The sequence below is a fragment of the Pongo abelii genome, chromosome 7, assembly GCF_028885655.2.
Source record: "Pongo abelii isolate AG06213 chromosome 7, NHGRI_mPonAbe1-v2.0_pri, whole genome shotgun sequence".
NCBI classification, from domain to species: Eukaryota; Metazoa; Chordata; class Mammalia; order Primates; family Hominidae; genus Pongo; species Pongo abelii.
Genome location: NC_071992.2, coordinates 34,732,411 through 35,020,768, shown reverse-complemented (window position 1 = coordinate 35,020,768; position 288,358 = coordinate 34,732,411). Strand labels below are relative to the sequence as shown.

Here is a 288,358-nt window from a genome sequence, read left to right as displayed (position 1 = left end):
TGGTATATGGTTTTCTGTTCCTGTGTTAATTCACTTAGGATAATGGCCTCCAACTGCATTGTGTTGCTGCAAGGTACATTATCTCATTCTTTTGCATAGCACTGTAGTATTCCATGGTACATATGTACCATATTTTATCTAATCCATCATTGATGGGCACCTAGGTTGATTTCATGTCTTTGCTCTTGTGAATAGTGCTGCAATGGACATACAAATGTATGTGATTTTTTGTAGAAGGATTTGTTTTTTTTTTTTGGATATATACTTAGTAACAGGATTGCTGGGTCAAATGGTAGTTCTGTTTAAGTGTTATGAGAACTCTCCAAACTGCACTCCACAGTGGCTGAACTAATTTACATTCCCCCCAACAGTGTATAATTGTTCCCTTTTCTCCATAGGCTCACCAACATCTGTTGTTTTTTGACTTTTTAATAATAGCCATTCTGACTGGTATGAGATGATAATCTCATTGTGGTTTTGATTTGCATTTCTCTGATGATTAATCACGTGTAGGATTTTTTTCATATGTTGTTGGCTGCCTCTGTGTTTTCTTTTGAGAAATGTTTCATGTCTTTGGCCCACTTTTTAATACGGTTATGTGTTTTTGCTCATTCAATTGTTTAAGTTCCTTATAGATTCTGCATATTAGACCTTTGTCAGATGCATAGCTTACGAACATTTTCTCCCATTCTGTAGGTTGTCTTTTTACTCTAATGATAGTTTATTTTGCTGTGCAGAAACTCTTTAGTTTAATTATGTCCCACCTATCAATTTTTGTTTTTGTTGTAATTGCTTTTGAGGACCTAATCATAAATTATTTCCCAAGGCCCATGTCCAGAATGGTGGTTCTCTAGATTTTTTTTTTTAGGATTCTTATAGTTTGAGGTCTTACGTTGAAATCTTTAATCTCATCTTTTTTTAAAACAAAATTCACATCTTATTTAGATTGAAATAAACTATACAAAATTGATTTTCTTCACCAAAAATAACAGCAATGTTTTCCATATTTTTCTAGATAAACTTATTTTTGTAGGTTTTTCAGGTTTTGTTATAAATCAAGATGAAGCAGTAGATAAGAGTCATGGAGAAAGACAGAAAAAAACAGACAGTTGTCAGTTGTCTGACATGGCCTCTGATTCTGTCTTAACCATAAAACAGAAGTGTTCAACACATACTTGCTAGAAAACTTAGGAAGAGGTAGGCTCCACAAAGGAATGTAAACAGCAACAACGAGATGTGGAACAATGGCAGGCTCTTCCATTCAAACTTTAACTGTCATTTGTTCCTTTAAGTTCATCTGAGAGAGACAAAATCTACACTGAAATCCTTGTTTGGCGAGCTCATAAGCTTCTCTTTCTCTGGTAATTTCTTGTCACTGTCCAGTATAGATTTTTAACATACTTAAAACTCCTATTAGTCAAAGATCAATTGTAGGCTTAATCCCATCTTGAGTTAATTTTTGTGTTTGGTGAAAGGTAGGGGTCCAATTTCATTCTTCTGCACATGACTAGGCAGCTATCCCAGCACCATTTATTGAATAGGGAGAGCTTTCTCCATTGTTTATATTTGTCAATTTTGTCAAAGATCAGATAGTTGTAGGTGTGCAGCTTTATTTCTAAGTTCTCTATTTTGTTTCATCAGTTTATGTGTTTGTTTTTGTACAAGTGCCATGCTATTTGGTTACTGTAGCCTTCTAATGTAGTTTTGAAGTCAGGTAATATGATGTCTTCAGCTTTATTCTTTTTACTTAGGATTGCTTTGGCTATTTGGACCCTTTTTTGGTTCCATATGACTTTTAGAATAGTTTCTTTCCCATTCTGTAAAAAATGACATTAGTAGTCTGATAGGAATAGTGATCAATCTGTAGAGTGCTTTGGAAAGTATGGCCATTTTAATAATATTGATTCTTCCAATCCATGAGCATGGAATTTTTTCCCATTTGTTTGTGACATCTGTAAATTTTTTTAGCAGTGTTTTGTAGTTCTCGTTGTGAGTGCTTTGACCTACTTATTTAGATATATCCCTATGATTTTTAATTTTTTTGCATGTGTGGCTATTGTAAATGGGATTGCATTTTTGATTTCTCTTTCAGCTTGAGTGTTATTGGTGTATAGAAATGCTACTGATTTTTGTACAGTGATTTTGTATCCTGAAACTTTACTGAAGTCATTTATTAGTTCCAGGAGCCTTTTAGCAGAGTCTTCAGGGTTTGCTAGGTATAGAATCATATCATCTGTGAAGAGAGATAGTTCGACTTCTTTTCCTATTTGGATGCCTTGTATTTCTTTCTCTTGCCTGATTGCTTTGGCTAGCACTTCCAGTACTATGTTGAATAGAAGTGGTAAGAGTGGGTATCCTTCTCTAGCTTTGGTTCTCAAAGAGAAGGTTTTCCATTTTTGTCTGTTTAGTATGATGTTGTCTATGAGGTTGTCATAGATGGCTCTTACTATTTTGAAGTTTGCTCCTTTGATGCCTAGTTTCTTGAGGTTTTTTAATCACCAAGAGATGTTGGATTGTATCAAAAACCTTTTCTGCATCTATGGAGATGCTCATATGGTTTTTGTTTTAATTCTGTTTTTGTGGTGAATCCCATTTATTTATTTGAATATATAGAACCAACTTTGTATCCCAGAAATGACGCCTACTTGATCATGTTAAATTAACTTTTTGATGTGGTGTTGAATTCAGTTTGCTAGCATTTTGTTGAGAATTTCTGCATCTATGTTCATCAGGGATATTGGCTGTAGTTTCCTTTTTTGTTGTGTATTTGCCAGGTTTTGGTATCAGGGTGATGCTGGCTTCATAGAATGAGTTAGAGAGGAATCTCTCCTTCTTGATTTTTCAAAATAGTTTCAGCAGTCTTGGTATCAGCTTTTCTTTGTACGTCTGGCAGAATTCTATTATGAATCCATTTGGTCTGGGTAGTTTCTTTTTTTTGATTGGTAGGTTTTTTATTACTGACTCAATTTTGGAACTTGATATTGGTCTGTTCAGTGGGGAAATGTATACCTTTAACAAAGGTATACTCCAAATTCTCCAGGATCTCCTTGGCCAACTCAGTCTCTGGATATAACTTATTAAGGAAGATTGTGGCTTACTGTTGGCAGATAATATCCTCAATAGGCTTGTTCTCCAAAGTTTTACCACCAAGAATAAAGCAATGTTAAAAACCCTTTGTTCTGAAGGCTCTATAGACACTTGCAGCCAAGAGAAAAGATTAAATTAGTGTCAAAACAATGAAATTAGATTTACTGACATTAGAGTTTTCAAGTCTTCTGGGTTATTACAAGAATTCTTTATAAAATGGACTAGAAATCTTCAGCTAAGGCGAGTAATGTGCATCATATGTTAAATTGGCCCCTGGACATTCTGGAGAGGCAGAAAAAGAAAAGGAGAAAACTTCAAAAAATAAAATAAAACCAACGCAGAGATGCTTCAACAAACCAATTTGTTATGAAATTGCCTGCAATGAATTTCTAGATTTTTAAAATTTTTCCAAAAAAGGAATTGCTATGGTTTGAGTGTGTCCCCTCTAAAACTTTGATCCCCAATGTGGTGGTATTGGGAAGTAGGGCCTCATGGGAGGTGTTTGGGTCATGCAGGTGGATTCCTCATGAATAGATTAGTGTCCTCCCATGGATGTGAATGAGTTATTCTCACAGGACTAGATTAGCTACTGTGACAGTGGGTTGTTACAAAAGTGAGTTTGGAGCCCAGTGCAGTGGCATACACCTGTAGTCCAAGCTATCTGGGAGGCTGAAGTGGGAGGATCTTTTGAGCTCAGGAGTAAGAAGACGTAGTGTGATGTGATCGTGCCTGTGGGTAGCTACTGCACTCTAGCCTGGGCAACATAGTGAGACCCTCATCTCTTTTTTAAAAAAGTGAGTTTGGATGGCTAGAATCTCTCTCACTTCCTCTCTCACCATGTGATCTCTGTACATGCCCACTTGCTTCTCCACTTTTCCGTGTTTTGACCTAGCATGTGGCCCTCACCAGAAGCTGGCCAGATGTGGTGTTTGTTCTTGAAGTTCCCAGCCTGCTGAACCATGAGCTAAATAAACATTGTATCTTTGTAAATGATGCAGTCTCAGGTATTCTGTTACAATAACACTAAGGGGACAGACAGGAATAATATCCATTTTTGAAGCAAAGCCAGTTTACTTGTATAGTGGAAGATAATATTGTTTTCCAACTCTTGTTTCAAAAAAATTAAAGCTCTCTCCTTCAAATATTTCAGGATTTCTTTACCACTTTAACCTCTAGATATTATTAACCACTAGATATTATTCTATTATCTTGGTAATAGTGTCAAAGGGAGATTTCTGTTGTTGTTTTTAAAATGACTATATAAAATAGATAAACTGTGATTACCTATAATTATGACATCATCTAATAATTAGTATTTACCTGTGGACAAAAGTTTTTGAACATAAAAAGCTCTTTGTAAAAAACAGTTAGTTGAGAAATAGGCAGGAGTAGAAGTAATTTTCAAGATCATTTAGGTTAGGTAGAGTAGCTTCCAATTTTGCAGTCTCTACTATATGTAGAAATAATTGCAAGAAAAATTTGGTGTGAATATTACTTCCTCTCTTTCTCATGTCATATATTTAAGTGAAAAAGCAAAGTGTGGAAAAGAACATATAGTATGCTATCATTTGCACAAAATATCTCTATGTATTCAAATACAAGTAAAGCATCTCTAATTCAAAAATCCAAAATTTGAAATCCTCCAAAATTTGAAACTTTTTGAGCACTGACATGATGACACAAGCGAAAAATTTTACATTTGACCTTATATCATGGGTCTCAGTAAAATTACCATCAAAATTTTGTTTCATGCACAAAATTATTAAATATATTGTATAAAATTACTTTCAGCCTAGGTATATAAAGTATATATGAAACATAAATGAATTTTGTGTTTAGACTTGCATCCCATCCCCAAGATATCTCATTTTATCTACAGGTAAATATTCTAAAATTCAAAAAAATCTGAAATTCTAAACATTTCTGGCCCCAAGCATTTCAGATAAGGGATACTTAATCTGCATATGTATGAAATCTTATGTATGAAATATCTACACTTGGAAAGATAAAGAAACTGGAAACGCTGATGTCTTGGGAAGCAGAACCAGATGTATAGTGGTGAGAGTGAGACTACTAATGGTATACCCTGTAAGCTTTTAGCATTTGTCACCATATGAATGTGTTAAAAGAAAACTTTAGACAAAGTTAACAAGTTTAACTGAGCAAAGAATGATTCATAAATTGGGTAGCCCTCAGAACCAGAATCGGTTCAGAGTGATTCCAGGGCTGCCACATGGTCGGATAGTGTTTATGGACAAAAACATAAAGAAAATGGAAGTGAGGTACAGAAACAGCTGGATTGGTTACAGCTAGGTATTTGCCTTATGTGAACCTGGTTTAAACAGTTGGCTGCCTGTGGTTGGCTGAAGTTCAGCTGCTGTGATAGGCTGAGCTCAGCTACTCTTTTCAAGAGTAGATTACAGTCTGTTTACACATCAGGTTGGGTTAGAGTTCGTTATGTATGGAGAAACCTTTAGGCTGACCTTAAACATGTAAGGAGAGTTTTAGGCCAGACATAATTAACATAATGTGCTACCTGCTCAAAACTACGTACAATTTTAAAAAAATGTGTGGTCACTGTTATGTCTTTTAAAACATTATTTAAGATTTCTTTTAGTAAGCATTTATTATGTAGTGTTTTACTCTTTGCATAAGATTTTGCTTTAAAGATTAAATAATATTATGGTTAGGTAAAAGATTCTAGATTGACTATTATTTTCATGCAACACTTGCAAGATACCACTCCATTGTCTTCTGGCCTTTGTTATCTGTGAGAAATTTATCTATCAATGTTTTTCTTTTCCTTTGCTAGCTTTTGTGATTTTTCTCTTTATTCTTGATGCATTTTAATACATTTTCGTTATGTGACCACGTGAGGGTTTATTTTATTTTAATTTATTTTTATTTCTTGCTTGGTTCTTGAAGCAAATTTGTGATCTAAAATTCATGTTTTAGCAGGGTGTAGTAGCTCATATCTGTAATCCCAGCTACTCAGGAGGCTGAGGCAGGAGCACAACTTGAGGCTAGGAGTTTGAGACCAGCTTGGGCAACATAGTGAGACCCCATCTCTAAAAAAAAAAGAAAAATTAGCTGGGCATAGCGGTGCATGCCTGTAGTCCCAGCTACTCTGGAGGCTGAGGCAGGAGGATTACTTGAGCCCAGGAGTTTGAGGCTACAGTGAGCCATGATCATGCCACCATACTCCAGCCTAGGCAACAGAGTGAGACTCCATCATTAAAAAAAAAATTAAATTTATACTTTAATAAATTTTGAAATATTCTTAGCAATTAATTCTTCAAATGTAGTCTTCTACCATTTTTTCCATTCTCTGCTTCTGTAATTTCTATGAAATATTTGGTATTTAGACTTCTTGATCTTGTCCCATTCTCTTAACTTCTCTTCAATGTTTTTTCTTTTTGAGTTTCTATACTGCATTCTGTATGAGCAGCTCAGTATTATTTTCCCAATTTACTAATTAGTTTTTTCTCAGAATTCAGATTAGAAGTTGCCCCTCCTAGTGTACTTTTAAAATTTCAATGATTAATGTATGTTTGATGTTCAAATTATCTAACTGATTCTTGGAATCAGTTGACCCACCTGATTTTGCTTTATTTCTTTTTTTGTTGTTGTTTCAAGACATTATATCCTTTTTAACATGGCAATTATGCCTTTGTTTATCTCCTTGAACATACATAATGTAGTTATTTTAAAGTTTCTATCAAGCTGTTCAATAAAATGAATTTAATCTTGGGTAAATTCCTATTCTGATTATTGATTGCAATGGCTTCCTTAGCATTAGAATTCTCCAAGTGTTTTGAAATATTAATTTATGGGTCTCTCTCTCTCTCTCTTCAGAGTTTAGTGTCTCCAAAATAAATAAAAGAAAGAAGTTGCAGATAAATTATCCATTCAGGCAGGACAAGTTTCTCTTGCAAGGACCAACAGTTTGGTGGCAACCTTAGAAGTATGTCACAGCTCATAGTTTTGAGAAGTATGTGAAACTAATCTTTCATTCTCAGCATCTTGTATAACATTTGTCATATAGCATATCTTTGTCAAACTAATTTCTTATCCATGTGAAAATTGTAGCCACATTGTGGCTGTGCAGTGGTGGTTGCAAGCCACCACTCATCTGCCCTATCTACCATTGTTGTCATAGATGGCCAAAAGGGGAGCTAGGACTTTTACCACCATCTGGCAAGAGTAGCAAGGACTCCCTACCATAGGGTCAGTGGAGGATACCTGGGGAACAGAAGGGATGAGTCTCCTCTTCCCTGCTAAAACGTCAGTGGAGGCCAAGTGGAGAACCTGGACTTCAACCTTCACTGGGCACTAGTGAGGAGATATCCACCTTCCCTTGCTGGTGTGATGTCAGAGGAGGCCTGCTGAAATACAAGGTTTAAATAAAAACCATAGTATCTGTGGAGAAAAGGGAATGCTTTTACATTTTAAGTGGAAGTGTGTATGAGTTCCAGCCACTATAGAACATGGTGTGGAGATTTCCAAAAGAACTTAAAACAGAACAACCGTTTGACCCAGCAATCCAATTACTGGGTATATATCCCAAAGAAAATAAATTGTTCTACCAAAGAGACTCATGAACTCATGTTCACTGCAGCACTATTTACAATAGCAAAGGCATAGAATTAACTTAGGTGCCCATCAACAATGGATCTGAGAAGGAAAATGTGGTATATATACATCATGGAATACTGCACAACCACAACAAAGAATAAAATCATGTCCCTTGCAACAACATCGATGCAGCTGGAGGCCATTATCCTAAGGAAGTTAACACAGAAACAGAAAACCAAATATCACGTTCCCACTTATAAGTGGGAGCTAAACATTGGGTACACATAGACATAGATGAGAACAATAGACACTGGGGACTACTAGAAGGAGGAGAAAGGGAGGGGGAAAGGGTTGAAAAACTACCTATTGGGTACTATGCTCAGTACCTGGGTAACAGGATCATTTGTATCCAAAACCTGAGCATCATGCAATATACCCACAGAACAAACCTGCATGTGTACCACCTAAATCTAAAATAAAAGTTGAACTTATAAAAAATTTACAAAATAAAAACCATGGTATTATAATATAATGCTCTAAACTCCTAGGTGTCAAGAAAACATTGCTCATTTTACAAAGAACCAGGAAAATCTCAAATTGAATGACAAAAGAAATCAACAGATGCCAACACTGAGATAACACAGATGTTAGAAAGATTTTAAAGCAGTCATGATAAAACTTTTCACAAAAATTAATAAACACTCTTGGAAAACACAGAAAGTGTCAATAAAGAAGTTGAAAACATAAAGGATAGTTAAATGGAAATGTAATAATTGACATAAAAAACTCACTGGATGGCCTCAGAAGCAAAATGAAAAGGATAGAGAAATGAATCATTAAACTTGAATACAGAACAATACAAATTACCCAATCTGAACAACAGAGAGAAAATAGAATGAGTAAAGACATGAACACAACCACAGAGACCTGTGGGACTATAGTTAAAAGCTCTAACATTTGTGTCATCAGAGTCTCAGAAAGGGGAGAAATAGAACGGGCCTGAAAAAGCACTTGAGGAAATAAATAATAGCTGAAAATTACCCAAATTTGGCAAAAGACATAAACCTACAGATTCAAGAAGCTGAAAAAAACCATGAAGATGAAATCAAAGAAATCCATATCAAAACATATCATAAGAAAATTTCTGAAAACTAAGACAAATCCCTTGAAAGCAGCCAGAGAAAAATAACACCTAAAGGGGAAAGCCATGTAGATGACAGAGCTTTTATTAGAAATATGAAAGCCAGAAGGAAGGGGCACAATATTTTTCAAATGCTGAAAGAAAAGAACTGTCAACCCAGAATTCTATAGCTAGTGAAATTAACTATGAGGAGTAAAGGAACAATCAAGACATTCTCACGTGAAGGAAAATTAAGAGAATTTGTTTCCAACAGATCTACCCTAAAATAATGGCTAAACAAAATTCTGTAAACAGATAGGAAATGATAAAAGAAGAAATCTTGGAACATCAGAAAGGAAGAATAACTATGGAAAGAATAAGACTATAGGAAAATACAATAGGCTTTTCTTCAACTCTTTTGTTTTCTAAATTATATTTGATGATTGAAGCAAAAATTGTAACAACACTGTCTGATGTCATTCTCAATGCATGTAGAGGAAAATTTTAAGGCAATTATAAATGGGAGAGTGTAAAGGGGTTCAAAGAGAGCGTTCAGGTTTCATTTGAACTGATAAAATGTTGTTGGCCAATGACCGTAAGAAGATGTGTATATGATATAATACCTAGAGCAACTTTTAAAAAGGCTGTCCAAAGGAATGTACATAAAACACTATAGATAACTCAAAATGAAACTAAAAACAAGTTCAAGTAACCTATAGAAATGCAGGAAAAAAATTAAAATAGAAACAAAAAAGGATAAAACAGAAAATTAAAAAATGACAATTTCTAACATATCAATTATATTTGAAGGGCATTATATTTTAAAAAGTCTATTTCAGAAGGTCATGTACTATAAGATACATTTCTATAACATTCTCAAAATGAAAAATTATAGTGATTGAGGAGAAATTATGGATTCTAGATGGTAGGGTGGACAGTGGGGGTGACTACAAATGAGTAGCATGAAGATTATGTGGTGATGCAGCTAGACTCATGGAGGTAACACAGGTCTATACGTGTGATAACATAGCATAGAACTATAAACATATGTTGTACCATGTCGCTTTCTTGTTTTCATATTTTACTACAGCAATGTAAAATATAACCATTGAGGAAGGATGGATGAAGGGTTCAGGGGTGTCCTCTGTACCCTGTTTGCAACTTCCTATGAATGTATAATTATATCAAAACTAAAAGTTGAAAAAAGAAGTAATTAGAAAAACAATGTTTTGAAAGTTATAAAGTGAATAAGAAGAAGTTATAAAGTGAATAAGGTGCACTTGAAAAATGTTTACAAAACTAAAAGAGATAGTTCAGAGATAAAATATAAATGATGAATAAATACAGTTGATCCTTGAACAACAGGGGTTTGAACTGTGCGGGTCTATTTATATGTGCTATATGTGCATTTTTTTCAGCCAAACGCAAATTGAAAATACAGTATTCATGGTATGGGAAACCCATATATTTGAGGGCCAACTCTCAAGCACAAGGTATCCATAAGGCTGGCTGTGTGACTTGAGTATATGCAGATTTTGGTATGGAGGGGGTCTTCTGGAACCAATCCTCACCAATACTGGGAATGACTGTATATGAAGTGCTGTTCATCCTCACAATTAATCAAAGAAACCCAAATTTAAATAAAATATTTTCACAATTAAAGAAAATAAGATATATACTTTTGCAAAGGGTGAACAAATAAGTGTGCAAATAAGTTCAGAAGATTCTTAGAAAGTCTTCTTTTAATATGCCTTAAGAGTCTAAAAATGGGCTGGGTGCCGTGACTCATGCCTGTAATCCCAGCACTTTGGGAAGCCGAGGTGGGCAGCTCACATGAGGCCAGGAGTTTAAGACCAGCCTGGCCAACATGGCAAAACTCCGTCTCTACTAAAAATACAAAAATTATCCGGGCACGGTGGTACACACCTGTAATCTCAGCTACTCAGGAGGCTGAGGCAGGAGAATCCCTTGAGCGTGGGAGGTGGAGGTTGCAGTGAGCAGAGATTGTGCCACTGCACTCTAGCCTGGGCGACAGAGCCACGCCCTATCTCAAAAAAAAAAAAAAAAGTCTAAAAATGTTTAGTAACTTTGTCCCAGAAATGGTACTTCTAAGAATTTGTCATGAGGAAATAAAAAGGCAGGCAAAGAATTATATATATGAATTTTTTTAGATGTTAGAATAAAAATGTTTAAAACAACCTAAATTCCAGTGAATCAGTGAGAAGATAAATAGTGATAAATTCACAAACTGTTCTATTATGTAGACACTGAAAATCATATTTTGAAGATTGACATGGTAAAATGTTTAAAGTACAGATAATGAAGAAAAAATTCAGAATACATGCACTATGGATCGTCTGTAAAACAATATTATGTGTACTTTGATTTTCCTTTTTGTACTTTTTGTATCTTCTAAATTTTCTACAATAAACATATTTTACTTTTGTAATTAGTAAAACAGTTATAAGTTTAGTATATTAATTATGTAGCAGTTTAGGAATTATATAGAAAAATTAATTTTTCTAACGGTATGTTTTAGTAACTGAATATAATCTGTTTCTTCATAAAGATAATTAATTTGTAGTTATTATGTATTTATGTGTTTAATATTTATCTTCTCTAGTAGAATGCCAGCTTCATGAAGGTGTACTGCTGTCTCTGTATTTGCAGTTAGCTCTGTCCAGCAGAACTTTTCACCAATGAGAAAATTTTCTTTATCTATACTGTCCAATATGGCAGCCAATAGCGAGGCAGTGAATCGGTGCTTGAAATGTGGCCAGTGCACCTGAAGAACTGAATTGTTTATTTTACTTATTTTTTCATTAATTTAAATGTAAATTTATGTGGCCACACGTTGTATTGGACAGTGTAATTCTAGAGAATAGTGTCATGTAAACAGTAGGTACAAAATAAACACATGTATAATATTTGGATAGGTTGAGTGAAGTTATGTGATGATTTGACATCATTTGATGACCCTGGAATAAGAACAGAGATAAAACTTGGTATTATCTGACCTATAACATTAAGAGTGTTTGGAAAATTATTAGAAGTTTTGGAAGTTGTTGGTGCTAATCAAATGAAATGGGAAATGATGGTTCTAATGATAACAGTAAGATTAACACTTATTAGTATGCTTACGTGCCCTACAAATATGAATTCACTTAATCCTCCCAACCCCAAGAAATGCTGTCAGCTCTCCACCTCCATGGACTCCACATCTGTGGATTCAACCAAATGAGGATGAAAAATATTTGAAAGAAAAAAAGCAGTAGAAAATAACAATACAACAATTTTAAAATAATATAAATTTTAAAAACACAGCATAACAACTATTTACATAGCATTTCCATTGTATTAAATATTGTAGGTTATCTAGAGATGGATTGAAGTATACAGGAGGATGTGGATAGGTTATATGCAAATAGTATGCCATTTTATATCAGAGACTTGAGCATCCATGGATTTTGGTATCCTCTGGAGGTCCTGGGGCTAATGCCCTGCAGATACTGAAGGATGAGTATAATACTTCCCCTCATTTTACAAATGTGGTAACCGAGGTACTGAGAAGCAAGGTAACTTATTCAAGGACTCACAGCTAGGGGAGCCAGTCCAAACCCAGGTAGCCTGGGTTCATCTGTGCTCCTAGCCTCTATGCTATAATGTCTAAATAAGCAGTGCTTATTTAATGATTTATCTAATTATTTAGATAATTAGTTAGTCTTATTTAATGACTTATCTAATGACTGGGGTGGTGTTTAATTTTAAAGCTACAGGTCTAACTTGACAATGGGCTGTATGGGTTTAGATAGATTTTCTAAATTGGGCTGTGGTATAGACTAAATGTTTGTGTTCCCTGCCAGTTCATACGTTGAAACCCTCATACCCACTGTGATAATATTTGGAGATGAGGCCTTTGGAAGGTAATTAGGTCATGAGGGTGAAGCTTTCTTAATGGGATTTTTTTCCCATATAAGAAGAGATATGAGAGCAGTTGTTTCTATCCACCGTGTGAGAAAACCAGGAAAAGGATTCTCATTGGAGCCTGACCATGCTGGCATCCTGATCTCAGGCTTCCTACACTCCAGGAATGAGACGTAAATTTCTGTTGTTTAAGGCGCTCAGTCTATGAAGTCTTGTTCTAGCAGCCTGAAAACTAAAACAGGCCTCATACGTTAGAGCACATTGAACACACAGTGTTTTTGTTGTTGTTTTTTTTTTCAGTGCATACACATGAACTCTTGAAATTAATCCAACGAATACTTACAGCGTGAAACTAAGTGCCAGATAGTGTGTTCAGTTCTGAAGCTACAAATATAAAAAAAGCTGTATTATCTTCTCTCCAGCAGCTCAGAAACCAGTAAAGACACATGCTATGGTTTGAATGAGTTGCCTCCAAAATCAGGTGTTGCCAATGTGGTAATAGTAAAAGGTGGGGCATTTGAGAGGTGATTAGGTACTGCGAGCTTCTTCCTTCAAAGAGGGATTAAGGCCATTATAAAAGAGGCTTCACACCACGTTCAGTTAGCTCTTGCCCTCTTGTCTTTCTACACGTGAGGCTGCGGCAGCAACAAGGCGCCCTCTTGGAAGCGGAGCAACCTTCACTGGACAATGAGCCTTCTGGTATCTTGGACTTCTCAGCCTTCAGAACTGTGAGAAAATACATTTTTTTCTTTATGAATGTGGGACATAATGAGGTTTCTCTTCAAATAGCCTGATCAGTCCTTTATTCTTTAATTCATAGTACTCCCCCAATGGCTTTTTTCTTTTTCTCTTTTTCTTCCTTTCTGCCTTTGTTACATGCCCAGACACGCCACAGTACCAGGCGTTACCAGTACCAGCTCACATTCCTTTCCTTATTTGGAAAGAAGACTAGCTCTCTAGCTCATTGCAGACACCCTTTCCCTTTTCCCCTCTCTCCCTTACGTGACCACCTTATCTAAAAAAAGTTCAAATGTTTAGCCAACCGGGATTGGTTTAGATTGTACGGCCAGACTCCGGCCAATGGGGAAAGGGTACAGGGGCAGGACTTGCATTGGGAGTAAAGGCTCTCGTGCCCCTTTGTTCAGGTGTGCTCCCATGGTGATTGGCCAAGGAGAAGCACCCCTCTGCACAAAAGTAAAATTGCTTTGCTAAGAATCCTTTGAGTGTTCAATTTCCTTAGGATTTTGAACGTTATTCCCAACATGAATTACCCAGTCACAGGTATTTTGTTATAACAATATAAATGGACTAAGCAACACATAAAATGTAATAAGTACAAAAGTGAAAATATAAAAGTAGTGTTCTGGGAACCCAGAGGAGGGTATGGGTATGTGCATGCATTTGTGTGAGACTTAGTCCTGGAGGAGTGGGGGTTCTGGTTTCTACCTCACTTTCTGTTCTGCAGTTCACCCTGGCCCTTATTCATGCTGTCAGATATCCAGAAATCATGGTCAGAGCTTGAAGATTTGGGGTTGATTCACATCTGCCATTTATTAGCTAGTGACTTTGGGATAAGTTGTTTTGAGGTTTAGATAATGGATTCAAGTGTCCCTACCCTGTAGAGCTCATGAGGTTTGTTCACAAAAGTCAAAATGAGATCTTGCCTGTTATAGTCTAGTACAAAATGTAAACCACTATGCCAGGTGTCAGCCAGTGTCAGGAATTTCTCTAATTTGTTAATCTATACCATCTAAACAGGATGGGAAGGCAAGCTTTTATCATAAAGAGCTTGGGTAACTAAATGGCAGACCTATGCATAAATAATGGAGTAGGCACACTGGAATGTGTCTAGACTTCAGGGAAATATCAGATCTAGCATGCCAAAGGATCTCATTTGCAAAATGTACTGTCAGTGACCACATTGGCAGAAGTGGTGTTGCATTACAGAAGCCTGGCTGGGAGATAAAAAAAGATAAAGGATGGCAAATTGAGTGTGCGAAGGTGGTGTCTGGAAGGGCACCATAGGTATTAGCATTAGATCTCAATTCGATATTACTATTGGTGGACCACAGAAGGAGAAAAACAGGTAATCTGTGAACATGTGAAGAATAGAAATCTGTTAGCTATGACTTAATGCTTATCAATTTAGCATAAAAAATTACATCTGTAAGATGACTTAAAGCTTTCAAAGTATGCTTAAAAAGACCTTCCCCTTATCCTAAAACGAAAATAAATAAGATCTGATGCTAAACAGTTTGTGTTAGCCATCATTATCCCCATTTTATAAACAAACAAGACCCAGAATGGTTAAATGATTTGCTCAAGAAGGCCTCACAATAAAACCAACAAATGAGAAAGGATTTCTGACCTGAAGACCAGTAATTTCGACCAGTTATTTTCATAGAAAATAGGTGGATTTGGAAGCAAACAGAGTTCACTCAGTTGGCTAATTGGATAATAAAGTGAAATGGGAACTTTACAGGAGGAGGGTCCAGTCTGGAAAAGCTATGTTTGCCAATAAGAAACACTTATGACTCTCTTCATTGGGATTAATACTTAGAGTTTCAAGTTTTTCAGTGAATTAAATGGGAAAATAAACTAGAGTCAGGCTCTATCTCATCAACCTTCAGCCAGACTCAAGGATTTCAGGCAAGGAGGCGGCTGGTTGGCCTTTCCCCAGGCAAGCTCTCTTTCCCTGAGCAGCTGTCTGCAATGCCTGGAGGCTGTTGTCTTTGTCAGCAGTGCTCTGAGAATTTGCCTGAATATAAGAATTCCTCAGGCAGCCCTGGGGAACCTGGCATCTTTTAAAATCCTATCAAAGATGGCTTTTGCCTAAAGCTCTAACTATCTTATAAAAGGCAAGGGAAGAGAGTAGTAATTACCCAAGCGATTCAAGCAAGAGAAATGAATTTGGCCTTCGTTTCCTAACTTCTCAGGAGAAAGTCTGTTAGAACTATGTGTCTCAATTTTCATTGTGTAAATAATCACCTGGGGATCTTATTAAAATGCAGATTTTTAAATTCAGTAGGTTTGGTGTGGGGGGTGGAAAGTCTGAATTTCTAACAAGCTTCCAGGTGATGCTGAAGCTGGTTTGTAAATCACACATTGAGTAGCAAGGTTTTAGAGCATCTTACCCAGGTAGAATTTACCCCGATTTTCCACTTGCTATCTTTGTGACAGAGGTTCTCAAAATTTCAGAGTGCATTAGAACCACCTGAGAAGCATGAAAAAATGCAAATTTTGACTTGGTAGGGTCCAGGGCTTTGCCTTTCTAACAAGCAACTTGCTGTTTCAGGGACTTTAGAGGAAGCACGGGTACCCAGAAATACTCAATGAAGCCAGTCTACACCCTTTGGAACCACTAAGTCTTAGCTAGTGAGAGGTTTCTTTAAGTGGGGAAAGGTAACCATATAAAATTCAGTTAACTTCTGCCTATAAATTCAGCAAAACAACGTAAGGCTAATGAGAGAGCTCGCATGATTTCTGCATTGCTGGGGAGACAAAAGGAGTCTCAAATCTTTTCTAAGGGTACCCCGTATAATTTCATTCTGAAGGACCCAGATATGAAAAAGTAGGAGCAAGCTGAACGCACACCTGAGATCCCAGAAAAGGATTTACAATAGACCCTGAAAGGCCAACTGCCCCAGCAAGAAGTCAGAGGACACATGTAGCCCTATAGCCAAAACTGAGTCATATTTTCTTGTTTTCAGAAACTGCTTCTATGGAAACCCACTAGAAAGGTCTTGGGGTTTCTGCAAGCGGAGATCATTTTGAAAGAGACATGTTTTTTGATGAAGAATGTACTATTAAGTAGCAATATAAAAGTGAAGAAAATGGACTCATCGTGAAAACAGAATTATGTTTTCCTATGATCTCCTGACTCACGTGCTTAAATGACCTCTTGGGGAAGGAGGGAATGACGTGGTTTCACCTGCCTGTACTGAACTATAAGAGGTCAAAGGGTGTTGGAAAAAACCAAGGTGGGGCTGAAAGGGCAGTGAATTAGGACCTGGAAGATACCAGTTGCAGTCCTGGCTCAGCCACTATATGGCTTTGACATTTTGTCTTGTCATTTAACTTCATTGGACCTTCGTGTCCTTCGTCATGTATGAGAATGGCATTAAACTAGACTAAAAATAACGTTCCAACTAGCTTGAGAATTCTGTGTTTTCAAGACTGCAGTGATTATTTTCTTCTCACTAGAGCTATGACAAACTGAGGACAGCTGGGGGAGAACTTTTATAAACACTGAAGAATTCATTAATGCAAATACGACAGTTGTGTGTGGAGACTTAATTACCTACTTTTCTAATTTCATTATGGCAGAGTTCTTTGCTCTGAAATGCCTTATACTTGAGAATGTTTCTTGCTTGATCTCTCTCTCTCTGTCTGTCTCTGTGTGTCTGTCTCTGTCTGTGTGTGTCTGTCTCTGTCTGTGTGTGTCTGTCTCTCTTTGTCTCTCAAGGCAGAGTTTCACCTTGTAGTCAAGGCTGGAGTGCATGGCATGATCTTGGGTCACTGCAACCTCCGCCTCACAGTTTCAACCGATTCTTCTGCTTCAGCCTCCCAAGTAGCTGGGATTACTGGTGCCCACCACCACGCCCATGGTTTCACCATGTTGGCTGGGCTGGTCTTGAACTCTTGACCTCAGGTGATTCACCCAACTTGGCTTCCCAAAATGCTGGAATTACAGGCATGGGCCACTGTGCCTGGCCTGTTTCCTATTCTTTCTGATCCAGTCATTGCCACAGACCACATCTCTGACTTCAAAGCATTGAAGTCACAGATCTAAAACAAATTGATGAAATGAGGCCCTATTTTACAATGACATTTTAATTTGTAGACTTTTGTAGTTTAGAATAGTCACATAATTTTGTGGGTTTTTTCCCCCAAACTCTTATTAACAGATTAATAATTTCTGTATCTTTTAATTCTGGGGCTTGGAAGTTAGACTACAGAATAGATTTGGTATCCCTTAAGGCAGTGGTCCCCAGCCTTTTTGGCACCAGGGATGGTTTTCATGGAAGACAGTTTTTCCATGAACTGGAGTGAAGATGGGGGAGGGGAATAGTTTTAGGATGATTCAAGCACATTGCATTTATTGTGCACTTTATTATTAATACACTGTAATATAATACAACTTGCCATAATGTAGAGTCACTGGGAGCCCTGAGCTTGTTTTTCTGCAACTAGATGATCCCATCTGGGGGTGATGGGAGACAGTGACAGATCATCAGGCATTAGATTCTCATAAGGGGCACACAACCTAGATCCCTTACATGCATATCTCACAATAGGGTTCACGCTCCTATGAGAATCTAATGCAGCTGCTTATCTGACAGGAGGTGGAGCTCAGGTGGCAATGTGAGCAATGGGAAGTGGCTATAAATACAGATGAAACTTTGCTTGCCTGCGGCTCACCTCCTGCTGTGCAGCTGGGTTCCTAATAGGTCAAGGACCTGTTTCAGGCCCCTGCTTTAAGGAATATATATATGTATATGTATATCAAGAAAGATCTTAAGATTCAGCTTAAACCTCAGCTGCTTTGCCTTGATTCCCTTAAAGTATAACAAATTATTCCCTCCTCTTTGGTGCTACAAATCATTTCTTTTCTATTATCCTTTAGTGTATTTGTAGGTGTAAGTGAGTGATCTTAGCTAATGTGTGATCCAAGTTTACACCAAACACTAAATTGCCTGGGTCCACTATTTCATATTGATTTAAAATGTGACATAATAGGAAATGTATTTGGTTTCTGCCCTTGGCTCCTGGCTGAGTTTCTAAAACCCTTGTAACTCTCTGAGTAGGAGGGGTGATAGGAGCGTCTCTTTTGTTGTTCATAATAAGCCCTTTTCAACCACATCTAAGTTATGCTAATTAGCTGACTCTTGGAGGGTGAGCCCTGGTTGCCAAAGAAATAGACTCTGTGAGGCCGGGCGCGGTGGCTCACACCTGTAATCCCAGCACTTTGGGAGGCTGAGGTGGGCGAATCACTTGAGGTCAGGAGTTCTAGACCAGCCTGGCCAACAAGGTGAAACCCTGTCTCTACTAAAAATACAAAAATTAGCCAGGCGTGGTGGCACGTGCCTGTAGTCCCAGCTACTCAGGAGGCTGAGACAGGAGAATCACTTGAACCCGGGGGGTGGAGGTTGCGGTGAGCAGAGATGGTGCCATTGCACTCCAGCCTGGGTGACAGTGAGACTCCATCTAAAATAAATAAAATAAAAGTAAATAAAATAAATAAATTGACCCTGTGGTTAGAGGGTCATAACTTTCAGCCCCATCCTCTGGGGAGATTAAGTAAACTCATGGCCAGTGATCTATCACACTAATGTAGTGGAACTGCAGTAAAAAGTCTAAATGAAGGAGTTCTTGAGCTTGTAAGTTGGTGAACACAAGACAGGAAGGTGACGTACCCTACTTACAGGGACAGAGCTCCTGTGCTTAGGACCCTTCCAGACCTTGCTGTATGCACCTCTCATCTGGCTGTTCATCTGTATCCTTTGATAAACTAGCGATGAGTAGGTGAAGTGATTCCCTGAGTTCTGTGAGCTGTCACAGCAAATTATCTAAACGGAGGAGGTGTGGTTATGGTGAGACAGGAATGAAGCAAGGTGGTCGCAGGAGAATAGACACTTGCAGGCAGCAGTTTCACATGACCAGCAAAAAAACTGTTGAAATAGCTGTATAAGTTTGGGGCTGTTAAGACCCTGAAAAACCAGGGTGTGGATCAAGTTGGCTAAGACTGGACCCAACATAGTACTGGATTTGACCTAGGTTTCACCTTAGATCTCACTATCTGCTCATTAACATCCTAAGTCACACATCCACCAGTGCATGTCAGTTCCAGGAATACCCATATTTGGTGTAAAAATGGGTGGCAACTCAGTTCCAAGAAATCTCCACCTTTTTCCAGGAATCTTCATGAATATTCCAGGCCCTGGTTAAATCCATAAAGATAGAAGACCCAAATCCTGTTGTAGCACTCACTCCCTTGTGTATGCCCACACTCCCCTCTTGAGAGGTACTGTTCTTTGCAATAAACATCTGCACTTTCACTTTTTTCTGACTCATCCTTGAATTCCATCTTGTGACAGTGTCACAAGCCTGGACACCAACTGGGATCGAGATCCCACTGGCATTTGGGGAACTCCCCTAGCCTACCTATATCAGTAGGAACCCCTGATTTGTAGCAAGGTGGGACAAAACCGTGAGTACTCCAGGAACCCACTACTTGCCGTAGGCATTTGCAGCTATGGTGCAGTCTTATAGGACTAAGTCCTCAACCTGTGGGGTCTGCACTAATTCGAGGTGGTTAGTCAGAATTAAACTAAATTATGGGACACTCGGTTGGAGTCTGCAGAGGATTGGAGAATTGCTCAGTGTGGAATACCCACACGTTTGGTGTCAGCAGCATTACGAGTTTGGAGAAACAGTTTTTGCTTTAAAGAATACTTAAATCACGCAGGACTTGGTGTAGAGATCTCTCATGTGTACTGAATAAGTTTCATAGGAAAATGAGTGTCTTAGTCGGAAAAATCTGGATCCCTGAGGAAGAAGCTGGGAAAGTGCAAAAGAAGAATATTTTCTAAACTGTTGTTCTGGGTGGTCCATGTGGATGCACGAGTCCAGTCCCAGCCCTGACGTTCCCAACTCTGGAAATCAGGGAGGTGAATCAGTTCCCTTGGCTTCAGTTTTCTCAACTGTCAAATGGAGATAATACTGTAACTGCCCAATGGTTTCACCTTGCCTGCTGCCTAGACAGCGGATTTATTAGACAGGGGAATTGCAATAGAGAAAGTAATTCACGCAGAGCTGGCTGTGCATGAGACCAGAGTTTTATTATTACTCATTATTACTCATATTGGTCTCCCTGAAAATTTGGGGATTGGAGCCTTTAAGGATAATTTGGTGGGTAGGGGACCAGTGAGTCAAGAGTGCTGATTGGTCAGGTCAGACATGAAATCATAGGGAATCTAAGCTGTCCTCTTGGGCTGAGTCAGTTCTTGGGTGGGGGCCACAAGTCCAGGTGAGCTAGTTTATCATCCTGGGTGGTGCCAGCTGATCCACTGAGTGACGGGTCTGCAAAATATCTCAAGCACAGGTCTTAGGTTTTACAATAGTGATGTTATCCCCAAGAGCAATTTGGGGAAGTTTAGAATGTTGCAGCCTCCAGCTGCATGATTTCTAAACCATAATTTCTAATCTTGTGACCAATTTTTAGTCTGCAAAGACAGTCTAGTCCCTAAGCAAAAAGGGGGTTTTTCTGGGGAAAGGGCTGTTATTGTCTTTGTCTCAAAGCTAAACTATAAGTTCCTTCCAAAGTTAGTTCAGCCTACACCTAGGAATGGACAAGGACAGCTTGGAGGTTGGAAGCAAAATGGAGATGTTTAGCTCAGATCTTTCACTGTACGTAATTTTCTCAGTTATGATTTTTGCAAAGGGGGTTTCAATACCAGGCTCCTATGGTGGATATGATTAAATGACACAATGCACATAAAATTCAACAGAGCCTGGTCTGAAGTACTCACTCAAAATATGCTAACAATGATGAAAATGATATTGGAGGAAGGCACCAGCTGAGAATAAATGGGGCTTGATTTACTGCCAGATGGGACAAGTCATGGAGACAAATTCTAGGGACAAATCCAGGCAAGAGTAAAGCCTAACTCGGGAATTAAGGATCATGAGACATCTTCTGAAGTTAGCTGTCTTTATATACTTTCAACTCACTCTTTTGGTCCTTCTTTTGTCTTAAAGCCATGAGGTTTAAGAATGACTAATTACTATTATGCTTTTGTTTTTGAGATAGAGTCCCACAGGCTGGAGTGCAGTGGTGGGATCTTGGCTCACTGCAACCTCCACCTCCCGGGTTCAAGCGATTTTCATGCCTCAGCCTCCTGAGTAACTGGGATTATAGGAGTGTGCCACCATGCCCGGCTAATTTTTGTATTTTTAGTAGAGAGGGGTTTTGCCATGTTGGCCAGGCTGGTCTTGAATTCCTGACCTCAGTTGATCCACCTGCCTCAGCCTCCCAAAGTGCTGGGATTACAGGTGTGAGCCACCGCACCTGGCCTAATTATTATTATGCTTTTATTGTAGCACACTCAACAGAGGAGACCCAACTCAATTTAGGGGAATAAAAGAATAATTTGCAGTATTGCTTTCTCCAAGGCAGAAACTACTTATTTTGAGACATATAATTATTAAAATTATAATTGGCTATTGGTAAGTTGAAAATGGAAGCCAAGAAATAAATTATAAATGAATGGAAACCCTGTGGATAATTTTTGTTCTTCTGAGTAGTTTATGCTACTTAGTGGCCTTCAGAGAAACAAATCGATAACTATTATTTAGAGCTTCCCTGTAGCTTCCAGTGCGTTAGGAGCCCTTTCTCTATCAGTGATCCTGTAATTTCATCAATGTGGTATCATTAGCACTCCACAGTTAGCAATTAAGCTTTATCCAACAAGCTCAGTTATAGCTTTAGGGGAAAAAATTGCCAGTCACATGGAATATACTCAGATTTCAGTGGTATAGCTAGTTCTATTTAAGATAGATGAAACAGCTGTTAAAGTTATAGTTAGAGCTAGAGTAAGTATTGATTTGCAAGAACCAATTTCCTGTTTTTAAGGCAGTCTGAGGAACCAAGGGGATATCTGTATCAGTCATTTTTAATCTTGGTGAGAGGTTAAGAAGTAAAGTGCTCCCTGATAGGGCAGCATAGCATTCTGGTTTCTTACAGAGCTCATTAGTGACTGCTTCCTTTTAGATAGCAAAATATGCATTAGTATTCCACTGGCAAGTCTGCTATATTTGTAGGGTGCTTTCACACAATTACTTCAAATTAACTTCACACAATGTTGGGAGGTGGTGATAATTATGTTCTTTGTTCTGCTTGGAAATGAGAACTCACAGAGGTTAAGTAACCTGTCCTCCCTTCCAACAGCTATTAAGTAGAATAACAAAAAGTCCAGGTCATTTTAACTCATTTTCACGAGTTCTTCTGAGCAAAAACATATTCCTGGATCCTTACTTTGGATCTACCAGTGAATTTCTAGATGACCTTGAAAGTTGCTTGTCTGTTCCTCAGTTTCCTCAACTGTAAAATCAACCTGTAATAACAGGGGGTTGGCACAGTGGGTTTCATCCAGATAGGAGATCTATGATTCTAGGCATCTCCAAATTAACTTTGTATCTCAGCAAGAGTACTTTAGTATTAATTATTGATGAAATGACATAATGTCCTAGCCATTGTCCTACAGTATATTTTGTTAGGGTAATAATGTTTTCAGTAATATGAGCACACTATACTGCATTTGTCTTTTAAATATTTGCAAAGAGTATTTTTTTGATGAGTCCTTTAAAATAGTGTTCAAGATTTGCATATTATTCTTGTAATCATATTCATTAATTTTTCCCTCAAGTTTAAAAAATTTGCTTTTGACATATAAGCAATGGGTTGATTTAAATAGTCAAAATAAGAGATGGACAGATTTGCTCTTACTCTAGTAAGCAGGAATTGATCCATGTTTTTTATATTAATATAAATTGGCTACATATAAATGCCATTAGTGAAGGAGATGATTCCAGAGACTGGTCTACAAATAATCTACATATTATATGAAAACATTCCAAGTAGAGGAAGAAATACCCATTTTAATTCATCATGGACTAAGTTAAATATCAAAAGAAATATAAGCTTTTGTAAAGATGAACTTTCTGTTTGAGATATGGATAGTTGGTCTTGAAGATTAAAATTAAATACAATTCAGTAGAGAAATAAGTGACTTTTATTAATCCAAAAGTATTTTGCAAAGAGAAAAGGGAAAATAACCCATGAAATAAATTCGAAACCCCAGAGAATATTCTTTGGGTTGTCTAGCTTATCTGAAGAAAATCCCCATAGACTTTACTCCTTCGTCTCACCACAGTTGAGCTGTAGAGGGAGTTACCTTTTCTTCTATTGCATGCTCTGCTCACAGACCAAGAGGTCTGAAAAGAGTTTAAAGGGAATGGAGGAGGTCTGGAATATCCTGATTAATGTGATTAGAACACTTTACATGAAGGAGAAAAATTCTGATCAGGACTTTCCTTGAGTCACTTTTTAAAACTCTTATCATTTCTGTTGCAGATTTTAATAACGATACATGTAGATTAATGCCGTTTTTCTGCAACTGATATATTGACATTCTTTCTCCTTGTCTTTTACATCAAGCACTAAATTATATTGCTAAAGCCATCCATATTATTAGTGATTAAAAGTCCTCAAAAGCAAATGCAAGAAAGTTTTATAATTCTAACAAAAAATGTGGAGAAAAAAATAAAACTATTATGGAATATAAGAAATGTAAGAGTGCAATATATACATATGCAACATATATTACACAAAGATAGGAGAGTGTATATATGTATTTCTTTTTAATAAAAATCTCTCCATGATTTCAATATATACAAGAGTTAAAAATGGAATCACTCCGGTTGAACTGGGGCTCAAAAGCTTAGAAACTTTCCTTCATTCTGGATGGAGGTCACTGAAATGCTGCCTCAGTTGGAGGGGGGAAAAATGATGTAGTCCATGTTCATCCTACTTTATACATGAGGAAATTGAGGTTGAACATGGTAAAATACCTGCCCTAATGAGTCACTTACTCACCCATCTGAGACTAATACTTAAGGCTCCCACTCCACAGCCACTGACAAGTTGTTGCTAAATTCTTTCCCTCGGAATACTGTGTCCCTTCCTCTTGTCACAATGGTGCTACTTAGTGATTTGAGTCTGTGACCTTGAATAAGACAGTTGACTTCTTTGAATTACTGCTTTCTTGTCCTAAAACAGGACTGATGCTGGGAAGTATTCCCCCGCCCCGAGACAGACTCTTGATCTGTTGCCCACGCTGGAGTACAGTGGTGCAATCCTCGGCTCACTGCAACCTCTGCCTCCTGGGTTCAAGCAATTCTCCTCCCTCAGCCTCCAAAGTAGCTAAGATTACAGGCACCAGCCACCATGCCCTGCTAATTTTTGTATTTTTAGTAGAGACGGGGTTTCACCACATTGGCTACGCTGGTCTTGAACTCCTGATCTCGTGATCCGCCCACCTCAGCCACCCAAAGTGCTGGGATTACAGGAGTGAGCCACTGCCCGCAGCTGCTGAGAAGTATTAAAAAGGGCAAAGGAAGAGCAGGTCTTCTATAGGATACCTTTATTTCTACAAAAGTGACTCCAGGCAAAACTTTCCAGAAATCACCCAAAGCCTTCAACTACAGAAACTCAAATGGAACAAAAGCCCTAACAGGAATTTCCAAGAAAGCAAACACTTAGAGATACCCACTGTTCCTCTGGACATCGACACTGGCATATGCCTTAAATACAGAATGGAATGCCTGCAGTACAATAATGAGTACTTTCTACTGCAGGCTTTCCAAAGTTTCCCATGGAAGTACCTCTATCAGCAGAGAAACGGGAGTGTTGGTTCTTTTCCTACCACCAATCTCTAGGGTATGATTTGACGTGGCTAGTGTCAAATACAAAAATTAATTGGAGTCTGATGTTTTACATAAACACATACAATCTTTATCATTTTATTTTGCTTTTCTGTCTTTAAAATTATTTTAATAGAAAGTGTGTATCCTCTGAGATTTATTGCTAAGTTTTAGAGCAGAACATGGGAGGAGGGGAAGGGGGAAAAATAAATACATTATTCTAAAATATAATTTAATTGTAAGATCAAATAGTGTGCATGGAGATCAGAGGATGGTATAATCATATTCTCCTTTGAGTCGCCTTTCAGTTCATGCTAATTTCATCTATGATGAATATCCATGAGTTCTTCTCTGTTCTCCTTTGATCCAATGGATTACTATATGTGGGCACTAATAAATATTTTCTAAGGAATTAATCTTCCTATATCTGAATAGCCTCGCCATAAACCTTTTCTTAAATCATGATCTATATAGCAAAATTACTATCCAGAAAAATGTTATGTGATTATAGATTGACAAATTTCACATTGCAAAGTATTATGGTCTCTTAAAGTTCTGTCCATTGCTATCATTTAACAGAAAGACATACACATATAAATATGTACAAGAATATATAATATATATTAAGAGCAAAACTACATATACAAAAAACCATGTCTATCCGGTTGAATCAGACTTCTATAACGAGGAGAGGGGTTGAGCTGTGCTGTATGTTAGCTCCTTCTAGTTTTTTTTTTTTTTTTTTAAGACGGAGTTTCATTCTTGTTGCCCAGGCTGGAGTGCAATGTCATGATCTCAGCCCACTGCAACCTCCGCCTCCTAGGTTCAAGCGATTCTCCTGCCTCAGCCTCCCAAGCAGCTGGAATTACAGGCATGTGCCACCATGCCTGGCTAATTTTGCATTTTAGGTAGAGATGGGGTTTCACCATGTTGGCCAGGCTGGTTTCAAACTCCTGACCTCAGGTGACCCACCCGCCTCAGCTTCCCAAAGTGCTGGGATTACAGGTGTGAGCCACCGTGCCCGACCCCATTAGTTCTTGAGAGCAGGTCGTGAACATATTTTCCCAGCATCTCTTCCCAACTCCTGGTTCAATGACATCATGTTGGTAGCCTGAATCAGCCTAGGAGGGAATATTTGTAATGCAGGAATACACACACATCACAAATTAGGATTTGTTTCCCCGATCTTGGAGAGCTGGTTGTTTAACACTTGTCTTTGCACCACTGTCTGTTTACAAACCTTCACCAGCAGTTTTCAAGACATCTTAATTCACATAATGAACAGACTCGCTTTATTATTTTTGTCTTCCAGTTTTCTGGGTTTACCCATTTAAATGTATTTACGACAAGTTTAATAGCCAAATGCCACCCCCAAAATTCTTTCGTGCTATGTTAAACAGAATGCTCCAAGAAAACTATACTCATATCACACAAGGTTAGGAGAAAATAAGTAATAAATACTTGAATAAAAAATGAGAATCATGTAACTAAAAGAAACCGGGAGTATATTTGTAGGCTTTAATTTTGTTTAGTATTTTTTAGTGCAAATATTTGCTTTTTTTTCAAATTGTTATCAAGACGTTATTTACATGTAAGGAAATTAATTCTTTTAAGCACCACCACAAGCAATTTATGAATAATGGTATATGATCATCAGCTCAAAAAATTCTCCTGTGCTGCACCTTTGTAGTCAATTTCTTCCCTCACACCCCCAGTTTCTGTCAATAACTGATCTGAATTCTGTCCCTATAGGTTGTGGATTTTTGTTTGCTTTTTGAGACGGGTTCTGGCTCTGTCGCCCAGGCTGGAGTGCAGTGGCACTATCACAGCTCACTGCATTATTGACTTCCCTGGCTCAAGAGATCTTCCTGCCTCAGCCTCTTGAGTAGCTGGGACTACTGGTGTGCATCACCATACCAGGCTAGGCTAGTTTTTTAATTAAAAAAATTATTTATTTTTTTGTAGAGACAGGTCCTCCCTTTGCCCAGGTTGGTCTCAAACTCCTGGGCTCAAGAGATCCTTCTGCCCTAGCCTCCCAAAGTGTTGGGATTACAGGCCTGACCCATGGTGCCTGGCCACTGTCCCTATAGTGTTTTTTTTTTCCCCAGAATGCAATCTAGTGGAATCATACAGCATCTAGCCTTCTATGTCCAACTTCTTTCACTTATGAGACCTTTGAGATACCTCCATGTTTGTATGTATATCAATGGTTTTCCTTCTTACTAAGTAGAATTTTATTGTGTGGATATACCAGTCACCAGATGATACACATTTGGGTTGCTCTTAGTTTTGAGGTTCAGATCTTTGTGTAGACATATAATTTTATTTCTCTTGGCTAAATATTTAGGAGTGGACATTTTGGATTGTATGGAAAATGAATGTTTAACTTTCAGGAATCTGCCAAACTGTTTTTCAAAGGGATGGTTCCATATTGAATTCTCACCAACAATATGAGAGTTCTAATTGCTCTGTATCCTGGCCAGTATTTTGTACTGTGAACTTTTTCTTTTATAATTTCAGCATTAGATATGTGATAGTATCTCATCATGGATTTAATTTTACATTTCCCTAAGGACTAATAGGGTTAGACATTTTTCATGTGCTTATTGATATTAGTTTTGTGATACTTTACCCAGTATCACAATATTTAGAATTTATGAGAATTTTATTACAATTTATCACAATATTTAGAATTTATCAGAATATTTAGAATCTAATAAATATTCTAAATATTTATTAGAATATTTGTCTTATTGTTAAGAGTTCTTTATATATTCTGGATAAAACTTTTACTATATCTGTTTTTAAAAATATTTTTCCCAGTGTGGTATTCTTGTTTCTTAACATCTTCTGAAGAGCAGAACTTCTACATTTTGAAGTCTAATTTGTCAATTTTTTCTTTTATGATTCATGTTTTTCTGTCCTAAAAATCTTTTGCCTAACTCAAGGTCACAGAGGTTTTAGCCTAAGGTTTCCTATAGAAGTTGTGTGGTTTTATTTTTCATTGATTTAAAATTCATTTTTGTGTATGGTTGAAGTCTATTTTTTTCTGTGTAGATATCCAGTTGTTTTACCACCATTTACTGAAGTAGTTTTTTTTTTTTTTCCTCTTTTGGAGTCTTCTGATCCATGAGCAGTGTATATATTGCCATTTGTTTAGATTACATTAATATCCTTATCCATATTTTATAATGTTCAGCATACAAGTCATATATTTTATTAGATTTATTAATTGTTTTGTGTTTTTGATCTTATTGTGAATGGTACTCTGTAAAATTTATATTTCTGATATTTCATTGCTATTATATTGAAATGTAGTTTATTTTTATCAACCTTGCATCTTGGGTACTTGATGAACTCTATTAGTTCTAGTGTTTTTAGTAGATTCTTTGGGATTTTCTTTATAGATGATAACGCCACCTGCAAATAAATACAGTGTCATATTTTTCTTTCAAATCTGTACTCACTGGCTTAGACTGATGTCCCTGCCAGCACCCCAGCAGAAGGAGTCTTGTGGAAACGGCATACAGAAGTGTCTATAGCTTCTATATGAAATAACTCCTAAAGCAACAAAATTACTCTCACATAGTGTTAGTACAGTGTAAATACTACAAATTTTCTTGGCAATAGCTTTAAAAATGTGTGTCCCATTTACTCAGTAACTTCCAATTTTAAAGCATCTATCTTTTTTTTTTTTTTTTTTAACCTTTAAGTTCAGGGGTACATGTGCAGATTTGTTATATAGGTAAACTTTGGCCATGGGGTTTGTTGTACAGATTATTTTGTCACCCAGGTATTAAGCCTAGTACCCATTAGTTATTTTTCCTCATCCTCTCCCTCCTCCTACCCTCACCCTCTGATAGGCCCCAGTGTGTGTTGTTTCCCTCTGTGTCCATGTGTTCTCATCATTTAGCTCCCATTTATAAGTGAGAACAAAAGCATCTATCTAAAGCACATAGTTTAACAAGATGTGGACAGATTAATGCACAAAGATGTTCAATGCATAATTTATAGTAATGAAAAATTGGAAATAATTGTATGTTTAATAGAAGGAAGATTTACTAAGAGGGATGATAGAATATACAGCAGTTTTTAAAAATGCTAATGTTTGAAAAGTCTTCACCATATATGAAATGGCAAAAGCAGCAAGAGAATAAAAATTGTATATGGTATTATCTCCTCTTAAAAAATTACACATAAGAAAATATCTTGAAGGATATATGTCAATATGTCAAGTCATTTTATGGTTTCTGCTTTTTCTCAGTTGTATTTTCTGAAAATTCAACTCAGTTGTATTTTCTGAAAATAAACATTAATGTCTAAATTAAGATTATGGTAGTCATTTTATGGCTTCTGCTTTTCCTCAGTTGTATTTTCTGAAAATTCAACTCAGTTGTACTTTCCGAAAATAAGCATTATTAATGTGCTAAATTAATATTAAAGGAAATACTAAATCAATTGCATAGTATTATCTTGGCTTGGTTTATGTTTCCCAGACACAAGGGTTCTCGGCATGTAAGTGAGTTTATGTGATTCCTTATTGTTCTTCTCAAGGAACAGATAATTATATTCAAACATTCCTTTTTATGGATGTAATTTTAATTATGAGCCCTGCCATTTGTGTGAGGCTTGTTGCAACACTTTTTAGTATAGGTAATTGTTCAGTCTTTCAGCTATGCTTTAGACAGAACCAACAGCGAGGTTGTCAATTCTGATAGCAAAAGGAAACAAGGTCCTGGGAACCTGGATATTTTCTAAACCTGCATAGAACACAGAGACTCAAAAGGAATGAGAACCAGGGTAAAAAGATTTATTTAGGTTAGACCTCATTTCAACAGGTCAAAGTCCCACTATTGCCTTAGGTTTCACCTAATTCACTAAGTCAGTAAGGCTTCAACACGTGTCCAATATTGGCAGGATGTGAAATGAAATGGTGACGTCAGTCAACAGTAGACAGTTCCCTGTCTTGAGAGAGAATGACACAGAAGAAAGCCATCGGGAGCCCTCCCAAAACAACCCCACCCACAAGCAGACACTGACACAAGGGTCCTGGGTGTGTAGAGTTTATACAGATCTCATTGTTTTCTGAAGAAAATTGACTTTTTTCTCTATTTTTCAGTTAATAGAAAATCACATGATTCAAGCCCTTAATCCTGCATGCCTGGATAGTTCCCTCTAAATGGGTCTGTTCATTTCTGATCCATTTATCTTCTACTGCTGCCTCACTCACAATAAATCCTATGCAAAGCCCATCAGTGGCTCAAACATCAACTCCTGGATGTATATCTTGGCTGCGTAAGGCTCTCAGTAAGTGGTCCAGCCCAGCCTACCTCTCCAACTTTAAACTATATGGTATCTGAAACAAGCCGTCCAGTACAACCAATGACATCTACTCTCTCAGACATACTTTGGACATTTATTTGGCCCTCTGTATGTTTTACCAGTCATGTTCTTTATAAAACCAAAATCTGTATTGTCCCAAATTCAAATCCTACTTTATCCTCAAGACTCAATCCAAATTCTCCCACCCTTCAACATCTCTAACCTCTGCCGATCTCACCATTATCTGCACATTGTTGTCTTTATGTGAGAGCTATTTATTTGATGCCATCTAAAAATTACTTTGAATTGATTTCTTCTTTGGGTTATTAATTTTCCTATCAGTTTTATTATAAACTCATGTTAATTTATGTAAATCATAAATTTTGTCAAAATGAAAAATAATAAAAAAGAACATTGTTGAACACTTAATATTTGTAGGCATTTAAAAAAGACCTTGACATGTAATACTTAATTCTCATAACTGTGAGGCAGCTAAAATTATTTGCATTTTTCTTGAGGAAACCAGGGTACAAAGAGGTTAAGTAACTTGCCCAGACTGTCTCCATAATCAGAACTCTCCTCTGCATTTACACTATTTCTCATCAATATAATACGAAATAAATATATTGTAGTTCATGTGAACGATACTTGAGCAATTATGAGACATCCTTGCCTCTGTTAACCTTTGGCCATTTTCCTTTCCAGAGCTTTATTGATTTATTTGCATATCATTTACATGCATAAGTACGAAGTGTGAGTCTCAGTCTGCAAAGTATGTAACTTTGTCTATAAATGAATTTAGTTGGTCTTAATTTTCCTTATGGCAGAAACATAATCTTACGTAATTCTCAGATGTCCCTGACACTTTCTCAGGCTGTGTTTAGATTCCTCTGGGGACCCCAGGTACTACATCACAGGGAGCTATCAGGGCCTCTGTCCTTCGAGATATTCATGGTTCCATCTGATTCTTAGTTACTGAAAGCAAGGACTCTCTACATCTGGATGTCTCTTAACTGCTCCTTTACAGCTCAGAAGCAGATTGAAAATCATTCTAGTCTTGGGAAGGAAACCAAGTGGGGCTGCCTAAGGCCCTTCACCATTATAGCATCTCCAGTCCAGTGCTCTTGTACTCTCTTGAAGCAGGAAGAGCTCTGTGACCTTGTCCTTAAGGACCCTACACCCGGGAAGGTTGATAGCAGCTCAGGGTCACTCTGCTTTTGGGTTCCTCAAATATTGGTAGAATTTTTATTTTATCATTTCTAGTTTCCTCCATCTCTGACATGGGGAGAAGCTGACTCAAGTTACATATAACTTGTTACTCTCCTTTCTCTGATACTTTTATTCTCCTATTCAGGGAAAAAATATTTTTAACTGATTATGTGTACCAAATCTTCCAAAACTGAAAAGATAAGACTTAACTCTTCTGATATCTATGCTCTCTGTCATATCGTTCCTTTCTTCCTTGAGGCAATGGTGATGCTAAGTTGCTCAGACAGGAGGAGGGACCATGGGGTACAGAAACGAGGAAAATGCCTTTATCTAAAAATACCAACCTACTATTCACATTCAGGTACACATTCAAATATGTTATTTATAGCAACCATATGACTGGTGGGGTTGACTCTACCTCGAAATCTTGGATGTGTTTTCGTTTGGCTTACCCTATCAGGGTCCTCTCATCTGCTATGTATGGGCTTAACTATGGGTCTGTTGCATAAGGTGGTCCAAACAGAGTGATGATCAAGAATTTTATTCAGTGTTGTATGGAGAGATACTCTATCTTCTTTAGATATAAATGAAGATGCTTGTGTGAGCCCCGAAAATCTGAGACAGGTCTCAGTTAATTTAGGAAGTTCATTTTGCCAAGGTTGCGGATGCATGCCTGTGACACAGCCTCAGGAGGTCCTGATGACATGTGCCCAAGATGGTCAGGGCACAGCTTGGTTTTATACATTTAGGGAGACGTGAGACATCAATCAATATATGTAAGATGTACATTGGTTCTGTCCAGAAAGGTTAGACAGCTCAAGCAGGGAGGGGGCTTCCAGGTCACAGGTTGGTGAGAGACAAACCATTGCATTTTTTTGAGTTTCTGATGAGCCTCTCAAAAGGAGGCAATCAGATATGCATTTGTCTCAGTGAGCAGAGGGATGACTTAGAATAGAATGGGAGGCAGGTTGGCCCTAAGCAGTTCCCAGCTTGACTTTTCCCTTTAGCTTAGTGATTTTGGGGGCCCCAAGATTTATTTTCCTTTCACACTGGTAACCCTGATTTCTGCTTGCAGCCATTTTGTGAAGTAGAGTTGTCAGACTGAACAGAAGGCTGCTACTTGCAGAAGACTAAAACGCAGAGCATTGAGGGAAACGAAATTTGAGTCATGATGGTACCATGCCTGAAACTTGAACTATCTTTGGACATTTCAGTGATTATGCCAATCAGTTATCTTTATTGTAAATCAAATTTAAATATGTTTTCCAATAACTGAATTTGAGAACATCTCAATATCTATAGATAGATAGAAATGAGATTGCTAGACGTGAGGCATGCCGTTTAAAATTTTGATAGTGTGAGACTACCCGCAGAAACACTTTGTCAGTGTATAATACTTCCGAGTATTTTAAATTATATTTCTTTGTACTTCCATCAACAATAAATAGTATTGATCTTTTTTGTCTCTGCTAATCTGCTGAGAGAAATATAATGTAATAATGTCAATCATCTTCACTCTTATTTTCTATAACAGATTTCATCTTAGGTAAAACCTAACTTAAATTTGTCAATTTATGGTATATCAGTATCTTTTGGTTAAAGACCATTCAATTTCAAGCAATTATGTAGCCAATTCAAATTGTAACTTTCTGTCAGGGCTACTTTTCCTTTTTCTTCCTTCTCTGCCACAAGATAGGACGTGGTAAATATATTAATGCTGTACAGACAGGCTTACCTGACCTCTTGGTGTGGAGGGGAAAGCCTATGGGCCCTTGCATTGTCTTCTAAACTGTCTGTGGTCTCTGCTTAGGGCTGCCTTCTCTGACTCTTGGACTGGGGTTGAGGATGAAGTCTGCAGCCATGGATGCATAGAGGAGTTGACTTGATTTTGTCATGGCCTGTTTTTCCTCCCAAATGATTCAGTGCCACCTTTCCCTTGTCTGGCATTTGTCCATTTTTCTAAGGTCCCTGAAATACCCACTAGATCTCTGATCTGGGACATTTGCCCTGGAATTCAGAACTGTCATGATACTCCTCTAGGCCATGACAACTCCATCAAGATTTCCAACCAAAATCATCTGTGACCTTTCACAACCATGTCAGCACATCCATGTACTTCCTGGTCTCATGGGATCAGAGTAATTCAGGTGTCATTCTGGCTCTGTCTCTAATTGAACTCCATGCGACCAAACAATATTGCCATGGACTAACCTTGTGAGACAACATTTCTCATAGTTAACTCACTCCTACCTCCACTGCCCAGGGATTTCCAAATTGAGTGTGGGGCACAAACGCCCATCCACTTTTGTTTAACCTCTCAATAGAACTAATAAGACTTCAGGGATTTAAGCTTGTTAAGGAAGCTTAATGTACTTCTCTGGGGCTTTTTTCCCCTCTCTTATCTATTAGGTTGGTGCAAAAGTAATTGTGGTTTTAATCCTTCCTCACCATAAATCTGTTCCATTAATGAGAATGGAAAAGATGTACATTCCATTCAAGTTTTCTTCTTATCTGACTGATACTTTCTTTTTATGATAATTCAACTTCTTTCTACATTGGCATTTGTCTGACTCTTTCTGAGATCATAAGATACCAAGGAAGAAGCTAAAATCTAAAAGTGCTCTCTTATAGTGCAATGAAAATTATTCAAGGGTTTATTACTGGCATTCTTTTTTTTTTGAGATAGAGTTTCACCCTTGTTGCCCAAGCTGAAGTGCAATGGAGCGATCCCGCTCACTGCAACCTCCGCCTCTTGGGTTCAAGTGATTTCTCCTGCCTCAGCCTCCTGAGTAGCTGGGATTACAGGCATGTGCCACCATGCCCGGCTAGTTTTATATTTTTAGTAGAGATGGGGTTTCTCCATGTTAGTCAAGCTGGTCTCTAATTCCTGACCTCAGGTGGTCTGCCCGCCTTGGCCTCTCAAAGTGCTGGGATTACAGGTGTGAGCCACCACGCCTGGCCCCATAATTGTTATATATAGATTATTGTATATATTGTATATTATATAATATGGTTATATAATTGATGTAATTAATGTAATTATATATTCTATATTATATAGTCTAGATTTATTTTCATTGATTCGCTCAACAAATACTACTTATTGAACCTATTATTTTCCAAAATGTGTGCTTAGAGTCCACGTTCTCTTGAACTTATAGTCTCATGGAAGAAATTAATTGAAAAACTAATAGGATAATCACTATAGTAAATGTATTATTCTAAAGTGAGATACATGCTCTGAATAATGGGAATAACAATTGAGAGAGAGTTAAAATATGACCAAGACATGGATGTAAAGGAAGACTTTTCTTAAGGAAATTATATTTGAACTGCATTATTGCAAGTATTTTTCTCAGTCTCTTCCTTGTCAAATTTTTTATGGCATTTCATTTCAAAGTTGTGTGTAATAAGATAACATCCCCATATTTGCATCAGAAAGCCCAAAAGATATTTAAAAATATATAGTCATCTCAATACCTGCTAAACATCTGATAAAACTCAACTGTTATTTACATGACTTGCACATTTCTCATTTGGTTTGTTCCTAAGCATTTTCAACTTGTTTGCTTTTTTTAGTTTGCTTTTTGTGTTTTCAGTATTTTTCATTTCCTATTGTATATATGATTGATTTCTTTTTTAATTTTATAGGAGAGCTATTTTTATGCATTTCTCTTTGGCACTATTTACTATCTCATAAGTTCTGATTTAAAAACAAATTCTTTAGATTTTTTTGGATAAACAATCAAATTATACCAATTAAATCTTTGTCTTATTGCATGGCCTCAAGTACATTGTTTAATTCATAGTGATAATAGAAATACTAGCCCTATTGCTGAATGTAATTGGAAACAATTATGTTTCATCAATATACATGAGGATTGTTGTAGGATTCTTGTATACAATCTTTATCACATTATGGTAGCATCATTTTACTACCAAGACTTTATTATTATCAAGAATGGGGTCGAATTTTATCAAATGCTTTTTAAGCGTCCATTGAGATAGCCAGGCATTCTTTCCTTTCATGTGTGCTGAAGTAGTGAATCACATTAATAGGTGAGTGTATGTTCAATCCTCTCTGTATTTCTGAGAAATGCTCTCCTTTGTGATGAAGTACCATTCTTTCCATATGGTACTGGCTTATTGAAAGAGCCAATGAACTTAGATTTTGAAAATCTATATTTGAATTTAATACGCATCTGACTCTGCTCAAGTCACTTAGTTTTCATTAACCTTAATTCCCTCATGTGTAAAATGAGTACATTCTACACAAAGTAGCTATTAGAAGTAGGTAAAATTGTTAAAATTCTTATATAGTAAAAAAAAAATCACAAATGTCATTTATTACTCAAACTTATTACTCAAGAGAACTGAGCAATTATACTTAAATCCCTCACATAGCAGGCAAGAGATACATGATATGGTATCAATGAGGATGAACTGAGTGCATTGAATCACCACTTTGGGCAGCTATACTTTATTCCAAAAGCTTAGCTCCATCAATTGAATGGATGAAGAACCCAAGGCACACAGGTGGTACCTTAATTTTCCCCAAGATTGCATCAATGTTAGAAATACTATTAGAGATTTTTCAGTGAGTTCAGTGATCCCAACCAATAATTATTAGCTAGTAGCTTGGCTACATCCTCAAGAATAAAGACTTACTTCGACGATCACTTAGAAAGAAAATGGCCCGTGGGATGATATTTTGAAGACTGTCCACTAGATGGCATTACAAGCCTGTTGGAATTGTTTTAAGAAGCCATTTCTTCACCAGTTAAATACTAATTAAAGATATTAGTAAATGGAAGTTAGTGACATAGCACTATCTTTGAAAAAGTTGTCTTTCCCTATTTGTTTGAATATAAGCTAAAGGAGCAACTACATAAAGCCATCTAGGGACAGATTTACTTTAGTCCTCACTCGAAAGCAATCGCCTCTTTAAGGAAAGAATTAAACTACAGCAAATGGACAGGACTCTCAGAAGAACAAAAAGTCAAAGATACTTTATCAAGAAAATTAAACATATTTTTGTACTCAATTGAATTACCTAACTTCTTTGAGATAAGTGGATTCCAAAAAAAGCTTAGATAAGTATGTCAACAACAGCATTAAACATGGCTTTGAAAAAAGCTGGGTAGAATGACGATGAAATAATTTTAGGTTTAACTCAGAGGGTTACTTATTCTGTCACCTCTTTAGGATTGCTATTGGCAACAGAACACTTAAATGAATGGAATTTAGATCATAATAACAAATAATACAAGGATTATTATTATTAATTTTTATGACAGAAACTAACTGAACTTAGAGCCAGGACTTTTGACAGGGATGCTAAGCATTTATCCACCCCAAACAAACTGGCTTTTCTGTTTTATTCTACTCTAACACTTCATTCATCCCTCCGCACATTCCCACCTCTTCCTGTTCACTTTACTCACTTTTATATTACAGAATGAGACACTTGGCCGGGCGCAGTGGCTCACACCTGTAATCTCAACGCTTTGGGAGGCTGAGGCAGGCGAATCACTTGAGACCAGTCTGGCCAACATGGCGAAACCCGGTCTTTGCTAAAAATATAATAAATTAGGCAGGCCGGGTGGCGCGCACCTGTAATCCCAGCTACTCAGGAGGCCGAGGAAGGAGAATCACTTGAATCCAGGAGGCAGAGGTTGCAGTGAGCCGAGATCACACCACTGCACTCCAGCCTGGGTGACAGAGCGAGACTCTATCTCAAAGAAAAAAAAGAAAAAAGAATTAGACACTTTACCTCTTTTACCTCTCTTTAATCCCTTGAGGAAAAAAGAACACACCCAAATCAGCTCATACTTTTCAGAGTAATCTATGGGTGCCACTTGGAGTCATGGGTGGAAATGCCTTCTTCAGTACATATACTGGCACCTTCAGCTGTCAGCACAGCTCATGTCCTGTCCTCATACTTTGAATATTCTTATTACAGGCTTGAGACAGTTGCCTAATAGGTTTCAAAGGGCTCTCTTTACAGTGGTGAAATAGTAGATACTTCATCAACAATTATTTTATGATTTTTATAAGTGGACATGCCTAATAAGGAAGAGATTACTTTCCAATAGCTAGGGAGTCTTGGGAAAGAAGAAAAAATACCCCAAAGACATAATGTATCATAATCTCATTACCTAGAGTCAAAATCTCATAGACCTCAGGAAACCTAAGAGAATTAACACAATCTTCCTGTGTTAAAATTTTAGCTTCAAACTTTACCTCACAGTTTGGGGAATTCTATCTTCCCAGTTAATAAGTAAATGGTCAACATTTTAAGACATGCCACTCTCCTGAAGTCAAAGTTCAAGTAGAAAGTTCTCAGTCATATTGCCTAGTTTACAAGTGTTGAGTCATGCTGACTAAGGGGCAGGGGTGCAGAGAGGTAGAGGGTAGGGAGTCACACCTTCACAGAGATCATGTGAATAGCAACTGCTCTATTCTAGGACTGGAGAGCTCTCCTGGGCCCTGGTCAGAGTTGCTAACCAATAGGAGAGGGAGAAGCTATAACTGCCCCTTTTAATTCAGTGGGAGAAAAATGTTTGGAATGTTATTTATGTAACTGTGACCTTAATTCAGTACAACATGCCCAGGCAGGTAAGACAAAATCTACCATCAAGTAGGTAGATGTCCGAAGGGTGTACTTTTAACTTTTCAAATACAGAACTACTTATCGTGGAATAATACTGTCATGGACACAAAGTGAGACTATAATGTGATGTGATTCACTTTAAAAACATCAACAAGCATAACAGAATGGCACATACTCCATAACTCTTTTCAGAACACTTCCTGATGAATCTTGATAATTCTTGTCTTTTTGATATAGGCGTTAAAAAGAAATTATTTAGGCAGATAGTGAGGGTAAGGAAGTCCTTGGCAAGGTTTTTCTTTTACTGAAAAGCAGCCCCAAAATCATTTTCTTCTCTTTCAAAGAGCAGCCTGTAGAGTGGAGCCACAGACATTGACAAGTAAGCTAGAAGCTTGCATGGGTGAATGCCGGCAGTTGTGCCAGTAGAAAAAAGCTACCTGGGATTAGGCATGATCAAAATGGCAGCTCTATCTTCCCTTTCTCCTTGCCAGCCACATGTACAGTAAGGAGAAGACAAGATGGGCTGGCCAAGTGGAAAGCCCATTTGTATAATAGGATTAGGGTGGGGCAACCGGCCTTTCCTGCAAGCTCTGTAAAAGTCACACCTGGTTGAACAAATCTGTGGGCCCTACATAAATCAGACACTGCCTCCTCAAGCCTGCCTATAAAATCTGTTGCAGTTTGCTGCAGGCTAGCTTTTCCCTTTTGGACATATCTCTCTGCTCTTCTCTCTCCTTTCTTCTGCCTATTAAACTTTCTACTCCTTAACCCACCCACATGTGTCTGTGTCTTTAATCTTCTTGGTGCCAGACGATGAACCCTGGGTACTTACCCCAGACAATGATGCCACTTCATTTTGAGAATAGATCTGAGTTTTGGAAACAGCTGCAATGTAGGAAGCTTGGAGGAGATGGAGAGAATCACTTAGAAAGCTGAATAATTGGAAAGGTAGAAGCTACAGTGCTTGATCCTTTTTTGTTTTTCCATTTTCAAATAGGAGCTTCTTTAGATTTTTCTAAGATTGACCCTGCCTGTGGTAAGGGTAGCTTGAGATGTAGAGTCGTTGTGTGTGATATGGTAATATGTGCTTCTCTCCCAGTGGAAGTATTCCATGACAAATGCAGCAACTTACAGTCACCTTGATGGCCTTTAAAGGACTCAATACATCAAAATTGGATGTGCTGCTGGAGGAAGCCTAGAGCTAAAGAGTTGAGATTTTTGGGTCGTGGTCCATCATAAGGAACTCCAAAGATCATGTGAATTTATCCTGATTCTGAAATTTCACGCGATTTTCTAGAGTAGAGTCTAATGCTCTAGGAATATGTTTTGGGATCACTTTTATTACAGCAAAGTTTGCTTTATTTGCATTTAGGATAATTGGATTTGGCATATAGGAACCACAAGAAAAGACTAACAAGAAACCTACGTTAGATTAAGATCTATGCAAAATTGACAGAATCCAGCCTCTATCTTTATTAGTGATAGACTCACAGGATTTAGACAAACTCTGAAAAAATGAGAGACTTGGATTAGGTGAAAGGAAGTTTCTGAACGTTCTGCCCTGGTGATCTTTGAGTTGGAATGTGATATATCGCAGCCTATCCAGAAAGCTTTAAATTCTGTGATGCCCAGTTTCAGGAAGAATAATGACTTCTTCACTGGTATGTCATCATGATCACTATTTTTTAAACTTCAAGCGGAGTTTATTGTTTACGGAGGCTGGGAATTTGTCAGTCTTGATCAAAATATTTGCAAAAGATGCCTGAGAAGAAATAAGGAAAAGCGAAAAGTAGCCTTCTTTATTAATACTTGTAAATTTTATTTGTGCTTTTGTTTTTTTTTGTTTTTTGTTTTTTTTTTTTTTTGAGACAAGGTCTCGCTCTGTTGCCCAGGCTAGAGTGCAGTGGTGTGATCTTGGCCTACTGCAGCCTCTACCTCCTGGACTCAGATGATTCTCCCACCTCAGCCTCCTAAGTAGCTGAGACTACAGATGCATGCCACCATGACTGGCTAATTTTTTTTTTTTTTTTTTTGATAGAGGCCGGGGTTCTCACTGTGTTGCTCAGCCTGGTCTTGAACTTCTGGACTCAGATGACCCTCCTACCTTAGCCTCCCAAAGTGCTGGGATTACAGACAAAAGGTACTGCACTTGGCCTGATTCTTATAAATTACAGACAAAAGGTACTGCACTTGGCCTGATTCTTATAAAATTCTTATAAATTCTTATAAATTAATTTCTAAATTCTTATAAATTAATTTCTAAATTCTTATAAATTATAAGAATTTTATAAATTATAAAAATTCTTATAAATTTATATAAATTCTTATAAAAGCTTCTTCCTGAAGTTTTGAGCTATATAGATCACCTATATGAGCTATATCTAATAAGCTGCATATCATACATATGACATGTACATGTGATATATATAAAACTAATATATATATATATATAAACTATAAAATAATATTTGGAAAATTTTCTCTTCAAGAAAGTATTTCTGTGGACTTGGACAAGACTTTCTTGCTCTATAATTTTTGTCTTTCCCTTCTTATTCAAAATACTCTCCTGCCATAAAACATTTAGGTGACTAAAATGTGATCATCTTCCTCATTAAAGGAACTCGGACCATTTACATTATAAGCCTCCCTCTCTCTACAAAGTCAAAAAAAAGTAGCCTCTCATTTTATCCTAAAACAAAGAGCTTTTAGCAGCAGAAGTGAAGAGGCAGCTAGAAAAACGTACACAGGAAAGAATCCTGAATGTGGGAGCTAGTGCCACCTTTGCCTTTGAACAGCTGTGTGCCTTTAGGCAAATCACACAACCTCTTCTGGCTTCAGTTTTCTGAACTGTAGAATATGGAATTGAACCAGAGTTTCCAAGACAGTGGATCTGCAACCAGTCTGCACGTTAGAATTGCCTGTAGGCCTTGAAGGAGATGAGTTCCTTGTAGTAAAGCATAGTGATGTATCCCCAGAGCCTAGGACATGGCACTTACTTAAGGTTGCCAGACTTGACAGATAACCCAGGATGTCCAGTTAAATTTGGATTTCAGATAAACAGTGAAAAAAATTTTAGTGTAAATAGGTCCCAAATATTTATCTGACAACCCTACACATAATGGTCAAAGTTTGTTTGTGGATTGAATATCATTGAGCCTCTACCCATGGGAATTTCAGATAAGGAATGCCACATGGTAGGGGCATGTGTTTCAATAGCGTTTTCAGTCACATCACATGGAAATCTTACTTACTCTTTTCCCAAGCTTTACTAGCCTTGATTGAAGCAGTTTTTCACCCTCTGACAAGAATTATTATATCAGTTGGGATGCTTTAGGTCCTAAGTAAAGTATGCCTTAATGAAAATAGCTCAAACCATAAGGAAATTTATGGGTTTACTTAACAAGAGGTCTGTAGCTAAGATGATGTCATCTAGGACCCAGGTGTTCCCATCATCTTTCTGCTGGGACATCCTCAGTGTGTTGGCTTTCACTTTCAGGTTTGTCCTGTTATGTTTTCAACATGGCTGTTGTATCTCCATATATCATGTCTTCATATAAATATATTCAGAGAAAAGAAGGAAGGGCAGTTTTGTGTTGTACATGTCTTTTCAACATGAGAAAAGAAATCTTTCCTAAGGATTTCTACCCTAGAAGACTTCATCTTAATAATCATTGGCAAGAATTGGCTCACATGCCTATGGCCAAGCCCAAAGGAAGGCTGCAATGCAACTGTCAGATATTTTCACTCCTCCTGGTGGGAGGCAGCTTCTGTAACAATGAAGGAAGTGGCTGAAAATTAAATGTCATGAAGGCACCTGGGTGTCATCCCTAACTATTACACCTAGGATAATCTTTTCCTTGCAAATGACACCAACACATGAATGGGTTCTTGGCTGATAGACGAGTCTGAAGGAGTGGGAAATACATCACTCTTTAGGAAGTGGTTTCTTTGAAGGTCTTGATGCATTAAACTCTCACCCCAAACAAAAAGACATCTACATTGGTCTCAATGTGGTTCATTAGCTGTGCTATCATTTAGCCAGAGTGATTAGAGCTTTTAAAATACACAATGACGTCTCTTCCTACACAGAAAAAAATAAATTTAAAGAGTTGTTTTTTTTAGACTGAGTCTTGCTTTTGTCACTCAGGTTGGAGTGCAATGATGTGATCTCTACTCACTGCAACCTCCACCTCCCAGGTTCAGTTCTCCTGCCTCAGCCTCCTGAGTAGCTAGGATTACAGGCATGTGCCACCATGCCTGGCTAATTTTTATATTTTTAGTAAAGACACGGTTTCACCATATTGGCCAGGCTGGTCTCAAATTCCTGACCTCAGGTGATCTGCCCACCTCAGCCTCTCAAAGTGCTACAATTACAAGCGTGAGCCACCACATCTGGCCTAAATAATGCTTTTTGTTTGTTCTATTATTCACCTCAGTTTTTCATATCAAAAATGTGGCAGAAAATCTCACTGCATGTATACAAATTTTAGAACTGGCACAATCCTCATTTCATAGGGGGCTTCTTCTCAGTTGGAATTCATTCAAGTGCACTTTCATTCTTAAGTACACTATTAGAGGAAGGTAATATAGGTGATAATTTTTTTTGATACCAACGACTGCTCAAGATTCTGAAAGTGCTCTGCATGCTTGTTTTAACCGGCAGTCACTTTGATCAGGGGAAGCAGAACAAGGTGTTGCAGTGCGAGGAATACTTAACTAGCCTCAAGGCCTGCAAAAGCGCTCTGGCCCAGATTTTCACACAACGTTATGTTTTTTTGTTCATCATGTAAGTGGGGTGGGCCGCGGAGGTGGATTCTTCCACATGCTTGTAAAACACAAATATTCAAGTGTATTTTCCCAAAGCTTATATAAAATTCCAAGTGGTATACAAAATACATTTAAAATGCCACATATGGAGAAAACAGAAAATAAAACTAGTATTTAATAAAAAGCTTTGGTACGCCAGAAGTGATGCTAAATGTCTGACATCTTTGGATTTATGTAATCTTGAAAACAACGTTTTGAGTTATTTTATAGGCTATTGATTCACCCAAGGTCATATAATCTAATGAACATCAGAGACAGAATGAGAGTCATTGCCAAAGAATACGTCTGCAAAGGAAGATATGTGGAATTTTTACAAATACACACTTGATAAGGAAGGTTTTTCTTTGGCTGTATCTTTGCCTGTTTATTAAAACAATTTCTGCTTAGGGTTGAATTTCAGAGCAGGCTTTACACCCAAAACAGCACTCATGGTCATTGGTGAGATACCCAATCAGAGATTATTTTCTTGAATGATCTGCACATTTTCTTTTGCCCACTGACAAGGATAGGTACATTCTCTGGAGTTCACTCCATTACACATTCCAAGCATAGCAAATCAATCATTAATTACTCTCAGGAAGAGTGGTCAAAGTTCTCTTCCTTCTTTGAGTGATAGGACAGAACAGTAAAAAACAAAACCTTGGGTACTCAGTAGTTAAGCCGTATCTGATCCAACAGCCCAATTTTTTTTCCTCAAAGTTTAGTTTAGATTCAGAGGGTACATGTGCAGATTTGTTTCCAGGATATGTTGTGTGATGCTGAGGTTTCACATATGAATCACCTGGGGTAGTGAGCATAGTACCCAACAGGCAGTTTTCCGTCCCTTAGTTCCCACCCTCCCACTCTTGTATTCTCCAGTGTCTATTATTCCCATCTTTATGTCCACACACACCCAATGTTTAGCTCCCACTTACAAGTCAGAACATGTGGTGTTTGCTTTCCTGTTTCTCGTTAGTTTGCTTAGGATACTGGCCTCCAGCTGCATCCATCCAGCATCCTAATTGTTACAGATCCTCTCTACACTGCTCCCTCTTTTTCTGAGGGTAAAGGAGAGGGAAGAACATGGATTTTTGTGCTGAAGGAACAAGTAGCTTTGAATCTTCTTAAGGTAGTAAATTTGAGCTGTAGCACAGAATAGCATAGTTTTATTTATTTATTTATTTATTTTTGAGACAGTCTCACTCTGTTGCCCAGGCTGGAGTGCAGTGTTGTGATATTGGCTCACTGCAACCTCCGCCTCCTGGGTTCAAGGGATTCTCATGCCTTAGCCTTCCAAGTACCTGGGATTACAGGCATGCACCACCACATCCAGATAATTTTTGTATTTGTAGTAGAGACAGAATTTCACCATGTTGGCAAGGCTGATCTCAAATTCCTGACCTCAGGTGATCCTCCCCACCTCGGCCTCTCAAAATGCTGGGATTACAGACATGAGCCACCATGCCTGGCCCAAAAGAGCATCGTTTCTAAATCTTGAGCTGTGTGTTAGCTCCTCAAAAAGGCTCTGATACATGCATAGATGTGTGTAGAGGTCATCTGAGGTGAGCGTGGGGCTTTGGGGGAAGCCTTGAGAATACTCTAAAGAAAATCATGCAATAGATTCTCATTATTGCTGGAAAAAGATGGAAGGAAGAATCTAAAGGTATATTAGTCCAATAAAAGGAAAACAATACTGCCCAAAGATTCTCTTACAGAAATTTTTCTGGCTCCTAGTAACGTGGACATAGTAAATATTTAATTTGCTGCTCAATGTAGAAAATGTATTTATTCAATCCTTTACTGAATACCTTTTATGTATCAGATACTGATATAGGAATGAAATAGAATTGTAAATTGACATAGGATAGAAAGTGTCACAACAAGAAAGTTAGATACCAAACTTCAAGAAAAAAAGCTGGGAACAAATTATAAAGCATTCATTCTTTAGTGTGACTCATGAATGCCAGGTCAACTTTATACTGTCTCACCCACTTATTTATTATATAAGCTATCAGTGAGGCCCAAGGCCTTCGAAAATTCTGCTCACTTAAAAAAGTGTCTACAAAAAAAAGTGAGAAAAGTGGTTTTGAATAGAACTAATAATTACAGGGAGTATGAAAAAGTGTGATGTTGGTCTTTTAAAATAGTTTAAGTTGAAGATTGCAGCCTAGAACATAAATTTCAACGGTTACCAGAAAGAGACAGCTTCAGATTTTAGGATTTAAAAAAATTTAGCTCACTCTCAGAACTCTAATATTAACTTTCACTTACAGGAATGTCTTCTGAAATCTAACCTGAGCCAAAGGAAGAGTTCTGTTGATAATTCTCTAGCTTGGAGAACAATTCTGTGCCACTCCTGGTGTTTGTCTTGACCCTTCTCTTGTCTATATCTGATTTGCTTCCAAACTCAGAGGTGGGGGGACAGGACATTATTTATGCTTATTCCAAAACCCTAGCATTGCCTAGAGTTGAAGACCAGGTAACCCTAGGGCAGGCCCTGCCCATACTTGGCATTAGTGGCAGGCTGACTCAGACAAGAGAAATCCTTCATGGGTTTCTTACTATTAATTCTTTTTGGAGGAAATGTTATCTGAACTGGAAAAGAGTTCATTGAAAATGTGTGACAACTAGCTTGTACCCTGGTTCATTAAGGGGTCACACTGGATTACACAGCTGAAAGGAGGGGTTCCCTAATGGTTCATGAAACCAGGAAGAAGGCCGATCCAAAAAATGCTAAATGTATAAATTAAAACTGAACAGTAGATTGCCCCAATATTCAGAAAATGGCTGAAAAGATTTTCAGTTTTCCTTCCAGGATTGGGCTCCTTGAAGACATACTGAGTCTTGAACAGTAAAGGTCTTTTATATAATTTTTTTAAATGAAATTTTAGCTAAAACAACTGGTAGACAGGTTTCCTTGACATCTTTATAGAATCTGTTAAACCTGTTCAACAAAAATATACTGAAAGACCCCATGTAAAAGGACTTAGGTCATTTAGCCCAGTGTGCCTCAGCTGCTGCATCACACCCCATGAATCCATTCAAATATCTCATTGTCCTTTCAAAGATTCCCACTGATCTTTCATTTTTCTACTATTCTAACCTCATCACTAATTTATTCCATGAGTGTAAAAATCATTCTCCTTGCTGCTACAATGTTCTGCAAATCTACAACCCTCACAAAGTGAAAACCACAGTGCTGGGTTTGCTGTTACAATCAAGACTTTGGCTTATCATAGGTAATTTAGTCTCTCTCTCTCTGGCTGAAAGCAGGATATCTAATACTTTTTAAAGTCTCTAGAAAAGAGGTATTGCCATCTTCACAGATTCTTCATGAACAGTCTTCTTTAAGTTTTAAAACTTGCGTCTGTTTTCTCCATATTTTCTTAACCAAAGCATGTCCCACTTCGTCTGGGCACCGAGTCTCCTGGGTTAAGATTTTGATTTGTGTTTCTCTTTTACTTTCCAGTGCATTTCTCTGATTGTCCCTCATTCATATTCCATAGCATCCAGTGCCCATAAAATGCAAAGAGCTCCATGTTCCCTGGTGCATTCATATTTGTGCATATGGTATGTATCAAAACAGTTTTTAATTTCATATAGCTGTGCAGTCACTGCTGGTGTCTACTGCTTCTAGATGGTACCTTGCCAGTACCATCTGTAGACACTTTAATTATGCTTTCTGACCAGAGGGCAACTGGCAGGAATTAAATACGTTATGATTGTATTCAGTGAAATTTCAGGGTTCCAGTGCTTTAGCTCAGAAACAATACCAGCTGGCCATCAGTAGAAGACAGAGGTTAACAAGACCCCCACTTCAATGGCAGTGATCTGTCTCAGAGTCAGCAAATACTGTTGAGACTAAAGAGTAGCAGAACTCAGATCCTACACAAATATAACCCATTGGCTGGTCAAGATAATAGGACTGGGTATGTAAATGACAGTAACAGAAAACTTCTCTGGGTGCTGGACGTACCTTTTTGGGATCAGGAGGAATTACTGTAACTGGCTTTGGGATCACAGCAAATAGTCAGGCTGACTTATTGCAGCTTTAAGGGCTCTCCATGAGAAAAAAATACTCACTAAATTGAAGGAAATGACCTTGCTTAGCTGACCCTCCATGTAGCAGGTGACCTGGATGTGAGGGTGGGCAGGATATCTATAGAGCCATGTAGACCAATGTCGTTTCAGCTGATCTGCAAATTGTGCCCTCCTTCCCTCAATAGTCCACCCTAAAGTGGCATGATTCACATATGACCATAGATTAACAGTTATATTCCTTCTAAAATTTATTTAACTTTCTGATCATTTGGTTATATGTAACTACTTGCCTCCCTATGTAGCCCTCCATATTAAGGGTGGTTTTTGGGGAAAGGATGCACATACACCATATACACTCATTGTGGTAGGAACACTTGGGTATTTTGCATTTGTTGAAATGGACCTTCTGCTTTTCTTGTGAGGAGAATGTCAAGTGAGTGGAATGTGGAGTTATGTATAAGAGGAAGGAAAGGAAAATAGACATGGAATGAGTCCTTCATTATATGAGCCTGGTGAGGGAATCTGTGTTATTTAGAAAGAAAATTTGAGTCCAAATTCCAGAGATTAGCTTGCAGAGACATAGGATTGGGCTCCTTGTCCTTTGTTTTAAAATCAACTTTATTGAGGTATTATTTGTGTACAATAAACTGCATTCATTGAAAATGTACAACTTGGTGTGTATACTTGCTAAACCACTGCCACAATCAAGAGAATATTTCTATCTTCCAAAACTACTTTCTTGACTCCTTTCTTTCCATCCCTCCCTTTACCCTTGGCCCCAGGCAACTCTGATCTGCTTTATTGTCACAGCTTTTTTGTGTTGTCTAGGATTGTGTATAAATGGGATCATATTCTTATTTCTGAATTCTTACATTCAACGTAATGATTTTGGCATTAATTCATTTCTTTGTGTGTAAATTAGTAGTTTTAGAAATTGTTGAATAATATCCCATTGTATGGATGCACCCCTTTTTGTTTATCCAGCACCTGTTGGTGGACATATATATTATTTCCAGTTTTGCTTCTAGTACAGAAAGTTGCAATAGATTGTTTCCAATTTTTGATTATTTTGCATAAAGCTTCTATAAATATTTGTATACAGGTCTTTGGACATATGTTTTCATTTCTTTTGTGTAAATACTTGGGAGTGGAATGTCTGTGTCATATGTTTAACTTTTCAAGAAATTGCAAAACAGATTTTTCAAAGTGATGGTACCATAATACATGCCCACCAGCGAAGAATGAGAGTTCCAGTTGCTTGACATCGTTACTTACATTTGGTATTGTTCATCTTTTTAATTATAGTCATTCTAATGGATGGATAGTGGCATATCGTAGTTTTATTTCAATTTCCCTGATGAATAATGTGCTTTACGTCTTTTTATGCCACTTATATACCTTCATTAGTGAAATGTCTGTTCAAATTGTTCATTTCTTATTGAATTCTTTGCTTTCCTATTATGAAGATGTAAGGGGTCTTTATATAGTCTGGAGACAGGTCCTTTGTTGGTTACATACTTTGAAACTTTTTCTACTACTCTGTGGGTTGTTTTTTCATATGCTTAACAATGTCTTTTTCAAAGAGCAAAAGTTTTTAATTTGGGTAAGTCTGTTTTCCTTTAGAGTTCATTGTTTTTTGTCCTAGCTAAGAAGTCTTTAGAAAACCCAAGGTCATAAAATTTCTCCATTATTTTCTTCTAGGAATTTTATTGCATTAGGCTTTAACTTAGGCCTATGATAATTTTGAGTTAATTTCTGTATGCAGTTTGAGGTAAGAATTGAGATTATTTTTAAGTATGGATATCTAATTGTTTCAGGACCATTGAATCTCCTTGCCACATTTATTAAATGTCAATTGGCCATATAAATGTAGATCTATTTCTAGACTCTATTATGTTTCATTGTTTCAGATAGCAACCTTTATGTCAATACAACACTGCCTTGATTACTGTAGATGGTACAAGTTCTCCATTTTGTTCTTTTTTGAAATGTTTTGGCTATTCTAGATCCATCTAATTTCTAAATAAATTTTAGAATCAGCTTGTCAATTTCAGTGTCTCACTGAATGCCTGTTGAAATATTGGCTGGGATTGCTCTGAATCCATAGATCAATTTGGGTAGAACTGACATCTTGACAATTGATTCTTCCAATGAACTATGACTTGGAATCTTCCAATACATTTATACATGTGTTATTTCTCCATTTATGAGATTCTTCCATCATTTCTCTCAGCAGTGTTTTGTAGTTTTCTGTGAGGAGTGCTCACGCATCTTAAATATATTCCTAAGTATTTTTTACTTTTTCACTCTTGCAGATCACATCTTTAAAATTTAATTTTCCAATTGTTTACTGCTAATATACGAAAATATAATGTTTTCTGGTATTAACTTTATATTCTGTAACCTTGCTAATTTCATATTGATTTTAGTAGTTATTGCACAGATTCCTTGGAATTTCCTATATAAATACTCATCCCATCTGTAAATAGAGTCCAATAGAGTCCAATTTTTTTTTCCTTTCTTCATTTGCTTTTTTTTTTTTTTTTTTTTTTTTTTTTTTTTTTTTTTTGAGAGAGTCTCTCTCTGTCACCCAGGCTGAAATGCAGTGGAGCAATCTTGGCTCACTGCAACCTCCACCTGCTAGGTTCAGGCGATTCTCTTGCCTTAGGCTCCGGAGTTGCTGGAACTACAGGCATGTGCCACCAGGCCTGGCTAATTTTTGTATTTTTGGTAAAGATGGGTTTTTGCCATTTTGGCCAGGCTGGTCTCAAACTCTTGAGCTCAAGTGATCTGCCTGCATCGGTCTCCCAAAATCTTGGGATTACAGGCGTGAGCCACTGTGACTGGCCCTTCATTTGCTTTTGATGTGATTTTTGTTTCACTTGTTTTTTCTTTACTCTCATTCAGTTGCAGGCAGTTTTCACTGTTGCTCACAGGGGATATCCCAGCACTATATTGAAACCTTGTTTTGGAAATGACAGTGAGAAGAGGACACAAACACAGCAGATGCACAGGAGCACATAATTTCCTAAGAAATTTAGCAGAGATCCCAAACTGCTTATCATTGAGGGGCAGGAAAACAACTGATTGAATAAAGAAAATGAAGATGCTGTGAAAGGTATACAGTTAGCTAGAAGCAGGGCTAGACTTCAGCCTTGCTCTGCTCTTGCTGTTGCTCATGGGTCTGTCACATTGAAGTCCTCTGGAGCTGGTCGGAAGGAAGGAGAAAATGCATTAGAGATGTGAAGGAACTGGATTCACTGTGGCTGGAAAACACTTACAGACTTTCAAACTGTTAGTGATTTCCAAGTTAGTAGGCCAATGTCAGCCATTGGCAAACAAGCCATTTGGATCCCTCTTCTCCCTCCCCTGCACATGCATCACTGGCCAGAGAAGCAGTCTTAGTCTCCGAGTCTCAATTTCTGGGACATTCTCTCTTCTCTAACAGTATTAGTCTCACTTCCCAGAGTCTGTTTCCTTCTTCCCCCCAACAAAAGTTCTCAATTAAATTCTAACCTGTACCTATCCCTTGACCTTAGTTATATTTTAACAAGATAAGTCTGAAGATGTTTTAAGTTCCAAACAAGTGAAAGCATAAATATAAGAACACATATAAAGGAAAGGAAATAGCATTTATTGAGCAGGTACTGCATGACATCCAGAGTTGTTACTTAATCAAAATAAGATACAAAATCAGATTTATATCCTCATCATAAATAAAAGGACTGGGTTAAAGAGGTTAAGCATCTTGTTAAACACTCTATAAAAATGAACTTGAGAAAGAACTTGAATCTCAGTCTGAGTTTTAAGTAAAGGCCCTTTTGATTGTGCCCTTCTGATTCTTCAGTATTACTGAGCACCTTCATGATATCTGTTGACTTACCACTGACTGTATGATATGAGATTGCACACTTGTTTGCAGGAGTGTATTTGCCAGTTTATTCCCCGCTCCTAGCATAGGGCATGGCAAATAGTAGGCACTCAATGTTTGCTTGTCTAATTGATTTAAATATTCACAAAACCATGTTTCTATTTGTGCTATTTATTCACTAATTAAACAAATAGTTTTTTGAATGGCTAAGCACATATGTTCAGAGTAGGAGTCAGATAAATAAGCAATTCACTGTACATAATGATACCAACCATGCTAGAGGAGTGAATAAAGTGTTAAAGAAGCACAAAGAAGAGTTACCTAATCTGGCATTGGGGGGTCAGCAAAGGCTCCCAGAAGAAGGGCTATTTTGACATTAAATGTGAAGAATGATGCAGTGTCAAAGACACTCCAAACAGAGGGGAGTTGTGCAAGACTGGAAGTGAGGCTGACACATCTAAGGAAATGTAAATAGCTCAATATGGCTGGACACAGAATGTGAACCACAGAACGATGAGGGATGAGGGCAGAGAATGAAATAGGCATCAACTATGAGAAGACAGTTATGTTCTATTAAGGCTTTATCCTGAGGGAGCCACCAGAGGTATAAAATCAGCAGATGGCAGGGTCAGATATTTAATTCAGATGTGGTTTTCTTGTGGACAGTGATTGAACGGGAGATCATGGCTGATTTGAGGTGAAAAATGAGGGTGGTCTACTGCAAGGTAAAGAGTATGGGACTGGGGCAAGTGGGTGGATTTAAGAGAAAATAAAAGTAAAATTAATAGATTTTGGACACCGATTTAATTTTGAGAGTAATGGAGAAAGAGTTGAAAAGGATGATTCTTAGGTTTTGGGTTTGAGAAAATGGTGGGCAGTAGTGTCATTTAATGAGCTCTCTTGAGCCCAGGTGTAGGATTTATCTGTAGAAGAATATCTCCAATGACTATCTTCCCAGACAATTTACGAAAGCATTAAATTCATATTTATTTCACTAAATTATTAGGTCCCCCACCCAACTAATTTGTCATATCTCTTTATAATACCGTCCTTTTCTGTGTCAGTAAGGCTGCAAACCTTATGTTCATTATTGGTTCCTTCTCTTCTCAATGCCTCCCACCCCTCCACTTTCTTTTTTTTTTGAGATGGAGTCTCACTCTGTTGCCCAGGCTGGAGTGCAGTGGTGCGATCTTGGCTCACTGTAAGCTCTGCCTCCCAGGTTCGCGCCATGCCATTCTCCTGCCTCAGCCTCCCAAGTAGCTGGGACTACAGGCGCCCACCACCATGCCCAGCTAATTATTTTTTTGTATTTTTAGTAGAGACAGGATTTCACTTTGTTAGCCAGGATGGTCTCGATCTCCTGACCTGGTGATCTGCCAGCCTGGGCCTCCCAAAGTGCTGGGATTACAGGTGTGAGCCACCGTGCCCGGCTTACCCCTCCACTTTCAATTAGTCATCAAGGCCTGTTAATCATTGCTTATCAATCAATGTCTCCTGAGTCAGCCTGTCTTCTATCCCCACCAGTCTGAGCCCTTATCCCTTCATGCCCACACTATTTCCCAGCCAGAAGTTTTCTAGCTCGTCTCTTTACCTCCAGTTTTTTCCCAATGTACTCCATCTGGCATCCACAAGGAATGATTTTCTTTAAACAGTGTTTTTCATCACCTCTCTCCCTCAGATGTGTTCAGTGCAGTCTTCTCTAGCCAGATGAGTTACTCTCAGCTTCCCAGCATGCTTTATGCATTTGCACCTAGGAAACCTTTGCATGGAATGTGGCTTTCTCCTAACACTCTCCTTTGCCTTCCTAAGCAGTCTTTGTTCTTTTGGGCTCAGTCCCAGCTTCCATGAGCCTCCTGTGACCATCCATAACAATCTCTCCAGTCCCTGAAATCCTTTGGCACATAAAACCAATTTTGTACACTTTCTTGTGTTGTTCTTTATGTAAGTCTTGTCTTCCTGTCTGAGCAGAAGGCTCCTGAAAGCTGATATAATAGGCCACTTCCCTGCATGTGGTGCACATGCAGAAGGGATCTGATTCTGATCAGTTCACTTACTATTATTTCTTGCTGCCAGTTGCCGTTTTAATTGAACACAGGTTATGCCAGTTGGATGGGTAATTGTCCACTGCATCTGGGATATCCTTGCTGGTCTAGGTCCCTGCCCGGTTAATAGCAGTGAGCTATGTTTGGTGCCAAGACCACAGCTCTGGCTCATATTCCCACACTCAGCCATTGTTCCTCACGTACACTGCTGGCTCTCAGTGGCTAGATCTGGAGAGTCTTCTATTTTGGCCAGTCATGGTGCAAAATCAGCTTTCCTATTGGAACATCAATCCAGGAGGCACTTGTCATTAGCCCAGGTGCCTTCTCTCGTTCTGGCTAGCTTCCCTTTAGGAGTCCTCTTTGTAAACTAGTATATTTTTTCTTCTTCAGAAATCTCATTTCCATACCAACGTTTATTTCAAGTTCTATATCTTTCTGGCGACTGCAGTCTTTCTTATTATTTTCCCCTCCCCCAGCAAGGAATATCTATCTACCCTACATGAACATAGTGAATAGGGTGAGCATAGGTATTGGAGGAGGGTCAGTGAGTGATGTAAGTGACCTTAACCAGAACAAAAGTGATTCACCTCAAGGTAATTTATGGTCACACCTTATGCAAAGGAGAGAGGCTTGTTTCATTTTTAGATGCCTGTGCCAAACATCATTTTCTGTCTGCCTCTTCTTCAACCCCAAATCCATTTTCCACTCTACTAAAGAGACTGCCATATACAGACAGCATCCCCAGGGAACGTTGGTCCAGTACTTTCCATGAATTTGGGTAAAAGGTGGGGCATCTTCAGGAGACTGCAGGCTGGGAAGTAAAATGAGAGTGGCCAAGTATTTATTCCTCTACTGCCTGCTTGCCTCATAGCAGTTCTGGAAGTGGCTCAATCATCTATGGCAGCTGGGCATGGTGGCTCACGCCTGTAATCCCAACACTTTGGGAGGCTGAGGCGGGGGGATCACCTGAGGTCAACAGTTTGAGACCAGCCTGGCCAATATGGTGAAACCTTGTCTGTACTAAAAATACAAAAGTTAGCTGGGTGTGGTGGCGGGTGCCTGTATCCCCAGCTACTCTGGAGACTGAGGCACAAGAATCGCTTGACCCCAGGAGGTGGAGGTTGTAGTGAGCCGAGATCACACCATTGCACCCCAGCCTGGGCAACAGAGCAAAAACTCTGTCACAACAACAAAATTATCTATGGCAAAAGGACTGGCCAGATGCCCCTCTTCCATCACTTCAATTCTCTTGGCTTCAATAACACCATTGCCTCCCTGTGACCTTTAGGATCAGAAGTAGTAATAGGTTCCCACTGTTGCTAGTCCCTGAGCACTTTAACATCTCTTGACATGTCTCTTAGCTCTGTTTCTTCACTACATTCTCTTTGGCTAAACTCTTTTCAACATGCTGTCTGTCTGAGGCATGGACCCTCATTCCTATAATGCCCTCTCAAAAAGCACCTAGATTTATCTTTACTGTTACTGAGGGATGGATCTGGGTCTATCTGTCTATTCCATGACACAAAGCATGTGGCTGACTACTATAAAATCATTTACTACCCTAAAGAAAGATTAATAAGCTAGACTCAGTTCTTCTGTGTGAATCCAGGGTTCCTGTTGAAGCCAGCCATCCTTCCAGATGTGAACTCTGTTAGCACTGGTATTCTGATATTGCACTGTGGGTTTGGCTCTTCACCCTGCAGGGCCCTCCACTAATAATGAAGGATTGAGACTATATTATCTTATCCTCTGACAGTAGCGGCACATTGAATAGATTCAACAGCCTATCTAAAACCCAACAAAATGTCTCTTCCATCTTCCAACTCAAAAATTATAAGACATTGGGACTGATACTACTAATGAATCTAGCTAATTTGCAACTGTCCAAGAGAATGGCTCTAAAAAAATTATTTCAAGAAGGCTGATACTTAAACATTGCTACCTTCGTGGTAACTTGGAAATGATCTGTTTGCAGTCCTTCTTTCTGTTTAACACTGGCAATGTCCATTTTCAGAACTAGAAGCGTCACTAGTCATCTACAATCAAAGACAAACTCCAAGCAAATGCCTTAGCAGAGATTGCTGCTCTGCTGCTTGTTGGAGGCCTCACCGATTCTTGTTTCAATTATCTTGTCTCCATACATCATGTTCCTGTAAGAAATTTCCAACATATTTCCAAGTTATTTTAGCTGGGTATTTTCTCTGCCAATCTCTGAATCGGTGTTCCTATATTAAGAAGCAAAGTTTCTATTTTTTGCTACTTAATTATTCTTCCCAATGGAAAAGAGGAGGGAAAGGATCTCAGGATTCTTTCTCTCAGAATGTAGTGTACCTGTCTCTTGGGATGGGTTTTTTCAGCCAAATGTAAAGTTGAAGGATCCAGAAGGGCCAACACATGTAAACTTGAAGCAAGGGTTTCCAAAGCAGAAGTCCAGCACCAGCCCTGTCACACGTGCGTAAAACAAATTATCCAATGGGAGCAGCACATACATCACTCAGTAGAGAGTGCCAAAAAATTTCATTGCATTCTTTCCAGAATCTGAAACCCAAACATGCAAGAGTTCCAAACTCTTACCTAAAAATTCTGAAGGGAAAATGAACTGTGAATAGCTATGGAGAAAGCATAAGCAATTCATCCACCTGATGGGACCACCTGCTAATCAGCATTCACACAGTATTTTGTGTCCAGCTATGACTCAAAATTCTTGAGCTAAGTTTAGGGCTTAAACAGCCAAAGACCCGTGTCATCATCACCACTGCTATTTACCAGTGACTGAGCCAGAACTGGTGTGAGTTGCTATGTTTCTTTAAGGATGTTGATCTACATGGGTTGTGTCTGATTTGAAGGAGGAGCATGGGCTGGTTCCAGGTGTGAGGGTTAATGGGTAGTACAGTAAATCACAGTCATAGAAACTAAGGGCCTTTGGAGGTGAGGGTTTTGGTTTCTTAACCCACTGTATGCCCATGGAAGAGAGAACTCTGTGTGTTAGAGATGTCTAACGAAAAGTACTTCCACATATTTTTTAGTAAGTGTGCTCTTGCACAAGACACAGTACCTTGTATAAACTTTTCTAAAAACCATTTATGGAATAGACAGGAAATAAACATTTCTTATAGAAAAATGTCTGCTCTCCCAGGTGTAGGAAGTAAGTTGGGTCAAATATGAGGAGCTCCAAAAAAAAAAAAAAAAACTAGAAAAAGAGAAACGGATTTCCCTCAGTGTTCAGCTATAAAATCAGTGCTCTAAATAGATTAGGGATACACAAAGCCTTATACTGAAGCACAAGATGTGACTAAATGTATTTATGTTTTAGTTTGCCAGGGCTGCTATAACAAAGCACCATAATCTAAGTGGCTTAAAACAGCAGAAATTTATTGTCTCATGGTTCTGGAGACCAAGAGCATAAAATTAAGATGACCTCAGTGAGAAAGTGACATTAGCATGATGGCAGAGTGAGAGAGACCAGTCTTCATCCCCCCACAAAAACGAACAAATAGGCAGTGATCCATGAACAAAATTAGCCTTGGGAGAGCTCAAGAGCCCAATTAAGAATCTACAACAACACAGTGGAGCAAAAATGGAGAATAAGTACACAAAGGATTGTGGGGGAGATCCTGAGGTGTCTGGAGATGGCTAGGATCAAAGAAAAAGAGAGAGGCTATCAGGATCAACTATATACGAGGTGCCACTGTGGTACCCAATGGCTGCTTTTGCAAAGGACACTGGCATCTTTCTTTACTGAGGTTACAAAGTTACTAAAGCAATTCCTGTTGTTGATCCCCTCTCCTGATAAAGGAGATGATATTGCATCTCCCCCCATCCTCCACAAGCACCCAGTTGAGCTGCCATGGGACTGGGGCCACCACCTTTCCAAACCCGGCATGTACTTCAGACCCTGGACCTAAGTCGCTCTTGTGGATGTCAGTACTCCAGACCCCAGCTCCACAGCTGTTCTGTAAGTACCTGCATTCCAGTCCCTGGGTCTGCAACCATGCTGCATATGTCCACACCTCAAACACTGACAGTCCTACTGCTGAATATTACCCCTTCCCTGGGCTTTGGAGCCTTGGTTTCTCTGTGTGAACCCACACTAAGGACACCAGCTCCGTTGCTGCTCCATGAGTGCCTATACCTTTGATACCTGAGTCACCTCAACAGTGAGCCAGCCCCAGATCTTGGAGGTGATGCAGCATCTCGTGTGTCTGCACTCCAGACCTGGCTCTCTGGCTGCACCATACACACCTGTGCCTCAGAAACTGGAGCTACCACTGTAAAGAGCTAGTCCACACCCTGGGCCATGGAGCTGTGGTCTCTCTGGGCATACCTGAACTCCAGACACTGGCTGTGCTTCCACAGTGAGTTAGCCCATATGCTGAACTCTGGAGATGCTATAGGTCTATATACACATATGTTTCAGACTCTAGCTCTGTAGCTGCTCCAAAAGCACTCACATCTCTCACACCATTATCAATGAGACACCAGTGCCATTGCTGCCCTGGACCTTAGAGCTGTGGTCCCTCACATGTGCCAATCATCTAGTTTCTGGCACTGTGACCATTCCATAAGTGTCACACATTAGACATCAGTGCCACTGCAAGCACCTGTAAGTTGGACTCAGAACCAAGAGGGGATTTCCTTGGCCACAATTTCCATGGTGGAATAAAAAATCAGGAGGAAATCACTAGCCTTCACCACAACATTCCAACAGCCCTCACTGCTACTGAAGATGCCCATAGCACTGGCTGCAGAGGATCACTTCACTCTTTGCTAATGCCAACCTCAGCTGACAGACCTGGATGGAGGTTATGCTGCTGCACTCTCACTGGAGCCAGAACCACTGCACCTCACCCAGTCAGTGTCCTAGAATGTAGCCATAGCGTAGGGCCTTTTCCCGCCAAAACCAGTCTATAAAGTCTGAAAGAGATGATTACTCCATCAAATGCACAGACCTCAACACAAGCAATAAGAAAAATGAAAAAAGAAAGAAACATACCACCAAAGGAATGCCATAGTTTTCCAATAATCAATCTTTCCAAAATGGAGATCTATGAATTGCCTGACAAAGAAAAATCAAAATAATTATTTTAAGGAAGCTCAGTGAACTACAGGAGAACAGAGACAACTCAATGAAATCAGAAAATCAATACAAATAAAACTAGAAGTTTAACAGAGGGGTGGGAATAATTCAAAAGAACCAAACAAACTGGAGCTAAATAATACAATGGATAAAATAAAAAAGCACAATAGAGACTATTAACAGAACTGATCAAGCAGAAAAACAAATTGGTAAACTCAAACGCTGGATATTTGAAAATATTTGATCAGAGGAGAAAACAAAAAGGAGTAAAAAGCCTACAAGATTTATGGGATATCTTCAAAAGAGCTAACATGTACATTGTAGAATTCAAGGAGAATAGAGACGAAAGTTTATTTAAAGAATTAATGTCTGAAAACTTCCCCAATCTCAGATATAAACACCCAGGCACAGGAATCTCAAAGATCTCTAGCTAGAGTCAACCAAAAGAAGACATATCATAAGCAAACTGTCAAAAGGCAAAGAGAATTTTAAAAGCAGCAAGATAAAAAAGGATCTTTACATACAAGGGAACTCCTCAAGCCTATCAGTGGATTGCTCAGCAGAAACTTTGCAGGCCAAGAGAGAATGGAATATTCATTTATGGTGCTGAAAGAAAAAAATGTAAACCCAGAATACTTTACTGACAAAGCTGTTCTTCAGAAATTAAGGAGAGATGAAGACTTTCCCAGAAAAGGAAAATGGAGGGAGTTTACCACCACTAGACCTGCCTTACAAAAAAACAAAAGAATTCTTCAAACTGAAATGAAAGGATGCTAATTAGTAACATGAAAACATATAAATTATAAAACTCACTGGTAAAAGTAAGTACATAATTCAGAATACTCTAAAACTATAATTATAGTATGTAAAATCACTTATTTCTAGTATAAAAGTTAAAATTATTAAAAATATAATTTTTAAGGGATATACAATATAAAAAGATATACATTTTGACATCAAAACCAAAATGCAGTAAACATGTAGTTTTTGTATGCAATTAAAATTATCAGCTTAAACTGTTACAAAATGTTTCATAATAACCACAAAGCAAAAATCTATAGTAGATGCACAGAAGAGAAAGAGAAAGAAATCAAAGCATACCACTATCGAAAATTATGAAATCATAAAGACAATAAGAGGAAGAAAGGAACAAAGAATCTACAAAACAACCAGAAGATAATTTTAGACTTACTTGAGATGAAGTCTTGCCTTGTTACCAAGACTGGAGTGCAGTGATGTAATCACAGCTCACTTGCAGCCTTGACTTCCCAGGCTCCAGTGATCCTCCCACCTCAGCCTCCCAAATAGCTGGGACCACAGGCATGCACCATCATGCCCAGCTAGTTGTTGTATTTTTAGTAGAGATGGGGTTTTATCACGTTGCCCAGGCTGGTCTTGAACTCCTGAGCTCAAGGAATCCACCCGCCTCAGCATTTCAAAGTGCTGTGATTACAGGTGTGAGCCACTGTGCCTGGCCCAACCAGAAGATAATTAATAAAATGGCAGTAGTAGGTCTTTACCTATCAATAATTCCTTTGAATGTAGGTGGATTAAATTATCTAATGTAAATAAATAGAGGGGTTGAAAAGATTTTTAATAGTCCAATTAAATGCTATCTATAAGAGATTTGCCTCACCTGCAAGGATACAAATAGACTGGAACTAAAGGGATGGAAAAAGATTCATGCAAACAGAAACCAAAAGAGGGCACAGGGTACTAAGCAACTCTTAGTAATGAGAAGTTAAATCAAAAACTGTAAAAACAGACAAAGCAGGTTGATATATAATGACAAAAAGGTCAATTCATCAAGAGGATACAATAATTGTTGCTGGATGTGGTGGCTCACGCCTGTAGTCCCAGCACTGTGGGAGGCCGAGGCGGGTGGATCACCTGAGGTCAGGAGTTCAGGATCAGCCTGGCCAACATGATGAAACTCCATCTCTACTAAAAATACAAAAATTGGCCAGATGTGGTGGTGCACACCTATAATCTCAGCTGCTCAGGAGGCTGAGGCAGAAGAATCACTTGAACCCGGGAGACAAAAGTTGCAGTGAGCTGAGATTGCACCACTGCAATCCAGATTGGGTGACAGAACAAGACTCCATCTCAAAAAAATTATAACTATGTAGGCACCCAACATCATAGCACTTAAATATATAAAGCGAAATTCATAGCTCTAAAAGAAGAGATAGATAGCAATACAATAATAAGAGACTTCAACCCTCCATTCTCAACAATGTACAGATCATCCAGACAGAAAACCAATAAGGAAAGATTGAATTTGTCTATACTTTAGACCAAATGAACATAACAGACATATTACAGAACAGTCCATCCAACAGCAGCAGAATACACATTCTTGTCAAGTATATAGGGAACATTCTCCAGGATAGGTCATATGTTAGTCCATAAAACAAGTCTTAATAAATTCAAGAAGATTGAAATCATATGAAGTATCTTTTTGACTAAAATGGTATGCAACTTAGAAATGGATAACACAAACATAATGGGGAAATTTATGAATATGTGGAAATTAAACATCATCCTATACAAATGAATAAAAAACAAAAGGGAAATAATCTTGAGACAAAATGGAAACAAAACATACCAAAACACATAAGATGCAGCAAAATCACTTCTAAGAGAAGTTTATAGCAATGAACACCTACATTTTAAAAAATATTTCAAACAGCCTAATATTACATCTCAAAGAAGTAGAAAATGAACTAAGAAGCAAAGTTAGTAGAAGGAAGAAAATAAGAAAGATCGAAGTAGAAATATGAAAAATAGAGATGAGGTAAAACAATATAAAACATCCATAAAACTAAGAGTTGGTTTTGTGAAAAAGATAAATAAAATTGACAAACCCATAGCTCGGCCATCTAAAAGTCAAATAATGAATGAATGATGAGACATTACAACTGATAGTGCAACTACAAAGGATTAGTAGAGACTACACTGAAAAATTATATGAAAAAGACCTGAATGGCCAGCAGGTATGTGAATGTGAAAAAATGCAGTATCATTAATCATCAAGGAAGTACAATTAAAAGCACAATAAGATAACACCTCAAACCTGTTTGAATGGCTATTATCAAAAAGACAAGATAAGTGTTGGCAAGGATGTGGAGATAAGGGAACCCTTGTACATTGGTGGTGAGAATGTAAATTAGTATAGCCATTAGGGAGGACAGTATGAATGTTCCTCAAATAATTAAAAATAAAACTACCATATCATTTCTGCAATTCCACTTCTGGGTATATATCCAAAGAAAATGAAATCAGTAAGTTGAAGAGGTATCTGTACTCCAATGTTCATTGCAGCATTATTCACAATAGCCAAGATATTGAATCAAATTAAGTGTCCATCAATGGCCGAATGGATAAAGAGAATGTGGTATACATATACAGTTGAGTACTGTTTCAACTTAAAAGAGAGGGAAATTCTACCACTTTAACAACATAGATGAACCTGGAGGACATCATGCTAAGTGAAATAAGCCAGGCACAGAAAGATAAATGCCACATTATCTCACTTACATGTGCAACCTAAAAAAATTGATCTCATAGAGAGAATAGAAAGTTCGTTACCGGGGCCTGGAATGCAGAGGGGAATGGAGAGATATTGGCAAAAGGGCAGAAGTTTCAATTAGAAGAAGTTCTGGAGACCTTTTATACAGCATGGTGACTGTAGTTAATAATGTACTCTACACTAGAAAATAGCTGAGAGTAGATCTTAAATATTCTCACCAAAAGAAAAGTATGTGAGTTGATGGATGTGTTAATTAGCTTGATTTAATCATTTAGCAGTATATGCATATATCAGAACGTCATATTGTATACCATAAATACATAAAAATTACACTTTAATAAAACTGGAAAAAAATGACAGCAGAGCCTTACTCCCTCTGAAGTCTGAAGGGGAATCCTTCCTTGGCTTTTCCTAGCTTCCTAGAGTTTGGTGTTGACTGCAATCTCGGGCATTCCTTGCTTACAGCTGCATCACTCCAAACTCTACCTTCATTGTTACTTGTCATTCTTCTGGTGTGTCTGTCTTCACATGGCCACCTTCTTACAAGGACACCCATCACATTGGATTAGAGGCCCATCCCACTTCCACATGACTTGATGTTTAAAGCTGCAACAACCCTATTTTGAAATAAGGTCATATTCTATGGTAATGGTAGTTAGGATTGCAACATATCTTTTTTAGTGAGGGGCGTAATTCAACACATACTAATTCACATATTGAAATGTGGCAGGGATAAGATTTTAAAATCACAAGTTTTTTTTTTCTATTTTCTTTTCTTCCTGTCTCTTTTCCCTCCCTTTCTTCCCTCCTCTCTTCTCTTGCTTGGTTAGCCATGAAATCTTTATGAGGCATATAGGGCATAATTAGGAGAAGGTGAGAGAAACTAAGTTGATGTATATAAGAAATAGCACTGTGATGCCCAGAAATAAAATTTAAAATAAGAAAGGTAGTATGCCTACGTGAAGGAAAATAGACTGAAGATGAAAAGTAAAATATTGAAGAGGGAGAAATAAATTTTTAGAATGTAATATGGGAAAGACAGTCAAGATGATTTTCAAAAATTTGCTACATTGCAAAGAGTAGCTACCCTTTACCAGTTGAGATCTTGAGTTCACATCTGTGTTATACTTCATGGCTTTGTCATATCTGTATTTCATTCATGTGTGACTGTTTTGAGGTAGATTCTTTGGAGGGAGGAAATATGACCAATTTTGATAAGGCTACATAAAGAATGTATTGATCTGACGGGCATTATTCAGCAACAGAGACATAGTAACAAAAGAAAAGCAAACATTGGCAATGTTCATTCAAGCATAGCCCAAAGGAAAAAGAAACTCGATCTGTGGATTTTAATGTGATGGCTTCCCTAGCAAGATGTTCCCTGGAATAGACAACTTTGTCTCATGCTTTCTTAGCTGAGAACTACTCCTTAATGCTACTCAAGCCCATCTATTCTGCGCCTTTGCTCACTAAGCAAACCTCTCACTTTATTCCTTCAATGGGATGTGCTAATTGTGTTGACAAAAATACTCTTATCGGGGTTTTTCTGTAAAAGGTAAGGCATAGTTCTAAGTGTTTTAGGCTTTGCAGGCCACGTTGTCTCTGTTGCAATGATTCAACTCTGCCACTCTTATGGGGAAATCCACCATAGACATTAGGTAAACCAATGGGCAGGGCTGTGCTCCAATAAAACTTAATTTACACAAACAGGGGTCATGAAGAGCTGGCTCATAAGCTGTAGTTTGCAGATATTGTCTTAGACCATTTTTTCTGATTTTTAGTAAAAATTTGAATTTCTGTTACATATAAATCTCTCTTAGCTTGGTTAATGTGCACTGCCTTCAAGAAGCAGTCTCACTTTCAATGTGCTGAAAAATTCAACTCTCTGAGTATGTGAGACTGAAGATCAGATCTGAGATCGTGGCTAATTCACAAGTACCTTATTTCTTCACAAAGTATCATGGTGGTAACCAGCTGGTTTATCCACAAACAGGAGTAGCATCTCATAAAATTTCATATTAGGGGTTTTCTGGTTTTGTTTTTCCCATGCTGAGTGGGTCATCAAAGGCCATTGAGACTAATGGTTTTACCTAGGGCTAAGTGAGCCTTAGAAATGTTAACTGACGTTTGGGTTGGTTCCAAGTCTTTGCTATTGTGAATAGTGCCGCAGTAAACATACGTGTGCATGTGTCTTTATAGCAGCATGATTTATAATCCTTTGGGTATATACCCAGTAATGGGATGGCTGGGTCAAATGGTATTTCTAGTTCTAGATCCTTGAGGAATGGCCACACTGTCTTCCACAATACCCACAGCCCAAATGTCCATCAATGATACACTGGATTAAGAAAATGTGGCACATATACACCATGGAATACTATGCAGCCATAAAAAAGATGAGTTCATGTCCTTTGTAGGGACATGGATGAAGCTGGAAACAATCATTCTCAGCAAACTATCAAGGACAAAAAACCAAACCACATGTTCTTACTCATAGGTGGGAATTGAACAATGACAACACTTGGACACAGGAAGGGGAATATCACACACTGTGGCCTGTTGTGGGGTGAGGGGAGGCGGGAGGGATAGCATTAGGAGATATACCTAATGTAAATGATGAGTTAATAGGTGCAGCATGCCAGCATGGCACATGTACACATAGGTAACAAACCTGCACGTTGTGCACATGTACCGTAGAACTTAAAGTATAATAAAAAAAAATGTTAACTGACTTGTTAAAACTAGAAGCTAGGATGTGGCCCCAGGTTTCCCAGCCCTAGTCCACTGGCTGTCCTATTGCTTCAAGTGGTCTATAATCTGCTTCTGTGGTTTGCTGATTAGGACTTTGCTGCTAAAAATAATCACCAAAGCTTGAGATTTGTGACTTAAGTCATAATGTGGCAGTTACATAGTGTTGATGACAATGAGCTAGAAGATGGCTTGGCCCAAAGGCACTGAGAGCACTCAGAGTCTCTTAAGTCCCTTATTATAGTTTTTATAATGTCTTTTAAGAATCTGTAGTGCCATATGCATTTATTACCTATGTATTTGTCTAAACCTGTCTTGAACCTGTTTATGTTTTGGCTTTTACAACTAGGTTGGGCAATGAATTCCATATGCTTATTTACCTTCTGGAGAAGAAGCCCTTCTTGTTAATTTAGGGCTTATTTTTATTAAAACTAATGGTGACATAACTGGAGATGCCCAAGGCTGACTGCCCCAGAAAGCTCCTGAAGAAAAGTCTTTGAAGACCTTACGTAGCATATGACTGTAAAGCAGCACAACTAAACAGTGATTTCCCAACATTTTCAGCCACCAACCTTGTTAAAAGAACTTGCATGAGTTCTTAGATAAAATTACTAACAGATGCACTTGTCTACTTGTATTCATTGCAGAATTTAACATATCATCCACTATTTTTAAAATTTGTCTTCCTTCACTAGAATATAAGCAAGATGAAGGCAAGAACTTTGTTTATTCCTATCCACTAACATAGTCCCTGATGCAAAGTAGGCACCTAATAAATGTTTTTGAATAAGTAAAATAATATGTGAAGGTTTGAAGCCAAGCTGAAGTCTGAGGCTTTCTCTTTTCTGCCATCTAGCACTGTTGTTGAGGTTACTTGTGGAGCTCTTTCTGGTCTGTGAAGCGAATTTTGACTGGTCTAGAGCTTTGGTATAAAGCTTACACACACATTGTTATTGGGGTCCTCTCAACAAACGTGTGAAGTGTGTAGAGCACGTAATATTCCCAATTCGCAGATGAGAAATCAAAGACTTGGAGAAGATAATGGACTTGCTCACAGTTGTGCTGGTAGAAAATGATAGGGTGGCAGAGTGGAGATTCTACTCCAAATGCACTGCACCAGTGGTTTTCAACTATTTTGACTGCAACTTGGAAGAAGTGCATTTTACATTTTGACCCAGAATATACACATGTATGCACACACACACACAGGCACAGACAATGAAAGCAAACATTTTACAAAAGAATGCCCTTACTAATGTAATATATTCTGATGTGTTTATTCAATATTTAAAAAATTGTAATTGCAACCACAAGTTGAAAAACACATTCTCTACCATACATATGTTCCTGCATCATTTCCCCCTCATAATCTTTTCTCTCCATTTCACAAATGAAATAATCATTGCCTTTTTCCCTTCTAGGGCTTCTTAGTCTCCTCTTGCAGTTACCCAGTCTGGGGAGCGGGAGAGTTCCTCCATGCTGGAGTCAGAGAACATGAAACAGCCAGATCACTGTGAGAGGAAATTGAAAGCTTTTATGAGGGCAAAGAGGGGAGAGAAAAATCCAATCTGAAAGCTTGGACCTTTTGGGCAGGAAACAGTTAAGAGCCCACTAGATGCATTGAGCTGCCAAGACCACCACAATGTTCGTACAAAGATTAGACAGAGAACAGATGTGGAGTAACCAGAATCCTTCAGAGTAAGATAGCAACGACATAAATTAACCTTGTCAAGGGCCTGACAAAGGGACCACGCGCTTTTTGAAGTCTTAAGAGTGAAGCCATTTTTTTATGGACTCTCCAAGGTTATATACCTTTAGCTAACAGAAAAAGTTTAATTAGAGCCAGTTGTTTACAGGGAAGGGAAGTGAGCCCAGTGGGGCTATCAGGGTGACCGCATAGAAAATAAACAAATGAGCCTGCAAAACAGCTGAGGTTTCCTTGAGTTCTCTTCGGCCGATAAGATTCCCGTCACCCCTTGAGATTACTTTTGTCTATTTTCCTGAAACTGGAGAAACAAAGAGGTGAAAACATTCCAGACTCCTGATCCTTTTAGTTTGGCAAAAGTTTGGTTATGATCTCTTTCAAAGCCGCCCTTTCTGGTTGTGAGACCACTAGGGTGACAACACGCCCAGCTGCAGGAGGATGAGCTTCATTGACCACTAGCCCATGTGGCACTACTGCAGGAACCACTGCCTGGGATGTGGGCTAGCCTCATTCGTGGATATGTAACCCAAGGCTTTGAGGAGGGCTTGGTGCTTTAGTTTCCAAAAGATCAATTCTCTTTTCAGAGGGGTCCCAGCAGGGGTGAGATGTGAGCCAGAGAAGGCTTTGTCAGGACTGTGTCCCAGAATATACGGGACTTAGTGTGTCCTAGAGAATACGGCTTAGTGTGTCCCAGAAAATACGGGACTTAGTGTACCAATGATAGGGACCTATGAATCCAAGGCCTCCTAGGAAGTCCTAATTGAATTGGAAAATGGGGCAAGGGCTGAACACCTAGTGGCTAGGAGAGAAGATGTTAGAATCTGGACCAAATTCCTCTGAACAGCTCTGGAATGCCTGGTCACCTGGGAGAAGGAACAAGGAAATCTAGCAAGGTGGGTGGGGGATGAAGGAGGAATAAGAGGCCTCTCTGAAGTGGCAGGGCTGCCATGAGTCCCTGACTGAATGCGGTGGTTTTTGGTGGCTGGAACTGATCAGGGCAGACCTTGGTACTGGAAGCATGTTTACCTTGCTTCTGGGCAGCTGTCTCCCATGACCTTTCTCGAACAGGCTTTGGTAGGCCTTCATGGAGAGATAGAGTAGCCCAGAGCAGCCTAGGGCTCACCCATAGTACAGATTTGAGAAAGAGAACAGCAGCAGCTGTCTCCTCTCTCAGATAGGTGAGCAAATTAGAAAGCCCTAAGAAGCCTGGGCAACATAGTGAGACCCTGTCACTCCAAAAAAAAAAAAAAAAAAAAATTAAAAAATTTAGGCAGGGATGGTGGCACACACCTGTAGTCTCAGCATCCTGGGAGGCTAAGGTGGGAGAATCACTTGAACCCAGGAGTACCTGGCTGCAGTGAGCCATGATGGTGCCATCTAGACTCCAACCTGGGCATCACAGCCAGAGCCTATCTCAAAAAAAAAAAAAAAAAAAAAAAAAAGGCCAGCCTAGGAATGATTGTTTCCCTCCCAGTTCCCAGGGTCAGCTTCCATGTGGGTAGTGGAGCCTGTGTTCTGGTTGTAGACTATATGAATCACTGAAACAAGTCCTGATCCTAAGACATTCCCTTCAAACTACCAGAAATGCCACCTAGAATTTGAGTTAAACAGTGCTATTAAAAGAAAAGATTAGTCTCCAGGGAGATCTGAGAGAATTTGCATCATTCACAGCTTACTAAGGACTATTTCACTTTGCTCATTTTCCTTTAATATCAAGTTGAGGTCCCTGTAGTTGAGAATAGAAGTTTTTTTTGGAAGAAAGGGCACAGTTTTAGAATAAGCAATTTCTGGGAAAGGTAGTCTAGGGTAAAGTGGGCTTGGGGTTGTTGAGTATTAGAGGCCCAAAGGGTTGTAGGTGAACCTTTGTTGGGAGCAGGGGGTGACAAGAAGCAGATGGTAAGAAAAATGAGATCTAAGTAAATCCAAAGACAGAGGCATGTTTTGCTGTCTCAGAAATTGTGCCTAAGGCTTACCTTGTGCTGCTGTTCCACATGTTCCTAAATCCCTGTGCTGGTGGGGTGGTGGGGGGAGGGGGCACTTGAGTTTCCTTCTGTGTGGGATGCTCATGCCCAAGGTAGGAAAAGAGCCCTTTCTGTTTCCTGACCTCCAGCTCAAGTATAGGTGAGACCTTCACCAGCATCCATAAGCAGGCTTCACAGCTATCTCTTCTGGGCAGATGCTACATCTGATTGCTATTTGCATCACCCCCACCCAGCTTGGGGACATGGTGCCTCACTCATCAAAGGCACAGCACACCATGTTTGCCAGAAGACCAACCCACCCAGTAGATGGAGTATGTACATTTCACGCCTGTGTGTAGTTCAGGAACTTCATTCATGCTTCTCTGTCATCCTGCAATTTGCTCCTTTTCCATACCTTCAGTAGGTGAGCTCCTATTCATCCTTCAAAACTCAGCTCAAATGCCATGTCCTCTTTCTAGGCTTTCCTTACTGTCTTCATGAGATTTCTCCTTGGATAAACACCTAGCAATACATGTGTCAGCTGTATTATTGTTGATATTTCTCTTAATCTTGCCCACTTGACCTTGATTTTCTTGAAGTCATTTGTATCTTATTTCTTTTTTTTTTAATTATTATTATTAATATTATTATACTTTAGGCTCTATGGTACATGTGCGCAACGTGCAGGTAAGTTACATATGTATACATGTGCCATGCTGGTGCGCTGCACCCACCAACTCGTCATCTAGCATTAGGTATATCTCCCAATGCTATCCCTCCCCCCTCCCCCCACCCCACAACAGTCCCCGAAGTGTGATGTTCCCCTTCCTGTGTCCATGTGTTCTCATTGTTCAATTCCCACCTATGAGTGAGAATATGCGGTGTTTGGTTTTTTGTCCTTGAGACAGTTTACTGAGAATGATGATTTCCAATTTCATCCATGTCCCTACAAAGGACATGAACTCATCATTTTTTATGGCTGCACAGTATTCCATGGTGTATATGTGCCACATTTTCTTAATCCAGTCTATCATTGTTGGACATTTGGGTTGGTTCCAAGTCTTTGCTATTGTGAATAATGCTGCAATAAACATACGTGTGCATGTGTCTTTATAGCAGCATGATTTATAGTCCTTTGGGTATATACCCAGTAATGGGATGGCTGGGTCAAATGGAATTTCTAGTTCTAGATCCCTGAGGAATCACCACACTGACTTCCACAAGGGTTGAACTAGTTTACAGTCCCACCAACAGTGTAAAAGTGTTCCTATTTCTCCACATCCTCTCCAGCACCTGTTGTTTCCTGACTTTTTAATGATTGCCATTCTAACTGGTGTGAGATGGTATCTCATTGTGGTTTTGATTTGCATTTCTCTGATGGCCAGTGATGGTGAGCATTTTTTCATGTGTTTTTTGGCTGCATAAATGTCTTCTTTTGAGAAGTGTCTGTTCATGTCCTTCGCCCACTTTTTGATGGGGTTGTTTGTTTTTTTCTTGTAAATTTGTTGGAGTTCATTGTAGATTCTGGATATTAGCCCTTTGTCAGATGAGTAGGTTGCAAAAATTTTCTCCCATTTTGTAGGTTGGCTGTTCACTCTGATGGTAGTTTCCTTTGCTGTGCAGAAGCTCTTTAGTTTAATTAGATCCCATTTGTCAATTTTGGCTTTTGTTGCCATTGCTTTTGGTGTTTTAGACATGAAGTCCTTGCCCATGCCTATGTCCTGAATGGTAATGCCTAGGTTTTCTTCTAGGGTTTTTATGGTTTTAGGTCTAACATGTAAGTCTTTAATCCATCTTGAATTGATTTTTGTATAAGGTGTAAGGAAGGGATCCAGTTTCAGCTTTCTACATATGGCTAGCCAGTTTTCCCAGCACCATTTATTAAATAGGGAATCCTTTCCGCATTGCTTGTTTTTGTCAGGTTTGTCAAAGATCAGATAGTTGTAGATATGTGGCATTATTTCTGACGGCTCTGTTCTGTTCCATTGATCTATATCTCTGTTTTGGTACCAGTACCATGCTGTTTTGGTGACTGTAGCCTTGTAGTATAGTTTGAAGTCAGGTAGCGTGATGCCTCCAGCTTTGTTCTTTTGGCTTAGGATTGACTTGGCGATGCGGGCTCTTTTTTGGTTCCATATGAACTTTAAAGTAGTTTTTTCCAATTCTGTGAAGAAAGTCATTGGTAACTTGATGGGGATGGCATTAAATCTGTAAATTACCTTGGGAAGGATGGCCATTTTCATGATATTGATTCTTCCTACCCATGAGCATGGAATGTTCTTCCATTTGTTTGTATCCTCTTTTATTTCCTTGAGCAGTGGTTTGTAGTTCTCCTTGAAGAGGTCCTTCACGTCCCTTGTAAGTTGGATTCCTAGGTATTTTATTCTCTTTGAAGCAATTGTGAATGGGAGTTCACTCATGATTTGGCTCTCTGTTTGTCTGTTATTGATGTATAAGAATGCTTGTGATTTTTGCACATTGATTTTGTATCCTGAGACTTTGCTGAAGTTGCTTATCAGCTTAAGGAGATTTTGGGCTGAGACAATGGGGTTTTCTAGATATACTATCATGTCATCTGCAAACAGGGACAATTTGACTTCCTCTTTTCCTACTTGAATACCCTTGATTTCCTTCTCCTGCCTAATTGCCCTGGCCAGAACTTCCAACACTATGTTGAATAGAAGTGGTGAGAGAGGGCATCCCTGTCTTGTGCCAGTTTTCAAAGGGAATGCTTCCAGTTTTTGCCCATTCAGTATGATATTGGCTGTGGGTTTGTCATAAATAGCTCTTATTATTTTGAGATACATCCCATCAATACCTAATTTATTGAGAGTTTTTAGCATGAAGGGTTGTTGAATTTTGTCAAAGGCCTTTTCTGCATCTATTGAGATAATCATGTGGTTTTTGTCTTTGGTTCTGTTTATATGCTGGATTACATTTATTGATTTGCGTATATTGAACCAGCCTTGCATCCCAGGGATGAAGCCCACTTGATCATGGTGGATAAGCTTTTTGATGTGCTGCTGGATTCGGTTTGCCAGTATTTTATTGAGGATTTTTGCATCAATGTTCATCAAGGATATTGGTCTAAAATTCTCTTTTTTGGTTGTGTCTCTGCCAGGCTTTGGTATCAGGATGATGCTGGCCTCATAAAATGAGTTAGGGAGGATTCCCTCTTTTTCTATTGATTGGAATAGTTTCAGAAGGAATGGTACCAGTTCCTCCTTGTACCTCTGGTAGAATTCGGCTGTGAACCCATCTGGTCCTGGACTTTTTTTGGTTGGTAAGCTATTGATTATTGCCACAATTTCAGCTCCTGTTATTGGTCTATTCAGAGATTCAACTTCTTCCTGGTTCAGTCTTGGGAGGGTGTATGTGTTGAGGAATTTATCCATTTCTTCTAGATTTTCTAGTTTATTTGCGTAGAGGTGTTTGTAATATTCTCTGATGGTAGTTTGTATTTCTGTGGGATCGGTGGTGATATCCCCTTTATCATTTTTTATTGCATCTATTTGATTCTTCTCTCTTTTTTTCTTTATTAATCTTGCTAGCGGTCTATCAATTTTGTTGATCCTTTCAAAAAACCAGCTCTTGGATTCATTGATTTTTTTGAAGGGTTTTTTGTGTCTCTATTTCCTTCAGTTCTGCTCTGATTTTAGTTATTTCTTGCCTTCTACTAGCTTTTGAATGTGTTTGCTCTTGCTTTTCTAGTTCTTTTAATTGTGATGTTAGGGTGTCAATTTTGGATCTTTCCTGCTTTCTCTTGTGGGCATTTAGTGCTATAAATTTCCCTCTACACACTGCTTTGAATGCATCCCAGAGATTCTGGTATGTTGTGTCTTGGTTCTCGTTGGTTTCAAAGAACATCTTTATTTCTGCCTTCATTTCATTATGTACCCAGTAGTCATTCAGGAGCAGGTTGTTCAGTTTCCATGTAGTTGAGCGGTTTTGAGTGAGATTCTTAATCCTGAGTTCTAGCTTGATTGCACTGTGATCTGAGAGATAGTTTGTTATAATTTCTGTTCTTTTACATTTATTGAGGAGAGCTTTACTTCCAAGTATGTGGTCAATTTTGGAATAGGTGTGGTGTGGTGCTGAAAAAAATGTATATTCTGTTGATTTGGGGTGGAGAGTTCTGTAGATGTCCATTAGGTCCGCTTGGTGCAGAGCTGAGTTCAATTCCTGGGTATCCTTGTTGACTTTCTGTCTCGTTGATCTGTCTAATGTTGACAGTGGGGTGTTAAAGTCTCCCAATATTAATGTGTGGGAGTCTAAGTCTCTTTGTAGGTCACTCAGGACTTGCTTTATGAATCTGGGTGCTCCTGTATTGGGTGCATATATATTTAGGATAGTTAGCTCTTCTTGTTGAATTAATCCCTTTACCATTATGTAATGGCCTTCTTTGTCTCTTTTGATCTTTGTTGGTTTAAAGTCTGTTTTATCAGAGACTAGGATTGCAACCCCTGCCTTTTTTTGTTTTCCGTTTGCTTGGTAGATCTTCCTCCATCCTTTTATTTTGAGCCTATGTGTGTCTCTGCACGTGAGATGGGTTTCCTGAATACAGCACACTGATGGGTCTTGAGTCTTTATCCAATTTGCCAGTCTGTGTCTTTTAATTGGAGCATTTAGTCTATTTACATTTAAAGTTAATATTGTTATATGTGAATTTGATCCTGTCATTATGATGTTAGCTGGTTATTTTGCTCGTTAGTTGAAGCAGTCTCTTCCTAGTCTCGATGGTCTTTACATTTCGGTATGATTTTGCAGTGGCTGGTACCGGTTGTGCCTTTCCATGTTTAGCGCTTCCTTCAGGAGCTCTTTTAGGGCAGGCCTGGTGGTGACAAAATCTCTCAGCATTTGCTTGTCTGTAAAGTATTTTATTTCTCCTTCACTTATGAAGCTTAGTTTGGCAGGATATGAAATTCTGGGTTGAAAATTCTTTTCTTTAAGAATGTTGAATACTGGCCCCCATTCTCTTCTGGCTTGTAGGGTTTCTGCCGAGAGATCTGCTGTTAGTCTGATGGGCTTCCCTTTGATGGTAACCCGACCTTTCTCTCTGGCTGCCCTTAACATTTTTTCCTTCATTTCAACTTTGGTGAATCTGACAATTATGTGTCCTGGAGTTGCTCTTCTCGAGGACTATCTTTGTGGCGTTCTCTGTATTTCCTGAATCTGAATGTTGGCCTGCCTTGCTAGATTGGGGAAGTTCTCCTGGATAATATCCTGCAGAGTGTTTTCCAACTTGTTTCCATTCTCCCCGTCACTTTCAGGTACACCAATCAGACGTAGATTTGGTCTTTTCACATAGTCCCACATTTCTTGGAGGCCTTGCTCGTTTCTTTTTATTCTTTTTTCTCTAAACTTCCCTTCTCGCTTCATTTCATTCATTTCATCTTCCAGGGCTGATACCCTTTCTTCCATTTGATCCCATCGGCTCCTGAGGCTTCTGCATTCTTCACGTAGTTCTCGAGCCTTGGTTTTCAGCTCCATCAGCTCCTTTAAGCACTTCTCTGTATTGGTTATTCTAGTTATACATTCTTCTAAATTTTTTTCAAAGTTTTCAACTTCTTTGCCTTTGGTTTGAATATCCTCCCGTAGCTCGGAGTAATTTGATTGTCTGAAGCCTTCTTCTCTCAGCTCATCAAAGTCATTCTCCATCCAGCTTTGTTCCGTTGCTGGTGAGGAACTGCGTTCCTTTGGAGGAGGAGAGGTGCTCTGCTTTTTAGAGTTTCCACATTTTCTGCTCTGTTTTTTCCCCATCTTTGTGGTTTTATCTACTTTTGGTCTTTGATGATGGTGATGTACAGATGGGTTTTTGGTGAGGATGTCCTTTCTGTTAGTTTTCCTTCTAACAGACAGGACCCTCAGCTGCAGGTCTGTTGGAGTACCTGGCCGGCCGTGTGAGGTGTCAGTCTGCCCCTGCTGGGGGGTGCCTCCCAGTTAGGCTGCTTGGGGGTCAGGGGTCAGGGACCCACTTGAGGAGGCAGTCAGCCCGTTCTCAGATCTCCAGCTGCGTGCTGGGAGAACCACTGCTCTCCTCAAAGCTGTCAGACCAGGGACATTTAAGTCTGCAGAGGTTACTGCTGTCTTTTTGTTTGTCTGTGCCCTGCCCTCAGAGGTGGAGCCTACAGAGGCAGGCAGGCCTCCTTGAGCTGTGGTGGGCGCCACCCAGTTCAAGCTTCCAGGCTGCTTTGTTTACCTAAGCGAGCCTGGGCAATGGCGGGCGCCCCTCCCCCAGCCTCGCTGCGGACTTGCTGTTTGATCTCAGACTGCTGTGCTAGCAATCAGCGAGACTCCGTGGGCGTAGGACCCTCTGAGCCAGGTGTGGTCTATACTCTCCTGGGGCACCGTTTCCTAAGCCCGTCGGAAAAGCACAGTATTCGGGTGGGAGTGGCCCGATTTTCCAGGTGCCGTCTGTCACTCCTGGAAAGGGAACTCCCTGACCCCTTGCGCTTCCCGAGTGAGGCAATGCCTCGCCCCTGCTTCGGCTGGCGCACGGTGCACTCACCCACTGACCTGCGCCCACTGTCTGGCACTCCCTCGTGAGATGAACACGGTACCTCAGATGGAAATGCAGAAATCACCCGTCTTCTGCGTCGCTCGCGCTGGGAGCTCTAGACCGGAGCTGTTCCTATTTGGCCATCTTCTGTATCTTATTTCTATGACATAGTATAACACTTGGCACCTAACATGTTCTATGGTAAACTTTTGGCGAATTGATTGGACTTTATTAAAAGTTACTTCCAAGGGACCTTGCTGAAGTTCCTAGTGGTTTTTCAGCCTGTGTGTGGCCAGATGAACCCTCAGCAGCACAGGGACAAACAATGCCTGGGTTGGAATATCACTGGGTCTCTCTACTCATTTCAATTTTCCATGAAGAGCTACCTTCTCATCAAGTGGAATTCCCTTAATTCTCCTTCTAAACATCTTCTGAATTTAGCATCTGAAAAGGTAGGTTCCTAATTTGGCATATACAAAGCTAACATTCATTTCTGGGCTTGCTTGGTATTGAGAGTCTATACAATGATTGCAAATAGAATCCATAAAGTAGTACCCCACCTGATGTCCATGACGCAGCTGTGCAGCGGAAAGCAGATGTGCAAGGTTTGCCTTTCTGGTGGCACAGAGATCAACAGAGGATTGACAGCATGGGGTATTTTGATTTTACGTCTCATTTTCTGCTTTTGTACTGATCCAGACTTCTGTTTCTGACTCTCTCAAAGGGGTTACTTGTTTCCAAGAGTTGAGGCAGTTGCTGGGACAATCTCCGCAAAAGAGAAATTCCATAGGTAGAGTCAGAATATGGGTCGTGGTTTATTTTGACTTAGTATAAGTGCAAAGTATTGAGTGCAAAGTCCTTTGCAATGGCATTTATTATTAGTTTAGGGGGAAATGATCAGTATTTCTCTTTCATAGGACTTGAAGAAGCCTCTCTTTCTTTCCTTCCTCTTCTATTAACATTTTCAAATACACATAAACTAGTGAGAATACTGTAATAAAACCTCCATGTTTCTATCACCCAGATTCAATAATTACTCGTTTTGTTCAGCTCCTTGTGTGGTCATCAGACCACAAACCTGATGATTTCTTAGATCTGTTCCAGCTCTAATACTATAGTTTTTCTTCATGTCCTTTGTTCCTGCATTAATTGTTTCTCCAACCTGAAAACTATAAAACTGCAGTGGCAAATCTAAATGGTGGGCCGTGTGTAAGGGTGCTTTAGTCCCCCCTCCACCTGTTTTTAATCAGTGTCCCATTCTACCCAAATAAATATACAATCTAAAGGTAATGTGCTCGCTAAATGTAGCTTCAAGACTAAGTGCAATTCTTGATGTTGCCACCAATAGCAGACAATGTTAATGTCCAGCTTCTGGAAGTCAGATATCACCATCACTACAGCTTTAAGAACTGATCTTCGCCAGGCATGGTGGCTCACACCTATAATCCCAGTACTTTGGGAAGCCAAGGTGGGTAAACCACTTGAGGTCAAGAGTTTGAGACCAGCCTGGCCAACATAGTGAAACCCCCATCTCTACTAAAATACACAGATTAGCTGGGTGTGGTGGTGCACACCTGTAATCCCAGCTACTTGGGAGTCTGAGGCAGGAGAATTGCTTGAACTTGGGAAGTCGAGGTTGCAGTGAGCTGAGATTGTGCCACTGTACTCCAGCCTGGGCAAGAGTGAGACTGTCTCAAAGAAAAAAAGAACTGATCTCTCTCCTTCATCTTTCCTTTTCATGAAATGTCTCTTTAATTGCCTTGGTGCATAATGGGGGCTATTTAATTTTTTGACTTTTTCCCTTTCCTTCTTCCTATTCCCTCTTTTCTTCTAGCAGATATTATTGAACATTTATAAAACTTTAAAAATTAGACTACAGAATTAAAGTTCTCTATGCATTAGAGTATGCAAAAAATAACTTCGACTTTAGCTTTTGATCTTCTGAGCATCTGTATAGTAAAGATGCTTCTGCCTGAGCAACTCAGCATTTTTATATCCTCTTGGTAGCTCATAGCTTTTGTAAATAATGTCAGTGTTCCTTAGAGAACTGAGCTACAAGGAAGGTGGGTGGGAGATATATGCCATTTAAGAATTTTCCCATTTGTAACTCCTGACTAGTCCCTGGAAAAGCTCTATGTTAAGATATCACTGTGTGTGGCTTTTATGTATATAAAATATGTCACAGTTATTCATTAACTCCTTGATTGAAAATTTGAGTCATAAAAAAATTGCTTGACTAGCATTTCAACTATCAAATTAAAAATTCAGGTCAGTGAAAAAAGACAGAATTCAGGTATCTATGTCTATATGTGTATATGTCCAAATCTGATATTATGGAATGAACTAATGAGTATATGAGGTAGAGAAAGTCTCTTCATTAACTGAATAAAATGTTTCTCATCTCAGCGTTACTAGCTTGAGTTTGGGGTTTCACTTTTAATATGTTAATGAGTAAATTAAAGTGCATTTACATTTCTATAGCATGTTCTTTTTTGTGTCAGCTATGTACTTATGGAACTTTGGGAAAGTGATGTAACATCTCTGGAACCTTGTTCTTAAGTGTTTAAAAAAAAAGAACTGAAATATTTCCATCATTCCTTTCACCTTGACATGCTATATTTCAAAACCAGGATATTAGTCTGAGTCATTTTGTCATGTGCTCGGACAGTTCTTAACAAGGACATACCACATTCAAATCAATTAAGTTGCCTAGAAGCTAGAAGTATAAACACAACCATAAATAAGAAATATGTGGCTGGGCACAGTGGCTCATGCCTGGTAATCTGAGCACTTTGGGAGGCCAAGGCTTGGTGGATCATGAGGTCAGGATTTACAGACCAGCCTGGCCAACATGGTGAAACCCCATCTCTACTAAAAATAGAAAAATCAGCCGGGCATGGTGGCAGGCACCTGTAATCCCAGCTACTCAAGAGGCTGAGGCAGGAGAATCGCTTGAACCCAGGAGGTGGAGGTTGCAGTGAGCTGGGACCGCATCACTGCACTCCAGCCTGGGCAACAGAGTGAGACTCCATCTCAAAATAAATAAATAAAAACAAAGAAATATGCTTGTCTATCCTTTCTACTGTGGTGTTATTTTAACCTCCAGGTATTAGTGTGTATGCATCACACATAGATTTTTGGATGTATGTATACAATGAGAATTTGGTCTGCTGTACATAATAAGGCAAAAGTATTTGGTATTCATCTATAAAAAAAAGTTGAAAGACTTTTTTTCTCCTTCTCAAATTAGTGTTACTCCAGGGAGGTGTATGACATGCCAATTAATATGTGCATATACTTTCTCAATAGTTCTGCCTTTTTTCCCCCCAGAGCTGTGAGGCAAAATGTCAAGTCCTCTGTAGCCAGCCACTTTCCATAATTTTCCTGTTTATTCCAATGAGTGTTCTCATGGCAGGTGCATACCAATGTACCATATGGCAGTCTTCCGTATCAGTCCTGTCACCAAGCCCTCCTGGAAATGAGGAACTGTATTCTCAGGACACAAATAGGACCCTAGTCAGACAGAAACTCTTGCTCTAAATTTATGACTTCCCAACATTAAAGCATTTCATCAAAAAATTAACAGAGGGAAGAACTGGGGAATATTATTGAGCCCCACCTTAGGAACACAGGATGTCATTCATTATTTCTTTCTTAATATTTATTTTTTTGAGACAAAGTTTCACTCTTGTTGCCCAGGCTGGAGTGCAATGGTGTGATCTCGGCTCACTGCAACCTCTGTCTCCCGGGTTCAAGCAATTCTCCTGCCTCGGCCTCCCGAGTAGCTGGGATTACAGGTGCCCACCACCAGGCCCAGCTAATTTTTTGTGTTTTTAGTAGAGGCTGGTCTCGAACTCCTGATCTCAGGTGATCCACCCACCTTGGCCTCCCAAAGTGCTGAGATTACAGGCATGAGCCACTGTGCCTGGCCAATTTCTTTCTTAATAATAATATTAAGTATTAACTATGTCTTTACTTTGTACCAGGAACTGTTCTAGATGAATGGGATATAAAAGTTAAAAAAAATTACAAAAAAGAAAATAAGGCAAATAAAGTAAAACAAAATTATCAAGATAGTTTTGATAGAGTTGGGCAAAGAACTGAAATTAAGTGATATGAGAAGCTGAATGGCCATTTTAGAGAGTTTGGTTGGGAATGGCCTCTTGGAGGAAGTCATATTGAAGTTAAGGATCGAATTTCAAGAAGGAATTGGACATGCGAAGATCAGGAAATAGAGAATTGAAGCTCAGGGCACAGAAAGTGCAAAGGTCCTAAGACAAGAAGGTGCCTGATGTGTTGCAGGAACAGAAGCCAGGTCAGTGTGCCTGGAAGGAGTAGAAGGGCATGTGAAAGTCAGAAGCCAGATCATGGAGAGCTTCATATATATTTTTTCAGACAAGGTCTTGCTCTGTAGCCCAGACTGGAGTGCAGTGGCATAATCGCAGCTTACTGCAGCCTCAACCTTTCAGGCTCAAGCAATCCTCCCACCTCAGCCTCCCAAGTAGCTGGGACTACAGGCATGCACCACCACGCCCAGCTAATGTTTGTTTTTTGTACAGATGGGGTCTCACTGTGTTGCCCAGGTTGGTCGTGAACTCCTCGGCTCAAGTGATCCTACCACTTTGGCCTCCCAAAGAGCTGGGGTTACAAGTATGAGCCACTGCACCAGGCCATAGAGGGCTTTATAAAATCAGGATGAAACATGTGGATTTTGTTCTCACATGTTTCATAAAATGTAACAATTTTATTACAATTGTAATAAAACAACAATTGTAAGTTATGATCTGAATTGTTTAAATTAAAAGTCAGCTATAGTATGGGAAATGGATCATGGAGGTGAAGAGTGGATGTACTAGCACACATTAGCTTACAGCAATAAGTGGACCAGGTGAAAGAACAGGGTGAGTTTCAGAAGCAAATTTAATAGGAGTTGCTGATGGGCAAAATGTGGTTGCTAGGGGAAAGAGAGGAATCAAGGATAACTTCTAGATTTGGGGCTTGGGCACTTGTTGAACAAAAGTAATTTTAAAAAAGCCATAACCAAGAAAATCACAAGTCAATTTGTTGTGAGGTAGGAATTCAGGGTTTGGTTTTAGGATCATCTTATGATTGGGTTGCTCTTTAGACACCCATGCAGAGATAGGAAGAATGTTTCTGGATATATAAATCTGAAGTCCAGAGATGTTGATCTGGAATCATTGACATATAGATTTATTTCAAGCTATGGGTCAAATGATGTCACCTGGGGTGAGTGCATACAGAAAGAAAAAGTTTCAGGATTGGAATCCTGGGACATTGTCACATTTAGAGATCCGCCAGCGGAGAAGGACACAGCAAAGACCCAGAAACTTAGGAAGAAGCTCAGGAGCCTGTGATTTCACCAAAGACAAGAGAAGAAAGAGTATCTTTTAAAGGAAGAGGTCACTGGAACCTCAGAACCTCTTGATGCCACTGGAGATGCCAAATTCCTCCTGAGCCTCGTTCTCATGTCATGACTTGTTTTTCCATTGGCCAAGTCTTTCACTTGCACCTCAAATTGGAGGTGGGTTTTTATCCCTCTCTTGCTTGTAATGTAGGCCTGCACCTACTAGTTTCTGTTTCTCCATTCTGGCAATGACAGTTCATTTTCTCCAGGCTTAGGCAAGGCCTCTCTGCTTCTGTGTCTGGCCCCTCCCACCCATCTTACAGGTGTGCCTTCCCTGCAGCAAACACTCCCACCCAGGCAGTTTTTGCCTCAGGGCAGGATATGACAGTAAAGAGGGAGCTCAAAGGAAGTCCCAAGAGGAGAAAAGTGAAGACAGGAAAAGGAAGGGCAAGCAGACTCAGGGATAACACTCTGCTTTGAGGCTACATCTTTCCCAGAGATCTGTTTGTGTCTTCCTTTTAAACTTTTATTTTAAGTTCAGGGATACAAGTGTAGATTTGTTATATAAGTAAACTTGTATCATGGGGGTTTGTTGTACAGATTATTTTGTCACCCAGGTTTTAAGCCTAGTACTCATTAGTTATTTTTCCAAATCTTCTACCTCCTCCCACCCTCTAAAGGCCCTATATGTGGTGTGGTGTTCTCGTCTATGTGTTCTCATCATTTAGCTCCCACTTATAAGTGAGAACATGACATATTTGATTTTCTGCTCCTCCGTTAGCTTGCTAAGGATAATGGCCTTCAGCTCTATCCATTTCCCTGCAAAGAACATGATCTCATTCTTTTTTATGGCTGCATAGTATTCTACGGTGTATATGTACCACATTTTCTTTATCCAGTCAATCATTGATGGGCATTTGGGTTGATTCTGTCTTTGCTATTATGAATGGTGCTGCAGTGAACATATGTGTGCATGTATCTCTTTATAAAAGAATGATTTACATTCCTTTGGGTATATACCCAGTAATGGGATTTCTGGGTCAAATGATATTTCTGCCTTTAGGTCTTTGAGGAGTCACCCTACTGTCTTCCACAACAGTTGAACTAATTTACACTCCCACCAACAGTGTATCAGCATTCCTTTTTCTCTACAACTGCACAGACATCTGTTATTTTTTGACTTTTTACTAATAGCCATTCTGACTGGTGTGAGATGCTATCTCATTGTGGTTTTGATTTTCATTTCTCTAATGATCAGTGATGTTGAGCTTTTTTTCATGATTATTGGCTGCATGTATGTCTTCTTTTGAGAAGTGTCTATTCATGTCTTAGGCCCCTTTTTCTTGTAAATTTGTTTCTTATAGGTGCTGGATATTAGACTTTTTTCAGATACATAGTTGGCAAAAATTTTTTCCCATTCTGTAGGTTGTTCACTCTGTTGATAGTTTCCTTTGCTGTGCAGAAGCTCTTTAGTTTAATTAGATCCAATTTGTCAAATTTTGCTTCTGTTGCAGTTGCTTTTGGTGTCTACATCATAAAATCTTTACCTGTTCCATAATGGTATTTCCTAGGTTATCTTCCAGGGTTTTTATAGTTTTTGGTTTTACATTTAATTTTTTAATCCATTTTGAGTTGATTTTCATATATGGTGTAATAAAGGGGTCCAGTTTCAGTCTTCTGCATATAGCTTGCCCAGTATCCCAGCACAATTGATTGAGTAGGGAATCCTTTCCTCATTGCTTTTGTCAGGATTGTTATATACGATCAGAAGTTGTTAAGTGTGCAGCCCTATTTGTGGTTTCTCTATTCTGTTCCACTGGTCTATTTGTCTGTTTTTGTACCAGTACCATGCTGTTTTGGCTACTGTAGCCCTGTAATATAGTTTGAAGTCAGGTAGACTGATGCCTCCAGCTTTGTTCTTTTTGCTTGGGATTACCTTGACTATTTGGGCTCTTTTTTGGTTTCATATGAATTTTAAAATAGTTTTTTCTATTTCTGCAAAGAATGTCAATGGTAGTTTAATAGGAATAGCATTGAATTGATAAATTGCTTTGGGTAGTATGGCCATTTTTAAGGATATTGATTCTTTCTATCCATGAGCATGGAATGTCTTTCCATTTGTTTGTGTTACTGGAGATCTATTTGAAGGTTGGAATCCCCAAATAAAAATCTCTGCTACTTCATAAAGACATGCATTGAAATAACTCTAGTAATGCTGAACAGAAACGTAACATTTCTTTGGGAAAAATAAAAGTATTCAAAGAAAACTTATTCTGTAATCCATAAGTAAGCAAGGGACCAGGAACACATCTTACAATCCATCTCCATTAGTTATCTTTTGCTGCCTAGCAAATTACTGAACTTAGTAGCTTAATACAATAAGCATTTATTACCTCACAGTTTCTGTGGGTCAGAAAGTTAGGAGCAGATTAGCTAGATGATTTTCTATTAGAGTTTCTCATGAGGTTGCCAAACAGGCATCAGCCAAGATTGTAGTCATCTGAAAGCTTAATTGGGGCTGGAGGGTTTGCTTCCAAGATGGTTGACTCCGATAGCTATTGGCAGGAAGCCTACATTCCTTGCCCTGTGGGTTTTTCCACACAGTTATTTGAGAATTCTCATAGCACTGATTTTCCCCAAAGTGGTTAATCCAAGAAAAAGAACAGAAAGAATGTCACTATGCCTTTTATGATCTAGTCTTGGAAGTCAAACAACACTAATTTTACCACATTGTATTTGTTAGAAGTCATTAAGTTCAGCCACACTCCAAGTGAGGGAAACTAGCCTCTACCTTTTGAAGAAAGCCATATCAAAGCATTTGTGGACATTTTCTAAAACAACCACATTGGCTCTAATTAGAAGTTGAAGAAATGGTGAGTTGTAGTGTCAGTCCAGTGAAAAAGAATTGGAAAAGACCAGATATTTGGAATGGAGTGTCAAGGTTGGAAATTAAAAATTCACACATTTTTGAGCAAATACTGAGAACAAGTGTTCATAACAATCTCTGGAGAGAAATGAGACTATGAAATGAAACTGTAAAGGCTAATTTTGCAGTGGGGAAGACCAATCTTTATCCTTAGGTGTGGCAGCAACAGAAGAGACAAACCTGCAAAAGGCCATTCCTGAAAGGAAAAAGAACGTTGTGCTTCCTACCAGATACTGGCCCACAAGAAAGAAGTCTCTGACCTAGAGAACAAACATGCAGTGTCAGGCAATATGGGGAAATGGTGGACTGACAAGCCTAAGATGTGGTCAATTGTAATAAAAGTTTGCCAGAAGCAGCTCAGAATTTGAACTCTGTAGCAAATATGCAGTTCTAATCCTTCCCTTCCCCCCTCTTTATGATTTAATACTTGGCAAGAGAAAGATCACTTGACAATATTTATTAGCTCATTAACTGTAAGTGTCCTTGCTGCCATGGGGGATATTTTTTATAACAATTCTATTCTGTTCTGCAAGCTACACTGCAGGTGTCTCTCCATTGTGTAAATGAAATGGTGAGCACTAGCTTTCTATTGACATCCCAAATCCCTAACTAAATATTACTTTTTTTTTCCAGCTGATGAAAAGGAACATGATCAGACTGAGTCAGGCTTGGCTAACTTACATCAGGCCAACCATGCAAATATTAGTGTTGCCTGAACATGGGCACTATTTCTAAGATGATGAGCTTGGGCTATCTCATTTCCCCTTCTCAGACCCCTGTCCCCAAGGAAAGGGAAAAAGAAGAGAATAAACATGGATTGTATGCCAGATACTATATTATCACCCTTATAAACATGATTGAATTAAAGTCTACCAACAGCTTTGTTAAACAAGAAATGTTGGCCACTATTAAAACAGATGAGGAAACTGAGTCTCTGAAAAGTTAATATGCTACATCACAAAGCTGATGGGTGGGGAATCTGGGATTCAAACCTAAATCCATGCTTTTTCTTTTTTCTTCTTTTTTTTCCTCTTGAAGATAGTCTCACTTTGTCACTCAAGCTGGAGTGCAATAGCGTGATCTGGGCTTACTGCAGTCTCAGCCTCCTGGACTGAAGCAATCCTCCCATCTCAGCCTCCTGAGTAACTGAGACTACAGACGTGTCCCACCACACCCGGCTAATTTTTGTATTTTTTGTAGAGATGGTGTTTCGCCATGTTGCCCAGGTTAGTCTCAAAGTCCTGGGCTTACATGCTTTTTCAAACACAATATTCTATGTTAAAAAAAAAAGTAAAGAGGCCGGGCGCGGTGTCTTATGCCTGTAATCCCAGCACCTTGGGAGGTGGAGGCAGGTGGGTCACCTGAAGTCAGGAGTTCGAGACCAGTGTGGCCAACATGGTGAAACCCTGTCTCTACTAAATATATATATATAAAAAAAATTAGCCAGACACAGTGGCGCAGGCCTGTAGTCCCAGCTATTCAGGAGACTGAGGCTGGAGTATTGCTTGAACCTGGGAGGCGGAGGTTGCAGTGAGCCGAGATTGTGCCACTGCACTCCAGCCTGGGTGACAGAGTGAGACTCCATCTCAAAACAAAACAAAAAAAGTATTCTCAAACATCACACAAGTTCTTGTTTGCTTTCTGAAAAAAATGAGAGCTTGGTTTTACATGATTCAGTAGTAGCCAGAGAAGAAAACGTTGCTGGACCTCCGATGGGAAAAAATTTACTTAAGATGAGCAATGTTGATTTTTTAAAAATTAACAAAATATTTTAATTGTTTTCAAATATACATTTGATCATAATTTAGTTCTGATCTGTTTTCTTTTTTTGGGAGGGGGGTAGTCTATATGCCTACCAGCTCTAATTGGTAGCGATATAATGCCTATTGACCAAAAAATACTTCATAATATTATTCATTTATTTATCCTCTGCATTCACACTCTACCCCTGGTTTAACTCCTAATCATTTAACTCAAGTGTCAACTTTCCTGAGAAAGTTACTTTCCCTCTCACAGTATGATGTATATACAGTCTTTTTGTTTTGTACAAATCACCCTACACTTTATAATGAGATAATTATTAGGCACCTATAGTCTGTAACAATATTTCACATCCTGTCTAATGTTGGGGGCCACTGCTTTGGTGATATTTGAATCTAGGACTCATGGCATGATGACAAATTAGGGGATGAATTTATCAAAGATCAAGTCAGTCTCTCTCTTCCCCCTCCTTGCATCTCTCCTCCTCCTCCTCCCCTTCTCTCTCTTAAACTTTCTCAGATGGGGGAATCAGTAAAACATCCCATTGCGTTGCTATGGGATGAAGGACTTTTGAAGTTCATTTATGTATGTCTGATTTGGAATGGACATTGACTTTATATGACATCGATCCATAACTAAGGCCCTGGTAAACTTTTGAAGAAAATGCTGTCCGTCGGAAGAGAGATTTGCCAACATTTGGAAACTATCCCATAGGACATGGAACTGAGAGTTCATTTCTTGTAAGTTGAGCAGAAAGTGTTTGGTAGAAGAGTATGATTAACCATGACAGGCCAATTGGTTAAACTTTTCATCATTTTTAAACTTTAAAATTAATACCTATTTAGAATGGATCTAGCTATTCCAGAAGGTAAGAATACAGCATATTTAAATAGAATCATCACAGAATGTTAAAGTCTTTCCAGGACCTTGAAATAACTTGATTTTATATAATTAACTGATTCCCCTACTTATCCTATTCCTTTTGATTGGAATGTTGTGGAATCACTTTTTTTAAAAAAAAAAAAGCATTAAAGATTATTTATCTAACTTTTCTCTACTAATAGGAGCTCAAAAAGGATGGTTTTGCTTTGCATTACTCCATCTTTATGATCAAAGAGGATGTAATGAGCCCAGCTGAACAGACAGGAAAATAGCTTGTTATTCAGAACCAGCCCTGAGGTTGTGGGGATGGTAGAAAAGCAGAGAGGAAATGGGGTGCTAATGATATTAGGGAGAGTGGTTCTTCAGGGAAAAGCATTTATTTTACAAGTTTCAGGAGAATTATGGAGATAATTAATATTGGCAGCCGTGTTCATTTTGTGCAGGGAGGACTTTAAACAGCAGCTGACTAGATGCCAGCAGATGTGAGAGTAATAGGCCTTTGGATTTAAAATGCTGCTACAGTCACACAAGGGAGAATGAAGAGTTCTTCTTGTTCAGCGGATGTTCAGTACCAGCAGCTATAGCTTTATAAATTACCAGCTGTTATTTTTTCCTTCAGAGTTCCTCAGATTGCCTTTTAGAATTTTTCTTCCTTTCTGAAGCAACGTGTCCTACAGCCAGAAAAACCGTATGTCCTGGAAGTTTGAGAGCAGTTCCGATTTAAAATAATCTATCCTGTCGTGTACCCCCCACAGGTTAGACTGTGTGACCAATTTGGGGTTCAGAAAGCATGGTCACCACAGACTCAGCCATTCCAGATGAACGCTTGCATTCCATCAACTCTCAGACGGTTTGATCATCGAGTGCTTGCTGCAGCACCCCCTCTGGCTTGGACCCCGTGCACGTTGTTACCAAGCAAAAGAAACAAGCAGAAAAAGAAGGGCATTGCTCTCCTACAATATTATAGGAATACTATTCTGTATAATTTTTAAAATGTAGACAAAGAATTTTTTAAACTACACAATGCATATTGTAGAAAAGTTAGAAAATATAACAAAGCAAATAAAATAAAAACACCCTGACCCTACCAGTTACAGATAATTACTATTTAATATTTCAATGTACATATATATTTGATAGTCCTTTTTTAAATAAATGTGATCCTAATGTCTGTATACAGGTTTGTCACCACATTTTGCATTTAGCAATGAACTAGGAACATCTTTTTACATCTTTAAGTATTATTAACGTCAGCATTTTAATTGCTGTCTAGTATTCTGTAGTAAGAATATACAGTGACTTACTTTAAGTCCTTGAATGTTATTTCGACGCCTTATTATTTACAATGCTGGGGGAAGGCACAGTTTTCTTTACCTAAAGTATGTGGGTGGTGATATGCAACTTTGTCCTGCAGAAATCTGCAGATCTTCCTGAAAGGTGCCAGGAATCATGGCTTGCTATAATGGAAGTTAGTCTAGTCCTTATATGCGCACACACATCAAGAACATGCTAATATATCTCACTTTAATCTTTCCTATCATTTGCTGTTGGCTTCTCTTGTGTGTCTCAAGGGTTCTCTGGTGTCCAGACCAACTTTCTTGATCATCACATTGCCATTATTTTTTGGCTGGCTGTGGCATGCATTGTTCTGAGGTCAGTCTATGGCTGAGTCTGTCTGGATTACATTTTCGGGTGGTGCATCACACACCATGTCAGCTCCCTGGCTCCCACTGACAAGACTTTAAAGAGATTTTTAAAAAGGCTCAGAAAGTTTCTTGGATATCAAACAGCCCTTATAAAAATAACATTTTTATGACTTAAAATGTAAATGAATCAGAAACATACGGATTAAATTTCCTTTGAAATGCCCAAGGGTTTAAAAACTGAGAGAAGAGCACTTGCAAAATGAGTTAAACTAAGTTTTGCCAAAAATAAAACACTTGAAAAATTGTTTGGGATGTTTTACAGATCCCTAGGTGCTCATGGGTCCTCTATTCTCTATTTGAAAAGTACTTCGATTTTTAAAATTTAGGTCACTTAATAAAATGCACTTAGAACTAGTTCAATGGGCATTTGGCTCTCTAGTTAAGGAAATGGTATTAAAAAGTCAAATTTAGATGAAGTGTACTTGAAATATGCCTACTACTTGAGTATCTTGCAATTTCCTCCTCTAGCTGCGATCATACCCTTCCCGTGTGAAAGGTGCACCATGAGAGCTTTTACTATGTTGGGAAAAGATTGATAATATCTGTCAAACGAGTACAAATTAACACCGCGCTCCCACTTTTCCTTCTAAGGCAGTTGCTCCAGTATTTCCCTACTCTTCTATCTTAGGTCAGTATCCATAGAAATGGAGCCTAGGACAGGGATCCTTGCATAAGTGATTTATTGAGGAAGTACTCTCAAGAGAAATCTGGAAGGAGAAGAAACAGATAAGGCAAGAGCAGAAGCTGAGCAAGATATGGTTTCAGTTGAAGTCTAGCCTCAGCCTGATCCCACAGGGAACTCTGAAGCAGGACAGCACCACAGAGTTGTCCCTCCTTGAGGCATATCCCAGGACGTATAAGTCAGTCATTAGCTGTCAGCTGTCCCTGGATAAAAAGACATAATTTCCCTGGCATTTGGAAGACGGATGCAATAGACACATAAAGGGGATCTGGGCAGAGCATGAACAGTGTCCACTACATCCCTGTTTCTCAAAGCCTTGAAGACATCTTTAATTCCCCCCTACCTCCATGCTTCCCCTCTATTCAACGAGACTTCAAATTCTTTCTTTTTTTTTTTTTTGCAATTAACCTGCATTGATCTTCTTCGTGTATTTCCCACTACAGTCATGTTAGTCTAGACTTTCACCTCTGGTAGCTGGATTTTCCTACCCAGTTCCCAAAATAATTCCCAGTTTAGAATATCCCCTACATGGCTTCATTATTGTCTCTAAACACCATTTTCAGATGCCTAAGGATCAATTATAATTCTTAAATATCTACAAGAACATTTCTCAATTTTTTTTAAGATAAAGCATGCCTTTAAGGCTGGGCATGGTGGCTCACACCTGTAATCCCAGCAATTTGGGAGGCCAAGGCAGGTGGATCACCTGAGGTCAGGTGTTCAAGACTAGCCTGGCCAACATGGTGAAACCCCATCTCTACAAAAATATAAAAATTAGCTGGGCGTGGTGGTGAGCACCTGTAATTCCAGCTACTCTGGACGCTGAGAGGGGAGAATTGCTTGAACTCCAGAGGCAGAGTTTGCAGTGGGCTGAGGTTGTGCCGTTGCACTTCAGCTTGGGTGACAGCATGAGACTCTGTCTCAAAAAACCAAAAAAAATAAAAAAATAATAAAAATAAAAAAATAAAAAACCCTTTGAATCATAGTGTTCTCTCTGGAGTTCCATTAAAGATTAACATATTAAATTTGAAAATGATACTGTTTGCTGTGTCTGATATTACACTAAAGTAGATTATAATATGGAAAAATAATGCTTAAGAAAAAAACAATTTGAAAAGCATCAAATTTACCAGTTAATTAAACTAAAATTTTGTTAAAGCACTTAGACTACTACCTGATAGGAGTAAGTGCTCAATAAATACTGGTAATATTATCACTGCTGTTGCGACAGTCTTATAACTGATCTCTATGGTTATACTTTTGTCATCCTTTAATGGTTTCACACACACAAACCAGCGTGATCATGTTTAAACCCAAATATTACTGCTTTGCTTGTATCACTTCCCAATTCATTTACAATAAAATCCAGTCTTTACCTTAACCTATGAGACACAGAACAACCTTGTCCTACTCATGTCTCCAACCTCAGCTCCAGCCACTGCCCAACACAATCTTCTAGCATACGGACTTTCTTAAGTTCCTTGTACGTCAATCTCTTCCTGCCTCAGGGCCTTTGTATCTCTTTCCTCCACCTAGAAAAGTCTTCTCTTTTCACCCCTCCTTGCACGACTGGCTCCATATTTAGGTCTCAGCTTAAATGTTTATTTCTCAGAAAGCCTTTTCTGATGACCTCGTTTATTCATTCAATAAGTATTTACTAAGCACCGACAATAGTCTCCCTTAACTGCTGTTTTGCTTTCCATGATTTCAGTTATCTGCAGTCAACTGTTCTAAAAATATCAAATGAAAAATTCCAGAATAATTGGTAAGTCTTAAATTGCACACCATTCTGAGTGGCGTAATGAAACCTTGCACTGTTCTGTTTCATCCTGCCTGGGACGTGAGTTATCCCTTTGTCTAGCATATCCATGCTATGTATGCTACTTACTGTTAGTCACTTAGTAGCTTTCTTGGTTATCAGATCAACAACAAAACAGTATACAGTTGTTCCTCAACTTATGATGGGGCTACATTCTGATAAACCTAAGTTGAAAATATCGTAAGTCAAAATTATATTTAATAGACCTACCAATATCATAACTTAGTCTAGCTTACCTTAAATGTGCTCAGAACACTTATATTAGCCTACAGTTGGGTAAAACCATCTAATAGAAAGCTTATTTTTTGCTAAAGTATAGAATATCTCACATAATTTATTGGATCCTGTAACTGCAAGTAAAAAATAATGATCATCTCAATAGATGTAGAAAAAGCTTTCAATAAAATCCAACATCCCTTCATGATTAAAAAAAAAAACCCTCAACTGACTAGGCATTAAAGGAGCATACCTCAAAATAATAAGAGTCATCCATATCAGACCCACAGCCAATATCATACCGAATGGGCAAAAGCTGGAGGCATTCCCCTTGAGAACTGGAAAAATACAAGGATGCCCACTCTCACCACTCCCATTTAACATAGTACTGGAAGTCCCAGCCAGAGCAATCAGGCAAGAGAAAGAAATACAATGCATTCAGGTAGGAAAAGAAGTAGTCAAACTATTTCTCTTCTATGACAATATGATTATATATCTAGAAAACCCTAAAGACTTCTAGAACTATTATAATAAATTAGGTTTCAGGACACAAAATCAGTGCATAAAAATCAATAGCATTTCTGTACACCAATAACATCCAGGCAGAGAGTCAAATAAAGAACACAATCCCATTTACAATAGCCACAAGGAAAATGAAATACCTAGTAATACAGCTAACCAGAGTTGAAAGATCTCTACAAGGAGAACTACAAAACACTGCCAAAAGGAATCACAGATAACACAAATAACTGGAAAAACATTCTATGCTCATGGGTGGGAAGAATCAATATCTTTAGAATGCCTGTATTGCCCAAGGTAATCTACAGATTGAATGCTATTCCTATCAGACTACCAATGTCATTTTTCACAGAATTAGAAAATTTTCTAAGATTCATATGAAACCAAAATGCCTGAATAGCTAAGGCAATCCTAAGCAAAAAGAACAAAACCAGAGGCACCACACTATTCAACTTCAAACAATACTACAAGTCTACAGTAACCAAATCAGCATGGTACTGGCACAAAAACAGACATATAGACCAATGGAATGGAATAGAAAATTCAGCAATAAAGCCACACACACACAACCATCTGATCTTCAATGAAGCTGACAATAACAAACAGTGGGGAAAGAACTCCCAATTCAACAAATGATGCTAGGATAACTGGATAGCCATATGTAGAATAATAAAACTGAATATTTCCCTTTCACCATACGCAAAAATTAACTCAAGATGGACTAAAGATTTAAATTTAAGACCTCAAACTATAAAAATGCTAGAAAAATACCTAGGAAATACCCTTCTTGACATCAGCCTTGGCAAATAATTTTTGGCTAAGCCCCCAAAAGCAATTGCAACAAAAATTGACAAGTGGGATCTAATTAAAGAGCTTTTGCACAGCAAAAGAAACTATCAAGAGTAAACAGATGCTTGCAGAATAGAAGAAAATATTCACAAACAATGCATCTGACAAAGGTCTGATATCTAGAATCTATAAAGAACTTAAGCAAAAACCAAATAACCCCAGGAAAAAATGGTCAAAGAACATGAAAAGACAGTCTCAAAAGAAGTGTCTAACAAGCATGAAAAAATGCTACAGAATTATCAGAAATGCAAATCAAACCACAATGAGATACCATCTCATATCACTTAGAATAGCTATTATTATTTATTTTTATTTCATAGCTTTTGAGGTACAAGTGGTTTTTGATTACATTAATGAATTATATAGTGGTGAATTCTGAGATTTTGGTGCACCTGTCACCGGAGTAGTATACATTGTACCCAATATGTAGTTTTTTTAATCTCACGCCTCCCTTCCCAGCCTCCTTCCCACTCTCCCACTTCTGAGTCTCCGAAGTCCATTACAACACTCTGTATGCCTTTTGGTACTCATAGCTTAGCTTATAAATGAGAACATATGGTGTTTTGTTTTCCATTCCTCAGTTACTTCACTTAGCATAATAGCCTGGAGCTCCATCCAAGTTGTTGCAAAATACATTTCATTCTTTTTTTATGGTTGAGTAGCATTCCATGGTTGGTATATTCTACATTTTATCTACTCATTGGTTGATGGGCACTTGGGTTGACTCCATATCTTTGCAACTATGAATCGAGCTGCAATAACATGTGTGCATGTGTCTTTTTCATATAATGACTTATTTTCCTTTGGATAGGTAGCCAGTAGTGGGACTGCTGGATCAAATGATAAATATTCTTTGAGTTCTTTAATGAATCTATCTGATAGTACCTATCGGGTACTATGCTCACTACCTGGGTGACAGGATCTGTACCCCAGACCTCAGCATCATGCAATATACCCATGTAACAAACTTGCACATGTACTCCCTGTAGCCAAAAGTTGAAATTCAAAAAATGAATGGTTGTATAGGTCCTTAAAGTACAGTTTCTATTGAATGCATACGCTTTTACCATTGTAAAGTTGAAAAATCTTAATTTGAAGAGTTATAGTTGGGGACTGTCTATATATAGGGTTTGGTATCATGTGTAATTTAGGCATTCATTGTAGGTCTTGGAACATATCCTCTGTGGATAAGGGGGGAGGGAACTACTGTACTGTGTGCCAGGCATTATTTAAGTCCCAGAAAAAATGAGCAGAAACCATTACAATAATAAACGCAGCAGTCCCTATCCTCATAGAGCTTACATATGAGAGAGCAAAAATCAAAAGTTGGCTGATCATATGTGTATGTATGAGAAAAGTGAGGAGAGGAAGAGTGCTGAAATAAAGATTGGTTTTTTTTTTGTTTTATTTATTATTTATTTATTTATTATTATTATTATTATTATTATTATACTTTAGGTTTTATGGTACATGTGTGCAATGTGCAGGTAAGTTACATAAGTATACATGTGCCATGCTGGTGCGCTGCACCCACTAACTCGTCATCTAGCATTAGGTATATCTCCCAATGCTATCCCTCCCCACTCCCCCAACCCCACAACAGTCCCCGAAGTGTGATGTTCCCCTTCCTGTGTCCATGTGTTCTCATTGTTCAATTCCCACCTATGAGTGAGAATATGTGGTGTTTGGTTTTTTGTTCTTGCGATAGTTTACTGAGAATGATGATTTCCAATTTCATCCATGTCCCTACAAAGGACATGAACTCATCATTTTTTATGGCTGCATAGTATTCCATGGTGTATATGTGCCACATTTTCTTAATCCAGTCTATCATTGTTGGACATTTGGGTTGGTTCCAAGTCTTTACTATTGTGAATAATGCCGCAATAAACACACGTGTGCATGTGTCTTTATAGCAGCATGATTTATAGTCCTTTGGGTATATACCCAGTAATGGGATGGCTGGGTCGAATGGAATTTCTAGTTCTAGATCCCTGAGGAATCACCACACTGACTTCCACAAGGGTTGAACTAGTTTACAGTCCCACCAACAGTGTAAAAGTGTTCCTATTTCTCCACATCCTCTCCAGCACCTGTTGTTTCTTGACTTTTTATTGATTGCCATTCTAAAAAGCAATGGCAACACAAGCCAAAATTGACAAATGGGATCTAATTAAACTAAAGAGCTACTGCACAGCAAAGGAAACTACCATCAGAGTGATCAGGCAACCTACAAAATGGGAGAAAATTTTTGCAACCTACTCATCTGACAAAGGGCTAATATCCAGAATCTACAATGAACTCCAACAAATTTACAAGAAAAAAACAAACAACCCCATCAAAAAGTGGGCAAAGGACATGAACAGACACTTCTCAAAAGAAGACATTTATGCAGCCAAAAAACACATGAAAAAATGCTCATCATCACTGGCCATCAGAGAAATGCAAATAAAGATTGTTAATTTTAATAGAGTGGTCAGAAAAGTCTTCTTAAATATACCTGAAATAGAGCTAAAAGTCCTATGTAGCTATATAGTCTGCATTTTGTTCTTTTGTAATTTTAATTTTATTTTAAGTTCTGGAATACATGTGCAGAATGTGAAGGTTTGTTACATAGGTAAACGTGTGCCATGGTGGTGCTCTGCACCTATCAATCCATCACCTAGGTATTAAGCCCTGCAAGCATTAGCTATTTACCCCATTGTTCTTCCTCCCCACAACCAGCCAACAGGTCCCAGTGTGTGTTGTTCCCCTCCCTGTGTCATGTGTTCTCATTGTTCTGCTTCTACTTATAAGTGAGAACATGCAGTGTTTGGTTTTCTGTTCCTGTGTTAGTTTGCTGAGGATAATGGCTTTCAGCTCCATCCATTTCTCTGCAAAGGACATGACCTCTTTCCTTTTTATAGCTGCATACTACTCCATGGTGTATATGTGCCACATTTTCTTTATCCAGTCTATCATTGATGGGCATTTGGGTTGATTCCATGTCTTTGCTATTGTTAACAGTACTGCAGTGAACATATGCATGCATGTATCTTTATAATAGAAAGATTTGTATTCCTTTAGATATATACCCAGTAATGGAATTGCTGGGTCAAATGGTATTTCTCATTCTAGGTCTTGAAAAATTGCCACCTGTCTTCCACAATGAACTAATTTACATTTCCGCCAATAGTGTAAAAGTGTTCCTATTTCTCCACAGCCTCTCCAGCATCTGTTGTTTCTGGACTTTTTAATCACCATTCTGATTGGCATGAGATGGTATCTCATTGTGGTTTTAATTTTCATTTCTCTAATGATCAGTGATGTTGAGCTTTTTTTCATGTTTGTTGGCCAAATAAATGTCTTCTTTTGAGAAGTGTCTGTTCATGTTCTTTGCCCAATTTTAATGGGGTTGTTTGTTTTCTTCTTAAGTTCCTTGTAGATTCTGGATATTAGACCTGTGTCAGGTGGCTAGATTGCAAAAATCTTCCATTCTGTAGGTTGTCTGTGCACTCTCATAGTTTCTTTTGCTGCGCAGAAGTTCTGTAGTTTAAATAGATTCCATTTGTCAATTTTTGCTTTTGTTGCAATTGCTTTTGGTGTTTTAGTCATGATATCTTTGCCCATGCCTATGTCCTGAATGCTATTGCCTAGGTTTTCTTCTAGGGTTTTCATAGTTTTGGGTTTTACATTTAAGTCTTTAATTTCTCTTAATTTTTGTACAAGGTGTAAGGAAAGGGTCCAGTTTCAATTTTCTGCATATGGCTAGCCAGTTCTCCCAGCACCATTTATTAAATAGCAAATCATTTCCCACTGCCTGTTTTTGTCAGGTTTGTCAAAGATCAGATGGTTGTAGGTGTATGGTCTTATTTTTGAGTTCTCTATTCTATTCCATTGATCTATGTGTCTGTTTTTGTACCTGTACCATGCTGTTTTGGTTACTGTAGCCTTGTAGTATAGTTTGAGGCTAGGTAGCTTATGATTGTCTTGGCTAACTGGGCACCTCTTTGGTTCCATATAAAATTTAAAGCAGTTTTTCTAATTCTGTGAAGAATGTCAATGGTAGTTTGATGGGAATAGCATTGAATCTACAAATTACCTTGGGTAGTATGGCCATTTTCACAATATTAATTCTTCCTATCCATGAGGATGGAATGTTTTTCCATTTGTTTGTGTCCTCTCTGATTTCCTTGAGCAGTAGTTTGTAGTTCTCCTTGAAGAGGTCCTCCACATCTTCTGTTAGCTGTATTCCTAGATATTTTATTCTCTTTGCAGCAATTGTGAATGGGCATTCATTAATGATTTGGTGCTCTGCTTGTCTATTGTTGGTGTATAGGAATGCTTGCAATTTTTGCACATTGATTTTGTATCCCAAGACTTTGCTGAAGTTGCTTATCAGCTTAAGAAGCTTTCGGGCTGTGACAGTGGGATTTTCCAGATATAGGATTATGTCATCTGCAGACGGATACAGTTTGACTTCCTCTCTTCCTATATAAATACATTTTATTTTTCTCTTGCCTGATTGCCCTGACCAGAACTTTCAATACTGTGTTGAATAGAAGTACTGAGAGAGGCCATCCTTATCTTGTACTGGTTTCCAAGGGGAATGCTTCTAGCTTTTGCCCATTCAGTATGATATTGGCTGTTGGTTTGTCATAAATGGCTGTTATTTTGTGGTATGCTCCATCAATACCTAGTTTATTGAGAGTTTTTAACATGAAGGAAGGTTGGAAATTTTATTGAAGGCTTTTTCTACATCCAAAAAGACAGACAATCTGGTGGGTTTTTGTCTTTCTGTTTATGTGATGAATTATGTTTGATTTGCATATGTTGAACCAGTCTTGCATCCCAGGGATGAAGCTGATTTGATTGTAGTGGATAAGCTTTTTGATGTGCTGCTAGATTCGGTTTTCCAGTATTTTATTGAAGATTTTTGCACTGATGGCCTGAAGTTTTCTTTTCTTTCTTGTATCTCTGCCAGGTTTTGGTATTAGGATGATTCTGTCCTCATAAAATGAGTTAGGGAGATATCCCTCCTTTTCAATTGTTTGGAATAGTTTCAGAAGAAATGGTACCAGTTCCTTTGTGTACCTCTGGTAGAATTCAGCTATAAATCCATTTGGTCCTGGGCTTTTTTTTTTTTTTGGTTGTTGTTGTTTGTTAGGCTATTTACTACTGCCTCAGTTTTAGAACTTGCTATTGGTCTATTCAGGGATTCAAGTTCTTCCTGATTCAGTCTTGGGAGTACGTATGTGTCCAGGAATTCATCCATTTCTTCTAGATTTTCTAGGTTATTTGCATAGAGATGCTTACAGTATTCTCTGATGGTTGGTTGTATTTCTGTGGAGTCAGTGGTTAGGTGCCCTTTATCATTTTTTATTGTGTCTATTTAATTCTTCTCTTTTTTCTTATTAGTCTAGCTAGTTGTCTATTTTATTTTTTCAAAAAACCAGCTTCTGGATTCACTGATTTTTTTGAAGAATTTTTTGTGTCGCTCTCTCTCCTTCAGTTCTGTTCTGATCTTGTTTATTTCTTGTCTTCTGCCAGCTTTGGGGTTTGCTTTGCTCTTGGTTCTCCAGTTCTTTTAGTTGTGATGTTAGGGTATTGATTTGAGATCTTTGTAGCTTTCTGATATGGGCATTTAGTGCTATAAACTTCCCTCTTAACACTGCTTTAGCTGCATCCCAGAGATTCTGGTACATTGTCTTTTTATTCCCATTGGTTTCAAAGAATTCCTTGATTTCTGCCTTAATTTCATTATTTACCCGGAGTCATTCAGGAGCACGTTGTTCAATTGCCACATAGTTGTGTGGTTTTGAATTTTGTAATCTTGAGTTCTAATTTGATTGTACCGTGATCTGAGAGACTGTTGATTTCAGTTCTTTTTCATTTGCTGAAGAGTGTTTTATTTCCAATTATGTGATCAATTTTAGAGTAAGTGTCATGTGGCGCTGAGAATAATATACATTCTCTCGTTTTTGGTTGGAGAGTTCTGTAGATATCTATTAGGTCCACTTGATCCAGAGCTGAGTTCAAGTTCTGAAACTGCTGGAACATATGTTTCTACTGGATTGAGTTATTGTCAGTATTCACAATGTCTTCAGATATGTTCCAGTAGAAACATATCTTACAATATAGATTTTAGGGGGTTGTGATTTATGTTGTACAAAATCCACATATTACTTAGGACAAAAATAATCCTTAGCCAGATTTTGTCTTTTACTCAAGTGTATGCTATGTAATGTTTAATCCTTTTTAAAAATTAAACCTTTTTATTTTGCAATCATTGCAGATACATGGTAAGAAACAATAGAGAGATCCTGGGCACCATTTATGCAGTTTTCCTCAATAACATCATGCAAAACTGTAGAACCATAGTCCAACCAGAGTATTGACATTGATAGAACCAACATACAGAACGTTTCAATCACCATAAGGATCCCTCAGGTTGCTTTTTTATATCCCCAACTCCTATCTCTGACCCATAACCCCTAACAACCACTAATCTGTTCATTTCTATACTTTTGTCAGTTCAAGAATGTTATACAAATGGAATTACATAGTATGTAATCTTTTGGGATTGGCTTGTTCTGATGCAGCATAATTCTCCAAAGATTCATTCACGTTGTTCTGTATATTAATAGTGTTTTCCTTGAGATTTTCTAGGTAGACAATCAGCTTTTTCAAATAAAATTTAGTTTCTTCCTTTTTTTACCTGTCTTTTATTTCCCTTTATTGCCTAATTGCACTTCATAGAACTTTGAGCACTATGTTGAATAATCGTCATTAGGGATGATACCCTAACCTTATTCTCAAGCTCAGGAAGAAAACATTCAATCATTCAGCATTAAGAATTATGTAACTAACTTGCACATTGCGCACATGTACCCTAAAACCTAAAGTATAATAACAATAAATAAATTAATTAAAAAAAAATTATGTTAGCTGAAAGTTTCTTGTAGGTGTCCTTTAATTCCTATTTTTTTGGAGCATTTTTACATAAATGAGTGTTGAATTTTGTCAAATCCTTTTTCTGTATTAATTTTATGACATTTCTTCATTAGCTATTAATATTTGCACTACATTGATTGATTTTTAAATATTGAGCCAGTCTTCCATTCTTGGATTAAGTCTTACTGGGTCATGGTATATAATTCTCATATATTACTGAATTCTGTGTCATACTGTGAAGCATTTTTTTGTGTCTTTGTTCATGAGATATTGGTCTGTGGTTTTTTTGTTATGCTGTTATTCATTACCCAAGTATTTTTATCGTTTTTATTTTGAAATTTAATATGCAGGGGTCTATAATTTTATCAATTTGCAGTATACATTTCAGTATCAGGGTATTTACTAGCTCCTTAAAATGAATTAGAAAATACCCCCTTCTATTTTCTCAAAGAGACTGTATAGAATTACTGTCAAATCTTTACGAATGTGGTGGAATTCTGAAGGAAACAATTTGGCCCTGGAGACTTTCTTTTTAGGAATTTTTAAATAATGAGTTTAATTTTTTTTTTTAGTACTTACAAGGCTATTCAAATAATCTGTTTTACCTTGGGTAAGCTGTAGTAGTTTGTGTTTTCTAGGGAAATGATCCAGTTTGTCTAAATTGTCAGATTCATGTCTGTACAGTTCATAGTATCTACTTATCCTTTTGATGTTTGCAGTATTGATAGCGATATCCCATTTCATCTCTGGTATAGTTAAGTCCTTTTTTTTTTTTTTTTGAAAGTCTTGCTTGAGGTTTGTCAATTAATTGATCTTTTCTAATAACCAGCTCTTTGTTTTATTCTTTAAAGTGTTTATCTGTTTTCAATTTCATTGAGTTCTACTCTTTGTTATTGCATCTTTCTGCTGGCATTGGGTCTATTTTTCCTTTTTTTTATGTTTTTGAGGTGGAAGCTTAGGTTACTAATTGAAGACTTTTCTTTTCTAGAGCATGCATTTAGTGCTATATATTTTCCCATCAGTTCTGCTTTATGTGTCTCACAAATTTTATGTTGTTTTCATTTTCATTCAGTTCAGTGCATTTTTAAAATTTCTTTTGAGATTTCCTCTATGACCATGGGTTATAAAACTATTGTTGTTCAGTTTTCAAGTGTTTGGTGATGTTCCCATTATCATTGTTATTTATTTCTAGTTTGACTCTTTCGTGGTTGGAGAAAGTACTTGTAGTATTTCAGTTCTTTTAAATTTGTTGAGGCTTGTTTTATGGCTCAGGGTCTATCTTTATATGTGTGTTCTGTGAGCACTTGAAGAACATGTATTCTGCTGTTGGAATGTTCTATAAATATCAACTAGATCCTATTGTCTCATGTTGCTGAGTTCTTTCATAGTCTTACTGGTTTTCTGTCCAGTTCTATCAATTGTTGAGTGAGGGGTGATAAAGGCCCCAACTATAATGAATGGATTTATCTGTTTCTCCTTTTAGATCTATCAATCGGTTTCACTTCATATATTTTCCAGCTTTGTTGTTTGCTTCATGCACATTTATGATTGCTATGTTCTTTTGGTAAATCGACTATTTCATTATATAATGTCCCTCTCTGATAATTTCCTTAGTTCTGAAGCTGACTTTAATATTATTAATATGGCCATTCCTGCTTTTTTTGATGGTTTACATAATACACTATTTTATTCCTTTTAATTTCAACCTGACTATGGCATTATCTTCAAAGTGAGTTTATGGTAAACAGTATATAGTGTGTCATGTTTTTAAATTCACTCCGTCAATCTTTATATTTTAACTGGTTTTTCTAGTAATCACATTAGACACATAATTTATCATAGTCTATTGGTATGTCATATTAGTGGTTATCTCATGTTCCTTTATACCCCTCATTTATAACATCACTGTCTTAAATCTTTCCTCTACATATACATCAGATAATTTTACGATTTTTGCTTCAATCGTAAGTCATAATTTAGAAAATTCAAGAGGAGAAATTAAACTTAGTGTACTGACCTATATTTTGCTTACCACGTTCATTGTTTCTAACTGAAATTTCAAGATTCCTTATCAATTTCCTTCGTGTTTGGAGAATGTTAGCCATTCTTTCAGGGAGATAAGCTGACAACAAATTCTTAATTTAAAAAAAGTCTGTGCATGTCCTGATTTCCCCTTTATTCCTGAAAGATATTTTCACCGAGTAGAGCATTTTGTATTGACAGTTGATTTATTTCAGCACTTGAAAAATATCTGTTACTTCCTCATGGTCCCCACAGTTTCTGATGAGAAATCTTCTGTCGTTCAAATTGCTTTTACCATATAGAAAGTGTGTCATTTTTTTTCTTGCTGCTTTCCAGATTTTTCTTTTTCTTCCTTAATCAGAAGTTTAATTACTATGTTTCTTGGTGTGAGTGTCTTTGGTTTATCCTGTTTAAGGTTTGCCCAGCTTCTCAAATTGTAGGTTTAAATCTTTGCAAAATGTGAGAAGTTTTTAAGCCATTATTTAAGTACTTTTTCATTCTCTTATCTTTGCTGGAATCCAATGACATAAATATTTGCTCTTTAGCACAGGGTCTTGTTCATTTTTTCTAGTCTGTTCTAATTTCCTGTAAACTACTTCTTTCCTCAGTCTTTTCCATTCTGTTGTTGAGTCCATCCACAGAGCTTTGCATTTCAGTTATGGTATATTTTAGTTCTATAATTTCTCTTTGATTCTTATTTACATATTTTATTTCTTAGCTTTATAGCATTTTTTCATTTGTCTCAAGCATGTTTATAATCACTTGCAGTAGCACTTTTATTATAGCTGCTTTAAAATCTTTGTCAGATGATTCTAACAACTTTGTTATCTCAGTGTTAGCATCTATTAATTGTCTTTTTTTCATTTAGTTTGAGATCTTGTCCACTGATAACAAGTAACTTTTGACTGAATCTTTGACATTTTGTTATATGAGACTCTGGTTATTATATAAAGCTTCAGCCTGGAGTGATGACTCATGCCTGTAATCCCAGCCCTCCAGGAGGCCAAGGTGGGAGGATCACTTGAGCCCAGGAGTTCCAGACCAGCCTGGGCAACATAGGAAGACCCCATCTCTAGAAAAAATGTTAATGTTAGCTATGTGTGGTGGTGCACATCTGTGGTCTCAGCTACTCAAGAGGCTGAGGTGGGAGGACTGCTTGAGCCCAGGAGGTTGAGGCTGCAGTGAGCCCTGATTATGCCACTGTACTCCTGCGTGGGTGACAGAATAAGACCCTGTCCCCAAAAATATGTATAAAGAAAGAAAGAAATAAGCTTTTACTTCAGCTGGCTTTTTTTGATATTGCTCAGCAGGGAAAAGTGAGGCCCTACTTTATTACTGCCAGAGAGAGGTAGAAGTTTAGGTTGCCCTTTGGCCTTCCTGTAGAGGGATCTACTCGTTACTTCTGGGCAGGGTACAAGTCCTGGTCCTCACATGGTCTCCACTAACACCGTGGTGGGGGTGGCCTCACTACTGAGGAGTAACGCCAAACATTCTGACTCTGCACGGAGCTTCTTTGACACCAGAGAGTAAAGAAGGGAAGGAATACCTCATTAATGCTGGATAGGTGTTGAAATCTAGGCTTTCCATGTGGTCTGTCTGAAAATAGCAGGTACGGACTCTTTACTTCTGGAGGAGAATCAACATCACAGCTCCTTACTTAGCCTTCTGTGACACTATCCCAGCAGGGGTATTGGAGTAGCTTGTCGCAACCTCTTGAGGTGAAAGTCTGGACTTTCCACTTAGTTTTTACTGATGTGGATTGGGTGATGGCTCACTTTTTCCTTTACTTTTTTTGGTAGTGTTTGGCTGGGGTAGGTTGTCTGAAGTTTTTCTGTCTTGCTGGGCTGCTCTACTGTAGTCCTTTGGCTAGAGACAGCAGACTTTTATTGGGGCTGGTTTTTGGTCTACGTATATTGACATTTTGGGGTCGTTACCTTCTTCAGCTCTAGATTGGGAAAGCACAGAAAGCAGAAAAGCACTGCAGTGTGGTCCAGAACCTGTCCCTCCCATTGAAAGCTGCAGGTTCTAATCTTTTGACCATGAAGACTCTTGTTTATTGTCCTTTCTGCTTTGGTATCTGTGCATTTCTGTTGAATTTGTGAGCAGTTCTCTAACACCATTGGCAGTGGAATACTTTTCCATTGTGCTTTCTAACTGATTATGAGATATGAGATGGGATATGAGACAAAAAAAAATCACAAATGTAACTCACCACCATATTATTCCTTACGTTGTGAAGTCTGTAGCTTACTTGCCTTCTCTTCATCTTTCAGAGGCTCCTTCTGTTTGTTCTGTATGTAACGTCCAAGCTTGTTGTAATTAGAGGGAGGAATGGGAAGAAGCGCATCTAATTCAGACTCCCTGAAGTGAAAGTCCTTAAAGCTTCTTTTATTGCTCTCATTTGGTTTGTAGGTATTTTATTTTCATTTTATAGGTGCCACATGGTTCATGTTATGTTCATTCTTAAGTTTATAAATACTCATGTATATAGTTACTATTTTTAAGTCTAATGTTTGTAGGATCTAAAACACTTAAATTCTCCATTGTTCCTCAATTTCTCTTAACCTGCAGGGAGAATCCCAAGAAGCATATATATGTATGAAAAACATTCCAGATAGCATCACATTTTATTACTAATTGCAGTTTTTGATTCCACAACCCTGTATAACTTGGCATTCTGGTGAATTGGACACAAACATCTGTGAATCTTAAAAATAGTGGTTGACTCATTATGGCTTCCTTATGTGTTGGATTAAGAACACAGATCCTGGACTCAGACAGCCTGGCTTCCACACTCTAGCTGGGTGACCATGACCATGAAGAAGTTCCTGAATGTTCCAGTGTCAGTTTATTCACCTACAAAATGAAGATAATATGAGTATTAACTGAAGAGAAATCTGCTGTCATACAAATAGTTTTTGTTTTCCCTGTAGGTAAGGGGAATCTAAGATCATTTTATTCCGGTTGCTTTCTGTATTTTTTCTTTGTCTTTAGTTTTCAGAAGTTTAATTACATTGTGTCTTGATTTGGATTTCTTTGGTTAAACCCGTGTAGGGTTCACCTAGCTTCTTAAACTTACAGGGCTAAGTCTACAGTAAGGCTAAGTATATTAATATGTATGTAGCATTTACAACAGTGTCCACCTCATAAGAACAATTATGGGTTAATGATTAGTATTACCACTGCCTTCCCTCAAGGCAGCACAGAAAGAAGAAAAGTGCTGCAGTGTGGTACAAAACCTCCTCCCATTGAAAGCTGCATCTTCTAATCTTTTGACCATGAGGACTCCTGTTTATTGTTCTTTCCGCTTTGGTATCTGTGCATTTCTCTTGAATATGTGAGCAGTTCCCTAACACCATTGGCACTGGAATACTTTTCCATTGTGCTTTCTAACTGGTTATTATTATACTAATAAAGATCATACCTTCATATCTTTGTAATTGTAGTAAGGTGCACTGCTTTCTTAGGCATTCTAGGAGCTCTTTAGTGTGTGTGTGTGTGTGTGTGTGTGTGTGTGTGTGTTTGCATTTCCAGGTACTAAATTATTTTCTAGGTAAATTATAATTCCATTCACTATATCTTTTACTTCAGTTACACTGCTCAGGACTTGAGAAATGTGATTTTCTTTGCTCTCTTTGTTTTCATTTTTCTTTTTCTGAGACACACATAAGAGTCTTGCTCTATCACCTAGGCTGGAATGCAGTGGCATGAACATAGCTCACTACAGCCTTGACATCCTAGGCTCAAATGATCATCCTACCTCAGCCTCTTACCTTGCACAGCTAGTGCTTTTGTTGTTGTAGAGACAGGGTCTCACTATTTTCCCTAGGCTGTTCTTCAACTCCTGGGCTCATGTGATCCTCCCACCTCAGCCTCCCAAAGCACTGGGATTATAGGCATGAGCCACCATGCCCAGCCTGCTTTGATTTCTTATACAGGTAAAATATCCATCCTCTAATTTCCATGTCAACAACTTCTCTGTCACAATGTCTTTTCTCCCTATGCTCTGCATTCAGGCATCTCATTAATTATTTATTTTTTACTGCCTTCAACCTTTTTATTGATAATTTTATTGCTGTGTAAACATTTCAATATTTTTAGACACTGATGCTCCTTTATTATAGAGTTAGGATGAGCAGAGAAGATAAACCAAATATTTTCTTATCTTCTTCTGGTCTATCTGCATAGGTAAAGAAAAGTCTAGGGCATTTCTTTGTCTGATTTTTTGGGGGCTACAATCAATACAATTTCTATTTATATTTTTTCTTTTATTGTATTTTTTAATATGTATTTTTATGGTCTTTTAAAGGAAATTTAAAGATGGTGGATCAGGTATAACTGGTGTGCTACCATTTTAACATAGATATCTATCAAGGGACATCACCCTATAACTGTTACTCATGTGTGAACTTGAGTATGTACTTCTTTGAACTCAAGTTTCATCATATTTAAAATAGGGGAGGAAGAGAGTGTTAAAATTATGTTTTCCAGTTGCAAACATAATCTTTATGTTTGTACTCACAGGAATGTTTAAATTGTGCGGTAGAGATAATGAAATTTAACAAATGAAGATGATTGAAAAATACATATATTTAGCCCAGATTCAGGCAATTGATTGACTACCAAAAACTCCACTCAAAAATAAATGCCTGTGTAAGGTATAACAATTCTGATACCACTGCACATCTATCTTGGAATTGAACAATTAAGTAAATATGTGGTGGATGGAAACATCTAGGCTTCTCATTACTGGGGTGAGAGTTTACAGGTAAGCAAGGGGAAGAGGCCAAATTAGAACTAAAAGCATTCTAATAGATTAGAATTGAAAACACCCTTATAAACTCATGTTCAGCATAACATACAGTTACATATAGAAATATTTATAAATATGTTTATATACACATAGATTTCCTTGCTCTTTCAACTGAAAGGATCTGGAAGCAACAACACCCCAGGAATAACAAGCACATCTAGCACCCAGGTTTGGGTTTTAATACCTTTCTCGAATAAATGGAGTTAGGGCTCCTTGGAAAATGGGCTGATTCTAAGACTGGGGCAGAATATATCTGTGATGATCCTGGAACATCCTTTAGTACCAAAAAAATAAGGCAGTGCTCAAATAAAATACAACAACTCCACAAGCATGAGGGCATATCAAAGGGACACGAGAATCAACTGAAAGATCCCCCAATGGCCAAAGCCACAGCAATTTGAGCAACAAAATAAGTAAAGTGGTATTAGATTATAACCCAAAGTATAAAATAAATATCCATGAGTCCATATGGATATAAATAGTTGAGTGAATTAGTAAATTGGTGAGAGTAGACAAATCTTCCATGCAGAAGAATCCAAATAATTTGTGTAGATGTTCTGTCCTCAAATAAATAGATCATAACCTCACCACCCCTTAAGAATGAACTGTGGTTGGCGATTTCTTTTGAAGGAGTACAATATAGAATGGAGGAAAAAACAGTACCTTTACAGAGAAATCTGGCAAACACTACCTCAGCCAGGTGATCAAGTTCAATATTCAGCAATAAGTCAGGTTGTTAGTGTGTGCTATTGATATGACATGATGAGAACTGCACTTCACTTCTGTGATAGTCCTCCTGAAAACACACAACCACAGTCTAGTTAGAACATAAAAAAAAAAAAAAATCAGACAAATCCCAAGGGAGGAAAATTCTACAAAATACCCGTTCAGTACTTCTCAAAACTTTCAAGATCATCAAAAACAAGGGAAGTCTGAGAAACTGTCACAGCCAAAAGGAACCTAAGGAGATATTATGATTAAAATGCAACGTCGTATTGTAGTTGGGATCCCGGAATAGAAAAAGGATATTTTGTTAAAAAAAAACCTAAATAAATATGAATTAAGTATAAACTTTAGTTAATAATTTATCAGCATTAACTTATTAATTATAACTAATACACCATACTAATGTAAGATGCCAATAATAGAGAAAATTGGCTGTAGGATATGTGGGAACTCTATCAACTGCAATTTTTTCCTGTAAATTTCAAACGGCTCTAAAATAAAAATACCTGTGGAATAAATGAGTGAATGGAAGGAAACACTGCAGGAAAAAAGGATAGAGATTTTAAAAATTTATGTACTGAAGAGAGCTTTGCAGAAAATCTATTGGATTAGTTTTTAAATATAGACTAGAATAATTCTTTTCTCTTGCAAAAATAGATGCAAAGAAAAGACAAAAAGTTTGAACGCTGTGTAACACAGCCAGCTTGTAGCCAATAGCATTTAATTTCAGTAAATAGCTTATAATCACAATAATCAGGCCAGGGACATTGAGCCAGCCATTAGAACTATTTTTTTCCAATAAAAATAATTGCCTTAATTCAGACTGAGAAAATGTTTGGGGGAGGAGGGTTAGAGTAGTAAATACATCCACCAAAATTATTAATTAGTTTTACACAGCTATGGCTAAAGACACAGAAATAACTGGCTGTTATTAGAGAAATAAACCAAAAGAGGATATGAACAGTATTGCACAATTGTGTTGGTTTGAAACTGTGAGAGTTTCTCAGACTTTGTTTTTGATGATCTTGAAAGTTTTGAGAAGTACTGGAAGTCATATTTTGAAATCCCATTTGATACAGAATCATCTTAAAATGATGTGTTTGTCATGTAATTGTTTTTCATAATGTATATAAATGATACATCAATGTCTTATATTTATAAATACTTCCCAGTAATCTAATGATCATATGCTATTTTTATGCTTCCTTTAATTTTCAAGGAATTTTTAATGCTTCATGATTTTTAGCCAATTCAGTTTACTTTTCCTCCATTACAATAAAATGTTATCAAATTAAATACACACATGCACAGAAGAAGAAGAAAACTCTCATAATCCCATGTTAACTGTTTAAAATGTATTTCCCATTAGGTTTAAGTGCTGGGATTACAGACATGAGCCACTGTGCCTGGCTTATTTTTTAATTTTGAACTATAATTGTGACTATATGTATATTTAATTTGTATTCTGCTTTTTATCAGTTTACTACAGTATTTTTTATATATTTTAAATTTTTAATAATGTGTTGTTATATCTTGATTTACTAGTTTGTTGGATATTTAGAGTTTTTCCCAGGGATATTTTATTCACTCAGGCATGTCCCAATTCCAGAAGAAAAATTGAAACCCAGTGATTTTGTGTGTGTGTGTGTTGTGACTATAGCATTCTTACATTTGAAACTCAGGAAGGAAACAACTGGGGTCTAAGCAGCCAAATATGGAGGTCTAAAATATAAAGGTATTTTTTTTTTTAAACTGCCACATTCATTCCCTTTAGCATCCCAAAGTTTGAGCTCACAGTGTGGTTGGCCATATAATGAAGTGGCAAACGCTGCATCTCAGACATCAGAGAACAAGTGCCTATGAAAGTAAGCTTCTGACTTCACCTTCTCTTGCAGGGTATCGTTCCCCTCAGGAGAACAGTTGTCAGAGCCACACTAAGTCATGTGCTTCATGAGTTTCCAGAGGTAGATCCATGGCAACCTCTGGTAGGACCAGAACAAACACAGTAAGGCACTTCTGGTAAGCATCGTCAGTTAGTTTTCCAGCAAGCCAATGAAAAGGCCTTTCAAAGTTGCCATTGCTTCTGGCAGAAATGTCATGGTACTAGTGATATTTGTTTCATTGGAAGACAATAAATTTTGCCTTAGTTTTCCTGTCTTTACTATCCATTACTGAAGCAGCTACATTGTCTATGATAAATACCCAGGTTTTATCATCTTGTGCCAGGAAAATTTAGGAGCAGAGGTTTAATAGGCAAGAGAAAGGAAAACAGCTCTCTAGTGACAGAGAGGGGAGTTCTGATGGTAAAAGGAAGCTGCTGGTGGTGGATGCGCCAGATTTTATAGTCTGGCTTGGGGAGGCAGTGTTTGATTTACTTAGGGCTCAGAAATTGGTTTAATCAGGTATGACGTTTACATAGGGCACTGGGGAAGGCTGTCTGCCTCACCCTAATCTTCTTATGCAAATGAACTTTCCCCTTGGCCAGCGCCATCTTGTTTGCTCCTTGTACATGTGGCTGGCAGAGAATGCAAGATGGAGCTGCCATTTTGAACACAGTTGGCACAACTGCCAGCAACTATGTCTACAGCTCGATTTTACAGGCTGCTCTTTGTTAGAAAGAAAAATGATTTGGGGCTGCTCTTCACTAAAAGGAAAACCTTACTAAGCACTTTTGTACCCTCACTATATACCTGTTATAAATAAAGTTTTGGTGCCACAAAAGAAATAGCACTCGAATTGAAAATTTTCTTTTTTTTCTTCTCAGCAAGGCAGTTTACTTCTATAGAAGGGTGCACCCTCACAGATGGAGCAATGGTGAATGCACACCTGGACAAGGGAGTTTCGAAAAGGGTCTTATTCCTGACGCACGTGGCCCCTGCTGCTGTGTAGTTCCCCTATTGGCTAAGGTTAGACAGCTCAGGCTAAACTAATTCCGGTTGACTAATTTAAAGAGAGTGACAGGGTGAGTGGTTTGGTGGGAAAAATGGTTATGGCAGAGCAGAAAATCGGAATGAGTCAGGATGGAGCGGATAATCAGAAAAGGTTGCTTTATGAGGAAGTTAAGTTTAAAAGTAGAAGGCAAAGAATTGAACCTACTGACATATTGATTCTTTGAAGAGAAATTTAGAACTCATATCTAACATGCCTAACTCTGGTGTCATTGCATTGCCACACAATGTGATGGGATGTTTCCATATACTGCCATCTGACCTCAGTGCCAATTAGATACATACTTATAAGTCTTGATGTTATATCAGACATGATAATGGTACACTGGACTTGGATACAACAGCCATTTATCAGGCCACCAAGTTATGTTTAGTACATTGAATTTAAAAGGTCTAGTGTTGGTAGGAAACACAGGTGATGGACCTCAATAACTAAAGTGACTATATGCTTCTCAAATTCACCCTTCAAATGACATTAACATTTCCCAAATATAGTTTTACCAGTACTGCCATCTCCAGCCAACACATGTTTAAGTAAAACTTAGGAATGTCCTTGGGCAGCCATCATAAAGGCTCTTCCAGAAGTATTTGTTCCTCACCTGACTGAGCTGAAATACATTTGTTTGTTTTTAAATCTGAGTTCATGATGAAAATGGGAACACTTAAAATATCAAATATTACAGCATGAAAATGCCTTCAGATATTTTCATGATATATCTTAAAAATGATGAACTATAGGCTGGGCGGGGTGGCTCACGCCTGTAATCCCAGCACTTTGGGAGGCCGAGGCGGGCAGATCACAAGGTCAGGAGATCGAGACCACAGTGAAACCCCGTCTCTACTAAAAATACAAAAAAATTTAGCCAGGCAAGGTGGCGGGCACCTGTAGTCCCAGCTAGTCGAGAGGCTGAGGCAGGAGAATGGCGTGAACCCGGGAGGTGGAGCTTGCAGTGAGCCAAGATCGCGCCACTGCACTCCAGCCTGGGTGACAGAGCAAGACTCCGTCTCAAAAAAAAAAAAAAAAAAAAAAAAAAAAGATGAACTATTATTTGAATTAAAAACTCTCCAGTTCATCAGGATTGTAGGCATTAATTCATAAAATATTTATTAAGAACCTACTAGGTGCCAGGCACTGTTCAACTTGCTATAAGGAAAGCAGATAAAATTCCTGCATTGATGGAGCATATCTTTTCCACAGCCCAGAATTAAGGAGCCACTGCCTCCTGAGGTGGTTAGTAATGCCAGGAAAATGACCAGTCCTGGAAAAAATCTTGACCAGACACTGGAAACTCCTTATATTCTACTCTAGGTTCACCTCTGTTGACTTAGAGTGAGCAGACAGAAAGATGACAGAAGAGGAAATCAAAGTCTTCTAAAATGAGAGAGAGAAACTATGAAGCAAGTACTGATTTTCTGATCAGTGAGCAAGTTCCCAATTTTATGTATCTGGGGACTGGGGAAATTTGTTGGTTAAAGGAAAGGATGGTGGGAGGGAAACCAGCAAGACTGAGCTGGATACACTCTACAAAAAACCCTACCATGTAAGACAGAGAAAAGCAATGCTTAATATGCACTAAAATCTGGATGTAAATCAGAGTTCAAAAGCCACACATTGCCCAAGTTAGAAGCAAAACTCAGAATACTGGGTTTTATGACTGGTTTTGAACTAGGAAGCTGCTCAGGTTTCTAAAATTTTGTGGGGTAGTTTTTGGTGATGGGAGGAAGCAGAAGCCAATACTTCAGAAACTACAGAGGACCACGGGGAGTGAGAAAGGTTCATGGCAAGCTAAGGGCCAATACTGTCGAATTAGATTTTTTTTAATCCAACAAGAGCAGTCATTAAATTTAGAGGATCAGTCCTATGTTTCACACTGCATTTAAAGGATGAAAAAGCAGGGCCACAGCTTTGGAATTATTCTCTATCTTGTCTGGATGGGAAAAGGAAAGTCATCTGGGAGCCTGCCAAACATTGTATGGAAAATACAAAAGTGAGCCCAGGAAGAAAATAGTTTAATTTTCCCCAAGGAAAACAGACAAAAGGAAGAAGAAAAGAACTAGAGTATATGATAGAGACAGATCATACTAATTTGCATCCCTTAAACACGGTCTCTCCTCACATCCTTGAAGACATTATTTGGATAATTTACCACTGTTGTGTCAAAAGAAGGCAAAGTAAAGGACAGGCTGTGAAAAGGGGCTCAGAAGAAGTTAGAAAAACATGGACCTTTGTATATTTTCCTGTCATAAAATACTAGTTTGTTTGGGGTGAAGCAAAATGGAGTTGAACTTGGTTAAAGGAAAGGAAGTGAAATGAAGAGTGCCTTTGTTGTTCAGGTGCACGTTGCCTGTGGATTTCAGCCAAGCCACAAATGTTGCATTACCAGCATAATGCTCCTCTACCAGAAACTGGATGCAGCATTGTGGAATTGTGCTCACTGCACATGGTTTGGCCCCTTTTAACACATCAAGTGCTGTTTTTGTTATGTGACAAATAATTTTTGTCTCCTTAGATGAGAGTGACTCTATCAATTTCTCTTAAAACTTGAAGTGAAAAACTATAAGGCATGAATAAATAATTTCTTCTGAATTAATATCGAGTATCATCTTGATCTAAATATGCATCTTCAAAGTGGGAAGGAGAATTTTGGAAAGGTTTATGTCTGTGAAACATTGAGTGAAACAAAAATCTGATCTCCCCCATAAATGGCTACTCTTTAATGGGACTCTTAAACTGAGACAGGAATGGTTGCCTGGTTCGTCAGCATCATAAGGTTTCAAATATTAGCTAGGCATGAAGACTGATACAGTCATTAGATATGAAGAGAAAGAAAGGATTTTTTTCTGCATCCTTAAGGCTGTACTGTGATGTAAACATACACAGACACACACACACACACACACACACACTCACTCTCCAATGACATCAGTCAAAACTTCCTGTGAGCAACTGGGAAAGGGACTTGGCTCAGAATTCCAAGAAACCCAACCTGAGATTTTAAACCACACTTCTTTCCAGTGCTTTCCAATTGATTCGATTTCAATGAAATTATCATTGTCCCTGGTTCCAATAGCAAACTGAAGGGAGAAGTGAATTAGGAAGGAAAAACATTTTGTTGGAAAAAAAGACATGACTCTGTGGAAACATTTCAGAGGGGCCCCAAACAGATGAAATCCAAAGGTGCTATTCCCATGATCTGTCAGGTTACCTGGAAACAGATGTTCCATGGAACTATGGCAGTGGCTGAAGGTGAGTAGGGATGGGAAGATGAGGACAAAGACCCACAAACACCTCCTCTTTCCCTCAGCCTCATTTGTGTTCCTGATACCAAAGCTAAACTGCTATTTGGCAAACGGAGAAGAAGAGGAGAGAGGAAGTCACACACAGTATATTTCCATTTCTTGTCCAGTTTCCAGTTCCATGTCAGTACAGCTGAACCTTGGATGGCCTAGCAACTCCCTAGAGAGGTCTGCTTGGCAGAATGAAGGAGATTGTGTTAAAGGACAGCCTTCTGTGGCTCTCAGTCCACAAGCTGTCCATCTCCTCTGACTTCCATCAGTATTACAGTGATGATAGCAACACAAAGACTACCTCTCATCAAAAATACAAGAATTTTATGCAGGGAAGATACTAGGCAGTGCCTCCTTGGCCAAAGTCCAGTCTGGCTACAGAAATTTGTCTGCAAAAAGAAAATAAAAGTTGCCCTGTGCCTCAGACAGTGGGTGGTCTAAGTCCACACACACACAGCAGCTTCTCCATGACTGACAAATGGGACAATTAGTGGATTATTGGTGTAGTAATGTGAAAATGTCCATTAAAGATAACATGTCTTAGCCAGGCATAGTGACACATGTCTGTAGCCCCAGTAACTCAGGAGGCTAGGGTAGGAGGATCCTTTGAGCCTAGGAGTTTGAGGCTATAGTGTGCTTTGATCATGCCTATGAATAGCCACTGCACTCCAGTCTGAGCAACATAGCACAACCCCGTCTTTAAAAAGAATAGATAACATAGCTTATCAGTTACCACCACTGACATAACCAGAATACTTGACTATAGTAAATTTTGAATTGCATTATAATGTGAAATCAGTTAATTGCCAAAATTAATGTGCTTTTTGACATGAGGTTCTGAACTGCAGGGTGCTGAAAAAAAATTGCCTGTGGTATAGTCAACTATTTTTGAAAGTAGGCAAGAAAAGAATTCAGGTCTCCTGCTGGCTGTTCCAGGCTTAATGATTTACCTTTGGTAGACACAGTGCTTGTTTTGGATTTCACACAAGTTGGCATGAAATCCAGAAAACTTTGAACAGATGGTCCCCAAGGCCATCTATGTCCTCAAGTAAGAATTCAATGCAATGTCTTTTGCTAACAAGAGATGTATGTCAGGGGAGAAAATCTCTCAAAATTTTAGAGAAATGTCTTTGGATATACCCAGGCCTGCCACCCCATCACAAACAGCCTCATTTGAAGGCTTCGTTTCTTACTGGGGTATCCCTGAAAGTCTTATCTAGGACCATATCGAAGAAAACCTCTCAATTCCTGGAGAGTTCTGAGGCTTTCAAAGAATATCCACAGTAGTGTGGAAGCTCTGCTTTCTAGCAGAACTCCTGTGGAACTTCCTGGAGTTGTGAGCCTTATTTTAATTATTTTTAGTTGACATATAATGTACATATTTATGTGATACAGTGATATTCTGATACATGTATAAAATGTGTAATGATCAAATCAAGGTAATTGCATATCCATCACATGAAACATTTATTCTTTCTTTGTGTTGGGAGCATTCAAAATCCTATCTTGTAACTATTTGAAAATACACAAAACTATTGTTAACTATAGTCATCCCACAGTGCTGCAGAACGCTAGAACTTATTCCTCCTATCTAGCTGTAATTTTATATCTATTAACCAACCTTTCCTATCTTCCCCTCTCCTTCCAAGCTTCTAACAACCATAATTATATTTTGATGAGCTCAACATTTTTCAGCTTCCACATATGAGTGAGAATGTGAAATATTTATCTTTCTGTGCTTATTTCACTTAACATAATGTCCTCCAGGCTCATCCGTGTGTACATGTACCACATTTTTTTGGTCCACCCACCTGTTGATGGACATTTAGCTTGATTTAATATAATTTCCATTGTGAATAGTGTTGCAATGAAACAAGGAGGTTGCAATGAAACAAGGTATATCTAAGGACATACCTTAGATATATTGATTTCCTTAATAACCAGCAGTGGGATTGCTGGATCATATGGTAGTTCTGTTTTTGGTTCTTTGAGGAACTTCCATACTGTTTCTCATAATGGCTGTACTGATACATTTCCAACAACAACATATAAGAGCTTCCTTTCTCTGAATCCTCATGAGCATTTTTTTTTTGTCTTTTTGATCACAGCCATTCTAACTGGAGTGAGATGATACCTCATTGTGTGGTTTTGATTTGCATTTCCCTTATGATTAGTGATGTTGAGCATTTTTTTCCATTTACTTCTTGACCATTTGTATGTCTTATTTGGGAAATGTCTATTCAGCTCTTTTGCCCATTTTAAAATCATTATTATTTGATTTTGTTGCTGTTGAGTTCCTTTTATATTCTGAATATTAGTTCCTGGCTGGATAATGTTTGCAAATGTTTTCTCCCATTCTACAGGTTGTCTCTTCACTTTGTTAACTGTTTTCTTTGCTATGCAGAAACCTTGGTTTGACATCATTCCATTTGTCTATTTTTGCTTTTGTGGCCTGTGCTTCTGAAGTCATAGCCATAAAATCAATGCCTAGTCTACTGTCTAATTTTCAGTGATACATTTAAGTCTTTAATCATTTTGAGTTTATTTTTGTATATAGTGAGAGATAGGAGTCTAGTATTCTTCTTCATATGGGTATCCAGTTTTCCCCGCACCATTTATTGAAGATAGTTTCCTTTCTCCAATGTAAGTTCTTGATGTCTTTGTCAAAATTCAGTTGGCTGTAAGTATAGGGATTTATTTCTGAGTTCTCTATTCCGTTCATCTACATGTCCTTTTTTATATCAGTCCCATGCTGTTTTGGTTACTATAGCTTCATAGTATATTTTGAACTCAGATGGTGTGATACTTCCAACTTTGTTCTTTTTGCTCAGGATTGCTGTGGCTCATCAGGGTCTTTTGTGGTTCTATACAAATTTTAGGATTGTGTTTTCTGTTTCTGTAAATGATGTCATTGATATTTTGATAGGAATGCACTGAATCCATAGATTCCTTTGGGAAATGTGGTTATTTTAACAATATTCTTATAATCCATGAGCGTGGAATGTCTTCCTATTTGTGCATGTGTGACTTCTTTAATTTCTTTTATCAGTGTTTTTGAGTTTTCCTTGTAGAGATCTCTTACCTCCTTGATTAATTTTTTTTGTCTCTTTAGCTATTATAAACAGGATTGCTCTATTAATTTCTTTTTCAGCTATTATGTTATAGGAATATAGAAACAGTACTGATTTTTTTTTTTTTTTTTTTTGAGATGGAGTCTTGCTCTGTCTCCCAGGCTAGAGTGCAGTGCTGTGGTCACAGCTCACTGCAACCTCTGCTGCCCGGGTTCAAGCAATTCTTGTGCCTCAGCCTCCCGAGTAGCTGGGACTACAGCCATGCACCACCATGCCTAGCGAATTTTTTTTTTTATTTTTAGTAGAGATGGGGTTTTGCCACGCTGGCCAGGCTGTATGTTGATTTTGGATCCTGTAACTTTACTGAGTTATCAGTTCTAAGAGTTTTTTTGGGGAGTCTTTAGGTGTTTTGATATACAAGATCATGTCATCTATAAAGAAGGACAATTTGACTTCCTCTTTTCCAATTTGAATGTCCTTTATTTCTTTTTCTTGTCTAATTGCTCTGGCTAAGAATACCTATAATACAGTGAGTAGGAATGGTGAAAGTAGGCATCCTTGTCTTGTTCTGGTTGTTAGAGAAAAAGCCTTCAGCTTTTTCCCATTCAGTATTAGGTTAGCTGTGGGTTTGTCACATGTGGCCTTTTTTATGTTGAGGTCTGTTCCATCTATGGCAAATTTGTTGATTGTTTTTCTTATATAGGGATGTTGAATTTTACCAAATTCCTTTTCTGTGTCTATTGAGATGGTTATATAGTTTTCTTCATTCTATTGATAGGATGCATCACTTTTATAGATACAGGTATTTTGAACTACCTTTCCAGCTCTGGGATAAATCCTGCTTGATCATGCTGTATTATCTTTGTGATGCGGTTGGATTTGGTTTGCTAGTATTTTGTTCAGGGTTTTTGCATCTATGTTTATCAGAGATATTAGCCTGTAGTTATTGTTGTTTTTGTTGTCCTCATCTAGTTTTTTTCTTTTCTAAGTTCTGGGATACATGTGCAGAATGTGCAGGTTTATTACATAGGTATACACGTGACAGGGTGGTTTGCTACACCCATCAACCCGTCATCTACATTAGGTATTTCTCCCAATGCTATCCCTCCCAAGACCCTCACTCCCTGACAGGACCCAGGGTGTGATGTTCCCCTCCCTGTGTCCATGTGTTCTCCTTGTTCAACTCCCACTTATGAGTGAGAACACGTGGTATTTGGTTTTCTGTCCCTTTGTTAGTTTGCTGAGAGTGATGGTTTCCAGCTTCATCCATGTCCCTGCAAAGGACATGATCTTTTCCTTTTTTATGTCTGCATAGTATTCCATGGTGTATATGTGCCACATTTTCTTTATCCAGTCTATCATTGATGGGCATTTGGGTTGGTTCCAAGTCTTTGCTATTGTGAATAGTGCTGCAATAAACATGTGTGTGCGTGTGTCTTTATAGAATGATTTATAATCCTTTGGGTATACACCCAGTAATGGGATTGCTGGGTCAAATGGTATATCTGGTTCTAGATCCTTGAGGAATTGACACACTGTATTCCACAATGGCTAAATGAATTTACACTCCCACCAACAGTGTAAAAGTGTTCCTATTTCTCCACATACTCTCCAGCATCTGTTGTTTCCTAACTTTTTAATAATCACCATTCTAACTGGCATGAGATGGTATCTCACTGTGGTTTTGATTTGCATTTCTCCAATGACCAGTGATGATGAGCTTGTTTTCATATGTCTGTTGGTTGCATAAATGTCTTCTTTTGAGAAGTGTCTGTTCATATCCTTCGCCCACTTTTTGATGGGGTTGTTTGTTTCCTTGTAAATTTGTTTATGTTCTTGGTAGATTCTGGATATTAGCCCTTTGTCAGATGGGTAGATTGAAAACATTTTTTCACATTCTGTAGGTTGCCTGTTCACTCTGATGATTGTTTCTTTTGCTGTGCAGAAGCTCTTTAGTTTAATTAGATCCCATTTGTCTATTTTGGCTTTTGTTGCCATTGTTTTTGGTGTTTTAGTCATGAAGTCTTTGCCCATGCCTATGTCCTGAATGGTATTGCCTAGGTTTTCTTCTAGGGTTTTTATGGTTTTAGGCCTTACATTTAAGTCTTTAATCCATCTTGAGTTAATTTTTTGTATAAGGTGTAAGGAAGGGGTCCAGTTTCAGTTTTTTGCTATATTTCAGCAGTGAAGCCATCAGGTCATGTAATTTTCTTTGTTGGGAAATTTTTATTACTCATTCAATCTTGTTGCTTCTTGTTGGGCTGCTCTAGTGTTAGGTGTATGTATATTTACAACTGCAGTATCCTCTTGCTGAATTTATCTTTTTATCATTATATAATGACATTCTTTGTGTGTGTGTGTGTGTGTGTTTTTGAGATGGAGTCTTGCTATGTCGCCCAGGCTGGAGTGCAGTGGCGCGAACTCAGCTCACTGCAAGCTCCGCCTCCTGGGTTCACGCCATTCTTCCACCTCATCCTCCTAAGTAGCTGGGACTACAGATGCCTGCCACCTCACCCGGCTAATTTTTTCTATTTTTGTACTTTTAGTAGAGATGGGGTTTCACCATGTTAACCAGGATGGTCTCGATCTCCTGACCTCATGATCCAACTGTCTCGGCCTCCCAAAGTGCTGGGATTACAGGCATGAGCCACCACACCCGGCCTGTGTTTTTAAACTTAAAGTATATTTTGCCTGATGTAAGTATAGCTACACCTACATGTTTTTGGTTTTCATTTGCATGTAATATTCTATTCCTTCACTTTCAGTCTATATGTGTCTTTATAGGTGAAATGAGTTTCTTATAGACAACATATAGATGGCTGTTTCTTATCCATTTATCCAATCTATATCTTTTCATTGAGAAATTTATACCATTTGTAGCCAAAATTGTTATTGACAGGCAAGGACTTACTCCTATCATTTTGTTAATAGTTTTCTGGTTCTTTTAAAAATTTATTCCTTTGTCTTATAGTTTATCCTTGTGGTTTTTCAATAGTGAAAACTTTTTATTCTTTTTTGTCATTTAGGTATCTGCTCTACAAGTGAGTTTTATACTTTGGTTTATTTTCATAATGGTAGATATAGTCTCTTCACTTCTACATATAGGACTATTTTAAAATTTTCTTGTATGGTTGGTCTAGTGGTGATAAATTCCTTCAGTTTTGCTTGTCTGGGACAGACTTTGTCTTCTTTTTTCCTGAAAGATTGCTTTGCTAAATATGGTATTGTTGCCTGGCAGTTATTTTTCTCTTCACAATTAAAATATATCGTCCCATTTGTTTCTGCTGAGAAAACCTTTGTGAGTCTGATGGGGATTCCATTATATTTGACTTGATGCTTTTCTCTTGTTGTTTTTTAGAATTCTGTTTTACGTTTGACTGTAACACATCTCAAAGAGGACTTTTTGAATTGACCCTACTTATGGATCTTTGAGCTTCCTTTATCTGGATATCTATATTGCTTCCAAGACTTGGGAAATTTTCACCTATAATTTCATTATGTTTTCTATGTCATTTCTCATATCTTCTTCTGGAACTCCTAAAATGCAATTTTTTTTTTCACTTAATGGTTTCCCATACATCACATAGACGTTCTCCATCCCTTTTTATTTGTCTGACTGGGTTATTTCCAGAGATCTTTCTTCAAGTTCAAAAATTCTTTTATCTACTTGATCTAGTCTATTGTTGAAGGTTTCAATTATGTTTGTATTAATTGATTCAATTTCCCATTCAGATCATAAAATGTTTTCCTAATTTTATTAAACTACCCATCTATGTTCTCTTGCTTCCCGCTGGATTTCCTTAAAATCCTTATTTTGAATCTTCTTCAGGTATTTCATAATTTTTTTCATTTGGGTCAACTACTAAAGAATTATTGTGTTTCTTTGAAGGTGTCATGTTTTCTTGCTTTACGCATTTGATAAAACAGTTACGTCTTCCAATTGTATGGAGGAGCTTTTGTAGGAAATTACTTTTTCCTTTTGATGTATCTATAAGAGTCAGTTGGGTAGGGTGCTTCGGTTTTGTTTCTTGCTGGGCACAGTGATGTAGTCTCTGTATTTCTTTGGCTGTAATGAATGTGAGTGTTGTCTGTGAGTCTCTCAGTGGCCTAGGCTACTGTTGTTTGTGAAGGCTGTGGCATGGCTTTCCTTGGAATAAGAATGCAGAAAAGGCTGGTTTTGTGGCTTCTGGGGGGTGAATATGTAGATGTACAGCCCCTCTGCTACAGGATGGGGTAGGGTTTCCAGAAGTGGCAGTGATAGGCCATGGATTAGCAAGTCCATGGGAAGTGTGTGCAGGTACCAGTAGTGGTGGCAGCAGGTCTTGGGTGGTGAGCCTTATAACAGGTCAATGAGAAATGCGTAGACATAATTTGTTTTTAAGGGGCTCAGAAATATGGGAAATAAAATGAGGGAAGAAAAGCTATAGAGAAGTTTGAAAATAAAATATTCAAATGGCAGTGCAATAGAAACATGTAGAGTAAAAGTTACATAGATTAAAGTTTGAATGAGACCTGGGGTAGAGAATGTAAGGCTACATACATACAGAAGAATGGGGATAGCATCACCTAGTGGTTGCAACTACAGTTTCTGAAGTCAGAGAGACCTGGATTTGAATCCGCACTCTCTTACTCATCAGAGATGTAGCTTTATGAATGTTACTTATGGCTTGATGGCCTAATTTCTTCATTTATTAAAGAGAATAGTAAACTAACCTCATAGAATCTCATGAAGCTTTTCAATGAAATTGTGTATGTACGTAACTTGGAATGAAGACTGGCACAAAGTAAATGTTCAATAAAATGTTGGTGAAAATTAGCTTGAAATAAAGTATTCATTCTGAAGAAGAATAAACAGAAGGGCCATTTTATTTGGTGGACAATAGTAGGAAGCTTAGGTATAGCACAGAAAATGCCAAAAGTTTTGGTGAACCATATTACTTGAAAAAAAAAAAAAGCACACATTGATTTTTTCAGTGGGAAAGATTATCACTGAACAAAAGTAGAAGGTATATTTATAAATAAGAATACTCTTTTGCTGAAAGCTATATAAAATTTAACTTCGATCCTTAGATTATATTTTTGAGTTACAGTCAATCCTAGGTTACTTAAAGTTTTATAAATTGGCTCTTTTTCTTCCTTGTTGCACGGATTTTGGCCATTTAACTACTTATTAAGATTTTCACCAAAAGTACTTACATGAAGACAAGGTTAAAAGTCAAATAATTTTGACTTTCCAGGTGATTAAATGCTACCAGGTAAAGAATAAATAATCACACCCTCTGCTCAATTAAAAAACACACTCTGATAAAGGACAATTTTTATCCTAGTTCCTAGTGATCTCGTTAGATACTATGCCTTCAACTTGGTTCTGCCCCAGGTGCATATGCCCAATTTCATGAAATGAAACTTTTGGAGATTATCAAGTATAAACATTGTCTTAGGGTACAAGGGGTTTAAGAACCAGAGTTTCATTATGTTACAGATAGTTAGGCATGAACAGGGGGCTCCCCACCAGGAATGTCAGGTGACCATCAAATGACGGTCAGGCAGTTGTTATACTCTCTAAAATAATTGGTCTCAGCCAGTGCCCAGAGAAAGGCAGTCTCCCAATAGATAGAAACACCTGAAATGTGACCAGCAGCTTCCTGCTAAGATCTCAGGAGGTGGTGAGGGGGCTCACACATGCACATTAAGGGGCAAAATGGTGGAGTTTAATTGGTATATGACCTCCTAAAGACATCTGACTGGCAAGGGAAGGACCAGTGAAGGAAGAACGCCTCAAGTCAGCATGTGTACAACTCCAGTAAACACACTGTGCATGATCCCCTCCCAATAGTAGCAGGCCACTGCAAATGCGAACACCTCACCCTAAGGGAGAAGGGAAAAGTCCTCCTAGACATTGGCTTAGGCAAAGACTTCATGACCAAGAACTCAAAAGCAAATGCAACAAAAATAGATGAGACCTAACTAAAAAGCTACTGCAGTGCAAAAGAAATAACCGACAACCCACACAGCGGGAGAAAATATTCACGAACTATGCATCTGACAAAGTACTAGAATCTACAAAGAACTCAAATTAGCAAGGAAAAAACAATCTCATCAAAAAGTAGGCAAAGGACATAAATAGACAGTTCTCAAAAGAAGATATGCAAACAGCTAGCAAACTTATGAAAAAATGCTCAACATCACTAATTATCAGTGACATGCAAATTAAAACCACAATTTTAATTTGGCACATTACTCCTGCAAGAATGGCCATAATTTAAAAAAACAAAAAATAATAGATACTGGCATGGATGTGGTGAAAAGACAACAGTTTCACACTGCTGGTGGGAATGTAAACTGGTACAACCACTATGGAAAATGGTATGAAGATTCCTTAAAGAACTAAAAGTAGCACTACCATTCAATTCAGTGATGCCACTAAGTGGGTATCTACCCAAAGGAAAAAAAAAATCATCATATGGAAAAGACCACTTGCTCACTCATGTTTATAGCAGCACAATTTGCAATTGCAAAAATATGACACCAGCCTGAATGCTCATCGACTAAAGAGTGGATAAAGAAAATGTGGTATATACACACCATGGAAATACTACTTGGCCATAAAAAGGACAAAATAATATTTGCAGCAACCTGGATAGAGTTGGAGACTGTTATTCTAAGTAACTTGGGAATGTAAAACCAAACATCGTATGTTCTCACTTATAAGTGGGAGCTAAGCTATGACGATGCAAAGGCATTAGAATAATATAATGAACTTTGGGGATTCAGATGGATAAAGGACTATACAGCGGGTACAGCGTATACTGCTCGGGTGACAAGTGCATCTAAATCTCAAACTTATCTTTGTAACCAAAAACTATTGAAATTAAATAAAATCTAAAGAAAAGAATCATAATTTAAAATTAAATGAAAGTAGACTGTGGACAAATGTCAACACCAAGATGATAGAGATATTAGAATTGCCCAACAAAGATTTTAAAGAAGCCATAATAAAAATGCTTCAATAAGACATTATGAACATGCTTGAAACACATGGAAAAATAGAAAACCTCAGCTAAAAAAAGCTTCAGCAAAGATGCAGACAATATAAAGAACTAAAGGGAAATTTTAGAACTAAAAAATATAGCCAATGAAATATAAAGATGTGCAAATGGGCTCAACAGCCTAATAATGGAGGAGACAGAAAAGAATCAGTATACTAAAATACAGAACAATAGAAATTACCCAATTGAACAACATCAAGAAAATAAACTAGAAAAAATGAACAGAGACTCAAAGACCTTTAGGATTATAATATAATATCTGATATTTGTATCACCAGAGTTCTAGAAGGAGATAAGAAAGAGGGCAAGATTGAAAAAGTACTCAAAGATTTAATGGCTAAAAGTTTATCACATTTTGGTAAGAGGCAAAAACTCTGAGATTCAGTATGACAAGGAAATATCAAAGAGGAAAAAATAAAACACCTAAGAAATCCACTTCAAGAAAAATCAAAATTAATCTTCACAAAGATGGAGAAAACATTTTGACAGAGCCTAAAAATAAATGATATCTTATCCATAAGGGAAAAACAATGTGAATTCAGCAGATTTCTCATCAGCATGGAGGCCAAAAGGATAAAGCACACTATTTTTCAAGTGCTGAAATAAAGTAATTGTCAACTCAGAACCCTATACTTAGTGGATATATCCCTCCAGAATGAAGGGGAAATGAAGACATTTTTAGATGATGGAAAATAAGAGAATTTGTTGCCAGTAGATCTACTCTAAATTAATGCCTTCAGAAAGCTATCTAATCAGAAAGAAAACTTGTTTAAACAAGAAGGAAGGTTATTACAAGCAAAAATATGATTAAATAGACTCTCTTGAGTTTTCTAAGTTGATTATTGAAGCAGGAACTATAAAACTGTCTGTGGTTCTAAAAGTATGTGGAGGAATTAGTTAGAACTGTTACATTATAAATGAAGAAGGGTAAAGGGATACAGAGGGAGGTAATGTTTCTATACTCCCTTGTACTTATAAAATAATAACTCTGTTAGACCACAATACATTACGTATATGTAAAGGAACTGCTAAAAAAAAACTATACAAAGGAATCTACTCAATGTGACTAAATATACAATTCTAAAAAAAATGTGTAACCCCAGAGAAGTCAGGAAAGAGGAGACATACAATACACCAAAAAACAAAATGGCAGACTTATGTCCTGATATATCAATAATTTGACTAAATGGTGTAGTGTTCCAGTTAAAAGACAACAATTGGCAAAGTCTATTTTAAAACATCTCCAACTCTGTGTGCTTTGTAGGAAACTAATTTCAAAAAAAATTACATAGGTGAGATTAAAGTAAAAAGATGGAAAATATATGTCATGCAACCAATCAAAAGAAAGCATGAATTGCCATATTATTATTGATAAACTTCAGAGCCACAATAACTTCCAGAAACAGAGGGACATTATATAATAATAAAGAGCCAGTCCACCATAAAGATGTAGCAATTACAAATAAGTTATAAGCAAGAGAGCTATAAAATGTGAAGCAAAAAGTGGCAAAACTGGAATGAGAAATAGAGATATCTACATATATATTTGGAGACTTAAAACACTGCTGTCTCAATACTGGATAGAACTAGACGGAAAATCATCAAGAATATGGAAGAACTCAACGTTATTATTCAACAGAATCTCATCAGCATTTATAGAACACTCTATCCAACAACAAAATAAATGTACTTTTCAAGTGTCCCTAAAATATGTACTGAAATAGATACCCTGAGCCATAAAAAAGCTCAAAAATTTAAAATTGAAGTTATGTAAAATGTGTTCTTCAATCACAAGGAAATGTAACTACTAGAAATCAATGACAGAAAAAGGAAAATCTCCAAATGCTTAAAAACAAAACAGACATTTATATAATCCATGAATCAAAGACTAAGTCTCCAAAAAAGTTAAAAGCTGCATTAAATTTAATACAAATGAAAATTTAACTAAGATTTGTGTAACATACCTGAAGCAGACAGGGAAATGATAGCACTAAATATACATATTAGAAAATATAAAAACCCAAAGCAAGTATAGGGAATAAAATAATTACTAGCAGAATTCAATGAAATTGGAAGCAGAAAAAAAATAGTCAATAAAACAAAGCTGTTTCCTTGAATAGGTCAATAAGTCTGACAAAATTTTATCAAAGACACAACATACCAGCATCAGTAATAAAATAGGAGCTATCACTAGAGACCCTGGGCACATCAAGAACATCATAAGGGAATACAATGAACAATTCTATGCACATAAATTTAAGAGTTTAGATGAAATGTACTACTACTTTTAACAACACACACTACCACAACTCACCCAACATATATAATAGATCATTTGAACAGCTATTAAGGAAGTTAAATTCTGTATTTAAAAATGACCCTCTCCTAAGTTAAGAAATCATTAAATCATGATGGTTTCAATGAGAATGTATACAGACGTAAGGCTGGTTTAATATTTAAAAATAAATCAATGTAACTGTTTGAAATGCTTGTTCCCCGGTGCCATAAAGAAATAGCACTTGAACATAAATTTATTTAGTAAGGCCATTTTTACTTCCTGCAGAAAGGGTATACTCTCCAGCAGTTTTGCCGCGAGAGTACACTGAACAAAGGAGACAGGGTCATTTATAACTTGACGCATCCATCCTACTGCTGTGTCAAGTTTCCATTGGATGGAACGGTGCCTCACATTCTGTATTTGTCCTGATTGGCTAGCAACTTAGAACTTTCTAAAGAGGTAAAGGTAGAGGAGAACAAAGGACGGAGGAAATAACTTGTGGAATGCTGAGAAAGGTAAAAACACTTTTAAATAAGGAAGAGGAACAGGCTATGACCTAATGCTTGCTTGGACCAGTATAAGCATGCTAGGGCAAATATTTAGGCTAAATTGTAGGGAGATAAGGACATAAAGTACGTTGATTTCTTTATTACGGCTAGCAGATATTTAGGAACGTTAGCACAGGTCTTTGAATAAATTTTGCTTTTAAGAGAAGTTATTATTTATTCCTAATTAGACAGGGAGGAAAGTCTTTGAAGAGGAACCTCTATTTTACTTTTTACAGTAACCTACCATAATAACAGGCTAAAAAAAAAATCATGATAATGTCAGTGAAGTCAGAAAAATATTTGACAAAATTCATCACCCATTCATAATAAAAACTCACAGAAAAGAAATGAGGTAAAATTTCCAACTTAATAAAGGGGATCTACAGTAACCTTATAGCTAACACTAAATGCTAAAAGACAGAAAACTTCCCTCTAGAACTGAGACAAAGGCAAAGATGTGCATTCTTACTACTCTTGTTCAACATAGTACTGGTAGGTCTACCCTGTGCAATAAGGCAAGAAAGAAAAATGAAAGGGCACATTTTTCGGGAAGGATAAAACTATTCCTGTTTGCAATGACATAATTGACCACGTAGAAAATTCCAAGGCATCTACCAGAAACAAAACAAAACCCTCCTGGAACTGAGTGAGTTCAACAGAGTCCCAGGGTATAAGATAAACATACAACAATCAATTGTATCTATATAGTGGCAGTGGAAAAGTAGACAAAAATTAACGTATTATTTACAATTATTTAAGAAATTAAAATACTTAGGCGTAAATCTATAAAACATGTACAGGACTTGAATGGGAAAAATTATACAACAGTGATGAAACAAATTCAAGGTCAATATAATAGAGACGTACTCTGTTCATGGATTAGAAGACTCAGCATAGTAAAGATCTCAATTCTTCAATTAGCATGCATGCTTAATACAATTCTTATAAATAACCCAACAAGATTTTTTTGCAGTTACAGATAAGAAAGCTGGAATAATAAAAGGAATGTGTCTATGTGATTTCAAAGCCTTACATAGCTATAGTAATCAACTATATGATCAACATATTCATATAGCCCAATAAAACAGACTAGAGGACCAATCAATACAATTATACAAATATGCCCAACTGATTTTCATAGGTAAAAAAGCAATTCGAAGGAAGAAAGCTAGCCTTTTCAACAAATGGTGCTGGAGGAATTATACATTTATACTCCACACCCACCTTTCAAAACTCTCAAACTAAATCTCACACCTTATAAAAAATTAACACTAAAACTTTTAGGGAAATACAGAAGGAATAATTAAGATCTAGGTCAAAACAGAGTTCTTAGATTTATAACAAAAAGCACAATTTATAACAAAAACATAAATTGGACTTCATCAAAAATTAAGAATTTGCTTTATGAAAGACCCTCTTGAAAAATTAAAAGACAAAGTACAGAGTGGGACAGAATATTTGCAAATGATATATCTGACAAATAGCTAGTATCCAGAATATATAAAGAACTCTCAAAACTCAATAGTAAAAAATAATCTTATTTAAAAATGGGCAAAAGACATGACACATTTCACTAAAAATGATATACTGATGGCAAGTAAGCACATAAGATGTTGATATCACTAGCAAATGCAAACTAAAACCACCATGAGATATCACTATATACCTATCAGAATGGCTAAATTAAAGATATTGACAACAAATGCTGGTGAGGATGCAGAGAATGTGTTAGCTCGTATTGTTGGGAATATAAAATTATATAGCCACTCTGGAAAACTGTTTGGCAGTTTCTTAAATAATTGAACATACAACTACCATAAGACCCAACAATATGGGGCATTTGTTTATCCGAGATAGATGAACACTTACATTTACACAAAAACCAGCATGAGAATGTATATTAATTTTATTCATAAGAGCCAAAACTAGAAACAACCCAGATGTCGATAGGTGAGTTGTTAAAATAACTGTGGTAAATTCATAGCATGGCACAGTACTCAGTGTTAAAAAGGAACAATGGTTTAATTCTCACTACAACTTGGGTAAGTTTCCAGAGAACTAAACTGAGTGAAAAAAAAGCTAATCCCCAAAGGTCATATGATGTATGACTCTACTAGTATCACATTTGCAAAATGACATATTTATAAAAATGGGAACAGATTAGTGGTTGCCAAGAAGTAAAAGGGAAGTGAGTGTGCCTACAAAAGGGTAACATGAAGGATCCTTGTTGTGGTAATGGAAATGTTCTGTATCTTCACAGAACTAATGAAAATATTGTGCTCGTGATATTGCACTACAGTTTTGCTAGATGCTACCATTGGGGGAAACTGTAAAGGATACACAGAATCTGTTTGTATTGTTCTTACCACTGCGTGCAAATTACAATTACATCAGAATAAAGGTATAATTTAAAAAAGAGAACGAAACTGGAGGACTCATGGGATACCTTTCCAACATTTTCTATAAAGCAACAGTAATGAAGAGCATCGAACATATATAACTTTTTGTGGTTAAAAAACCCATAATAAAGTTTACCATCTTAACTGTTTTTAAGTGTACAGCTTAATAATACTTAGTATCTTTATTGTTTTGAAAGAGATCTCCAAATTTTTTTATCTTGCAAATCTGAAACTGTATACCCATTAAACAGCAACCTTCCTTTCTCCCTTAGTCTAGTCGCTGTCACCAACATTATACTTTCCACTGCTATGAATTTACTTTAGCTACTTTACATAAGTGGAATCATATGTTATCTTTTGTGACATGCATATCTTACCTAGCATGTCTTCAAATTCATACATGTTGTAGCATGTGACAAGACTTACTTTTAAAGGCTGAATAATAATATATATAGTAATCACATTTTGTTTGTTCATTCATTTGTTGATGAACATTTAAATTGCATCCACCTTAGATGGTAAATAAAGCTGCTATGAATTTGGTTCTATAAATATATTTTAGAGATCCCACTCTCAATTCTTTTGCATAAATCCCCAGAAGTGGAATTTTAGGATCACTGGTAGTTCTATTTCTAATTTCTTTGAGGAAGCTCCATATTGTTTCTCATAGCACTTGCATCATTTTTTAATTCTACCAATACTGTATAAGGGTTTTAATTTCTCCATATCTTCACCAATATGTTATTTTCTGGGGGGGATGGTTTGTTTTATTGAAACCAGCCATCCTAATGAGTGTGAGCTGATATCTTATTGTGGTTTTGACTTGCATTTCTCTGATTACTAATGATGCTGAACATCTTTTCATACGCTTGATGGCCATTTGTATATCTTGTTTGGAGAAATGTCTGATCAAATTCTTTGCCCATTTTTTAATTCCGTCATTTGGGTTTTTGTTGTTGACTTGCAGGAATTTTAAAATATATTCTGGATATTAACCCCTTATCAGATATTTGATTTGCAAATATCTTCTCCTATTATTCAGGCTGACATTCACTTTGTTGATTATGTGCTTTGATGCACAGATGATCCCTGATATACAGTAGGGTAACATCCCGGTAAATCCATCGTAACTTAAAAATATCATTGTCAAAAATGCATTTAGTAAACATAATCTAGTGAACATCATAGCTTAACCTAAGCAAAACTATCTAACACAAAGCCTATTTTATAATAAAGTATTGAGTATCTGAATGTAATTGAATACCAAACTAAAAGTGGAAAACATAATAGTTGTATGCGTACTTTAAGTACAATATCTAGTAAATGTGTGTTGCTTTCGCACTATCATAAAGTGAAAAAAAATAGGTCAAACTATCTTCAGTGGGAACATCCTGTAGTCTCATTTGTGTATGGTTGCCTGGGCTTTTGTGTTATATCCAAGAAATCCTTGCCAAATCCAATGTCACCTTTTCTCTTCTGTTTTTCTATGTGGTTTATATTGTTTTAGGTTTTATATTTAGGGCTTTATTCTATTTTTAGTAATTTTTGTATATGCTGTAAGATAAACACTTCATTTTTTTTGCAGGTAAATATAAAGTTTTGTTGTATCATTTCTTGAAGAGATTGTCCTTTTTCTATTGAGTGGTCTTGGTACCCTTACCAAGGATCTGTTGTCCATATACACAGGGTTTATTTTTGTACTATTTAGTCAGTCTATTTTTCAGTCTTTATGCCAGTACCACACTATTTTGTTACTATAGCTTTGTAATATTTTGAAATCATAAGTTCTCCAACTTTGTTCTTTTTCAAAATGTTTTTGGCTATTCAGAATTTCTTGAGATTTGTTGTGAAAATATATGTATATGTAATTTTTAAATTTCACTTTAAGTTCTGGGATACATGTGCAGAACATGCATGTTTGTCACATAGGTATACACGTACCATGGTGATCTGCTGCACCCATCAACCTGTAATCTAAGTTTTAAGGCCCGTATGTATTAGGTATTTGTCCTAATGCTCCCCTTCCCCTTGTCCCTGCCACTGGCCCCAGTGTATGATGTTCCCCTCCTGTGTCCATGTATTCTCATTGTTCAACTCCCACTTATGAGTGAGAACAATATTTATATATATTTTTTATATCTGCAACATGTTTTTAACTTCCTTGGTTAAGTTCAATCCTAAGTATTTTATTCTTTTTATTCCTTAATTGGATTAGCTAAAGTTTTTAATACTATGTTGATTAGGAGTGCCAAGAGTAGGCATCCTTTTCTTGTTCCTGATCTTAAAGTTTTCACTCTTTCACCATTGAGTATGATATTAGCTGTGGGCTTTATTATGTTGAGGTAGTTTCCTTGTATTCCTAGATCGAGCGCTTTTGTCATGAAAGAGTGTGTTGCTAATTGCTTCTTCTACACATATTGATATGATCATAGGGTTTTGTGCTTCATTCTGTTACTGTGTTGTATTACACTAATTTTTGTATGTTGAACCATCCTTGCAATCTAGAAATTCCACTTGATCATAGTGTATAATCCTTTTAATGTGTTGTTGAATTTTATTTGCTAGTATTTTGTTGAGGATTTTAATACCCATATTCATCAGGAATATTGGACTGCTGTTTTCTTTTGGTATCTTTGACCCGCTTCTTTAATGTTTTGGAAGAGTCTAAGAAGAATTAATATTTGTCCTTTTAAGATTTGGTAGAATTCAGCCATAAAGCCTTTAGGATATGGATTTTTTGTTAATAGGTGACTTTTAAAATTACTCAGTTTCTTCATGATTCAGTCACGTAGGCTGTGTGATTTTTGGAATTTATCCATGTCTTTTAGGTTATCTGTTTTGTTGGTGTACAATTGTTACAGTAGTTTATCTTTTACATTTCTGTCCTATCAGTTATAATTTCTCCTTTCATTTCAGATTTTAGAGTGTTCTCTTTTTTTCTTAATCTAAAGCTTTGTCAAACTCTGATCTTCTTTAAAACCTCAGATTGGTTGTTGATTTGAAATCTTTTTTGATGTATACATTTACAACTATAAACTTCCTTCTAAAACTGCTTTTGTTGCATTCCACCAGCTTTGATATGTTGTTTTTATTTTCATTTGTGAAATTTCTAATTCCTTTTTTTCATTTGACTCATCGGTTTTTTGAGAGTATGTTTTTTAATTTCCACATATTTCTGGATATTCCTGTTTCGTTTGTTCTATTGATTTCTAGTTTTATTCCACAGTAATTAGAAAAGATACTTTGTATGATTTCATTTTTTTGGATTTGATTTGTTAAGTGTGGTATTGTCTAACGTGATCTATCTTGGAAAATGTTTCAAATATACTTGAAAAGAGTGTTCGTTCTATTGGGTGGAATGTTCTGTACCTGTCTGCTAGGTACTATTTGTCTATGTAGTTGTTCAAGGGCTCTATTTCCTTGTTGATCCTCTGGTTGTTGTATTCATTATTGAATGTAGGATATTTAGGTCTCCTACTATTTTGGTATTGCTATATATTTCTCTCTGCAATTCAAAGCACAACTATTTATAATTGGTGTATCTTTTTGGTGAATTTACTTATTATTATATGATATCTTTCTTGTGACACATTTTGATAGTCTTTTCTTATATGACTCTGGCACTGCTTTGATTACCATTTGCATGAAATATGCTTTTTTATTCTTTCAGCCTATGTGTGTTTTTAGGTATAAAGTGACTCTCTTATAGATAGCATATAGTTGGATCCTCTTTTTAAACTCATTTAGCCAATCTATATTTAACTGAGGAATTTAACCCATTTACATTTAAAATAATGACTAAAAGGACTATTGCCTTTTTGTTAATTGTTTTCCCCATTTTTTATAGCATTTTGCCACTACTTTTTTCTCTTACTGCCTTCCTTTGTATTTCATTGATTTCTTTATAATGATGTGCTTTAATTCTCCTCTTATGTCCTTTTGTGTAAATTCCATAGATGTTTTCTTCATGGTTATTGCAATTATATCAAACCTATTAAAGTCATTATCAGTTTAAAATTGAATTCTATGACTTCAATCACATAAACTCTACACTGTTATAACTTCACCCCTTCAATTTATATCACAAATTACATCTTTATATATTGTATATTAACACAGATTTATAGTTAAGTTTTTGTCACTTTAATACACCAAAATTATTCTAGTATACGTTACTAATTTTGTCCATGCATTTACCTTTGCTGGAGAACCTTATATTTTTGTACGGTGTTCCATTGCTGCCTACCATCTTTTTATTTCAACTTGAAGGACTTCCTTTACATTTCTTGTAGGGCAAGCTCAATAGTAATGAACTTTCTCAGGTTTTGTTTATCTAGAAGTCTTAATTTGTCTTTCTCTTTTGAAGACAATTTGGTTGGATGCAGTATTCCCTGTTGACAGTTTTTTCTTTTAATATTTTGACTATATCATCCTATTCTCTTCTGTCCTGTGAAAAATGTGATAATCTTATGGGAGTTCCCTTGCATGTGACAAAATGCCTTTTTTTTTCTGCTTTCAAGAGTTTGATGACTATGTGTCTAAGTGTAGGGCTTCTTGATTCTGTATATTTCTTTCCTCAGATTTGGGTAGTTTTCAGCCATTATTTTTTAAAATAAGCTTTCTATCCTTTTCTTCTCTATGTGGGACTACTATAATAAGTATATTGGTCCACTTGGTAGTGTCCAATAAGTCTTTTAGGCTTCTTCACTTTCAGTTTACTTCATGATTTCAAATCATTTGTCTCAAAATTTGCTGATTCTTTCTTCTGCCTGCTCATCTGTTCTTGAATCCCTCTAATACATTTTTCAATTTAGTTTTTAGCTCAATTTGTTTTTTTAATAGTTTGTCTTTCTTGATATTCTTTTTGTTCATGCACTAGTTTAATTTAGTTATCTGTCTATGCATTCTTTTAATTCATTGAACATCTTTTTTTTTAATACTTTAAGTTTTAGGGTACATGTGCACAACGTGCAGGTTACATATGTATACATGTGCCATGTTGGTGTGCTGCACCCATTAACTTGTCATTTAGCATTAGGTATATCTCCTAATGCTATCCTGCCCTCCTCCCCCCACCCCACAACAGGCCCTGGGGTGTGATGTTCCCCTTCCTGTGTCCATGTGTTCTCATTGTTCAATTCCCACCTATGAGTGAGAACATGCAGTGTTTGGTTTTTTTGTCCTTGCAATAGTTTGCTGAGAATGATGTTTCCAGCTTCATCCATGTCCCTACAAAGGACATGAACTCATCATTTTTTATGGCTGCATAGTATTCCATGGTATATATGTGCCACATTTTCTTAATCCAGTCTATCATTGTTGGACATTTGGGTTGGTTCCAGGTCTTTGCTATTGTGAATAGTGCCACAATAAACATACGTGTGCATGTGTCTTTATAGTAGCATGTTTTATAATCCTTTGGGTATATACCCAGTAATGGGATGGCTGGGTCAAACGGTATTTCTAGTTCTAGATCCCTGAGGAATTGCCACACTGACTTCCACAATGGTTGAACTAGTTTACAGTCCCACCAACAGTGTAAAAGTGTTCCTATTTCTCCACATCCTCTCCAGCACCTGTTGTTTCCTGACTTTCTAATGATCTCCATTCTAACTGGTGTGAGATGGTATCTCATTGTGGTTTTGATTTGCATTTCTCTGATGGCCAGTGATGATGAGCATTTTTTCATGTGTCTTTTGGCTGCATAAATGTCTTATTTTGAGAAGTGTCTGTTCATATCCTTCTCCCACTTGTTGATGGGGTTGTTTTTTTCTTGTAAATTTGTTTGAGTTCATTGTAGATTCTGGATATTAGCCCTCTGTCAGATGAGTAGGTTGCAAAAATTTTCTCCCATTCTGTAGGTTGCCTGTTCACTCTGATGGTGGCTTCTTTTGCTGTGCAGAAGCTCTTGAGTTTAATTAGATCCCATTTGTCAATTTTGGCTTTTGTTGCCATTGTTTTTGGTGTTTTAGGCATGAAGTCCTTGCCCATGCCTATGTAATGAATGGTAATGCCTAGGTTTTCTTCTAGGGTTTTTATGGTTTTAGGTCTAATGTTTAAGTCTTTAATCCATCTTGAATTAATTTTTGTATAAGGTGTAAGGAAGGGATCCAGTTTCAGCTTTCTCCATATGGCTAGCCAGTTTTCCCAGCACCATTTATTAAATAGGAAATCCTTTCCCCATTTCTTGTTTTTGTCAGGTTTGTCAAAGATCAGATAGTTGTAGATATGTGGCATTATTTCTGTGAACATATCAATGATAGTTATTTTAAGTTCTTTGTTAGCTCCTAGATCTACATTTCTTAATGTTGATTTCTGGAGATTTATTGTTTTGTTTTGTTTTACGCATTTGGACCATGTTTCCCAGTTTCTTATTATACCTTGTGAGAAGTATGTATGGTTAAAGTTTGGGCATTTGAAAAAACCACCACCTCTCTTAGTCTTTGTGTACTGGCTTTATGCAGGGAAAGGCCTTCACCAATCATCTCATATCTTTTCTGGTATCTTCCTCCTGGCATCTCCCTGTGAAACTGCAGCTCTAATATGCTGCTTGCCTCTGTTTTCAGCAGCTTCAAAACTGGGGTGCTGTTCTCTTCAGTGCTCTGAAGCAGCGGAGTTAGAAAGCATTCCCTTGAGCAGCCAGTTAATTAGGGTGTTTAGCTGTTAACTAAATTTTCATGGGTTTAACTTCCACCAACCTAGCAAAGGGTTAGCTTAAAGTAGTTCACTTGCGTTCAATTAATGCAGAATAGAGTCTTGCAGTACTTAGGGATGTTACAGAAATTAAGTGTAATTTACTTACTAAGGGCTTTGAAGGCCCTTGGTCTTATGTAACCTTAATTTCTTAGTTATAGTTAGTATTAATGGAGACATAGGTAGCAGGAGGGTAGAAGAAATAATAAGTAGGGAGAAGAATAGTATGGGTTTTGTTTTTGAATTGTCATTTTCATATTACCAGATGTGGGGAATAGCGTCACCGAGATGGAATAAATTAGGCATATGTAAAAGTACAGGTTGAGTAGAGTTATGATAGCTATAAAAATGGTTGGGGTAATAAGGCTATTGTTTTTTGTAAATTCTTGGATGATGGTTCATTTAGGCAGGAACCCTGTTAATGGAGGTAAACCTCCTAGGGATAGAATTAGTGGAATTACAGGTGTCAACCATGTTAATTTGTTTCAGTCGTGAGATAGTGACAGGGTTGTGCTTATACTCAGGTTGAGTGCTAGAAATGTGATTAAGATAAGGTAAATAATCATGTTTAGGGTGATGGGCAGTTGGAGCTTCTCTGGGCAGCTCAGGGGACAAAGAGGGAAATGACTCAGGACAGGACACATTCTACTCTGAGGCACACTTACACACACACACACACACACACACTCTCTCTCTCTCTCTCTCTCACTCATTCTCACAGTGGGACTGTGTAGACAGCCAGTTCACCAAACGTGCACATCTTTGGGATGTAGGTAGAAACCAGAGTACCTAGAAAAAACCCACATAGACATGGTGAGATCATGCAGACCCTATACATATAATGGCCCTAGCCAGGTTTTTTCCTCATCAACCTTATAAGGAAATGACCTTGAATGAAAGGACGTTATCTAAGGATCTTGATACAGTTTGGCTCTGTGTCATCATGCAGATCTCACCTCGAACTGTAACTGAAAAAAGTTGGTAAATAATTATCTTGTTTTTATTGATCTTTCTTCACTTGATCTTAGCTAAAAGGCTGAGAAGTGATTTTTATTGGTTTTTCTTCAGTGTACATATAACTCATTTATTTCAGTGTTAAATATTAGAAGTGTTTGGTCTTTATTCAGAAGTTTGGTGATGTTTTTGTGACCAGAAATATGCTGTAGGAACTTAACTCTTGCTGATATCAATTAGCCTAGGGTAAAATGGGTTTTCTTTTATTTCATTTCACTTAAAATCGGTTTCTAAAAAACTATCAACAATGTTAAGGATTTACTATACACAATAATACTGATATTAATTGAAACCAATTATATTAAAGCAAGTTAAAAGTTAAAAAAAATCAGGTTTAGAATGGTAATGTTTGGGTTATAGATTAGTACTGCTATTATTCAACCTATGTGAGTGATTGAAGAGTAGGCTAAGACTTTATGCAGTTGTTTGGTTAAGCCCTCCTCAACGGCTTACTATAATGGATAGGATTGTGATAGACAGGAGGATGTTCATGTTTGTTGATGGGAAAATTAGAAACATAATCAAGATAGGGGCTAGTTTTTGTCATGTGAGGAGAAGTATGCCAGAAATTAGAGAGGTTCCTTGGGTTAACTGTGGGACTCAGAAGTGAAAGGGGGCTATTCCTAGTTTTATTACTAGGGCCACTATTATTATTAAGGATGAAAATTGATTAATAGTGTTTATTGTTCATCGTCCAGAGGACAGGTTATTGGAAAGGATACCTATCATGAGAATTATAGATGTGGTGCTTGTGTAAGGAAATATTTGGTGGCTGCTTCTGTAGAGCAGAGATTTTTTTTGTTGTTGTTAATTAAGATTGGGGTAAGGGCTAGCATGTTTATTTCTAGGCCTGTTCAGATGAGAAATCAGTATGAGCCTAGCATTGCGATAAGAGTTCCTGTGAAAATAGGGAAATAACAAGTTGAGCTAAGGGATTAATTGCCATGGGAAGGGTGTAACCAACATTTTTGGGGTATGGGCCCGATAGCTTATTTAGCTGACCTTACTCTAGTACATGGTGTAATAGGTAGCACAGAGAATTTTGGATTCTCAGGGGTAGGTTCAATTCTTATAGTTCTAGAAATAAGATGATTTTAACCTCTATTGTAGTTCTAGAAATAAGAGGATTTTAACCTCTATTGTTTACTCTATCAAAGTAATTACTTTGTCAGACATATTTCCTATGTTTGGGGTGGCATGCTGGAAATTAGGACCGGCATTGAGATATATCATATGCAGAATGCTAGTTTAAGTGGTAGGAAAATTTTATAGAAGATATAGGAGCTGGTCATAACGGAATCAAGGGTATGCTGTTCAAATTCATAAAAATAGGGTGGTTCGAAGAAGGGTCTTGGAAATGAAATTTGTGGTATAGAGTTCTCGTGAATATATAGTGTGTAGTGCTCCTAGGAAGATAGTAGTAGTTAGGGCATTTATTATGATAACGGTCATGTATTCTGCTATAAAGAAGAGGGCAAATGAGCCTGTGGCATATTCGATGTTGAAGCCTGAGACTAACTCTGACTCCACCTCTGTTAGATCAAAAAGGGATTGGTTAGTTTCTGCTAGTATGGAGATAAATCATATTATGGTTAGAGGCTATGACGGTAAGACCAGTCAGAGGAATTCTTGCATTGTGATAAGTGCATATAAGTTCAATGAGCCACTTATCAGTAGAACTGATAGCAGGATAATGGCTAGGGTGACCTTGTATGAAATTGTTTGGGCCACAGCTCACAATGTGTCGATTAGTGAATATTTTGAATTAGATGTTCATCCTGATCACAGAGTAGACAGCCAGGCTTGATGTGGCTAGTATAAATAGGAGGACTATATTGAAATTAATTAGAGGGTCTGGTATAGGGAGGGAAGTTCATAAGAGGAGAGCGACAGAAAGGTCTAGGATTGGACCAGTAATATAGAGGGTAATAGTAGATATTGAGGGCCTTAAGGGTTCTTTGGTGAAAAGTTTTATTGTGTCAACGGCTGGTTGAAGCAGCCCATAGGGACCTACAATGTTAGGTCCTTTGCGTAGTTGTATATAGCCTAAGATTTTTTGTCCGATGAATATAAGGAATGCTATGGCGATAAGAGTGCGGATAATGAGTAGTAGGAAAAGGTTAATTATAGGCATATTGTTAAGAAGAGGAGTTGAACCTCTGATTACAAAGTTTTATGCAATTTCCGGGCTCTGCCATCTTAAGCCCTGGTCTTGGGTAGGGTGTGTGATGATTTGTTGGATTGAGATAGGATCATCTATGGAGCGAGGGTGCTTTATTAAGTGAGCCCTGTTTCTCTTGTTTCATACTAGGAGAAATGTCAAATAGATAGAAACTGACCTGGATTATTCTGATCTGAATTCAGATCACGTAGGACTTTAATCGTTGAACAAACAAACCCTTAATAGCAGCTACACCATTAGGATGTCCTGATTCAACATTGAGGTAGTCAACCCTATTGTCACTATGGACTCTAGAATAGGATTGCACTGTTATCCCTAGCATAACTTATTCCATTGATCAAATTATTGGGTCAATGTGTATTCACTTAGAATAGTGTGGTCTTAGTTTAGGTTGTTCAGAGGTTGGATTATGCCCTGAGGTCACCTCAACCAAAATTTTTAATGCAGGGAGAGTAGGCTAGGGCCTGTAGGCTTGAGTTTTACTTGTATTAATGAATTAAAGCTCCATAGGGTCTTCTCGTCTTATTTGTTTATATCTGCCTTTTCATGGATATATCAATTTCACTGATTAAAAGTAAGAGACAGCTGAATCCTCATGTGGCCATTCATATAAGTCCCTATTTAGGGAACAAGTGATTATGCTACCTTTGCACGGTCAGGATACTGCAGCCATTGAACATATGTCACTGGACAGGCAGTGCCTCTAATATTGGTAATGCTAGAGGTGATGTTTTTGGTAAATAGGCGGGATAAGATTTGCCAAGTTCCTTTTACTTTTTGTAATTTTTCCTTAGAGCATACCTGTGTTGGTTAACAGTGTAAAAAATAGGGTACTTATTATATTGTTTATTAATGTTATGCTGCTAACTGTCAGTGGATTATTCCAGTCTGATGTAAGCTTATGCAATGGAGAATATTTCATATTACTTATGTTAACATTATTGCTTCTATTAAGTAATAGATTAGACCAATGTGATGTTAGGGGGTTCAGTAGAGTGATTAGAATTTAAGATAGTTAGATGTTGAGCTTAAACACTTTCTTAATTGGTGGCTGCTTTTGGGCCAACGATGGTGGTAGTATTTTTTACTCTCTGTAGGAAGGTTGTTTCCTAATGTCTAAAGAGCTGTCCCTCTTTTTAGACTCAGTTAAACATACAGGAAGATTAAGTAATTCTGTGGGTAAATTTAAAGTTGAACTAAAATTCCATCTTGGACAACCAGCTATCACCACTACTCATGAATCTTCTTACTATTTTGTCACATAGGTGAATATGCTCTTTCAGCTGTTCTTGGGTGGTTCATCTGGTTTTGGGACACTTGGCTATAGTTCTCTGTGTAAAGTTATTTCTAGTTAATACATTATGCAGAAGGTATAAGGGTTTCGCTTTGCTTTTTAATGCTTGATATAGTTCTTTCATCTTTCTCTTACGGTACTATGTCTATCGCACCAGGGTAAAAATTTCTATTGCCTATACTTTTGTCTAAGGTAAATGGTTTGATTAAGATAGTTTGATAAAATTTTTAGCGAGGTTTGGGGCTAGAGTTGGCTCAAAGTGATCAGGTCATGATGGAATCCTCCAGGTGTAAGCTGGATGCCTTGGGTTAAGCTACACTTTGGTTTGTCCAAGCCTACTTTCCAGTACACTTACCATGTTATGACTTACCTCCTTTATACATGCATAGAAAATTATTAGTAATAGTGATTTCTAGAGGGATATTTGAGGAGGGTGACGGGTGGTGTGCGCATGCTTCATAGCCTTATTCAACAAAGCACTCTGCTCTTGGTTTATTGCTAAATCTTCCTGAGTCCTTAGATTTCATAAAGGTTGTCATGAGATTTTCTGGACATAGAAAATGTATCCCATTTCTTGCCATCTCATGGGCTACACCTTGACCTAACATTTTTATGTGTGTGCTTGTGCTTACTCAATAAACTTTTTAGGGTTTGCTGAAGATGGCGCTATACAGGCTGGGGGCAAGAGGCAGTGAGGTGTATCAGGGTTCACTGATTATAGAACAGGCTCCTCTAGAGGGATATAAAGCACTGCCAAGTCGTTTGAGTTTTAAGCTGTTGCTCAGGCAAATGGTTTTGTTAATGTAACTCTAGTGGGGTATCTAATCCCAGTTTGGGTCTTAGCTATTGTGTCTTCAGGGTATTAAAGCTACTTTTGTAGTATATTTTATTTCAGCTGGAGTTTTTTACAACTTAGATGGGGTTTAGCTTTATTGAGGGCAGACAACCTAAACACTCTGTACGCTGAGTTCCATTAGCTCAGGTTAATCACGCAGTGGCTGGCACGAAATTGACCAACCCTAACTATTAGTATAGCTTAGTTAAACTTTCATTTATTTTTTTTAATTATTTATTTATTTATTTATTATTATTATACTTTAGGTTTTAGGGTACATGTGTGCAATGTGCAGGTTAGTTACATATGTATACATGTGCCATGCTGGTGTGCTGCACCCACTAACTTGTCATCTAGCATTAGGTATATCTCCCAATGCTATCCCTCCCCCCTCCCCCACCCTACAACAGTTCCCAGAGTGTGATGTTCCCCTTCCTGTGTCCATGTGTTCTCATTGTTCAAGTCCCACCTATGAGTGAGAATATGCGGTGTTTTGTTTTTTGTTCTTGCGATAGTTTACTGAGAATGATGATTTCCAATTTCAGCCATGTCCCTACAAAGGACATGAACTCATCCTTTTTTATGGCTGCATAGTATTCCATGGTGTATATGTGCCACATTTTCTTAATTCAGTCTATCATTGTTGGACATTTGGGTTGGTTCCAAGTCTTTGCTACTGTGAATAATGCCGCAATAAACATACCTGTGCATGTGTCTTTATAGCAGCATGATTTATAGTCCTTTGGGTTCACAGAATTGGAAACAACTACTTTAAAGTTCATATGTAACCAAAAAAGAGCCTGCATCACCAAGTCAATCCTAAGCCAAAAGAACAAAGCTGGAGGCATCACACTACCTGACTTCAAACTATACTACAAGGCTACAGTAACCAAAACAGCATGGTACTGGTACCAAAACAGAGATATAAATCAATGGAACAGAACGGAGCCCTCAGAAATAACACCACGTATCTACAACTATCTGATCTTTGACAAACCTGACAAAAACAAGCAATGGTGCTGGGAAAACTGGCTAGCCATATGTAGAGAGCTGAAACTGGATCCCTTCCTTACACCTTATACAAAAATCAATTCAAGATGGATTAAAGACTTAAATGTTAGACCTAAAACCATAAAAACCCTAGAAGAAAACCTAGGCATTACCATTCAGGACATAGGCATGGGCAAGGACTTCGTGTCTAAAACACCAAAAGCAATGGCAACAAAAGCCAAAATTGACAAATGGGATCTAATTAAACTAAAGAGCTTCTGCACAGCAAAAGAAACTACCATCAGAGTGAACAGGCAACCTACAGAATGGGAGAAAATTTTCGCAACCTACTCATCTGACAGAGGGCTAATATCCAGAATCTACAATGAACTCCAACAAATTTACAAGAAAAAAACAAACAACCCCATCAAAAAGTGGGCGAAGGACATGAACAGACACTTCTCAAAAGAAGACATTTATGCAGCCAAAAAACACATGAAAAAATGCTCATCATCACTGGCCATCAGAGAAATGCAAATCAAAACCACAATGAGATACCATCTCACACCAGTTAGAATGGCAATCACTAAAAAGTCAGGAAACAACAGGTGCTGGAGAGGATGTGGAGAAATAGGAACACTTTTACACTGTTGGTGGGACTGTAAACTAGTTCAACCCTCATGGCAGTCAGTGTGGCGATTCCTCAGGGATCTAGAACTAGAAATTCCATTTGACCCAACTTTCATTTATTAATAAAGATTTATCACTGCTGTTCCTGTGGGGGTGTGGATGGGCAAAGTGTTTTGAGCTGTATTTATGCTTGATACCTGCTGTGAGGGCATTTTCACTGGGGCAGGGATGCTTGCATGTGTAATCTTACTAAGAGCTAATAAAAAGGCCAGGGCCAAACCTATCTGTTTATGGGGTTGTGCAGACCCATCTAGATATTTTCAGTGTCTTGCTTTGAATAATTAAGCTACATTAGCTACATAAATACTTAAGTATAAAGTTAAAATATAAGACAAAGAAATACATATAAATAGTCATTTACAGTTTTGGAAATTCAGGGTCTTTAAAGTTGAATTGGCGGAGCTTTGGCTGAGAGGATTACTTATAATTAGAGTATAATTTATTTAGGATATGATATATGGGGCAGTGCTTTCAGAGGGATATGCTCAAGGTATTATATTAGTATTAGGTATTATATTAGTATTAGGTATTATATTAGTATTAGGGTGGAAATTGAGTTATACAAAATGGAGTATTAATTTAGTGGGAGGGTCTTACGATTTTTAGAAAAATTACATCAATTGAGGGGTAGCTGTTGTATTCATGGTTAAAATGTGATTTCTGGGCTCCGACTGGGTTGCATTTTAGTCTCTTGTTTTTGAGGTTTGGCAAGGGTACATTTACCTAGGTTGATGGTAAATTCAGAGATGGGGGTGGGGGTTGCGGATCTAATTGGAAATAGTTCTTGAAAGTAAGCATACGTGCAGGTCTACTGATTAATTGTTATGTCCTTCAAGCATGAATTAATTAACACCGTATGGTTACTATGTCAGCCCAGAATATTCAGTAAAAGCTCAGCTTCTACAATTGATTTGGCAGGAATCAAATCCGAGTTCATCTACAGTGGATTCAGCAGGGACTAGGCCTTCCGCGATGGTGAGTGATGGCATCCCCTACAGTTAAAAATACCAAATGCGTGACAGTGCTCCTGTGACTGGTTAATACAGTGGTAGTCATTAGTCCATCTAGATGTCTTATTTAAGGGGAAAGAGTGGGCGATCTTAATTTTATTGACTTGACGTAATAACTAGATGCCAGGTATAGTTTCAGTATAGTCACCCCCAAGCGAGATGGAGTCTTGCTCTGTTGCCCAGACTGGAGTGCAATGGTGCGATCTCAGCTCACTGCACCCTCCAGCGATTCTCTGTCATGGCCTCCTAAGTAGCTGGGATGACAGGTGTGCGCCACTATGCTCGGCTAATTTTTGTATTTTTAGTAGAGACAGGGTTTCACCATGTTGGTCAGGCTGGTCTCGAACTCCTGACATCAGATGACCCACCTGCCTCCCAAAGTGCTGGGATTACAGAGACAATTCTTTTAAAAAGAAAGAAAATGAAATAAAAATACTTGCAGTGGAACAAAAATGAGGCAATTCATTACTGGTAAACAAGCAATAATGAAAATACCAAAGGTATTTCTGCCTGAATAACTAACAAATGCAGATAAGGATGTTAAGTGAAACTCTCATGAGCTGCAGGCGGCAATGTGAACTGGTGCAGTGTTTAAGACTGTTTGGCATTACTTACAAAACCTATGACCCAGAAATTCCACATCTCTTCACCTACGACTATACCTTAGTAAGTGGGAAAAACCTATGACCCAGAAATTCCACATCTCTTCACCTACGACTATACCTTAGTAAGTGGGATTTTGCAATGGAGTATTCCATGTGTATCTGAAGTCTTTATAGAATAGGAGAAACTTAAGATTAAGCATGATGTAGAATCTCTGTTCAGATGATGAACCTGATAGACATTAACTTGTGATGGAACCTGGACTCCTGATATAAAGAAAAAACTGCAGACCCAGACGAGTAGTACACCATCAAGGTCATGTCTGGGTCTGCAGTTTTCTCTTTATACTGTCTTATATTTACCCTCATCTGCACCGTCACAGCCCTGGGCTTTCCTAGTAGCCTAATGCCTGCAAATCTAAGGCTGTAGAAACCCTTCAATAGTCTCATTATTTTATTTTGGTTAAAACAAAATCTGTTCACTGATTTTTAAAAATCACCATACAAACGGCTCCTTTCTATGCATAGCTTTTCTACTCAAAACTTTGTCTTTTATTTCAAAAGCATTTAGTCAGCATTTATTATGTTTCTAACACTTTCCTGGTAGAGGAGCTTGCACAGAGGCTATGACTTCAAGTCAAGAGAATGACAAATACATAAAGATGAATGAGAAAACATGGAAATGCTTAGTGAATTAAAAGTACTTCTATCTTGCTGGACTTGAGACAGCAAAGGGACAGAGTAAGAGATGAAGCTGGAAAGGTAAGGCAACCCCAGTTGTGATGGATCTTGCAGATATGATTGAATTTTCAATTTTGTGCTAAAGAACTTGTCAGGAGTTTTTACAACTTTACTCACAGGCTTAAAGATTGAAGACTCCAATTACTCTTTCACCTACCTAAATTTTTCTGAAAGGCAAAAGCTCTCCAGAAGTTTAAGGACTGTCTCTCCATAAATATATTCACATGAGGAATATAAAACTGTATTTTGGAAAACAGTGTGGATTTTTTTCTATTTAATCTGTACTTGACATAGTGTAGTGTGAAAGGATCCAGTTTCCTCCCACTGGTCCTGGTTTCCATACCATAAACGCTGACCTACTTAATACCAAGACCTCTCTCCACAGACTTCATTATCTACTTCCTTTGCAGGTTTATGTTGGCATGTTTTAAAAACTCTATCTAGGGATGCTTTAGCAAAAGGACGGATCAAATTTATCTGAAAAGTGAAAAAGCACTTCATTTTCTTCCTCTCCCATCTGTCTCCTTCACTCCTTTACCTGTTCTTCAGTGTTACGATCTCTATTACACTGATCTTTTCCTGTTCTTCCGATGTGTCTATGACCTTTTTGTTTCCATTTCTTCTGCTATCTAGGTAAGACTCATGGATCTTCACTTCAAACTCTCTCTTGATGTATCCTTTTGTTTTTTTACCCCCTTTGATTTCTACCTTGAAAGACCCAAATGAACACCTTCAAGTCCAAGGACAGAGAGAAAAGAGATGGAGTGTATAGAAAACATTAGATAGGGGCCAGACTGAAGTTAAGAAGTCCACTATGCTCCTCTACCTGTAAACTAGGCGAGGAATGAGGGGAGCCTAAACTATGGTAGTGGAAATACAACATAGGGATTAGATTCTGCGGACATTAAGAGGTGGAATCACATGACTTTGTTTCTGGCTTCTGCAGCTAGATAGGGGCCAGCCATTTGCTTAGACAGGTAATAGAGAAAGAGTAGACTTTGGAGGGCTCAAATTCTTAGCTACTATGCTCTTGACCAAATGGAGCTTTTCATGAGCTCAGGGGAGATTCTGAGATGCACGTGTGACTTGGGAGTCATCCACATGTAAGTAGTAATTGGAGCCATGGGATTTAATTAACCTACAAAGGAAAAATGTGTTGAGAAAAGAAAAAAAAAAGAGAGAATCAAGAACCAGGGCAGAAGGATCCATGAAGGAAAATGTGTCAAGAAGCCCATGGAAAAGAGAAAATAAGCAACCTGATGAATGAGCAGAATCGAATGCTATCAAGAGTTCAAAAAAGATAAGCCTAGAAAACATCCTTTGGATTTAATAATAGTTAATCATTGGCACAGTGAGAATAATCATACGGATGGGTGGAAACTAGATTTTCAGTAGTTTGAAAAGTAAATATAATGTGATAAAATGGAGAAAGCTTAGATTGCTGTTTAATCAATTTTATAAAGGAAGAGGCCAAGGCATAGGTGAGACACTATTTTAAAGGTGGCAACAGTTTGAGCAGGTTTAAATGTTTTCTTTTGTTTTAATTAGAAACAGGATCTCACTCTATCATACAGGCTGGTGTGCAGTGATGTGATCATAGCTCCCTGCAGTCTTGGACTCCAGAAGTCCTTCCATTTCAGCCTCCCAAGTAGCTTGGACTATAGGCATGTACCACCATGCCCAGCTAGAGGTGGAGTCTTGCTATGTTGCCCAGGCTGGCCTAGAACATCTGGACTCAAGTGATTCTCTCACCTTGGCCTTTTAAAGTGCTGCAATTACAGATGTGAGCCACTGCACAAAGCAATATTTAAATATTAATGGGAAAGAACTTCAAGGATAGATATAGAAGATGGGTGAGGATGGGAGATTAAAATGAAAACATATTTTTCTGTTGCTTTATTTGAAAGGTAAAGATTAGGGATGAAACAGATGTAGGCCGGTAGGGTCTGGATGAAAGCAAGGAGAAGCTGGAATTTCTTCTCAATGGCAATTATTTAAAGGAGGTGAAAGTCAAGGTCAACAGCTAAAAGAATAGAACAGAGGAGAAGGAAAGGAAAATAAGGACCCAGCTGACACTGGCAACCAGAGATGGGTAATTTCAGATTCTCAATCCCTCCTTCATAATAGAATCACTTAGGAACTTTGAAAGAATACACATTCCCAGAATACACATTCCCAGTTTCTCCCATGAAAGATGCTGATTTAATTGTTCTGGGAAGAAATATATCTATCTCTATATATCTCTATATATAGATCTACAGATATCTATATATAGATGTACATATTTTTTTCCCAAAGCTCCTTGGTTAGTTCTAATGTACAGCCAGAGTTCAGAAAGTACATTCTGGTGCCTTTGACTTCGTGAATTTGCACCAACAGGGTTCAATAGTCCAGGTATGTAAGTCAGAGATGGCAGTTGGTTGAATTGACCCAGAGTTGGAAATGGCTGTGTAGATTTACAGGAAAGACATTGAAGGCATGGTCCCTTGGGTCTAGGCTGAAACAAGAAAATAGACTGGTGCAAAATAGAATAGCCAAGCAGTGGCCAACAGGTGGAGAAAGAATAAGGAAGGATTGATCTGGACATAATGGATAACTGAGTATCTAAATCCACTCCTTCATACTTTGGGAGGCTGACGTGGGTGATCACTTGAGGTCAGGAGTTTGAGACCCACCTGGCCAACATGGTGAAAGCCTGTATCTACTAAAAATAAAATATGAAAAATTAGCTGGGTGTGGTGGCACGTGCCTGTAGTCCCAGTTAATCAGGAGGCTGAAGCCAGAGAGGCAGTGAGCCGAGATTTTGCCACTACACTCCAGCCTGGACGACAGAGTGAGACGCTATTATTACTATTTTTTGAGACAAATAAATCCACTCCTTCAGTAATATACTCTGAAACAGTTTTTTAAACATTTCAGCACAAACCTAGAAAAGGTGGTATAGAGGATATAGAGAACAAGTGCAATTCAGTGCTTACAGTCTGGGGAAGCAGAAAGCATAGATACTGACTAGGGCCTTTGCATCTGAACATCAAATTATGTCAGGGGAAGATTCTTCATGTATCAGTCTAAGTTTATTAGAGGACAAGTCTAGTGACTAAGAATATTTAGCAACTAAGTGTTTAAAATCTTCAATTTTAGTGGTTAATTAGGAAGTCACATGATTTGGGGATAATCCCTGCTCTGGAAGTAGAGATAGGAGTAATAGTTTTCTCTCAAGACATGATGAATGAAATTTAGGGACTCTGGCTACATTAAGTTATTCAAATGATCACAAGTTATCAGCATATAAGGCTTTAAATAGTAGAGTCCCCAGAATGAGACAAATGATAGCAAAGGCAAAATAGGGCTCAAGACCAAACCTATTCTGTATGAATCTAGAAAAAATTGTGAAATACTAACAGATGATGTGTCAACAAGAGAAGGAAGAGATCCTGGGGTGATACAAAATGAAGTCTTGATAATTGCCTGGGAGAAGAGAAGAAAAAATGAATCCTAAGAATTCTTCCACTATTTCATAAGGAATCTTAGAAGCAAGATAAACATTAGCCATTGGGATTCCTTTTCCATTGTTTTTATTTATTAAAGCAGCCTTGTTTTGTCTTCCTCTGAGACTGTTTGAATTGTAATTCTGATGCCCTCTGAACTTTATTCTTTGATAAAAGTTGGGTAGAAAGAACATGCTGCACACCACTATGAATCTGAGATCACTTCCTGGCCTGTGCCTAAAAAGACAACTGTTTAAACTTACCAGGAGGCAACATATTTCCATAAAGATCTTTTTTTTTTTTTTTTTTTTGTGGAAAACAACTTTACCATTCCCATTAGGCTGACAAAGGCAGAAGAAAACATTTCCCAAGGTTGGTTTCCATCAAAACACTTTCACCAATATGGTTTCTGGAAAAAGCAATGTTTCTGTGTGTTCTTCCTCAATGGATGGTGCCTTTTAAATACCCTACATTGCACATGTGACACATTAGGGAGAACATGAGATTTTCCACCGTAGACATTCGTCTCTGATTTTTTTCTTCCTCCTTGCAAATCAGTGATTATCAATGGAAGCATTTATGATTTACAGTTTTTCTAAACACTTTTATAGGTGATAGTTTAAAGTGACTGAGATCTGTATTTCTTTCCTCTTCTCAACAGGCTCTTTCTCTTCATAAATTTATGGCACCACTCTCTTCCAACTGGCTGGCTTATGTTGCATTCGTGCTATTCAGCTGACTCTTCCTCATAATTGAAATGCATAAAAGCTAAAATATGGCTCAAGGGATTTCAGTTGGATCTCATATAATTGAGGGGAATTTTTCAGCATAGAATTCAAAGCCTCTCATGTTCTCAGGGATCTGATGCAACAGAAAAACAGAACCAGGAAAAATAATGCCTCTTACTTCTAATGCTACACAAGGGGAGCTGACCCCTTGAGTTCCATTTGGGAGGAGGACAGATCCTGGCATCTAGGCAAATGTACCCCACTCTACTTTGACCCAGGAAGTGAAAGAATGATGAAGTCATCTGTAATAATTGGAATCCAGGGAGTGTAATCTACATAATTAGCTCTCCATAGGGAAGTCAACAGAACCCTCCCTTCTATACTTAACACACTGAGAAAAGGTAGAGTGGAATGTTCAGATATTAACCAAAGAAGCAAACACAAAAGTCAGAAGATGTATGTTAAATTTCTATATAGCCCCCAGAGTGATTTTTCAGTATAATCACCTCTGAACTCAACACAATTAGTATAGTAATTGGCAAGTTTTTTGACTTTGCCAGAGAAAAATGTATTTAATAAGAAACTTAATTATCCCAGTCAAAATTTGCTGCATTAATACCTGGATCATTCTTGGACGTTTAACTTCACAGGATTTAACTAAGTTATTGAATCACATGCAAATCAGGACATGAACCATGCAACTGTTTTTGTATATATTGTCCATGGAGCTAACCTACCTTTTCTCTTGGAGCAGCTGTTTTTGATGGCAAGAAAACAAATGATATTTTATGGTATTTAAAATTAGGGATGAATATAAATCATCCTACCATGAAGACACATGCACACGAATGTTCATTGCAGCACTACTCATAATAGCAAAAACATGAAATCAACCTAAATGCCCATTAGTGACAAACTGGATCAAGAAAATGTGGTACATATACACCATGGAATAGTATGCAGCCATAAAGAATAAGATTATGTCTTTTGTGGGAATGTGGATAAAGCTGGAGGCTATTGTTCTTAGCAAACTAATGCAAGAACAGAAAACCAAATACTGCATTTTCTCACTTATGAGTGGGAGCTACATGATAGGAACACAAAGAAGAAGAAACACACTGGGATCCATGTGAAGGGAGAGGAAGAGGAGCAGAAAAGATGGATACTGGGCTTAATACCTGGGTGATGAAATACTATGTACAACAAACCCCTGTGACACATGTTGACCTGTGTAACAAACCTTCACAAGTATCCAAACCTAAAATAAAAAGTAAAAGTGAGGATGACTATGTACCCATTAAAGTAGCTAAAATGAAAAATAGTGATAGTACCGAATGTTGGCGAGGATGCAGAGAAAGAGGATCCTGTATACACCCCTGGTGAGAATGTAAAACTGTGCAACTACTCTAGAAAATAGTTTGGCAGTTTCTTAAAAAATTGATGCAAAAATCCTCAATAAAATACTGGCAAACCAAATCCAGCAGCACATCAAAAAGCTTATCCACCATGATCAAGTGGGCTTCATCCCTGGGATGCAAGGCTGGTTCAATATATGCAAATCAATAAATATAATCCAGCATATAAACAGAACCAAAGACAAAAACCACATGATTATCTCCATAGATGCAGAAAAGGCCTTTGACAAAATTCAACAACTCTTCATGCTAAAAACTCTCAATAAATTAGGTATTGATGGGATGTATCTCAAAATAATAAGAGCTATCTATGAGAAACCCACAGCCAATATCATACTGAATGGGCAAAAACTGGAAGCATTCCCTTTGAAAACTGGCACAAGACAGGGATGCCCTCTCTCACCACTCCTATTCAACATAGTGTTGGAAGTTCTGGCCAGGGCAATTAGGCAGGAGAAGGAAATAAAGGGTATTCAATTAGGAAAAGAGGAAATCAAATTGTCCCTGTTTGCAGATGACATGATTGTATATCTAGAAAACCCCATTGTCTCAGCCCAAAATCTCCTTAAGCTGATAAGCAACTTCAGCAAAGTCTCAGGATACAAAATCAATGTACAAAAATCACAAGCATTCTTATACACCAATAACAGACAAACAGGGCCAAATCATGAGTGAACTCCCATTCACAATTGCTTCAAAGAGAATAAAATACCTAGGAATCAACTTACAAGGGACATGAAGGACCTCTTCAAGGAGAACTACAAACCACTGCTCAATGAAATAAAACAGGATACAAACAAATGGAAGAACATTCCATGCTCATGGGTAGGAAGAATCAATATCATGAAAATGGGCATACTGCCCAAGGTAATTTATAGATTCAATGCCATCCCCATCAAGCTACCAATGACTTTCTTCACAGAATTGGAAAAAACTACTTTAAAGTTCATATGGAACCAAAAAAGAGCCTGCATCACCAAGTCAATCCTAAGCCAAAAGAACAAAGCTGGAGGCATCACGCTACCTGACTTCAAACTATACTACAAGGCTACAGTAACCAAAACAGCATGGTACTGGTACCAAAACAGAGATATAGATCAATGGAACAGAACAGAGCCGTCAGAAATAACGCCACATATCTACAACTATCTGATCTTTGACAAACCTGACAAAAACAAGCAATGGGGAAAGGATTCCCTATTTAATAAATAGTGCTGGGAAAACTGGCTAGCCATATGTAGAAAGCTGAAACTGGATCCCTTCCTTACACCTTATACAAAAATCAATTCAAGATGGATTAAAGACTTAAACGTTAGACCTAAAACCATAAAAACCCTAGAAGAAAACCTAGGCATTACCATTCAGGACATAGGCATGGGCAAGGACTTCATGTCTAAAACACCAAAAGCAATGGCAACAAAAGCCAAAATTGACAAATGGGATCTAATTAAACTAAAGAGCTTCTTTCTGCACAGCAAAAGAAACTACCATCAGAGTGAACAGGCAACCTACAGAATGGGAGAAAATTTTTGCAACCTACTCATCTGACAGAGGGCTAATATCCAGAATCTACAATGAACTCAAACAAATTTACAAGAAAAAAACAAACAACCCCATCAAAAAGTAGTCAAAGGATATGAACAGACACTTCTCAAAAGAAGACATTTATGCAGCCAAAAGACACATGAGAAAATGCTCATCATCACTGGCCATCAGAGAAATGCAAATCAAAACCACAATGAGATACCATCTCACACCAGTTAGAATGGCGATCATTAAAAAGTCAGGAAACAACAGGTGCTGGAGAGGATGTGGAGAAATAGGAACACTTTTACACTGTTGGTGGGACTGTAAACTAGTTCAACCATTGTGGAAGTCAGTGTGGCGATTCCTCAGGGATCTAGAACTAGAAATAGCATTTGACCCAGCCATCCCATTACTGGCTATATACCCAAAGGACTATAAAGCATGCTGCTATAAAGACACATGCACATGTATGTTTATTGCGACACTATTCACAATAGCAAAGACTTGGAACCAACCCAAATGTCCAACAATGATAGACTGGATTAAGAAAATGTGGCACATATACCCCATGGAATACTATGCAGCCATAAAAAAGGATGAGTTCATGTCCTTTGTAGGGACATGGATGAAATTGGAAATCATCATTCTCAGTAAACTATCGCAAGGACAAAAAACCAAACACCGCATGTTCTCACTCATAGATGGGAATTGAACAATGAGAACACATGGACACAGGAAGGGGAACATCACACTCTGGGGACTGTTGTGCGATGGGGGAGGTGGGAGGGACAGCATTAGGAGATATACCTAATGCTAAATGTCGAGTTAATGGGTGCAGCACACCAGCATGGCACATGTATACATATGTAACTAACCTGCGCATTGTGCACATGTACCCTAAAACTTAAAGTATAATAATAATAATAATAATAATAATAATGATAAAGAAAAGCCTATTTCAGAGAAAAAAAAGAAAAAAAAATTAAACATACATCAACCATATGATCCAGCAGTAACACGCCTGGGTATTTGTCTCAAGGAAATGAAAACTTATCTCTACACCAACACCTATTTACAAATGTTTACAGCAGCTTGATTTGCAATAGTCAAAAACTGGGGGCTAGGGGGAACCCAGATGTCCTTCAATGGATGAATGGTTACACAAACTGGTATACCCATACCGTGGAATACTGTTCAGCAATAAAAAGGAAAAACTACAGCTTGAATAGACCTCAAGGCAATTGTGAGTGAAAAAAAGCAATCTCAAAAGGTTATATGATTCTATTTACATAATATTCTAAAAATGACAAGATTATAGAGATTGAAGTACAGATTAGAGATGGGTAGAGAGAGATACATGTGACTGTAAAAGGTAACACGAGAGATATGTCATGATGGACTAGTTCTCTATCTTGTAGTGGTGGCTATGAATCTATACATGACAAAAGTGCATAAAACTATAGACGTGTGCCCACACACACAAGTGAGTACAGGTAAAAACGGTAAGATCTGAACACAGTACGAGAATTGTGTCACTGTCAGTTTTCTGGTTTTGCTATAATCTTATGTAACATAACTTAGGTTACCATTGGGGGAAATTGGGTGAAAGGTACATAAGGAAGCCCAGAAGATTTCATTATAACCTGACCACTTTGAGCCAGCTCTAGCTCCAGACTTTGCTAAAGAATGTCTAGTATTTTTGCAATTTCCTGTGAATCTATAATCCTTATTTTAAGACATGAAAATGGGGCTGTCCTTTGAAAATTTTTTAAAAATAGGCCAACTTTATTTTTTGGAAATAACAAAGCCAAATTGACAATATGGAAATGTATATGGCTATAAAAATGAAAGTTATTCACAAACTTGTACCTTTGTATGAACAGCCTATTTTCATGTTTCTGAAAATTCAATAACCTGACTCAATGTGTTTATCGACATTTTCTTCTACCTGTGAAATGCCTATCTTTCCTACTAAAAAAAAAGTTCCGGAAAACCTAGCAATGACATCTATTGCTGTACAATGTCAAGATGCTATCTTAGTGTTTGCTTCTCACCCTTGCCATATCTCCTTTCTGAAGACATGCAGCAGTTGATAGTAGCCACTGGGGGTTCAGACTTCTACATGGTACATACTAAACCTTGATTTCATACCCAGTCCAACAGTAGAAGCCCAGACTTACAGACTAGTAGAACACTAATCTTCTTTCTTGTAAAAGTTCACCAAAGCAGACAGATGTATGTGTGTCCATGTTCATTATCCAGCTCAGAACACAAACATATCCTAGTTAATGAGAAATTCAGGGCTAATGAATTTTTCTAACCTCTGGAGGAGATACAGTCTTCCTTACTAGATCTATGACCCTGCAATCTGGGCAAGAGAATCCCCTTCCTTTGGAATCCCTACTCTGGTCCCCATCCCCATTCCCATGCTCTTCACCACGGGACAAGGATCTCAAGTTTCTTACAAAAGGCTAAAAAGTCCTGGGTTTCTTCCCAGTAGTCAGATTATCACAGGGTGCAACTTTTGACCAATGATGAACATAAGATAGCTCTTAAAAAACGCACAAAAAGAAGATATTATCTTCCTAGGGCTATGGACGATGGAGTGAATTTTAAAAGGAGTATTGTGAGTTACAGACGATAAAGGAGGAGAGAAATAAACGAGGATCCATATTTCCAGATTCTAGAAGTTGGTTTTAAATCCTTCCGGGACCTTCCAGGACAATATTGCTGAATCTAATTGGAAGGGCATGACACAAACCACCAATAGCTAGTCTTCTGCATTGCAATAAGATGATGACAAGGAACAGGACTCCAAACATAACACCATGCACCGTGAACCAGAAAAATGCTGATCATCATTGGTTCCAGCTTTTAATGGAACCAATTACTCAAATCCCTTCAGAGAGGAAGAAGAGCTTGGGTCTGCCCAGGGACTACTGAAAAGATTCCCAAGGGCTTAACTTCAGGCATTATTTGGGTTAGGAGTTTCAATATTCACATTTCTTCTTTATTTCTAAACAGTGTTCAGACAGTGAGACATACATATAACTGAGGTGACTGGAGAGATGAATGCCCCCTGTTCTCATACTTAGTCTAATTTAGTTTGTAGTAACATTTCCAAGATCCCTAATATCTTTTTTGCCTTCCTTCATATTCTTGCTTTGCAAGGTGAATTATGATGTCATCATTTAGGACTCAAGAGCGCTATGCTAACAGGCTAGCATAGATTAAAAGAATTGTCCTGAGATCACTGCATTGGATACATAGCTGCATCAACTGTCAATAAATATGATCATTCTCTAAGAGAAGTAATAACAATTAAACCCATCAACTTTCACTGAGGTTGAGAAAACAAAAGATGTTCCAGTTTACAGTGGCCCCATGCCAGGAGACTGCTGAGACTGGAGAATAATCAGACTGCAGGCCGAAGAATGCTATCTTCCAAGAAGAATGTGCTAATGAAAACTTTCAGGAACAGTGATTTCCTCAAGGTTTCTACCAGCATGTTAATCAGTCAGGACCTCAAAGTTTTACTGATCAGGTAAATATTTTCTGGCAGGTGCAAGGAAGAACAACACATAAAATCTCCTCTGAGAAAATTTACTGGGATAAGATCTGATGTTATATGCTGCCTATTAACTTTTTTCAATAACCATAAATCAGCCTGCTATTGATGAAAGATTGAAATATCACCTAGACCTGTGAGGATATAAGTATAGCTTATGGAGGAAGCAGGAGCAAAAAGGAAGAAAAATGCTGCCTGGAGAATGAACTTGGAGTTTTCTGGCCTGCTCAAGATTAAATAAATGTTTCTTGCCTTTGGCGAAACAGTTAATTTTAAGTCTCAGCTTCAGGAAGCAGTATCAATCTCCTCTTAACTCACTTCTTTTGATAAAAGTTCCAGGTTGGAATTTTTTTTTTTTTTGAGGGGTCAGGTAAAAGATTGTGACTCTGAATAACATATTTACCTAGCAATGACTTCTAAAAGCTCAGCTGCATAACAAAGTATGGTGGAGTCAGATTCACAGGTAGCAATAAAAGTAAAAAGCCACTTTGTCAAAACCTAATATATCTGAAGTGAAACTGAGTTATGAAGTCCAAAATTTCATTTTTATATTTTTCTGTATTCAGAGAGGTAAATAACTCCGTTGCTGAGACAAAGTGTTCCATCCTATGTTAATAGTTGTTCAACATCTTTGAAGTAGCCAGAGAACTGCCATAATCCCAGAACAACCTGAGTGTTCTTGCTGCTGTCACCAGACATGAGGCACCTTTCTGACACTCAGTTCCATATTGGTAAGTGAAAATAATCACACCTATCCCATTGGGTTGTTAGGAGAATTAAGACAAACACAAGGTCTTGCAAGTAATAGGTGTTCTATGGTTGGCAGCACTGAAGGAACACACTTGAAAAATGATCAGGCTTAACCAAGCCAGGAGCATGGGTTTGCTTTTTAGAAGCACTGTTTCTCTCCATGCAGTGGCTACTTCAGAAACATCAGAAAACATAGAAGTAGAAGCTAAAATTGAAGTCATTGGAGGTTTTTGGATGCGAAGGCCTGGCAGTATTCACTTATTTTTAAACCGCACACACATGCATCTATCTACTCTGGTCAGTGTTCTTGTTATCTGCCACTTCCAAGCATGATTCTTTTCTCCTCCTCCTTCTTACCACCATGGAAACTAATGTGACCCTGAAACGTTTTTGTGCCCTTTCTCTTCTGGTTCGATGTCACACAGTCTGTATGGAGAACTGGAGGTTACTTCAATTCATCTTTCATTCTGTACGTTTTGCCCTCCAAATCTGATAACTGCTTCCTTCCTTAAAATAATAAAATTCCAGAGCCTCTCCTCCCACTAAACTACATTCTCCTTTCACTTCTGAACAGTGAACTACCTCAGAATTATTATTCTCCACATGAAACTTTCCCATTAGACTTCCTGTTCTTTTTTGTTCTTGTGGATAAGAGGATAAAATGTGAGCTAGAAGATAATATTCACTTTTATCTGAGTGAATAAGGTACCATACAAGTTCTAATTAAGTCTTCAGGATCAGGCTGGAGGGGAGATAGAGGGTGGGGGTATTTAGTAGAAGGCCGCAGAGCTTCTGTCTTGTTTAGAGTATTTATATAAACACAGAGGACACATCAAATTTGCTGATGAACCAAAATGTGGAAAGATAAATAAAAATTGAAAGAAGAGTCAAATCATTTCAGCATATTAGAATAATGAACTAAAGCCAAGAGAAGAGAACTTAATATGAAATATAGGCTTTTCCTGTTAAGAAGTAGTTGGTTATAATAAGGAGAATGTAAAAAAAATCAAACTATTAGGAAGAGGATATGTCAAAAAGACCTGGAGCTAACTGGAAGAGCTCCCAATGGCCAAAGCTGGACAAATTTGAGCAACAATATAAATGCTGGATTACAACCTAATGTATAAAATAAATGAGTTCATACTGCTATAAATAAATGGTTGAATTAATTAATAACTAGAGAGAAGGGAAATCTCCTGTATTGAAGAATTCCAAATCATTTATGTAGATACTCCACCCTCAAAAAGTGTATCATAACTCCTCAGTCAAGCTATGCACAGTGACTTTCTTCCAAAGAGTATATAATATAAGAATCTTAGTATGTATCCTGACATGATGAGCTGAGAATGGCACTGTCGTAGTCCATTCTCTATTGCTATAACAGATTACCACAGAGTGAGTAAGTTATTAAAAGTAGAAGTTTATTTGGCTCAGGGTTCTGGAGACTAGGAAGACCAGGGGTGTGGAACCAGCACCTTGTGAGAGTTATCCCATGGGGAAAGGCAGAAGGTGGAAGAGAGCATGAGAAACAGGCACAAGAGGCCCTGCTTGCTATATAATAACCTACTCTCACCATCCACTCCCATGATAATGATATTAATTCATGAGGGCAGAATTCTCATGAACCAATTACCTTTTATTAGGCCCCACTTCCCATCACTGTTGCATTGAGGAGTAAGTTCCCAACATGAACGTTTGTGAGACACATTCAAACCATAGCAGGTACTTTACTTCTGTGTTCTTCTTCCCTAAAATCCATACCCCAATATAATCATGAGAAAAACATCAGACAAATCCCAATACAGGGATATTCTACAAAATACTTTATCAATACTTCTCCAAACATTCAAGATTATCAAAAACAAAGTCAGAGAAACTGTCATAGCCAGAGGAGTCTGAGACATTACAACTAAATATAACATGGTATCCTGTTTGGGATTCTGGAACACAAGAAGGACATCTAAGTAGGGTGTGAACTTTAGTTAATAACATACACTATTGATTCACTCATTGCAATAAATGTAGTATGCTAACGTAAAAACCCTTTACTACCAGCACAATTTTACATAAATATAAGCTATTCTAAAATAAAAGGTTTATATTACAAAAAGATGAACGATGAGGTAGATTTTATTTTGAAGCATCTAAAGAATATTGGGGAATGTTTAGGTAAAATTTAATAGCTGACAAAGTAGCAAAGTTGTGTCCAAACTACAAGAAACAAAAGTTGCATCCTATTGTGTGTTTCCAGTAAAATGAAACCTGGAGTATTACATTTGATTCTGAGAGTTAAAGAATTATACTTTAAAAATGTAATATATCTAGACAATCTCATTAAGGTAGGTAAAAATTGGAAGGTTATTTCACATGAAGAATGTTGTCTTAGCTTGGGTTCTCCCTTGAAAGCAGAGCAGCACTTAAAACAAGGGCTTATGAGTCAGTAGTTTTTGTTTTTGTTTTGTTTTTTTGAAGTGATTCCATGTAACAGGAGTGGAGAACTTAGGAGAATGAAATAGGAAAGGAGAAAAAGTTGATACGAGATGTTTTCTTGCTGTGGGCACCTACAGTTCATTTCTACTGACCCTTAAGAAGAGCCATATAGAATGTACCCATCATTTTCTCTTGAAGCACAGAAGTGGGGGTATTTATACCTGCACTTGTATCTCCCATGGGCTAGGTGTTGCCCCATGAACTTAGAAGCCTCTTGTCCTTCCCAAGCTGTGCATATAAACTCATGCCTGGTTTTATGAAAGCACCAAGGCAGGGAAGACTTGCTATGCAGTGGAGATGAGGTGAGTTGTTACCAAATTACTACTGTGTGCAGCTGGTTACAGCAGCAATAGATGGAATAAAAGATAGTCCAAAAGGGTGTGAGGCAAAGAAAAGAAGGGAATCTTTTCACAAGGAGAAGAGATATTGGGTGTCTCCAGTAGGAGAGGGAGAAATATCTTTTGTCACTGTAGGGGAATGGACCAGGACCTTTGATGGAAGCGACAGAGACACAGCTTTTATCTCAGTCAGTCCTGTTCAGATTAGCAGTGGGAGACAGGCAAAGAAGAGGTAAACGAGTAGAAAAATGGGGATAAATAGAATACGCTAGATATGATGCAAAATCCAAATGCAACAGTTATCCCAATAAATGTGAATGTTTAAACTTATTAGTTAGACTGGCATTAAAATTTTTAAAAATGAAACAAGGTATATGAAGAAAATATAATACAACAAAAACAATATCAAAAGCTGGACTTTGTAAAAATATGAGACAAAAATCGACTCAAACAGAAAACATTTAATTTTGTTTGCATTAGGTTTACCTGTTTGTAACTGAAAAGCTTTAAATAGCAGTAGCATAAAACTAATAAAAGTATATCTCATTCCCATAAAATGAGAAAAAAAGTCAGGAAATGGGCTGGGATGTCAACTACAAGCTTTATCAACTCAAATCAGGTTGAGACCTGGGAAGCCTCAGGGAAAAAAAAAAAAAAAAGACATATTCCCCATGGCCATTTCAGATGTAGCCATAGAAATCAAATGATTACAGTAAAACATTCTAGAAGTCAAAGGTAAAAACTAAAGAGAAAACTGTCAAAGGGCAGAACCAGGATCTAATCCAGAAATTTTCTGTACTCCACAGTAGAGGAGGCTTTCCCCCCATGTGTGTCCACTGTATTTCAAATCTGCTATTAACCAGTAGATGCTGTGTCTCTTTTATTCTTCCCTTTTCAGAATGGGAGCTTTTACTGAGGCTACCCTGGCAAGGCTTCATTTTTGTATAGTGGGTATGTGCATATGACACATATAGCTGCCTGTTCTTAAGCCATGAAAACATAAGGTCACATTCAGACCTGAAGGAAAGGGTTATGCATGAACCAAGGATCTCAGACTTTGAGCTTAAAATAGTCAATGGATGGGGCTTTAAGTTGTCTCCCTTGGCAGGAAGTTCTCTTCTATGTACGAAAAGGACAAAATAAAAGGGGTGGAGCAAGGTGGCAGAATAGAAGGCTACAACAATTGTCCCCTGTTGCAAGGACACCAATGTAACAACAATCCACACCAAAAAAGCACCTTTGTAAGCAGTAAAAATCAGGTGAGCACTTATGGTGCCTGGCTTTAACTTCATATCACTGAAAGAAACACTGAAGAGGTAGGAAAAGCAGTCTTGAATCACTGATGCCACCTCTCCTGCAATCCTTGGCCGCAGTGGAGAGTGTTTCTGTGCCCTGGGGAAGAGGAAGGGCAGCAATTGTGAGATACTGAACTCAGTGCTCCCTTGTTATAGCAGAAAGCAAAACCAGACCAAATTCAGCTGATACTCACCCATAGAGGGAGCATTTAAACCAGTCCCACCCAAAGAGGAATTGCTAAGGTTAGTGGTCACATCCTGAATTCCCACAAGCCTTGCTATGACAAGCTAAAGTGCTCTGGGGCTCTAAATAAACTTGAAAGGCATTCTAAGCCACAAAGACTGCAACACCTAGATGAGTCCTAGTGTGGACTGGAGGAGCATGTGACAAACTGAGATACCAGCAGGGGCAGCTAAGGGAGTGCTAGTATCACCTCTCCCCTTACCCCAGGCTGCACGGAGCACAGCTCCAAAAGAGATCCCTTCCTTCCCCTTGAGAAGAAGAGATGGAAGAGTGAGAAGGACTTTGTCTTACATCTTGGATACCAGCTCAGCCACAGCAGGATAGGACACCGGTCAGAGTCATGAGGTCCCCATTCCAGGCCCTAGCTCTCAGAAGACATTTCTAAACACATCCTAGACCAGAAGGGAGCCCGCTGCCTTGAATGGAAAGACCCAATCCTGGCAGCATTCATCACTTGCTAACTAAAGAGCCCTTGAGTCCTGAATAACTAGCAGTGATGGCCGGGTTCTACAGTGAGGGCCTTGGGTGACACTCTGAGACTTGCTGGCTTCAGATGAGGCTCAGCACATTCCCAGCTGTGGTGGCTATGGGGAAAGTCTCCTGCTTGAGCAAAGCAGAGGTAAAAGTCTCACACCTTAGGTACCAGCGCAGCCACAGGAGGGTAGAGCACCAAGCAGACCCTTGAGGTCCCCGATTCCAAGACTTGGCTCTTGGATGGCATTTCTGGACTTTCCCTGAGCCAGAAGGGAACCCGCTCCCCCTGAAGGGTGTGTCCCAGACCAGGCAGCATTTACCACAAGCTGACTGAAGAGCCCTTGGGGCTTAAGGGAACATCAGAAGTAGTCTGGCAGTACTCTCTGTGTGTGTGTGTGTGTGTGTGTGTGTGTGTGTGGTGGAGGTGGTCAAGGGGGGAGGCCCCTCTGCCTTTAGAAAGGGGAGGGAAGAGTAGGAAGAACTGTCTTGTGGTTTGAGTACCAGCTTCTCTGCAGTACAATAGAACACCAAGTAGACTGCTGAGGTTTTTGCCTCTAGTCCCTGGCTCCTAGACAGCACTTCTGCACCTTTCCAGTGCCTGGGGGAACTTGCTGCCCTGAAATGAAGGATACAAACCTGGCTGGCTTTGCCACCTGCTGATTGTAGAAGCCCAGGGCTTTCAGTGAATGCATGTAGTAGCCAGGAAGTGGTTACATCAGGCCTTGGGCAAGATCCGGTGGTGGTCACAGGGGTGCTTGTGCCACTCTACCCCCAGCTCCAGGTGGCTCAGAAAAGAGAGCAAGAGAAGAGAACAAGAATCTCTGCCTGATAATTCAGAGAAGTCTTCTGGATATTGTCCAAAACCATCAAGATGGTACCACTATGAGTCTGCAAGAACTACAGTGTTACCAGGCTCGAGGTCCCTCCTAAAGCAGATGCAGCTTAGATTATAACACCTAAGTGCTTTAGAATATACGGAAAGCCTTCCCAAGAAGTATGGGTACAAACAAGCTCAGACTGAGAAGACTACAATAAATAGCTAATTCTTCAATGCTCAGACACGGATGAACATCTACAAGTATCAAGACAATTCAGGAAAACATAAACTAAATAAGGCATTAGGGACCCAAGCTGGATAAAGAGAGATATGTGACCCTTCAAACAGAGAATTCAGAAAAGCTGTTTTGAGAAAACTCAAAGAAATGCGGGATAACAGAGAGGGAATTCAGAATTCTATCAGATAAATTTAACAGAGATTGAAATCGTCAAAACTCAAGCAGAAATTCTGGAGTTGAAAAAAGCAACTGGCATACTAAAGAGTTTTTAATAGGAGAATTAAGCAGGAGAAAGAATTAGTGAGCTTGAAGACAGGCTATTTGAAAATAGAAGAGACCAAAGAAAACTGAGTAAATAGTGAAGCACACCTACGAGGGATCTAGAATACAGCCTCAGAGGGGCAGAGTTATTGGCCTTAAAGAGGAGGTAGAGATGGGGTAGAAAGCACATTCAAAGGGATAATAACAGAGAACTTTCCAAACCTAGAAAATGATACTAATATCCAAGTACTGAAAGGTTATAGGACACCAAACAGATTTAACCCAAAGAAGACTACCTCATTTTATTTAATTAATAATAAAATTCCCAAAGGCCAAAGATAAAGAAGAGATCCTAAAAGCAGCAAGAGAAAAGATACAAGTAACATACAATGGAGCTCCAATACATATGGCAGTAGACGTCTCAGTAGAAACCTTACAGGCCAGGAGAGAGTGGTATGAGATATTTAAAGTGCTGAAGGAAAAAAAAAAACCTTTACCCTAGAATAGTATATCCAGCAAAGTTATCCTTCAAACATGAAGCAGAAATAAAGACTTTCCCAGACAAACAAAAGCTGAGGGATTTCATCAATACCAGACCTGTCCTACAAGAAATGCTAAAGGGAGTATGTCGATCAGAAAGTAAAGAACATTAATGAGCAATAAGAAATCATCTGAAGGTACAAAACTCACTGGTAATGTTAATTACAGAAAAACCGGAGTATTATAACAGTATAACCGTGGTGTGTAAACGACTCTTAAGTAGAAATACTAAATAATGAACCAATAAAAAGTAACTACGACAACTTTTGAAGATATAGAAAGTACAATAAAATATAAATAGTAAAAAAAAAGTTAAGGTGTGGAGTCTTTATTAGTTTTCTTTTTGTTTGTTTATGCAAACAGTGTTATCAGCTTTAAATAATGGGTTATAAGATAGTATTTGCAAGCCTCACAGTAACCTCGATCCAAGAAACAATGGATACACAAAAAATAAAAAGCAAGAAACTAAATCATATAACCAGAGAAAATCACCTTCACTAAAGGCAGGAAGGAAAGAAGATGACAGAACAACCAGAAAACAAATAGCAAAATGGCAGGAGTAGGTCCTTACTTATCAATAGCAACATTGAAACTCTTCAGTCAAAAGGTAGAGTGGCTGATTGGGTGAAAAATCAAGGCCCGTTAATCCTTTGCCTACCAGAAACACACTTGACCTATAAAGACAAAAATAGACTGAAAATAAAGAGATAGATGGAAAAAGATATTCCATGCCAATGGAAACCAATAAAGAGCAGGAGTAGCTATACCTATATCAGACAAAACAGATTTCTAAAAAACTACAAGAAGGGGCAAAGAAGGTCACTATGTAATCATAAAGGGGTCACTTCAGCAAGAGAATATAACACTTTTAAAAATATATGCACCCAATACTGGAACACCCAGATATATAAAGAAAATATTGTTAGAGCTAAAGGGATAAGTCCCAATATAATCATAGTTGAGAGTTCAACACCCCACTTTCAGCACTGGACAGATTTAACAGAGGAAAAAATAAAGAAACATCAGACTTAATCTGCACTATAGAATAAATGGACCTAATATATATTTATAGAATATTTCATCCAAGAGCTACAGAATACACATTCTTTTCCTCACCACATGAATCATTCTCAAGGATAGGCCATATGTTAGGTCACAAAACAAGTCTTCAAACATTCAAAAACGGAAATAATATCAAGCATCTCTGACCACAATGGAATAAAACTAAAAATTAATAACGAGGAATTTTTTGCAACTACAAAGAAATTAAACAATATACTCTCAAATGACCAGTGGGTCAATGAAAAAATTACAAAAATTGAAAAATTCCTTGAAACAGATGATAATGGAAACACAACATACCAAAACCTATGGGATATAGCAAAAGCAGTACTAAGAGGAAGGTTTAAATCTGTAAGTGCCTATATATCAAAACAGGGAAAAACTTCAAATAAACAATCTAGTGATGTATCTTAAAGGACTAGAAAAGAGCAAACCAAACCCCAAATTAGTAGAAAAATAATAAAATCACAGCATAAATAAATGAAACAGAAAGTTGGGGTTTTTAAAAGTTAAAGTAGACAAATCTTTAGCCAGACTAAGAAAAAAAAAAGAGAAAATCCAGATAAAATCAGACAATTGGTACCACAGAAATTCAAAGGATCATCAGTGGCTACTGTAAGCAACTATATGCCAATAAATTGGAAAATCTAGAAGAAATGGACAAATTCCTAGATACATACAACCTACCATGATTGAAACAAGAAGACAAACAAAACCTGAACAGACCAATAACAAGGAATGAGATTGAAGCTGTAATAAAAAGTCTCCTGGTAAAGGAAAGCCTGGGACCCAATTGATTCACTGCTGATTTCCAGCAAATATTTAAAGAAGAATTAATACTAATCCTACTCAAGCGATTCCGAAAAAGAGAAGGAGAGAATACTTCCAAACTCATTCTATGAGGCCACTATTACTCTGATACCAAAACCAGACAAAGCCACACCAAAGAAAAGATAACTACAGGCCAGTATCTCAGATGAATATTGATGCAAAAATCCTCAACAAAATATTAGCAAACCCAGCTGGGTGCAGTGGCTCAGGCCTGTAATTGGGGCACTTTAGGAGGCTGAGGCAGGTGGACTGCCTGAGCTCAGGAGTTCAAGACCAGCCTGGGCAACACAGTGAAACCCCGTCTCTATGAAAATACAAAAAATTAGCCAGGTGTAGCAGCATATGCCTGTAGTCCCAGCTACTCGGGAGACCAAGGCAGGAGAATTGCTACAACCTAGGAGGCGGAGGTTCCAGTGAGCCAAGATTGCACCACTGTACTCCAGCCTGGGTGACAGAGCAAGACTCCATCCCAAAAAAAAAAAAAAAAAAAGCAAACTGAATTCAACAATACATTGAAAATATCATTCATTGGCCAGGCACAGTGGCTCATGCCTGTAATCCCAGCACTTCAGGAGGCTGAGGTGGGTGGATCACCTGAGGTCAGGAGTTTGAGACCAGCCTGACCAACATGGAGAAACTCCCTCTCTACTAAAAATACAAAGTTAGCTGGGCATGGTGGTGCATGCCCGCAATCCCAGCTACTTGGGAGGCTGAGGCAGTAGAATTACTTGGAAGCTGAGGCAGTAGAATTACTTGAACCCTGTAGGCAGAGGTTGCAGTGAGCCGAGATCACACCATTGCACTCCAGCCTAGGCAACAAGAGTGAAACTTTGTCTCAAAAAAAAAAAAAATCATTTATCATAATCAAGTGGGATTTATCCCTGGGATGCAAGGATGGTTCAATGTATGCAAATCAATGTGATACATCTTATCAACAGAATTAAGGACAAAACCCATATGATCATTTCAATTCATGCTGAAAAAGCATTTGATCACTTTAACATCAGATCATGATAAGAACCCTCAAAAAACTGGGTAAAGAACATACATCAACATAATAAAAGCTACATATGACAGACCTACAGCTAGTATTGTACTGAATAAGGATAAACTGAAAGCTTTTCCTCTGAGATGTGGAACACAACAAGGATGCCCACTGTTATTTAACATAGTACAAGAAATCTTAGCTAAAGCAATCAGATAAGAGAAAGATATAAGGGGCATCCAGATAGGAAAGGAAGCAGTCAAGTTATCCTTGTTTGCAGATGATATGATCTTATATTTGGAAAAATCGGAAGACTCCATGAAAAACTATTAGAACTATTAGAAACAAATTTAGTAAAGTTGCAGGATACAAAAATCACCATACAAAAATCAATAGCATTTCTATATGCCAACAGTGAGCAATCTGAAAAAGAAATGAAAAGCCACACAAAAAATTCAGTACCTAGAAATTAACCAAGGAAGTGAGAGATCTTTATAATAAAAACTGTAAAACACTGATAAAAGAAATTGAAGGACACACAAAAAATGTAGATATTCCATATTCATGGATTGAAAGAATATTGTTAAAATGTCCATACTACCCATAGCAATCTACAGATTCAATGTAATCCCTATCAAAATACCAAGGACATTCTTCACAGAAATAGAAAAAAAAATCCTAAAATTTACACAGAACCACAAAAGTCCCATAATAGCCAAAGCTACCCAAAGCAAAAAGAACAAAACTAGAGGAATCACATAACCTGACTTCAAATCATAGCTGACTACAGAGCTATAGTAACCAAAGCAGCATGGTACTGGCATAAAAACAGACACATAGACCAATGGAACAGAATAGAGAACCCAGAAAAAAAATCCACATACCTACAGTGAACTCATTTTTTACAAAGGAGCCAAGAGCATGCACTGAAGAAAGCACAGTCTTTTCAATAAATTGTATTGGGAAAACTGGATATCTATGTGCGGAAGAATGAAACTAGACCCCTATCTCTCACCATATGCAAAAATGAAATCAAAATTCATTAAAGACTTACATCTAACACCTCAACGTACAAAACTACTACAAGTAAACATTGGGGAAAATCTCCAGGACATTACTCTGAGCAAAGATTTCTTGAGTAATACCCCACAAACACAGGCAAACAGAGCAAAAATGGACAAATGGGATCACATCAAGTTAAAAACCTTCTGCACAGCAAAGGAAGCAATCAACCAAGTTAACAGAAAACCCACAGAATGGGAGAAAATATTTGCGAACTCCTCATCTGACAAGGGATCAATAACCAGCATATAGGAGGAGCTCAAACAACTCTATAGGAAAAAAGTCTAACAATCCTATTTTAAAATGGGCAAAAGATCTGAATACCTTCCTCAAAAGAATATTTACAAATGGCAGTCAGACGTATGAAAAGGTGCTCAATACCATTAATCAGAGAAATGCAAATCAAAACTACAGTGAGATATCACCTGATCCCAGTTAAAACGCCTTACATCCAAAACTTGGGCAATAACAAATGCTGGCAAGGATGTGAAGAAAAGGGAACCCTTGTACACTGTTCATGGGAATGTAAATCTGTAAAACTACTATAGAGAACAGTTTGGAGGTTGCTCAAAATACTAAAAATAGAGCTACCATATGCTCCAGCAATCGCACTGCTGGACATATACCCAAAAGGAAATCAGTATATCAAAGAGATATCTGCACTCCCATGTTTGTTGCAGCTCTGTTCACAATAGCCAAGATTTGGAAGCAATCTAAGTGTCCATGAACAGATAAATGGATAAAGAAAATGTGGTACTTATACACAACAGAGGATTATTCAGCCATTAAAAAGAAGAATGAGATTCAGTCATTTGCAACAACATGATGGAACTGGAGGTCATTAGGTTGAGTGAAATAAGTCAGGCACAGAAAGACAAATATTGCATGTTCTCACTTATTAGTGGGACCTAAAAATCAAAATGACTGAACCCACGGAGACAGAGAGTAGAAGGATGGTTAACAGATGATAGGAAGGGTAGTGGTGGGGTTGGGGAGAGATGGGGATGGTTAATAGGCACAAAAAATAGAATGAATGAATAAGATCTAGTATTTGATAGAACAGCAGGGTGACTATAGTCAATAATAATTAATTGTACATTTTAAACTAACTAGTAGAACTGTATTATTTGTAACACAAAGGATAAATGCTTGAGGGGACGAATACCCTATTTTCCATGATGTGATCTTTACACATTGCATGCATGCCTGCATCAAAACATCTGAGGTACTCCATAAATATATATACCTACTAAGTACCCACAAAAATTACAAATAAAAAATTATTTTAAAAACTGAAAAGAAGAACAAAATAGGTTATTTAAAAACAACAAGGATGGGCTCTATCAGAGTTTGGTTATTTTTTCACTAAGCCCATTTTCTCTTCTTCCTGGACCTACAGATAAACTTTCACTTTATTTTATTTATTTATTTATTTTTTGAAGTTCTAGTTAATGAAATGTGAATGGAAGTGATATGCACCAGTTCCTGGCCTGGACCATAAAACCCTAGGACACATGATCCTCCATCCTTTTTCACCTTCGGCAAACTTGATGGACATCATGAGCATTCTAAGTTTAGAGGCCAATAGTTGAAGATGGTGGAGCCACGAGATGGAAAGAGCCTGGATCCCCAAATCACAGCATAGAAATGAGCTAGCTTTTTGTCTAGGGCTATATTTTAGGCTTTATCTGAGCTAGAAATAACCTTTTGTTTGAGCTATAATACATTTTTTTTTTAGTTTTATTACAGCATCTAGCAAAAACAGCAGCCAAAAACGACTGCAACAAAAGCAAATTGTAAATTCCATGTGGGAAATTATATTTTCATCTTTTCTCAGCACAGACAATTCCCTTTTATCATTTATATAAACATCTATATCTAATAAATGATTCCTGATATTTACAATTAAAGTAGTATTGCTTGCTTTTGTGAAGAATCAAATCCATGCTCATTATACTTTCATTCCCATATATTTCTCTAAAGCCTTCCCCAGCTTTATTATTCTCCCGGAGCTGTAACTGGACTCTTAAGTAGTTAAGTTTAATTCATCTCCATGTCAATCCTGATATATGCTAGTTTTTGCCTTATGTTTTTCTTTCCCCCAAAACTTCCATACCACTATGTGGTGAAGAGTGTTTACTATTCTTCCTCCAATGTCAATTGTCCACTTGAACCACTGTAACAGAACCCCTTTTAGATAACTATGTGGTCAGCCCAAATAAATAAATACTGTACTACCTAGGATGCCTTGTATCTACATACAGAGTTTTGGCTAGGCTTTTACCAAATGGATATAAACAGAAATTTGTGCAACTTCCAGAAGTATCCTCTTTCTTAGTTGCTAGAATGTGCATGTGATTGCTGGAGTTCCAGCAGCCATCTTGTACCTTAAGGTGACCTTGAGCATAGAAGCTCTGCATGGCAGAAATACAATATAAAAAGAGGGTGAATTATACCAGAAGCAGAAGATCTTATATTCCTTTTACATGTGAGAGAAATCGATTTCTTCCTAATACAGCTCTTCTTTTGTTTTTTTTTCTCATAAAACTCAAACAGAATTCTAATTTTATCTCTAAGTATCCTAAATAAATATAACTGCTAGATTTTAGTTGGATATCTATAGTTCTAAATCATTATTCAAGAACCATACATTTGATGGAAAATTTTTTTCCCAATTGGAGAGAACCCATTGTATATTTCTTGTAATCCAATAAGGTTATATGGTAGCCACGAAAGATACAGATTTTATCTGAGGATCAATTCAGAAAGACTCATCTTCTCTCCCAGAGCTGTAACTGGGCTTTTAAGTAGTTAAGTTTAATTCATGAGCTGGTTCTTAGATGTTGATGTTAACTCTCAAACTCTAGCTGCACACAAATACACATGCATGTGCACACACATACACAGAGAGAGAGCAAACAAATTTGTTTCTCCAACTGGATGAAGAACATTCTGAGCATATAAACAAAGAAAACGTGCGCCTCACCCAAGCTCTCTGGTTCTACCATTTAACTCTAAATTCCATCAGTACCCTTCTGCAGACAGTTACTCAAGATACTTCTGTCTGTATCATTTACTATTTTCACGTATTTTTTACTCAGTATAGTCCAAGCTTCAAAGATGATAATAAAAAGAGCACTGAAATCAGACTGACCTGAATTTACCAACCACATGGTAATTGCGTGTTACTTCATCATTTAGTTTCATTCATTTTTCATCACTTAGTTTATTTCATCTATAAAATACATTTTTTACCTCACAGAGTTGTTGAAAGAACTGAATGAGATAATTTAGTGCATGCAAAAACATGCATTTAAGTGTTTTACAGAATATTTGTGCTAAATAATTGTTGACAGATTTCCTTTTTAACTGAACTTCTTTCTCTGTTTTACCCACTGTTTTCCTCTTGAAAGAAACCTTGAAATATTCTAATCCTCTTGAAATATTCTAATAAAATATTCAAAATGGAGAAAAATTAAAGAGGATCATCTTAATACTTGAAGGGGCTACAAAGTGAGGTTTATCTACAAGGATGCTCTAAATAAATTTTTTTACACTATTCATTGTTGATCTCAAATGTAAGTATCACTGCTCATGGATAAAATAATCCATAGGAAACATCAGCTCAGGAATAACCGCAGCCTTTGAATTAACTATGCCAATGTCTAAGAAGTCACTTTAGAAGGACTTCTGGCTTCTATTAAATCTCTATCCAGTACTAACATTGGCTTGCATTTAACACAGGAGGTAATGGGAGGTCATTTGAGTTGTTCTTTGAAGCAGCCAACAACTTTTATGGCTGTACTCAGAGTAGAGCCAAGGACTTAATTCTCATTTGTAAACTGAAGACATGTGATTAGGTAACTTCCAGTTGTAAAAATTGTATGATTAGCTAATTATTCATTAGAGAGGTCTAGCCCATTAAATTTATCTCACATGAATCAATTTATATCAGTTCAAGCCTGGCAGAACCAAACCATTAAAAAACAAGTTGTTTTGGATTTTATCTTGGCCTTGCACAGAGTGCACTACAAAAAAATACAAACAAAAATTGTTAAGGATATTTTATCCTGAAGATAATTTAAAATTTTATAGAACAATCAATAGCTTTTTCTACAAAGAAGTGGAGGTGGGTTGGGGGAGGAGGAAGAAAAAGAGAGGGCTCAGAATTTCTCCCATCATTACCTAACATCATCTTTTTCTGCAGGCAATGATGAATGTAACACTTTTTTCCCCTCTCATGATAGCCCTTTCTGTCAGACAAGGACAAACCTCTTATCTTGGGGTTGAATTTTTCTCAGTAATGAGTATTTCCATCTAACATGTTCCATGACGAAGAGAAGGGAGGAAAAGCAGATATGGAATCTCTCTTCCACCATTCTAACATCATTTTCAGCATTTCTTGAGGACAAGCTGGATGTGGCTATGCCCTGAATACCTTCCCAATCTTCAGCACCAACTAAAACAATTACTTCCCACTCTCGGCTTCCGAAAGTAATTGTAGGAAAAACAGTGAAAATATTTCTTAGGCAGCCATTACCTTTAAGAAACAAATTAGAGGTATTTCTATTTCTTCTGATTAGTAGTGCTATTTTTTATAGCATTCCAGGCAAATGTTAGCACCTGGGATCACTGCAGCCATGCTACATTGAACAGCCACCAGCATTTAGTCTAATATTTACAAACTCTTAGGAAGTGGGAAGAAGACCCTGGTGGAAAATTTGCATAGTCCTTTCCTGTGGGGAAAGGCCCTCACAGTTTTACCTAAATGCAGGCAGACTATCCCATCACAATCAAGTTATGGGAGTAAAAGGTAACACAAAATGTGTGTTTCTCTCACCACGACTGTTCTCTTGTTAACTAATACACTTTGTAATGACACAGAAAACAGCCTTTTGAAAGAAAATAAAACAAGGGAAGTCCAAATATTTCTCAAATATTGTGGCTATGCAATTGAATGCATTAAAATGCATTAGAATGCATTGAATGCATTAATGACCTAACATTAAAATCCTTTTTTTTTTTTTTTTTTTTTTTTTGAGATGGAGTGGTGTGATCTCGGCTCACTGCAAGCTCCACCTTCCGGGTTCACGCCATTCTCCTGCCTCAGCCTCCCGAGTAGCTGGGACTACAGGCACCGCCACCACGCCTGGCTAATTTTTTTGTATTTTTTAATACAGACGGGGTTTCACCATGTTAGCCAGGATGGTCTCAATCTCCTGACCTCGTGATCCACCCACCTCGGCCTCCCAAAGTGCTGGGATCACAGGCGTGAGCCACCGTGCCCGGCCTAAAATCCCTTAAAGCTACTACTTTGTGGAAAATTTTATGACAAATTTGTTTCTTGGGATTTGCAGTTAATCAATAGCTTTTATTTTATCTTGAAGCAAAAGAAGACTCTGAACAGAACTCTACTGTGCAATTCAAACAAGTTTTTGTTAGGATTAAAATATATGATGAGACTGAGGGATGCTTGCATGTATACATCAATTATTTTTCAAGCTTGAGGTATGGTTGAAAATTTAACATTGTATATATTTAACACATACAACTTGATGATTTGATACCCATATGCATTATGAAATATCCAGTACAATCAAGCCAATTAACATTTCCATCACCTCATAGTTACCTGTGAGGTAAGAATACTTCTGCTCTAACCTCTTAACAAATTTCAAGTATATTATACAATGTTGTTAACTATAGTCACATTGTTGTACATTAGGTCTCTAGAATTTATCTTGCAAAACAGAAATTCTGTAGCTCTTCACAAACATCCCCTCATATCCCCCACGCCCTGAACCCTTAGTAACTACCAGTCTAGTCTGTTTCTACGTGTTTGACATTTTTAGATTTGACATTTTTATTTTATTTTTATTATTATTATTTTTTTGAGAGGGAGTTTTTGCTCTGTTGCCCAGCCTGGGGTGCACTGGCATGATCTCGGCTCACTGCAACCTCTGCTTCCTGGGTTCAAGCAATTCTCCTGCCTCAGACTCCCGAGTAGCTGGGATTACAGGCGCTTACCACCACACCTGGCTAATTTTTGTATTTTTAGTAGAGATGAGGTTTCACCATGTTGGCCAGACAGGTCTTGAACTCTTGACCTCAACCTCCCAAAGTGCTAAAATTACAGGCGTGAGCCATTGCGCCCAGCCAGATTTGACATTTTTTGATTCCATCTATAAAGAACATGCACTTCCTTCAGCCAACAAGTATTTATCGAGTAACAATTATGTGCTAAAACTGTTCGTAGCATTGATTACACTGTGGTGAAAACAAAAATCCATCAGATAAAATCTGCCTGTGTAGAGTTCACAGTTTAGTGGGAGAGGCAGACATTACATATTTAAAATTTTAAATAAATATATAATTCTTAAAACTAGGTTACTCTGAGACAGGATAAATGTAGAGAGCTAATTTGAATTGCTTTAGGGAGGGAGGTCACATAAGTTCTCCCTGAGAAAGAAACATTTAAATTAAAACCTCAAGGTTGAGTAAGATTTAACCAAGAGGAATGTTTCGGGGGAAGAATTCCAGGCAGAGAAAACTTCAGCACCATCCAGTAGTGCTCAAAGATTCAAGTTTCACCAACATCAGGCCTCAGGTGAGATAATTCTTATACTATGTTTCTAAAAATTGGAAATTTCCTGGATGACATCATGGAGTTGGATCTTCATTATCTATGGAAATTCACAGTGATGAAACACTCCAGTGATTCTCTTGACTGGATAAAATTTGGCATTTATAATGGCTAAGAATAAACTTTAGCTTGTAAGACTTGTTCACCTAATTTCACAGAAATGAAAGTAGTAGCTTCTACTTAAGATTATATTTTCAGATATACAGTCTTGCTAATAGGGTCAGAAACCCCTAGGAAATATGCACAAATATTTGTAGATGATTTCAGATACAAAGAAAATCATGCAGATTGTTATGTTTCTTTCCAGGAGGATCACCTTGTCATTCAAAATCTTTTTTGAAAAATGCGGAGAGTCTATAACATCATATAATTATGTCGTTTCTTATTCTGAAAAGGCTGGTAGTTCTGCCATGTTCACAAGTTCCACAGTGTTCAGAAATACTACAATACTTACAAGACAGTGCATATATAGACTAAAGTCTGCTTTTTAGTTTTTTTTGTTGTTGTTGGAGGCAGGGTCTTGCTCTGTCATGCAGCAGGAGTGCAGTGGCACAAGCGTTAATCACTGCAACCTTGAACTGCTGGTCTCAGGAGATCCTCCCATCTCAGCCTCCCGAGTAGCTGGGACTAAAGGTGTGTGCCACTGCAACCGGCTAATTTTTAAATGTTTTTGTAGAGACAGGTCTCACTTTGTTGCCCAGGTTGGCCTTGAACTCCTGACCTCAAACAATCCTCCTGCCTTATCTTCTCAAAGTGCTGGGAGTACAGGCATGACCCAACACTCCCAGCTTAAAGTCTATTAAATTACATCTCAAATCTCTGCCAAAGATATTGAGATTTCTAGGCTGTATTGTATACAACAGAGCTGCCTCTCAATTCATTCAAAGAATTTGGTATATATGATTTTTATTAACTTCCTTATTGCTCTCTTAGCCATTTTCCAAAGGGTATTTCATAAAACATCAGATTCAAGGGCTTACTGGATGTGATGTTTAAAAAAAAGATTTTTTAATTTAGTGTGTGGAAATGCCAAATTGAACAAATTAAAAAAGTATTATTGCATAATTATTCAGATCCTTTCATATGCTAAATGCTGATTGATAAAATCAAGAGAGGTATTGCACTGGATGGTATTTCCAAGATACCTTTATCTATAGGACTTTATTTTAATGATATCTGGGAATCAGCATTCTGTGGAGCACTCTTTGGAAATGCTGCCTTAATGAAAAATTTTAAGTTGAATGAGTGAAGCAGGTAACTAGGAATCACCTTACATGAGAACTTTTACAAAGTGTTAGTAAACAAATGTTTTGCAAACTTCATTATTCAAAATGTCACACTTAGTAAAGAAAAAGAATTGCTACCAATAAAAGTAATAGTGAATATTAATAACTCTTAAGACTTGCTTTAGCTGAGATCATGTAGAGTTAAATGAGGATATGAGGACCTTACAACACATTAATATGATTTGTGCCGCAACTGCTTTGCAATTATAATAAAATTTCAGACTTTGTTAGAAGCTATTACGTTAGGCCAATTTGTTTTCTGCCACTATATTCCATGTCACAGGTCTAAAGAAAGCATCTGCAGATACAGCACAACCATGTTTATCAGTCTTCAATAAACGTGTTTCTTCCAATGTTAGTAGACAAGAACATGCTCAAAGCTTAATATTTATTTTAAGCCTACCTGACAGTGATTTGTCAACTGTGCTTTCCAGAGGCTCCCAAAAAAATCACTGAAGAAAGAAGGTTTTTTTTCCAGTTAGAATGTCAGAGTTTCTCACAGATCATTGTTCTCATAAAAACAACTAGAAAAACTGGACAATTTGGAGGGTTGTGAATGCAAACTAATCAAAATAACTAAATTCCAGAAAGGGAAAAGGCTTTCCTAGGTCAGGTATCAGCAGGTATTGTTCAATGTCCACTGCCTCTCAGGATGCTTGACAGCTTCTGTTTTTATTAGTCAGAGAAAGCTTTATTTATGAGGAGGTGAACTGAGCTTGGATGATAGCATTGGATTAGGTAGGTGGAGAGAAGGCAAGAATTTCAAGTATATGGGGTTCCTGACATGGACAGTCTCACTCTGTGTTAATGAGGAGACACTGTATGAGTGTGTGTGTGTGTGTGTATATATATATGTGTATATGTGTATATATGTGTATATACATATATACATGCATGTATATATGTACATATACATACATGCATGTATATATGCATATATACATACATATATACATATATGTATATACATATATGTGTATATGTACGTATATACATATACGTGTATATGTACGTATATACATATATACATATATACATATATGTGTATATACGTATATATATGTGTGTATATATATACACACACATATGAGGAGACACTATATGTGTGTGTGTATATACAAACACATATGAGGAGACACTATATGTGTGTGTGTATATACAAACACACACACACACACACACACATATATATATAGAGAGAGAGAGAGAGAAGAAAAGTAGACCAGCTGTCTGAATGAAAGCATCATATAAAGGAGCAATGGCATCACAGGAGAAGTGGGTTGAGATTATTCTGTGAGAGGTCTTAAATACCAAGCTAAAGTTGTTTACTTTTATTTTCAAGGTCTAATTAAATTATTGAAAATTTTAAGGAGAGAATCCATAGACCCTTTGTAGGAAGCAGATTGCTCCTTCAGGCCCCAGGAGACAGCTGAAAAACTGTGAGTACCCAAAGTGTGACAGTATGAAAGAGGGATTGTCTGCCCCAGAACACACACCCTCAATGGGGAACCAACCTGAAGGTTGAGATCACGGGAGAAGGATTTAACCTCACCTGGAGCTGAGACAAATTTAGAGGGTCAAGTGAAATACCCGGGTAGAAGAAGCAGTGGGAAGAGTTCTGTGAGCTCTCCCGGTCCCCAGGGAAGCCATTTCTGACTTTGTCTCACAGAGGTCCTTGGGGAGGGCTGCCAGAGGAACTGGGGAAGGACCACAGAGAGAAGGAAACCTCCAGCTAAACTCTAACAATTTTGACTGAACATGAAGTTTCCTGGATTCAATTCAGGGGAGGGGGTGAATTAGGAGTACAGACACAGCACATATTCCCACAGGCTGGGAGGCACAAAACCTGACAGCCCTGCTTGCATTCTTAGCTGGGAGGCTGGTAGCCTGAGGCAAGTTCTCAGCCCTGCTCACCCACTGCCTGGAAATAAACTGGGTGCTGTTGCTGGGTTGGGGGCACAGTGAGAGTGAGACCAGCCTTTTGGGCTGCATGGGAGCTGGGTGAGGCCTGTAACGGCTGGCTTTCCCCCACTTCCCTGGCAACCTGGCAACCTGCATGACTCAGCAGAGGCAGCCATAATCTCCCTGAGAACATAACTCCATTGGCCTGAGAACCACAACCCAAATCCACAGCAGCCACAGCAAGCCCGGCCCAAGGAGAATCTGAGCTCAGACACACCTAACCCTGTCCCCACCTAATGGTCTTTCGCTACCCTCACGGGTAGCCACAGACAAAGGACATAATCCTTTGGGAGCTCTAGGGCCCCACCCACCACCTGATCCTCCCTATACTACCACAGCTGATGCTCTCTTGAGGGTGCCACCTACTGGCAGGAGGCCAACCAACACAAAACTAGTGCAATAAACAAAACTACAACTAAGGACCCTTACAGAGCACATTTCACTCCCCTGCCACCTCAACCAGAGCAGGTGCTGCTATCCATGGGTGAGAGACCTGAAGACAGTTCACATCACGGGACCCTGGGCAGACAACCCTCAGTAACAACTTGGAGCCTGGTAGCTCTGCTGGGTGGCTAGATCCGCAAGAGAAATAACAGTCACTGCAGTTTGGCTCTCAGGAAGCCACACCCCTAGGGGAACAGGGAGAGCACTACATCAAGGGAGCACCCCATAGGACAAAAGAATCTGAACAGTATTGAGCCACAGATCTTTCCTCCGATATAGTCTACCCAAGTGAGAAGGAACCAGGAAAACAATTCTGGTAATATGACAAAACAAGATTCTTTAACACCACCAGAAGATCACACTAGCTCACCAGCAATGGATCCAAACCAAGAAGAAATTCCTGAATTGCCAGAAAAATAATTCAGGAGATCCATTATTAAGCTAATCAAAAAGCCACCAGAAAAATGTTAAGTCTAACTTAATGAAATAAAAAAAGTGATACAAGATATGAGAGAAAAATCTTCGGTGACATAGCTTAAATAAGAAACCATGACTTCTGGAAATGAAGGACACAGAGAAATGCAAAATACATCGAATGATTTAGGGAGGATTTTATCTTTATCTTGTGGAATAGTGTCAATAGAATTGGTATCAATTCCTCTTTGAATGTTTGATAGAATTTAGCTGTGACTCCATCTGGTCCTGGCCTTTTTTTATTGGCAATTTTTTACCATGTCAATCTTGCTGCTTGTTATTGGTGTGTTCAGAGTTTCTAATTCTTCCTGGTTTAATCTAGGAGGGTTATGTATTTCCAGGAATTTATTCATCTCCTCTAGGTTTTCTAGTTTATGTGCATACAGATGTTCATAGCGGCCTTGAACGATCTTTTGAATATCTGTGGTATCGGCTGTAATTTCTCATGCTTTGTTTCTAATTGAGCTTATTTGGATCTCTCTTCTTTTCTTGGTTAATGTTGCTAATGGCCTATCAATTTTATATCTTTTCAAGAAACAGGCTTTTTGTTTATCTTTTGTATTTTTTGGTTCCTCAGTTTCACTTAGTTCTGCTCTGATCTTTGTTATTTCTTTTCTTCTGCTGGGTTTGGGTTTGGTTTGTTCTTGTTTCTCTAGCTACTTGAGGTGTGACTTTAGATTGTCTATTTGGGCTCTTTCAGACTTTTTGATGTAGGCATTTAAGGCTATGAACTTTCCTCTTAGCACCACCTTAGCTTTATCCCAGAGGGTTTGGTGGATTGTGTCACTATTATCATTCAGTTCAAAGAATTTTTAAATTTCCATCTTGATTTTACTGTTTACCAAATAATCATTTGGGAGCAGGTTATTTAATTTCCATGTATTTGCATTGTTTTGAGGATTCCCTTTGGAGCTGATTTCCAATTTAATTCCACTGTGGTCTGAGAGAGTAGTTGATATAATTTCAGTTTTCTTCAATGTGCTGAGACTTGTTTTGTGGCCTATCATATGGTCTGCCTTGGAGAATATTCCATGTGCTGATGAGTAGAATATATGTTCTGTAGTTGTTGGGTAGAATCTTCTGTAAATACCTATTAAGTCCATTTGTTCTAGGGTATAGTTTCAATCCATTGTTTCTTTGTTGACTTTCTGTCTTGATGACCTGTCTAGTGCTGTCAGTGGACCATTAAAGTTCCCCACTATTATTGTATTGGTGTCTGTCTCATTTCTTAGGTCTAATAGTAATCACCTTATAAATTTGGGAGCTCCAATGTTCAGTACATGTATATTTAGGATTGTGATATTTTCCTATGGAACAAGTCCTTTTACCATTATGTAATGTCCCCCTTTGTCTTTTTCAACTGCTGCTGCATTCTATTGAATGCGTCCTACTGAATGAATGTTGCATTCATTCTATGAAACCAGTATCACCCTATTACCAAATACCAGGAAAGAACAAAAAAAAAAAAGAAAGAAAAAAGAAAACTACAGACCAATATCTCTGATTAATACAGATGCAAAATCCTTAACAAAATACTAGCTGACTGAATCCAACAGCATATAAAAAAAGATAATCCATTATGATCAGATTGGTTTCATACCAGGGATGCAGGGACGGTTTAACATACGCAAGTCAGTAAATGTGATACACCACATAAACAGAATTAAAAACAAAAATCACATGATCATCTCCATAGACGCAGAAAAAGCATTTGACAAAATCCAGCATCGCTTTATGATTAAAACCCTCAGCAAAATCAGCATAGAAGGAATATATCTTAAGGTAATAAAAGCCATCTATGACAAACCCACAGCCAACATAATACTGAATGGGGAAACGCTGAAAGCATTTCTCCCGAAAACTGGAACAAGACAAGGATGTCCATTCCCACCACTTCTATTCAACATAGTACTGAAAGTCCTAGGAAGGAAAAATCAAAACCACAATGCGATACCACCTTACTGAATTAATGACCATAATTAAAAAATTGAAAAAAATAGATGTTGGCATGGATGCAGTGAAAAGGAAACACTTTTACACTGCTGGTGGGAATGTAAACTAGCACAACCACTATGGACAATTCCTTAAAGAACTAGAACTACCATTTTATCTAGCAATCCCACTACTGGGTATCTATCCAGAGGAAAAGAGGTCATTATACAAAAAAAAAAAAAAAAAAAAAAAATACTGGTACACACGTTTATGGCATCACAATTCACAATTGCAAAATCATGGAACCAGCCCAAATGCCCATCAATCAGAGTAAAGAAATTGTAATGTGTATGTGTGTGTGTGTGTGTGTGTACGTATATATATGTGTGTATATATATGTATATGTGTGTGTGTATATATGTATATATACACACACACATATATACACATATATATATACACACACACATATATACACACACACACACACACACACCATGGAGTACTACTCAGCCATAGAAGGGAATGAAATAGTGACATTCACTGCAACCCGAATGAAACTGGAGATCATTATCCTAAGTGAAGTAACTCAGGAATGGAAAACCAAACATTGTACATTCTCATAAGTGGGAGCTAAGCTATAAGGATGCAGAGGTATAAGAATGATACGATGGACTTTGGTGACTCAGGAGAAAGGGTGGGAAGGAGGTAAATAAAAGACTACACATTGGGAACAGTGTACACTGCTCGGGTGATGGGTATATCAAAATCTCAGAAATCACCACTAAAGAACTTTTTCATGTAATCAACCACCACCAGTTCCCCCAAAAACCTATTGAAATTTTTAAAAAAGAAAAAATATTGAAAGTTTTAAAACAATGAATGAATATGATGAATCTTTACTTGAGGGAGATTAATCTGACAATAAGCAGAATGAATTAGAAAAGACAGAGTGGAGACGAGGAGAAAGCTAAAAATGTTGGAAGTATAACATATCTTGGTATCAGGATGTAATTCCTGAATTCAAAGTGGGTAAAGGAGGTTGGGGGAGGGGGGGAAGGAGACGGGTCAATTGGCCACAAAGTACATGTTCCATTTTAAGTCACTAGAACTTTTTACTATAGAGTCTAAATCTCCAGGTGTGGTCTATGCAACTTAAACTTCTCTAAAATCTCAACCGAAAAGCTCTCATGTTCAGCAACAGTAAACTCAATTGCATGCCCACACAGTGAACAGATGTCCAGACTTTTAACAAATACAATGGAAAATCAAAACCTATGAAAATATTTAAAAATGAAAAATGCCTTGACACATCTAATGTTCCAATTTCTATGTTTTGCATTCCAATTTTATTCCAGCGTGTATTCCATAAGGAACAAATTTAATACCCATATATTTGCAACTCAAATTCTGCTTGATGCAAAGCTTACAGCAATTACTAAATGGTTAAAAATCAGAAATTTCACTGTTATTTTATGGAGACTTTCTGATTTTGATTTTATTTGACTTCTAAGGAAAAAAAGTGTGTTGAACTCCATGATACGCATGTTATTTATGGAAAATTTAATTTCATAAAGAAGCAAAATAATCTTCCTCTATGGAAATGGTTCAGTGAATACTTCATTTGACCTCTGATATCCTCTTGCTCACCCCCAAATGCTATTCCAGTAATTTTTATCTCCTAAATGGTGATACCTGACACTAAAGTAATGAAGCCTGTGATTCAAACAGGAGCCACAAAACACATAACCTCAGTCAGGTAATGATGTTATTGCAATTTTTAATATACTTGCTGGCATTTTCCTTCCATTATATGTTTATTTTTTCTTCTTTTGCAGCCTCTCATTTCAATTTTGAGAGAACCTGCATTTTATTGTCTCTCTTTCAAGCTTACCAGCGAGAGCAGGATTTATTTTGAAGTTTCAGGGAAAGTACTTAATGGATGTTACAATGTATTTGCTGACAATACAAGGTACAGTGCTTAAAAGTGATTAACACCTGCTTTTATCAGGCTTCCAGAACTCCCAAGCTCACTTCTTTAATTCCAAGTAGTTAAACAGCAAAATTGCTCTGAAATGGTGAAAAATTGTTCAAATAATTTCCTTAGAATAATCCTTCCACTCGTAATAGAATTTTCTCCAAGATGCATACTTTTAGCCTTCTCAAGACTTACGTAGCTTCAAGACGTTTTTACTACGTGATAATTTCCAAACTATAAGAAGCTCCTTAGACTTTAAATCAATCCTTAATAATTAATAAAATTGTACTGAGAACTCATTATGTGCCTCTCACTGTGCTGGCTGCCGTTAGAACACAAAAATACAGATGACATCTCCCTTTTATTAAGGGGATGAAGGCACACTTCGGGAGACTGACAAGACTCCTGCCTAAAATCATTAGAGGAAAGTTTCAGATGACTTGTAATGTGGTAAAGAAGAATCATGGTGATAGCTACCATTTATTAAGTGTGTGTTATGTGCCAATTCCCTACTTAAGCACTTTCATGTATTATATATGGTTCCAATTACAGGGGCTGCAGGCATTCAAAGGGGGAGAGATTTGTATGAATAGAAATGGCTTGAAAAGATGAAGGAGCTAAGCTGCAGGTCTAAAAAGGCACAGGAGATGCAGAAAGCAGCCTACATAGGGAGGGCATCACAATCACAGGTGTGGTTTGTAGAATTGTGAGGACAGCCTCCTGATAGAGACGGGGACTTAAGAGTGATAAGAACTGGTATCAAGAGTGATTGCAAAATGTTTCCAAATTTTCATCCCTCTCTATTTCCATGATCTATGCATCGTGACTTGCATTCATCTCATCAAAAAGTTTAATGTACTTTCTGCATCTTGAATACATACCGATCTTTTGACGTGTTTTGGCCAATATAAAATAGCAATAGTGACAGTGTTCCAGTTCCAAGCCTAGGACTCTAGATGCCTGTGCATTTCTTCCCTCCCTTTCTTTTGTTCTCTCTTGAACCCCTGCCTTCTGCTGTGAGAACAAGACTGGGCTAGTCCCCTGAAGCATGAGACATCATGTGGAACAGAGCTGAATCAGCCAAGCCTAAGTCATCCTAGACCAACCAGCCCCCAGCTGACCTTCCAGCTGGCTGTAGTGAGACAGAACAGGGACCCCTCTAAGGGCCCTGCAGAGCCCCCTGAGCCTGAAAATAAAGGAAAATCTTGAGTTCCTTCATGAGAAATTCCAGGCACTCAGCTAGCCCTGAGAACAACTTGATAAGCAAGAAAGTAATAGTAGCTTAAAACAATAGCCAAGAAGGAAGGAAGCTAGAATCATGGGATGTTTTGTTCTCTGTAGAAACTAAAGATAACATCTTAACACATGTCCCTGAGTTGTGTTTTAGAAACCCAGCCCCCCACCAAATAGATCTGTGGGCACAGAGGCCTCAGATAAGGGGAAACTGAGGACTGAATTCTGCCTGCCATTCTTTGTTCTAAATTTCTTCCTGAGGTGCTTGGAGGAGGTCACGTCCATGAGCCAAAGCTAACACTCTTTTCTGCTGATCCCAAATTTTCAGACAAAGCTTTGCCCTCTTAACTAATCATAAATCAGAAAATCTTTGAATCCATCTATAACCTGTAGGCTCCCACTTGGAGATGTCCTGCCTTTTTAGTTCAAACTAATATATAGCTTCCATGTTTTTACTTATGACCTTGCCTATAACCTCAGCCTCCCCACCTTTAAAAACCCTTGTCTATCAGCCATCTGGAAGTTCAGGTCATGAGTGTTAGCTGCCCGATTTTCCTTGCTTGGTGCCCTGCAATAAATGTCTCCCTTTCTTTTGCCATAATCACAATGTCAGTGTTTGGCTTTGCTGCACTAGGCGAGTGGTTCCTAGTCTGGTTCAACAACAGCAGGCTCATGAGTGAGGTCAGCCACAGAAGCACAAATAGCTGTCTGATACAAATGACAAGCAACAGAGTGGTGAAAATAAGGCCTGTTTACCAAGGGCTTAATTAAAAAAATTACTCTTTGAGATATGCTTTATACTTGCCTTGTAGAACATAACATTCATTTATCTTCTCTTGCCTCATTTGTTTGTTCCTTCTTAGTTTCCTTTCCTGGTTCCTCCTGTTAAATTTAGACTGCCCAGAGCTAGTCCTTAGGCCTTCTCTCCAGCTATATTTGCTAGCTTATTAACCTCATCCAGCCACGTAGGTTTCAATTTCATTTATGTGCTGGTAACCCCCAGTTTTACATCCTCAGCCTAGGTCTCTCTCCCAAAGTCCTGTCAACTGTCAACCTGGCGTTTCCACTCATAAGTCTAATAAGTATTTGAACTCAATGTATCCAAACTTGAGTTCCTGATCTTTTGGCTCGGTCTCTGGTCCACATTAGCCTTCCCCACATCAGTTTATCAGGAACTTGTTACTTCTATCCTTGCCTGTCTACAGCCTATTCACAATTCAGTAGACTGATTCTTTTAAGAAATAAGTCAGATTATGTCATTTTTCAGTTCAAAACCCTGCAATGGCTCCCCATTTTACTCAAAGTGAAAACCAGTGTGCTTACTGTGGGCCTTATAACGTCTAGTCCCTGTGACCATCTGTATTACTCTGTTCTCACACTGCTGTAAAGATACTACCTGAGACCGGGTAATTTATAAAAGAAAGATGTTTAATTGACTCACAGTTCCACATGACTGGGGAGGCCTCAGGAAACTTACAATCATGCCAGAAAGCAAAGGTGAAGCAAGGACTTTCTCCACATGGTGGCAGCGGGGAGAAGTGCAAGCAGGGGAAATGCCAGATGGTTATGAAACCATCAGATCTTGTGAGAATTCACTCGCTATTATGAGAACAGCAAGGGGGGAACTGCTTCCATGATCCAATCACCTCCCACTGGGTCCCTCCCTCGACATGTGGGGATTATGGACATTACAATTCAAGATGAGATTTGGGTGGGGACACAGCCAAACCATTTCACCATCCCGACCTTCTGCTTCTCTGCTCCAGCTGTTTGTCCTCCTTGTTTTTCTCAAGCATGCCCAACATGATCCTACCCTGGAGCCTTTTCAAGCTGTCCTTTCCACCTGGAATTTTCTGAAACATCTATCTTAGGACTTTGATTAACTGTCCTTCACCTGACCGCTTTTTCTCGGGATCAGGATTTCTATGAGACAAATCTTCCCATCTGCATTCAAGTCATTGCTCAGATGAGGCCTGTGTTGGGCCATTTTTGTGTTGCTATCAAGAAATACTTGAGGCCGGGTATTTTATTAAGAAAAGAGGTTTAACTGCCTCATGGTGTTATAGGCTGTGCAAGCATGGCTTCAGCATCTGCTTCTGGTGAGGACCTCAGGATGCTTACAATCATGGTGAAAGGGGAAGGGGGAGGGGAGCAAGCACATCACCTGGTGAGAGCAGGAACAAGAGAGAGAGGAGAAATGAGGGAGTGAGAGGAGGGGCCAGCTCTCACGTGAACTCACTCATCACCAAGGGGATGGCGCTATGCTATTCATGAGGAATCCGCTTTTATGATCCAATCACTTCCCACCAGGCCCAATCTTCCAATCTTCAACATTGGCGATTACGCATCAACGTAAGATTTGGAGGGGACAAACATCCAAACTGTGTCAAAGAGACAGCTAGAATAACGACTCCACAAGAGCAGAGAACAGTCAGTTATGGTCACTGAGGTTTTCCATGCTCTAGAGCAGGACCTGACCACACTGGCCCTCAACAAATATCAGTTTGTTGAAGAAATGAGTGAAGATGCCCTAAATCTCTGTTTTGGAAAAGAAAAAAAAAAACCCATCACAGGCATAATAGGGTCCACATAAATAATGGCAGCATGGCTTAGTGTTGCCTCTAAATTCAGACTGCCTGGGTTCAAATCCTGGCTTATCTACTTGGTGGTGAGATACTTTGGATAATGTGTTTGATATCTCTGTGCTTTGTTTCCTCTTCTATAAGGATAATACTAGTACCTATTTCATAGGCCATAAAGAGAACTCAAAGAGTAAATTGATCTAAACTAATTAAAGTAATGCTCAAAAAATTCTAAATACTAAATACATATTGCATTTTATTATTCTTAGTACCTCTCTCATAGATTTGGTATAAAGATTGGTTAAAATAAAATTCTTAACATAATAAATACTCAATTGATATTAGCTGATGATCTAGTTTCTGCATTTCCAGGATGCTTGCTTCTCCACACCAGGAAGTGGTTTTAAAAAAATTCTACCTTCAGTGTACAATATATATATTTTAAATTAAAACAGGGTCTTGTTATGTCGCCCAGGCTTGGTCTTAAACTCTTGAGCTCAAGTGATCCATTTCAGCCTCCTGAGTAGCTGAACACATTTTTTTTTAAATAGTCTTTCCTTTATGGAAACCCAAAATACACCCCATCTTCATACTATTCATCTCTTTAAAGTATTTTTCCCCAGGAAACTTCCTGGTTAATTGTTAAGGTCAGTTTTTTTCTTTCCCTAATTAAATATTTTATAAATATCAGTTTTCTCCTAAGAAGCCATCATTTGTTTCTTTAATGAAGGAGTTGTGTGTGTTTAGTTGTAAGAGTTAGGAGGCGGGCGGATCACGAGGTCAGGAGATGGAGACCATCCTGGCTAACACGGTGAAACCCAGTCTCTACTAAAAAATACAAAAAAATTAGCTGGGCGTGGTGGTGGGCGCCTGTAGTCCCAGCTACTCGGGAGGCTGAGGCAGGAGAATGGCGTGAACCTGGGAGGCAGAGCTTGCAGTGAGCCGAGATCGCGTCACTGCACTTCAGCCTGGGTGACAGAGCGAGACTCTGTCTCAAAAACAAACAAACAAAACAAAACAAAACAAAAACAGTTAACACTAACCAAGAGACTGCACTAAGTTCTTTAAAAGGGATCGTTAATGTTCTTTCTTTATTACTATCATAATTATTACTATTAGTTTTTTGAGTCCTGGAAATCAGCTTGAATTGATAAAGGCTAAATATTTGTGATTTTTCTTAGTGAATTTTGCTTATCCAGGTTAGTAAGCACAGTGCCTGAGAATACATAGTTGCTATCAGGTTTTCTGCTAAGAGAAGGGATGACCCTATTATGCTGCTAACACTCATTACTTTAGACATGGTGCTGAGAGACAGCAGAGAAGGTATTTGGGGGGCACTGCTTTCCTATAGGTCATTGGATCATCTGATTATTGTTCTCTGCTTTATGGATCCATATGGACTCTCTTTGCAGGTACGAACAATTGCTAAATTCAATAAAAATAAAATTAAAAACCCCACTAGGAACTAGAAATATAATAATAGAATATCTTATTCTGCTGGACCTGGGAAGTGTCCTACTAACTAACTTGTCTGTTATTTCATCCCCACCTCCCCCGCAACCCTCCCTGGGTAGGCTGTGTGTTCTTTCTTCCCAGAACAACTAAGTCTATCATATTTCAATTCCTGGAAACAATTCATCATGCCAGCCTAACAGTTACTACCAATTCATGATATCTAAGATACTCATTTTCTCAGTTCTGACATCAAAGTGCGCAATGTTGATAACCTTCTTAGAAGACTTATATCACCATACACTGAACTGAAACATACACATAATGATCCCAATTTTTAAGTCAAGGTAAAAGAAAGCCACTGTGTAGATGAGAGCACTGATGTTTTGAGTATATCATCACAGAAATGGATGAGAATTCAAAGAATTTCATGGCTGAAGGAAATCTGAGGGTTTTCCTTCTGTTATTGCCATCACCTTTATTAATATCTATATTGAAATCACTTTAACCAGATGGTAGTGTGTATATGTACATATATGTATGTGTATTTGGTTCAATATGCCAAGAACAGAAGTCAAGCTTCTTTATATATTGGGCAATGAATTTGGAGATTCTTAAGTCCTCCAAAGGTTACTATATGAATGTAGACTTTAGCCACTTTTCTTTTCCAATGAATGAAAACTCAATTCTATTAAACAAGCACCTCACCTGTTGAGTGGTGAAAAGAGTATTGAGTGAATCAGAAGACATAGGCCTTTCCACTTAGCAGGTGTGTGACCCTAGGCAAGTCACAGTATCTCTCTGGCATTCATGTTTGGATAATCTCTAAGAATCCTTCTCAATTTAATACTCCTTGACACTGTGATTTTTCTATAGCACTGACTTTTTAGTTTATGAACTTCTTCCAACAATCACCACGGACAACCTACTTATCCCTGCAAGAAATGATTTTGGGGAAAATTTTGCCAAATAAAATGTTAGTATATTGATATTAGTTTGTATACTGTAGTTATATGGAGCTGTCAAGTTTAAGTTTGGCCAGAATTATTATAATGCTGATACCCACACTTTTCCTTGCATTCAGCCTCTAGTAAAAAACTAAAATATGGCAAAATGATTGACATCAATGTGTTTTTCCTTAAAAAGTCATGACTTGGAGTCCCTACACATTAGACTTGACATAATCTACCTCCAATTGCCTTCTCTATCATTCTTTCTGTATGGTGATCATAAATGTTCAGAATGATGACCTCAAGTTACTGCAAGATCTTTGGGCATAAAAAAAAAATTTGCTAAAAATATACTCTACCTAATAAGAAGGCAAGTCATTCAATTTTTTTTTTTTTTTTTTGAGACAAGGTCTCACTCTGTTGCCTAGGCTGGAGTGCAGTGGTCCCACTGTAGCTCACTGTAGCCTTGACATCCCAGGCTCAAGCAATCCTCCTACTTCAGCCTCCTGAGTAGCAGGGGCTACATGCACATACCACACCTGACTAATTTTTTATTACTTGCAGTAGAGACAGGGCCTTGCTATGTTGTTTGGCTGGTCTCAAGCTCCCAGCCTCAAGCAGTCCTCCCACCATGGCCTCCCAAAGCACTGGTATCACAGGCATGAGCCACCACACTAGCCCTAGGCTCAATAGTTATCTACAGACCTGTCATTCAGATTTTTTGAAAGCCATTGCTACTGTGTCTGCAACTACTTCCAGGCTATGGTCTGCAACCATAGCCAGAGAATTAGTGACTGGAGGCTACAATGTAGTCATAGAAAAAACCATCTCCACAATCTAGCTTGGCGGCAAAAACAAGAGTAGCAGCACTCAGAAGGTTTCCATCTCACTTCTATCGGGTCTCATACAATGAGATTCCTCCAACTCTCATACCATGCATCCAATTGGAAGAATCTAATTGGAGTGCAGTGGTGCCATGAACTACAATGGCATCACTGCACTCCAACCTGGGCAACAGAGCAAGATCCTGTCTCAAAAAAAAAATTATATATTGATCCTAGAAATTCCCATTCTCTGTTTGTAACATGGGAAGTGTAGGTTTTCCTTCTGACAGGCCAGTTAGGAAATCTTATTGGCGGTACTCCTAGATACTCAGCCTAAAGCTCATTCTGGTAACCCTTCCAACTATGCTGTGAGCATTCAAATCTCTGTATTAAATCTCTTTCTGCTTAAAATAGCTGGAGTGATTCCTGCTTCCAGCAGCAAATATTTGCTGACTGTATACCAGTGTTCAGACTGCAGAAGTTCAGAGAAGAAAATAAAAAATGAGAACAAGAATTATAAAGAAGAATCTTACGGACTAAGCATGACAAACCCACCCCTTGGTGACTAGGAAAGCACACATTTGATAATTATTTGAAAAGTTGGGTAAGATTTGAGTACTGATTCATACTTGCACTTTATATATGTAATAATAATTTGGGTTTTTAAACCAGTCTGCAGATGATAAGACCATAGAAAATCCCAAAATCCACTGCTTTTAGAAATTTCATTTTACTAACTTCAATTTTAAGGGATTCCTAATTTTCTAGGCTCCAGTGTGTGAAATGATCCCCAAAAGAGCCGTTTCTATTGGTTTAGCCCCAGACCTTCAGAGTAAATCACAAATGATAAAAAATGTGTTCCAGATATTTTAAGGATAACACATAAGCCAGCCAAAGCCAGAAAATATAGGCTTAAGGATAAAAATCCTTAAGTCCACCCTCTTGTGCCAAAGTTTTATAGGGATTGTAGTTTGGTTTTGTGGTTTAAGGTCTCAAATCATGAAAGGTCAAATTAGGAAGTGGTGCTGGGGGATTCTAGGAATGCTGCTCAAATTGACAGAAACCTCAGTCATGTTAGGAAGCACCCGTGTGCTGCTTTCATCTTATTTTCTTGGACTGCTATAGAATTTTCTTGCTCCCTGAGGTTAACCACTCCAAAGAAACCTGGTCTTTTACTGGGTCTAGTTCTCTTCATTATATAAAGCAATTGTTCTTGGCCTCTTCTCTCTAAGGTATAAAGTGATAAGCATTTATTTTTTCTACTTATTCCTCCAAGTGACTAGTCAGCTCTGGCCTAACCTCTTTAGTATAGGTCTCCTTTTGACATAAAGCCACAGAGGACACGGTCTTGGTTATCTTCATCTGAGAGCAGGGCTTAGGAGGTAGTTCTATGCCTAAACCATTGGCCAGTTACACATCAGCAACCACAGAGCACACTAAATTAGCTAAGATCAGGACAGGGCTAAATATCTGATCTGTCAATTTACTAGGGACATGACAACTGGCTGAGGTACAGAAAGTAATTTCCTCCAGGAACCACCAAAGAACCAAAAGGTTTTCCTGCTCTGTTTTTTTCTAGAAAACACAAGTTTCTGTCCTTTGCCCCTAGTTGGCCTTGCGCTTACTCTCAATCTGCTCCTCAATTATCAGAACCATTAGGCAATAATAAATGAAGCACGAAGGTAAAGAAGGCAGAAAGTCAGAAAATCACAGTTGTTAACCCCATGAAATTGTTAATACGAGGCCTGGTATTCCAGGCTCATCACTCCAGGGGCTTCCAGCTCCAAGTGCATAGGAATGTAAGAAGCGGATGGTGGTGAGGCCATCCCAATTCTTCAGAAATTAATTTGAAGGTAGATTTTATAGAACATGACAGGATCACATTAAAGGAAGTCAGAGACACTCCATAGCATGGGGACTCACAGTTGAAACTGTGGATCTTTGAGGTCTTCTCTGGAAACTGTTTTGAATCTTGCTAAGCCAACAGGTCCTCTCCCTGTCTGCTCAAAGCCTCTTTTTCTCAACTTCTCACTCTTTCCTACCTTGATGAAATCTGTGTGTTATAGTAAATAAATGGTCAGATCATGAATCTTGTCTCTCTGGTGAAAAAAGGTCCAGCCTTAAGCTAGCCTCAAACATAGGTAGTTTTGATGGCAGCAGAGAGTGAAATGAGAAGGCTCAAATCTCTGACAAATCACCCCCACCCATGGCTCCACTCAATATTCTCACAAAAACTTATTCCTTGAACCCTAAACTTTTTTCCCTATTAAATACAAATGACCTTTATCTTAGTTTATTTGCACTGCTATAACAGAATACCATAGACTGGGTAAGTTAAAAACTTTAGAAGTCTATTTCACACAGTTGTAGAAGCTGGGAAGTCCAAGTTCAAGGTGCTGGCCAGTTCAGTGTTTGGTGAGAGCTGCTCTCTGCTTCAAGATGGCGCCTTGTTGTCGCATCCTCCTGAGAGGACGAACACAGTGTCCTCACTCGGCAGAATGGCGGAAGATGAAAAAGGGCCCAGCACTGTGTGAAGCCTCTTTTATAAGGGCCTTAATGCCATTCACAAAGGAGGAGCCCTCAAGACCCAATGACCTCCTAAAGGCCCTACCTCTTAATACTATTGTATTGGAGATTAATCTTCAACATGAATTTTGGAAGGACACAAACTTTCAAACCATAGCAGCGTTCTGCCAGTAAATGCTTTATGTAATTATAATTTCTATCCCAGGATGAACCCAAAATATAATTTTAGTTTTTTATTGAGGCTTAAAAGAGAGAGCATGAAGGCACCAGGTGCTTATAGATTGAGAAACCCAAGGGATACTTGGAGGGTAAGTGAGCAGATTAGAGAAACTGGGGCTTATTAAAAAAAATTAACTTTCTAAGTCTGTGGAACCTACATTGGCTCCAGGGCACTATATTTTGGTGCTTGCTTGTTTTGTTTTTCTGATGACCTATAAAAGGATTCTTTCAGTGTTAAAGAATAACCCACTTTAATCCCTCTAGAAATGTGAAAAGCATTCTCTTTGTATTCTCCTTGCTGGAGACCAATCTTCAGCAAATGGAATTTCCTACATTTCCTAAAGATGAAGAGAGTCTATAAAGGAAGCAAAGATGCAAGCAAAAATGTCTTCACAACTACTCACAAGAAAACATTAGAAAATGGAAGAGAGGAAAAACAAAAGGCATCCTAAAGATAACCTACAGAGTGAAGCTCTGTAGGTTTACAAGGAAAAATACTTATGGTAGCAAACTTGCTTCTGGATTAAATAATTTTTTGTAGAGTTTTCCTATGACATTTGTTCTAATAAGATTATTACAAATGAGAAATAATATTTGTTTGTTGCTTAGTGATTTACAAGCCTTTTCCCATGACTTCAAAGATAAATCTATTGGAAGAAACTTAGATTTCTAAATCTATTTGCAGAGACAAGACTGATCATATTGGAAATACTAAAGGTAATACTGATTTTTATAGAAGACGTGGGAATTCTTTGAGGTGAAATGTAAGTACCAGGAAATCCCAGAGATCACCACTACAGGGAGAAACATTTCATGTTTGTTAAATGAAGAAATGGCATTTGACAGGGAGTTCTCCCTCCTTAACTACAAGCTGCTGACTTAACTCAAATCTGTACTAATTGAGGGTTTTGTTTGGCTCAAAAATAGGCTCTTAGAAAAAAAAAAGAAGGCACAAATGTCCATATATTACACGCCATTCCTAATTATAAAATATAAATGGCAGTACTGAGTCAGCTCAATTTCCCATTCCAGATATCACATATGGTATTAAGTTCAATAAAGTCAAAATGTAATGAAGGTACTAGAAACATTAAACTTGTATTGGTCAAATATGCTTTATCATAGGTTTTTATAATACGAAATGAAGTTAATTTCATACTTATCTCACATAACCAGAATGTGAACATTTCTGAACCTAGAGGACTCCTGGGATTTGGGGACAGAGAAAATTATGATATTGGCAAAAAACATTTTATTATTTTAAGACCATACAGCTCCTTTTTCATGAGGTTTTTACACTTACTAAACATGACCCTGCTAGAACTATGGACTAGGAACTCAAAGGCAGTCCTTTGCTCATTGGAGAAAATCATGAAAGGCACTTTCCCTGAAAGAAGATTTGATCACTTACATCCCACACCAGGTATCCTGACCCTATCTACCTGGAATCAGCAATTCTCTGCTCTTGTGTTATAAAATAGACTGTTAAGACATGAGAATGAGATATCAGAATTAACAAGAGGATGACTTGTTCTCAGGACCCCTAATATGTTATATAGTTTAAAACAAAGATGGGGAAGATTTTCATTAACCAACAGTTATTCACTTATCTACCTATATCTCATGTCTCTCCAGAAATTATTAGGTTGCTGTCAAGAACACAAAGGAAGAGAGTGATAAGACAGAACTGCCTGGCATACTACTTTTAATTGTTTTTTTTTTTTTTTTAGTTTGGAAAAATCCAAATTAAAAAAGTCAAAGTTTTAGAGTGGTCACCATATTCCTCTTTTTTTGAGAAGAAATCCATCACTTTGATTAATATTTACATCTATCGAATACCTTTTGGTTGAGGCCTATCTTCACAAACTAGTAATGCTGAATTTCCATTCATGACACGGCTCTATAGCTCATTTCCCTCCCTCTGTTCACTTGTCAAGGATCTGAGTTTGAGATTCGGAGAGTAGAAAAGGGTGTTTGAAAGCATCTGGCTTAGTCTCTTCATTTCACATAATGAGCAACCCTAGGCTTGGGCATTTAAATAACTGGTCCAAGGTTACTCAGCCGTCTAGTGGCAAAGACAAAACCAGAGTCCACACATAGTCCTTCTCCCATGTCTCCTGCTTTTAAAATTCATCCTGTATGGTCTCTTTAAATCCTTAACTTTCCCATATATCCAGCATTTTCCTTCTGGAGATTGATCAACGTGAGTGGACACTAACATAAGTCATGGACCCCACTAGATTCAACCCAGGCTTTGTGGGGGAATCCAGACATAATCTTACCATTGTTGGGAACCTCACTCAATTTTTTTGTCATCTTCGACTAACAGACACCTGTCCTCTGCTTTAATTATTATAATGTCAGAGGATGCTTGAATTTCCAAGATAGGTCACTTCTTTACTGAGCAGAGCTTTTTATATGGAGAAGTCTATTTTGAGCAAAATATGCCCACCTACAACTTGCACCCATCGGGCAAGGTTTCCCAATAAAGAGAAAGTGGCTCTCTTCCCTACCCCAGTACAACAGAAGAGCAAACCATCTCCCTTGGGTCTCAGTACTTGAATCTTTGAAATTTAATAAGACATTTCCAGCCCAGAGGGCATTCTGAGAGAAATCTCAAACCTAAGGCATGTCTTCTGTTCCTGTGAGATTGACGGTTGCCATGGGGATGAGGGGAGGGATGCTGTCCTCAGGCACTACATGATTTCATCCCATCAGAGCTCCTGCTGGGACCTAAGTGCCTGCTAAGATTTTATGGAGGTCGATCAGCTGGGTCTAGCACAGGAAGTGCTGGGTCCCTCTGCCCCAGAGCGAGGGAACATGATTTATTCAGTGTGTATGGAATGACTCTAAAATCCTTGCCTTGCTTCCCTCACAGAAAAACATAGAAATTCCAATTTTGTTAGAACTCCAAGGTCCTGTTTTCATTAATAATTCTGGGGTGGATTTCAATGATTTATAATTAAAAAACAGCATCCCAATAAACCCTCCACCAATCAAGCAGCCATTGGTCCACTAGATGCATCTAAATGCAGGTCAGATTCCAAATGTTAAGCTCTTAACTCTTCTGTGGCTGTACCCATGAGAAAGCAGCCCAGACTGGCTTCAGCAGGATCCTCAGCATGACTCTCTAGGGCTGGGAATTTCAGCTGAGAATTCAGTTAGTCCAGTAGGCTATTTCACAAACTAATGAGAAAGTCTGCTCTTGGAAAGAAACACCACCCAGAAGACAACAGGGCCATGTTGTTTAGAAGGGGGAGACTGCCAGCTGAAACAGGCAGCCAGGAGACACCTAATGTAAAATCCAGGGCTGGATTTTGTATCCAAGTGGGTTGAGGGAGAGCATTTCTTGATAGTAAAAGTCCTATCCATAGAGACTCTGAAGAACCCTAGGGAAGTCTCAGTCCCATTCATCACCATTATTTTGTCAGGAAGTAGAAAATTGGACCTATGTTAAGTCCTTAAATAGATTTAGCAGTATCTTCACCAGTTCACAGACAGAACATCAGCTGGCATTATCAAAGTCAGTATCTTGCCTAGGTGTTCTTGACTATATGGATGTGATCAAGAAGTAGACCATTTCTAAGACACTTCCCCAATATAATCTTAAATTAAAAAGCATCATTATATTCCATGGTGGCAGTTCTTGGTAGCTGTAATTCTTCCCTGGAAATTTCAGTGTCCAGTAGAAAGCCACTTTCTTTAAATAATAAGGAGGTTTGTTGTGCGGGGGAGAAATTTCCTGAAAAACAGTGTGCTACCAGCCAACTTCTCAACATTAGACTATTGTCATGGGTCCATGATGTGCATATAATGAGTTAGGTTTTTAAAAATTATTTAAGATGTACAAAAAGATATAAAGAATATGGTTAACGCCCATGATCCTCTACATAGCACAGGAAATTTAAAAATGACCTATAAACCTGAAGCCTCTCTATACCATCCCCAATCTCATTCCCCTAGGCTCCCGGAAGTAATCCCTATGCTAAATCACATGCTTTTTATTCTCAAGCATTTATTTCTAAGATTAATACACAGCATTGACTTGAATGATTGCATATTTTGTGTAAAAGGTATTTTACACATATTTTTCTATAGTTTGATTTTTTTACTCAGAATTATATTGAAAGATTCATCCACATTAATAAATATAGCTCCAGTCCATTCATTTGCATTACTAATTAGTTTTTTTCTCTATTTTCCTGTTGATAAATATGTAGGTAGCTTTAATTTTGGTTAAAGAATATATTCTTTCAGCTTTGTTTTTGTCAGATTATTCTTGAAAGCAGTTAAACTAATATACACTCTGATGGGCAATTATTAGGGTCCCTATTGTTTTACATTCTTGCTAACACCTGCTATTGTCAACCACTTACAATTTTTCCCGATCTAAGGATATCTCATTATGATGTTAATATATCTCTGATTTTGAGTGTTTTAAGCATACTATTATATCTTTTATACTAAATTTGTTTCCCATTTTTTTCTCTTCCATTTCTTACATTAAATATTGGCCCCCTTCTCATACACACATAACCAGTACTTTCCACTGACATGTGTATTCTGGGAGGCAAGAACACAGAGGCATTCTCAATTCTTAAAACAGGGTCTGACCCAAATAAGGTGAGTACTACATATTTTCTGAATAAATGAAATTGTATTTTGTTGTTTCTGAATTCACTACAGGTTTTGATGACAGAAATTATCAACTAGCCTCTCTGCCTATAGCAACTTCCTCCTGCGTATCCTTCCAGCACACCATTGCTAGTTACTTTTGTCACCTCCATGTTTAAAAATCTCCCACAGCTCCCTATGGCTGAGCAGGACAGGTTAAACTTCTCATGCAGACAGTTACGGCCCTTCCTCGAATGGATCCCTTTTGTTTATTCCACGTGTATTTCACTGTGGCTCTAATATGAGCCCTCTGCTCTGTGCAAGTTGGTTTTCTTACTCTTCCCCTCATGAGATAGCTTACTGACTATGAAGGCTATTCTTAGAATCTCTATAATTTTGTACATGTAGAAAATACTGCACATTTTTTATTAGCCTGTAAGAACATTGAAGGGCAGAGTCTTCATCTTTTCAACCTGGAACACAGTAAGAATAATCGTTGGTTTTTGGATGAATGGATTGTGGGTTTTTTTGTTTCCTCAGGTAAATTTTTGCAAACAGCATCAACCAAAAACTCATCTCTAGTACAAAACTGATGAAGTGAGTATAAAAACAAACGTAGGGATTCACAATCACAGTTCTCATGATAAAAACATGCTATAAGTAGGTACCAGGCACTGTGCTCTATAAGAAGGATACAAAATTTTTTCATGAGTTTTCTGAAAGGGCTTAGAATATAAAAGAGAAGATAAACATTTTCATAGCTATATCTCCCTCTCTCTCTTCATCTATATCTATATCATGTTCCCTAGGCACAGTTGTAGAAAAACTTACCCTGTCTGGGGTGTCTAGACACAAACTAATGATCAGAAAATGTGATCTTCAGAATGGTGCTTGGAAGTCATTCCTGTGACTTAAAAAGTTTAGCTACTTTCTTTTTATTTTTTTCTTAGACAGGGTCTCACGCTGTTGCAATCACAGCTCACTGCAGCCTCAACCTCCCTGGGCTCAGGTGATCCTCCCACCTCAGCCTGCCAAGTAGACTACAGGTGTACACCACCATGCCCAGCTTCTTATTTTTCCTTTTTTTTAGAGACCAAGTCTTGTCATGATGCCCAGGTGGGTCTCGAACTCTTGGGATGAAGTGATCTGCCCTTCTCTGCCTCCCAAAGTGCTGAGATTACAGATGTGAGCCACTGCACCCAGCTAAGTCAGCTACTTTCTTTCAGAAAATGATAGGCTCAGAGAGATTAAACTCAGGAAGGACTAAATGCAAATAGCTGAGATCTTGCTTTCACTTCCTTCTTACAGTGAATAAATATGCATCCAGAATGAAGTGAGGCAATAAAGGTCCTTTATATAGGAAGATTCATAAAGGACAGAAAGCCAAATAGAGATCTAGAGTCCAACCTGTTTTTCCTTTTCCTATATTTCCTATTGGTACATGCTGAACAGACTTTTTTTTTTTTTTTGAGATATAGTCTCCCTCTATCGCCCAGGCTGGAGTGCAGTGGCGCAATCTTGGCTCACTGCAACCTCCGCCTCCTAGGTTCAAGCGATTCTCCTGCCTCAGCCTCCCAAGTAGCTGGGACTACAGGCACATGCCACCACACCCGGCTAATTTTTTGTATTTTTAGTAGAGATGGGGTTTCACCATGTTAGCCAGGATGGTCTTGATCTGCTGACATCGTGATCCACCTGCTTCAGCCTCCCAAAGTGCTGGGATTATAGGCATGAGCCATTGCGCCTGGCCACATCTTTCTTATACTAAAAGCAGAAGCTCTGTGCTGAAGAAAAGAACAATGAAGTCTGCAGAAACCTGATGTTCTAGTTCTGTGCTACCCACTATGCACAAAGGAGTTGCACCATGTGGTCTCCAGCATATATCTAGTTCTAAAATTCTACGTCCCAATGATTCTAAAGTCAGAAGTGTCCTCACTGCATGTTATAGTTATTGACAAATCCAATATCTATAAGAGTTTCTGTGTGTATATTTCAAGTTTTGAAAACACAAGTCTAAGTTTTTCCTCAAAATATAGATAGTAGTTAAAAATATGAAATCACTTAATAAACACCCTAAATACTTGGTAGAATTTCAAAGTCTCTAACAATTTCAAAGGGAAGCATTTGGGTTTTCCTGGAACCCGTACTTTAAAACTAAGATCTTTCAGTAGATAGTTGCTTGCAAGGGGAAATCCAAGGGAAAATAAATGTTCGTCCACTTAAAAAAAAAAAATCTCTTGGCTGGGTGCGGTGGCTTACGCCTGAAATCCCAGCACTTTGGGAGACTGAGGTGGGTCTCCCAGTTGTTTTCTAGAAAGCACAGATAAGGTATAACATATGCGTGGAGATCTTAAGTGGCTTAAACACATAAATAATTACTCTCCTAAATAAGCACAAGTCTTGTATGAAAGCCCCCCAAAAGCCTCATCTGAAATCGAAGCACCTTTTGTCTCTCTGCTCTTTCACTGTAGGCTTCAGCTATGGAATGTACATTCCAGACTTCCAAAAGGAGAGGAGAAAAGGAAAAAAAAACCCACCTCTAAACCAAGTTAGCTCTTTTTAAAGAGCCTCCTCAGCTGTTTCACACAATAATTTTGCTTTCATCACATTGACCAGAATTTAGTAGTATAGTCACACCTAGCTGCAAAGGAGGCTGTGAAATGCAGTGTTTTAGCTGGGCATATGTTCTGGAATAAAATTAGGGTTCTGTTATTAAGGAAGAGGGGGATACTTGATATTGGGTAGAAAACTAGCAGCCTCTGCTTGAATAACCATAAGGGGAAATTGAAATTGAACATTAGAAAGGATGAAATGGTGTATGAAGTTGGACAATAACTTTTCTCACATCCCAAGTTTGTGCAGTATAAATGCCACTGCTGGTGGGTCATTGAGGCTCTAGACTTACGTACAGTACCATGTTGAGTAGCAAAATAATAATAAAAAGTCATTGTCCCCTCTTGGTCTCAATTATTTCTACATAAAAAAATGAGGAAATCTATTATATATCAGTAGTTTTTAGACTTTTTCTTAGCAGCAGAATTCTTTCTTCAAACGAAATTTATGCAGATTCTCAGAGAAGACTGAAAAAGGGAGAACTTACTCCCATTGACTGGGAACTTCATACCATGGTCTTTGTTCTCTAATATGGCCTCTGAGATATCCCAGGGCTCTAAGGAAGAAAATGTGAAATCTACTGGTTTTTATGCTTTTTAGACTTCAACAATTTATGGTTTCATGACTCAGACCAAAAACAAGGGCTTTAGAAGTCTTTCATTCATAAGGCTTTGTCTTTTTCTTCCAATACCTACTAAACAATGGATTTGGGGAAGAAAACATCTCTGAGAAGCCTTCTAATATCTGACCTTGTTTGGATAAAATAAAACGTAAAATCTGACCCTCTATAAGGTTTCTCTCGAATTCCTTACAAGCACAGATGTCTACATCTTACATATCTTGCCATTTATTAAAATTAGATAAGTAGCTCAATTCGATGTGTGCTATTAAGGTTCTCAATGTTTCCCTCCATGAAGTGTTACTTCTGAAGACCACAAAAGCATTGTTTAGATAATCTACATCTGATCACACCTAAACTTCTATACATTTCTTAGTTAATGCTTGGAGTCTATCCAAAGGTGAATATTGGAGGGAGAAGTTTGACTTTCTTCCACGCAGTCAATTTAATATGGTCAGGCAGAGGGGGGAAGATATTGTCCTACAGGAATTTTAACCAAAGTGCTGGAGTTTAAATTTCATGTGTGGCTTTTCCTTTATGAGGATTAGCTGCTGTGCAGGTCTGAAAAAAATGCTGGGGAGAAGTAAAATTATAGATAGAGATGGTGTAAAACCAAGGGTGGCTTGCGAGTCACACTTAATAGGAATATAGAACTCTTTACACTTTCCAAGTTTTCCCCATCCTACTGGGACTCTTAAACTGAAATAATAATCTCTTTCCCCTTTTAAATAATTCTCGTCCTACTTTTAAGACTACTAGGGGAATAAAATAAAACACATGCAAAACTTAACATCAGCATTACTAAAACATATGTAACAGCATGCAGAAACTCCACAGATCTTGTAAAAATCCACTTAAGACCACAGAGAAAATCACCAAAAGCACAGGCCAAAATGTACTTGAATGGAGAGTGTGTGTTTGGAGGGCAGGAAACTCACAATTTACTCTTGGCTTTGTCATTACCCAAATCTGGGCCTTCTGTACAGTCATTTTTAATCTATCTGAATTTTTTTCTCACCCTTCATATAATTAGGGATAGTCCTCTCTTGTCTTTCAGAAATATTGGTAATATTTTGGTCATTAACCTAATATTCTTGTGTCAAATGAAAGAAAGTGGCTCAGTAACTCAAGGGGTACTACAGCTGTGACAAACACTAATGAAATACAAGATGATATGGTTCTTGTAGAGTCATGGGACTGGCATTAGATCTAAAGTCATTTACAGAATACATAAGTTCATGATTATCTACCATTCTCCATGAATCCATAGCTCTTTGGCCAAGTTCTCAATTAGTTACTCTAGATTATTTAATCCTCATGTTCCCCTGACTTCCAGGCTTTATGTCCTTCAATTTTAACCAGAGGTTTAAAAACATCAACTTTTATATACAGTGAATTTTCTTGCATCCTAAATCTAGTGCTCCAAGTGGGGAGAGATGAGGTGCTACAAATCAATGGACTTTCAGGTTTTTCTCTTCACTGCTGAGGTCACTGGGGCCCTTTCTTTCTCAATTCTAATAGTTCCAAACAGCCCAATGGTCTCTATTCCCTTGACCTTGAAATTTGGGCTTGGGTCCACAGTATTCAGAATTGGGAGGCAGCCCAAGTATAGCTCTTGTCTGGCTGCAGCCCAAACGTTTGGTGAAACTCCTAGAAACAAAATATCTATAAACAAACAAAATTAACTAATGTAGGACTTTTATGCCATTTGAATTTAAATAAAAGCAATTACATTTTAAAAGTCACATAGAAGTATATAAGGAATTTTTTATTGGCTAAAAGATACTCTTTAGCAACATGATGTGATGGTTTTTAGGAACAGGGTGGATTAGTTTTTTTGTTGTTGTTGTTAGGTGTTTTTTTTGTTGTTGTTGTTTTCGGTTTTTTTTTTTTTTTTTGGTAGTTGGGATTGGCTTATATTCAGTGAACACCTGGACAGTAGGCAAACTTGAAATGAAAGCTAGATTGCCCACCATTGTCACACTGCAGAGCATTGCTATAGAAGCCACTGGAAAAAGTATTAGAAATATATTTACAGTACACATGCAGCTCAGATCATTGCTGTGATGGAGGCTGCATGTTTCATGACCTATCTAATGGTTTTTGCTTTACAGAGAATCCCAGGACAATTCACAAGTTAAAGACTAGTAGCATGGGAAAGACTTCTCTCTTTGCAATAAAAGAGATCTCTTTCAGTTATAGCTCAAGTAACACAGGCAAATTACATATTTCAACTACAGGTATTAACAATATTTTAGTAAACATTATGAGCCAAAGAATTCTAGTCATATGAGTTTTAGAGCTCTTTAGGTATTTTCCTATTTGTAATGTCCATCTGCTAACTCATTCATTTCTTCATCAATTTATTTAGCAAAGAGTGGTTGAATAGTTTTTATGTACTAGCAAAATGCTACATATGATGGTTGCACAAGCATGCATAAGATACAATCAAATCTTATGTGGTAGTTTTAAAATAAGCCCATAAATCATTTTATACTCCTCTCTTCAAAAAGTAGAGCTTAAAGCCCTGCCCCTTCAGTGAGGACTGGATTTAGTGACTCATGTCTAACAATAGAATATTGCAGAAGTGACAGTATGTGGTTTCTAAGACTAGGCATGGTAGTGTGTGCCTGTAGTCCCAGCTACTCAGGAGGCTGAGGCAGGAGGATTGCTTAAGCTCAAGAGTTTGAGGTTACAATGCGCTATGATTGTGCCACTGCACTCCAGCCTGGGTGACAAAGTGGGACCCTGTCAATCATTCAAATCAATTAATCAATGGAAATAAAAGGCATTGTGCTTTGTTCCTCCTTTCTCTTTTCTATTACACACACTGGGGAAGTTATCTGCCACATTGCAATGGCACTCAGGCAGCCTTATGGAGGTATCTTAATGGTGAGGAACTGAGATTTCCAGCAAACGTCCATGTGAGTGACCACCTTGGAACTGGCTCCTCCAGATTCTCAGGTAAGGCTTCAGATAATACAGCCCCAGCCAATATCCTGGCTGCAGCAACAGGGGAAATCCTGAGCTAGGATCTTCAAGCTAAGCTGCTCTAGAGTCCTAATCTTCAGAATTGTGTGAGATCATAAATGTTTATTACTGTAAGATACTAGGTTTTGGGGGGTAATTTGTCATGCATTATTCAGGTTTCATAAGTATCTCACAAAATGATGCTTATCTCCTCAACATCTATTTTGCCTTCCTTCATTGTTTAGAGATTCATACATAAAGACAGTATGCCTCAAAGTAATAATTTATTCTTCTTGCTACCAGAATAAAGAGATTATTCACCAAGCGTCAGGACTTGGCTGGTACGATGTTCTGGCAGGAACTAGAAGAACATGTTTTGGACTGGAGCTTGAGGGTAGTAGACCAGAAAGGATGAAATATAAGGCTGGATAGGGGAGAGTTTACTGATATGGGATCCTCTTTCTTGAACCATGATTTAACATTTTGGCAAGAATGCCTGGAGTCCATCCTCATGTGTTGTGAGAATGGCTCTTTGAAGTCTGGAAACAATGAAGGCCTACAGAAAATGAGGTGGAAACTTGGCAGAGTATTAGAGAAGGAGTCAAATAGTTCTGAGAGGTGAATGTAGCAGAATGGATTGTTTAAGATCTCTCTTTATTCAAAAAATCTTCCATGTTATATTTCCGATTCTTTTTATTAAAGTAATAAGAAATTTGCCAGTGAGAGTAGCGTCATCATCACTGAGAAGCACAGGAGCGGCTCTCCTCTGTATCCAGGCTTAATGACAGGAGGTACTGCAGTGGATCTGGAATCCCTAATGAGGGTAGGAATGTAAGATTCTGGAATTTCAGAGACCATGTGGCAGTACTTAACTACTTAGGTGAGATAGACATTCTTACATGATGGAGAGCAACAGGGGTCTTGGCTCACAGAGGTCTATGGCAAAGGCCATAGATCATAATTTTCTTTGGGGTAAGATAAAAGAACAACCAATGAAAGTATTGCTTGATTTATAAAACAGAAAATATCAACAATCAGTGAGAAGCTTGATCTTAGGCACTACAATTGTAAGTCACAATCTTTTACCCAGTTGCCATATGTGCAGTAGTTCTCAGATGTAGAACCTATTTACTACATGGAAATCTAGGTCTCTTTGAGGAATGTCCCTGCAATGCAAGTATATGTAGTGGCAACTCCCCTAATTCTTCCCTAAAAGAATCTACACCCATTTCCGAAAGAAACTCTATGGTAAGGAAAGGAGGCTATCTTTTTCAAGAGCTGCTAGATAATGGGTCTGAGTTAAAATTGATTTCAGGAAACACAAAATGCCGTAATGACCCCTCTGATACAGTGTCATGAAAAGATGACAGTGGAGTGGTTTGAAGTCCATCTCACAGTAATAGTGGGTCCACCAACCCACCCTGTGGTTTCTCCTCAGTTCCTTGAGGCATAATCAGGATGGATACATTTACAAACATTTCCTAAACTTTGGAAAAGACTCATTATAAAAGGATAGTAAAGACCAAGTGTAAGATACTCAAATTACCTCACAACCCCACCAAGATAGCAAATCAGGAGCAATACTGCATGCTAGATAAAATGGCAAAGACTAGTGTCACCCTCAAAGACTTAAGGAAAGCAGAAGATGTAGTTTTCATCACGTCCCTACTTAATTCACCAATCTGGTGAATATTAGATGGTGAAAGTCATGGAAGATGATGTTGGACTACATTAACTTAACCAACTGGTAGCCACAAGCACAGTCAATGTGCTGGAAGTAGAAGATTTACTAGAAAGATCAAAACATCCTCTGGAATTTGGCATACAGCTCTTGATATCGTACATGCCTTCTTTCAATGCCCATCAAGAAGGAGCATCAAAAGCTGTCTTCATTCACTTAGAATGAACTGCAAACCTTATATATCAACTTGTCCCAGGCTTTTGTTAGCTTTCCTTTCTCAGCAAGGTACCCTGATAATCTTGACATTTTGCAGAACATCATGGTGATCAGTGATCTCCTCATGAAAGTAATGACATCATGTAAGCTAAATGGTAATAATGTCATGATAGTAATGACATCATATAAACTAAATCTAGTAAATAGGAAGTGATAAGTACTCTGGATGGCCTAGTAAGTTACATGCATGACAAAGGACAAGAAATATTGCCTGCACAATTCAAGCACCTTCCAAATTTTCAGGAGGAAACCAATAGTCTGAGGCATTTTGGGATATTCCATCCAAGGTAAATGACAAGTTATTGCACCCTGTAGCTCTTACTACTGAGAAAGTACTTGGCAAACCTCTTTACATTTTGGAGAGAGCATATGCCATGCTGGGGAATATTACTTACGTCATTTAGTGGGTAATATGAAAGACTGCCAATTTTGAGTGGTGACCAGAACAAGGGAGACCTCTGCAACATGTTCTAGCTCTGAAGCAATCGGTCCTGCCACTAGGGGCATATGACTTGGCATAGCTAATGTTGCTAGAAGTTACCACAGTAGATTAAATTTTAGAATTTCTCCCAAGCATTAACAGTTGAGTTACAACACAGTCCCCTGGGGTTCAGGAACAAGGCCATGCCATCTGAGGCAGAGAATTATTCACTGTTTACACAAACAGCTCCTGGGAGAGTTGTATCAGCAAAGATGGCAGAATAGAAAGCCCCAGACCTCCTTATGCCATAGACACTGACTTAACAACAATATACAATTCAAAAAGCTTTTATGAGGAATTCAGAAACCAGTTAGAACATCACAGTACCATAGACAAGCACAAAACTATAAACGGTGGCACTGAAACAAGAAAAACAATTGCATTTCACCCACTAAAGTTCCTTCCTCAAGCCAGCACAGCTTGGTGTAATTGAGAGGAAATGCCCAACTCGCAGCTTCTCCCTTGCGAGAGAAAGACAAGTGTGGAAAATACGTCTAACATTCTAGTTTGGGCACGGGCTGACAAGAGATAGATTTATAGCTTGCCTTACTTGAAGCTCTGATGGGGAACTGGCAGACCTTTGACACCTAGGAGCACTTTGAACAAAGAACAACTCAGTGGCTTGTTGTAGCACCAGAGAACCTGCAGTATGACCAACTTTAAGACAGGTCATTTGATATGACTGAGCCAGAGGAACAAAAAGAAAAATGAAGAAAGCCTAAGGAACTTATGGTACATTACCACGTGGAACAATATTTACATATGAGAATCCAAAAAGGAGAAGAGAGAGAAAAAGGGATACAGAGCTTATTTTGAAGAAATCATTAATTTCTCCCTGATATAGTTTGGATCTGTGTCCCCACCAAATCTCATGTTGAGGAATAATCCCCAGTGTTGGAAGTAGGGCCTGGTGGGATGTGATTGGATCGTGATGTTGGATTTCTCATGAATGGTTTAGCACTATCCCCCCTGGTACTGTCTTTGTGACAGTGTGAGTTCTTGTGAGATCAGGTCATTTAAAAGTGTGTGGCACCTTCCTGTTCACTCTCTTGCTCTTGCTCCAGCCATGTGACATGCCTGCTCCTCCTTGGCCTGCTGCCATGATTATAAGTTTCTTGAGGCCTTTCCAGAGGACAAGCAGATGCCAGCATCATGCTTTCTGTATAGCCGGAGGAACCATGAACCAGTTAAACCTCATTTCTTCATGAATTACACAATCTCAGGTATTTCTTTATGGCAATGCAAGAATGGACCAATATACTCCCCAGACCAATTGGACTAAATGGGCATTCAAATGTGAAAAACTCAAAGCACTCTAAGATGAATTTAAAGCAACCCACATGGAAACATATTGTAATCTAACTGTCAAAAGTCAAAGGCAAGGAGAGAATTTTGAAAGCACCAAGAAACAAATAACTCATCACATACTAGGGAGCTTAAATAATATTACCAGTGGGTTTCTCAGCAGAAACATTACCAGACAGAAGGCAGTGGGATGATTTATTCAAAGCTCTTAAAAAAAAAAAAAAAAAAAAAAACTTGCTAACCAAGGATATTGTCTATCTTTCTATGTCTATCTATGCTATATCCAGCAAAACTGACCTTTAAAAATGAAGAAAAAACCAAGACCTTTCCAGGTAAACAAAACTAAGGGAGTTTCTCACTGGAAATACCTGTCTTAAAATAAATGCTAAAGGAATGCTTCAGGTTTAAACGAAATAACTCTAGACAGCAACATGAAAGCACATAAAAATATAAAAGTCTTTGATATGGGTAAATATACAGACAAATAGAATCCTGTAATTCTGTAACGGTGGTACATAAACAGTTTTAATTCTGGTATAGAATTTAAAATGTAAAAGCATAAATATAATTATAAAATATATTAATAATGCAAAATACAAAAACGTGTAATCTGTGACATCAATAAGTTAAAGTGGTGTAGGGGATACAAGGAGCAAAGTTTTTGTATTTAACTGAAGTTGTTATCCATTTAAACTAAATTGTTGCAATTAAGAGTTTTAAAAAATCTCAATGATGACCAAAAAGAAATCACCTATAGAAGATACACAAAAGAAAATGAGAAATAAAGCATGCCACTGCAAAACAATAAAACACAAAGGAAGGAAGCAAGGGAGGAAAAGAGAGACAAAGTTAAGACATATAGAGAAAACAATTAACCAAATGGCAGTAAGTCCTTCCCTATCAGTAATTACTTTACATGTAAATGGATTAAACTCAATAAACAGACACAGAGTAGCTACATGGATTAAAAAAAGGATCAAAGTAGTTGCCTGTAGGTGAGTCACTTCAAATCTAAAGATACACACATAGGCTGAAGATGAAAGGATAGAATAAGATAATCTATGTAAATGGTGACCAAAAAAAGCAGAGGCGGCCATACTTATATCAGATAAAATCAATATAGAAACATGACTTAGACATCACTATAGACTAATTGAACCCAACAGATAGACACACAACATTTCACTCAAGAACAGCAAAATACACATTCTCCTCAAGCACACATGAAATATTCATCAGGATAGATCACGTTAGGCCACAAAACAATTCTTAACAAATTTAAGATGACTGGAGTCATACCAATATCTTTTCTGAATAAAATGGAATAAAACTGGAAATCAATTAAACAAATCAAACTGGAAAATTCACTTACATGTGGAAATTAAGCAACATACCCTTGAACAACCAATGGGTAAAAGAAGAAATCACAAAGGAAATTGGAAAATATCTTGAGAAAAGTGAAAACACAACAAACCAAAACTTTATGGGATATAGCAAATGTCCTAGAAACATACAACCTACCAGGACCGAATCATGAGTAAATTTTAAGACGTCAACATACCTACATCTAGTAAGGAGAATAAATGAGTAATTTTCTTTGTTGTTCTCCCAACAAAGAAAAGAACAGGACCAGCTGGCGTCACTGGAAAATTCTGTCAAAAATTTAAAGAAAAATTAATCCCAATCCTTCTCAAACTTTTCCAAAAATTAAGAGGAAGGAACACTTCCAAATTCACTATATGGTACCAGTATTACCCTGATATTAAAATCAGACAAAGATACTTTGAGACAGGAAACAACAGATCAACATCCCTGATGAATATTGATGCAAAAATTCTCAACAAAATATTGGCAAACTGAATTTGGTAACACATTAAAGGGATTATGCACCATGACTAGGTTGGATTTATTCTTAGCATGCAAGGATGGCTCAGTAAATGAAAAAAAATCAATGCAATACACAACATTAACCAAATACATTAAATAAAAAACAAAACCACATGATTATCTCAATTGATACAGAAAAAGTATTTGACAAAATACAATACCCTTTCCTAATAAAAACACCCAACAAAGTTGAATAAAAATTACCTTAACATAATCAAGGCTATATATACAAAAAGTCCAAAGCTAATATACTCAACATTGAAAAACTGAATGTTCTCATCTAATAAGAGGAATAAAGAAAGGATGCCCCCTCTTGCCACTTGTATTTAATGGTACTACAGGTCGACCAGAGCAATTAAGCAGAAAAAGAAATAAAAGGCACAAATTTGAAAGGAAAGATAAATTATCTCTATTCAACAGATGACATGATCTTATGTGACAACCCTAAAATTCCACCAAAAACAAGCCTGTTGGACTTCATAAACAAATTCCACAAATTTGAAAAAAAAAATCAAGACACAAAAATTATTTGCACTTCTATGTGCTAACCATGAATAATCCAAAAGGGAAAGTAAGAAAACAATCCCATTTCCTATAGCATTGAAAAGAATAAAATACTTAGGAATATGCTTAACCAAGGAGATAAAAGACTTGTATACTAAGAACTATAAAACATAGCTAAAAGAAATGTTTAAAGATGCAAATAAGTTGAAAGGTATCACACATTCATGGATTGGAAGACAATATTGTTAATATATCCATACCACCCAAAGTAATTTGTAGATTAAATGCAATCCTTATCAAAATATCATTAGTTTTTCTTTCAAAAATAGAAAACATTCTAAAATTTATATGGAATCTCAAAGGACCCTGAGTGGCCAAAACAAAATTGAGAAAGAAAAGCAAAGCTAGAGATCTCACACTTTCTGATTTCAAAACATATTACCAAGCTACAGTAATCAAAAGAGTATGATACTGACACAAAGACATACAAATAGACTAATGGAACAGAATAGAGAGCCCAGAAATAGTCTCTAATGTATATGGTTACATGATCTTCAACAAAGGCACCATGGCTGCATAGTAAGAAAAGAGTAGTCTCTTCAACAAATGGTATTTGGAAAATTTTACATTCATAGGCAAAGAATAAAATTAGACTCTTACCTTACACCATATATAAAAATTAACTCAAAATGGGTTAAAAATCAAAATAGAAAACTTGAAATTATAGGTTTTTATAGGAGAAAATTCTGAGGAAATCTTATAATATTAGATTTGGCAGCAATTTCTTGGATATGATCACAAAAGCACAGGCAACAAAAGCAAAAATAGACAAATGGGACTACATCAGACTTAAACACTTCTGTGCAGCAAAGAAAACACTCAACAGAGTGAAAAAGATCACCTATGTAATTGGAAGAAATTGGAAGAAATAGTTGCAAACCATGTAGGGAGTAATATCCAATATGCATAAAGAATTCCTACAACTCAAAAACATCAACAAATAATCTGATTTAAAAATGGGCAAAGGATTTGAATAGACAGTTCTCTAAAGAAGATATACAAATGACCGAAAAACATGTAAAGATGCTCAATATCACTAGTCATAAAAGAAATGAAAATCTCAGTAACACGTCACAGTCATTAGGGTGGCCACTGTAAAAAACAAAAACACACACACCAAGGAAAGAACTAGTGTCACTGAGGACATGGAGAAGTTGGAACACTTAGGCATTATTGGTAGAAATAGTAAAATGGTGTAGCTGCTAAAGAAAACAGCAAAGAAATTTGTCAACACGTTAAAAAAGAGAATTAACCATATGATCCAGCAATCCCACTTCTGGGTATATATCCAAGAAAACTGAAAGAAGGATTTTGAAGAGGTAGTTGCACTTCCATGTTCATTGCAGCATTATTCTCAATAGCCTGGAGGTTAAAGCAGCCCAAATGTCCATTAATAGATTAGTAGATGAAAAAAATGTGATGCCAGGGGCTTCAATGGCTGACTAGTCATCTGTTACTTGCCTCCTCCACAAAGAAGAAACAAAACAGCAAGTAGATACTCATACTTTAATAGATCACTTAAGAGAGGATGCTGCAATTCAACAGAGAAGTGACAGAAAATACCCAAAGCAAGGAAGGAGAAAAAAGTGAGGCAGCCTGCTCCATCAGGATTGGTTTGGAGCCAGAAGAGGCTCCCCAGTGAGGGAAAAGGGTAGGTGAATAACCCCCAGTGGTACACATTCCCATCATGGACTCCTTTAATCTTAGCCATGGAGGAGAGCCCCTCAACCCTCACAGGCCCTTAGACTAACATAAGGATCTGCCTGGAGACTACATAGCAGATTGCTCCAGAGAGGGAGCTCACACTGGGTCCCATATATCCTCCAAGTCCTAAGCAGCTACAGCAGGGCACCATTTTGAGAGCCCATCCCTCACCAAACTGGATTCTGCCCTGGGGCCCGACATTGACATATCTGGAACCCCATTGACATTCCCTGCCCACAGTTGTATACCACTGCTGACTGCTGCTGCCAGGGCCAAAGCATAACTATTGGCAGTAATCCTTTCACCTCCAGTAGCACCACCACAGTACATTTAAATGTGTCCTAAGGAAAGGGTACCCCATTTATAAGGCCAATACCTGGGGCCAAAGTGTTTGCTTCCCAGACTTCCATTTATGGCTACTGCCACTTAAAATAAGCCCACCTTCCCCAGCAGTGGGGATGCTGCACAGCCATTTCCACTTGCACTTGAACATTCTGCCAGGGGCCTGGGATCACCCCATCCATGGCTACTACAGCCAGCACCTGCACACATTAGCGAGGCGCCTGAGGACAGACCCACCTGGATCAACTCCACTCCCACTAGTGCCTGACCAAGCGCTCCCCCTAGTGTCCAACCAAGCACCTCCAACCCCATCTGGGAGCCTGGAGATTACTCTGACTCATCCACCAATACTGACATCTGAGCATTCCTTCTGGAAGCCTGAGGAAAAGCCCATCCAACCTGCTGCTACAACCACAGCTGACACCCACCTGCAGGCCTGGGGACTGGCCTACCAAGCCTGTCACAGTCACTACTGACACCAGTGCAGACTACTTGGAAGCCAGGGGATTGTCCTGACACTGCTAATATCATTGTCCATGCCACACTGCACAGGAGCCCAAAGACCCACTCACTCACCCAGCCCACTAATGCCACTGCTGGCACCCAAGCCAGCCAGCCAGAGGCCCAAGAATTGGCCTGCCTGAACCCACTGACACTGGTGCTAGTGTATACCACCCTGGGTTACAGGAACAGGCATAGTCAGCCTACCACTGACACCACTGGGGCCCACCTGATATCTCCATTCCAAGCATAACTTACCACAACCTCTACTGACACGGCACCCTAAGCCACTGAGGAAATCACCGATGCTACTGATATTGTTTATAGCTAATGAAATGATATGCACACATCACTGCATGCATCCAGAATCAAAGGCAAAGTACCCTCCCAGCCAACACCATGGATACATTTTCAGGAAAAAGTCCTCCTCTACAAAAGCAAATTGAAAAAATCGAAAGAAGTGACTGTTACATCAGATGCACAGGTATCAATGTAAGGACAAAGGAGATATAAAAAAGAAAATATGACACCGCCAAAGGAACACAATAATTCTCCAACAATAGAATCCATTAAGAAACTTATGAAATCCTGGGAAAATAATTCAAAATAATGATATTAAAGAAGGTGACATACAAGAGAAGAAAAATATAAAGAAATCAGAAAAACAATTCAGGATATGAATGAGAAATTTACCAAAGAGATAGGTATCATTAAAAACAACCAAACAGAAACTCTGGAACTAAAGAATTCATTCAATCAATGACAAAGATACTTGAGAGTTTCAACAACAGACTAAGTCAAGCAGAAGAAAGAATTCAAAACCCAAAGACAGGTCTTTCAAAATCATCCAGTCAAACAAAAAATTTTATAAAAGAATAATTAAAAAAAGAATAAACAAAGCCTACGTGTCATATGGAACACATAACATGACCAAATATTCAAATTTTCTGTGCCCCAAAAGGCAAAGAGAAAACAAAAGGGATAGAAAACGTATTTAATGAAATAATAGCTGAAAAATTCCCAAGTCTACCAAGGATTTAGATAGCCAGATATAGGAAGCTCAGAGATTTCCAAACAGACACAATGCAAAAGGTTTTCTCCATGGCACATTATAGTCAAGCTGTCAAAAGTCAAAGACAGAATTCTCAAAACAGCAAGAGAAAAGTTTCCAGTCACTCATAAGAAAACCCCCATCAGATTAACAGTGGATTTCTCAGCAGAAACTTTACAGTCCAGAAGAGAATGGAGTGGTTTATTCAAAGTGCTCAAAGAAAAAAAGTATATACCCAATGAAGTTATCATTCATCAATAAAGGAGAAATAAAGTCTTTTCCAGATAAACAAAGCTAAGGAAATTAATCATCACTAGACCAGCCCTACAAACATTGATTAAGGGAAGCAAAAATATGTTATCTGCCATCGTGAAAACACATGAAAGTATAAAACCCACTCATAGAGCTAACATACAAATGAGGAGGAGAAAGAACTCAAATGTTACCACTACAGAAAACCACCAAAGCACAATGATAAACAGTGAGAAAGAAAGGAACAAAGAAAATACAAGCCAACCAGAAATCAGTAAATAAAATGACATGAATAACCAAGCCTCCAGTATCAATAACAACTTTGAATGTAAATAGATTAAACTTTTATCTTAAAAGATATAGACTGGCTGAGTAGATTTTTAAAAATGACCCAATTAGGTGCTGCCAACAAGATACCTCACCTTTAAAGATGTATAGGCCGAAAGTAAAGGTATGGAAAAAGATATTCAGATATTCCATGCAATCAGAAACCAAAAACAAGCAGGAATAGCTGTACTTATGTCAATTAAAACAGACTTTAAGTCAAAAACAGTAAAAAGAGGCAAAGAAGGTCGTTATGTAATAAAGGGATCAATTCAGCAAGAGAACATAACAATTCTAAACATATATGCACTCAGTACTGGAGGACCCAGATATATAAAGCAAATTTCACTAGATCTAAAGGGAAATATAGTCTCCAATACAATAATAATTGGGGCCTTCAATACTCCACTCTCAGCATTAGAAAGATAATATAGACAGCAAATTAACAAAAAAGCATAGGATTTAAATTGCACTGTAGACCAAATAGAGCTAACAGATATTTATAGAACACTTTGTATCATAGCTATAGAATACAAATTCTTCTGACCAGCAAATGGGACATTCTCCAGGATAGACCATATGCTGGGACACAAAACAAGTCTCAAAAAATTAAAAAAAAAATGCAAAATCAAACCAAATTGAAAGTTAATAGAAGAAAAGAATAAAGATCAGAGCAGAACTAAACAAAATAGAGACTAAAAAAAATGCAAGGAGTCAATGAAACAAAGAGCTGGCTTTTTGGGAAAAAAGCAAAAATTGATAAAGCACTAGCTACATCAACCAAGAAAAAAGAAAATCCAAATAAAATTGGAAATAAAAATAGAGACATATAAGTGATACCACAGAAATATAAAAGATCAGAGTATATTATGAGCAACTATACACTAACAAACTTGAAAACCCAGAAGAAATAGACAAATTTCTGGATATATACACCTACCAAGATTAAATCGAGAAGAAACCGTAAACCTGAACAAACTAATGATGAAATTGACTCAGTAATAAAGTCTCTGCCAACAAAGAAAAGTCAGGACCAGATGGCTTCACTGCAGAATTCTAGCAAATTTACAAAAAACTAACACCAATTCTCTTCAAACTATTTCAAAAATTTGAAGCACAGAAAATTCTCTCTAATTAATTCTATGAGGCCAGCATTACCTTGATATTAAAACAAGACAAGGATGCAACAATAATAAAACTGAAATCAGTATGTTTGATGAACATACATGTAAAAATCCTCAACAAAATACTAGCAAAACAAATCCAACAGCACATCAAACAGCTAATATACCAAGATTAAGTGGGATTTTTGCCAGAGATACAAGGATAGTTCAACATATACATATCAATAAAGGTAAAACATCACATCAACATAATGAAGGACAAGAACCATATCATCTCAATAGATACAGAAAAAACGTTTGATAAAATTTAACATTCTTTAATGATGAAAACTCTCAACAAACGAGGCATAGAAGGAACATATCTCAATATAATAAAGGCCATATATGATAAACTCACAGCTAACATCATAGTAAATGGGGAAAAGCAGAAAAGATTTTCTTCTAAGGACCAGAACAAGACAAGGATGTCCACTTTCACCACTCCTAGTCAATATAGTACTGGTAATCCTAGGCAGAGTAATCAGGCTAAATAAATAAATAAAACACCTAAATAGCATCCACATTGGAAAAGAAGATGTCAAATTGTCCGTCTTTGCAGATGGCATGATCCCATATCTAGAAAACCTAAGGACCTCACAAAAAAACTTAGAATTGATTAAAAAAAAAAGTTTAGTAAAGTTGCAGGACACAAAATCAACATACAAAAATCAGTAGTATTTATAACACCAATAATGAACTATCTGAGAAAGAAATCAAGGAGGTAACTCCATTTACAATAGCTACCAAAATAAAATACCTAGGAATAAATTTAACCAAAAAGGTGAAAGATCGCTACAAGAAAAACTACAAAGCACTGAAGAAAGACACTGAAGAGGACACAAATGGAAATGACCATACTACCTAAAGCAATCTACAGATTCAATGCACGCACTATCAAAATACCAATGTCATTTTTCACAGAAATAGGAAAAACAATCCTAAAATTCACATGGAAACAAAAAAAGAGCCTGAATAGTCAAAGCTATCTTCAACACAAAGAACAAATTTAGAGGCATTATACTACCTGACATCAAAATATACTACAAAATTATAGTAACCACAACAGCATGTAATTGGTATAAAAACAGACACACAGACCAATGGAACAGAATAGAGAACTCCAAAATAAATCCATGTATTTACAGCCAACTAATTTTTTTTTTTTTTTACAAAGACAACAAGAACATACTAGGAAAAGAACTCTGTTTTCAATAAATGGTGCTGGGAAAACTGGATATCCATATGCAGAATAATGAAATTGGATTTCTATTTCTCACCATATACAAAAATCAACTCAAGATGGATTGAAGACTTAAATGTAAGACCCAAAACTATAAAACCACTAGAAGAAAACATAGGGGAAATGCCTCAGGACATTGGTCTAAGCAAATATTTTATGGATTAGACCTTAAAAGCACAGAAAACAAAAAACAGAAATAGATAAATGAAACTATATTAAACTAAAATACTTCTGCACAACATAGGAAACAATCACAACTGAAGAGACAGCCTGTTAAATGGCAGAAAATATTTGCAAACTATGCATCCAGCAGGGGTCTAATATCCAGAATATACAAGGAACTCAAACAACTCAACAACAACAAAAACAAATAATTCCATTTAAAAGTAGGCTAAGGTCATGAATAAACATTTCTCAAAAGAAGACATACAAATGGCCAATAGCTGTATTAAAAAATGCTCAATATCACTAAACCTCAGGGAAATACAAATAAAAACCACAATGAGATATCATCTCACCCCAAGTGGAATGGCCATTATTATTTTTTTTTTACTTATGATAGATCAACTTATAATTTTTCAACTTTACCATGGTGTGAAAGGAACATACATTCAGTAAAAGTTGTACATAGAAATTTGAATTTTGATCTTTTTCTAGAGCTAGCATATGCAGTATGATACTTTCTCTTGATGCTGGGTAGTGGTAGCAGTGAGCCACAGCTCCCAGGCAGCCAGCCACTCACGAGGGTAAACAATACTTGATATCTTCTTGACTAACACTATGCCTGCTAAACCATTAAGTGTCCAAGCACCAGTGCCTTCTACCAGCTATTCCTGAGCCTCATCAGAAGAGACAGAAATTAATAACCCTGTTGCTGTAGCCTCCCCATCATCCAGCAATTGATTGTACTCCAATTCTTCAAACATTCTTCAGACCCAGTGTGCTTTCAGCTGTGTATATTAATGGTGAGTACCCATACAACCACTCTGTTTTCCATGTTCAGTACAGTATTCAATAAATTACATGAGATATTCAACACTCCATTAGAAAATAGGCTTTGTGTTAGATGATTTTGCCCAACTGTAGACTAATGTATGCGTTCTGAGCACGTTTAAGATAGGCTGGGCTATACTATGATATTCTGTAAGTTATTGAAAGCATTTTCAACTTATGATATATTCAAGTTAGGATGGGTTTGAAACAAAGTGGAATGGCTAGCACAACTACCCAAAGTCTCAAAATATCTGATTTACCAATGTAATATTGCCTCAGACTCAAAGGATCCATACTGTGGTGACATAGGAAGTATAGATTGTGGGGTTCACTGATTCTACCATAAACAGCAGCACTCAAAGCTGCTGGTCTGACTGATAGAATGTTGAGATGGCTTTTTATAGCCATCCAACTTGGGTATGACAGCATGCATAGTTAGGGTGCTATCCTTCGAAATAGAGAATACACTTTGAATCGATAAGTGTTATATGGCCTATGTTGATTACAGATAGAAAATGAGATCATGAAACAAAGGGTTAGGTAAGAAGTGGCTATTCTTACCATTGTTTTCAGTGGCCCACTTGGGAAATTTGTGCTTTCTATCTTTACATCAGGCTCTGATGGATTGTAAGTTCTATTGCTGGAAAGGAAGTTTTATACGAGGGGGACAGAATATGGGTTTCACTAAACCCAAAGCTACTGGTACCACCTAGTCCCTTGGGACTAGACCAAAAGGCAAAGAAATAACTATACTGACTGAAGTATCTGACTATCATGAGAAGATATTGTTGCTGCTATATAATGAGGGCAAGGGGAAAAAATCAGAGGATTTAATAGGAATGTGTCTTGGTGCTCAATGCCCAGTAATAGCGATGGATGGGTAGTTGCAGTAACTAAGTTTGACAAAGGTTGAAATGAAAAAATGGGGGAGCATTTTCATAGATGAGAGTACAAGTTACCTCCCTGGCAAAAGTCTACAGCAGCTGAGAGTGAGAGGAATCTAGAAGGCATGACAGAGGAAGATGATCAATATAAATAATGATCTTGAAACCAGCTGCAGCAGTAGGCTACAGATGATCACTTTAATCATTTTTCTGAGTCTTTCAAAAAATTGTTTGTCTGGCCATGACTTTGAAGAATTTCTAATCAGACAAATTTAACTCAACTTCGGACAGGAGTGAATGTGGGTAGTACCAGAGGTGAATTGTAGCCGATGCCTTTGCTGACCACGTATATCCTCTCTGCTTTCACTGTTCCCATATACACCTGCAGGTTCATACATCAAACAAAGCTTCTCATCTACACCTCACTCTGACTGAGAGCAATTTCCGGCCACTGGAACATGTTAAGCTCAAATAGGACAGGCAGAGAGAAGGGCACAGAAGCTCTATGAACATCTTCAACAGTGAAAAACAGGAATTAGTAAATACATATCTAAGATTTCTTACCTTTGGGTAGAGCAGTTATCAGTGGGCCTGGCAACTAATGACTTACAGTGACAGGCTGATTATTAACACCTTCTATTGGCTTCATTCTGCTTGCTCTAAATTGCCTCCCAAATAAACAAAGCACTCAATTCCAATGGGTGGTTTGCTTCAGTATTCTGGGTCTCAGTTAAGATCTCCAAGGCTAAGAGAGATTCTCTTTCCCCATGTAGTAATTACATGCAACTTCCAGGCACTTCGACTGACCTTAAATGATTTGTTACATTCTTCTATATATAAGTCTGCATATTGCTTCTGCTTTAAATATATCTCAATAGCATGTCAAGAATATTCAATCAGCTAAAATTAGAAAATTTTCTAATCAGAAAACCAAAATCTAAAGAACAGAAGAAATGGCTTGAAGCTAAGAATTTTTGATCTTTCATTCTCATCTCCCAACAATTTCCCATAAAGCCCTAAAAAGGCCGGTTAACTTTTTAGTGTCTATGCTTCCCAATGTGTTAAATGAGACTCATAACCTATGATGTAAGAGCAGTCAAGCAGATGAATTATTTAATGTTAGATGATCCATAATCTTCCACACACTATTATTTTGAAGATGCCCATGCATTATTCATTGCCGAATGCACTTATGTTGTTATTAGAGTACACAATCTCTCACAAATTTCAGATATTACACACACTTTTTAATAGGTGGCAAAAACGATACATCCTGTGCGATATTTTTAGCTAAAATTAGTTAATCCTAGGTGGCCCAGAGTGAAATGTTTTAAGACTATATAAAAATAATAAACCTAACCTTCTTGGTGATGATAAGTATTATTACTGTATTTATTTGTAGTTCAGTAGACTCTTGGCATTCAGGGATTTAATAACACAGTTTGTATTCTTTGGAGGCAACCTCAAGGGTTCATGCCACAGAGTGATGAGTAGTTTTGTGGTGGCATGGATTTTAACTGTACAAACTAATGGCCTGATATGTGGAGACCTGTCCCAATACCACTACTCATGAACAGTGAGCTGGCTTCTTCTCATCCTGTAAGTGGCTCGCCTTAGCTCTGTTCTTCTTTCTCTTTCATGAGCAGTAACTGTTCTTAAGTGATAAAAACTTCATATATTTTTGAAAAATGGCTCTTATGGGAGAAATAAACCATTGCTAGTGCTGGTGATGAAAATGAAGAAGTCTAAGAAGCATTTATTCTTAGCCAGAAAGAGATTTTTAATAAAAAGTAGGATGTTGAACTTGGCAGACTTAAATCCATGATACGACAGAGTCTACCAAGTGGGTACATGAACACCAGAAAAATCATTTTATGAAATTTTCAACAAGAGTTCTCACCAAATCAAAAGTTGATTTTTGCATTTTTCTCTTTTAAAACAAGCGCTCATCTGAAGGCCAGAAAGGGAGCTTTAAGGGTTTTATTTTACATTGTAACCTTTTTTTTTTTTTTTTTTTAGGACAGGTTGTATGCTATAGTAATGTTCTTTTGCATTTTTTAAAATAAATTTTAATAGTGTTTTAGTTAATTCTTTTGTATTCTGTAAGAGAAAAATCACAATCTTCAAATGAAAATGTTATCTTCTTTTTTAAAACATCAAATCATTAAATTCCTTATTTTGTTGTCTTCTACCAGCCCTTCAGAAATAATGATTAAAAATAGAGATATCCGACATGCTTCTACTGTTCTTAACTTTTACTGGAATATGTCTAGGGTTTCCCAAAGTATATTTTATTGAACAGTTGTACTCTTTGAAGAAAAAGTTCTATGACAAAACTTTAGAAATCTGCCATACTCTGTTTCCATGTTAGAGAATCAAAGAGCATATTCACCTGTTAATTGTACCAAGCAGCCCTGTAATTTAATATTTTATGGTTTAATTTTATTTAATCCTGGGTTAAACTGCCTTGTCCAGAAATTAAAGAAAGAGATAACAGTCCCCACTCTCTTATGAAGCCAAATAACTTGGATGGTACATTACAGGAGAAAAAAAAAATATGTATCAGTTTTTAATCTCATCCTCAAGCAAGTTGGCAGTCATTCATTTTGTGAACAACAATGTGAAGGAAAACCCCTGCCACAGTGTCCCCAGTGGCAACCGCAGAATGGACACCAAGGCCTCCAATGAGTGAAAATAAGTCACACATGAAAGCTTCCCAAAGTGAACAAATATTGTGCTAGAGATGGTGGACTACTAAGTTTTGCTGACTAACCAGACAAACTATTCCTATGCTTTCTTTTGTAGGCTTCTGGGTCAGTTTAACCTAAGAATTACAAGGCAAACTGTGAAAAGCTTTGATCCATTGGCAACTACTTTTTCGGTTTGAATCATGATTTTTTTTTTTTTTTAAATTTCTCTGCTATGTGATGGCAATTCTGATCTAGGATCCTTTCCTTCATATTGTCTTAATCATCAAAGTAACCTCACGGTCCATAAAAATTGGCTACATAATAGATCAACTCTATGAAGTTAGAATTATAAAAAGGTTTATAATAAACCTTTTTGCTTTTATAACTCGGGTATTCACATAAAAGTTAAACTGTTTAAAACTTCCGCGTTGCTATTGGCTTTGGTCAGTTGCATCAATGTTCTTCAGTGAGATTTGCCTGAAGTTTCCTTTTGTGTGATACTTGGTCAAGTATTAATGGCACACTTCTATTTTTTTACCTGTACTTTAAGACACTATATATATTCTGTTATCTATCTTCCAAAGACTGAAAGAGTTCATCTGTAAGTCTAAACAGCAGTAACTTTGGACAATATTTTTAAAAATTTTCCCATCTTATCATGTTTATTGATATATTTAAGTTTTGTATGTTCTCTTTAGCCAACATTGATAGTGTTAATTTTCCTTAAAACTATTTCTTTCCGGATTTATAAAATCCAATAAATATCTTTTCTAAGGGGATTTTTTTCCATAAGTTATTGGGGTACAGGTGGTATTTGGTTATGTAAGTTCTTTAGTGGTGATTTGTGAGATTTTGGAGCAACCATCACCTGAGCAGTATATACTGCACCATATTTGTAGTCTTTTATTCCTCATCCCGCTTCCTCCCTTCCCCCCAAGTCCCCAAAGTCCATTGTATCATTTTTATGCCTTTGAGTCCTCATAGCTTAGCTCTCACATATCAGTGAGAACATATGATGCTTGGTTTTCCATTCCTGAATTACTTCACTTAGAATAGTAGTCTCACCCAATCTCATTCAGGTCACTGCAAATGTTGTTAATTCCTTTTTATGGCTGTGTAGTATTCCAACATATATACACATATATGTATATACGTGTGTGTATATATGTATATATGTGTATGTATATATATGTGTGTATATATATGTACACACACACATATATATATACACACACACACCCCCACAGTTTATCTATTCATTGATTGATGGGCATTTGGGTTGGTTCCATGATTTTGCACTTGTGAATTGTGCTGCTATAAACATGCATGTGCAAGTATCTTTTCTGAATAATGACTTCTTTTCCTCTGGGTAGATACTCAGTAGTCAAACTGCTGGATCAAGCAGTAGTTCTTTTAGTTCTGTAAGGAATCTCTACCCTGTTTTTCATAGTGGCTGTACTAGTTTACATTCCCACCAGCAGTGTAGAAGTGTTCCCTGTTCATTGCATCCACGGCAACATCTACTGTTTTTTGATTTTTTGATTATGGCCATTCTTGCAGGAGTAAGGTGATATCACATTGTGGTTTTGATTTGCATTTCCCTGATCATTAGTGATGTTGAGCATTTTTTTATGTTTGTTGGCCATTTGTATATTTTCTTTTGAGAATTGTCTATTCATGTCCTTAGCCCACTTTTTGATGGGCTTACTTATTTTTCTTTATTGATTTGAGTTTGTTGTAAATTCTGGATATTAGTCCTTTGTCAGATATATAGATTGTGAAGATTCTCTCCCACTCTGTGGGTTGTCTGTTTACTCCACTGACTGTTCCTTTTGCTGTGCAAAAGCTCTTTAGTTTAATTAGCTCTCAGAAATACCTTATTATTCATGGCTATAGCATAAGGTGTCCTATTCCACTTTCTTTCTAACCTTGTCCTCAAATTGGGAAGGAAAAGGTGAAAATGGAAAGGAATTTCAGTGACAGGTATAAAAAGGAAAGGTAGACTGAAAGAGACCCCGTGTGAGAGAATGGGATATAAAAACTTGCTTTATTAAACTTTCCATTCTATAGATTTTTTTCCCTAAAAAAGAGGTTATCACATAAGAAAGAAAGATGAAGGCAGATAAAGAATGGGCTTTCAGATGTTTAGGCAGGCCACTATTAATCAAGTTTTTTCAGCTATAAAAAAAGAATGGTTAGTATCAACTGTATCCAGCTTTTGGAGGGAAGATTAGGTAAGATACTCTATAGAGCTCTAGAATGTAATCCTGCAGAAACATAAACTATTACTTTTACTTTATAGATTTCCAGCATTCCACTATTGACTCTTTGGCATCTAGGACAAGGTTCATTATTAAAATTATGGGCCAGGTGCAATGGCTCACAACTGTAAATCCCAGAACTTTAGGAGGCTGAGGCAGGTGGAATGCTTGAGCTCAGGAGTTCAAGATCAGCTTGGGCAGCATGATGAAACACCTAAAATACAAAAATTAGCCAGGCATAGTGATGTATATCTGTAGTCTCAGCTACTTGGAAAGCTGAGATGGGAGAATCGCTTGAGCTCAGGAGGTTGAGAGTGCAGTGAGCTATGATTGTGCCACTGCACTCCAGCCTGAACGACAGAGAGAGAGAGACCCTGTCTCACACTTTAAAAAGCCCTTTATATTGTATTGGGAAAAATGACCAAAAACCATACAAGTTATTTATGGCAAGTTCTGGCTCACCAAAGGACTATCCAGGAAAAAAAAAAAAAAAGGTCTTACAAGATCAATTGGTATATTCCTTATTAATGACAAGGAGTTATAATCACCAATATGGTCTTCTGCACTATTTCTTAAAGAAAACTTCAGCAAATAATTATAACTTTGTAACTACTGTGGCCCTTCTTAAAAGAATCAGTACTAAGACAGAAAAGAAAAAGAAATTATTAAAAAGATGTAAGACTTTGACAAGAAACTTGTTCAGAAGAAAGATCTTGGCCTGTATCCACTTACCTATATCTTCTGTTCATTTACCTCTCTTTCTGTGTATGCTTCTAATATCCTATCCTTCACCTTGGTAATTCGTGGTTGGTTCTATGGTAATTGTTGCTGGAGAAGTAATCTGATTTTTTGCCTCATCTATTTTTAACATCCTTTTCCTAGTGTCTTATCTATATACACTACACCAGTGGCAGCTTTCTGCTGGTAAACAGAACGTATACTTCCTGAAAGGCATCATTTTGGGTTCTACAAATGTCTCTAATGTCCCTTCTGCTAATATAATCACTCCTACAGGTGGCAAGTAGTATTTTGGTCATTAAGGGCATGAATGAGAACTGTAAAAGAAAAAAAAAATAATGTATATATAATTGAAGCCCAAGGTATTAAACCCATGTAAATATTCTATTGCCTTTTAAAACATCTCTAGAGGCAATAACTGAATGAAATGCCCATTCTTGATGCTATTCAGAGACACCAATTTGCATAGTTAGAGGAGTAAGGAGGAGAAGAAGGTATCAATAGCCCTGGTAGAACTTTGTAGAAGTTCATGAAAGTAAAATATTTAGGTAAGCAGAGACAACAGGCACACAATGGCTGTACTAAAGAGGTGCAGTCTGATTTTCTCATGACATCCTTCCCCAAATGAGAACCCAATTTCTTAAAAAAACATGATTGAGATGGTTCAGCAAAGACCAAGAAAATCAGATGAAAAACTATAACTAACTGACTTATACCGTGAGCCACACAGTTACATGTCACTTGGGAAACTAACATTTGTAGAATTTACAATCACTTTCAACACTGGATCCTTACACTGTGTTGAAGGTTATTATTTTGATTAACTTCCCATTTTGCAAATAGAATTAAGAAAATAAGACTCAGATGTTAAATGAGTGGCCCTTTACTTACAGTTAATGATGGAGTTCAGGACATGCCACTCCAATATATGGCACTTTGCCATTTGAAAAAACAGCAGAAAAACGAAGGCCACTCTCATCTTTCCTTGGTCCTTCTCTCCCAAAGCAGGTTCTTTCCAGAGGCACCTACTGTATACATGGATGATAGGCATATCCTTATCTCTGAAGATATAGGGACACAGAAAAGAATCTGGACAAACAGGACTTGCTAAGTTTCCCCAAATTTATTACCATTAGATCATGCACCTTTAACTAATCATGCTTCTTTTCCAAGGCCACTTCTTCATCAGACTTAGCATAAAAATACACAGGTTTATCCATTTCTTCATGTCTTCATTTCCTTATGAAGGCTTCTGTGTCATGTACAACTTACATTTAATTTGTGTGCTTTTCTCTTGTTAGTCTGTCTTTCTTTACAGGGGTCTCAACCATGAACCACGTGATGGATAAGAAAAGATTTCTTCTCCCCTACAGTTTCTTCTCTACTGCACTACTAAACACAAAGCTAGGCCTATCTACAAATACCATGCATTTCCATCACCTTCAAGCAGTTACCTATGTTGGGGGAAGGATACTCCATGCATGTGAAATGACAGATAATTAAACACAACACATAAAGGGAACACTGGATGAGTCTCCTCACTCTGCTGACAGCACAGCTGGTGCAGGCGGCAGAGTTGACTGTTAGTAGCTGGCTCTCATGCAACTCTGAGACTAGCTTGAAGAATTCCTATAGACCTTATCTAGTGGTATACCCATACAAAAACACCATAACGTGTGTAGAACACATATTCATTCAATCTGCAAGCCATGCTTGGATTCCCATTCCACTTGTTTCCAATGTCTGCACCCTGGTTCAGATAAAGTTTCCTCAGGCTCCTTTGGTCTTGGCTTTTCCTGACTTTGAAAGGCACACAAGACCTTCCAACTCTCTCTCACAGTCACTGTAGGTATTTTTTAAATCTTTATTATAATGATTGAAATGTAGAAAAATCACAGGTATCCCTCTGTGTTTGGAGAACCTTACTGAATGCTCTCTGAACTTGGCATTTGGACTTTTAAAGACTCTCACCATTTATCATAACCATCATTGTTCTTCCCTGGATTTTCCTGAGAGGTGTAGAAACTGGTTTTTGAAAGATTAGGATAATCAAAAAGGATGAAGAGGCTTTCCAGGTGACCCCATTCAGCTTGTTCCAAATTACTTTTGGGGAGAAGACATGAGATTCTTCTCTCCCCCATAATAAGTGTCAGCTATTCTACCATTGTTTATAAACCATGATCTAAGCTTTCCCGAGTGCCTCATGCCAGGTTCCTTTGCTTTTCTACATTATCATATGGTTACATGGTGTTTATGCTCCAAGAAAAAGCCCTCGGACATCTCTACTGTCAAACATGTATTTTTTCCTAAGTGGGAGGTCAATAGCATCTCCATATCCCCACCCGGAAGAGAAATGAGATGTTGCATGTGACACCCACTAATCATCTACCTTTCAAGGTTTGATTTGGTAATTTTCTCTGAGGGTGAAGCAGCTGACAAAAATGCTTTTAAGATGGAAAGGGGGCTTGTAAACCTGCCTGACTTATTATTTTCTGCCTGAAAGCAATAAATATCTGTTTGCTTGATAAAGTAACCAGGTTTGCATTTGAGGGGAACAAAGCTGTTTAGTTGGCCTCCAATTACTGACTCCTCTTGAGAACATTACCCCAAGGGCTCTGGGCAGTGAAACGCGAATATCACCTCATCGTCTCTAGATTCCCCTATACAGTCTGTCAATAGCCTAAATTCCATGCCATGAGACATTTTTTCATACTATAAAATGCTGGCAAATGCTGTTGAGCATAGAAAAAAGGAAATAGTTGTTTACTTTGACTGAGATATTAGACAAGGGCAAAACTTAGAAATTTTTTTCACATGTCAATGGATCCCACTTTTAAATAGCCAGAAGTCCAAAGAAATGACTAAATCTCTTTCGAGGTCTAGAAAGAGGTGAAATTTTTGTTTTTATTGTTTGTGTATTATGTCTGAGTCTTGTTACCACACTTAGAAAACTTATACTCTCGGCTCTTGATTAAGTGTATTCTATAATCTGTCATCTTAAAACTATAACAAACAACTGTTCTTCATTTGTTTCAACAAATTGTTTGAGTAAATTTATGTGCTAGACACTCATTTAGGTACTTTAAAAATGTTAGAAAACCAAAACCAAGCATCCCTGTTCTACTGAAAACTTATACTCCAGGTAATAAGTATCAAGCATAATAAATAAGAAAATTGCATACTGCAAAAAAAAAAAAATTAAAAAATTGAGCAGAGTCATGGAAATCAGGGAAGCCAGAGAGAGGTACTGGATGAAGGACAGTTGCAATTTTAAATAGGGTAATTAGGATAAGACTCACTGAGAAAGTGACATGTGAGCAAAAGCTTGAAAGAAATTAAGAGCTATCCATGCAGATACTCAAAGAACAGCATTCTAGGGACAAGGGAAGCCCAGTGCAAAGGCAAGAAGGGAAGAGCGTGCCTGGAAGCTCCAAGGAGCATCATGGAAGCCAATATGCCCGGAGAAAATGATCAAGCAGGAAATTAGCAGGATACAAGGCCAGAGAAGTAAAGTTGGGAAGGGTAAGAAGAGGGGTGGGCTATGCAGACACCTTTAACTGATATAAAAACTTTGGCTTATTCTTTGAGTGAAATGAAAGTTTTTACAGGATATTAAACAATGGAGCCATAAGAACCACCTCACATTTTAAAAGGGTCACTCTATCTGCTTTTTCAAAATAGACTGCATTAGGTAACAAGTATGGAATCAAGAAATTGTTTCAGAGACTATTGCAATAAATCCAAGCAAGGAGCTCAGTAAAGGGTAGTAGCAGCAGCAGTAGTAGTACTAGTAGTAGTAGAGGTGGTAAGAAGTGCGACATTCTGGATATATTTTGAAAAGTCAATAGGAATGCATGTTAGCTTGGACATGAGGTATGAAAACAAGAGGTAAGTCAAGGATGACTTCAAGATTTTTAGCCTTAGCAACAGGATGGATGGAGTTGCATCAACTGAGATGGGGAAAACTCCAAGTGAAATAAATTTAGGAAAGAATATCAGAAGTCCAGTCTTGAACATGTTATGTTTCAAATGTCCATTAGATATACCAATGGAGATGTTGCATAGGATGCTAGATTTATGAGTTTGGAAAGATCTGAGATGGAGGTATAAGTTTGGCATATGTATGCTATTTAAAGCTATGGTGCTATAGGACATCATCAAAAAAGTAAATGTACATAGAAAAGAGAACCAAAGATTGAGCCCTGGAGCTTGCCAAAGAGGTTAGAGATAAGAGGAAGAGCCAGTGAGGAAGAAGAGGAGTTGTTAGAGAGCTGGAAGAAAAAAAAAAAAACAAGAAAATGTGGTGTTCTAAAGACCAAGGTACAGAAACCGTATCAAGGGAGAGGGAGTTATAAAAGTACCAAATGCTAATGAAAGGTGAAGACTGGAAATGCCCAGTGGATTTAGCAATATGAATCACATTGATGACCTTGATGAGGGCTGATTAAGGTGGAGTGGGTCTAACAATGAGAAAAACACAATTGGAAACCAAGTAAAAAACACTTGAGTAATTTGTTTGAAAATAAGTACAAAAACTGGAGTGGAAGTTGGTGGTGGGGGGATGGATTCAAACTAAGTTTTTTGTTTTTAAATTTTTAAAAATGATATTTGCATGTTATGCTAATGGAAACAATTTAAGATGGAGGAAAAAACGATGCAAAACTGGAGCGCATTCATGAAGAAATACTCTTGGGTGAGCAAGAGCAGATGGGATCTCGTGCAATGGATGGAATGGCTCTGGATGTGAGTACAAATATTTCATCTATGGCTATGGGTGGGAAGGCACGGTATGTAGGAAACGTGGGAAAGTGGGTAGATGTAACGGTGTGAGTCTGGCAGAATCTCTTTGGAAACCTCCTTTTTTCAGTAAGGTGGGCTGCAAGGTCATCAGGTGAAAATGATGAGGATAGCGGAGGAATTTTTGAAGGTTTGAAAAAAAAAGAGTGGCTAATTGTTTACAACTTTGATACTCGAAGGGTGGTCATTGAATCAGCAGCATTGGCGACACCTGGGAGGCTATCAGAAAAGCAGAATCTCAGGCCTCAGAACTCCTGCATCAAAAGCTCCACTTAAACAGGATCCCCAAGTGTTTCATATGCACCTTAAAGTTCGAGAAGACCTGACCTTTGCAAGATATCATAGTAAAAAAAGCATAAAGAACGTGAGCTTTTCAGCCAAATAAATGGAACTCTAACTTATGTGATTTTCAGAAAATTACTTAACCTCTGTGTAAGTTTCCTTATCTGTAAACTGGGGAAAACTATTAATATTAGCACAGTAGAAATAAAAGTGGCAGTAGTAGTAGTTGTAATGACAACCACAACAGGTAACATTCACTGAGCGCTCTATCAGTCAGGAGGCTGGAATTCACTCAGGTGATTTCAATAAGTGGCTCTTAACGCTGGCTTCATTACTTACAAAGCTCTTAGACAACACCAGTGGCCGGAACCCACCCCGGCCAGTTACAGTATATAATCTCTGGGAATGCCATCCCAGGCACTGGTAGTTTTCAAAAGCTCCCTTGGTGGTCACGTGCAGCCAGGGTTGAGAACCACTGATGTAAGTTAATAGTCTTTAGTGAAGGGCCTACTTACAGAGATTTGGGCAGCATTAAGGAACCAAAAATGGCATGCTGAAGCACCCAGGGACCAGCAAGAGAGGCAAGGCATTAACTTACATGGGGGTGGAAGAACAAAGGAGGAAAACAGTGTCACTGCTGCAGTAGAGGAAGGACCACAGGTGAAGGTTGGTAGAGGTCAGCAATGGAGGCGCTGGGTTACTGCCAGTGAGGGAGGCAGAACTCGGAGGGGGCAGGAAGGAAGTTCCCTATCCTATCTTCTCCCGCCTACTGGTTCCCTGACACTTCCTCCTATTGGCTGGCCCCAAACTGAAGCTGGCTGGCAAGGGAATTTGGTTGATGTAGTCCTACATAGAAGTCCTATTTTCTGGGAAGACAGCAGGCCAGAGAAGATGGGAGAATGACCGGTGGGGGAGGGAGTCTTGCTAAGGGGTCAAGTGGAGAATAAGTACAGGCACTTACTACGTGCCGGGCCCTCTTCCAGGTGCTTTGCATGGATTAACATTTTAGTAGATGGCTTCATTATTTTTCATTAAAACTCAGCACTTTTTTATTGAATAAGGAATTGTTCCAGGTCAATTCATTATTGGAGACAGTTAAATATTTCTAAGTTTTCAGATGCACCATTCCCAGAAGAGTGCATTAAATTGTTCCTCTATAGTCAGGCTGAGAGCCCAGGGCTCAGCATTTGCATTCTGTAGGCCAGCAGGGCACACCTACTATGTTCTTGACAATGGGTTGGTTGCAGGAGTGTAATTTGAGTGATTAAACAACTTGCCTTGGTCCTAACGACCCAACTTTCCAACTTGTCTTAGGAAATATATGATACAGTGGGCCCGTAAACTGTGGATCCTGCAAGAATTCTATGACCCATTACGTGCGTGAACTAAATGAAGACGTCTACAGGATCAATGATAGTTATAAAAATTCTTTTGTTATTTGTTGTGAGATATATTTTATATAATGAACATCAATTCTTGGAAAATGCGCAGCAAATACATTGTTTAAAGGCAGGACACTTTGGGAGGCTGAGGTGGGCAGATCACCTGAGGTCAGGAGTTCGAGACCAGCCTGACCAACGTGGTGAAACCCAGTCTCTACTACAAATACAAAAACATTAGCTGGGTGTGGGGGCAGGCGCCTATAATCCCAGCTACTCAGGAGGCTGAGGCAGGGATAAATGCTTGAACCCGGGAGGCGGAGGTTGCAGTGAGCTGAGATGGTGTCACTACACTCCAGCCTGGACAACAAAGCAAGACTCCATCTCCAAAACAAACAAAGACAGGAGAGGATAACCGGCTGGAAGGGGCAGATGAAGAGCCCCCACCCAGTAATGATGGAACACAAGAGGTAATCTGGGTCGCAGTTTAAAGCTATTTAAAAGTTGGTCAGATGCGGTGGCTCACACCTGTAATCCCAGCACTTTGGGAGGCTGAGGTAGGCGGATTGCCTGAGGTCCGGAGTTTGAGACCAGCATGGCCAACATGGTGAAACCCCATCTTTACTAAAAATACAAAAATTAGCCTGGCGTGGTGGCCTGCACCTGTAATCCCAGCTACTCAGGGAGCTGAGGCAGGAGAATTGCTTGAATCCAGGAGGCAGAGGTTGCAGTAAGCCAAGATTGTGCCATTGCATTGCAGCCTGGGCGAAAGAGCGAGACTTCCTCCAAAAAAAAAAAACAGAGAAAAAGAAAAACTATTTAAAAGTTAACCAATGTCCCCGAAGTGTGATGTTCCCCTTCCTGTGTCCATGTGTTCTCATTGTTCAATTCCCACCTATGAGTGAGAATATGCGGTGTTTGGTTTTTTGTTCTTGCGATAGTTTACTGAGAATGATGATGTGGGGTGGGGGGAGGGGGGAGGGATAGCATTGAGAGATATACCTAATGCTAGATGACGAGTTGGTGGGTGCAGCGCACCAGCATGGCACATGTATACATATGTAACTTACCTGCACATTGCGCACATGTACCATAAAACCTAAAGTATAATAATAATAATAATAATAAAAGAAAAAAAAAAAGTTAACCAATGACATTTAAAAAGAATTTCTACTCAGAAGGGGGAGTTATACTCATTTGGACCCAGAGAAGAGCTGAAAGCAAAGCTTTGATGAATTCTCAGTTGACTGCGGGAACGCAGCTGCTGAGTAAACACTCAATACTAGAGCAGGCAGTGTGGCAGACAAAGTTCATCTCTGGCCCCAACTGCTTTCCTGTGCAGTGATCCTGTTCCACTTATGGATCAAAAAGATGTAGTTCAGGAAAGCAAGGGCTGGGGTTGAGAACTTGAGATGGAGGCAGAGCTGAGCCATTGATTAGAAGAAGCACAAGTATATTTTATAAAGGGCATTTCTCAAGGTCCTGCTACCCAGCATTTTGCTTCCTCTGACTCCATTCACCATAGTCTTGCCAATGGTTATGTCAATCTATTGCCTTTAAAATTCATGTGATTTTGGAGAACATACTCTGAAGAGACCATATTTCCTTAAAACACCTTATCAGTATGATCGTTTGTCTAACACAGGATTCCCAGATACCTAATTAGAGTTTCATTCTAACAAGACCACACTGAGCTAATCCTCTTAACAGTGTTAGCTGGCATATCATTTTGTTAGAAGTTCCTAGAAAAAAAGAAAAGTCTTCTACTCATAGGCATTTCTTCCCAATAATGGGATTCAAGCACTTGTAGCAAGTCTGTGAGAGAGAAATTGTTTTTAAATCCCACTATACTCAAAACTGCTTAGTCTCCTTTTATATCCAGATACCCTAGGAAAGAGGTAATGAAGACTGTGTGTGAGCACTGGTGATATTTATTTAACATGTGTTATAATCCCAGCTGACACTTTCTAATGAGTTTATTGCCACCATAGAGTTAAAGCTCCCCCACTCAATAAGCATAAACTCCAGTGTCAAAAATGAAACATAGGCAGTCCTGATGCTTAAATGGCCTGTATCGATTCTCCGGCAGTCTAACTGCTGTAGTCTGGTGCCAGTCCTCTAATTTGTGCCCTGAAGTGTATAGCATCACTTGATTTAGGTGTCAGATTAAGGCAGCACACCAGTTTGAAAATTCAGCTAAAATATTCCAGAGAATTGGTTTGGATACCTTCACCTCACATTATAAAAATCATTGCTCTCACATAGACACGAGGCTATTAATATCATTCTCATTGACTTTTTTTTGAATGTGTTTTATCAAAGGAAATGTCCTCACAGTCAAAGCTTGCTGTGTTTTGTGCTTTATCTGTATAGCAAATTCCATTTAGAGAAATTTAATGCCAAAGCTGAAAGTTCTGCATTCCTAGGGAATGACTATTTAGGGCATTGTCTTTGAATATGAAGTAAACACACACTCAAAATGTTTGTACAAAGCTCCTTCAGTGGTCACAATATGCTCCCTATTCTTTTTTTTCTTTTTTCTTTTGAGATGGAGTTTCGCTCTTGTTGCCCAGGCTGGAGTGTAGTGGTGCAATCTTGGCTCATTGCAACCTCCGCCTTCCAGGTTCAAGTGATTCTTCTGCCTCAGCCTCCCCAGTAGCTGGGATTACAGGCACCCACCACCATGCCCAGCTAATTTTTAGTATTTTTTAGTGGAGAAGGGGTTTCACTATGTTGGCCAGGCTGGTCACAAACTCCTGACCTCTGGTGATCCACCTGCCTCGGCCTCCCAAAATGCTGGGATTACAGGCATGAGCCACCGGGTCCGGCCTATGCTCCCTATTGTTAAGCATCAAAAGACTTAGACACTTAAAAGATGCTGCAAAGCACCACTGTGTTCATGGTTATATTCTCTGCTTCAGAGAAATCATCTAGCATTTCCAAAGTCAAAGAGAATGGTTGAAGAACTAGCAGTGTAAAAATTAGACAAATTTCTACTTAATGCTGGCAAAACACAGGAAAAGCTAATTATCTCTCTCAAACTTGAAGTAAAAAATTGGTATACCTGGAATTATAATATACATTTTGGACACTTGAAAGAGCTAGGCCGAGCGCAGTGGCTCATGCCTGTAATCCCAGCACTCTGGGAGGCCAAGGTAGGTGGATCACCTGAGGTCAGGAGTTCAAGACCAACCTAGACAACATGGTGAAACCCTGTTTCTACTAAAAATAAAAATAAAAAAATAGCTGGGCTTGCTGGTGCACACCTGTAGTCCCAGCTACTCAGTAGGCTGAGGCAGGAGAATTGCTTGAACCTGGGAGGCAGACGTTGCAGTGAGCCAAGACCGTGCCACTACACTCCATCCTGGGCAACAGAGCAAGACTGTCTCAAAAATAATAATAATAATAAATAAAAGAGCTAGAAGGAACTTTGAAGATCAGCCACTCTTTACAACAAAGGAGACAAAAATTCAAAAAAGGTGAAATGACTTATTGAAATTATAGTGCTTGCTAAGAGGTAGAAGGAGGACTAGAATTCAAGCCCCATTCCCCAAAGCCCCATTCCTCAAAACCTTAACTCTGGTAGATCAACATTTCGCTAGAATGGCATGAGTTTACTTTAATCTCGTTATTTCTAGAGAAACTGACTTGACCTCCTTTCTGCTGAAGTTTGATATTGTTATAAGACAGCCTGGACATTGTGAAAAATTTGTTAGCAAATAGTTCAGATTTTCTGTCCTTAGAGAGTATATTGTCCCAAGTTTCTCAGTCTATGGATTTCCTTATTTTTGAAGCATGTGGTATTTCAGCTCTAAAATATTTGGTCATACACACTGTTATATAAATGCATAGGGTTAGTTTTACTCCACACACTAGTGGTGATGAGCAGGTGTGTAATCAGAAAACCTGAGGCTGCTACAACTAACTATCCTGGTGACCAACAGTAGAGGCTTTTCAAAATAGAGCAATGACACCTGTATGTTTATCGCAGTATAATTCACAATTGTAAAGATATGAAACCAACCAAGTGCCCAACAGCCAATGAGTAAAGAAAATATGGTATATATACATCATGCAATACCACTTAGCCATCAAAAAGAATGAAATAATGTCTTTTGCAGCAATAATGTCTTTTGCAATCCATTATGCCACTCTGTATGCCTTTGCCTAGCCATAGCTTATCTCCCACTTATAGGTGAGAACATACAGTATTGGGTTTTTCTTTCCTGAGTTACCTCACCCATTATTGTAAGTGAGTACTTGGGAGACTCAAGAAGGGAGAGGGTAGGAGGGGAGTGAGGGATAAAATCTACATATTGAGTACAATATGCACCACTCAGGTGACAGGTGCAGTAAAATCTCAGACTTCACCACTATACAATTCATCCATGCAACCAAAAACCACTTGTACCCCAAAAGCTATTGAGATCAAAATTATACATTAAAAATATAGAACAGTGAGTATTAGAAAGGGATTTTCTTTGGTTAAAGTAATGACTAATCAATACTAATTATATAATAGGTGCCAAAATGAGTTCTTCACCATAAAATGGGTGGTTTTCAAGATTTGTGGATAAGCTGAAATATTTTAGAGATACTCCATTCTTGCATGAAAAGGAGTCTAGCAGATTTTTCAAATTTACCCTTAATAATGGCACCTGAGGCTCCAGTCCTAAGTGTCTCTGTGTCCAGCTGGTAGTCCAGAGGGCTGTGTCCACAATATGCCAACTATAAGCTTGACTACATCTTGCTTCAGAATTTTTTTCATAAGCCTCATATAAAGCATTCATTCAGAGTGGTCGATTCTTCAGCATTCTAATGCTGTAATCTGGTGCCAGTCCTCTAATCTGTACCCTGAAGAGTGTTTAGGGAACAAAGAAAAGATTGTATATAGAATAACCAAAGACCCTGGTTTGCTCAAGACTTGGGTGTTTCTTGGACTTGGGATTTTAGTGCCAAAACTGGGACAGTTCTAGGGAAAGGGAGACAGTCACCCTATTTATTATGCAGTTCTATGAATTACATACTTGCTTATTAATAAATGATAGTCTATTATGTCAGAATTTCATCTGACACTTGTTTTAACTTTACAGATTACCTGATCACAAGTTTGTTATGGAAAAACCTAGAGTGCTCATCTACTTCTAACTCTTGGTACAACCAGTATCTGTTTTTTAAAAACCTGATGGTTTTTGTGGCCAGATTGATTTAGGTGCATATACAACACATGGAGATGAATGGGAAACACACATCCATGTGTTCCCAATGGATGGGAATTTCTTGTCACAGTGATCTGGATATTTTTATACCTATATCGTTATACGCATATACATCTACATACTCAAACACAAACAAAAAACAAATGCAAAAACACCCCATCACAAATAAAGAATATAGGTAGATGATACACAAACACTAATCAAGTTTTCTTATGTTTTGTGGTTACTGCTATCAAAACCTTAACTCTTTATGTAACAAAAATTTGCAAAGGGAGGAAAACCTCAAGGATTCCTTCCAAGCAAAGTTTTGAAAGTTGTTCAAAATGTGACTGTAATCACAACTTCATTTCCTATAACACAGGGGATTGCCCTCTTACATGTAATGTAATGAGAAGATAGCGATTTGCTTTGGCTCTTTTCTTAAACAGTGATTATTTGCTTGCTTCATGTAACTTCCATAGACGTTAATGAGAAAGGCAAACAAGCACTAAAAGTGTGCGTTTTCCAAAAAAAGGATGCTTCTTAGTATATTTCATAGGCTGAACCTTGGAGAGTTCATCACTTTATGCCCTGGACAACTTGTGTCCTAATGCAACAGCATCACTTACTGGCAACCTCACCAAGTGTCCATATTCTAATACAACATGACCCGAAATGATCACTTTGGATAAAGTCAAACTATCTCCAGTTGTCTAGATGGTCCTTTTGATGGCCTGGATCTTTTATTATTTTACCAATACTGTTTTGAGCATAGACTACTTAGGCCCAATGAAGTTGTGGGGATTGTGCTTCAACTCAATGCTGTTAAAATTATTACAGAGAAGACATCCTAAAGGCTTAACATACATTGAAAGGCAAACAGCTGCAGCCACTCGACTTGCAAATTAAAATCCTAACTGAATTTCAGCAAATTAGATGAATTTAGCTAATTGTCTCTACAGTTTGTTATTGATGAGTCACAAGCTTTGACAAATTTCTGGCATTTCAGACTCAAAGGGACCTTATTCACAGGTACCTGCTGAGGACAGACTATACTTTGAGATCTTTTGCTAAGCAGGTCATGACAAGTCCTGGATGACCTTCCATCTCCACCACAGAGCTTTTCATCCAGGTGTACTCTGAAAAGCAAAGTGAGCACTTGCATCACGAATCCAATCTTTTTTTAAGGATTGTGCAGTGCATCCCATATCACCATCCCCAGCCTCACTGCAAGAGTGTAATCTGAATTATGCATATGATCATCTTGTTTCTTCAATTCATTTAGGCTTTTGAGAATAAAAGAAGAGGATTCTGTGAGAGTTTCAGATTTGCCATTCTAGAGCATGTTATGTTAAACAAAACAAGTGGGATAGGAGGTAAAATCAAGAATTATCAGTTAGTGATTGAGTTGGAAAATGTATTTCAAGAGAGGGAAACTTGGGGCTATTAGAAGTTTCTTACCCATAGAACAGGTGTTTAGCTACACTTTGGGGATGGGTTTTCAATGGTAAATCTGGGAAATGACCCAAGCATCTGTAGTACAATCAGTGGAGATGTGAAGTGACATGCACAGCCATAGATGGGAGGCATGGCTCCACTGCATACCCTGCATTTCCCCTACCTCTCTGGTCCCCAGCTACAAGATGGAGCTAAGACTATCTGTTGCTGCTTGTTCATGACACAATACCTTTTCTTCCACATACACTGCTCAAAATTTATTTTCTCCTTATCAGCTTCCTGGGATGTTCATTTTAACCAGAATTCACTGGGTTATAAATAGGGGGTGAAAGGGGAGTGGGAAGTATCACTCTTGGGACTTGTTGGAGCTCTTTTTCCAAGATATGACCTTGTTTAGACCCTAGATTTAGCAAGAATAAAAAATCAGCCACCCAGCACACATTTCAAAAGATTAACTTGTCCTTTATATTTGCAATTCACTAACACATACCAGGCAGGAAAATGAACCCTCAATCAACCAAATAACCACTTTTCATTAACTGGGTCACTCTTTAAACCTGGAGAGCTTAGCTAAATTGAGATCTAAATATAAATCTATCAGGTGGAAATTCTGAGATCTAATTCAATCATAAATATCTTTTTCAATGAGCAGACTGAAGAGTTCAGGAATTACTTTAACTTCAAGAATGCATCCCTTTTGAGCTTTACAAGGAATGGTTTTTCAGTGGCGATATCTAAAATATTAACAACATACCAGTTACAATGGGCTCAACCACACATCAGCAAGGCTACGGGTTTTCAACACCCAATGCACTGAATAGCATGTTGGCCTTCAAATCAGCCCTGATGCTCTGTGGTGGCTTCACAAGTCCTGGGATGCGGAAAACTTGACTCCGTTTCTATTCCATGATCTGACGTGTTCTAACATGTTTGCTTGTCCCACACAGGAACTAGAGAACACAGAGTCCCATCTTTATCCAAGAGGCCAGGTGGGGCTAACTCCTGCATTTCATGTCCCTTGGGCTGGGCTGTATCTGAAACTGCTGTGAATGGTTTGTCTTCTTTTAGACAGCCTGAGATAGAAGGGATTCACTGCCTTTTTTCAAAGGTCACTTGGTCTATTTTACAGACTCCCCAAAGGTAGATATTATGAGACATGAATTGCTTCTCCAAGGTTTGAAGAGTCATGAAACACATGATGTTAGGCCCCCACCACTTTGGCACCCATTACCAGCTCCAAATATAAAACCTTCTTTCTCAGTGACTGGCTTTCTCAGCTGGTGGTGAGGTACAGAGGACTGGGTGCCCACTCCAACAATAAAAACACATTAACCACATCCACCATGAGACTAATACTTTTCTCAGAAGCAGCCATAGCCCATGGAAAGAAAGTGACGAACCCATCCAACGCTCTGTGCTTTATTCTTAAAAATTCCACTTGTTGGCATAACTTGGTACACTGCTCTGTCTCTGAGTTTTCATTTTCTTTGCATACATTAGAAATGAAAGCAGAAGTGTCCCCCAGACGCCCATCACATTAAAAAAATGCAATGAACGAAAATTTGACAGGTTAGGGAATTGTTCATTTAAAAGTGTTTGTTTACTTTTCAAGAAAGTCTCTACATGAGATTGTTTTGTGTATCCAGCTCTAGTGTAGTTTTGAAAAGTTCCACTTTAAAAAATCAATTTCTATAAAGTATTTAAGGAAGAGGTCTATTGTTTACATTGTGATACAACAGGAATGAAATTTCTCTGAACTTAAATGGCTCAACCAAGCAATAGCACAACCAGAACAAAGCAGTAAAGTATTTCATTTCTCAATGCTATGATCTTAAGTTAAATATGACTTGTCAGTATCAGGGAAGAACATTGATAAACATTGAGGAATTAATGGATTGGCAGGCAATGCCAAAAAAAAAAAAAAAAAAAAAAAAAAGCCAATGGCATGGTGACCAAATAGAGAAAAAAAGAGAAAAATCTCTTTTTAGGTGTCTTTGGTAAGTTTACTCTGGAATCCTGAATACAAGCCTGGGCACATTGATGCCAGAATAATATGGATCAACTCACAGGAGTTAGGAGAACAGTAACATAAATGATTAGAAAGTAGGAGAGTGATTTATGGGCAAAGACCCACAGAACTAAATACTGTCCACATAGGTTACTTAAGCAGGAGGCCAGGCTTGGAAGTGACAGCTCTGTAATTGAAGAGCACAGGAGGGAGAAGAATCTTTTAGAGGGGTAGAAAAAAAGGTTAAGTAGGGGCAATGGAATGGAATAAAATGCCTTTGTTTATGTATTTAAAAGATCCTCAGAGGCAACCTTCTGAATTCCAAATTAGCTGAGTCATCACAGCGGTTCTTCAAACTTAAAAAAATGGAAATGCCTAGCCATAAACCCTTGAAATGGTTGTGTTTGCAGCTCAGAGAGGCAAAAGTAGGGGATAAAAATTCTGGTTAGATGTTGGGAAAATCTTTCCACTTCCAGATGGTGAGAAACATTAGATCATGAAGGAGGTCCCTGAGGGAATTGACAGAAATCACTGTAAAGCTCTTAAAAATCAGGCTCTCCAAAGCAATAGAAAATGCAGCAGGGAGAGAATGCCTCCTTTAACAAAGATGACAACAGACAAAATAATATCCATCGCCTCTCACCTTCTCCAAACCACTTGTCCTAGCTGTTGCTGTTAGTGGCACCCACATTTTCACAGATACCAGGTTCTATGATCTCCTGACGGGTCAGGCATATCATTGCCTGCTCCAGTTCTGGAGCCCCATTTTCTGCCAGTTTCTCCTGCTCATTATTACCTTGTTCAGGTCATTAATTCCCCACAGACATGGTTTGTAGGAATCCTGAATTATATCTTTATGCCCAGTGTCTCACCTTCCTACTCATTCTTCATATCAATTCAGATTTATTCTCTTAAAGCACACTTAGATTATATCATCTTGCTTTTTTTAAGCCATTTTTTAATAGAAGCATTCCAGCTAGTCAATCATAAGGGTATGATAGAATATCACCACTTTGGAATTCCTAATAAAATGATTGGTCTGGTCATTGATCATCAGCCTAAAATCATTAAAGAGCTTAATGGGAGCTTGATAATAAAAGATTCAGGTTGACAACACCTGAACCCATCAATCAATTTTAGCATCACAAAAAAAGAGACAGATAGTACATCCGCTCGACAAAAGTACACGACTCCCCTTATGAAGAATTCTTGCCAATAAATCAAAACTGAATCTAATTAAATATCTGGATATAACAACTAGTTTATGGAAAATACAGGGGATTGAGAACTATATTAAACAAAAGTCTGGTGATACAATCAGCAAAATCCAGAATATGAGACATTTTCAGGAATCAATGACCCAGTTTCTTCAACAAATAAAAGGTAAGATTTTTAAAAACAAAATACAGGTAAATTTACAGATTCAATGAGACTTAAGAGATTAATCAACCAAACGCAATAGGTAGAACTTGTTTAAATTCTGATTCAAATAACCCATAGACTACAGTTATAGGCCAGTTCATGACATTTGAAGTCTGTCTGGATAATTGTATGAAGGGATTATGGTAAATTATTGGGGCAGATGTGGGATTCAGTCATGGTGTTTTTAAGAGTTCTTTTTGTAGATTCACACTGAGGTATAAAAGGAAAAGTGAAGTATTATGTGTGAGACCTGCTTCAAAATAATCCAGAGGGAAGGAGAAGGTGGATGTGGGTTTAGATGAAGGAAAACCAGCATGAATGACGGTTACTAAAGCTCAGTGATGGGCACATGGATTTTATTATACTGTCCTTTCTAGTTAATATATGTTTGAAATATTCCACAATAAAAAAGTTTTTAAAAAGTCAATTGGCTAAGAAATACACCAATTTTGTTTCACCAAGATTATGAAGAGAGCTCACTTGAGCCAAATAAAATGCCTGGCTTGAGCAGTGACCTGTTTAAGCCCAATAACTGGTTTGGTTTGGTTTCATTTGGCTCCTTCCAGGTGGTCATAGAGGTTTAAATTTGCAGTCTTTCTAGGCCTTCCCTTCACTTTCTATTAATTCTGTGGTCTTGTTTTTCTCTTGATCACCCACAGCAATAAATTATTCACTATTTGATGGCAGTAATGATTGGGAATTTGGTTTTATGGTTTGGCCATTTGGTGATTTCTCTTGGATCAATGACGTAGATCTCTTCTCTGTTAGATGAGAAACAACATAAGGCTGGGTGCAGTGGCTCATGCCTGTAATCCCAGGACTTTGGAAGGCCGAAGTGGGAGGCTTGCCTGAGCCCAGGAGTTCGAGACCAGCCTGGGCAACAAACGGAGACCCCCATCGAAAAAGAAAAAAAAAAAAGAAAAGAGAAACTACGTAAAAATCCAAAGTGTTGGTCTTCTGCCTGTTTGCCTATTTATGAGCTCAAATGAATTAAGAATTGTGTGCCAAGCTCAGTGGCTTCTGCCTGTAATCCCAGCACTTTGAGAGGCCAAGGTAGGAGGATCACTTGAGCCCAGGAGTTTGAGACCAGCCTGGGCAACATAGCAAGACCTTATCTCTACAAAAAGAAAACAAACAAACAACAAAAACAAACACAAAACTTAGCTTGGCATGATAGTGTGCTACCAGCTACTTAAGAGGCTGAGGTGAGAGGATTGCTTGAACCAGGGAGGTCAAGGCTGCAGTGAATTGTGATTGTACTACTGTATTCCAACCTGGGTGACAGAGCAAGACCCTGTCTCTAAAAAGCTAAAAGAATTTTGTGCCCACCATGGAAGAGAGCAACTCTTTGTGATCTGGACAGTGAATTTTTGTTTTTAGGTTTGCTTACAACTGTAAGCTCTATGTAGGTATGTCTATAATTCAGAAAGACATCTAACTCCTGTTATTGAGAATTAAATATTTTTCTACTTCTAAAATATTTAATGTTAGATTATGATGTACCTTAAATTTAAGGAATTATTCTCATTGATCTGTAGAGACACTGTTTTCCAAACTTCACAGAAAATAAGAAAGCTAAACTTTCAAAATTGTTCAAAGTGGTAGCCTTTTAAGAAAAAAGAAATTCTTCTCATAAAAACCAACTGAAAAAGATTTGTGTATAAGAATACAAGTTTACACAATTAAAGTTAAACAATCCTTGGTTTAATAATTTGGGTTTAAGAAAGCAAACAAGTGCAGCTGTGTATCCATTCCCAAATTTTATCAGCATAGAATACAAGAGTACATTTTATTTTTATAAGATTAGGATTTAGTGTCTCATGAAGAAACTAGTCTATCAGACCTTTATAAATATTTAATAGATTTTTTATCAAGAAAAAATTACAGTTATTCCTAAATACCTAAGACTATGAAAATGTTAATTTGTATTCATTTAATTTGAAACATTATTGTGAAAATCTTTTTATATCATCACTAATCATTTTAGTGTATCAGGTTGAATACAACATCTAAGTTCTCTAGATGACTTAAAACCTTGAACTAATATTATGTTAAGTAAGTAACAAATAATTATTGGACATTCAGATAATTAAGTATGTCTATTCTTTGAAACATAGATTATTAAGCATACTTTAAAGTATATATATACATTTGCCTCTATGTTTACATGCTGTGTCACTATATCTTGTGGGTTATATTGATAAACATGTTTGGTTTTTCTACTGCAAAAAAGCATAGAAGGTGAGTGAGCAGCTGCAGAAAGTTGTATGTATTCATGAGATTTACTACTCCACTAAAATGCTTATATATGACAGATAGGTCTTACTTATCTATTAGGTTGGTGCAAAAGTAATTGTGGCTTTTAATGGCAATTACTTTGCACCAACATAGTACCTCCCACTTTCCTATGTAAAAGAGAAGTTAGTTACTGCTATAATTTGCTTTTTTTTTTTTTTCCGAGACAGGGTTGCACTCTGTTGCCCAGGCTGGAGTACACTGGCGTGATCTCAGCTAACTGCAACCTCCACCTCTCAGGCTCAAGCGATCCTCCTACCTTAGCCTCCCAAGTAGCAGGGGTTACAGGAGTGTGCCACCATGCCTGGCAAATTTTTGTATTTTTTTGTAGAGACAGGGTTTCACTATGTTGCTCAGGCTGGTCTTGAACACCTGAGCTCAAGCGATCCACCCATCTTGACCTCCCAAAGTACTGGGGTAACAGGTGTGAGCCACCACACCCCACCCTTATAGTTTGCATATTTGACCCTCCAAACCTCATGTTTAAATTTGATCCCCAATGTTGGAGATGGGGCCTAGTGGGAGGTGTTTGGGTTCTGAGGGGAGATTCCTCATGAATAGATCAACACCCTCAAGGTGAAAGGGATAAGTGAGTTCTTACTATTGGTTTCTGCTAGAGCTGATTATTGAAAAGAGTATGGTGTCTTCCCCCCTCTTTCTTGCCTCCTCTCTCTTCATGTGATCTGTGCACACTCCAGCTCCCCTTCACCTTTTTCTATGAATGGAAGCAGCCTGAGGACCTCACCAGAAGCAAAGCAGATGCTGGCATCATGCTTCTTGTACAGCCTGCAGAACTGTGAGCCAAATAAATAAAACTATTTTCTTTATGAATTTCCCAGCCTCAGGTATTCCTTTATAGCAACACAAATGGACTGACAGTGACTTTGATAAAGTTATCACTAATATGAATTTTGAGGCTATACCGAGAACAATAGTGACAGAGAAATATAAATATGGTGACCAAGTACAAAATGGAATGCATTTTAATCAAAATTAAAAGAGAATCTTGTCTTAAAGATCTGGCTGTTCCAGAATGTGAAAACTAGAGGATAGAAAAACACAAACAATGAATGGCTGCAGAAAGGTGTAGAAGATTTGCAGAAAGGAGGGATCATTTTATTTCCCTTGCTTTATAATACTTGAGTCTGGAAAGAAAGCAATAATATGTGTTAAAATTTTATCAAAGGTGGCTTGATTTTGATGGGTTTGTCCATAAGAAAAACATTTCTGTGTATTCTTCACTGCTAAATATATTTGCAAAAAACCTAGAATTTGATTTTTTTAATCTGTTAAAACTATAAATTATTTTATAACTCTTTAACAAAACATTATTCTTTATTTTCTGTGTAATCTGCCCAGAGAGTATAGATTCCCTATCTTACCAGATAAAGTCTCCTTTGAATATATTTTGATAAAAATTACTATTAGGTGAACTTCATCTAAGTTTTCTACTTTTGTCTAGCTTTCATACTTGCATATCTTTGAAGTCATCTAGTGTAACCAAACCAAATACTCATTAAATAGAAAATAAAAAATAAAATGAGAAAATGATGATTTTGGAAATATACAGAAAAAAAAACAGAAGTAAGATAAAGTCACTTTTTCTCTCCCCCATTTAAGTATGTAGCTATGACTAGTAGCTTTGGGGAGGGTATATTTTGAATAAAAATATTACATATGAGGAGAATCTATTTGCATTTTGAAAGTTTAAAATCAGTAATAGACCACATTACTATTTATCCTTCATTTCTTAGTAAAAATGTGTTTTAAAACATATTTTTCTTTTTATTTATTTATTTATTATTATTATACTTTAGGTTTTAGGGTACATGTGCGCAATGTGCAGGTTAGTTACATATGTATACATGTGCCATGCTGGTGCGCTGCACCACTAACTCGTCATCCAGCATTAGGTATATCTCCCAATGCTATCCCTTCCCCCACCCCCCACCCCACAACAGTCCCCAGAGTGTGATGTTCCCCTTCCTGTGTCCATGTGTTCTCATTGTTCAATTCCCACCTATGAGTGAGAATATGCGGTGTTTGGTTTTTTGTCCTTGTGATAGTTTACTGAGAATGATGATTTCCAATTTCATCCACGTCCCTACAAAGGACATGAACTCATCATTTTTTATGGCTGCATAGTATTCCATGGTGTATATGTGCCACATTTTCTTAATCCAGTCTATCATTGTTGGACATTTGGGTTGGTTCCAAGTCTTTGCTATTGTGAATAATGCCGCAATAAACATACGTGTGCATGTGTCTTTATAGCAGCATGATTTATAGTCCTTTGGGTATATACCCAGTAATGGGATGGCTGGGTCAAATGGTATTTCTAGTTCTAGATCCCTGAGGAATCGCCAGACTGTCTTCCACAGTGGTTGAACTAGTTTACAGTCCCACCAACAGTGTAAAAGTGTTCCTATTTCTCCACATCCTCTCCAGCACCTGTTGTTTCCTGACTTTTTAATGATTGCCATTCTAACTGGTGTGAGATGGTATCTCATTGTGGTTTTGATTTGCATTTCTCTGATGGCCAGTGATGGTGAGCACTTTTTCATGTGTTTTTTGGCTGCATAAATGTCTTCTTTTGAGAAGTGTCTGTTCATGTCCTTTGCCCACTTTTTGATGGGGTTGTTTGTTTTTTTCTTGTAAATTTGTTGGAGTTCATTGTAGATTCTGGATATTAGCCCTTTGTCAGATGAGTAGTGTGCAAAAATTTTCTCCCATTTTGTAGGTTGCCTGTTCACTCTGATGGTAGTTTCTTTTGCTGTGCAGAAGCTCTTTAGTTTAATTAGATCCCATTTGTCAATTTTGGCTTTTGTTGCCATTGATTTTGGTGTTTTAGACATGAAGTCCTTGCCCATGCCTATGTCCTGAATGGTAATGCCTAGGTTTTCTTCTAGGGTTTTTATGGTTTTAGGTCTAATGTTTAAGTCTTTAATCCATCTTGAATTGATTTTTGTATAAGGTGTAAGGAAGGGATCCAGTTTCAGCTTTCTACATATGGCTAGCCAGTTTTCCCAGCACCATTTATTAAATAGGGAATCCTTTCCCTATTGCTTGTTTTTCTCAGGTTTGTCAAAGATCAGATAGTTGTAGATACGCGGCGTTATTTCTGAGGGCTGTGTTCTGTTCCATTGATCTATATCTTTGTTTTGGTACCAGCACCATGCTCTTTTGATTACTGTAGCCTTGTAGTATAGTTTGAAGTCAGGTAGTGTGATGCCTCCAGCTTTGTTCTTTTGGCTTAGGATTGACTTGGTGATGCGGGCTCTTTTTTGGTTCCATATGAACTTGAAGGTAGTTTTTTCCAATTCTGTGAAGAAAGTCATTGGTAGCTTGATGGGGATGGCATTGAATCTGTAAATCACCTTGGGCAATATGGCCATTTTCATGATATTGATTCTTCCTGCCCATGAGTATGAAATGTTCTTCCATTTGTTTGTATCCTCTTTTATTTCCTTGAGCAGTGGTTTGTAGTTCTCCTTGAAGAGGTCCTTCACGTCCCTTGTAAGTTGGATTCCTAGGTATTTTATTCTCTTTGAAGCAATTGTGAATGGGAGTTCACTCATGATTTGGCTCTCTATTTGTCTGTTGGTGTATAAGAATGCTTGTGATTTTTGTACGTTGATTTTGTATCCTGAGACTTTACTGAAGTTGCTTATCAGCTTAAGGAGATTTTGGGCTGAGACAGTGGGGTTTTCTAGATATACAATCATGTCATCTGCAAACAGGGACAATTTGACTTCCTCTTTTCCTAATTGAATACCCATTATTTCCTTCTGCACCCAATACAGGAGCACCCAGATTCATAAAGCAAGTCCTGAGTGACCTACAAAGAGACTTAGACTCCTACACATTAATAATGGGAGACTTTAACACCCCACTGTCAACATTAGACAGATCAATGAGACAGAAAGTCAACAAGGATACCCAGGAATTGAACTCAGCTCTGCACCAAGTGGACCTAATAGACATCTACAGAACTCTCCACACCAAATCAACAGAATATACATTTTTTTTTAGCACCACACCACACCTATTCCAAAATTGACCACATACTTGGAAGTAAAGCTCTCCTCAGTAAATGTAAAAGAACAGAAATTATAACAAACTATCTCTCAGATCACAGTGCAATCAAGCTAGAACTCAGGATTAAGAATCTCACTCAAAACCGCTCAACTACATGGAAACTGAACAACCTGCTCCTGAATGACTACTGGGTACAAAACGAAATGAAGGCAGAAATAAAGATGTTCTTTGAAACCAACGAGAACCAAGACACAACATACCAGAATCTCTGGGATGCATTCAAATCAGTGTGTAGAGGGAAATTTATAGCACTAAACGCCCACAAGAGAAAGCAGGTAACATCCAAAATTGACACCCTAACATCACAATTAAAAGAACTAGAAAAGCAAGAGCAAAGACATTCAAAAGCTAGCAGAAGGCAAGAAATAACTAAAATCAGAGCAGAACTGAAGGAAATAGAGACACAAAAAACCCTTCAAAAAATAAATGAATCCAGGAGCTGGTTTTTTGAAAGGATCAACAAAATTAATAGACCACTAGCAAGACTAATAAAGAAAAAAAGAGAGAAGAATCAAATAGATGCAATAAAAAATGATAAAGGGGATATCACCACCGATCCCACAGAAATACAAACTACCATCAGAGAATACTACAAACACCTCTATGCAAATAAACTAGAAAATCTAGAAGAAATGGATAAATTCCTCGACACATACACTCTCCCAAGACTAAACCAGGAAGAAGTTGAATCTCTGAATAGACCAATAACAGGAGCTGAAATTGTGGCAATAATCAATAGCTTACCAACCAAAAAGAGTCCAGCACCAGATGGATTCACAGCCAAATTCTACCAGAGGCACAAGGAGGAACTGGTTCCATTCCTTCTGAAACTATTCCAATCAATAGAAAAAGAGGGAATCCTCCCTAACTCATTTTATGAGGCCAGCATCATCCTGATACCAAAGCCTGGCAGAGACACAACCAAAAAAGAGAATTTTAGACCAATATCCTTGATGAACATTGATGCAAAAATCCTCAATAAAATACTGGCAAACCAAATCCAGCAGCACATCAAAAAGCTTATCCACCATGATCAAGTGGGCTTCATCCCTGGGATGCAAGGCTGGTTCAATATACACAAATCAATAAATGTAATCCAGCATATAAACAGAACCAAAGACAAAAACCACATGATTATCTCAATAGATGCAGAAAAGGCCTTTGACAAAATTCAACAACCCTTCATGCTAAAAACTCTCAATAAATTAGGTATTGATGGGACGTATCTCAAAATAATAAGAGCTATCTATGACAAACCCACAGCCAATATCATACTGAATGGGCAAAAACTGGAAGCATCCCCTTTGAAAACTGGCACAAGACAGGGATGCCCTCTCTCACCACTCCTATTCAACATAGTGTTGGAAGTTCTGGCCAGGGCAATTAGGCAGGAGAAGGAAATAAAACATATTTTTAAATGTTTATTCATGCTGTAATACTTTATGGAGTGTCAACAGAAGGCCTTTTGCAGTGTTCTGAGGTGCCAAAATATAATTACTCCCAAGTACTATTAACATCACCTGCATTATACAGCGTAACAACATAGATCATCAAATTCTGCATAAAAGTCTGTTGTTGTACTGAGTTCCCTGATGCATGATAAAGGCAAATGTTTTAATAGAAACAGAAAAATAAATTAAAACAAACCCAGGATTTTCATGGTGATTAATTCAAAATTATACCAAATTCCTAAAACAACTATCTTCAGATTAATTACACGGAATAACATACGCCAATGTCATCGCCACTACTAGAAACATTTGTTTTGATACATACAAGCTTTTTTTACAATAAATTAATACCACTTACTATGCCAGGTCCCCAAAATGGTATGATAAAGAACACATCAGGTTTCTTTGAGAGCTGGCAAGATCTTGAAGATTCCTTTCAACTACTCATTTTGTAGAAAAGAAAAATGAGGCACAGAAAATTTAGGTGACTAAGGCTACATGGCTAGTTTTTTGCTTTTGCTTTTGCTTTTGTTTTGGTTTTTGAGACAGGGCCTTACTCTGTCACCTAGGCTGGAGTGCAGTGGCTCAGTCACAGCTCACTACAGCCTTGACCTCCTGGGCTCAAGCAATCCTCCCACCTTTGACTCCCAAGTAGGTGGGACTACAGGGACATGCCACCATGCCAAGATAATTTTTTTTTTTTTGGGTAGAGATGGGGTTCACCATGTTGCCTAGGCTGATCTCAAACTCCTGGGGTCAAGTGATCCACCCGCCTTGGCCTCTCAAAGTGCTGGATTATAGGCATGAGCCACCACGCCCAACCTACATGGCTAGTTTTTAATAAATTCCAGTGCACTGCTCATTTTGTCTAGTCAAATATAAGAGTGGGAGATATGCAAGTTTTTGGAGACTTTTTTCTTTTTTGAGAAATAAAAGATACATGACAAATATTATAGCAATCATCTCTACTATCATACTTCAGAATTAACAACTGTTAACATTTTTGTCATATTTGTTCCTAGTCTATTTTTCTTTAATGCATTCAACCTTACTAACGTGACTAAAAGTTCCTTTAAATATCACTGCAAGTGCTATTTGGGATGTTTGGGATGTAAACTTCTAGTTCAGCACTGTCCACCAGAAATATAATGGGAGGCACATATGTAATTTTAAATGTCTAGTAGCTACATTTAAAATAAGACAGGAACAGAAAATTAAACACCGCATGTTCTCACTCATATGTGGAAGCTAAAAAAAAAGTTGATCTGATAGAAGTAAAAAGTAGAACAGAGGATACTAGAGGCTGAGAAGAGTAGGAGAAAGGGAGGGATAGGAAGAGATTTGTTAAAAGACAAAATTACAGCTAGATGGGAGGAATAAGTTCTAGTATTCTGTACCACTGTATAACTATAGTTAATAATAATATATAGTTTCCGATAGCTAAAAGGGAGATATTGAATATTCCAAGCACAATGAAATGATAATGTTTGAGAGGATGGATATGTTAATTACCTTGATCTGATCACTATACATTGTATGTATCAAAATGCTACTAGGTATCCCATCAATATACATATTGATGTATCAATTACATATTGACAATGTTTATGTAAACATTAAAATAGGAATATAAGTAATAATGTAAACAATTGGTTCATGAATTGTGACAAATGCATCATACTAATGTAAGATGTTAATATCAAGGGAAACTGAATATGGATATATGGGAACTCCCTGTACTGTCAGCAATTTTTCTGTAAACCTAGAACTATTATAAAATCAAAAGTTCAACCAAAACTGGAATGATACAGAGAAGATTAGCATGGCTCCTATGCAAAGATGACACACAAATTTGTGAAGCATTACATATTTTTTAAAAAAGAAAAACATTATTCTAAGTGAAATGGGCCAGTCACAGACGACTGCATGTTGTATGATTTATATAAAATGACAAGCTATAAGTACATCCTTAGGGGCAGAAAGTAGAATGGCGATTGCCTGACTGGTAATGGGAACAAGGCTTCTTTTGCGGTGATGAAATGTCCTAAATTTATTGTAACGATGAATACACAACCCTATGAACATATAAAAACAACAACATTAAATTGTACAATGTAAATGAAGAATTGTCTGGCATATTAATTCTTATTTCAATAAAGGTGTTTTAAAACAAATATAACAAGTTAATTGCGTTTTTTAAAGTAAAAAGAAACAAATGGAATTAATTTTAGCAATTATTTTATATAACCCAATATATCCAGAATATTATTTCTGCAGACAGTTAAAATTTAAAAAGTGTTAATGAGCTATTTTTACCTTTTGTTAGTAACTTACTCTCATAGCACATCTCAATTCAGATTGGCTGTATTCCAACCACTCAATAGCCACATGTGGCTAGTGGTAGGGATTAGACCAGCCCCTCTCATTCATTTTTAAAAATGGTTTCAGTATACATGCATTCACTATACATAGTATCGTTTCTGTATTGTGAGTTTAAAGTTCCATACATGATGCACTGCTGGAATCATTCTCTACTTTCTTAACATGTTATATTTAAGATCTACTTGTGATAATGTGTGTGCATCAAATTATTTAAACTGCCGTAGTAGCCCATTGTATGAATATAAATTATTTTATTTATTCGTTCTCCCATACACATGTTTAGGTTGTTTTCAGTCTTTTGGTTTTATAAATAAATATGCAATGAACATTCTTGTACCTGTCTACAACCTCCTAATTTTGCTGAGTAGGAGAGGGATGCTGAGAGAAATTAAATAACTGCTCCAATGTTACAAAGTGATATGATTATATAATTACTGACCTTAAGGAACTTATTAAATAGATGAGTGATTTTGATTTGGAAGACAGCATAATCAAAACCACTATAGTAACTTTTCCAAGTTATATAGCTCTGCCTCCCTACCTACCGCAAACTCTAAACCTCTGTACCAGTTGAGACCTACTAGAAGGTGATGGGGTGAAAATTTTGAGATTTGTCTGAGCCTCAGAGTTTAACAGTTAAGAAATCTCCCCAGCTTCTGTGTTCAGGGAAATGGTTCATCACAAAGGGCCACGCTGCCCTCACATATTGCAAGAATGCGTTCTCTTGTGAATCCCATAAGACTTGCAGTCCATCCTTTCTCGTGACTTCCTTTTCAAAACTCCAGGCTTTCTCCCTCTTCTTTGAGATGTTCCCCATTCATGAATGTTCTGCCTGAATAAAATCATACCCTTAACTTTATAAGGCATTTGTCTTTCACAGCTTTGGTGACATGACTTGGATAGGATCACATCTTGCTTTCAGATCTCCGTTTGTTCCACCCAGGCAAGGAGGCTTGCTGGAGCCCTTTGTGCTCTGTTCCTGATGGGCGCTCTGAGGCCCAAGGGTGGTTCTGACTCTTCATGCTGGACTCCCAACTCCTGTGCTCCGGGGACCCATTCCCATCGGCAGCATGGTGGGCCCTTGACTTTGATTGCTTGTAAGAACTCACTTGATTTCCAATTGTGGCTTCTTTTCTTTTCTTTTTCTCTTTCTTTTTTTTTTTTTGAGATGGAGTTTCACTTTTGTCACCCAGACTGGAGTGCAGTGGCAAGATCTCAGTTCATTGAAACCTCTGCCACTCGAGTTCAAGCGATTCGCCTGCCTCAGCCTCCCAAGTACCTAGGATTACAGGCATGTGCCACCACACCCAGCTAATTTTTGTACTTTTAGTAGAGACGAGGTTTCACCATGTTGGTCACGCTGTTCTCGAACTCCTGACCTCAGGTGATTTGCCCACCTCGGGCTCCCAAAGTGCTGGGATTACAGGCATGAGGCACCATGCCCGGCTGGACTGTGGCTTCTTTTGGTTTTGTGATCTGACCATTTGGTGATCTCTATAAATAGATTAATGATTTTATAGAAGTCTTGCCTCTCTTGGGAGACAGCTGACGGACAATCTGGTGTGTTGATCTCTTATGTTTGCCTACCTGTCCATATTGAGCTCAAATAAATTGAAGATTCATACCTGCTGTGAAAAGAACAGCTCTTTGATATGAACCAATGAGTTTTGTAATTATGTATTTATACTTGACCCATGGCTAAAATTTCAGAATTGAAACTGTAAGCTCTGTCTATGCCTGCATGCTTATGTATTTATAATTCAGAGAGGCCTTTACCTCTCATTGTGTGAATGTGTAACATTTCTCTACCACAGGATGATATTAGTCATTAGATTATAAAATCTCTTAATGGTGCTCTATTCTTGTTATTTCAGAGATAAGTAAATACTTATATAAATTGAATACTCCTAATATTTCCAGAAATTAAGAAAATTGAATCTAGCTGGGCGTGATGGCGCACACCTATAATCCCAGCTCTTAGGGAGGCCGAGGTGAGAGGATAGCTTGAGCCCAGGAGTTGGAGACCTGCCTGGGCAATATAGCGTGACCCCGTTCTCCACAAAAAGGAAAAAAATTAAAAAATAAAAAATAAGTGAAAACTGAATCTCAAATACTTTCAATGTCTTGATTTAAAAATTATTTTTACAGAAACTAACTTGGATATGATTTAGGAATTCAAGTTCACATAATTTAGATAAAGCTTTGGCAAACAAGACCAGTTTAATATTTTTGGTTTTAATAAAAACAGCTATGTCTTCTCTGATTTATCAGGGTTAAGCGTAATATATACATAGATTTTTATTTCTACTTGGGAATGTTCTGTGTAAATGTATACAAGTTTACTGATTTATTAAGCTTGTATTACTAATGTTTAAGATTAATGTTTAAAATTATGGAAAGTATAAATTTGTGTTTAACCAAATAAATTATTATAATGACAAACTTTATTTCAATAGTAATTATGTTTTATAGTATGTCAGCTTGAAGATAATTTCCAAGATCTTTAGGCAACTTAAAACCTCAGATTTACACTAAAGTTAGTTAATTGATAGATATTTATTGAATACCGAAATCATTTCCTAGTAAGACAGAGTACTGAAACAAAGCAAAGTCTTAAGTTTGTCTATATTTTGCCCCTTATTTTCTGTTACTTGGAGATTATATACTTGGGCCTGTTAATGAACATCCTGATTTTTACCACTTCGTAAAGTTGTACTATAAGGAATGTGTGGCTGCAGAAAGTTGTGAGTTGTATATTCATGAGCTCAGCTTGTCTGCTGAAAAGAATGGGTTTTTCCTAAGGTGAAATGACTGACTGTTGTTGTGCAAGACAATACCTGAATAGATGTACAAAGTTCTCCAAAAAAACAAAGGGGAAATTTATTTACCATGGTCAAAGTTAGTTAAGGTTTGATGGGTTTATTTATAGGATTTTTAAAAAGAGCTTGTGTTTACCTTCTCTGCTTTAGTAAAACTTTGTACAGGGTTTTTTTTTGTTGGCTTTTTTTTTTTTTTAACCTTCTGAGTAATCATCGGATTACAGAACAAAGAATAATATTCTTCTTGAACAAAAAGGGGAACTGACGATGTTGAACTTTAATCCTTTACTGATGTTCTGGGAAATGGCTAACCACCAAGAATCACCCTGCCTGACATATTCCACAGTAAGAATGCCCTCCACACTCTTCTCCAAACCTCTAAGTCTCCCTGCCTATCCTTCTTCATGGCCCTCTTGTTTACCTGCCTTTCTAAACCCCAGGTGTTCTTGCTCTTCATTAATGAATGGTTTGACTGAATAAAATAATGTCTTCAATTACCAAGTACATTTTGTCTTTCACAGGGACACAACCCTTAGATTAAGTAACCTTGACAGTTAATAAATGTAGCAAGCAATGCCTGTACAAAAAGAAGAAAAAAAAAGAGAGAGGAAAAAAAAAAAAAAACGAAGATGACAAAGTGGTTTATTTTGTGATGACTTTTATGGAAACAAGCTTTAAATAAAATATGAAGGAGAAGAGGGAAGTTTCAGCTTACTGGAAGTCTCTAAGAAAACCAAAACTATCTTCCATAGGTACTGTCCCCAGGGGTGACCAGAAACTGCCAGAAAGAAAGAAATTATTACTAAATTTCCAACATCAAATCAGACATTGCTGAAAATAGCAGAAATACAGCCATAAGTGCAAGTCCTGCTACAGTATGAGCTGGAATTTCTTATAGAAAAAAGTTTTTTAGGAGGCTGAGGCGGGCAGATCACGAGGTCAGGAGATCGAGACCAGCCTGGCTAACACGGTGAAACCCCGTCTCTACTAAAAATACAAAAAATTAGCCGGGCGTGGTGGCGGGCACCTGTAGTCCCAGCTACTCGGGAGGCTGAGGCAGGAGAATGGCGTGAACCCGGGAGGCGGAGCTTGCAATGAGCCGAGATGGCGCCACTGCATTCCAGCCTGAGCAACACAGCAAGACTCTCACAAAAAAAAAAAAAAAAAAAAAAAGTTTTATTAAGCTCCAAATCCTGACAACGATGGAGGGCTCATAGTAGAATGTTTATGGTATGACTTGTAGAGGGGGGATATCTTGAGTAATGATCCCAGAGCAGCTTCCCACCCCCAAGAGACAAAGGTGCATCTAAAGAGTAGGAAGGAAGAATCAGTGGCCAGGAGTAACTGGTACCTTAGAATGAATCTGTTGTTCAGGATGGATTATGTAAACACTGTCAGAAACCCTAGGTCTTAGAAGAGAAGACCTGGCCTATCAGAGGATAATCTAGGAGACTGCAGGCCTCTGAGAAGTACTCCAAGTCCAACCAAAGCTGAAGTGGATACTTGAGAGGCAGGGCATCAATGTGAGCACCTCAGTGTAGCCTGGAAAAGGCCGGCAAGAATTCGTCAGCCCTCAAGGAAGAGCACAGAAGGGGCTAATTGGCTTTGCTTGTTGGGCTAACATGATGTCAAGTGTTGTCTGGGGTCTGAGATTGGGTCTCAGATAACCACAGCAGATGTAGCAGGGCCAGAAATGGATGTGCACGATCAAGTGTTACAAGCCACATCTTAGCAACGGTCAAAGAGGATATGATATAACAGGAAGGCCAGATAGCCCTCACCTTATCCCAGGACAATAAGTCACAATATTTCAGCCACCCGGGAACTTATTTAACTTCCATGGAGAAGGATAGCAAAGTAGAGAAACTCCTGGATTGATTTGGTGGCACACAAAGATACAAAGTTCTTTATTGGAAGTGATTGAATAACTTTGAATTGGTATAAGTTTTTCACTACCTGGTGGAAACAGATACTATAAGGTTGTAAAGCTACATTAAGTTTAGTTTTGCAAAAACACATTTTTGCACATGTACATTTGTGAATGTGAAATGTTATACCCCCTGTAAATTATAGGTAGAGTGAAATTAACAAGGAATTAAGAAGAAGAGATCAGATGATAGAAATGATTCTTAAGGTTTTCTGGATCATGACCCTAAATAAAGATCAAGGAAAGAGGAATTGGATTTTAAGAAACTAGCATGGCGCAAAATTTGTAGAATTCTTCTCTAGGAGATAATGCAGAAAAGGAAAAGATGATGGGTCTGTTGAATCAAATTCTCATAGAGAAAGTTTATCGCTGACTCCAGAACCAATAGGCAAAACTTTGAAAATGCTATGTCTTTCTGAATAGATAACCTACCTAAAAGGGTTGGCCTAAGATTAGGACTGGCATTTTTCAGATAGTCTAGATCAACAATCTGGACATATAGTTCTACAGATATGAGTGTATTGGGGTGAATATGTGACAGAAGGCTCGAAATGTAGTGTGGTTCTTGAAAATTTGGATGTCTGATTTCTGGGTCCATGCAGATAACAGATCATAATTCTCTAGCCAAATATTCCTCCCTCTAAACTTAAATAGAAGTGCAACACGAATTATAGACTATCTCCTGGATCCTTAGTTAACATGAATGAATTTACTGAAATGAAACATCTTCGGATTTTTGTGTAAGATGATAACCATGTTTGTGTATTTCGGATCTCTGATGACACACACATACACACACACACACACACACACATGAAATATCCTGTATGTAGTGACAGCTTCTTCTTTTACTTCAAGTACCCTCATATTCTGTGAATATTGACCTATTTTATTTGCCTTCAGAAAAGCCCTTCACACTGAAGTGTAAGTTTGAAATTCTTATCTCTTAGGAGGGAGCACCCTTCACAAGATCAAAATCTGAAGCGAATGAAAGAAATGCTAATAATGAAATAGCAGGCTACATCCAAGTGAATGAGAGAAATATATGGGGATTACCACCTTTCCTAGACCCCCTGAAATCATACTATCTTATTGGTGATCTCATAAATGCATATGTTGATGGGACCAGCAAACGTTTTTTAGTTAGGGATCGAAGTTGAGCTAGTTGAGAATACAGAGCAATATATTTGTTGGAAGCTTGGAAATACATACCATTGGGGTTTATATTTCAGCGTCATCTGGATTCATGAGAGTTTCCTAAGCAGAAACAGGACTTTAAGAAAACAGTTCTTTATGCAAAAAGCAAGATAAATTTGAAGAAACAGTAGTTGCTGGCAGAGTGGGTCCACTGGGATAGTGTGGATATTGGGAAGGGAAGATAATGTAATTATGACACATTCTTTATGGTGCATCCATAAAAATCTGCTGACCTCAAGCAATCCGCCCACTTCAGCCTCCCAAAGTGCTGGGATTACAAGCATGAGCCACTGTGCCCAGCCTGCTGATAAACTTTCTATGTAGCATATCTCTGTTGGCCTGAGTCAAGTTCCTCAATGCAGGCATGGCAGTCTCTTCCTAACATAAAACTCCATTTCTATGTTTCTGGCCTAATGATGGCTTAGTTCAGCTGCAAGTATGTAAAATTCTTTGAGAATCTTGATGTGAAGAACTTAGATTTTCCTGAGGAGGAAAAAGGTTCCACCACTTCAGCAAACACCGCAGTGTCATAAGGCGGTACAACCACAGCCAAGCTTCTCTGCCACAGGACAAAAACAAGCCAACAAAGCCCATTACACAGTCTCTTGGTGGGAGTTCTCATGGCTTGGGGAGACAAGTCCCATCCTATCATCAGGACGTAATGCTAGTGCCTGTGTCACTTGTGCTCTGAACTTTCTGCCGTTCTATCGCTCCTTTCCTTTTTTGAATTATTTCAGGACCTGATTTCATTAAAATACATTCAACCTGAGCAGCTTCTGACAAAGATATATAGGCTTTTCATGCAGGCTAATAATTTAACACCCCAAGCAGACTAATACACTGCTACCCTTTCCAACGTGCGTACTTGGGTCATTTGTTCACATTGATTTGGAGAAGAAATTGAGAGCTGCCTGTGGAAAGGACAGAGAAGGGCCTGGCAGCAGGCAGCTGGGCTTACTCCCTTCCTTGCCCTGAACAATCCGTTCTGGCCACAGAATGTACATACCCTCAGCCAAGCAAAAACCCCAGATGCCCTCTGGGCTTATCCTCCTTGGTGAGGAGCTAAATGAAATGAACATGTTACGATTCTCAAATATAACCTGGTGGGGGAGTGGTTTCCGGCATTTCTTAAAGAGATTTTTGAGGTATTTTCCATAGTAACTTTAGTATTCATCATATGAGATATGGCACTTCCTAGCCGTGCTACTTTTTAACCTCTCTCTGCCTCAGTTTCCTCATCTGTAAAATGAGAATAATAATCGTATCTACATCATTAAGTTGTGAGATTTAAAGAAGTTAATAAAGTTTATTCACTTCTAACAATGCCTGCTACAGACTGAACTACATATAAGCATTGGCTTTTATTAGTAGAGTAAGAAGAGGAATTTGAGCAGTTACGATTTTCTCAGTCTCCTTTCCTATTCAGAAAGGTTTGGTCACACTTGTAACATTTGGCGCTCCACAAAGATTAGCATCCTAGACATCTTCTGGACTGATCCATTCCTTAGTCAGGGTCTCAGTCTACAACAGATACCAAAACTGGAGTGTAATGTAAGAAGCAAATATTTAAGTTGGACAGGAGGTGCAGTGTGTTCTCAGAGGCATGGAACACTAAAATGGGTGTACAAAGTCAGAAACCCTTTTTATGGGTACAGGAAGAATTGAGACCAAATCATTGATGGTGGTAGGGCAAGTGAGATGGGAGTGGGGTTGAGGGGCTATGTTATTTATTTATTTATTTATTTATTTATTTTTTATTTTTTATTTTTTTTCGAGATGGAGTCCTGCTCTATCACCCAGGCAGGAGTGCAGTGGTGTGATCTTGGCTCACTGCAACCTCTGCCTCCTGGGTTCAAGTGATTCTCCTGCCTCAGCCTCCCGAGTAGCTGGGATTACAGGTGCACGCCCCCACACATGGCTAATTTTTGTATTTTTAGTAGAGATGGGGTTTCACCATGTTGGCTTGGCTGGTCTTGAACTCCTGACCTCAAGTGATCCTCCCACCTCGACCTCCCAAAGTGCTGAGATTACAGGTGTCAGCCACCGTGCCTGGCCAAGGGGCTATTAAGAGAAAATATACCCAAACCTATATATTCAAATGCTGACTTATCATACACATATCTTGAGAGGCTGTATACACTTTTTCCAGTAATGCTGCTGTACTTGAAAACATTTCAGGCAATGTGAAAATTTACAGAACAGCCACATTAGAAGGTATACCCGAATAGAAATCAGTGTTTTATTTCTGATCGCCAATCTCTGTCAGGCAGTGGGGCCACACACTGTATTCACCAGACTTGGTTCTGGATGTCATCTGACTATTTCTAAAATGCCAAAGGACAAATCATGCACTTTTACCACTAGCTACCCAAAGCTAAATTCTGGCAATGCCAGCAACATTTAAATAAGGACATTTCATTTATATTCTAGATTGTGATATTGAATTTCTAGAATGTCCGTTAAGAAAATAAACCACATTACTTTGCAGTTGTTTTCTCAGTCTTGTGTATTATTAAATCAGTGTATGCTCTAGGTAAATTAAACTCAATGGCTCATGATCCTGCCTAGAAAAATGAACAAAATACAATTAACCATGTACTTACTTTGAAACAGCAATGTAAGGTGTAGTGAGACTATTTGTAAAGTAATTCTGAGTCCTTATTACATGAATGCAAATCATCAGTATTGAAATCAACAAATAACACAGCTGTCTGTGATGGAGACAGTCATGGTAAGGGTTTTAAGCAACCTCTTAAAGACAGTGTTAAAGGAGCTATTTCTATTCCCTCCCTTGTAGGAGCTAATTTATCCTTTGTAGTGACAGGAATGGAAATGCTTTACTTTGAGAATGCTGACTGCATTATGGCTAAGCCGTTTGTGACTACTGAACAACTTGTATCCCAGTAGGACTGATAGAACCCAGAATTGCATTCATCATTGTGTTTTCCACCACAGAGACTCTGCTCAATGGAGTCACACATTTATCATTACAGTTTGCACCTCGAAGGAGGTACTTAGCTGGGATTTGCCTTCAAATTCCAACTGGTATGAGCCTGTGGATACCAACAAGCAAGACACATATTGAGATGGCAGGCCCTGGGAAAATTACCAGGAAAATTCATAGCTTCTCATTCCTGATGTCTAGCCTAACTTTGGAAAGTGTCAAGAGCACACAAGACAGCTGCGCAAGCATCTGGTCGACCTCTGGAATGGCTAAACACCAGCCAGGAAGTGGGAGAGACTCCACGAAGCTGAAGCTTGGCAAATTTTAGACAATGGACATGAGAAATGCCATTAGACAATTTCACCAGAAAATATCATCTTAGCTCCTTTATTTTATTTAGCAAAGCAAAAGTTTTCAATACCCATATTCTTAAACATGAAGTCTCATATTTTGTAAGATTAATAGTCTCAAGAAGACCACCCCTTACTCCTCCTTTGCCAGAAAGTTAGAAGGACCCTAATAGAGTAAGGAAAATATTTGCTTTACTCACTCCACAACTTTTACTGGTCACTCACTGTGTGCCAGACACTGTGATAGCACTAAAGAGACAGAAGTGAAAAAGACATGGATACAGCCCTTGAAGGGCTTACTGTTTCAAAAGAAATGACAACTTACAACCTGACATGTAAGGAGGGCTATCAGATCAAGAAGAGCATCCTTCAGGTTTGGAAATGGTAACCAACAACCTGCAAGAGTTAGAGACGTCTTCGCAAAAACATGTACTTTGGGGATGGCCTTAAATGTTGACTAGAAATTCACTCTAAAGTAGTAGGGAAAGAACAGTCTAAAAGAGTGTCCTCTGGGGTTGAAAACACAGAACTGTTTGGTGTACCAGGCGGTGTTATAGTTTGAATTGTGTTTGCCTGAAAGTCATATGTTGAGGCTGTAGCCCCAGTGCCATGGAATGTGACCTTAGTTAGAAATAGGGTCATTGGGGCTGGACGCAGTGGCTCACGCCTGTAATCCCAGCACTTTGGGAGGCCGAGGTGGGAGGATCACTTGAGGTCAGGAGTTCAAGACCAGCCTGGCCAACATAATCAAACCACATTTCTATTAAAAATACAAAAATTATCCAGGTGTGGTAGCAGGTGCCTGTAATCCCAACTACTCAGAGGCTGAGGCAGGAGAATCACTTGAACCCAGGAGGCAGAGGTTGCAGTGATCCAAGATCACGCCACTGCACTCCAGCCTGGGCAACAGAGCAAGACTCTGTCTCAAAAAAAAAAAAAAAAAAAAGAGAAAAGAAATACAGTCATTGATAACGTAATTAGGATGAAGGGATGAAGTCATACTGGAATAAGGTGAGCCCCAATCCAGTATGACTGGTGTCTTTATAAAACAGGGAAATTTGGACAAAGACATGCACGGAAGGAGAATACCGTGTGAAGATGAGTGCAGAGATTGGGGGGAGGGTGCAGCAACAACCAAGGAACACCAAAGATTGCCAGCAAAGCACTAGAAGTTGAAAGAGAGACCTGGAACAGATTCCTCCCTGATGGCCCTCAGGAGGAACCAGCCCTGCTGTCACATTAATCTCAGGCTTCTGCCTCCAGAACTGTGAGGCAATACATTTCTGCTGTTTAAGCCACCCAGTCTGTAGGCCTTTGTTACCGCAGCCCTCAGAAGCTGGTACAGGGAGAATAGCAAGAAGCTCTGTTTGACTGAATTGGAGGTCATGTAGTTCTGAAGTGGAGACAAAGCCCGTAAGGGAATGGAGCCAGAGAGGAGATCAGGCCTTATTCACGGTCTCTTCATGTCAGACTCAAAGAGGACATCTCAAATTTGTCAACAAAAGGGAACCATGGTGGTTTTTAATGAAGGGATTAAACTCTGGAGAAGGCAAGAAGCTAAGGCATGCATGAGTGGCAGCAACTAGTAAAAAGATTCTTGGCCCAGAGTCCTTGGGCTCAGGCACAAGATTGGAAGGCTGTGAGACTCTTGGAATTTTAGGTAAAATTTTGTTTGATCATGAATCATTATAGGCTAGTAGTGAGTACAAAAATTTTGAAGTCAGTGGTGTTGGTTCCAAAGCCCCATTCTAACATCTATTAGCACAAGGCCATGGACAATAATTTCTCTTCCCTTAACCTCTGTTTTCTCACTGTAAATGGGATGGCCTTACTCTATATGCTGGTTATGAGAATATATTGGTATGTTGTGCATAAAGTATTTAGGATAATGCCATAAAATAAGTGTTCTTTTTAAAATACCTACTATTATTTTATTATTCATGTTTTCCATGTACAGGTAATAGCTCAAAATTGAATTCAACACAACTTCACTGAGAGAATTTTCACATTTAGTTTTTAATCCCTGCAAAGCCCAATGATCAGTGTGACAAAGTTAAGCCTTCAAGTTCTACATCCAAATTAACATTTGCTTGAATAGAGTAAAACGGAACACACTGCCAATCTCAGTGAATGGACCCTTATAAAATTCAGGATTAATAATCATTCTGTCTTCAGCAGGGATAAGTGACCAAGACAATTAAGTTCTGGCTAATAGGGCCAAGTTCTTTGATTCTTGGAACTAAAGTGACTGACATAAGCTAACAATCATATACATGTTAAATAAATACCCTAGTATGTGTGTATATGTGTGTGGATATTGCATATGCAATATGGCTCTGAGTTGTCCAGCATTATCAATACACCTGATTAACCATTCAGATACAAGTCACTTGATAAATCTATTTCAAAAGACTGGCCTATTGAGCCTAAAATTCAGATTCGTGCTAACACATTGCAATGGATTTTTGTTCTAACACATTGTCTACAAATTTTCCACAATCATAAAGTAATAAAGCTTTTAACATCAAATTGAAGAGTGGTGTTTGAATTGATGGATGGGATCATGGTATGTAATATTTTAATTCCACATTACAATTCAGATTACATTATACACATCTGGGACATCTGTTAGAGTAAAATCTCTCTATCTCTTTAATATAAAGGCCTTTAATAATCTTAGTTCTGGAAGAGGGGAAAGCTACTATTTCTTTTATTGAATACTGGACCCAGGATCATGGTCTGAAGCCAGGACTGAAGTTAAATGTAAGCTTGTTTGATATAGAAACTTTTGTCTCTACAACATCACATTATCTTTTCAACTATGTATCAATAACACAAATACATAAACAATGAGAAAGGAAATTCCTATTTCCTGAGTACCTACTATGTGCTTGGCACTTTGGCATAGATTACCTCATTTGATAATCATTTATTACCTTCATTTTATAAAGTAGGATTTGGGGATTCAAAGAGATCCATTTCCCAAGTGTACTCATCTAATATGTGATAGAATTAAGATTCCAGTAGAAGTTTTCCGACTCCAAATTCACTGTTTTTTTATTCTACAACAATAGGAGATTGCTCCCTTACCACCATCCCCCAAAATATCCAGATTAGCTTTCTCTCTCCAGATACAATTTTATAAATGTGCATTACTGTCATAGATTGGAATATCAAACCAAGGACTTGAGTGTATGTAGTTTGAGAGGCAATTCCAGGCAGGATCTTTAGGGGAGTGGGGAAGCAAAACAGAGAAGAAAAAGAACCAATACAGGGGCTCAGAGAAACTGTCTTTCTCAGTTACTCAGGGATTATGAATATGCTAACAGTGGACTCTGCTATATAATGTCACTTATCCCAAATGAGTGTGTTTTACATGTGGAATGGATGAATACATTAACTTCACTAGGGTGTTTGCCTATTAACACATTTTACTCCTCCCAACGAGGAGCTAAGTTCTTTTCGCTGCTTCATACTGACTTCCTTTCAGTTATCAGCTCTCAGCTCACCTGCATTCCCCAACTTGTGAAATGGCCAACATGGTCTTCAAAGCGCATTCTTCCCACCTTCTTATGGTATCACTCTCTGTTCCCTCATTTTAACTTAATCTTAAGGTCTGTAAAGACCCTGTCTCCAGATAAGGTCATATACTGAGATAGTGAGGGTTTGGATGTCAACATATGAATTTGAGGGTTGAGGGAGGACATACAAGTCAGCCCACAACAGCACATATACAAAAAACTAAATCAGAGCCATCGAACTGATCATTTATGTTAGGTTTAGGAATAATCTGGGTTTCTGGCATTTCAAATGAGTGTCACATTTAAAAGAATTTGGCATTTTAAAATTCTAAAAGATTAGCTTTATGAGGAAACATAAAACATGTAGTTGAGTCATTCAGTTTAGACTTGGAATTTTAAGTTGAAATGTATGAGATTTTGACTAAGTTTATAAATAATGTTAGGCTATTTTAAAGAACTTGAGATTATATTATATTTTTAAAGTATAATTTAATACATTAACTTCCAATGTCAAAGGATCTGGGAAAGTTTTGCTTGTTGAACAGATATTTAAAATATATAATAATAGAATCTATTATATTAAATTTATAAATGAAGTTTAAAGTATTTTAAGGCAGTTTAGCTATGTTTGTAAATGGGACAGACTATTTAGAAGAGTGTCAAACTATTAATTAGTTCTCTTGGAAATGACTGTTAAGTATCAGTAGACTTATAACTGTGATAATGTTATTTTTAGGTTAAACTTAAAAGCTTAAGGGAAAACTAGGGTTTTTAATTTGTCACTTTAATGAATTGAACATTAGTTTTTAAAAGCAGCCACTAAAAGCATTCCCTGTGCATCAGTCATCCTTCAAAAACACAAAAATTTCATATAAATATTAAGAGCATCATGTCAGAAAGGGTTGCCTTTTTAACTTAAACTGATATTTTTATCTTACTGCAAAAGCAGCACAAATATTATAGAAGCATTTGACAATATTTTTAAATGTTTGAAAACATTAATAAGAAAAAGATAGTAAATGGCCGGACACGGTGGCTCACACTTGTAATCCCACCATTTTGGGAGGTTGAGGTGGGCAGATCACTTGTGCCCAGGAGTTCCACACCAGCCTGAGCTATATGGCAAAACCCCATCTCTACCAAAAATACAAACATTAGCTGGGTGTGGTAGCAGGTGCCTGTAATCCCAGCTACTCGACAGGTTGAGGCAGGAGTATCACTTGAACCCAGGAGGCGGAGGTTGCAGTGAGCCTAGATCATGCCACTGGACTCTAGCTTGGGCGATAGAGTAAGACCCTGTCTCAAAAAAAGAAAAGAAGAGAAGAGAGGAGAAGAGAATAAAAATTATGTAATCCAATACATAATTATGATAGTAAATATTCTTATAGCAAATGTTTGCATATGTCAGGGTTTATCAAAGTGAGATTCCCAGATCAGTTGAGCAGCAGCACCTGAAAACTGGTTAGAAATGCAAATTCTCTGGCCCTTCCTCCCTGCAGATGTATTGGATAACAATTCTGGGAGCAGAGCCCAGAAATCTGATTATAGTAGTCCCTGCAGGTGATTCTGTTGTATGCTAAAGTTTGAGAACTAATATCATACATCATAAGAGTTTCCACAGGATAATTACCTAGGAGTAATACTGCTTGATCAAATTGTTTTTTTCTAAAGTGTAAACTTTATTAATATTTCACCACTTTTTCCATACATTGACCTTCCATCTTCCAGGATCCAATCCAGGATCCTAAATTCCATTAGTCCTCATGTCTCCTTTGTCACCTAAAGTCTGTGACAACTTACGCTTTCCTTATGTTACAAGACCTTGATGTTTTTGAAGGGAACTTATCAGGTATTTAACTGAACATCCCTCATTTGGGGTTTGTTTGATGTTTTGTCATTATTAGACTATGATTATTAGTATTTGAGGGAAGAGAGTTGAGGTACTCTTCTCATTGCATCATATAAGAGAGCACCTGATGTCATCACGACTTATTACTGGTAATCTTCATTTTTACCACTTGGTTAAAGTGGTGTCTGCCAGATTTTTCCACAGCTACTATTTTTCTATTTCCATACTTTATTCTTTGGAACTAAGTCACTAAGTCCACCGCATACATTGCTTGGAATTCTCATGTAAGAGATTTCCTCTTCTCCATTAAATGATTTGTTACTTGCTTGACTGGTCATTAGTATGTATCCATAACATTTATTGATTCTTTTACTTACAATCCAATACAGTCTTTATTTATTTGTTTCTCATGTTTTCTGCCTTTAGCCAACTCTTTCAGTTTGGGGTCCTACATTGTTTGTTTCTCTTTTCTAACTTTCTGGTACTGTGGGGTGCTCCAGGCTTCTTACTTTGTGTTTTTCCTGCTCAGCCCCAAAATCAACCATTTCTTCAAGGAGCCTTGGTTTTTTTGACTGGTGAATGGTATTGACTAACCAAGATCTAGGCACTAGTTGTGCTCATTGTCACTAGAGTTGTATTAATTCTAGGCCTTCTCAGTGGGCAGAGCTAGGAATCATGTATACTTTTAAGAATTTCAGTATATATTTCCAAATTGCTCTCTTTTTTTTTTTAGTTTACATTGTTATACCACTATTGTATGAGAGAGCAAATTTCTTATGTTTGTCTAAAAGGGTCATTATGATTAATTTACATTTACCAAATTGATACATTTTTAAAATGGTGTACATCCCTGCAGTTTTTATTACTGTACCAATTAAATATTTTTCAGTTACATACTAGGCATTTTACTTTCTCCTTTTATAAATTTTCTATTTGCAGCATTTGCTCATTCATTTTTCTACTACTGGTCATTTTCTAACTACAGTAAACTACTTAATTTTATGCTACTTTGATATTAAGATGACAGAAAACTGACACTAATGGCCATGTCCAATAAGCCTCTTGACTTAATTATATTTAGGGAATAGAAGAACAGGTATTCGGTTATCTTTTTTACCTTAAGCTCACCTGAAAAGACAATTAAGACAAACTCCAGAGTGGAATGAAATATTTGGAAAATCTCATATTGACCTCCCATTGCACTGACAGCAATCACTAGCATCTTATGAGTCTGTATGAGGTATGGAGTGATTTTAAGTTTTTCTCCCTTCTTGTAGGAAAAGTCATGATTTAGTTGTGCCTATATCCTGATTTATAAGGAATAGTAAGTCGTATGAGCTCCTTTCTCTGAATCTATATGAGCACAGAATTTTGCTATACTTGCAAAGGAAAGTTAAAATGGAGTATGAAGCTTAAAAATGTGCCCATAAAATTATAACAGAGAGTTCATTTATACTATCATTTATATTATCATTTAGTATAAGATACTCAGATGTAGTCATATGATTCAGCATGGGCTTGAAAAAAGAGCACAATGGGGCCTGGAGTGGTGACTCACGCCTGTAATTCCAGCACTTTGGAAGGCCGAGGCGGGTGGATCACCTGAGGACAGGAGTTCGAGACCAGCCTGGCCAACATGGTGAAACCCCATCTCTACTAAAAATACAAAAATTAGCTGGGTATGGTAGTACATGCCTATAATCCCAGCTACTCAGGAGGCTGAGACAAGAGAATCATTTGAACCTGGGAGGAAGAGGTTGCAGTGAGCTGAGATCATGCCACTGCACTCCAGCCTGGGTGACAAAGTGAGACTCCATCTCAAAAAAATAAAAATAAAAAATAAAAAATGCCCTCTGGGCATATAAGCTACAAGCCTAGGTTCAGTGCCTAGAATTGTATTATAAAATTGTCAAGCCCTATAAAATCTGGCAACATCTTTCTGCTCTCATTTACTTCACCCACCACCCTTTGTTTAAATCACACTGAGCTGACTGCTATCCTTGACCATGCCAGGCCTGCTTTTGCCTCAGGGAGTTTGCACACGGTGTTCCCTCTGCCTAAACCATTCTTTCTCTACATGTTTACATGGCTTCTCCCTCTACTCTTACAAGTTTGCTCAAATGCCGCCTTCTCAATAAGAACTTCCTGACCATATGTTAAAAGTTGTAATCCCTCACTCCCAGATTGCTTTCTTAGTTAAGGTAATGCTAGCAGCTGTAAAGTTAAAACCTTAACTCTCAATGGCATACCACAATAAAAGCTTTATTCCTCATTCAGGTAAAGTCCAAATGGTAGGTGGATGTGAAAGGACTGGAGATTCTACTCCATACAGTCCTTCAGAAACTTAGCTTGATGGAGGCTCTGCTATCATCACAAGGAAATCAATAGATAAGGAAAGAAAGAAAGCGGGAGTCAAGGCAGGATATTTTTACATGCCAGGAGAGAACTCATTCAGAATTATCTACCTACATTTCACTGGCTGGAAGTCAGTCACAAGATTACATGTAACTATATGAGAGACTGGGAAATGTTGTCTGACTGTATGTCCAGGAGGAAAAGGAAAAAGGTTTGATTAACAACTAGTCAGTCTCTTCCAAACACATAGTAGGCATCATTAAAGACTTATTGAAAGACTGAATAAATAATGTATGAAGACTGTGATCCATTCAAATCAAGTTAAGAGGTGTTTTGAGGAATTCAATGAGTGATAAGCATGATTTTGGATGGTGTCAAGGGATTTGTATTTAGGTGGGAGGTGATATTTGCTTTCTTGAAAAATTAGCCTACAAATAAATATAGAAGGAATATTATCTGTGGCTTATACTACATGTCATTGAGATTCAGCTGCAACCTGCATTCTGCCTGCCCATTTCTGCATCATGTGCCCAGGTTGATAGATCAGTCACTATTGGGAGCATCTTTGGTAACTGTGGCTAAAACACAGAACTCTGGAGGGTCTTACCAATGAACTGCGCTGCTTGAAAATGACATATGTCAACTTCCACTTAAACTCATCTGCTAAAACTAGCCACATGGCCCAGCCCCAAATGGGAACAATTTGAATATTTGGCAAGCAACACCTAAGACAGTCATAAAGGACAGTGGAGAATTAAGTTAGACAGGAGGTACTAGTCTTACCTTTACTCTGCACAAACATGGCACTTGGGCAGAAATTAATTCAAACTGCAAAATCTTCAAAGCCTCTAAAACTTATTTGTTCACTGAAATCACTTTAAAGTTCCCCATTGTTTATCCAACTCTACAAATTTTCACTTGGATATTTGAGTTGATCTAATTTGTCAATTTCTTATTCAACAAAGTTTTGAAGACCCATCAAGTTAGATGCTAGGGATACAGTGGTGGACAAAGCAGTGATATTCCCTGGCCTCACAAAGTAGCAAGCTAGGTTAAGGGTCGCAAACATTTTTTCTACAAAGGGACAAGTAGCAAATATTTTAACTTTTGCAGGTGTACAGGCCGTCGTCATTACATTGTAATTACATTGTAATTATGTTGTAGCATGAAAGCAGCCATCGTCAATGCAAAACTCTATGAGTGTGACCGTGATCTAACAAACTATCAAAAACAGCAGGCCAGATGTGGTCCAGAGGCCCTAGTTTACTGGCCCTGATCTATTAGAAGAATCAAATATATATATTTTCTTAGAAAGAAAAATTTTTACTCCGTAATTTCTTGCTTTCATGCTCCATCAGAAAGTTTGGAGAGAAGTCAGAGGCTTTAGTTCAAATCAGCAATGTCAACAACTCTATGTCCTTGAAGCATCCCATCCCTGAGCCTCAGTTTCTTTATCTCTATATAACATAAGGTTAGGAGCAGGGGTAGCTCTAAGATCTTTTCCCTGTCTAACGTTCTATTTTCCTATTTGTGCACTTGAATGACCTGATGTGCAGGAGACTGGGGCAGGGTGGATTCACAATAAAGAAAAGAAGAATCATCAGAGGTGTGACCTCCATTGCCTACCTGCATGTGATAGCCACATGTCATCTGTCAGGTAGGAAGCATCTTACTTCCTTTTTTTTTTTTTTTTTTAGACGAAGTTTTGCTCTGCCATCCAGGCTGGAGTCTAATGACACCATCTTGGCTCACTGCAATCTCCACCTCCCAGGTTCAAGCAATGCTCCTGCCTCAGCCTCCCGCATAGCTGGGATTACAGGTGCATGCCAAGATGCCTAGCTAATTTCTGTATTTTTAGTAGAGATGGGGTTTCAACCATGTTGGCCAGGCTGGTCTTGAACTGCAGACTTCAGGTGATCCAGCCACCTCAGCCTCCCGAAGTGCTGGGATCGCAGGCGTGAGCCACCATGCCTGGCCACATCTGACTTTCTTTTTTATTTATTTATTTATTTTTTATTATTATTATACTTTAAGTTTTAGGGTACATGTGCACAACATGCAGGTTTGTTACATATGTATACATGTGCCATGTTGGTGTGCTGCACCCATTAACTCGTCATTTAGCATTAGGTATATCTCCTAATGCTATCCCTCCCCACTCCCCCAACCCCACAACAGTCCCTGGTGTATGATGTTCCCCTTCCTGTGTCCATGTGTTCTCATTGTTCAATTCCCACCTATGAGTGAGAACATGCGGTGTGTGGTATTTTGTCCTTGCGATAGTTTGCTGACACTTACTAAAGCTCTGAGCAGGATGCTGGACACACTGTAGATGCTATTCTGCTAACTGTTCCCCCTTGATCCTCATTTCTTCCCTTTCTCTTCTTTTATCTTCCTTCACTCTCTCTACTTGCAGTGAAGACACCATTGCAAATTAAATTATCTTGTAAAAGGTACTGTTTTCATAAAAAGTAAAAAGCTGGCAAAGAATATGGTTTCAGTCTTTTCATTTCTGATGCAAGCAAAGATGGAAAATTTATTTAGAAAAGAAAGTGCCAAAGATAAATTTCATGGATAATAAAAGTTCTTAACAGAAGCAGGTGGATTGATTTGAGTTCTGCCAGACATAGCTCTCCCCCTGACCTGCCCTCATTTCACCGCTCAGTGCAGAGTGAGGCATTTATCCAGTGTGTGAAAAGTGTCTTTTAAAAAAATATGTGAGTTGAGTTTAGAAAACAAGCTTGTATGGAGAGAAAAGGAACTTGAGCCTTATTCCCTTATTTTTTTTTTAAAGCTGGAACTAGTTCTTTTTAAAATATAGTGAGACTATTAGACATGGCACATAATGAACAATCGATACGATTTGTTTCTCTAAATTTATTTGTGTTTTTTGTTTCTTTTTTCCTCATAAGGCGTATTCTAACATCTTCCCTAATACAAACTACACACACACACACACACACACACACACACACACACACACACTACATTTTCAAATGGCTTTTTGGAATATTTGAAAAGGACCAAATATGTGATTATGGAAGACATGATATAGCCCCTTCCGCCTCCCAATAATTGTTAAGTACTATATTACAGTGAAGTCTTTTGAAGTCTAATCTTATAAAATTTACATTTTGAATTTGAGATCAAGAGGTTTGGAAAATTACAAACTGAACTCTGCAGTTTTCCAAGGTTCAAATTCATTTCTAAGTAATGCTATGAGTCAGCAATTTAAGGCTGTCATGTTAGATTGCTAGAATGTATATATATATGAAAATCCCATAACAAGATAATCTGGAATACCGTCCCTCTTAGGCAGAGATTTTTCTTTTCTCTTGTTCTACCTACTTATCTCAGCTTTTTTCCCCCTTATTTTCATTAAGGTGTCCTGAGCACGAGTACTGGAGGTTAGATTTATCAAAGAGCTGGCATTTTTGGAAGGAGGTACAACAGAATATGAGCTGGACAAGAGCAGGAACATAATGGAATATCACAAAATCTAGCTGCATACGGAGACAGGAGAAGAACAGAAGAAACTCAGTGACTGAAAATGATAGGGAGAGGGCCTTAGGCAGCATTGGATGAGGTCCAAGTCCTGTGGAGGTGAGGACATTTTAGAAAGTTAAGAGGAAGGGCGGATGTTGTGTTAGGAAGTGAGCATCAATTAACAAATTAAAAGATGATACAGCTTCTAGTGATAATCAGGGCTGGAGTGCGGTTATGAGTGCGGATGGCAAGGCATGAGTGAAAGAGAAGGTCACCGAAGATGAAGAGGTTGAAAAACGATGAGAACAGGATGTTTTGTTTTCAGATTCTTAGCTGATGCTATGGAGAGCAAAACTGTGAGCCTGTGGAGCAGGTATGGAATTCTGCAATGGACAGGGAAGGTGTGTTTGCGCAATGAGAGCAACGAGATTGGGGCATGACTCCTGTGCCAGGAGCCAATGTTTCTGAACATTGCCTTGGGTACACCTTCACTTGATGAAAATAAGAATAGATAGCACTTACTGACAAATTGCCATATGCCAGACACTCCTGCTTAGAACTTTTAAAAAATTTTCTTATTTACATTTCCCAACAACATAATAAAGTAGGTGCTATTATTTTCCCCAATTTTACAGATTGAGAAAGAAGCGTGAAAAAAGAAAAATTAATTTGGTCAAGTAGACACAATTAAAGTTGTGGTGGCCATTTTGAACCCAGGCAATCCATTCTAGAGTCCATTTTCTTAACTGCTACACTGTATTGTCACTCAATTTGGAATCCCACAAAGGTGAGGCTGATGACCCGAGTGGGAAGAACTTTGCCTGAAATATGGTAAGAAACTGCAACATCCTAACCATTTAAAACGAGTTTTTCAGATTTCAGAGGAAGGCCCTTAAACATGAGACACAGAGGCTAAAATTGCCTTATGTCAAATGACTAGAAAGAAGGGAAGACTTAATTTTCATAACTCCAGGGGGGCACCTCTATCAGTCCTCTGAGAATATATGGGAGAAAGCACCATTCTGACCAAGGAGACTACTTAAGTGGCAGTGTGTTTGCAGACTTGGCAATTCTGAGAATACTCACCATGCGGTATCTGCAGACCATAAAGAGAGGGATAGATAAGGTGAGCAGGATTCCCCAAGCTGCAATGTGCTGTAGCCTAAACTCGTTCACCCTATTAGAGCAGATCATATTTGCTGCCCTGGGTTATTTCTAAATGACTAGAAAATCTGCTGAGAATCCTAACTCTAAAGTATAAAACTTTGGAAAGACCATAAATAAGAACTCTGAAACTGCTGTACTTTATCCCGTATCGATAGACTCACTTGGGAAAATCACTTTTTTCTTTCAAGTCAAAAAATAAAAGTAAATTTCAGTTAGTAGCCATGATTCCTCATGGTTTTTTTTTTTTTTTTTAATTCAAATGAAGCAAAGTATATATCTGGGAAACAGCTTGATATAAGGCTAAAGAAAGGAAACCCAGACACTCTCACACTGTTTTCTTTACCAAATCAAGTGTCAGCTCCCAACTGAGAGGCAGTGAGATGAGTTATGACCACATGAATGAAGCCATGAGAGGACAGTGGGTACATGGGGCACTGCCATAGCCAAAAGATGCCCAAACGTCAGGAAAAAAATGCAGTATTTATAAAGAGACTGGTATCAGAAGGTCTACAAAAGGGTCAGACTAGCAGGAGCCAGGACAAAATTTGGAGGTGAGTACAGATATGAGGTGCAGGTTCTGAAAACGGGGATCTGTTATCTGGGAGCAGAGTTTGGCACAGAAATCTTCAGTGCAAGATGCTCTTGCTTGGAGAGCTCAGAGCATATTCCCAGAATCAGTGGCTTCTAACTACCATGCTTTTTATGTTTCTACCCCATATAACATTTGACCCTCCTATAGTTCCCCCAGAATGTCTGCATCCACTATAGACATACTAAAAATTATAGTTGAGAAAAAGCAAGAAAAACAACAATAATGAAGCTTCTCAGAAATATTATTAACCTTTGATATATTCATCCAGATTTTGTCATATGTGTATTTGTATTTTCAAGAATGGATCATATTATACATAATGGTCGATAAATTGCTTTTCTCCCTTGGCATTATATTGTACCAAAATATCCAGGAGAATATAATTCTTATGTTACATCAACTATTCCAAAGCATAGAAACTGATGGACATCATCCCAACTATAGGCCAGTCTTGCTAGCAAACACTATGATACAAAACACCAAAGTATTCACAAGTTAAATCTAATAATATACTGTGACCAATTAGGATTTACTGAGGAATATAAGAAGGTTTCAACATTGGGAAATCCATCCATGTAATTCAATAGACCAAAAACTAAGGGAGAAAAAACATGATCATCTTAATGATAGATCTCACCCATTTCTGATTCTTTTTAAAATGAAAATCCTTTGTCACTTCGAACAGAAAGAAAATCCCATAGCCTGGATGGATAACTAAGAGAAACATGATACTTAATTGTAAACTATTAGCCATTTATAGTAAAGGGGTTTTTTTTTAAGCTTAAAAAAGTGATATAGTTATCCTATATCACAGCTACACTTCAACACTTTCTTATTTTACCTAAGGTTCTAACTAATGTAAAACACACAGTGAGAAATAAGTGGAATAAATATTCAAAAGAAAGAGATAAGATGGTCACTATTGTCTGTCTAGGGCATACAAGAGAAGAATCACTCACAATGTCTAAGAAAAAGATTGGAAAAGATAAAATATTTCAGCCAGGAGTGTTGGCTCACACCTGTAATCCCAATAGTTTGGGAGGCTGAGGCTGGTGGAACACTGGAGCCCAGGAGTTCTAGACCAGCCCGGGCAACATGGTAAAATCTCTTCTCTATGAAAAATGCAAAAAATTAGCTGAATGTGGTGATGTACACCTGTAGTCCCAGCTACTTGGGAGGCTGAGGTGGGAGGAGCACCTGAGCCCAGAAGGTCATGGCTGCAGTGAGCCATGATCCCTCCACTGCATTCCAACCTGGGCAACAGAAAGAGACCCTGTTTGTTTTGTCTCAAAAACAAACAAACAAAAATAATAAATAAATGATTTCAACAAGGTAGCTATGTGCAAGATGAACTTAAAAAATAAATTACTTTCCAAAACACTGTCAATAATTTGAAAATAAAATGGAGAAGGAAAAGATCACACTTACAACAGCAACCACCACTCTGTGCTACCTAGGAATAAATGTGATAATAAATGTATGTTTGTGAAGAAAATCATAACATATTTTTGGATATATAAGAAGACCTAACTAATTTAAAAGATACAGCATGTTCTTGTATGGAAAAGCTCATTATAAAGATCCTTCTCCCTTTTCAATTAAACAATAAAGTTAATAATTAATGGGGTTAATATTTTTATTTTTTTATTATACTTTAAGTTTTAGGGTACATGCACACAACATGCAGGTTTGTTACATATGTATACATGCACCATGTTGGTGTGCTAAAATACGAATAAATATACTTTTATTTTTTCCCATATCTTCATAACCTATTCATCTGGAGGCCTCCATTGATCTGGGGACAAATTAAGATTTTAAAGCAGAAGCTCAAAGAGAAAGAGCCAATATTCAGATTTCTGCTTCAAAAATAGAATTTTTGATTCCACAGCAAAGAAATTGTCTTGGAAGCCAAGGTTTGTTGAGTGGGGAAGAGAGTTTCTAAGTTTCTTAATCTCTCTTTTATATTTCAAGTGCTAAATCTGACTAACCTAGATGATAAGGTTTTACCATTATCAGTAGTGTGGATAGAATGTAAATTGCCACGTAGGGAAGTTCCCATAAGACGAAAGTAAAGGCATAGGCCTGGCTGCCCCATCTGGGAAGGGAGGAGCGCCTCTGCCCAGCCGCCACACCGTCTGGGAAGTGAGGAGCGCCTCTACCTGGCCACCCCGTCTAGGAGGTGAGGAGCGCCTCTGCCCGGCCGCCCAGTCTGGGAAGTGAGGAGCGCCTCTGCCCGGCCGCCCAGTCTGGGAAGTGAGGAGGGCCTCTGCCCGGCCGCCCTGTCTGGGAGGTGAGGAGCGCCTCTGCCTGGCCGCCACCCCGTCTGGGAGGAAGTGAGGAGCGTCTCTGCCCGGCCACCCCGTCTGGGAAGTGAGGAGCGCCTCTGCCCGGCCGCCCGGTCTGGGAAGTGAGGAGCGCCTCTGCCCGGCCGCCCCCTCTGGGAAGTGAGGAGCGCCTCTGCTCGGCCGCCCGGTCTGGGAAGTGAGGAGCGCCTCTGCCCGGCCGCCCCGTCTGGGAGGTGAGGAGCACCTCTGCCCGGCTGCCACCTAGTATGGGAGGAAGTGAGGAGCGCCTCTGCCTGGGCGGCCCCGTCTGGGAAGCGAGGAGCGCCTCTGCCCGGCCGCCCTGTCTGGGAGTTGAGGAGCGCCTCTGCCCGGCTGCCCTGTCTGGGAGGTGTACCCAACAGCTCCGAAGAGACAGCGACCATCGGGAGCGGGCCATGAGAACGATGGCGGTTTTGTTGAAGAGAAGGGGGGGAAGTGTGGGGAAAGGAAGGAGAGATCAGATTGTTGCTGTGTCTGTGTAGAAAGAGGTGGGCATAGGAGACTCCATTTTGTTCTGACTAGGAGAAATTCTTCTGCCTTGGGATGCTGTTGATCTATGGCCTTTCCCCCAGCCCCATGCTCTCTGAAACATATGCTGTGTCAACTCAGGGTTAAATGGATTAAGGGCGGTGCAAGATGTGCTTTGTTAAACAGATGCTTGAAGGCAGCATGCTCTTTAAGAGTCATCACCACTCCCTAATCTCAAGTACCCAGGGGCAGAAACACTGCAGAAGGCCGCAGGGTCCTCTGCCTAGGAAAACCAGAGACCTTTATTCATGTGTTTATCTCCTGACCTTCTCTCCACTATTATCCTATGACCCTCCCATATCCCCCTCTCCGAGAAACACCCAAGAATGATCAATAAATACTTCATAAATTTAAAAAAAAAAAAAAAATTTCCTTCCGTCCTTCCTTCCTTTCTACTTTTTTGTTTGTTTTGTTTTGTTTTGGCGGGTTTCGCTCTTGTGGGCCGAGCTGGAGTGCAGTGGCGCGATCTTGGCTCCCTGCAACCTCCGCCTCCCAGGTTCAAGCGATTCTCCTGCCTCAGCCACCCGGGTAGCTGGGATTACTGGCGCCCACAACCACGCTCGGCTAATTTTTGTATTTTTAACAGAGACGGGGTTTCACCACGTTGGTCAGGCTGGTCTCAAACTCCTGACCTCAAGTGATCCGCCCACCTCGGCCTCCCAAAGTGCTGGCATTACAGGCGTGAGCCACCACGACCCGCCTAAAAATACAAAAATTAGCCGGGGGTGGCGGCGGGCGCCTGTAGTCCCAGCTATTCCGGAGGCTGAGGCAGGAGAATGGCTTACACCTGGAGGCGGACGTTGCAGTGAGCCGAGATGGCGCCACTGCACTCCAGCCTGGGCGACAAAGGGAGATCCAGACTCAAAAGAAAAGAAAAAAAAGTCGGTCGGTCAATATTGTTTTTTTAAGTTGGATTAAAAAAATTAAGATATAATTAACATAACATAAAATCCAACTTTTGAAGGTGTACAGTTCACTGCTTTTTAGTGTATTCACAGACTTGTGCAACTATCACCATTATCTAATTTCAAATCATTCTCATCATCCCAAACAAACTCTCTACTCATTACCCTCTTTCTCCAGTCCCTGGCAAATATTAACACTTTCTACCTTTACAGATTTGTCTATTCTGGACATTTTCTATAAATTGAATCATACAATATGTAAAAAAAAAAAAAAAAAAAAAAAAAAAAAAGAAAGTAAAGGCATAGGGACCCCTTCCTTTAGAAGGAAAGGTATTTGGAAAAGAAGTGAACAAGGTAGAGTCACTGCCTAGTTCCCACATGAAGATCATTATAGTACCTTAAAAAATGGAAACAATGTATATATGTATCAATAATAGGTCAATAATACATGGTCATGTAATAGAGTTTAAAAACAATAATTCAGGTACAATACAACCCTTAGCTATGAAATTACACCATGAGAATATTTACATTTCAATAAACATATATCTACAACATCATTTCTAATGGCTGCATATTTAACATTGTATGAATATGCCATACTTTTCTATTTCTAGATCCCTAGTTTGTTTCATATTATAATTTTTAAGTCATAATGAACTATTTTAGACATACATGTTCATACATTTGTAGGCTATTTGTTGGTCAATGATTTCCTTAGGATAAATTAATAGAAGTAGAATTCCCAGGACAGAATGCAGGCAAAATTTTAAGGCTTTTGGTACATATTAATGGGTGGTTCTCCAAAACAGTTCTACCAGCTGTGTGGTCAGTGCTGGATAATATTTTAAACAGGGAGGAAAGAAATGGGTACACTTAGCTAGAATAATAACTGGAAAAATTGTGCCAGAGAAGGTATACAGACATTCCCAAACAGTTCTGTTGGTGGGTTTTCTATATAAAGTTCTTATTTCTTTAAATGTATGCAATCATTGTTGTTGTAGTAGTATCAGTAAGCCTTATGTCATTTGCCAGATCAAAAGAAGTCTTCCCAGAGAATCAACATAGCAGAGTGAAAGGTAAGGAGGCATAGAAAAAAGAAATCACCAAAACTGAGGTAGAGCTATGGCTTCATATCTAAACCCTATTTTATAGTATCTGTATTGATTTGGGAAAGTCAACTTAATCTCTCTTAATATTCATTTCCTCGTTGTGAAATAAGAATATTATCTATGGCTGTCAGAGTAGTAAAATGGTACATGTGGAAGGACCCAGTATAGTGCCTAGCACAAAACACATTACATTTTTATTTTGGTTTCCCTTCTAGAAAGCAAAAAACTAAGCAAGTTTTACTCAAATAAAATCGATTACTTTATGCATGGAATACTACTACACATGAGAGAAAATGTGTTGGATGAATCCCAAGACTGGAGCTTAAGTTCTGTAGGCACTTTTCAGACACTACCTCCCTGTCGCTAACTTCCTATGTGATCTTGAGCAGATTGCCAGCTCTTCCCGAAATGTGTTTTTCATGCCTTTAATGATGAAATGTGCTCTGAATCAAAAGATCTCAACCTAAGACTAATTTTGTTTTTATGTGCATTTTCCTAAAGGCAGGGTTCATAGCTGTCAACAGATGTTCCAAGAGATCTGTTTTTCAGTAAAGATTAGCAATGTTCTAAAATCTAGATGGTCTCTGAAATTTCATCCATATCTTACACTCTGATTCTGATTAAGCTCATAATTGGCTCTTACTTTTGGTTCAGTGTTATTTATTAACATGTTTTGAGGCTATGTAATATTTTAGTGGTGACTCACCAGCCAAAATTTTAGGTTCTTTCTTGGCCTTCAGACTTCCCTGCAGTTTTCTCACAGCCCCTGGGAAAAAGGTATGGCCAGGGTATTTCTACATGAAAGTTTCTGATTACCCAAGTGGTTTCCTAGACTTATTATCCTCATCATCCTTCTTGGTTCTTTTTTTTTTTTTTTTTTTTTAATGTTCTCTCTCTTGGCCAATTCACCAGAGTACAGATTTAATTAATAGGTGGGAACATATTGCAACTCTCACTGCCAAGATTCATGATTAAGAAAAGAGCCTGTGGGTTTCAGATCTTTGGTTTCTCTTCCTTCTTTTTTTCAAATCAGGTCCCTTATAAAACACAAAATTGTACTGAGGACAATGTCAGAGTTCAATCTTACCATAATAAATGTGAATATATGTGAATATTAAAAAGTAAACGGAAGGAAAAAATACTAAATGTGTATGATTATTCTGGTAACCAACATATTTACTTGCAATGAAAGTGATAGTGTTAGAAGACTGCATCACAGAACTCAGAGAAGTATTCATCGTCTTAATATTTATCAAGGACCAACAAGGTACCATGCAAGGGGATGTAAAGGACAGAATAATGAACGTGAATCCTGCCTTCAGGGAAATAATCCATTATCAAGACATGTAAGAATATATGTGTATGCAAATAACAATAATACAAGGTAATAAGTGATAAGTTGCAACTCAATACAAACAGATAAATTGCTAAAGTTGTCCCATAGTCAGAAGAAAAACTTTAAAATGGGGGAAATGGGGAAGATATATACGGGTTAGTAACTGAGCTGAATTTTGAGTAACAGTAGAGTTTGAACACATAAAATACTGGTATAAACACATCAAACAGAGGCAATGGCATGGACAAAGTAAGGAGGAATTTGAAAGATTCGAGGCCTCTTTAGGATACATATTTATTTCAGCTCTAATTAACATTTCTTGATATCTTAGAGGTAATATATATAAATGGGAATAGTAAGAAATAAGATGAGAGCAAGTCTGTGGCTAAATTGTGGTAGATCTTGAAAGACTAGGAAGTTTTTAGTTCATTCTGTAAACCGTGAGGAAACACAGAAGGTTTGTAACCAGGAAAGTAATATGACCCCAGTTTACATTAGGAAGATTAATATTTGGCAATATTTACTGTGGAAACTAGCTGGGGAAGCAAAGACTGAGCAAAGATAGACATCGGTAATACAAATAGTAGGAAGAGATAGGAGAGAAACTATGAAGGTCAAGGTCAAGTCAGTAATTTTTTTTTTTTTTTTTTTTTGAGATGGAGTCTACCTCTGTCACCCAGGCTGGAGTACAGTGGTGTGATCTCGGTTCACTGCAACCTCTTCCTCTTGGGTTCAAGTAATTCTCCAGCCTCAGCCTCCTGAGTAGCTGGGATTACAGGCATCCACCACCACACCCAGCTAATTTTTGTATTTTTAGTAGAAACAGGGTTTCACCATGTTGGTCTGGCTGGTCTCGAACTCCTGACCTCAAGTGATCTGCCCGCCTCAGCCTACCAAAGTTCTGGGATTACAGGCGTGAACCACAGCATCCAGCCTCAAGTCGGTAATCTCAATTTACTGGATAGGAAGGATCAAGAGGAAGGAGAAAAAAAAAATTGACTGCAGGTTTAAGTCTAAGGATCTGGAAGGCTAATGGGGCTGCAAAAACAGGACATCCAGATTTAGTAAAGAGTATAGGACAGGATTTGGATGAAAACAGCCAAACTAGTCATGATTAACGATCATCATTAATGCCATTTTGGGAGCAATATGCTAACAACTGTGCATTAGTAAGCATCTTCCAACAATTTCTTTTCACCATATTTATCTTACAGGTAAATGAGTAGCTAGATAGCTTCCTCTTCAATATTGCCATCTCAAAATACTTAAAAATTGTTATTCAATTTAAAATGTGTTTCATTGCTATCTTTGTGCCACCATAATATCTTGCATATTCCTGTAACACTTGATGGTGTATGTTTTGGAATATTATATAAAATGCTATCATTTTAAAGTTTTGCTTTTTTATCTGCATTGCAAAGATTGTCATCATTTGATCAAAAATACTGACTAGTATTACTTTATAGAATAAATCTGTGGTTGTAGTTAGAGAATAAATGCAGCAGGCAAAATGAGTGACATTATCTTGGTTGAAATGAGAAAACTTGGGCATGCATATTCAACCAAAAAGTGGACACTTGCAAATCAACTTCAGTCAATAAATTTCATGAAAGGTAGAACTGTTTAGATCTTTCTATTTTTCAAAAAGATATATATGGATTTTTTTGTAAATCTTGAATTTTAATACATTATGCAGATAAGATTTCCATTTCTGGCCATATCAGAGTAACTTCTACTGGACTTGCCTTTGCATCATAAATAAAATATTAAAAAACAATATGAAATAGCTGTTTTTAGATCTTTGATAAAATGAAGTTCAGGACTGTGATCCATGAGAAAAGGTAAATGCAGTGAGCCCTGCATTGGCCCTGGATTTCTACCTAGAAGCATGTCCAGATCATGGGACAAGGAAAGAAGTTCAAGTAAAGCAGGAAGGTCTCCCTTAACTTAAAATACAGATGCTGAAATTATGAGAAGCAAAGGAGGTTGGAATTCAGATGGCAGAGTACCCGGGGAGAGAAACGTATACAGAAGTAGAACTTCAGAAATCTGCATCTAAGTCCACTTGACCTGATGCCGTAGTACACTGGACATGTGTGGGTGAAAGTGTCACACATAGTATGCCAAAACTACTGGTGAGTTTTAATCTGACAAATTCCTAGAGCTTACATGGGGCTGGGAGACATTAAAGTTCTTAGAGACAATGCATTAAAAACTCAGATATTCAGGAGAGACTCCAGAAGAATCATATCTTAGTATTAGGGCTGAACCAACTCTAGGGTAAAGGCTACTCTAGATCTGCCCTAACAAAATTTTAAAAGTAGACTTGAAAGGATCAAGTTGATTTGCAAATTACTTAATTATCTGCCAAAACAAAATTGTTCAACGTTCTTTAAAAAGAAGACAATAAAATCTAGACCTAATAATTTAATATTCAATATCCAAACAAAAATGTTGAGGTATGTAAAGAAAAATGTTCAGTATAACCTGGAGAAATATCCATGGCAGAAATAGATCCAGAAATAACAGACATGATCAATTTAGTAGACTTTACAATTGCTTTCATAAATATGTTGATAGATTTAGAGGAATAGCCATGAAACTAATGAGAAAAATAGAAGATTGAAAAAGAATAAAATAGAACTTTTACACCTAAAAATTATGAAAATAAAAAAAAAATTCCATGGATAGAATTATCAGCATGCTAGACAGAATTATCAGCCAATTAGATGCTGTAAAAGAGAAAATTAGTAAATTTAAAGATAGAGCAATAGAAGCTATACAAACTGAAGAACAGATATTTAAAAAGACTGAAGAAAAATAAAGAAATACAGAGCCAGTGACCCATAAGACAATAATAATTAGTCTAACATATATATTATTGAAGTCTAAAACAAGGTAGAAGAAGAAAAAAATTGGAAAACCAATGGACAAATTGTTTGACACTTTTTGAAAACTGTAACCTAACAGATCTAAGAATCTCGGGAAACTCCCCAGAATAGTAACCACATAAATATACATCATGATAAAATTGCTAGAAACAGAAGATAAAATACAATCTTACAAACAGCCAGAGAAAAGAAGAAACTTTGCAATAATAAATAATACTATGAAACAAATAAGGGAAACTGCAGACCTCATCAGAAACAATGCAAACCAGAAAAGAAAAATAGAACAGCTTTAGAGTGTTGAAAGAGAAAAGCTATCACTCTAAAATCCTATAGCCTCCAAAAATGAGGGTGAAATAGCAACACTGTGCATATTAAATCTTCAGGTTTGCAGGCCGGGTGTGGCCACTAACCCCCTACTGGGAGGGGTACATGAATGGGATGGTGGAGAGTCCTGGAAGCAAAACAAAACAAAACAAACAAAAACTTGGCTAAAGGAAGGAACCATAGGGACTAAGGTTAGCTCAGGTGGGACTCCCAATCAGAGAGCTTGGTTCCCAGAATAAGAATAACATCACAATCATAATGAAGGTCAATTACTTAAGAAAGGGAATTCTCATGTGTTTAGGGTACAATGAAGAATGCTCAGGGGTATTAACAGATGTTTTTCCTCAAGAGTATCTATTAGATGATCGATAGCATTAGATAATAGGGGGATACAATGACTTTTCCTTTTTAAAAAAGATCATAATACAATGGATTTGTAAATGCTTAGAAAATTATTTTTAAATTTATGAAGTTTGCTGTGGGTTTGGCCAGGGTCTGACTCTACCTCAGGCTGATCATAGGGAGTTGTATGTACTTTCTATTTTACTTCCTTCTGTTGACAATTGCATTTTTCTTAATGCTTCATGCTTGTTTTTGAAAACTTGAACAGCACTTGAATTCCTAGATTACCAGTGGAGAACATAAATTTCAGCAGCAAAGGCTCTGATTTTTAATGCCAGCAGTGAAATTTCCAATAGACTCTAATTAACATTTAGATTTTTAAAAAATTTTAATTGACACATAAAATTGCAGATATATATAGAGTACATAGTGATGTTTTGATATGTATAATGTATAGTTATCAAATCAGGGTAATTAGCATATCAATCATCTCAAACATTTATCATTTCTTTGTGTTTCTAACCAGAGTTCAGGTAGCTTTGTGAACAGTTATCCCATGAAGGCACCCTTATATTCCTCCTGTTTTACAAAGCAGGGAAAGGAGGTGGCCTCAGCCACCAAGACTTTTCATTTGTTCTCCTGGTGGTCTGTGAGAACTCCACTAGACCACTGAAGAAATAGCCTACTGCAGAGATGACTTTAGAACTATCTGAAAGTTTACCTTTAGAGCAACCATCCTGCTCTCAAATCATCCATCTTTCTCTTTATATCTGAAATCCCCCCCACCAAAGAGAATCCCTCCCTTTTCCTCACCTACCTCAAATCCTGCCAATTCTTTCCCTCAAATCTGTCACTATTTTCTGTATCCATGACCATGGCTGGTCTTCCTAATCCTAGTTTCTATCTTTAAAAATCATCTTCCTTCCTGCCATCACATTATTTTATTCTAAAACCTAGCACTCTTACCTAAATGTATGTCTTTTCTCTAGATAAAATTCCAGACCCTTTTATATGGCATTCAAGAATCTTCACAATCTGGTTAATGAAGTCTCCTAGTCTCGTCTTTAGCAATCCTGACCTGACCTTGCCACCAGACATCAACATCAAAATACTCTATACAAATAATTCACAAAGTTTAGTTGACAGCTTGATAAAATATGCGTCATTGCAGCCATAAAATATCTTTCCTGCTTACTGGAATAAGTGATGTTTGTCCCAGGGAAGAAGAGAAAGGATAATAGCTTGAAACTATCTGTATTACTGGTAAATGAAAAAAAGTTTTTGATTAAAACAATATGTATCTCTTAAATTCATTTCTTCTGAGTCAAGGAAAAGAGATGCACACATTTCAGACTCTAAAGCAAGAACAGCCTGTCTATGCTAGGGACAGGCTTCAGCAGAGATGTTCCTACAAAGGGACTGGGAGGTCAAGAGACTACCCAACAGATGGGTTTTTCAAAGATGACTGTGTGTATCCTATAGTTCTCTCGGTGATTAGAGAAGAACTCAGAGAAAGACAGAGGCAGCTTTTTTTACATGTTGATGGTTATTTGGATCCCTTAGAAGAACATTCAGAATTCAAAGAAGTAGAAATAGCTCCGTTTTCAAATGGCAATGAGCAAAAAATGTCAAAAGTGAAGAGAAGCTCAAATGAAGAGAAGCTTCAGGAGAGAGAGAACAATTTGATCCAGAGTCAGGGTGTTAAAAGAATCATCTCTTGGCAAAGATAAATGAAAGGGTGAGAAAATAGGAAAGTCCAAGGTGAGGTTAAGAAGGCAGGCAGGGCAGGTGCCCAGAGGAGGGTGGCAAGCTGACACCCCAGCACGGCTCCTCCAGGATGTCCTCAAAGCCATTTCCAGGGAAAAGAGTGCAATCGGTGAGAAGTGAGGCTGAAGGAACAGCAATTCAAACCTGAAGGCAAAATGATGTAGCCCTAGACCCAGAAAGGAGAAGAGCCCTCATCTCTAAGGGATTTAGGAATGCTTACTTGACCAAAGCCCAGATGGAAATACAGGAAAAGGGTGGTCTTCAGAAGGGGGCTAAAGACAGCTCCTGGGTCTGAAAGAGGAGGATCAGGGAGTCCTCTCTGTTCACCTCACACTGAGGTTCACATTGTAAGGGAATCACCTTGGTGGTGATGTGAATAAAGTCTACAGGGTGAACCGCAGTGAAGGAGGGTACCCAGAGGGGAGATGGTAGGGCTGGGAATGCCCCTGGAGACCACATTCTTCCTTTGAATTCCTGAAAGGAAGGAGCAAAAAGCTAAAGAGATCAGTGACAGTGGGAACTTAACTCTGGGAAACTCTAGCTTCTTTGAAAGTGGAAGGATCTAGTGATCCTGGGCCTTCATTTCTCACCCTGGGCAGTTTTCTTTATATACTTTACTAAATTGGCCTCTACAGGCATTTGGATTTATCATCCTATTACAACTACAGCAAAGCAGAGGAACATGACACCAATATGGGCTGGATTCAAGGGGCAAAACTTCATGGGATGAGTAGAGCTTGAGCTAGAATCTGGTGGAGGGAGGGAGAGGAGAATCTGTGTGTCTGAAGACTGGAAGGTAGAATGAAAGCTTTCAACCACATGGAATTCATTGCCTTCGACTGGGAAAACATATGAGCCACCAAAAGGATCCCAGAGCAGGCTCAGTGTCATGGAGCTCTTCACCCAAGAGAACACCCAAGGGTTACGCTCCTATGATAGAGGAGGCCACTGCTATTTCAGCAATGGGAATGGGTTTATGCTGAAATTAATGGGAAAAGAGCAGTGGGCCAGAAGTCTCAATTTCTATTCCTGGTTATTTGATTGATTTTTTATGTGCTGGAGCAATCCACTGAAACTCTGGACTTCAGCCTCTTTATCAGTAAAATTAAGGGATTGGACTGTAGAACCTCCTAGTTTCTTTAGGCTCAAAAGATCCATGATTGTAAGAAAGATCATTGTGTCTGGAATCTGGGTATTCTGTTGGAGGTTAAAGTGAGTAGTGTTTTGTTTGTGGAACTGTGAGGAAATCACATGCTTACTCAACCAATATTTACTGAGCACCTACTATGTTCCAGGCACTAACTATTCTGGGTGAGAGATATAGGAGTGAACAAAACAGATGAAACTCCCCTGCTCTAACTGAGCTTACATTGTAGTGTATCAGGGGAAATTCAGCCCCTGATATTTCAATGTGGGTCCTTTTCTATTTTCCCTAAGTGTCAGCTGGTCTGAGAAATAAAGGGCAAGAGTACAAAAGAGAGAAATTTTAAAGCTGGGTGTCCGGGGGAGACCCAGAATGTTGGCACATTCCGTGTTGCCCCCAAGCCGTAAAACCAGCACGTTTTTATTAGTGATTTTCAAAAGGGGAGGGAGTGTACAAATAGGGTGTGGGTCACAGAGATCACATGCTTCATAAGGTAATAAAATATCACAAGGCAAATGGAGGCAGGGCGAGATCACAGGACTGGGGTGAAATTAAAATTGCTAATGAAGTTTCAGGCATGCATTGTCATTGATAACATCTTATCAGGAGACAGGGTTTGAGAGCAGACAACCGGTCTGACCAAAATTTATTAGGTGGGAATGTCCTCGTCCTAATAAGCCTGGGAGTGCTACAGGAGACCAGGGCTTATTTCATCCCTTATCTACAACCGTAAAAGACAGCTGTTCCCAAAGCTGCCATTTTAGAGACCTGCCCCTAGGCACAATTTCTCTTTCTCAGGGCTGTTCCTTGCTGAGAAAAATAATTCAGCTATATTTCTCCTATTTGTTTTTGAAAGAAGAGAAATATGGCTCTGTTCTGCCTGGCTCTCAGGCAGCCAGACCTAATGGTTATCTCCCTTTTTCCCTGAACATCGCTGTTATCCTGTTCTTTTTTCAAGGTGCCCAGATTTCATATTGTTTAAACAATTTGTGCAGTTAACGCAATCATCACAGCGTCCTGAGGTGACGTACATCCTCCTCAGCTTACGAAGATGATGGGATTAAGAGATTAAAGTAAAGACAGGCATAGGAAATCACAAGAGTATGATTGGGGAAGTGATAAATGTCCATGAAATCTTCACAGTTTATGTTCAGAGATTGCAGTAAAGACAGGCATAAGAAATTATAAAAGTATTAATTTCGGGAACTAATAAATGTCCATGAAATGTTCATGATTTATGTTCTTCTGCCATGGCTTCAGCCAGTCCCTCTGTCCGGGGTCCCTGACTTCCCGCAACAGTAGTGGGGGATGAGGAACAGAAAATAAAATAAGTAAGACACAATATATAGTAAATTTAAAAGTGTTAAGTGCCCATATGCAATGGTGTTTAGAATTGAAGAAGGTTGTGTGTGATCAGTAGAAAGCAAAGGATTAACCAAAATTAAGCACCTTGGAATAGAATAAAAGCACATTTTTTTTTTTTGTCTGTCCACCTGCCATTTAGCATTTGGCTGTTCTAACTTCTACATTCCTAATAATGTACACACTTTCATCATACATCCTTCATATCAGCTGCTGTGACCAGGGACTGTGGCAAAAGTTACAGTTATCAGACAGCTGTCTGTTGATTGCCTGACACTGTGACATCTAGAATACCCTGTCCAAGGCCAATGAAGTTCCTGCTTGACACTGGTAGTCACTGTGGACTGCAAGCTGCTTTTATTTTCCCTTAGCTAGCATTTTCTTTTTTTTCTTTTTATAATTGAAAATTCTAAAGGTAATGATTTTTACTCTCTGTTACCACTTGAATTTTTTTTTTTTTAGAGAAAGGCTCTTGCTATGTTGCTCAAGCTGGCCTCCAATACTGGCCTCAAGTGATCGTCACTTCTCAGCCCCCTGAGTAGCTGGGATTACAGGCATGCACCACTGTACCTGGCTTGAATTTTTTTTTAATTAAAAATTTCTCAGAATTTTTTTCAACTGGTGTATGTCAAAGTTTAAAACAAACTCCCCATTTTGCATGTCCATTTTCTAGGTTAATCTCATTAGTAGGTCTAGATAAGGCATATTTGTGTCAAAGAAAGGAAGTCATCATGCTCCAGTATCTTAAGAAAATTACATTTTCTGAAAGCAAGTTGGCTTCATCTAATCACTCTCAGACACTTTTTTTCCTAGACAACCAAACCCAAATTGGCCGATCCCTTGAAAAAAAAAAAATACTTCAAGGGTTAGAGAAGGAGGTTAGAGTTTAAGTAAAATAAAACAATCTGAAAAACATTTAATCACCCAAGTTACCAGTCATCTGAATAGACAGGAAATATGTGAACATGTCCTTTAGACTCCAGTAGTAGAACTAAAGGCCAATATTTAAAAATACATAATTTCTTGGTAAAAGTGAAAGCTCAGATTCCAGCCTAAATGACAGCGCATATGTCATGGTTGGTTACAGAGTTGATGGGGTGGGGAGAAAGCCACAGAGGTGTTAACCGAGACCCACAACTGCATTGGAAGGAACGCTGTACCACAAAGAGTGAGAAGCAAAGACAAGAGATAAAGCTGTGATGCTTGGCTGTGGATTTCCCTGTGTTGAGTTTTGAGATGCCTGCTGGCTGAGTCAGAGTAAAGAGAGACAGCTAGCAATGTGGTGCGGGGCGAGGCGGCCATACAAGCAGAGGCAAACAAGGAGAAAAAAGGATAAGTTCTAGAACAGATGTCAGCTGCTGGAACAGCCCTTGCGATCCAACCGGGTCATGATAACCTCATCATTAACCTGTAGTTCAGTGTGGAGGGAAAAGGAGTGCTTTGGTCTTTGTTAAAGTTGCCTTCTTACTTTCTCTCTTCTTTCCTTCCTGTGCTCATATGAGCTTTCTAAGAGGGCTTATGTCACTGCACCTTAGCACTTCTACTAATACTGATAAATTATAGTAGTGATAGTAGTGATAGTAGTGATAGATAACATTAAAAGAAGATACTTACATCGTGCCTTCTATTTTCCAGTCACTGATCTAATTAAATGTATTAACTCACCTCATCCTCACAGCAACACCATGAACCTGGTACAAATCGTATCCCCCTTTTTCAGATGAGGACAGCTGAGCCACAGAGGCGTTGGGTGACTCATTAAAGGTGGCACAACAAGATTCACAATTAGATTGGAGAACTTAAGATCATAGGAACAGCTAACCTCTACTTTCCTGGCTATTCACGATCCACTCATGAGAAGGACCTGGAGACAAACTACAGAACTGGGATGACCTCCAGGGTGTTGTCTTGTCATACTCCTGACCTTACTCACTGTAACACTACTTTAGGTCTCTAGGGTCAGATGGTGACATCAGGGTGGGAACTACCAATCCCTGGAGAGGTATTTCATAAGGGAATATTGAAAAGCAGAGTTGAACATGGGATGGGGGCTACCAAGGACAAAAAGAAAACCAGGACTACTGGGACAGCAAAGCAATGCCACTAAAGAAACTGTTGAATGTCCTAGAGAAATACTGAGATTTAATATTCATAGAAAGATTGTGTAATTTTAAGTGCCAAATCAGGACACATGGTTTGACACAAAGTCTGAAAATGAAGCAGAACATTTAGAATTTGGACTATCCCAAAAATTAAAGGAGGAAAAGTTGCTATAATAATGTATCTGAGACAGGTATGGTGGGTGGCTCACACTTGTAATCTTAGCACTTTTGGAGGCTGTAGTGGGAAGATTTCTTGAGTCCCAAAGTTCAAGACCAGCCTGCGCAACATAGAAATACCCCATCTCTACAAAATAAAAGTAAAATATTAGCCAGGCATGGTGGTGCTTGCCTGTAGTCCCAGCCACTCAGGAGGCTGAGGTGGGAGGATCACTCGAGCCCAGGAGTTTGAGGCTGCAGTGAGCTATGATCATACCATTGCACTATAGCCTGGGTAAGAGAGGGAGATCTCATCTTCAAAAAAAAAGAAAAAAGAAAGAATGTATCTGCAGTGTGTCAGTGTGTGTGTATGTGTGTGTTGTGTTGGGGATGGGTGGTGGCATGGAATCCATTTAATTCACTGACCTAGATTGTTTTAAATTAGCTTGTTTTCAATTAGCTTGTTGTTAGATGGCATTTAGCTGATGAACAAGGACTCCCCGTAAAGGGACATGTATGTATGTACCTACGTGCATATAGAATCTTAGATTCCAAAGATATATTCAGCTACCAGAACAAACTAACGAACAACACTTGTTTAGACTTAAACAAGTCTAGACAAGTCTATCCAGATAAATAGACTAGCCATGGTGATTACCCAGAGCTCTTTCCTTTGATATCATTCACTAGTGACATCACACCACCCGTCATCCATCCCTGCTGCATCTATGCAAATGCGTGGAGAAAACAAAAATCAAAAACCAAAAAACTGGCTTCATATTCATGGCACACATCTCCCTGGCTTTTGAAATCTTCTGAGGGTTCTTTAAATTATTAGGACAACAATCCCGAGTGCCCTCCCTCCCCTACAACTGCCTGAAGCTTCAGCTAGTTGCTTTCTGGATAGCTCTGTCTTCCCATAATATGAGACACTTCAAAGGAGATGTCCCCTTCTGACAGGGAGAAGAGCCAGGGGGAAATCCCCTTCAGAACATCTCCCATAAATGCTTCCGTTTCCTGTAACACAAGCCGGAGGCTGCAAAAATAAACTCTCTATGAGACACTGTGGTGGCATTTGTCACAATGTATTGCAATCATTTATTGTGATTTTCTGTTTTGACTGCATGGGAGTCTGCATTAGCCAGCAGTTTACAGAGTATAAGACACACAACAGGCATTCTCTAAAATTTTGTTGAAAGTGATGAATGAATTTACTGCTTCTGACAAGAAAAAGAAATTTTAAGCTCAAATGAAACACACACACACACTCACGAACACACTGCAAAACCAAAATATGTTTCTTCATTGATTACAAAGAAAGTCAAATTACTAAATACAGTAACTCACAATTATGACAATATCTCTTTCTGCAGTCTCTTCCCCCTTCAGTCCCCTTAAAAAAAATCTGAATGACAGCTCTTTTATTACTTTTTTATTGTCAATATAATACTTCTTCCAGGAAATCTACAGTATGACTCTTATTCACTAGGAATAAGAAACATTCAATGGGCACTGACCAATGATAGACCAATCCCCACAAAAAGAGCATCATTGTCTAGCTCAACAGATGAGAAACTGGATCTAAAAGAGCAATAACAACTTGCTCCTTCTCACCCAGATATTAAGTGGCAAAGTTGTGATTTATACCTCAAGGTCTTGTTTTCACCACTAAAAGTTACTTCCTCACTAGTTTCATAACTTTGCCTTTTTTTAATGTCAGAACAAAACTGAGCAAGTATACTTAGGGAACTGGGAAGGGGAGGAGTGAGGGAGTCTAGGAGTTATCAGCAACAAGAACAGCATTCTGGGAGGAAGTCAGCCTTGCTAAGAAATGAAGAGTGCAGTAAG

At 38.0% G+C, this 288,358-nt stretch overlaps 3 long non-coding RNA genes and 1 other non-coding gene across 4 annotated transcripts; 3 read left to right on the top strand and 1 right to left on the bottom strand.

The window, feature by feature from the left end:
• The first annotated feature begins 74,368 nt into the window (after positions 1-74,368).
• Positions 74,369-109,516, top strand: LOC134761918 (uncharacterized). Its single transcript, XR_010141085.1, has 3 exons — positions 74,369-75,067; positions 107,730-107,853; positions 108,599-109,516. It is a non-coding gene; the product is annotated as an uncharacterized LOC134761918 (long non-coding RNA).
• Positions 98,263-227,033, bottom strand: LOC129060949 (uncharacterized). The gene is made up of 3 exons (XR_008527858.2): positions 226,915-227,033; positions 105,772-105,904; positions 98,263-103,151 (listed from the first exon to the last, which is right to left on the bottom strand). It is a non-coding gene; the product is annotated as an uncharacterized LOC129060949 (long non-coding RNA).
• Positions 120,131-149,179, top strand: LOC134761917 (uncharacterized). The gene is made up of 3 exons (XR_010141080.1): positions 120,131-124,983; positions 142,032-142,088; positions 147,616-149,179. It is a non-coding gene; the product is annotated as an uncharacterized LOC134761917 (long non-coding RNA).
• Positions 227,034-247,393: 20,360 nt separating the features above from the next.
• Positions 247,394-247,499, top strand: LOC112134742 (U6 spliceosomal RNA). The gene has a single exon (XR_002916105.1). It is a non-coding gene; the product is annotated as a U6 spliceosomal RNA (small nuclear RNA).
• The last annotated feature ends 40,859 nt before the right edge of the window (positions 247,500-288,358 follow it).